Source organism: Lepisma saccharinum, chromosome 30 (genome assembly GCF_977018435.1).
Source record: "Lepisma saccharinum chromosome 30, izLepSacc3.1, whole genome shotgun sequence".
Lineage (NCBI taxonomy): Eukaryota > Metazoa > Arthropoda > Insecta > Zygentoma > Lepismatidae > Lepisma > Lepisma saccharinum.
In genome coordinates, this window is record NC_139258.1 from 9630290 (window position 1) to 9918647 (window position 288358).

The 288358-nt window shown below is 39.3% G+C and overlaps 6 protein-coding genes across 6 annotated transcripts; 1 reads left to right on the plus strand and 5 right to left on the minus strand.

Moving 5' to 3' along the window:
- Positions 1-10644: 10644 nt before the first annotated feature.
- LOC145981731 (uncharacterized) lies at positions 10645-11175 on the minus strand. Its single transcript, XM_083115139.1, has one exon. It carries the CDS (start codon positions 11173-11175, stop codon positions 10645-10647), a length of 531 nt encoding a protein of 176 aa, XP_082971265.1.
- Positions 11176-13448: 2273 nt separating this feature from the next.
- LOC145981732 (uncharacterized) lies at positions 13449-13994 on the minus strand. The gene has a single exon (XM_083115140.1). The coding sequence runs from the start codon at positions 13992-13994 to the stop codon at positions 13449-13451; it is 546 nt and encodes a 181-aa protein (XP_082971266.1).
- A 24734-nt stretch (positions 13995-38728) lies between these two features.
- LOC145982041 (uncharacterized) lies at positions 38729-75249 on the minus strand. The gene is made up of 8 exons (XM_083115617.1): positions 74910-75249; positions 74323-74432; positions 68421-68617; positions 62821-63550; positions 61458-61598; positions 56128-56321; positions 48470-49754; positions 38729-40819 (listed from the first exon to the last, which is right to left on the minus strand). The coding sequence occupies exons 3-8, from the start codon at positions 68607-68609 to the stop codon at positions 39888-39890; spliced, it is 3471 nt and encodes a 1156-aa protein (XP_082971743.1). The 5' UTR covers positions 68610-68617; positions 74323-74432; positions 74910-75249; the 3' UTR covers positions 38729-39887.
- Positions 75250-76456: 1207 nt separating this feature from the next.
- Uqcc1 (Ubiquinol-cytochrome c reductase complex assembly factor 1) lies at positions 76457-107549 on the plus strand. Its single transcript, XM_083115618.1, has 6 exons — positions 76457-76613; positions 82243-82440; positions 87424-87496; positions 96429-96595; positions 98770-98964; positions 107338-107549. Exons 1-6 carry the CDS (start codon positions 76581-76583, stop codon positions 107416-107418), a joined length of 747 nt encoding a protein of 248 aa, XP_082971744.1. The 5' UTR covers positions 76457-76580; the 3' UTR covers positions 107419-107549.
- Positions 107550-116003: 8454 nt separating this feature from the next.
- LOC145982080 (sphingomyelin phosphodiesterase-like) lies at positions 116004-190522 on the minus strand. The gene is made up of 10 exons (XM_083115677.1): positions 190443-190522; positions 154492-154811; positions 149140-149298; positions 144488-144715; positions 139117-139289; positions 136615-136809; positions 135028-135198; positions 126248-126440; positions 120136-120326; positions 116004-116693 (listed from the first exon to the last, which is right to left on the minus strand). Exons 1-10 carry the CDS (start codon positions 190510-190512, stop codon positions 116522-116524), a joined length of 1872 nt encoding a protein of 623 aa, XP_082971803.1. The 5' UTR covers positions 190513-190522; the 3' UTR covers positions 116004-116521.
- A 23102-nt stretch (positions 190523-213624) lies between these two features.
- Positions 213625-280284, minus strand: LOC145981836 (sphingomyelin phosphodiesterase-like). The gene is made up of 10 exons (XM_083115277.1): positions 279976-280284; positions 272692-272930; positions 263392-263559; positions 243978-244196; positions 238229-238401; positions 234329-234523; positions 222863-223033; positions 219271-219451; positions 217446-217636; positions 213625-214011 (listed from the first exon to the last, which is right to left on the minus strand). The coding sequence occupies exons 1-10, from the start codon at positions 280022-280024 to the stop codon at positions 213792-213794; spliced, it is 1806 nt and encodes a 601-aa protein (XP_082971403.1). The 5' UTR covers positions 280025-280284; the 3' UTR covers positions 213625-213791.
- Positions 280285-288358: the final 8074 nt, after the last annotated feature.

Genomic DNA, 288358 nt, shown 5'->3' on the forward strand with positions numbered 1-288358 from the left:
TTTTTTTTTTCGTATACTAGAAAAATCGGTACTTTAGTATTATAGTATGGAACCTAACCTAACCGAATGACATGTTTTCGAGGGGAATGTAATTTAACGAAAACAAATGAGGTAGTCCGTATAATACTAAAGTGCCGAAAAATCTAGCATAATTTGCAAACTTGCTTCTCTGGGAGGGAGAAACATTTCAAAAGACGATAATTTAAGACTAATAAGCTACAAAAGCTCAGGTGGTAATTTTAATCGCGAATAGATCCTAGCACAATTTATCAGCATTTTGCATAATTTCCCAGAATAAACAGCACTTTTTCTTATCGGGAGGTTGGCAACGCTGTTTTGTAGCTTCTTCCCCACCAGTTGGTGGCGTCCTCATAGAATTTGCTTTGGACGGACTCAAGCGCGGGCAAATTATTTTAGCTGGTTTATGCTTTTTGTTCAATCTCTCTATCATTTCTGCAATAGTTTGTCCATCTTTCTCCCTCTGTTACTTTCTTTCTTCTTCTATGCAACTGTTTTTACACAGCTTTCCTTCATTTTCTGTTTATTCTCTTCTTACTTTTTATCTTCCTGTTCTCCTTTCATTTTTCTGCTTTTCGTTCTATCTTCCGCTTCTCTCTCATTCGCTGGCTTCCAGTCAGTGATGTGCCGTACACTATAAGTTTACGTCTACATGTAATCTACGCATGGTCGTAGGCAGGAAAAAATTTCGGGGAGGGTTCATTCATAATTGTTCCCAGGGCGTCGCCAGAAATTTGAATAATAGAAATAATAATAATAATACGCGTAGATTACATAGACTACGTGGACAATCTAAAGTGCATTAAAATTAATTTTCAAGGGTTTCATGAAAGGAAAGTGACATTTTCAACTATATTGGTTCCTAACGAAATGAAAATAATCCTATTTACAACAAAATTTCTCTTCTCTTCTTATCAACAATGGAAGAAGATAAATAGTATGCAAAAAACAACAACAGATGGCAGTCGTGAAGCAAGAGTGGTCTTTTTCCCATAAAACACTAGAATATTTCCTATATTAGGTCCTTTTCCTAGGTGAGAAATTGTTCGAATTTGGAAGAAAGAGTATGAAAAGTTCTCCTCACACATCAGCAACTGATACGCAGTAATTTTTTGTTCTAATTCTACGGCGCCCTTTGCTAAGTTTCGCCATGTTGTTTACATACATTACGTCATCAACGTCATCACCGCTTCCAGTAGATACACTTTCCTACTCTTCATCAACCAACTCGCGTTTTTTCTTGATCACCATCCAACATTCTGATATACCCTCACTTCGTACTTCCCTTACCCACTATCAACTCGACTTCTAACAATAGTCAATATATTGTTCTAGTTACCCGAACATCGGATCTAGTCAAGGACGTAGTTAGGGGGGACCAGGGGGTCCAGACCCGCCCAAAAGACTAATGACAAGAATTAAATAATAAAATAACGAGAATTAAATAAAAATGGTTCCCCACAAATAAAGTTGACGATAAATAAAAACAAAACTTTAGCAATAAAATTCCATCATTCAAGAAATAAGAACAATGACGAACCAGTAATAAAAATAGAAAATGAACGCGTCAATTATACAAATTCCATAACATTCCTGGTTATTTGGATACAGGAAAATCTCAACTGGGACATACATATAGAGCACCTAGCAGGGAAATTAAGCAACACCATATATGGTTTACGAACCTTAAGAACCACAATAAACAAGGAGGCAATAAGAACAACATATTTCAGTCTTTTCCAGTCACAACTAACATACGGAATTGTATTTTGGGGGAATGCTAGAAACAGTGCAATTTTTTTTTAATTTTGCAGAAGAGAGTAGTAGTACGAATTATAGCAGGAAAGAAAATAAATGAACCATGTAGGAAAATATTCAGAGATCTTGGCATTCTACCATTACCTTGCCTATATATATTACATTTACTGTGCTATGTAAAACAAGATATGTCTAGTTTTTTTTATCAAGGAAGTACATCAATACAACACAAGAAAAAAAAATCACAATCTGGTTATACAAACTCACTCTCCTTGAAAAAGGTCCTAAATTCGTAGGTATCCACCTGTGTAATAAATTACTTGATCACATGAAAACAATGGAATCAAGTACCCAATTTAAGAGGGAATTAACAAAATTCTTATTACGACATTGTTTTTATTCAATAAATGAATTAATAAATTTGTAAATATTAAATTACATAAATTGTCAACAAAGAGAGTTCGATTGTTCAGAAAATGGAATTATATAATACTATTTATATTATCTTGTACGAAGTATTCACTATATGCTATTATTGTGCTAAATGATCATTAATCGATTCTGTATATATATATTGCATGTTGTATATGTTACATATTTACTTTTACATTTTATTTTTACATCAAAAAAAAATTCTTCGCTTATTATTGTGCTCGATTTAAATTTTGTATGTAATTTCACTCCCATAGTGTATTCTTCATCTATTTGGATTTCCTTCATGTAGAAGGTCTTCAAATCATTGCCGTAATTCTTGTCTATAATTGCATTAATATTTTATTAGTGTATCTGGATTTCCTTCATGTAGTAGTTCTTAAAATCATTGCTGTAATTCTTGTCTATAATTGTATTAATATTTTATTAGTGTATCTGGATTTCCTTCATGTAGTAGTTCTTAAAATCATTGCTGTAATTCTTGTCTATAATTGTATTAATATTTTATTAGTGTATCTGGATTTCCTTCATGTAGTAGTTCTTAAAATCATTGCTGTAATTCTTGTCTATAATTGTATTAATATTTTATTAGTGTATCTGGATTTCCTTCATGTAGTAGTTCTTAAAATCATTGCTGTAATTCTTGTCTATAATTGCATTAATATTTTATTAGTGTATCTGGATTTCCTTCAGGTAGAAGTTCTTCAAATCATTGCTGTAATTCTTGTCTATAATTGTATTAATATTTTATTAGTGTATCTGGATTTCCTTCATGTAGTAGTTCTTAAAATCATTGCTGTAATTCTTGTCTATAATTGTATTAATATTTTATTAGTGTATTTGGATTTCCTTCAGGTAGTAGGTCTTAAAATCATTACTGTAATCCTTGTCTAAAATTGTATTAATATTTTATTACTGTATGTATTGTTATATGACGATTTCCATACCTATGGAGATGGGTCAACGAAAATAAAGAATATGAATGAATATGAATATATACTTGCTGTTCAATCCGCAAAACTTATTGGAAAGCAAGGATTGTATTGTGATCATAGGACTTTGACTGACAGTTCCAAAGAATAATTAGGCAAGATTTATTACTACTTATAATAATATGCATGCAATATTACCAGGAACTTTACTTCTTGTCAATTGGATCTAATATCCTTTTTATTTTCAACAAATATTCAATTCTTCTTCTTTGTAACTGATCAGTGGTGATTTATTTATTCATTCTTAGTTTTCTTAATCTATTTGACATTAATTTCCTTGCCAGGGCTTTTTTTATATATAAATTTTGCCGACCTTAACTATACGGAAGCTAGATAATGAATATGCTGTTATATCACTATCCTTACACGTTTTACCTGTTAAGGTAATCGGAAATGGACCTAGAGTTTAAATTTGGAACCGAACCACTGTGCCTCCAAAGGGAATCGAACCCGATACACTTCGAGAGAATAGTTTTTTATTCTTTCTTCAATGGACCTCCGCAGGATTTTTTCCGGGGTGGTAAAGGAGGCATTTCCCCCCCCCCCCAACAATAGTGATGTTCCTTAAAAAAAAAACATTATTTCAGTCTGAAATTATCATGTTTCTTCAACACATTTATAATAATTATCATAAATTACTGTGACTGAAATGAAATTATGTGTGAAATCTATAATTTTTAGATGGACATTCATTTTCAGGGGAGACTTGACCCCCTTGCCTCCCGCCTCCCTTCCGGACGTCCATGCTCATAAATTATCTTACCTGGCAATGGAAGGAATTATTATAACGACATACAATAACAGCTCTGGATCCCAATTTTTCCAAAACTCTTATCTCTAGAACAGCTTGGTTCCTCTTCATGGTACCACATGTTGTTTGTATAAAATAGTGCAAGTGTAGGTTAAAATTGATTATCGGTGAGGTGAGATACGCGACTGAAATTTGAGCCTCCCAACTGTAACTTTTCGGTCCGTCGATGCTGGGCGTGGGTGTTTTTTGTGTCTCCCTTAATTAATTTTCATTTTAAGGGGAGTTTTCATTTACTACATTGTTTTCTTCATCATTCATCCTCATCTTCGCGATTAGCCGAAGGAAAAACAAAATAAACTAAATCAAACTTTCTTCCTCTCCACACTCTTTTATCTTTCGTTCTTCTATTGTTTTGTTTTCTATGTATTATTCATTCTGTCTCAGCTTCTCTATTCTCTTTTTCGTCCTTTCTATCATGGTCAGGGCAGGGCGTCCGCAGGATTTTTCCAGGAAGGTTTTCTTTCCAGGGGGGCAAACAAGACATATTTTCCTAAATAATAGCGTTGTTCCCTCAAAAACATTGCTTAAATTTGAATTTTTCAAATTCATGCAATAATTAACACATAATATTGTGGCTAAAATGAAATTATATGTCAAAAATATATAATTTTTGGTTGACTTTTATTTTCCAGGAGGGGGCACGGCCCCTCTTGCCCCCCTTCCGGACGCCCATGGCTACAACCCCTCCAGATATTTTGAGAAGATCAAATTTTTCAAATGAAAGCCGAAAGCAGTAAATGAAAATTCCCCTTAAAATGCCCACCAGTTACAATTTATTTTGTCTGAACAACTTTTAATTTTTGGTCGCAGGGAAATTTTGTTTTGTTTTAGTAATTGAACCTTGCTACAGAGAAGCGCGGACTCTTTAGACAAAATTCACGTAAATTTTACGATAGATTTTTTACTGTTCAGAGTGTTGGTAATTAGGTTGCCAACTTGGAAAAGTGAAAAGTTGGGACACGTCACAGAGATGGGCGCCCGCAGAGGAGGGTCAGAAGAGGCACTTGTCCCCTCCCCACGACTCGAGATATCAGGAAAAGAACATAAATTCTAATTGAGAGCATGTGGCGTGAAAACATGGATGAGGGGAACGAGAGTGTAGAATAAGTGGTCTCTGTACATCGTGAAAAGTACGAAAAAACAAAGAACTGTTCGTCAACAAACCCGAGGGGGCAGTTGCCCCCCACTTTTTGCCCCCGCACTCTACTAAACCTTGTCTACCAAGGGAAAGTAAATTGCCCTTGCACCCCAGTTTTGAAACCCAATCGCCGCCACTGCAACAAAGTGATGTTTATGGAAAAGAAGCAAGTTAGCAAGTCAAACCCAGTTTCAATTTAAATTGTGGGCTGAAGATAATGGCAGAGTGGATAACACCAGGGTGCGAAATCCTGGGGTAATGGGGTGATGGGGTGATTTCTCCCCACCAACAATCTTGGCCTCCAAAATACCCCCACCAAAAATTTCCTGGGGGGAGAGTTTTTTTTACAACAAACAAAAAAATCAGGAATTACTTTTAATTTCAAATATACTTTACTAAGAATAATATCGAAAACACACACAAATTAGTGTGGTTGTGAGTGTTCAATGCTTCTCTCTCTCAAGAGATCTAATCAATATCTATATCAATATGCACAATAAAAGTAAAACAAGAATGCAAGACAATAATAACTATGAGATCTAATTGATTTACATTAACATAAAGCAAAAAGTAAATAAAACTTACACATAAGAAAAGCACTTCCAACTATTTCATAATTTATTAACATCTTTAACCAGTTAGCACAGGAACAAGTTTGCCAGTTTATACGTAATATCGATATTGTAATATCTGATATATAAAAGTAACATATTAATTTCTTTATTTGTAATTAATATTAATAAAAATATATTTTTAATTTAGTATTTTTTTAAAAATTTTAATAACATTATAAATATGTGTATCGTAAATATATTTGTGCGGATCGGGGGCGGTTTGTAGATTAAGATCTTTATCCCTTCACCAGTCTTCAATGATTTCGCACCCTGGATAACACAGTGTGCTACGGCGTCAGAGGTCCTGGGTTCGAATCCTGGCACGACGTGGGTGTTCTTTGTGAGTGCCTCTTCATCAATTTCATCATATCATCACTCCTCATCTTCGCGTTTAGCCAAAAGTGGCAGAAAGGCGAGGCAAAGCAAACCAAATCAATTAAGGTTCCATTCCCCCATTTCACACTTTCGTAGTTGTTCAGATTCCACTTTAAACTGTAGGTCCAGTCAGGCCCGTAGCCAGAATTGATCTCCAGAGTGGGCTCACAGGTTATTAGGGGGGCTTTGTAAATCAAGTCCAATTTTCAAAAGTTTAACAGTGTTAAATGAAGGTAAATTATGTGTGTGGGGGAGGGGTGTCATTAAGTTACATAAAGTTTAGAAATATCACACAAATACTACATTTTTTCTATATCTTTTAAAATATCGCTTGAAGTGTTAATTGGCTGCTACTAAAATCATCCTTTCCTACACACTCCATACTATGTTTGATGATACAGATATTTATATCACCCAAGAAAAGATGGACACTAGTCAATCATAGTGCCTAGCGTACATTCCACTCCCTGGCCTAAACAATAAAACTCCCCTTCGTTCCCAAAACTTGGGAGCTGTTCACCTTTGACGCAGATGCGGAAGAAATTTGCATGATGACATCAAAGTCACAGATTTCTGTATAAATGGGAGATCGCAACAGGGGCAACGAAGGTACAGATAAAAACTTCCCCTGTGAAGGAACTTTCTAAAGTCTAGAGAAGAGAATCTTCTAAATACTTCCTGCTACTCAGGCTTCTTATAAATAAGATGAACGAATGTAATAACGGCTGTTCATGCTCCCTGAATTTATCCTTCACCAAAGTTGTGAGCAAAATAATATCTGCTGTCTACATTTTCACTCTTCACTGCAAACAAATTACACAAAATAGTTTTAGCTGATATCAAGGGGGTTGACCTCAGTGCCAGGCTGGGCTGAGCCCCCCTACTTGAGCGCACTACCCTAAAAAGCTGCCTGTGTTTCCATCTGTTGAGGCAATTAGTAACTACGTGAAACGTGATGCTCTGCACATTGAACTAACTCCCTAGAGTGCGCGTCAAATCTCCTGCATATGGCCTTGAACGACTGAACAGCACCAGCGAATCACGGACGTGCGGCGTTGCCTAGTTCAGAAGCTACTAAATCGTGTACCTGGCGCTCGGATATAAATAGATTATTTCAAGTGTCAGTAGTTCAATAGATGGAAAGATAATGAATTGGCGAATATGTACGTAAAACAAGCGTGATTGTAGCTTATACCGTTCCCTCTGTAGAAGCAATGTTATTATAAACGTATTTGCATTGTATCGTTTTTGCTCTCCCTTCGTTCCTGTTGCATTCCGAAAGTTTTCGATAAGCGAAGAGAACAGGGCACGTTCTTTCCCAGTGATGGTAGAAGAAGTTGACGAAGAGGATACCGTCATTGTTCGTTTTTTTCATGTGTTTAGTGGGTGTGTGCAGCATATCGTTGAGTAAACCAAGTGGTAGTGATGGCGAGAGAAGAGAGAAAAATACAGTGTTGTACGAAGCCAGGCACGACAGGTGATTTTTCAGGTGTACAAATTTTTTTTTAAAAAAAAAAGTGTTTGAGTGACGAACAAAGAAGTAAAATTGACTTTAAGAAGTGCCAGGATCTAACAGCTCAAGCGTGTGGTGTGAATGAAGCTACCGTTTCTCGGATATGTTCGGGGGCAAAACAATGTGGATCGGGGCCTGCTCCAATGTTTCAATAACGTAGACTAGAAAGCACATTAACATACCGAAAAGAACGACAAATTTAGATGACTTTGAAAAAAGACGTAGTTCGTAGAACAGTCTTTGAAATTTACGATCGTGGCGAATTTTCTACTGCCAAAAAGATAACGTACTCTTTACGGGACAAAATATCTTACAAAGGCTCTATAACTTCCACCTTGAGAATATTGAAAGAATTATGAAGTCCCTAATCAGGTATGTTCTTATCTCCCGTTAAATTTATTATATGTTATATTATCTAATGTTCCTGCTCTCCGTGACAAGGCGTTTCGTTCGACCACGCTGTCTCTTTTCCATGTGAGATTTCGACATGGCACCGCTGCAGTGCGCTGCTATTGGCTATCGCCATATGCAGGAGATTTGACGCGCACTATAGAAAGAAGCAACTCTGACACTCTCCCGACGAGGACCCGCAGCCGCTAGATAAAATAATGGCGGGTTCGCTATTTATTACGAGTTTATAGTACGCTCTGGCTTCCAAATAAGAAACTAATTTTATTTTTCTTGACTTAATGGATTGTTTTGACACACTTAAAATTATCCAATATCAGTATTATTACTGAAATTATAATCTAAGAAAAGTACTACGTATAAAAATTGTGTTCGCCTCCTACCTCTGTGGCAGAGTAGTTATCACAGCGCAAGGAATCACAGCGCGCTGCGATGCCAGGGCAGGCCCGTAGCCAGGCAGGGGCCAGGGGGGCTCAGCCCCCCTTAGCAGGGTCGCCAGCCCCCTTGACATTAGTCAAAACTATTTTTTACTCTAATTTGTTTGAGGTGAAGAGTGAAAATGTAGACAGAATATATTATTTTGTTCACAACTTCGTTGGTTCATCTTTTTTATGAGCAGAAGTCTTAGCAGCAGCAAGTGTTTAGAAGATTCTCTAGACTTTAGAAAGTTCTTTCATAGGGAGCTTTCTTTATCTGGACCTTCCCTGCACCTGTTGCAGCCTCTCGTTTCACAGAAATCTGTGACTTTGATGTCATTATCCACATTCCTTCCGCATTTGCGTCAAATGTCAACAGATCGCAAGTTTTATTGCTTTGGCCGGGGGTGGAATGTACGTTAGGCACTATGATTGAAGTGAATGTTGTACATTTTAACATGTATGATAAGGGGCCTCCCCGATAGCGCAGTGGCAGTGTCGCCGCCTTGTAATCAAGGGGTCCTGGGTTCGATACCCGGTGGAGGCACAAGTGGTAGGTCTAGTCCCGACTAGCCTTACTGTGCATAAAGTGGACTTAAAACACCAACTCAACAACATGTATGATATAAATATCTGTATCATCAAAAATAGTATGGAGTGTGTATTAAGGGATGGTCTCAGTAACAGTCAGTAGCACTTCAAGAGATGTTTTAGAAGATATAGAAAAAAACTAGTATTTGAATGATATTTCTAAATTTTATATTTTAAATTAACTTTATGACTCCGACACACATAATTTACCTTTATTTAATACTATTAAACTTTTGAAAAATGGACTTGGTTTACAAAGCCCCCCCTGATAACCCATGAGCCCCCCTGGAGGTCAGTTCTAGCTACGGGCCTGTGCCAGGGGTCCCGGGTTCGAATCCCGGGGTGTTCTTTGTGAGTGTTCCTTCATCATTATCATCACTCATCCTCATCTTCGCGATTAGCCAAAAGTGGCAGGAAAGTGAAGTAAATAAAACCAAATCAATCAATCAAAAATCGTATTGTAACTGGTATTGACTATTGAATAGTATCAGTGGCGTGGCGTAGGATTTTTAAAAGTGTTACCGGTTATTAGTCGGACATTTAAGGGAGACTTGGGCGCCTCCCCACCTCATGCCCCCCCCCCCCAATGTCTTCCAAGTAGTTCATATAATATTAATCTCGTACGTCTGCAATTCAATACTAGATTTTGGTAAAATTATTAATCAGGAAAAAAAAATGTTGACATAAGGACTGAAGTGAAATCGCAAACATTGGTTGTTTACACAATAATACGTAATTTGATACTTACAGAAACATCGAAGGCTAATTATAGAGCAGATCAATCCGACGACTCTTCTTTGAAAATAGTTATATGATGCTGGGGTCCCGGGTTCGAATCCTGGCTTGGGCATGGACGTTTATGATGTCTATTCATAAATTTAATCATATCATCACTCATCCCCATCTTCGCAAATTAGCCAAAAGTGGCAGAAGCGAAGCAAAATCAATTAAATCAAATCAGAAAAGTTCTGTGATGCTGTCATGAAGTGAAGTTTTTCATTTGAATTTGGATTTTGGGGTTCGTCATGGTCATGGTCGGAGTTCCGACATTTCCGACACCGTCATTTGCGACACTAAGGCAAAAACCGTTTTTTTCCCGTCATAAGCGACACTGCTTGGATTTTCCCCTACGATTTCTAATTTGTTTACCAGAATTAGCGACATTTGCGTACGTGCAGCAGCAATAGCGTCTGTTTGTGTTTTTGTTGTTTTATTCACTACCACGAGTACTACAAATAACAAATATATTATGGTATATATCGCAATGCACACCGGAGCTGCTTTTGCATAAAACGTCCGAGCAGGCACACTGTTCGCGCGCTCTCGCCTGACTGGCGCAACGTTCTTACTGGCGTGCGTATAAAGAAAACAAATGCATGTTGCTATGCGCGCTAAACGCTGTGTTCTTGATGTGACATTTAAATGAAAATAACACATGATTATCATACATTCTCCCCCCTCTTGGTCGTACAATAGACCAAAATAATATTATACTGTACTTATCTGTGACGTGATTACACTTAATCACCTTATAACTGCAAATTGTTATAATGACACTAAACTGCACTAAACACTAAACTATTGTTCAAAATCATCTTCGATGGGAAGTGGTACAATCTTGACGACTGGTCTTCTGTATACACCTCCTTTAGTCTTGACGTCGACGACTCGAACAAGTCCATCTTTACCAGGATATACTGCTTCGATGATGCCGAGATTCCAAACAAGGGGAGGAAGTCTTTCATCCTTCAGTATCACAACGGTACCTGCTTGAATCTTCTGCTGACGAGTCCACTTGGATCTCTGTTGTAATCCATGTAAATACTCTCTCGACCAACGATGCCACAATTGTTGGTGAAACTGCTGAATTCTCTGCCATCTTGTCAGTCTGTTGACTGGTAATTCGGAGATGTCTGGCTCGGGTAACGAGGATAAAGGATGACCTATGAGGAAGTGACCAGGTGTAAGTGGGGTTGGATCTGTTGGATCTTGTGAGATTACAGAAATGGGTCTTGAATTTAAACACGCTTCTATCTGACACAATAATGTTGTCAATTCTTCGAATGTTATCGATGACTTGCCTATTATGCTTACTAAATGATGTTTCATCGATTTAACTGCTGCCTCAGCGAGTCCTGAAAAATGTGGTGATCCAGGTGGCATAAAGTGCCATTGTAGACCTCCTAGTGATAAGTAGTCCTGTAATTTCTCATTAAATGCTTCTGATTGAAATAGTCGTAAAAGTTCTTGTAACTCTTTGTTCGCGCCAACAAAGTTGGTTCCATTGTCACTGTATATATTAATACTCTTTCCTCTTCGTGATGTGAAACGTCTAAGTGTAGCAATAAAAGCCTCGGAGGTGAGGTTGCTGACTGCTTCTAAATGTATCGCTCTTGTTGATAAACAAATGAATACGGCGACGTAGCATTTGGTAACGGTTTTGCTTCTTACGGTTCCTGTTTTGACATGTATTGGACAAGCGTAATCTACAGCCACATTGGTAAATGGTCTTGATGGTTGAACGCGAGCTGCAGGTAATTGTCCCATCAATTGCGACGAAGTTGTGCTTTTTAGCTTAAAACAGATTATGCATTTATGTAGTATTTTCTTAACTACTTGTTTGCCACGTGGAATCCAATATTTGTCTCTTAAAGAGCTTAATAATAGCTGTGGTCCTGCATGTAGAAGTCTTTTGGGCTCTGCTTCGACAATCAATTTTGTAAGGTTACTTTTTGGTGGTAATATCATCTGATGCTGCTGTCAAATGATGATAATTGACTGTTATCCAGACGTCCTCCAACTCTTAGCATCTGATCTTGGTCTAAGAATGGATACAATGTTTTCAGAGAACTTTTATTTGAAAGTTCGTGGTTCGAGTTGAGTTCTTCGATTTCCCTTGAATAGAACGCTTGTTGTGCAATTTTTATACATGTGTGTAATGCACGTTGCACTTCATTGGGTTTGAGATGCCCAATCAGTCTCTCATGAGAGTTCTTGAGATTGTAAATAAACCGTTGGCAATATGCCACGACTCTTATTAATTTAGACAATTTTGAAAATTTGTCAATGATGTCAGTCTCTTTGCTCTGTATGACCAATGATAATGTTGATATTCGTCTCATATCTGGTGCTTCATTTTCGAGTTTTATTGATGAATGAGGCCACAAAGTTGAATTCTCTTTCAACCATTCGGGTCCTTGCCACCATAATGGACACTGTTTCATGATGCTTGCATCAACACCTCTTGATATTAAATCAGCTGGATTATCGTTTGAAGGTACATGTCTCCAATTACTGATTTCTGTTAAATCCTGAATTCTAGAAACTCTGTTTCCTACAAATGTTTTTCATTTTGCAGGTGAGGCTGATATCCAGGACAGAACAATTTGAGAATCTGTCCATAAATGTATGCTTTCAATTTGCAAATGCAATGCTGGCATTGCTTTATGCACGAGTTCTGCTAAAAGTAAAGCTGCACAAAGTTCTAGTCTGGGTAACGTTACTTTCTTTATTGGAGCTACGCGTGACTTTGAACATAGAAGTTTTACTGAAACTTGACCTTGCTGATTGATGGAACGAATATATAAGCATGCACCATATGCTTTTTCACTTGCATCTGAAAAGCAATGCAATTGTATTTGTGTCACGTTACCTTCTTGTAGTACAAATCTTTCGACGTTTATTTCATTGATGAGTGGAAGTTGCACTTGTAGTTTCTGCCATTCAGTAATTAATTCTGGTGACAGCTGTTGATCCCAATCAACTTCTTTCTGCCAAAGACGTTGAAGAAACATTTTGTATTTGATGACTATTGGACTAACAAGCTCTAATGGATCAAAAGTGGATGATATGACGCCTGTTATTTGACGCTTAGTGGAAATGATGACTGTTGTAGAACTAGAGGTAAATTTACTGCTAACGATGAATTTGTCTTCTACAGGATTCCAAGAAATTCCTAGTGTGTTTACTCCTTTCTGCGAATGTAATTGGACTGGAAAGTTATCTTCTCTGTATTCTGGTGGAATTGATCTTAATAACTCAGCGTTATTACAACACCATTTGCGTAATACAAAGCCTCCTTTAGCTAGTAACTCGATGAGTTCGGCTTGCAATTGTGCCGCTTGTTGTACGTTTTGAGATCCACTAGCTAAATTGTCGACATAAAAGCTCTCTGCTAAAATGTTCGTTGCTTGAGGATAATTACAACTTTCTTCTTGTGCTAGCTGCTGCATACAGCGTGTTGCTAAAAATGATGCTGGCGCTGTCCCATACGTGAGAGTTTGTAATTCAAATATTTTGATCTCTTCGTTTGGCGTGTCCCTCCATAAGATTCTCTGTAACGGAGTATCATCTTGATGTACTTGTATCATTCGATACATTTTTTAGATGTCTGCCGTGAAAGCGATTGGATATGTTCTAAATCTTAAGACTATGGACATCAAATCAGGTTGAATGGTGGGTCCAATCATGAGAATATCATTCAATGATTTTCCGTTGTCTGTCTTGGCGGACGCGTTGAATATGACACGTACTCTTGATGTAGAATTGCTAGGTTTTACTACAGCGTGATGAGGCATGTAATAAGTGACGCCTTCTGAGGTGTGACGTTCCTCTTCAACTTGTTTCATGTGTCCAAGTTCTTCATATTCATGCATAAATTTTACGTAATCTTGGCGTAATTCTGGTTCACGTTGCAATTTCGCTTCAAGTTGATGAAACCTGATTGAAGCTAGGTTGTATGATTGTCCTAATGTTTCTTTAGACTCCTTGAAAGGCAAATGTACCGTGAAACGCCCTGTATGGTCACGAGTGGTGTGGTTTACAAAGTGCTGTTCGCATGCCATTTCTTCTCTTGTTGTCACCGATGTTCCTAATTCTTCAAGCTCCCAAAAAGCTCGTATCTGTCTATTTAGATTGTCATCTGTCATTGTGAAACATGAAGTAATCGATGTGCTGGAGTTACATTGTTGTGGGATGCGTCCTGATAGAATGAAGCCCAATTGCGTGTCTTGAAGTACTGGGAAGTTCTTTGGGTGAGTCATACGTTCTGGCTTCAATATTTGAAAGAAAACATCTGCACCTAATAATAACTGGATTTTGCCTGGAATAGCAAACGTAGGATCTGCCAATGCGATATTTTTTGGAATGTTCCATTCTTCATACGGAACCTTTTTTGTCGGTAAATTGCCAGTGATGGTTGGCAACACTGCACATTCTATGGATGTAGAATAATCGTTTATTGTGGATTGCAAACATACTTCAACACTTGATCTGGTTTCTGATGTGACACCATTTATTCCTCTTATTGGAACGACCCTTCTTTGTTTCGCGAGCCCCAGTTGTTGAACCATATCTGAAGTTACGAAATTCGATTGAGAGGCACTGTCTAATAACCCTCTACATTTTATCCATCTTCCTGTTCGATCTTTCAGTTTAACTAACACAGTTGCTAGCAAAACTTGTGACTGAGGTTTTCCCTTTATTGTGCAATACGAAGCTTCCGGTGAAGCAAATTCATTCTGACTGTACTGAGTTGTGTTAGAAGGCTCTGAGTTATCAGAACGAGTATCTGATTGTTGCGATCTTCTTGACGCTTCTGTTGCGCGATCTACGTGCAATAAGGTGTTGTGGTTCTTTCGGCATTTTCTACATGAGCTTGATTTACATACGCTTGAAAAATGTCCTTTCTTTAAACAATTAGTACAGATATTGTTGTCTCGCAAACATTGATATTTCTGCACTTGATTTGCATTAATGAAGTCTTTACATTTGTAAATAGCATGTGACAGTTTACAAAATGGACACGTTGGAGACGACGTAGTGACGTATGCTCTTGTGAATTTGTCTTGCTTTGCATTAACATACGATTTATTGCCTGCTTGTTTGTTATCAGAAGCTGAATTAACCGAATTTTTGATGGATTCTAACGCTTGGCATCTTTTTCTAAAAATGACAAAAAGTCCTTTAAAGTGGGAAACGAAGATTCTGTGCATTGTAATTCCCATGCCTTTCTTGTTGTAACGTCTACTTGTGAAACGAAATGCTGCGTAAGAATCATGTCTTCTAACGACGCGTCTGTTTGTATCGCTCGAAGTGCATTTAGATTACTCGTTGCTGTGTTGACGAATTCCCTGAGTTCTGTTGCATTTTCTTTATGTACGGGTTTAATGTGAAGGATTTCATCAATATACCAAGCTGCAATCAACCTTTTGTTTGAATATCTTTCTAATAACAACTCCCATGCAACCTTGTAATTTGCTTCGCTGATCTGAAGATTTTCAATGAGACGCAACGCTTCCCCCTTGAGTGAAGTGCGCAGATACTGAAACTTCTGATTTGCGGAATGTCTTTGTTGTCATGAATAAGCGAACGAAACGTGTCTTCATACGCCAGCCAATGCTTATAATCCCCCTCAAAAGTAGGTAAATGCACGGTTGGAAGTTTCAAGTGTGAACTCGAAGCCGACGTTGTATTGTTTTGGAGCTTTGCTGTGTTATCGAGTTCGTGACTTTTAATGATTGTTCTCATTGTTGACTTAAGCGAAAAATACAGATGTTCTATTTCCGCCCATACCTCTTCCTGACAAGAATCAGTAGACAATATGTCTATCTCTTGCTGCACGTCTTGAATCTTATTCCATATTGTTTCTAAGTGCTGTAAACGGGTGCATATTTCTTCTACGTTACCATGTTCAATGTCAAAGGCACGTATAAATGTTTGCATTCTTGTCATCTGTCCCTTTTGAGTTCCCCTTTGCTTTACTAACGATTGTAATTCTTCCATTGTTGTGCGTGTTTATTACGGGATACAAGGAAAACAAGGAATTGAAATTGACGTAAAAAGAGCCAGACATAAAAATGAGCATGCAACTGACCTGCTTGTTGCCAAGTCGCTGAAGTGTTTTCTGCGGCGCTCTGCGATGCTGTGTGAAGCGATGCTTTCCGGGTGTCGCTTGTGGTCGATGCGGCAACGCTGCTGGATGAAACTGCGTAATCACTGAAGCCTGCTGAATGATCGTTGCACAATCAACTTGTACAGTGGGATCCATGAGTATTACCGCGCAAATTGTCCATCACCATGTTCGTGAACTTTATTTGACCCAATAAGAGCTTCAAGAATTAAAAGAAAACTCAAAACAAGCTGTTGACAACTTCTGCACCAGCAGACATAAAAATCCGTCGCTTAAAAACACACAGGATGCAAGAGAAAAATTGATGAAAATAGTCATGGACAATTTGCACGGTAATACTCATGGATCCCACTGTACGTACGCGTGAAAATGTTTGTGCACTGATTCGTATCACTATGCGGCTCGACGGAGGACCATATGTTTGTGTTTTTGTTGTTTTATTCACTACCACGAGTACTACAAATAACAAATATATTATGGTATATATCGCAATGCACACCGGAGCTGCTTTTGCATAAAACGTCCGAGCAGCCACACTGTTCCGTTCTTACTGGCGTGCGTATAAAGAAAACAAATGCATGTTGCTATGCGCGCTAAACGCTGTGTTCTTGATGTGACATTTAAATGAAAATAACACATGATTATCATACAGCGTCTCTGAAGAAAGTATTTCCCGAGGCTCAGATCAGTGGTTGTAATTACCACTTTAACCAATGTTTGTGGCAAATGGTGCAGGAGTTGGGATTGACAAACTATTACAAAACAGATTCAGACGTGCGGCTGTGCATAAGAATGTGTTCAGTTCTGGCTTACCTTCCTGTGGCTGACGTCGATGATGGATGGCTGTGTGTGATGGAAGATGCGCCAAACCTCGACATATTGAGAAAATTTTTAGATTATTTCGTTGAATAGTGGATAAACAACTCTGTTTTCGACATTTCCATGTGGAACAGCTCCCAACAGCGACACAGGACTAACAATGCAGTCGAGGGATGGAACCATACAGTTAATGTATTGACGGAAAAGTCAAGTCCTAACGTGTACCAATTAGTGAAGACTTTAAGATTAGAAACTGTGTACAACGACTACTTATGCGAGAGGAAGGCCTTGAATCTTAAAGGGAAACGTAGGCGACGTGAGTACATTACATTATATGAGAGAATACAAAGAACGTTTGCCGACTATGAAATGCATAGAGATCTTAAGCACTTTTTGAGGAGAATGGCGTACGTTCAGCAATTAGAATGAAAACAGTAAGTTCAACTACAAGAGAAACGACGCATTCTACATTGACAAGGGATTGCAGTCTGCTCCTATACTGACAAGGGATCTAAACAATCCGTCATTGACAAAGGATAAATACATCCAGCTTTTAAACACCCAGCTTCCATGATGCCAGTGTGAAGGAAAACTAATAAAGGTTTTCAAAAACACATCAGCTTCCATGATGCTGCCAGCCTGGATAAAGTGTGACGGGAAGCTATTTACACTCTGTGTCGCAGATGACGGTGTCGCAAATGCCATGGAATATATTTTCCATACAGTGTCGCATATGACGGCAGAAATGCTAGTGTCGCATACGACGGTGTCGCAAATGTCGTGGATTCGTCATGGTCCATGTTATCCACACCTGAATTCCACACTTTTTTTTTTACCCGAAAATAGAGTACATGGCCAACAAAAGAGTTTCGACAACTGCGCACATCCACATAACCACGGATAGACGTTATACCACGAAACATTGAAATGTCGGTCATATCCAGCAGACGACTTGGTTTTTAAATCGTTCAAAAGAGGCTTTGGCCTCCCCCTCGCCACAATTTCGCTTTTTTCTGCAAAAGAACGAACTGAAAGATTGCTTCAAAATATCTTCTATCGCACGATTACACACACTGTTCAGATAGGATGAACCCGCCACCTCGGAACTCGGAGCAAGCTCCATTAATTAATTGACAATGCCCGAAAACAACATAAAGACGAAAGACACCAGTCACAAAACTCCCACTGCACAGTCCCTCCCACAAACCGTTGTTTACTTTTGTAACACGTGAAGCACCCTCCTTGCCCCCTCCCCTCTCAGCATCGGCCCTTCCCCAATATTTCCTTCGGAACCTGCAAGAAGTCCAGTTCTGCTACTGTTGCCATCTTAGTTCTTTTGAAACCAGATTTGCCCAAATCGCGAAACTTTTCGTTTCAAATAAGACGTATGTAGAGTAGATGTAGTCTTCATCTGTTTCGTAACTACTTCCACTCCAATGTTTCGCTAAAATCCACTGAAATCTCATTTCTGACACCACTACTATTTCATACATTTTACGTCCTTTGCTACCTTTAAGGCTTTTGCTTTATAGGATAATCGTGACGATGAGGATGCATGGTGAATTATTGAAATAAAATTATTATTTCTTTGTGTATGTAATTATTAATTTTTATAATTATGTAAGTAAAATAATAACAACGAACATTGAAATAACCATTTCTTGCTGAGGATTCAAACCTGCGACACCTGACACTTCAGAGCGTGCTAAGATAACAATCGGGAAATTATGCTTGTAAGTAATGTTTTCACCCAAAAACAGTTCTACCACCTCAAAAACATTGCTTCAATCCGAAATTATTGCATTCCTGCGACAACGTATGTCAATCTCAATCCGCCCTTTCAACAATTATCACAAATTCCTGTAAACGAAATAATATTATGTGTGAAATATAGAATTTTAGGTTGACATTTTTAGGACAGCGGACCCCTTGACCATACCCATCCCTCTCCTCTCCTTCTCGCCCATGATGTCGAAGAAGGACAAAGAGGACTTTCATAATCGCTGATATTTAGTGTAAATACAAAATATCACTTGGTAGGTTGCTTTTCCCCCAGTGTGATTTGATTTTTTTAAATTTTGATTTGGCGATTTAAGTCCACTTCATGCACAGTAATGCTAATCGGGACAGTTTAAAGTTGGATCCGAACCACTCGTGCCTCCACCGGGTATCGAACCCGGGATCCCTTGATTATAAGGCGGCGACGTTACCACTGCGCCATCGTTCCCCAGTGTGACTGGACACCTTCAGAGTAAGATAGACCCGATTAGGCGACTTAGCTCTTTTCTGTCAATTGAATATGGCAACACTGATCTGTATCCGGTAAAGATCACCGGCAACTGCGCCGGCTAAACAGGCATGGCAATAACCCGCCTCCTCCTCCCGCCGTAACAGTCTTTGCCGCTACGCGAAGTCTTCCTTGCGTGGGCTCAGGGCCCTTTCCTCATGTTGCCTGAGGAGGGTACCGGATCAGTCCTCCTCTTCGCTTTTGCCGGTGTCAGAAAAAATGTCAGTCTGCAATGTTCACTTTATGACAATATTACTAGTTTATGTACGTAATAATATTTTAAGACGGGTTCTTCAATTCTTTATATTTTGGTGTTACCTGCGGTAACAGCGGCTACATGCACGCCACGCCTCTGAATAGTATATTATAGTACGTATATACATTTTTGATGTATGTATACTATGTGTCCATCTGTGAGTGCCCATTTCAAGGGATTCTCAGCATGCTTTGATGAGCAAGGACTTTAAGAAAACAAGTGGTAGGATGAAGCATCTGCTTCTAGATATTAGTAGAATTGGCTCTACACATGCCATGAAATTTTTCATCCGATAAATCATGCATCTTTTTCCTCAATCAAAATTTCTGCTCCCAGCAGCATTGTACAAAACTGTTTTTTTTTTTATGGATGCACTTTCCCCACATATAATATACTTCTCTGGTCCGTCTTCTGTTTTTACAGATTTTTACTTTCTTGAAAGCAGACATTTCAGCTGTAAATAAATAAAGAGAACAATAGGCGCAACTTTGTGAGGCAAGTTTTCAGGCAACTAAATTTAAAAGTTAATGATACTTTTGTTAACCCCTTGGTACCTGAGTAGCAAAGTATTGAAAGTGAAATGTAAAGAATGTCAGAGTGTGTACATAGGAGAAACGAAAAAAAAGGCTGAAAGACAGGTTGAAACAACATAGGGATGATGTACGACTTAAGAGAGAGAGAAATGCAATATTTAAACACACAAGAGAAACAGGACATGACATAGAGTGGGATGAGGCTAAGCAGATAGGAAGGGAGAAGAGAATGCTAGTGAGAAAATGGAAGGAAGCCAAGGAAATAGAGAAGAAAGGTGAAGAAGACACAATGAACTGGAATGGGGGACTGAAGTTAAACAAAGAATGGAAGAAGATGTTGGAAAGAGTGGAAAGGACAAGAGAGAAAGAGGAGAGGAGAAGGAAGAAAAATGAAGGGAAAAGAGCGTGAGATTAAAAGTCCAACCACATTCTATATGGAAGTAATTGTGTTTAGCCTTTTAGGTGAAAGTAAAGTTGGCAAGTGAAAGTCATCTGCTAGAAAGTTCCAAACAACTTTCTAAATAGTCTGGAGGGAGTAATCTTTGTGTATATATAATGCCCTTTTGTTGTATCTGGTTACTTTTGTACTTGATACAGAGTCTGAGGAAGACCTTGCTAGAAGGTTGAAACGTTACGTTAGTTTATGTTTTTATAAAATAAATTACTGCCTTGGTCAGCATATTTAGTTTTTCAAAGTATTGAAGTGTATTTTATTTTATGATTGTGCAAATGTAAGCTATTCAGCAAAATAGCTCTGGACGCTATTTTTATGGGATGGAAAACTTATTAATTCTGCCCCATTGAAGTGTCAAGTTTCATTCTGCCTCCCCAAGTTAAGTCCTAGGTTTGATTCTGACCCCCCCAAAAGCAGGGACGGCGACAGGGGTGGGCATGGGTGGGCAAGCGCCCACCCAAAAATTCCTGTACCCACCCGACTGCCCACCCAATCAAATTCAATAAGTACATATACTTGGGGATATGTGAGTGACTCATAACATGTATATTTTACTTGTGAATATTATCTATCCTAGAAATGTTCACATATTATCAACGCATAAAAAGCCAATTTTGTCATTAGAAAGTGAAAGACCTATTGAAAAAAATGTGATCAAATTAATACTTCTATGATTAAAAGCAGCTAGTAGGCTTAGGAGGCTCAAAATTATGCAGGGCATGATCAATATTAGATCAGAATTTCGGGTGAACTTGAGGACTGCAGCTCCAGGTCTTCACTGGGAAAGACTGCTTTGAAAAGTACCACATAATTAAAAAATGAGGTACTTCGGATGTGGTAAGGAATACAATAACAAAGCACACCATGTAACTTGGCGAGACATTATAACTGAAACTGTGTAGAGGGGTTGGAGTGAGGTCTTGGTGCTGTAAGCTCCGGGCCTCCACATACGTACATAAATCGCGGCCTGAGTATGATTAAAATAATCTCCAAATAAACAAATAAAAACATCATCTTAGCGTTACTTCCTCCAGCACCACAACAAATTATTTAGAATTTTTAATTATAATTAGCATAATTTAATCAAGAAAACTTAGATGGGAAGGTCATGTGACACGAATGGCAGAGGAAAGAATAGTTTACAGGATTCTTGTTGGGAAACCTGATGGTAAGAGACCAGTAGGAAGGCCAACACAAAGATGAGATGGACCTAAAGAAAATTAGCTCTGCATTGAAATTCCAAAAGTGTATCTTTCTTTATTTCATTACAATTTTTACATACCTGTCTTCTTCAAATATAAATATGGTATGTGAAATAGCCTTTGCGCGCGATTTTTAAATTTTTACACTTATTTCAGAAAAACGCTATATCTCTGAGACTATTTGAGCAATCTACTTCGGATAACTTTTGTTTGAAAGCAAAACATCGAATTTTGAATTTGCATTTGAATTTAAAATTTTGGGAGCGTCAGCACTTAGGCTATTTTGCTCCCTTCACATTATACGGGGGCCAGCCCCTTACCATTACATATAACAACTCTAACGTTGCATTAAAAATCTTAAAATGTTCTGACTTCTGTTAAAAGCTGAGGCTGTAAAGGGGCACTCAGCACACATAAGGACAAAAGAACAGGACAACACAAACAAAATTATACTGGCCATGGAGCCAGTCGCCAGAGCCTCGTTAGTCTTCAGTCCAGGGTGTACTAACGTGGAAGTGAGGTTGACATTTGGGTGTACTATGTGGAAGGTCACCCCTTACACCCCGCAAAACATCGGAGCACGCGACCGTTTACAATTCACGAAGCCCAAGTGAGATAAACGGGGTTGGGAGGGGCCAAGTCCCCAAATCTCAATGAAAAAAAAATCTGGCGTTTGCCCCCTCTTCTCCCGTTATTTTGGAAAAAGGGCGCAAACTTTTGCATTGTTTTCAAAGAATAGACCTTTTGCAACAAAGGGAAACTTCTTTCAAGTCTCTAGTCCTCAGACAGGCTGAAATATGATGCAATATGTACAATCCTCCATTTAGGCAAAAATGGCTAATTTGCATATTAGAGAAAGGGGGAGGGGAGGAGGGGGTGGGATTTCTTCCACATGAAATTTCAATGTCTTATCTCAACATCTGTCAGCGTTTACAACCTCACATACAAGTATGAAGGTCCTAAAAGCATGTACATGACCCATTGGCTGTTTTCGCCTATACTTTCTATGGGTCATATATGACCCATTGGCTGTTTAAAGGTTAAGAGCGTGTATTGCCTGAGACAAATAAACACAGTCAAAAAGGTTTTCCATCAGGACGGAAATTGGCAAAAGATATATAAAGCACAAGGTTTATTGATAATGACAGTGGAAATACAAAAGAAAATATGAAGAACAAGACATGTTGAATGAAAAGGGAACAAAAAACGTACGATTTTCTCAGATATGTGTTAAAAACGAAAATGGCACAATTCATGATGGAGGCGAAAAAACAAAGAATTGTCACAAGAAGACTGTTCGTCATAGCGGATCCACCAGAAACATTGTCTACCACCTGGTGTGTCCTCCCGTGGCTGCAAGAAGGTTTTGAACACGCTGTGGTATACTGAGGATGAGACAATCAAGGTGATCTTGCGGTAAGCAATCCCATTCGTCCTGTGCCGCAAGAACAACTTCACGGAGATTGGTGGGAGCTACAAAACGGTTTGCAATGGAATTTCTTAGCATTGTCCATGCATGTTCGATGGAATTCATGTTGGGACTTTGCGCTGGCCAGAGCATGCAACAGATATTCGCCGCCTGCAGATAATCGTGCACCATATGTGCGCAGTGTGGACGGGCATTGTCATCTACCAAGACAAATTCGTCACCAATTTCCTGATAAAATGGTTCCACAGTCGCCTGGAGAATGTCCCTGACATAACGAACAGCTGTTTGTGTCCCTCTAATTGGAATTAGGGGCGTTCGACATCCGAGCATGATCCCTGCCCACACCATGATTCCTCCTCCTTGGTATGGATGGACCCCTGGACACCACGAAGCCGCTCCTGCAGTCCAGGGCCTCGGCACACCCGTCCTCTTCGTGAATCTGGCCTTAGACAGAGCCTACATTCATCGGTGAAGATCACATGAGCCCAATTACCGGGTCCCCAATTTCGATGTGCACGGGCTCAATGCACACGGTCGCACCGATGTCGTGGCAATAGGTACTGGCACCGGAGAGGTCTTCTGGAACGTAAACCACTTTCTCGGAGTCTGTTACGGACAGTTTGGTTTGACACACGCACACCAGAGGCTGCCTGGAGGGCATGAGTGATGTTCCTTGCCTTCATGGTATTCTGTCGCCGAGCTGAGAGTCATACATAGCTGTCTTGTGCTGGTGTTGTGACCCGTGGACGACCTGTCCGTTGACGATCTGCTGTTCCAGGTCTTGCAGACATCGCTTTGCGACACTCCAACAGCCCTAGCTACAGCCCATTGTGACATGCCAGTCTGCAGTAGCATGATGATTCTGACCCAATCAAACTGCACTATCGTACGCCTAGGCATGCCTTGCACACAGCTGCACTCTCTTGCCTTCGCTAACTGGACACAAGGAACACCTAACCAACCTATGCCGACTACCGTGCTGCTATGCTCGAACACGCGCTTGCCGACTCCGGTAGTCGTGATCGGTATTGCACGTCGGCCGCGTTACTTCCCACAATGATCTCTGCTTCATCGTTTGTTATCCGCTTCGGCATGTTGCGGCCGCTACTTTCATCACTTCTCGGGTGATGCAAAACTTTTTTGACTGTGTTTATTTGAGGCTTTTGGAAAACAACGTCATTGTTCACGGAATTAGCTGCCTTGATCTACTAATGAACACTGTGCAATGTGTCTTATTAGTAGAAACTACCACCTCAACTTTCGAAGTGATATGTACTAATGAAACTCCATTTTTGGAAGAGTAAGTTGTGGATGATTTGCTTTATTTTAAGTCATCTTTCTGCTAATTTTGATAATGACGACGATAAGGTTCAATGGTGATTAGATGAAAGTGACGAAGGGGTAAAGGCAAACACACGCAAACACTCAAAATACAAACCCCCATAAGTTATTACTTCGACTGTGGTTCCAGGCGCCAGGGACTCGTTGCCTTGCAAGAATAAAGTTTGCAGGGTATGCTGTACAGGACAGAGGTTGACATTCTAGTGCGTTCGAAATGGTCATGCCATACAACTCAAGTCATCTATGAATAATAGATGGATTATTCCTGGTACGGTGATCAACTTCGATGTATTCCTTGTGTCCTAAATCAATTTGTTACCTCAAAAAATATGTTCATGTAACCATGTATGTGTTGCTTCTCCTGCATGAGTAACATGACTTAGTTCAGAAAACGAATATCCACTTAGCTAATAATCTCTTCAATTCTGAACAGATTTTTCAATTTTACCTGTTTATTTGTTATGGGTGATATTTTGTCAAAATAGCCTTTCATTAGCCTAGAAATACTTCATGGATAAGGAACAAAGAATTTGTTTTGCGTGTGTGTTTTAAAACATTCCTAATAAGATGATCATTTTAATCCAAGCATTCAGTGGCGGCGATTAGGGGAGCGGGAGTTGGGGGATGCAGTCCCTCCCGGCACATTTTGCCACTTTTTGCCCCCGCACTATGACCTCTTTATGCTAAGCTTTTTATACCAAAAAAAAAAGGATATTTCTCTTGCCCCTCAAATGTTGGCACCCAATCGCCCCTACTGCAAACATTCAGATAGATTTCTCAGTTGTACAAACCTTGTAAGCTAAGAAAAGTGACCCCCAAGGAGTAAGAAAACTCTTTCAGTCAAAAACTCATACGATGAAAATACTATGCTCAGGGACAATCACTTAAATTACGAGAAACATCACGATTGTCTACCTTCGCACTTTCTATCACTGTCGCCGAATACATAACATCAAGTATGTGCCTTGTATTTTTTTTTGTTCTCGAAGGGCAAAATGTCATGCAACACAAGCTTAAACCTAATTCGCATTTATTTCATTATATTAACATGTATGAAAGAATATGACTGTGAATATATGGCTGCGCATGGAGAAACACTTCGTTGAAATAATTGTGTCCATCAGAGACAACGCGAAAGGAAATGGAACAAGTTGCGAGAATAGATTAGAAAAGAATAAAGAGGAAAACAAGAAAAGGAAAGTGAAAAGAAGCAAGAAGAAAATCAGGAGTGTAAGAGAGAGGGGGGGATATATATAGCTACGTCTTACGTGCACATATTTATATGTAGTTTTAAATTTATACTGACCACCCTAATCTATCAATATGGAACTTCTGCCCACCCGGTCGAAAATTTCTGGCGCCGCCTCTGCCCCAAAGTTAAGTCCTAAGTTTGATTCTGCCCCTTAAGTTAAGTTCCAAGTTTCATTCTGGCCCCCCCACCTCAAAGTTAAGTCTCTAGTTTGATTCAGCCCCCTCCAAAGTTTGATTCTGCCTCCTCCAAAGTTTGATTCTGCCTCCCCCCTCCAAGTTAAGTCCCAAGTTGGATCCTGCTCCTTCTCCCAAAGTTAAGCAACAAGTTCGATCCCCCCCCCCAAGTTAGGTCCCAAGTTACGCCCATGAAGAGTACGCATGTATGTTATGATGTTCTTCTGAACACACCCAAATGTTAATCTCGTTTCCACGTACTTTACCTTGGCAACTGCAGGACTGCAGGACAACAAGGCCCTGACGACTGAACCTACAGCCAGCATAATCCTTTGTAGGGTTGTTTGATTGAGTTCTTGTTTTTAAGTCCACTTTATGCACAGATAGGCTAATCCACAGTGGACCTACAGTTTAATGTGGGATCCGAACCACTTTGTGCCTCCTCAGGGTATGAAACCCGGGTCCTTGATCACAAGGCGACAACATTACACACTGGTCACACTAAGCCATCGGGAGGCTACCTTTGTGTTTGTTTGTTCTGTGTTTTGCTCATAGAAATATATGTGCTGAGTGCCCCAGTATAGCCTTGGGTTTTACCTTGGGTATGGAAGATTTTAGAGATACGAATTGTGATTTTTTTATGCATTGTAAGGGGCTTGGCCTCCCACACACATCAAACAAATTACAGAAACTCACAAGAAACTGAAATGAATTAAACAGTATTTAACACATATACCTCTATATAATCTCAATGAATTTCAATAGTTAAACTGGATTAGTAAATTGAAGCATTTAAATTCTTTTGACATTGTATGTCTCCTATATTTGGATTTTCTCTTTTACAAGTTTAGTATGTGACACTTATAACTGTTTATGTTTAACCCATATGATTTATTTGTATTTTTGTGTTTGCATTTTGTTCTTTTCATTGTAATCCTACTCTTTGTAATATTTAGTATTGTATGACATTTTCCACACCTATGGATATGGGTCTACGGAAATAAAGAATTTATTATTATTATTATTATTATATAATGCGATGGGTGTAATTTCAATCAATCAATAACATTCTTCCATTAGCATCGGTAACATTTAAACAAAATTCATGGCTAGTTAGTACTGCTACAACAACAACTAATAATAATTATTATTATTAAATGGTCGAGAAAAACAATATGTTTCTCAATATGTTATTAAATCTTATAAGGTTTCTATTTGTTCTAGTCATAAGGATTTGGGTATAATTATTGATTCTAAATTGCTATTTGATGAACATATAATTGAAATTTGTAAAAATCTAAAAAGGTTTTAGGTTTCATATTTTTTAATTAGACTTCACTTATAATAGAATGGAAACTTTTAGATTTCTATTTATAATTTTGGTCCACATATTAGTGGAATATGGAAGTGAATTATGGAATGTAGCGGGCAAATAGTCACAACGAGAAAATTGAATCAATTCAGAAACTATTAGGTTGATTTGTATGAAAATGAAGAAAAGTTACATATCGCTAAATTATATGGAGTGGTTAGAGATATTTCATTTAACAACCTTGAGCTCAAGAAGGAAATATAAAATTAATTTATTGATACAAAACATTTTGTCAAATAGGATTGATAGTGAATGCTTTATAAATACAATAGTATAATAATGTTCCAAAATACAAAACAAGAAAAAAATGCATTATTATCAGTAAATTTGAGGAATGGTGGTGAATTTATAAAAAATATTAATTGATGATTTTAACTGACTTCCCTTAAAATATTATCTTTAGTTATAAGATGAGGTTTATTGTAAAAAACATTATGAGTTAATCCTTTGATATTACTTTTTGTGACATAGTGTTGCATAAGGTTTTGTTTTTAACTGTTGTCAGTACTTTAAATAAACTATTATTATTATTAAATGTTATTGCATGTATGTAACAATAATATACTATTGAATAGTCAATACCAGTTACACTACAATATGGTAATTAAATAGGACTAAGGACACATCCTGCTAGAAAAATAAGCTGCACACTCTACATAATTCATTTGAACCAACAAGTGTAATATGTCATTTTTGTTTGGAACATTTTCTTCTCAGATGCCTAGATAATTAATAAATTAATGATAAACATAAAATTAATAGTAAAAAAGACAACATTGTTTTACTAATTCGTGATTATTAACTTAACAGTTGCTCCTATCTAAAAACATAACATAACATTAAATACAGAACACATATTAAGCTTTCACTTGAAAAAAGATCATTGAGATCGGACGGTTGGTTACAGAGATAGCAGTTTTTTTTCAAATGTCTACATCCGCCATCTTGGATTGGCCGCCATTTCTATTAGCTACCACTTTGAAATGACAATCATGGTTTTATGGTATCCTTACCCTCCCTTATAACTGTGGCATAAAGGAAAATTAGTACCCCAAAATTATACCTAATTCTTTCCTGGCCCATAGACTATAGTGTGTACTGAGGGAACGCGAACCAAGCACCATTTGCGTGGAATTCTAAATAGCTCCTACATGTTCTATAAAACGATAATATGTTTTGAAAATGTCATGATGTTATGTGCTTAATATCTTCCTCGGTCCAAGTCCCATATCATGAATAAAAGTCATGATCTAGCAAGGGGCCTCCACATATATAAATTCGGGCAATGTGTGCTAACAATATGAAACACAGGAAAACCAAAATTAAAACCAGCTTATGAAAAATATAGAAATCAAAATATACTGTAGCCAGAGAGGGTGTTAAGAGAAAAGTAATGGCGGAACAGCGGTATTTTCTGAGGATACAGTCACCTTTATTATACCCCTAAGTACCACATGAAAATGCATATTCGGGCTGAAACAGCATTCATTCATTTATCTAGCTTTCTTGTTTTGCTGGGTGGATGATAAGAGAGAGAAATGTGTTGCTTTAAGACAACTTTATCCACTGATAGGGTAATCGGGACTGGACCTACAGTTTAAAGTGGAATTCAACCCACTGTGCAATGTGCCTCCACCAAGTATCAAACCTGGGACCCCTTTATTACAAGGCAATGACATTATCACCATGCCATTGGGGAGGTCCTAAGGAGAGAAATGGTCGACCACCCCTGCCCTTTCTGGCATCATCACTGATTATAGCTATAATGGCGAGGAACATAGTGATTTATATGATATTACAGAAACATAGATAAATAATTTACAACTTTTACGTTAGCAAATAAGCAAGTACCTCCACTACTGTTATCACAGATCATAAATCCCTCACGTGGTTAGAATCTGCACACACTTGGAACAATAGGCTGACTAGATGGTTTATTCAAATACAACAGTACTCATTCCATGTCGAGTATTGTAGAGGTAAAGAAAACCTCTTGGCAGACCTGTTGAGCCGATCTTTTAATGACCATAATAATGAACTCATATTCATGAATAACTTTGAGTATCTTGATGAGTCATTAATATGTGATAAAATCAATTTTTTTAATGAACAAAATAGTGATCCGTATTGCAGTGGTGTTAAATCTGTTCTCGCTGGTTGTGAAAGTTCACAACAGAGCAAACATCGAAACTGGAAGAATATATACCTTATTCACAATGATCTACTTACCATCAAAGATTTTCACAATGCAAACCGGATAAGAATATCCGTGCCTCAATCATTAGTAAATCTTGTACTGCACAATTATCAAGATCAAGGTGGTCATTTTGGTACAGACAAGACACTCGGTAAAATTTACCAAATATTTTACTGGCTTCATATGAAAAGGGACACAAAATCTTACATCACTGATTGTGAAATTTGCATGAAAAATAAACCACATAAACATCCTCTTAAGTATCTGGAAATCATGCACAAACCATCAAAACCAGGTGAAATATTATTTATGACTTACAAGGTCTATTCATACGTTCTTCCAAAGGTGAAAAATATTTACTAACAGTATTAGATTCTGCTAGCCGTTATCTTGTGGTGTCTGAGGTGGTGAAGTTTTTTATGGTAGGTGGATTGCAAATGTCTAAACACGAGAGATTCCTGCACATGTCCATCTGCTTTCGGTTACCAACTGACATTGGTAGATACAATTTTTGCTCAAGATTTGGTAGTGCCAAGTGTTCTACACATCAAGATTGATGCAAAAAAGACTGAACATTTTCATCAAGGTGTGTTCTGTATAAATTTCCAAGGAAAATAAGCTGATTGCATAGTACTTTCCACACCCAGCAATTTTATGTAATACGAGGCACTTTTTGACTTAATTCCTGTTGTTCCCTGTGGAACATAGGGCATCAACAAAGCATATCCACATGGTCCTACTGACGGCAATTCTCTTCACTGCATTCCAGTTCTTTCCTTCCTCCAAGGCGTCAGCGTGAACAGATCTTCGCCACGTCTGTCTAGGCCTCCCTCTTTTACTTTTACTGCAGGTTCCAGTCTAGTGCCTCTCTCTCGAGGCACACCTAGAAAGTACGAGGTGCATTCAAGTTCTAAGGTCTCCTAAATTATTTTGAAAAATATACTCACCTCAGAAAGCTGAAACTGCCGTTACTTCTCAACATAATCACCGTCTAGACGTTCACATTTTTCACAACACTGACGTCATGATAGCATGGCCTCTGCAAACGCTTTTTTAGGAGACTGTTTTGTACACTGAATAATCGCTGATGCAAGAGAGGAACGGCTGGAAAATGTGCGACCACGGACTGTCCTTGAGCATTGGAAAGAGCCAAAAATTGCTAGGTTCGAGGTCAGGTGAGTATGGACAGAGCATGTGATTCACTTCAAATTTGTTTTCCATGAAGAGCATCTGAGCAATGGCCGCCCGATGAGGAGGTGAGTTGTCCTGATGAAAGAACACAGCTGCAGCCATTTCCGGCTGTTTCTTTCGCAATGCTGGAAGCAACTTGGTCCTCAAATCAGTTTCACAGCTTGTACCCATCATTGTGGTATTCTTAGGATAGAAATGCACGAGTATAATGCCTTTGTTGTCCCAAAACATCCCTTTTCTCAGCAATGGAGTAACTGGCAGCTGGTTCGTGGGCGAGGCTCCTTTGGTTTGTTTTCATTTCGACATTCCTTGAACTATCAGACCCATGAACGCACATTGTTCACGTCCATGACACCACCACAGCATGTCTCAGTCAATTTAAGATGAATATCGATGGGTGTTACTCCACGCAGGTGAGAAAATGGATAATAACATGCTGTTCTTTCGATGTAAATGATGTCATTTCGAGTATCAAGAACATGTCCGTCGTTAGATAGCGCCACTAGCTTCCTATGGGCCGTTTCGTGCTGTCATCTGGCCTCATCAACCTTCAAGAATGGATGCTGCTTCTCAAACAACTCTCACGTCTATAAATGCTTCTATTAATGAAGAAAAAAATAGGAGACCTTAGAACTTGAATGCACCCTGTATTACCCATTTGATAATAAAAGAAGAACAAAAGACGTTGGTTGAACAACACTTTTTTACTCTGAGAAAACACATTTGAAGCTATCTTGCACAATGGCTGTGTTCGAAAGGTCAAAAAGTAGTCTTGAAGTATGCTTTTGTCAGAAGTGACATCACCTCATGCAGTTCGAAAGTGCCAATTAAGGCGAGGAGGGACAATTTCCCCTAGGTCTTTCTCGCTGGGGCAGCTTGACTGTGAACTGTGGCACCCGCCCTCTGCCCCACTATGATGCCACCACTGGCTCCGGCCCATAAATACCAACTTTTGCCATGAGTGTACATTTTGCACATGACGTGATATTCGTATAGCTATAGGCTGCGTCACCCACCTCTTCTTTCCTCCCCATGTATTTTTATATATAGCACTGTGGCTAAGATGAAGATGACAATTTTGTTATCCGGGAACCCTTTATTTTCGATTTTATATTAACATCATTGGATTACTGAGATGGGTGATGCTGCCAAATCTAGGCGGTGAAAACTAACAATAAATTGCCATCACTTTAAAGCTAACGGTAATAGCAGCACCCCCACCCCTCTGACAACTAAAATTACCCTAGTAGGCACTTTATGCAGCCTTCGTTAATCTAGCTCCTTGAAAGTCCTCTTTAGCTATATTAATGGTGAAATTTAGCTCTATTATGCACATCAGGTTTGGCAACACTGCTAGGATAGCCGTAGGAGGCAAGGAGAAATGCACTAGGCTTATGGGACCATTATTTTATTCATTCTCTCGGGAATATCAATTCATCATATTTTTCAAAAATCATATAAGGCTTAATAATCAACTTAGGAAACCGCTTCCACTTGCCACATGGGGAGAAATTCATACTCTTCATTTCTGGCGGAGATCTTATTAGTAGCATTGCTCATTCCGACGATATTGGAATAAATGCATGCCTGGTGCGTAATTGTCCCTCTTCGCCTTAAACAAGCATTCGAGTGTGCAGGATGCAGGACTCGACTAAGTAGTATTTTGTACTTCACTAGGGACTACTGATCGTCGTCCCTGCTTTCAGGGCGGTTACTGATATTATTGCAGTGTTGCACAACGACTGGCTATTTTACAACAAAATTTCATACCTTTTGTTAGTATATTTTTAATTTGTTTTCCTATTAAATATATTAAACATAAACAAAAAATTTTGCCCTTCATTGCTTCATAAATCAAATTCCACTATGATCTGTTAAAAAAAGGAGGCAACCTGCGAGACGCACAGGTGCGCGTTGCAAAGCCAGAGCAACGGCCTGATCTCTACAGCGTGGAGTATTGGAGTGAGGTTCAACGCTGTTCTTCATCCCCTGCTTCAGTCGGCTTGGTTGCTGCAATGGGTTTACAACACAGCAAAGTCAGGTGACCCATTTCGGATCCCCCGGCGGGTGAGGGAAGAAGAGGACGAACCAACAACAAACGCTTGATTGCTAATTCTTTCATACACCGTTAGAGAGCACACTGTCCTGTGTCGTAGAGCAACAGACAAAATGTCCACGTTAAGCAAAGATAAATATTTTATTTTGGGGAGAATCTTAACCTAATTTAAATTATGCTTGAAACTTGTAACAATTTGATTTGTTTTTTAAATCCACTTTATGCACAGAAAGTCTAATCGGAACTGGACCTACAGTTTAAAGTGGGATCCGAACATTAAAGTACTTCTTATGTAATCACAAAAAACACAATTCTTCATAATATTGCTGCTGAATAAATGGAAACTTCAAATTTTGCATGATGATTATTAATTGTACTCCTCGAAAGTGTCACGTGTCACTCACAAAATTATAAATAGCTACATATAATTACATTATAAATATATACAAATTAAAGTTATATAAATATAGTGTATATATATATTTGCTGCAACCACCAACATTCTGAACCACGAGCCGCCACTGCCTACTTCACTTGTGCGCTAGTTATTCACTTGTTTGAAATCATGGAAATCAAAATTCGCCCAATTGCTGGTTGTAGTTCTTCTATCATGGGTAAATGTAAATATAGGAACTTTTAAAAATGCTACGTGATTTCTATGGCCGTGTCCGAAAGGTGCAAAGACATACTTGAAGCGAGCATGGTCTTGCAGTCGTGGACTGGAAGTCTTTCGAATTGCACTTCGACTGCAGGCCAAATACGATCAGTAGATAGATAAAACTAAGGACACATTGTTTTTCCCACATTTTAAACACTTATTTTTCACCATATAAATCTCGGAGCATTTTAAAATGTTCTTATTAATACATTTACACAAATTTCAACTTCAACAAACCACTTGCTGGCTTTCTACCTCCGTGATTTCAAACAAATTAATGAGAGCAGGAGTCTCGTGATCAAGCCTACAATGATGTGTTCTCTGCTCTGTGGTCTAGATTCCTTGCGTACTTGGCTGCACTAGGTGATGTCACTTCCATCAAGACTATACTTCAAGTCTGCTCTTATACCTTTTGGACACAGGCCATGGTGAAAAACAAGTGTATATAACATGGGAAAACAATGTGTTCGTAGTTTTGTCTACTGACCGTATTAGGCACTGCAGTAGAAGTGTAAGATTTTCGTTTCAAATCCAACACTCCGAGATTGAACTGTGAGACCATTGTTGAAGTATACTCGCTTGAAGTGCGGTCTTTCACCTTTCGAAAACCCATCGCATTGAGACACTTATCGTAGCAGAATACAATTTTTTGTACAACCTTGTCACCAGTCCATGGGCAGAAGGATACGCAGGCAGCATCCAAGGTTGCCCAGTATGAGTCAGTTGTGTATGAGCTTTTGTGCAAGATGCACCACATAGTAGGCTTACCATATTTTTTTGGGTCCAACCTAGGACATATTAGCAATGCTGAATTTCAATTTTTTTTTTCAAAAATAAATTGAAATGACTTGAAAGTCTTAACATTTCATTGGAACATTAAACTATAAATTGTACAAGAAAAATATTAACATTATTTTCTAAAATCAATCAATTAATTTGTTTAATTGAATAATATATTTTCTGATGTTTAGGAAACCCCTCTGTTCTAAAAAAAGTGAAAAGTGCTCCCCTGTGCATAGCACCACGCCATGAAGGCATATAGGGGGTGTGGGGGTAACGCCCCACACTTTCTTGATCCGGTCGTGAGTGGGAGTGACGTGATCAGCATCACGCCCCTGACCGCCTTTACCCCCCAGGGTTTCCCCCAGGTACCCATGTTATTCGACGCTGGGTGGGCGCCGGGGCCGCTCCCAACCTTAGAAAAGTTCCCGGATTTGAACCGGCCGGGGATCGAACTCGGGACCTTGAGCATGGTAGTCAGACACGTTACCGACTCAGCCACCGCGGCCTAGGTAGCATTATCTGTTGGTTGACTCAGTTGCACTTCTTACTAGTTATGACTTTTTTCAGAAATGGCGTGTTTGTTTTAATAACATCATAAAATTCATTATTATATGAATATTCAATATCGGTAGCTATTTTCATGTTCAGATTCTCAACCCTGGACATTTTGCAATCCCGGACATCACCCCAAACAGCACTAAAAAAACAGGACTGTTAGGGCTAATCCCGGACGTATGGTAAGCCCGGCCACATAGTGGTTGTATACATGTTTCTGTGGCCAGTCAACAGGGTGAACCAGAAAATAAAGAATCCTGCCAAGTGTGAGGAGAGAACTGTCATTTGGTTTTTGCATGCTAGGAAAACCTGACCTTCTGAAATTCACTGTGCTGAAGCTTCAGGACAGGATAGATGAGATGGTTCACACACAAGAAGAGGATGGATGCAGAAAGACAACCAGCAAGAGCTTAATGCACAAGGAGTGGGAATAAGGCCAAGGGGGAGACCAAGATGTCTGTGGAAAGAGGAGATAGTGGATTGTTAGAAGAAAAGGACAAGATTGGAACATCGTGGAAACAGAGGAGTGGTGGAAGACTAGAAGAAAATGAAGAGGCTTGACTTCTATGCAGACCCACCAAGAGGCAGGAAATGGTGAAGGATGATGATGCTGTGTAATGTGGATGAAGTCACATAACCACTGATACACTCCATGCACATTTCCACATACGTCGTGATGCATAATGCATAGCACCATTACCAGTGATCTCAAGCTAACATAGAGGAACACAAAAACCCTGCAAAGGAGATGCATTGACATTTTTTGAACACAAACGAAGGTGATGAATTTCTATCCCACATTATGACAGGTGGCAAAACTTGGGTTGCCTAATTTATGCCCAAGAGGAAACAACCACCCATGGACGTTCTTCCACCAAACTGAAAAAAGGCAAGCAGAACCCCTCTATCCATACGGCAATGACTACACGGTTCTGGGACAGAGATGGAGCACACACTAGAATGCATGCTCCATGGTCAAACCATCAATGCAAACACATATTGCAAGACAATGAAGAGACATTCAAAATCACAGGAGGCCTCCACAATGCCCAGATGTGTATTGCCATAGAAACAACAGTTCCTTCAGAAGTTTCAGAGAGCTCTTGGAGCAATCTTGCCCCTAGAGATTATCATCTTTTTTACAAAATTAAAGGAGTTTTTGGAAGGAAAGTGCTTGGATGACAACGAAGGGCTCCAGCAAAAGCATTTCTCAATGGACTGGCAGCAGAAGTATATGACAAGGGTACACAAAAATTTGTCTCCCGCTATGATAAGTGCTTCAATGCCATGCATGTCTATGTAGACAAAAAGCTCAAGGTATGTGATTTCAGAGTAAAAAAGGTTTTGTTCAAATAAATTCTTGTGTTCTTTTCTTTATCAACCGAACATGACAACTTTTTGGACATGCTTCATAATTTGTGTTCTTGTAAGAACTTTTGAGAGTTTATATTTCAGTTAGTAAATGTACAATTATAATTATTATTGTGAAGTTTGGTGATATACAAATTCTCGAGACCAAATGAAAATCCTAGTGCCCCTGACATAACACTCGTGACAGAGAATATAGTTGCCGATATTAACTGGAGAGTTCTGCAAAATCCATATAATAGTAATCGTCTTCCAATTTTGATCTCATTTGATTCAAATATAGATACAACATTTATATTTAGAAATCTTCCGGAAAGACCAACACTATTCTAAAAATATTAACTGGAACGAATTTTCAAGACAAATTAATCTCTCTACTGAAAAATACCAACAATATTTAGGGAAAGATTACGAAAACTATACATCACTAATTAAAGAGAATTTGAATAGATCTACAATTCCCCATCAACGTGACTCGAAAAGAAAGATTACTCCGTAGTGGATGACAAACTGCCAGAAATTGATAAATGCTAGACAAAATGCATTCCTCAAATATAAAGAAAACCCAACAATGAATCATTTATTGAAGTACGAAGAAACAGCAGCCAAAACTCAAAGGTACTTAAGGCAAATTAAGGCCGAATTTTGGAAAAAGTTTTGTTCCTCATTAACAAATGAATCATCCTTAACCACAATGTGAAAAGTTATTAACAGAATGTCTAATGCCAATAATATTAGTAGATATCATGGAGGCGACATAAGCAGTAAATGGATAACAGAATTTCATCAAACCCTAACACCAGACTCCAGCGAGTGTGATTTTAACGCCACATTAAATTCAATCAATGAATCCACACCATCAACATTGGAATGTCTATATACCAGTGCAGAATTAAGAAAAGTTAGTTATAAGTGAAAGGAAACCTTTGTCGTCACAGGAATGGATGGCATATCATGTGAATGTATACAAAACTTACCGCAACTGGGGACAGATAAATTATTAGAACTTTATAATGTGATATGGAATTGTGGACAAGTTTTCCTTCAATGGAAGGAAATTATCAAACAAGGACTAAGACTAATTCTTTGAATGTAAATGCTCCTAATTTTGACTTTAGTGAAACTACACGTAAACAGTTTGATCATTCCACATAGGATGTAAGATTACATGAATGTCGCAGGTGAACTTAAGACTTTCAAACATTTTTAGCACAAAGTTCAAAAGTTGAACTTTCTTATATTTTATTATTATTATTTCATCGAATTTTTCTATTGAAATGTTCAATTTTGCTGAAGGAAAAGTTTTGACATTTATGTTCATGCACGATTTCTATTTGATCGTGTTTAAAATATTGTACAAGTATATGGTTGAGTTAAATATTCTCTTCATGAAACAAAAGCATTTGAAGTTTATAATGATGAAAAAAAAAAAAGAAGTGCTCCCATGTGCTTAGCACCATGCCATGCCATGAAAGCATATAAGGGGTGTGGAGGTAAAGACCCACACTTTCTTGACCCGGTCGTGAGTGGGGGTGATGTGATCAGCTTCACGCCCCTGACTGCCTTTACCCCCAGGGTTTCCCCCAGGTACACATGTAATTCAACGCTGGGTGGGCACCGGGCCTCTTCCAACGTTAGAAAAGTTACCGGATTTGATCATCTTATAATGATGAATATGTGTATAATATTGTCATCTTGTACAAAGGCATAAGTATTGAAAACATTGAGTCTGTGATAATGATTATTGCCCATAACTAAACAGCATTAATGTTCAAGGGTTTGAAAAACGTAAGTCAGAGTTAGATTTTATTTATCATCGAGGAAAATAAATACAAATTTTTATATTCAAATGTATAAGTGTCAAGAAGTTGAACTGATATCATTAATTTTAATGTGAAGTAATGGATACTTAGAATTTAAGCTCTAGTCCTAAGAGTAAGAGTTAAAAAGAGATGTATTATTTTAATGTTAAATGGGTAATAATCCTTTACGTAAGGTACCCAGATCTGTGAATGCTCTAGGAGGTGACTCCATGATATAGAGTGCCTAGGTTCCAAAAGGGAATTTGTCTTAGGTTAGCCTCTTGATATGTATTTAGTTTACCTACAAATATTATGAAGAAAACTCCTCGTGTCAATATGTATTGCTATAGGGTGACTCAAAAGTTTCCGACGACTTCTCTTTTTCTTCCCTGAGGAAGGGGAATGTTGTGACCGTTCTCTACAGCACAAATTTATTTTACTTCTTATGTTCATTTGTAAATGTACAATTATAATTATTATCTATTTTTAACTTCAAATGTTAATGTTCAAGTTGCTGTTTAATAACGTTAGTTTTCTATTTATGTTAAATTGTACAACATTGTCGTTGCTATGGTAAGGAGATAACAGTCATGGAATATTCTTGGAACAGTTGTGAAGTTTGGTGACAAAAAATTTCTATCAAGCAGTGATTTGCTGCGTTTCCATTTATGCTAATATTCAGGTAATTTAGATATGTAATCAGCCCACAGAAGTTGGCTTCGCCTTCGCGAACTGTGAAAGATATTATTCATTTAATAACAGTACACGAATAATTAATCATCGACAGCAACAGGACAATGTGCAACTTTAATGAGGCTAATAAACTGTTCCATCCATGCATAAATGTGCACTATCTTTGTGAGATATATTTCTTAAGAGAAAAATTATTTTCTGCATGTCTAATTTCCAGGATTTACAGTAAGGCAAAATAAAACAATACCCAAACCATTTTACTACACAATAAAAAGCTTAACTTTTCTAAAAAAATTTAATCAAGTAAATTTGAACATTAAATATAAGCTAGTTTTATTACAATATTCTGAATGGATACCTTCTTCATCTAGTAACTACGACAACTCGTCTTAGAGTCAACTGCATTCTGCAGGATACACAAGTTTAGTTTCTCATCCACATGGAAAATTAACCTTTTACAAAATTTTACGTCATATTTTACAGGGTACACTTATAGTGAGTGGGCTGCGTCTCATATTTTTTTTTAAAGTCTTTGCTATCAAAATGCATAGTACATAACAAGTCAGGACTGTCAACACTGATTGGGAATAAGTTTCCATATTCTCTCTTGTGGCCACACAAGGGATAAGGAAAAGACAATATGTAAACTTAAGTAAACAAGGATAAATGGCACTACGACTGCTTATAGTAACAAACTCGCTGGCATGGATAGGTGACCAACCGGATAGCTAAACGAAGGTGATTATGGAAAAGGGTATTTTGTTCTGATAATGAAACTTCAACAAATTCAATCAAAATAATAACAACTACCAAATAACATTTGCGCGATTGTGTGTAGAATTACTACAACTTTGCACAATCCTCTACGTAAAATAAACTAATTGTGAAACTCTTCTGCTTAAGAAAACATGATTCTTAGTCATTGTCTGAATGTAGGGAACTTTGGGTAATGCAAAATGTGCACTTACCAATTCCTCTATTTTGCATTACAATTAATGAGCACCCTTCTCATAATTACAAATAAATAACATTAATTTTTTTACACAATTCAAAACTTTGTCTCTTTTGCATTAAACATGCCAGACAAATTGTACAAGAAAAATATAAATTAATATGAACACAGCAAACAATGCTGTTCTTTTGCAATTCTTTTTGAATTCACTAGAACAAGTGGAATTAACATTGTTACAAATACAGGTAACTTCCATCTTATGCATAAAAAATTATTTTTTATTTGCTAACGAGGGAAAATCATGTAAGAATATGCATCACTAAATTCTGAAGGAAGGAAATAGGAGCTTATTATCACGTTACGCCTATCACCAGGTACCTTTATCTATGCATGAACCGGAGTACTTTAAACAAAGCTTCAGCCTAGCAAGAGATGACTATTCAGGTACACAACATGCTTTTAACTCAAGAGTTGACACACGAAGTCCTACATCATGGTAAGTTTTCCACCAATGACACATTAAGTATTGGGAGAAGCTTCATTTCCCTTTAACGGCCTGCTTCTCCTCATTTTTCACGCTGTTCACCAGGCTCTGCTCCTTGGCCTTGTCTCTTGCAACCTGCTTGCTCGCACTCTCCCCGTCGACACTGTTGCTCTCGTGTTTCGGCACGTGGCTGTCCAAGACCCGGAGTGACTTGCGTGTTGATATGTTGTACCCTGAAAGTAGCGTCTCTGCTTCTGCCTTTGAAGTCTCCGAAGGGCTACAGTTTACTTTTCCCCCGCGTGCAGCGCCACACGGTTTTTCACTTTTATCCACCTTCGGTACTTCGTCCGGCCTGCCGAGCTTGTCGCCATTGTTTCTGTCCACTGTGTTGCACTGCGACAGTTTAGGAACCATGGAAGAGGCAGGTACGTCTTCTTTCTCACCGTTGCTCAACGCGAAGCACGGTTTCTTCGTGCCTTCCGACGACTCTGGACGTTTCCTTTTCATGCTCTTCACGTCCCGCGTAAAGGAACCGCTCAGGTTCTTTCGCACGGTGTCCCCGTTCCCGTTAGAAGACTCTCTGCCCTCAGGCTTCTTCGGACTGATTTTCTTTTCGCTGACCGACAAGTCGTATATAAAGTCCTCTTTCTCGGTCTTCACCCTGTTTCTCACTGGTCGCTCTCTCCGCAGCATCTCCTCCTGAATGCTTTGAGGTCTGTCTTCGTCACAATTCGTCACCAGGTCATCTTCTTCTTTGATGTGAACCACTACGTCATTCAACTCCAACCTGCTGCTGTCGTTTGACAAATTCTCGTCCCCCTTTGGCAGTTCATGGTCTGATGTATTCACAATTTGCTCCTTGGGTTCGCTGGCATCAGAGTGATTCTCCAGTGAACCATTTTCCACCACGACAGGTAGAACTGCAGGGTCTGCTACAGTCTCCGAACATTGTTCCTTCTTGGAAGTCATGTCTTCACCTTGACTGTCTGCAAAAAAAACAATATTAATAGAATTTTATTAAGTACGGGACAGATTAATCGGTACTCTATCGGTATGTGCCAATATAGGCATATTGGTGTATCGGTAACCAATAATTTTACTGATCCGACATAGCTATAAATATCTTACAATTTAATGCAATATTGTGCCATTATCTCATAATTTTTATGGATATAAACATATAATCTCTATTCTGGACTTTTCAAGCAAATGTCCCTTGCATTGTAAAAGCTTTGTTCATCTGGCAACACATTTATTGAGATCAATGAACCATTTGGAATTTTATATTGGATCGTTAGAATTATGGTTATCGGTTTAACAGGCCGCTCAGCTGAGGAAGAGTTTATTTTTTTAAAATGTGTACATACTGTACAGTGATGATGTTTACTGTGTATCATTACATAATTCGGTTTAACAGGTCAAGGGTCTGGTCCCATGGTTGGCCATTATATTGGCCAAAATTTCGTATTGGACCATCCCTAACTGTTATAACCAGTGCCCGGATTTTGATGACACCATCTTTTAACTGGTGCAACGTAGACATCGCTAACTAGTACAGAAATCTTGAACACCCTCCTCAAGTTGAAGAAATGTAATTTTCTTGGGTCATTTTTTTAAAAAAATGTTGTGTCATTGCATTGAAATAGAAGAAGACAAATTAAGCTACCTAGATATATTGATGCAAAGGAAGAGTGGACAAGAAATTGAAACCATTTGGCATCAGAAGAAGTGTGCAGCAGGGGTATTCTGCCACAAAAGAAGTGATGTAAGTGAGGTGACAAAAATAAATTTTATAAAGAATTTGGAGGACAGAATCAAGAAAATATGCATGAAAGAATGTGAAAAAGAAGGCAAAATAAATAGCCTATGGAAACAGCTGGAAAAGAATGGCAATGAGAAGCAGGATAGACTGGACATAAACAGAAGAAGTAAGAAAACGGGCAGGGGAGAAGAGAAAGAAAAAGAGGAGAGAAGGTTTGGAATAAAGAGTATGGGGAAGACCACAGAAAAGATATGCAAAGTGCTTAGGAAAGCGGGAATTAAAACTTACAGGAAGGGAGGGAGAAGCATCTTAGGAATAGCGAAGAATGCAAACAAGAAAAAAGGAGAACAGAGAAGAGGAAGAGGAAGGGATTATCTACGAAGTGAAATGTAAAGAATGTCAGAGTGTGTACATAGGAGAAATGAGAAAAAGGCTGAAAGACAGGTGAAACAACATAGGAGACTTAAGAGAGAGAGAAATGCAATATTTAAACACACAGGAGAAACAGGACATGACATAGAGTGGGATGAGGCTAAGCAGATAGGAAGGGAGAAGAGAATGCTAGTGAGAAAATGGAAGGAGGCCAAGGAAATAGAGAAGAAAGGTGAAGAAGACATAATGAACTGGAATGGGGGACTGAAGTTAAACAAAGAATGGAAGAAGGTGTTAGAAAGAGTGGAAAGGACAAGAGAGAAAGAGGAGAGGAGAAGGGAGAAAAATGAAGGAAAGAGAGCGTGAGATATTCTATATGAATATCTCTTCACATTCTATATGAAAGTAATTATGTTTAGCCTTTTAGGTGAAAGTACAGTTGGAAAGTTAAAGCCACCTGCTAGAAAGTTCCTAACAACTTTCTAATAGTCTGGAGGGAGTAATTTTTGTGTATATATAATGCCCTTTTTGTGTATCTTGTTACTTTTGTACTTGATACAGAGTCTGATGAAGACCTTGCTAGAAGGTTGAAACGTTACGTTTTAGTTTATGTTTTTAATAAAATAAATTACTGCCTTGGTCAGCATATTTAGTTTTTCATGTCACTGCATGCTGAAACATAAGAAGTTCAACAATTTCTGTTTTGTCTGAATGTTATCTTGCGGTACTTACTCTGTGTTTAACTACCAGCGCAACAAAGCCTGTCTGAAAATCGGGAAATGCAACATTGTTGAGTTCCTTATTCACAGTCTGTACAACACACCAAGGTGAAGAAGCAATTGTTAAATTGTTTGTCTTGGAATATATATACTATTTTCAATAAGCAGATTGAGTTTTGTACGAATTTTTGTGACATTCTTCAAAGATTTTTAGGTTATGACATAAACCAACAGGAATAGTCTACAAATTATTGAAAAGCTGAAAAAAACTTTGGCTCAAACGGAAACTTGTCATTCTTTTAGAGGTAACAAGCCAACATCTGGCCTCAAACAAGTTGAACCTACATCTGTGTAAGTATCTGTACACAGGCTATTGTAACTGCCAGTCCAGTTATAAACATCTAGAATGTTTGGTTCCTGACGTTAGCTCTTCCATACATATTTTTTTCTTATTTAATATTGCTTTTCTGACTCTCTAGCCTAACTGTTACAATGAGGATGAATAGCTGAAGGAACCCTCGTTCAAAACATAGATTATATAACAAAGTTATACACTATTGGGTGATTTCCTCGCTAGAGGCCCCAAAGTTTGTCTATAAACTGCCATCTACTTAAAAGTTTGTCTTGAAATTTTGTATGCACATACCTTCAACAATGTAACACGGGATCTAACCCCTCGCAATAGATTTGAACTCTTCCAGTGACCTTCATTTGTTTTGTTCCGCGACAATGCATCTCGGTAGTGTTGGCTCGAATGTATAGGGATTACAATGTACACAATCGAAGACCGTGTGTTCCTCGTTTGTTAATACTGGCAAACTGGTTCATTTAAAGCATGTCAAAGGGCATTTCAGACTGAATTTCGTGTGAGATGTGTACCTTCAAAGTGTTGTATCCAGAAATTCGTAAGAAAGTTAGAGACAAAGGGAAGTCTTGTCTCGCAGCATTCAGGCTGGAAAATATTTGAAGAGACAAAACAGGATGTAAAGGAGCGATTACTGGCATCTCCATCAAAATCATTGCGAAGACTTTGAGGCTTATTGAAGGGAAAAGTATACAGAAATAAACCCCGCACAATCGCAGCCCTGAAAGAAGCTGTAAGTCAAGAGATTGAAGCCATTACCGACGCCACTTTAAGAAAAGTATTCCAGAATTGGGAGAGAAGTGTACACGAGTGCTTGCATGTGGACGGGAACCATTTTCAGCATCGGATATGAGCAGATCCTGTTTTACATTGTTTTAGTTATATGTGCATACAAACTTTAAGTAAATGGCAGTTTTATAGACAAAAGTTTGGGGCCTCTAGCGAGGGAATCACCCTGTATAAGAAAGCAAACATTTGAACAGAGGTCAACTGGAACTGGAATTACAGTTCTGCGTTGCTTTCAAACTCAGAGTTCCCTTCTACATTTGCAACATCGGACCCTTGCATTAAAATACAACAAGATTATCCCACGATAAAAATAAAATTAAGCACTTGTTTCGTTTATCACACTAATACATTTTAGGGTGTCTGTCTTTACTGTTACCCACGACAAAATTTTTTTAATGGTATTATTATGCAGGATTCTTAGAACAAAATCTCCACCATGGGCCAAAAGTCATAATTAGATGCTACTTATACTGCACGAACATATTGTTTGCAAGCGGGATTGACAAAAAAAAAAGTGGTTATAGGTTGAGAGGAACCTCACTAAAGTTGGGAGGTAATAATTTGTCTGTTTTCCGGTGGTCTAGTCTGTAAGGCATCTGACTGACATCTCTTGGACCCAGGTTAATTCCTGGGGTGAGTTATCTAAGGTTGGAATTTTTCCAGCCTTGTCCCTGCATAAAGCAGCTCTGGGGCTCACCCAGCTTCAAAGCAATGGTTATCTGGGGGGGGGGGGTCTGGAGCATGGTGTTGACCACATAACGTGACTTCATGTCTCCCAGGGAACTTTCCCTCTCTGATAGAGTTCAGGATATCTCAATGCTATGATTAAGAGTCAAATTTTTTGACAAAAGTCCATCCAAATCTGCAGTTAAAAGGTAAGGATTGCCACAACATCCAGATAACGGATATTGGGATTTCAAATTATCCAAGATCCATGCGACAGATAATCTAGTTATCAGAATAGTAGATTTAATGAAGCATTTATAGAAAATCCGTAAAGTGAAATACGAACATGTTGAAGAAAAGAAATGTGGATGGCCCATAAAATGCATTAGATACACTATGTTGCCATTCGTCACCGGACACCCCTCAAAAAGTGCTTGGGATTGTCTGTACACGTCATACAACCTATAAAAGGCATTGCCGGTTGAGAATACACTCTTACCAGCTACAGCAGTCAATACGGACAGATGACGCGAACTGAGTGAGGTGGAAAGAGGGATGATCATTGGAGCCCACAGGTTTGGGCATTCGACACGTGAGATTTCCAACAAATTTACCCCGGTCGACAGTGAGTAAAGTGGAAGCGAGAGGGGGTCATGACATGCCGACCCATACCCAGTAAACTGAAAATATTAACAGATCGTGACCATAGATGCTTGAAACGTGTGGTGAAGTCAAACCGAAAGGCGTCATTACAGATGGTGGCACAGGAGTTTCGATCGGCTTCCAGTAGTGATCGTACTGTCCACCGGGAGATCGTTGTACTTGGTTTTCATGGTCGCGCAGCAGTTCACAAGCTGCATATCACAGCCTGCAATGCGACCCATCACTTACAGTGGTGCAAGGAACACCACCATTGGACTCTCGAACAATGGAAATCCGTCCTATGGAGTGATGAATCGTGCTACCAGATGTGGTGGTCTGATGGACATGTGTGGGTGTGGCGTATGCCCGGTAAATGCAGTTTACAGAACTGTTTTGTACCCACAGTGAAATTCAGCGGAGGAGGCATCATGTTGTGGTCCTGATTTTCGTGGTATGGTCTTGGTCCTCTACCTTGACATGTTCGGGGAAACATGAATGCCGATGCGTACCAAAAAGTTCTGGACAATTCTGTGCTACCGACATTGTGGGAACAATTCGGTATGGGCCCATACCTGTTTCAGCATGACAATGCTCCATGTCATACGGCAGGCATTATCAACACGTGGTTTGAGGACATGTGTGTGCAAAAACTTGATTGGCCAGCCCGAAGTCCAGATATGAACCCCATTAAACACCTTTGGGACAAGTTGGAGCGCCCTTGAGAGCCAGGCCAAGCTGCCCAAAAAACACCGAGCTGTTTGCCACTTAGCAGGAGGAATGGGGCAAGATTCCCATCGACATGTATCGCAAATTGGTGGAAAGTCTTCCTCGAAGGGTTGCGGCGAAGGGTGGCCCTACATGATACTGATGTGGTGCTGCAACCGGATTAACGTACTGGTATGGGGTGTCCGGTGATAAATGGCAACATAGTGTATCTGGATAATTAGGGCAATCCAAATATACAGATAATTTGTATAATCTGAGTATACAGATAATCTGTACATATCCGATATCTGGATTTGGCTATCCCTAGTTAAAAGCCATGTTGTGGCAGCATGTTATTCCTGTGTTTGGTTTCCTGACTTGAATTTCAGAGGTGTGTTATTTTGACTGAAGTGTTGAAAAAAAAAAGTTTTCCCCAATTTCTTCATACATTTCACTAGTTTGTTTCTTTTCATGCACCCATATGCTAACAATGAGATGTTCCTTAATAGTGAATTAGCTTCTATCTGCCATTCTTTGTAACACACAAAACAACAGTTACCTCATAAACACAAGGTGGGAAATGAGACACAGGAGTAATCAATGTTGCCACAACATGCCATTTAACTACAGCAATCAGAAAAACTGCCTCCTAACCACAGTATTGGGACTAACTGATCTCTATCAGAAATCAAACAAATTACTATCGTACAATGTATATGAGGTGGATAAGCATTTCTCTCAACCTATGACAACTTTTTATGGCAATTTCGAATGTGAATACAAGCACATATTTTTGGTAAATAAAAAAGCAAAATTTTGGTACAAAAACAAGTCTATTTCTGGTTCAAAAGCGGTGAATAATCACATCAAAAGTGCTATATAAAATGACATTTTGGTTTTAAAAGTGCGAATATAATCCTAAATTTGATTTAAAAACTGCACTTATTATACAAAATAAACTTATCCGTTATAATAGCGCATTTATGTAGTTACCAGAGTATTAAGTTTATTCCTGTGTAAAGTGGTCTATTTTTGCTTCTCAAATATTTACAGCCGAACCCTGTGGCCGAGTGGTTAGCACATCGCGCTGCATCAGATTTATCCTGTGAGTTATGCAATTCACGGAAAATTGATTAATTCTGCTGTAAATATTTGAGAAGCAAAAATGGACCCCTTTATGCAGGAATAAACTTAATATTCTGGTAATGACATAAACGTGTTATAAGAAGGGATTTGTTTATTTTGTGTAGCAAGTGTCATTTTTAAATAAAATGTGGGGTTATATTCACAACTTTAAAACCAAAATGTCATTTTATATAACAGTGAAATTTTATTTTATTTTCCGCTTTTGAACCCAAAATTGACTGTTTTTGTACCGAAATTTTGCTTTTCTATTTACCAAAAATATGTGCCTCAAATAATTAGACTTGTTTTATCAATTAATGCATCCTGGACTGCAATTGTTAGACTAGCGAGGCCACGGCATGTGGACTCGCAGCTGGTATAATCTTATGTGGGATTCTTGTTGTGCCCCTGTATGTTTGTCATTGTCCCTTCCTCCATCTTATCTTACTACCATTCATCCTCATCTTCACGATAAGCTAAAGGGGCAGAAAAATGTAAAATAAACTAAATCAGTCATTGTGATAGCAAAAATTCTTGACTTCTTGTTGATTTCTTTACTTTTTTTGACCTTCATGACTGCTCGACACCCTGCAAGGGTTTGATTCGAGGCGATTTGAGGCCAGAATTTTCTCTGACAATATCAACTAAACCCCATGGTACATCAAAATGTGATAGTGATAAGTAGTGCCCCGGACTTTATGTCCTATAAAACTTTAAAATATGTATGTAATTATGTTATAAAAATGGAAAAATATGCCATGAAAAATTCAGAAGTATCCCCAGTAAAGTCAAAAATATGCACAACAGTAGTTTCGAATGTCTCATTATACGGGATGTCAGTATCTTCCAGGGAAGATCGACTACGATGGGGTGTGGTATTAAATGAAGTCAGAATCCCTTTAATCATATAATGTAGTGGGAAAATACTGACAATATATTGTGAGGTTCACTGCAATTATCCAAAATGTTATTTGCTATTATGTCAAAGGTACACCTTTGTGGAAAGTAAAGCATAATTGGCAGCTCGCTATAAAAAATGGGGAATTTTTGTTCTGTACTAGTTGGTAAGAAGATGACATCTGCTTTCATTTCTTCGTTCGTAATTTCCTTATCCTGCTATTGATAATATGAACTATCCGCTGCGCTAAAGGGATGAATTATAAAATAACCGATTATATGCAAGACAATTACGAAATTATACAGAAATATGTTTTATTACGAGAAAATTGAAGAAATATGTTGTAAAAACACGAAGTTGGTAAAATATGTCAAAATATGCCTTATCAAGTTTATCTATTTCGACTGATTTTCATCAGATATGTAAAGTTCTCACCCCAGTAACCGATCCGATGCCAAATAAAACATATGTTAATACATAAAGTCCAAGGTCCTAGTGATAAGAAATGCACACTTTCAATTCAAGAGGAATAGAGCTACAGGAATATGAAGTAACACTAAGTCTTCTTGAACGGACATAAAAATGAAACGGTACCTGCTGTTGATATAGTCTCTTTGTCCAAAACTTCCTTTTCTTCATCGTCAGCCATCGCCTTCCCTTCCTTGTCCTTCACCACTTCCTTCTTCACAACGACCTTCGTCTCCTCCTCCTTTGACTGTCTCCTGACCATCTGCTGTGGCTGAACTACCCGGAACCTGGTGAGGGAATGTTGTGCCAGGTCATCCATGCGGCTACGTGTCAACCTGATGTTCTCGACGGTCGCAACCTTCGATGCCAATCGTGTCATGCGGACCAAGGTTGAATCCGAAACCAGAACGTTCAAAAGAGAGACGTCCTGCTTTGCATCCTTGTTCTTTTGCGGACTGACGGCCATCTTGGAGTCTTTAGGCTTTGCAGTATTAACGGCAAAAGGCTTTTGATTCTTTGCTTTTGCACTTGAGAGTGACGACGGACTTGTTTTACTCTGTGCTTTATCGTCTTTCCCTTTTGTGCTAGCGGCGGCCTTTCCGGCTTCACATCCCTGCTTCGGAGAAGCTTTTTTCGCTTGCTCGCTCTTTCCCTTCGGAACGCGCTCGCCGTCCTGCTTCTCAATGTACTTTACCATCTGGGCCGCTCTCTCCTTCTCATGGTGCACTTTGGCGACGTGTGCGACGCAGTCGTACTTTGCGAAGCACTTATAGGAACATTTCATGCACTGGTACCGATTCCAGCCGATATGGACAGCCACGTGCCTCCGCAAGTTGGCCAACTTCTGGAATTTCTTGTGGCACGGAAGGCATTGAAGCTTCTGCACATTGATGAGGGATAGCATCCTCTTTTCCATCACGGGAGAGAGAATATGCTCCCGTCTCAACGAGGAAACCGGTTTCGCCAAGACCTTCTTGCTTTCTTGCTTCGCATGCACTCTCTTCTCCCCACCGCTTTCGGCTTCATCTTCTGATTTCACACTCAAAACAGACATTCGCCTTTCATTAAATTGAGGAGACTTCGGCAAATTCTGATTATCTTTCTTGTTGTAATCCTTCCTTATCTGAATGCCAATTTTCTTCTCTGGGATATCTTGTCTCATGTCTCCGGAAGCTTTGTACGAGTTCTGCTGTTTTGATCGCATAAGATCATACTGGGAGTGTCCTGCTTGCGAAATGGCCACCTGCTTCGCTCTGCTTGACTGATTGAAGAGGCCAACCTTGACTCTTTCTCGAATCTTCTGACACATTTTGGAGTGGGAAATAAGGGCAGACTTCCTCTCGAACGAACGCCCGCAGCCTCTGCACTTCATGTCACAATCATCCAGGAACCTGGGATTTAACCTCCAATCCTGGAAAGAAAGGGAATGTTAAATTGAAATTAACAGCGAAATCAGTTGTATGTACAAAATATTAATTAAATTTAGGTATGGATCTTGTTCATATCATAGTATTATTGTAATAAACATTTAGCGGACGGAACCTCGTGCAATGAACCCAGAGCCTTTTCAAGCGTGCATTTTTCAAACTTGCTGCAAAGTACAACAAAAAATTGAGAACCAATTGCCGAAGAGTGATGAAATATGTTCTGTTTTCTTTCTTAAAGACAGGGCTTTTAGTGGTGGTAAAATTTATACATTCTGCCTTCTAATAATTAGTGTTAAAGGAAGAACAAGAAGAAAATTGAAATTTTTAAAAAAAGTGGCACAAGGCACACTTGTGGTGGCCCCCAAAATAGATGCAAGTGAATGAAAAAAAAAATTAATTGTACATTCCTACAACCATGCAAAGTTTCATTCAAATCAGATGGATTCAATTGTAGATACAGGAAGCATCCTCACTGAGAAATGTCAATTTAGGCTGTATAAAATGTATTACAGTGAAACTCCAATTTATGTTTCCGGATTTTACATTTTTCCCACATAATACGAGGGCAAATCGAAAAGTCTTCACGCCTAATTTTTTTCTAGCTTGTTATAAGTGTTATTACAAAAGTGAGATACACAAGCGATGCAGTAGGCTCTTCTTGGAACGGCCCTATTGTAACTTCAGATTTCTTCCACGGCACGGCGCTGTTATCAGTTGGCAAAGATGCCGGAGTGCTCAGGAAGTCCACTCCATATGAGCAGCGAAGTGTTATTCATTTCTTATGGTGCAAAGCACAAACAGCCATAGATATTCACAGGAAAATGAAGCCAGTGTATGGGGACAAGTGTTTATCAGTGAGAAGTGTGCAGTGGTGGTGCAAGGAGTTTGAAAATGGATGGGAAAATGTGGAGGACAATGAGCGATCGGGCCAACCTCGCTCCTCGCTGACACCGGACAACATTACCAGTGTTGATGAAATGGTGAAAGCTTAGACATGTTCATCTGAAGGACATTGCCACTGAACTTGGCATTTCCTATGGTAGTGTTTATGTCATTGTTCACGATTCGTTAGGATACCGCAAGGTGTCATGTCGGTGGGTTCCTAAGCTTCTTGATGCTAGGGCAACCCGTCCATTTTCAAACTCCTTGCACCACCACTGCACACTTCGCACTGATAAACACTTGTCCCCATACACTGGCTCAATTTCCCTGTGGATATCTGTGGCTGTCTGTCCTTTGCACCATAAGAAACGAATAACAGTTCGCTGCTCATATGGCGTGGACTTCCAGAGCACTCCGGCCATCTTTGCCAACTGATAACAGCGCCATGCCGTAGAAGAAATCTGAAGTTAGAATAGGGCCGTTCCAAGAATATCCTACTGCATTGCTCATATATCTCGCTTTTGTAATAACACTTATAACAAGCTAGAAAAAATTAGGCGTGAAGACTTTTCGAGTTTCCCTCGTACATTCAAATGTGATGGTCCAAATATGGTAAAATGTCATAAAATCTTCCTCAATTTTACATATTTTTCCACATTTCAAGTTTTTTCAGGTTGGTCCCCTGAAAAACAAAATCAAGGTTCTACTGTATTTCAGAATAAAAGTGAAAGTTTAATTTGCAAATGAATAAAATGTAGGTTGAGAGAGGACGAAAACATATTGGACCTCAGGGCCTGCCTCCTCCCCAACAGCAATTTCTCGTCCTGCCCTTGGGCACACTTGACGTAAGGGTTAGTTTCTTTCCCTTCTGCCTCATTTTCCACCCTCAGAGTTTTAAGTATAGTTGCTTTAAGGCCGAATCACACCAAGTTGGGCTGGCTACCTGGCTGGAAATTATGGCTGCCTGCTGGACTAGTTTTCATGACTAGGCCTTGTTCTAATTACAACTGGCTTTCTCTGTTAGATTCTGTAGAACAGCCAATCAGAAAAAAAGTTGTTCAGTTGATGTTTTAAGCCCACTTTATGCACAATAAGGCTAATTGGGACTGGACCTACAGTTTAAAGTGGGATCCAAACCACTATGTACCTCCACCGGGTATCGAACCCGGGACCCCTTGATTACAAGGCGACGACACTACCACTGTGCCATCGGTGATGCAATCAATCAGAACGAAAGTTTGGCCATGTGAAGATATATAATCTGTAAGTTTTTTGTCTGCGGTTACCAAGTGTTTGTTGTTCTTGTTCGCTTCTCGATAAAAGAAAAAATAACAGAGATGATGTACGTGGTCTGTTAGGAAAGTAATGAACTGGCAACACTGTGCATGAACCGGCAACGCTGCTGCCCCCACCATCACAGGCAGGTAGGTTAACGCTTGCCGTTAACTCAGTACAAGTTTCAACTTGCTACAGTTGCTATAGTGGAACCACGAGCAAAACAACCTGCGCAGACACGCGACTCCTGTGCACCGTACCCCCGCGATAAGGGGAGGGGGAGAGTGGACCATGCTTCCTTATGGCCCGAGGTGGAGGGAAGAAGGAAAAGCCGCGCGGGGAGTTTTCGTCCCAAGGTTTTTTTCCTTGTGGTCGATCTATACACGATTGTTGAGAGCGTCTTACGTGACGTTGTGTTTGTGAGGTGCGTAACGACAATGGACTGGCAAAAGCTTGAACAACGTTGTGCCATCAAATTTTGTGTTAAGCTTGAAAAATCTGCTACTGTGACTTATGAAAGGTTACAAAGGGCTTATGGAGAACATGCACTATCTAGGGTACAAGTCCTTTTTAGAAGGCCGAGAACAAGTGGAAGACGAACCTCGTGCGGGAAGACTTTGAACCTCAAAAACGGATGACACTGTGGAAAGAGTGAAGTCTCTTGTGAGCTCAGATCATCGATTGATGGTGAGAATGATCAGTAGTGAGTTAAATTTGAACGTGTGTACCGTCCATGAAATTTTAACAATAAAAGTGTGCGCCAAGATTGTTCCAAAGAAACTCACGCCTGAGCAGAAAACCCATCGGAGGGATGTGTGTCTTGATCTTCTGCACCTCCTTGACAGGGAGCCAGAATTCTTCAGTTGCGTGATCACAGGTGATGAATCATGGATTTTGAAGTACGATCCCGAGACAAAACGCCAAAGTCAGGAGTGGCACACTGCAAACTCTACCCGTCGCAAGAAAGCGAGAAGGAGCAAATCCAAAATCAAATCGATGCAAATTTGTTTCTTTGACAGTCGGGGGATTGTCCACAAGGAATCTGTGCAACCAGGACAAACTGTCAAACTTTTTTCGGGAAGTCCTTGCAAGACTCAGAAAAAGGGTTGCACATGTGCGACCAGACATTGCACGCACTTGGATGCTGCACCACCGCAATGCAGCATGTCACACGACAGTCTCCATCAATGAATTTTTGACCAAAAAAAAAAAAAAAAGCATTCCTGTGGTTCCTCAGCCCCCTTATTCGCCGGATCTGTCCTTGTGACTTTTTTTTATTCCCCCTGCTCAAAAACCTCTTGAAAGAACGCCATTTTGATACTTTGGATAATATCCAGAAGAGCGTAACCGATGAGCTGAAAGGTATTCCAGCAGAAGCCTTCCAGCACTGCTACGAACAATGGAAACAACGCCTCCATTGCCGTGTAGCTTCCCAAGGGAACTATTTTCAAGGGATAACATTGATTTGTAAAAAGAATAAAATTCATCGTTTACAGAAAATCAGTCTCATTATTTTCCTAACAGACCACGTACATTCGTGTTCAGTTTATTAATATTTAGGAATTTATCCAAAAGGATGTCATTAGCCGATATGACAAATATAATTAGCCGATAATGAAAATCCTGATTATTACAAATGTATTAACCACTTGCCTGATTAACCCAAGTTAACTCTGAATTTGTTTTTTCTTTACATATTATTTACCCGAGTTATTTCGTTATAATCGTGCAACTGCAGTTCACTTTACTGCCTACCCGGACAGACTCGTTTGGGCTTTAAAAGGTGTTAATTCCCATTTTGGCCACTAGATGGAAGGTGTAGATAGCTTGTCCAGGTACTTCTGCCATCTACCGGATTCCCATGACACTATGTAGTTGTCGCCTTTCCAGTGGTACTTCTGATCGTTGTGCAAGTGTAGTGCCAAAACTTACAGAGCGTTTTTGTGTTATGAATACATTCTGTTCATGTTTCAGTTTTTCCATCGTGTGAAGAACGACAAGATGAGTGACGACAACCTTACAGACAACTGTATAGAGGAGGAGGAGGAGGAAATGAACGTGAGTGGAAGTGATACAACAGTGGACAGTGTGGGTACTGACGAGACAGATACAGATAGTTGTGGTGGTGTACAGTCGCCTTCCAAAATCTTTGCTTTGGTATATGATTTGTTGGGAAAGGGGTATTGTTTGACAATGGACAATTATTATAACTCACCATAACTTGCAGATCTGTTCATTTCGAAAAAGACTGATGTATTTGGAACACTGAAACGCAGTAGGAAAGATCTACCACAGGCTCTAAGAACAGCCAAATTGAAGAAAGGTGAAGAAGTAGGGTTGCAATGCGGCAAAGTGACACGTCATGAAATGGAAAGATAAGAAGGATGTGACATTGTTGTCAACCATCCATTCTGTTGAAATGGTGACTGTAACACAACATCACAAAGAAAAAATTAAACCACGAGTGGTGGTCGATTATGACGACAAAATGGGTGGTGTTGATCAGCATCTTGCTTCGTACGCCACACCAAGGAAGCGTGGCAAAAAGTATTATAAAAAGATTTTCTTTCATCTGTTGGATCTGTCTCTTTGGAATTCAACATTAAAATGTGAAGACATTTTATTTTCCACAGTTTATATGCTATTTTGAAACATTTGTAGTACTTTCCATGTATGTACGAGTTAACTCGGGTTAAAAATTATGGAGTTTTTTTTTAATAGTTTGGTAACCTTCTTTGACTCCAAAAATAGAATTTCATTACTGTTCCTTAATTGCCGATATCGGTACACTACAAACACAGAATAAAAAAAAAGTGTAAATGTGGATCATTTTTGGGAAAATAATGTGTCAGGCAAGTGGTTAAATGTTTAACATATTTAGTTGAACAATTTATTTTTATGAATGAATCCTGTAAAAATCATGTATGAACATACATGCCAGAGTTTATTAAAAAGCTTGTTCAGCATGCATTGATTACCATATTTTCTTTAGAGCCAATTTCTAGTCCATGCTTTTCTTTTAATTAGTTTAATTTTTAATAACAGCAGTAGCTATTCTTCTACAACGTTCTTCAAATCGCTCGTCCATCTTCTTATCTTGTCTGCTCTGTGCAATGCCTTGTGGGAACAAAAGCATACAGACAAGTACAGTAACAAGATCTGTACAGTAACTCTGAGATCAGAAGAGCACCTCAAGATCTGACAATTGGAGATAATAAGTTTGAGGGAGTTCCTTGTTTTAAATATCTGGGGACAATGGTATATAGTGATAATGATATGAGTAAAGTAATAAAGGAAAGAATACAGGCAGGCAATCGTGCATATTTGCAAATAAGCAGTTGTTTAGAAATAGACAGATCACAAGAAATACATAGCTTAAAATTTATAAGACACTGGTACGACCAGTTGTCACTTACGGAGAAGAGAACTGGACTTTGAAACTGTCAGATGAAAATGACCTCAGAATATTTGAGAGAAGAATATTAAGAAAGATGACGACTGGAGAATAAGATATAATGCAGAGCTAGATGATTTCATAAAAGGCCAAGATATAGTGAGATTTGTCAAAGCCCAGAGAATAAAGTGATTGGGGCATGTGGAGAGAATTATGGAAGACCGGATGCCAAGAAGAATGTTTGAAAGAAAAGCTTCACCATGCAAGAAGAAAAGGCAGACCACGACCTCGATGGATGGACGATGTCGCTGCAAACTTGCAGATGATGAAAATTAAAGGATGGAGGAGAAGAATTGATGATAGATTGGAATGGAGGCTGATTGTGGAGGAGGCCAAGGCCCTCCAAGGGCTGTAGAGCCAGAGAGAGACAGTAACAAGTAGTGTTAGGCAAAACTAGCAGATGAGCCATTACCACAACTAGTTCAAGTCCAACTGGAAAATTCAGCAGGAGATCTAGCCTCGTGTGATTCAGGCATTACTTCCGGTTGGGTTAGTGGACACTTTCCCCATTACATTTTACTAGACTCAATGTGATTGGCAGTTTGTTATTCTTTGCAGAATGTGTGTTCCTTGCAACACTGGCATGCACCATCTCATGACAGGTAACATCACAGATATCTAATATATAAAAATGGATGTGTGTGTGTGTATGTTTGTTCCGGCATAACTCTCAAACACCTGGAGCAATTTCAACCAAACATGATAAAATGACAACCTGTAGAATCAACACTATAACATCCACTCACCTCCGTGATATCTTCCAGTCTGTGCAGAACAATTTTAGGAGAGCTCTTAATGGACACGTTCTCGGGTCTTCCATTGGAAGTCGAGCCTTGACCGTCCTCTTTCTCCGACGATGCCATCATCACCTTCTTCTTGAAAGCTTTTTTCTTGATCGCAGCCCGAAGCTTCCTCACCTGCTCACTGGACTTCCGGTGAACTAGAAAGAAAGGGTTCACGTGATAAACATAATGAACATTGTACGAGTGGCCAAATGCCATAAGTGAATAATAACGAATCTTACACCATTAGGGTCATTTTTTTCATTCACCAGTAAAACTGCAATTCTCAGATCTATTCTGACCCTATTGGTTGGAAATCTGAACACTGATAGAGAGATATACCAGGCATATAAGCTTAAATCTGCTGTTTTGTAGTCAGAAAAATACATGGTTTGTTCATAGAAAGCAACAAGAAATTTATTCAAAGTACTTGCCCTCGTGAGCTACACATTTTGCCCAACTCTCGGGCAATTTGTGGATACCACACCAAAAAAAGTCCTTCTCTTTCGAGGCAAACCCCTCATCAAGCCATTTTCGGACATCTGCATACGAATCGAAGTGCTGCTCAGCGAGGGTGTGGCCTATCGACGAAAACAGATGGTAGTCAGAAGGGGCTAGGTCTGGTGAATAGGCGGGATGGGTTAGCACCTCACAGTTGCGTGTCTCCAAGTAGTTTTGGACCAGTCTTGACGTGTGCGATGGGGCGTTGTCGTGGAGGAAAATCTGCTTGTTATGTCTTTGTTGATAATCCGGCCTTTTGTCACACAGAGCACGGTGCAATTTGATCAGTTGTTGGTGGTAGCTGTGGGCAGTGACAGTTTCACCAGGTTTCAACAGCTCAAAGTAGACGATACCCTGTTGATCCCACCAAACACACAGCATCGTCTTCCGGCCGAAAAGATTTGGTCTCGAGGAAGATGTTGATGGTTGGCCGGGATCAACCCACGATTTCTTGCCTTTAGGATTCTCGAAAAGTATCCACTTTATCGCCAGTCACAATCCGATGCAGGAAAGACTTTCTTTTTTGTCTGCAAGCAAGATTTTGCATGTGTTTTGGCATCTTTCCAGCTGCCGATCGGTCTATTCATGCGGCACCCATTTTCCGATCTTTGGAACCTTTCCCATGGCACGTAGACGCATGGAAATGGCTGCTTGAGTAACACCCACTTGCTCGGCAAGCATCTTTTGCGTTTGGGTATCGTCCTCGTCCAAAAGAGCCTGCAATTGACGGTCCTCAACCTTCCTGGGCACTTCTTGTCACTCAGATCAAAATTGCTGTCTTTGAACCAACGAAACCAATCCCTACACGTTGTTTCCGATACAGCACTGTCACCATAGGCCTCCACAAGCATTTGATGTGATTCGGCAGCCGATTTCTTCAAATGGAAGCAGAAAAGCAGAGCTTCCCGCATATGCTCTTTTTCTGGCACAAAACTAGACATGCTTACCACAGGAACACTGGCTGTTGTTGTCTGCACGTGCTGACGATGTGCACTGATTTGTGTTGGCAGATGTCCAACTCATACAAACACCAGGTATGGCGTGCCCATGGTACCTTCATACGCTCACTAACGCCATCTATGAGCAAACAACAGATTTAAGCTTATACACCTGGTAGTGTTTAGTAGGGATGGGACCGATTAATCGGAACTCTTATCAGTATCGGCCAATATAGGCATATCGGTGTATCGGTAAAATTACCGATTATTTTACCGATCCGATATATCGATTACTATCTGAAAATTTAGTGCAAAATTCTTACATTTTGTTGTAATTTTTATTGATAATATCCATGCCCTACTTTCTAAAAAAAGTAAATGTCTAAATATGCAATTTATCTTGAACTGCAGTCACCTTGAAACACATTTATTAAAGAGGCCAGTGAACCTTTCAGGTTCTTCAAGGACCATTTCTAATTTTATATCAGATCGGTAGAATATCTGTTATCGATAAATTTTATATTGGTACTTTATCGGTATTGGCCAAAATTTCATATCGGCCCATTTCTAGTGTGTGAAGAACGGAGTGGTTCAGTACAAGTAATGGACTAAAACAGGGAAGTACTCTCTTTCCACTACTCTTCATAATTACAATGAATGCAATTAACGAAGAGGTGGGGAAGAAGATAGGAGAGGAAGAGATGAAGGCCCTGTTGTTCGCTGATGACTTAGTAACTTGGGGAAGTATAGAGACGGCTTGATAGTTGGAATGAGGAAATCAAGAGCAGGAATGAAATTCAGTTTAGAAAAGAATGAGGTGCAAATAACAACAAGAAACAGACCAAGAATAAAGGTGGACATGAAAGAGTTGAGGGTATTGGAGAGCTTCAAGTACCTAGAAAGCATAATTGATATAAGTAGAAGAATAGATTAGGAGGTAAACAGAAGAGGACAAATTGGTGGTGGACTACAGGGATGTACCTATCAAATGTAAGAAGGTAATATACGTGGGTTGGAGATGTAATAGTGGCAACACTGCTGTATGTACAACATGAAACGGAACTGGTGCTTCTCGCTTATACCACACGTTAGTTTCATACCTAACCTACCTCCCAATAAATTGACTCTTCCCTCCAACACTAGGTGCATGCACAGTGATGAGAGGAATAGAGTATCATTGGAGTTGGCGGTCTAAAGTTGTGTAGTCAGAACCACCACTAACGTGAAAGTTCTGGTGATTCTTGCCATACCGCCAGAACAGACTGTCAATGGGCAGTATTACTGTTCATTTTTGGAAAATAACCTGTGAGCCGCATTGCAAAAGAAGAGGGGACACTTTCTTCTGAATCCTTCCATCATTTTGCAGGACAATGCTCGGATGCATGTAGAGCAACCTATGGCTTACGGTATTTGTTAGCTCGATGGGGCGGGCAGATGCTCTACCAGCCCCTGTGACTTTCATTTCATCTCTAAGATGAAGCTTCCGAACTGTTCCAGAGATTCTTCAGGCAATAGACCGCTCCATTCGAAACATCAACAGAACAGGCACTGCTATAGAAATACTATGAATGCTGGTGACTACAGCCAAGGGCTGTAAATGTTTCACAGAGGTATCTCTTTTGTATCATTTGTAAATAAATAGTTGCCACTATTAAATCTCCAACCCACGTATAACACATACTATGTACGTATGGAGCAAAGACTCTGACAATGACAGACAGACAGTGGAGATGAAATTTTTAAGGAGTATATTGGGGAAGACTAGAAGGGATAGAATAAGGAATGTGGAGATCCGACAGACGGTGCAGGTGGTGAAGCTTCAGGACAGGATACATCAGGCACAGATGAGATGGTTCGGACACATGAAGAGGATGGATGCAGAAAGACTACCAGTAAGAGCTTACAATGCACAAGGAGTGGGAATAAGGCCAAGGGGGAGATCAAGAGGTCAGTGGAATGAGGAGATAGTGAAGAATGTTAGGAGAAGAGGACAAGATTTGGAACACCGTGGAGAGAGAGGAGTGGTGGAAGCAGGCGCGGTTGGCTGTATAGCGCAAATGTGCAGTGAACCCCCAGTAATATACAAAATAAACAATAACTGAGAAGTTCATAAGCGTAAAGTGCCAAATTCTCTTAGTGAGAAGGAGAAACTGCGGGCCAGAGCCACTCAGCTCCCCTCTAGTTCCGTTTCGTGCAAAGCCTCCGCTGAATCTCCGCAAGCCAACCCCTACCATGCTAAAAGCTTAGGGCGGCTAACAGAAGCTCGACACGTACATATGGCGAAAATACATGCAGTCGGCTACTCCAGGAAGGTCGTCTCGTCAAAACGGACATGCGCAGTTCGTAGGATCACCAGCGAGCTGGAGTCAACCACGCTCTTCTCTCTTCCAGTGTTGCACTATGTGTTTCAATTTGAATTCATTTGGCATTCTCTTTGTATTTTTATATTTTACAAGACTTATTAGATTAATGAAGAGGGTGTAATATAAATGTAGAGGTGACCCCAAACGAAAGCTAGAAGTAAAGATGATGGGACAAATAAGATAAATATGATAGAAAACAACTTGCCTACACATTCAGTTTTTTCATCTTTAAGATGGAAACACTTCAGGTGGAAGGAGCCGAAAAGTCAAAAATAGCGCGAGGGTGAGGGGTTCCTTATCGGACAAGACTTAAACAACCTTTTGGTCTTCTTACGTCAGACTAAATGCTTTCATTGACATGTTAGGCTTTTTAGGTTTAGTTGTCTTAGAATATACGTATACACTCAATTTTCGGAGCTTACCGTGCTTGACCAAAAATGTAATATTTGCTATTTATTCAAGCCTAACCTAACAATGAAGGCATTTCGCACTTACGTCAGAAGATGACCAAAAAGTTGTTTGGGTTTCGTGCGATCAGTTATACTCTAGCGCTAGAGGGTGTTCGAAGGGACGCGCGCATTTAACTTTGTTACGTGTCATTGTCTCCATACTTGTTAGTTTGTTTTGAAGTGCATGGCTGGTGATTGAAATATATATGGCATAGTGATACGTTGAGTGAAGTGAGGTGGATTGTGTATTGGAAGGAGTGTAGTTGTTGCTGTGCGAGAAGTTAACATATTGCATAGAATAGAATCTAATCGCTTTGATTTAGCGATATACTTTCGAATAGTTATATAAGAATTATCTTGTAATCAAGGGGTCTTGGGTTCGATTACTGATACATACTCATTTTAGCAGGCAGAGATTTGTATTTTTAACTGTAGGTTCAGGATCCAGTTCCAATAATATAGTCTATTTGCCAGTGGTGGGACCAGAAAAGAGTTGGCAAGAGTGGAAGAGGCAAAATTGAGGCGAGAATATTTTCTGAATTCTGAGATACCCCTAAATACAATACCATACGAAAATCTTAAATTAAAATGATCGCCCCCTACACACACACACTCCTTGGTGCTGTCACTGTTATCTGTTCATAAAGCAAATTAACTTTGTCAGTAATCTACCGGCCAAAATTTGATAATTTTCCCAGTACTATCTCTACGAACCAAAGCGTGTGGTGTCTCAAAAGGTTTAGATAAGTCCACTTTGCATAATTTTGGTGAACCCCCAGGAAAATTATGCATGAGCCGTGCCTGGGTGGAAGACCAGGAAAAAATGGAGATGCTTGACTTCTATGCTGACCCAGTCAGAGGCAGAAAATGGTGATGATGATGATGATGACTGATGCCAGCTGACATGAAATTAAATACAATAAAAAACAGTAAGGACAATCCCAATCTTTACAGATGTGAAATTATGAACTCAGAGGAACGTGAAATAACACAACTTATGTCATGCCACAAACACTTTCAAGATTACTGCAGGGGATACATACCTTTGTACAGGTGCCTGTAGACGCTCCAATTGTTGGCGAAGGAGCTCTTGCAGCAAGGACACGGGTAGTACATCCGGTACGACACGTGGATAGACTTCATGTGGATGCTTAGGGTCTTCCGAGTCGCAAACCTTGTGTTACCTGCGAAGAAAGACCTTTAGAGCACTGGAATACATGTAGAAAAAAAATATACTTATTTAACTCCCCAAAATTGCATTAATTGTATACGAACATTGACCGCCAAGCAAGGTGGTTTGACTTAGAGTGATTTTTTATAATCACCGATTTAATCACTTTAAAGAAATAGAACATAAGGATTTTGTGCAGGGTGAGTCATAAGTCTCCATACAAATGGTGAAAACGGTGACTAATGTTTATTTTTCCTTTTCAGGCAGGTGAACCAATGAAAAAGAGATGCCACTAACGAAGGAAGAACGGATTGACATTATTCTGTTGGCTGCGAGTGGTACCACCCATCATGTAGCATGTACATTCAATGCAACCCACAGACTGCAGATAACTTATGACACTGTGGCCAAACATAAAGAAATTCAGAAGGACAGGTTCCGTCACCGACGAAAGCAGGCCTAGAAGACCAAAGACAGCAACAGATGAAAGGAGGGTAACGCAGGTGCCACGGGTTATCTGCGTTCTGTGGGTTGCATTGAATGTACATGCTACATGATGGGTGGTACCACTCCCAGCCAACAGAATGATGTCAATCCATTCTTCCTTCGTTAGTGGCATCTCTTTTTCATTGGTTCACCTGCCTGAAAAGGAAAAATAAACATTAGTCACCATTTTCACCATTTGTATGGAGACTTATGACTCACCCTGTAGATATCATAATCACTTTTGGTTAAAATACATTAATCTCATAATCATTTACTGGTGTTTACTAGGCTCTAAGAAAGGAAACGAAATATATGTACCGATGGGATGAAGCTCATATGAAAGGAAATGTAATATGTAAACAGTACGCACACACACACTTACATTTGTCTTGATTTAAAATTCAATAATTTCATATGCAAAAATAGCAAAATTTTTTAAAAAAATGCTATAAAACATTTTTTAAAAAAAATAAAAATCATGATTTTAATCTGCCTTGTTGCCAAGCACTGACAAGAAATCACATTAACAGTCACTAGTTCCGGAGATACACACTTTATTTACAGTAGTACATAATTCAAATTTCCCAGTGAAAACAGCCCCGTAGTAGGCTGCCATCTACAGGTTGACCTGAAGTCCAGCATAAGGTGGACGTTAAACAAACTTTGACGAAGATTCAAACCTGGGACTTATGGAGGCCAAAAGCATCCAAGTACTGCAATGTTAAAAACCAAAATGGTGAAATACTCACATATCGTACACTCGTGATCCTTTGTCCCCATGCTTTCTACCCGTATGTCCTCAGTCCTGGACGAATCCTCTATCTGAACGTCTCTGTTCATGGCCGACTCGTTAATGATGACCTTCCCGTCAGGCCCTAACGTGGCTTCGTCCCTCGCAAGCATGTTCTGCAGCTGGATGACCTGCGTTCGCATCATTTCGGCAGACGCTGGCTGGGAGGTGGTCGAGAGGACCGTCTGATACATCCCGAACGAGGTGTTATCCATGGGTTCCAGATTCACAGTGTACTCGTTATGGAAGCTCTTCTTAATCATCAACGACTCGCTGACGGAATCGTAGAACTTCTGCGCGGAGATTTGGCGCACAGCTTCCGATTCTGCTCGCTGAGACAACTTCTCCACGATTCGACTAAGGTCCTTCTTTGGGTTGGGACGAGCGTTAATCTTTGGCACCATTTTCTGTATCCTCGCATCATCCTGCCCGCTTGATCTGGATGGTGCCACGTCGCTAGTCACCCAACTCTGAGTCGACTTCGAGGCAGCAACCGGTTCGGGCTGCACGATGATGGTCTGATCCTCAATATGGTGGTTTTGAGAGTTGAACACCTTCGGAACTTCCCGGTACTCCTTCAAGCAGTACACCCTCTTGTGGGAGATGAAGTTGGTGAGGCTCCGGAACATGCTCCGGCATACTTTGCATTCATATATGATATCACATTCGTTCATCAGCAGATGCCGCAACTGTAACGAGAAAAAAAAGACCACAGATTAATTTACAACTGAAAGAAGAGACACCGAAGAGGTTTATGGTTTAAACTAGAGCTGAGCCATTACCACTTTGAACCAATATTCATAACTGGGTGTCTACAATTTGTCAAAACGAAATTTCCTAACTTTACCAGGTTTTCTAGACCTTGCATGCAGATGTTCGAGATCAAATAATTAAAAGTTGTTAAAAAAGTTGTCATGAAGTACAGCTCCCACCAAGAAATGGTCTGTTTCCTGCAGGCCATTGTTGCCACGCAAATTCTTTTTCTCTCGCTCCCCTACATGTGTTACATTCCTCTCCCCAATATTCTCCTCATAACGGGGCGAGCTCTGGTTGGCAGAGAGCAAAGGCTGTGCCACCTCCACCACTCCTCTTAGTGGGTGGAGTAAGTCTTGTATAAATAAATAGTACTAGTATCCCATCTAAAAATACTAGTAATAATACATACCAAAGTCATGTGGAGTTTAATAATGTTGTCATGGTTAGACAAACCACGACGGTTTGCACAATTAATATAATATCTACCTACTGATAGTGTAACCATGCAAGACTTAATCACCTAAGGTGGGCGCGGTTCACAACAGGAAGCACTGTGGATTGCATCATTGAAAGTCATGAAAAAATAAATATGCTGACCAAGGCAGTAATTTATTTTATTAAAAACAAACTAAACGTAACGTTTCAACCTTCTAGCAAGGTCTTCATCAGACTCTGTACAGGAAGGGAGGGAGAAGCATCTTAGGAATAGCGAAGAATGCAAACAAGAAAAAGGAAAACAGAGAAGAGGAAGGGATTATCTACGAAGTAAAATGTAAAGAATGTCAGAGTGTGTACATAGGAGAAACAAAAAAGAGACTGAAAGACAGGTTGAAACAACATAGGGATGATGTATGACTTAAGAGAGAGAGAAATGCGATATTTAAACACACGAGAGAAACAGGACATGACATAGAGTGGGATGAGGCTAAGCAGATAGGAAGGGAGAAGAGAATGCTAGTGAGAAAATGGAAGGAAGCCAAGGAAACAGAGAAGAAAGGTGAAGAAGACACAATGAACTGGAATGGGGGACTGAAGATAAACAAAGAATGGAAGAAGGTGTTAGAAAGAGTGGAAAGGACAAGAGAAAGAGGAGAGGAGAAGGAAGAAAATGAAGGAAAAAGAGCGTGAGATATAAAGCCCAACCACATTCTATATGGAAGTAAATATGTTTAGCCTTTTAGATGAAAGTACAGTTGACAAGGGAAAGCCACCTGCTAGAAAGTTCCATAACAACTTTCTAATAGTCTGGAGCGAGTAATGTTTGCGTATATATAATGCCCTGTTTTTGTATCTTGTTACTTTTGTACTTGATACAGAGTCTGAAGAAGACCTTGCTAGAAGGTTGAAACATTATGTTTAGTTTATGTTTTTAATAAAATAAATTACTGCCTTGGTCAGCATATTTATTTTTTCATAATCATGGAAACAAGGCTTAATGGTGTTATAATTGAAAGTCATCACTGTCCACATGCATTCTATAGCTTTCCCAGGAGTCAGTAACGACAGGTCTCCACTGAAGGTTGTTCAAGCTGTAATCACGAGCGATGCGACTCTGTGGCTGTGAGCTCAGCTGCTTCTGCCAGTGATGTCACTCCCTGCCGCCCCGATCGCTCAATGCCAAGGCCACCTGATATGATCGCCAAACCTTGGCCTTCCAGACTTCCTGAGACTGACCTCAGCCTCGAGGAGTAAAAAATACCTAGGCTGATGCAAGATTGGTACAGTAACCCTGAACAATGTTACTAAGCCCGCCCCCGACATATAAATACTAGGTGCATGGCAGTCTAGTCATAGATCTGAGGTATAAAGTGCACCCGGCCAAAGAATGGACTTGAGGAAACCCAGACTTTCTGCCTCCAGTTCAAGGGGGAAAAAGCGGTGTTGCTACATGCATGATTTTTGTCCAGCCGTACACAACACCTCTTCCTGTCAACAAGCCCCATTCACATGCTACGTGGCGGCAACCATTAGGCATCGCTGTGCTTCGCTTTGATGAGGGTGCCACCCGTTTCGAAAACAAGCCAAAACAAAAAAATTGGCAAAGCAGAATACCACGAGAATTTCCTCGCCACGGCAACTGGACAAAGCCGATTGGTTCAGCGGTTCATGTGACCCTCCATGGCTTTCGACAGAAAAGACAAAAACAGATAAGTATCACTATTTTCTTATCCCTTTCTTCCAAGTGATTCCTTACCTTTAACTCTTAGGTAGAGAATTCCTCCATCATATCAACTACGCTCCCTTGTAAGTATTTATAAATTATTGCTATTATTTCTTAGGCGTGACATTCCATTGTGTCTACACCCTACAGATATCACCACTTTACTGAAGTACTTAACAGGATCTCTTACAGCAAAACCACCAACCATCTGAGTTACTTTAACCTAACGGTTGGCTTGGGGGACTTCAAACCCCTGCTGACAGTTCTATTTCTAGTATTACTAATGATACTAGTAGTAATAGTAATAAGCATTAATTGAATTTTAATATCAAGGGGTAGTTTAAAACAGAATACTAGTTTTGGGAATTGGTGGTGGTATTTATACCCCATGGACTAAAACAGGGAAGTGCTCTTTCCCCACTGCTCTTCATAATTACAATGAATGCAATTAACGAAGAGGTGGGGAAGAAGATAGGAGAGGAAGAGATGAAGGCCCTGTTGTTCGCTAACGACTTAGTAATATGGGGGAACAGGGAAGAAGTAGTACAGAGACAGCTTGATAGTTGGAATCAGAAAATCAAAGAGTGAGGTGCAATTAACAAGAAACGGAGCCAGAAATGAACAAAGAATAAACATGGACACGGAGAAGTTGAGGGTAGTGGAGAGCTTGAAGTATCTAGAAAGCATAATTGAGAGAAGTGGAAGAATGATGAGGAGGTGAACAGAAGAGGACAAACGGGTGGTGGACTATATCAAAGTGTTCGAAGATTAATATGGAACAGGGATGTACCTATGAAATGCAAAAAGGAAATATATAACACTTAGTATGTGCCAATAATTATGTATGGAGCAGAGACTTGGACAATGACAGAGAGAGACAAAAGAAAGATGCAGGAAGTGGAGATGAAATTTTTAAGGTATATTGGGGAAGACTAGAAGTGATAGAATAAGGAATGAGGAGATCCGACAGACGGTGGGGTGGTGAAGCTCCAGGAGAGGATAGATCAGGCACAGATGAAATGATCTGGTCACATGAAGAGGATGGATGCAGAAAAACTACCAGAAGAGCTTACAATGCACAAGGAGTGGGAATAAGGCCAAGAGGGAGACCAAGATTGGAACACCGTGGAAAGAGAGGAGTGGTGGAAGACCAGGAAAAAATGGAGTGGCCTGACTTCTATGCCGACCCAGCCAGAGGCAGGAAACGGCAAAGGATGATGATGATGTATTCCCCTCTTTGATGTTTTTAGAATTATTAATTCATTGGTGATTTACAAGACCATCGTTTTGTTTTAAATGCACATGATGGTTGACAAGGTCTTCCATTAGTCAACAAGCTACTCAGTGGCGGGAGAGGTACCAGGATATATGTTCTGAGGTATAATAGCTGGAATTTGAGTTCTGACTAAGTTCTATGTTTTTTTTTATTGGAGATCACACAATAAACATTTCTCAATTCTATGTGGACTTCGTTTCCCCAGTCCACAGACTGCAGGAAAGGATCACTTGCGCACATGACTATAAGGCCAGTTGCACACCGAATACAACACGACTGTATCGTTTGACGGCACATATGTTTCGGTTTGTCAGCGTGTACAAGATCAAAAAAGGAGCTTGATCCAGAGAAGCTAATCGTTCTGCTGCAAGCAAGACATGACGCAATCAATTACTCCTTGACAGATTACCACAATAATGACAAAATTTATGCACTTTGGAAAGTTGAGTTGGTGATTTAAGTCCACTTTATGCACAGTAAGGCTAATCGGTACTGGACCTACAGTTTAAAGTGGGTTCGAAACCACTATGTACCTCCACCGGGTATCGAACCCAGGACTTTGGAATGAAGTGGCACAATTACATTACCTGAAAGAAATTAGTCTATTGGAAATTGCCTTGCATTTGGACAGTAGTGTACAAAATGTATTAAAAATTGTACAAGAAAAACAATCTTCAGGCCAGTCTTGATATTTATTGCTCAAATAACCATGTGTTTGCAGTTTGTGAATTAAACTTTTTCCTTTTTTTGGAGGGAGTCCATCTATTGCTGGATTCTCTATTAACAATATGATGAAAAATAACTAGATATACAATATAAAACAAAGTTATGCAATACACTACTTATTTCTTCACACAAAAAATGTGTTTCCAAATCATCAATGGTTTTAGTGAAATTTCATGTTTTCATATATATGTTAGCAATTCTTTTGTTATGCAATATATTTAGTTCTTGTATAATCAAAATTATATTATCAAATTTACACATAAAATGCCAAAAATAGTGGGAATAGAAATATCCCTGGTAGTCATGAAAATTTACTGTTGTTGCCAGGAATAATTGGCTCCTTATCTCCCCTTTTCCAGTTACCTTGCACACTTTCCCAACACTTCATTTTTGTTAACAATTTGTAAAAATAGCTCGTTCTTGTATGAAGAACCTAACCTGACTCGTCTTACCTTGTTGTGTTGAATTGCAAAGTGTCGGATCCAGTGTGTGGTTGGCCTAAGAGAATGTACTTTACATCAAACTTACAACCGTTTAGTTACAACGACAGATATGATCAGGTGGTCCACAAAACCAAAATTCTAAAACAATTCTTAGCACATTGTCAAAGTTCTGCTGACCAAAAACCCCTCTCTCTCACCTCTGCAGTCCCTGTTTCAAGCAGCTTGAGAGCATGCTGTAGCCCGGTGGCGCTGATCTCCACAGGCTTCCTCAGGACAGAAAGGTCCGTCAGGGGTTCGTGGACAGTCTCCGATTTGGCGGCTGCGCTCTTGGCTGCAGCATGTTGCTTGCTCGATTTGCTGGATTTTGAGTTTGACTTCGAGCCCATCCTCTTGTCTGCAAAGCAGGAATTAAAATAAATTCACAAACCTGAAGATAATGCAAGTTAAATTGCTGAAAAAAACATACTCTGTTATATTCAAGAGTGTGCATATTATACAGGGTGTCCCAGAAGTCTTTCCCTGATTACAAACTTTATTGATATCCGCTATATGCCATGTAGAGATGTGAAAGTGGTGCCAAAATATTGGAAAACTAGCCAAGTTTTTTCATTGCAGGTTTGAGTAACGTGGCTGTAGAGTAGCAGTGTCAGTGCCCAGAAAACCGGAAATGTTCACAAATCAGGAAGAAGCTCAGCATGTTCTCTGGTATCACGAGACCCGGTCACCAATAACAGTGCGGAGGAAATTTCAAATGTACAGAATTCTTTCGTCTAGAATATCTGCCATCAATATGTTGGTATTTAAAAAATGGAATTTATCTTCATTCCCAAATCCTGTCAAGTCCAAGAAACATTGTATGGAAAGATACCACCCAATGTCAAGAGCCTTAATTCCGGATTCCTTGGCACTGACACTGCTGCTAAAACAAGGAGTTAGGTGATAGGTGTTACTATGGTAAAAAAGGTTTCCTAACAACTTGCCCATTCCTGATAAAACTCCTATACACACATTCCTTTTTTTGTAAAGCTACCAATAGCGTAAAAAGTAAAAGATAAAAACTTTAAAACTTGAAATATTAAAAAACACACACGCGACTACACGCTCGCCCGTGAGGTATCAGGTTTGCCTTCTTGCAGAATGCAGGAAGTTTCCCGGTTCCAAACTCCGCCCACCACTCTCCCTCCCATTACATCATTTCATACTCGAAGTCATGAGTTTCCTGAACTGCACGGATTACACATATTATATGTAATAAATGAAGGTACACACTGTACATGGATAATTATATACAATCCTTTCTTGAAAGTTTGAATAACCACTCAGGAGACAGTGCAACATTTCGGACCCGTTACTGGATGCATCCTCGTGTCTATAGCAAAACTCCATTGACAGGACCTCACATGCTGATAATGTGCGAATTGCTCACAATCGAATATCAGCTAAAGATTAAAACTCAGCAACTTACGTGTGTGAGGATGAGATTGGTTAAACAACGTTTCGAAGGATATACTACCTTCTTCTTCAGGTTAATGCGCCTACCCCGAGCACCGATCGGCAGTTTGCCTTCAACAACTTTGAACGTTCTTTTGTTTTAATAGAGTATTGCACGGTTTTAAGTATGTATATTTTACCTTTTTAGTAAGTGTTTTTTCCATACCTTTTGACCTAAATCCTCAACCAACACTTTCTCGACGAGGCACCATGTCAGGTGTCTGAAAACATCGCATTAACCTGAAGAAGGAGGTAGTATAACCTTCGAAATGTTGATTGACCAATCTCATGGTCACACAGGTAAGTTACTGAATTTTAATCTTTTAACCTTTAGTTGATACAGGACCTCACAACTTCTTCATCCAAACTTTTACATTTTAGCACGTTTCCCAGGGTGAGTGACCTAAGGTCGGAATCATTCCGGCCTTGTCCCCGCATAAAGCGGCTCTGGGGCTCACCCAGACTCAAATCAATGGGTACCTGGGGGCAACCCTGGGAGTAGGGGGGGTAAAGGTGGCCGCACAAATGGTTGAGATCAAGAATGTGTGGCCAATACCCCCACAACCCCTAAATGTGACTTCATGGCATGGTGAACTTTAACTTTACCTCCATTCCCTATATTTGTTCTCACTTTTTTAATATTCAATTCCTGGGACCCACAAAGAAATGCAGAAATGTGACCAAGAAGTTGACAGAAGAGAAAGTTAAAGGACTACAACATGTTAGTACAAAAACTTTTGTTTTTCAAATTACATATTGGGCAGATGCTGTGCAAAAGAACAGAGAGAGAGAGAGAGAGAGAGAGAGAGAGAAGAAAGATGCAGGGAGTAGATGAGAATCTTCAGAATAGTACGGAAGATCCGTAAAAGACACAAAAACATTTACAGCAAGAGAGTTTTCAAACATTTCATAATTGAGCTATTTTGCCACTAAAATAATAGCTTTAACTAAAAACTAAAACTAAATTGCAACAGCCCTCTAAGGGACAGGTCCTGCCAGAGCGACTTTCATTGGGTGATCCGTCATCAGAGCATCAAGTCCCATTGCCACTGTTTCTGGCTTTCGATACCGGAGTCCCGACTTCTTTTCAAGTAGTTTCCCAATTGTTCTCATGATGCTGGGTGGGGGATTTCCACGAGAAATCAAACCAGGGACCACTTGCACCAAAGCCTTTGGAATACTTCTGAGGGTCAGGGAGGAAGATGATTTGGGAAGGTTGATTTTGAATGAACGCCTCTGCCTGATAATAACCATTACCGACGGATTCAGAATAGATTAAGCATTGTTAAAGTGGTCTGGACATGCGAAGAAGCAGTGAGAACATAAGGACTAGGAAAAAGTTCAAAGGGAAGACGAAGATATTGGAGAGGAGAAGTCAGGTGGCTTGGTGACCAAGAAAGTTACACGGTCTACTTTTGGTATCGCCAACGAAATACCCAGGTTCACGTGTTCCAACCAGGGCATAGGTGTTCGCCGTGGCCTCATCATCACGATTTGTCAAAAGTGGTAGAAAAGCAACGTAAATAACAAATAATACAAGATGAGGACTGGAACACGGTGAAGACCAGAATACAAGGATATGTCTTGCGTGAAGGTATCAAAGTAGTACCACATCTATGATGGACTTTTTCATGAAACGTACATGGCAGTGGGAGCTTTACATCCTCACAATCACTTGTGACGACCGAGCTTGTCAGCACATTTTAGGATGCCAGCAGAGACAGCCTTCTATTGGATAACTGAACATAGGAAAACTGGAAATCCTTCATGCTAAATAGGAGCACAATGCCATGTGATAAATAGAGCACTTTTCATAAACTCTTTTCAGGGTTCCGAAACTTTTCCAGGAAATTTTAGCAATAATTTTGCCTGTATTATATGGATGTGAAACTTGGTCCCTTACATTAAAAGAGGAGCATAAATTAAGAGTATTTAAATATAAAATCCTTAGAAAAATATTTGGACCTAAAAGGGATGAGACAGGTGAGTGGAGAAGGCTACATAACTTGTATTCATGTCCACATATCAGAATAATTAAATCAAGAAGACTTAAGTGCGCAGGCTATGTGGCACGAATGGGAGAGGAATGAAGCGTTTACAGGATTCTTGTGTTGAAACCTGATGGTAAGAGACCTGTAGGAAGGCCAAGACGAAGATGGACCTAAAGGAAATCGGTAAGGATGTAAAACATTGGATTCATCTTGCCCAGGACAAGGACAGATGTAAGGCTTGTGTTGCTGCGCCCATAAACCTTCGGGTTTAGGAAGGCTAGAGAGTTAGTTATTCCGGGACCATGGCCATGTAGGTGCAAGGTTTGGGCTCTGACTATGAGACACATGCAGGCTCGAGTCTCCTGAGGGAAGCGTTACAACTTTTCTCCTGAGATTTCGGCTAGTGTATGGAAATTGGGGAGCTAGAAATGAGTAGTGTAACAAACCTACAACAAGAACTGGGGGTTCATTGTGCTCACCACATGTCACTCCGAAGCTGCTTGGATGTCTCCCACCTTTCGTGGGAGTGAAGGTAAGTAGTTCCAGCCCTCAAGGGATGTTGCAGCACGAGTTACTATTATTATTTATTATAAAACTAGCTTACAGAAGGTATATGGACCTAGAAGAGTTTGAACAACAGAGGAGTGGAGAAGGCTACATATTACTGAACTGCAAAATGCATATCATCCCCAGCTATTGTTAGAATAATTAAATCAAGACAGGTCATGTAGCACACATGGGGAGATGAGAGGAAAGTTTAAAGGATTCTTAATGGGTAAACCTAATGGCAAGAGACCTGTGGAAAGCAGTGGCATCTGCCAGGATTTTCAAAAAGGGGGCAGGGTATGTATACTTATTTTGGTAGTTACTCTTAATTTTGCAATTTTTACTAATTTTTTTTAGGAATACTGGCCCAAAGGGAGGGAGGCCAAAACTGAGATGGAATGACAATATTAAATGTACTTGAAGTGAATTGGTAAGGATGATCAAGAGGAAACTGATTTTGCCGAAAATAGATGGAACCCTTAAAGTGTTGTGGCAATGGCCCTTCACGATCAGTTACCTCAAACTTACAATTCACCAAGATGTGCCAGATGTGTTATATTTTAAATTCTACTCTATGTACAGATAGGCTAAGGAGGACTGAACCTCCAGTTTAAGGTGGAATCCACTGGGTATTGAACACAGGACCCCTTGATAACAAGGCGACTCACAACCACTTTGCCATCAGGGAGGCCCTGATAAATGTCTGTTCAAGTATAAATATGGTAATGTAGTGAGACAGTGCATTGAGTATATCACTATGCTCTGGCCAGTGGCATGCCCTGTGGTCAATTCCCCCTTCTTTCCTTTTGGACCAGTATTCCTAAAAAAAATGATGTCAAAAGATAAGACAGCAAACTCAGGGCTGACTACTAGGAAAAAGAATATACAACCCCCCCCCCCTCCCTTTCTAAAATCCTGTGCATGTTGCTGGTTCTGGCACTTTTACAGGACAGACAAGTGCTTAAAATACTTCAAACCCTCACGTACAAATACACACTTTGACCAGAAATATTGCTAAATTCATCAGCCTGCCAGTACCCAATTTAATTACTAACTGGTAAGCTAATAACAAACTATTTTGGAAGTATTACAACATACAGGGTGGGCACAAAGTCGCTTTCCCCAATATATGAAGCAACACTTGTTTTTGGGGAAAGCAACTTTGTGCCCACCCTGTATTTACCAAAGCAATGCAACGTATCAAGAAAAAATTGAGCAGCAAAAGTAAATACCAACAACACAGACTAAGCACTTCCAATTAAAAAAAAAAGTTCTGATGTACAATTCATTGCAGACATATCAGTCTCAAACCATACTGCTTGAAATTATGCTGAGCATGGTACATAAAGGTTTGTGTTTTAACATTACCTACTAATGCTCATTTCTTTCCCCAAAAATCAGATCTTTGCTGAAGGTATGCATTGTGAATTAGCACAAATACACCATCAATATGTACACGAAAACTGAAAAAGTTATTTCTTAAAAAAAAATTGGAAAGGGTTCTGTCTTTTGTGTGTAAAAAAAACACATGAAAATGTACATAACTTTCATTCATTCATTGATTTGCCTTTGCTTTTTGTGCCACTTTTGGCTAATTTTCAAAGATGCGGATGAGTGATGATTATCATGAATGGACACTCACACACATCCATGCCCAGCCCAGCATTCGAACCCAGGATCCCTGGCATTCTAGCGTGATGTGCCACTCCACCATGGTGGGGGGGGGGGGGGGCAACTGCAGAAATCATGGACGACAGTAAATGAACATTCCTTACCTTTATTCAATAGTAATTTAATCATACAGAACCCTGAAGTTATCTTTAAAAATGTAATTATAAAGTCCCACAAATTCATCTCTCAAGAGGTTATTACATTAAAATGCATGCAGATATTTAAAAACTACCCACATGTGTAGAAACCTTGGTCAAACACTGATAGCTATAGAATTCAAATATATTTCTGAAATACATATTCAATTTGTCTATTAATATATTTATAGTGTTTAACTCATATCACACTGTTTTAAGCCTAAAACATTTTCTAAAAATATATAATTTCATGTAATACTCACCAACATCAACCTGTTATTGCATGTCAATATATTTCCTATTATCCTCTTAATTTCATCTTCGTGTCTCAGCAAGCATATAACACAGCCTTCCCAATTACAAGCGTTTGAACCTAAAACAAGAAAGTAGCCACACATAGTGTCATTGCTCATTACAGAATTTTCAACTGTACGAGATACGAAAATCAACACAGAATAATATGAAAACGTCAGGGTATGAGGTGTTACGCACCTTCATAATCTGTTGGCGGGGCTACTAGGACATGCCTGCTAGAGGGTTTTTTCCAATAACCTACTGGATCAAACCGTAACGAGAGGGTATCATCTACTTTTATCTTACAGTTATTCATGTTATTTTATGAAAATAGTCTTTCTACAACAAATTACGCATTATCGTGCTGTGTTTGTGAAACAAGTTTGGGTAGAAAAATGAAAGGCGTAACGCATTCTGCTTAAATTACATGACGAAGCCTTACCCAGATACTGATGTCACCTCCCGAACTCTGCTTTATACTTCACTTCTTCACGTATAATTCTAACGATGAACTCTTTAAAAATAAGTGATATCACAAGTAAAATATCAGAATTACCTATAAAACCAACAATCTCCTTGCTCCGTCACAATATTTGAATCACAAATTCAAAAAATGCAGGTGGTTCCCAACAGGGTCACATCCGAGACTCCACCATTTTCCGCGAAAAAGATGTTGTACTTGACGATTTCCCTATACAGATGGCAGCACCATCGACCTTGTGGGATAGAAAGTGCGTTTCGCAAACTCGAACGGTGACGAACAAAGAAAACATCTGCCATGTGTTCACCGTACTACATGTAAGCACACAAGTATTAAACAATAATAATTAACAACCATCACACAATTTTTATGTTTCTGAACATGCTTAACAATAAAAATGATAATGTCGTATAATTTTCCAATGTGACCTGCTCTGAGGCTACAGTTGCGAGCTGCCACAACCTGCAGGTCTACATAAAACGAGACGGGCGAAAGCTACTACGGTAACGCAGGCGAAAATGGTCGAACATTTTATGCGGAGAAACTAAAATAACGTTTTCGAAAACTGCAATGTTTCCAAGAAATACTCTGCACAAAATTGTTTTAAAATATTAGCGATGCATGAACTGTTTACATGATTTAATATTTCATCGGATCGTAGGAACATCATAAGTAAGCAAGGTTTACGAGCGATCACCGAGGTCACGTGAAAGGTTGACCTGTCAGGAATATTTTCCATATTATCTTCTCGTGTTTTTTTCTTGTGCACAGTTCGAATTAAAGCATTGCTATCATTAAATATTGACTAATCATTACCGCCTGAGGAAACTCGCCACTTATTTTCAACTATATTATATTTGCTTTAAAGATTGATATTTTCGTTGCACAATAATTTTGCCCTCATTCGCAATAGAAGTTCAACCCGTATTTTTCGTATTCATCGAATGACTACATAGTAAAGCCAGGAGATGCTGCGCATACTAAGATATATTTTTTTCTAATTTATGTGAGTATTTCTTTAACTTTACAAAAGCGCATTAAATAATTAAAATTTTAGACCAAAAGCGAGAGAAAAATAAGAGATGGAGATAGTGTGTGAAAGATAAAAAGGCGGAGTGGTTAGCACATCGCGCTTCGACGCCAGGGGTCCCGGGTTCGAATCCTGGCCTGGGCATGGATATTTGTGAGTGTCCGTTCATCAATTTCATCATATCATCACTCATCCCCATCTTCGCAAATTAGCCAAAGGTGGCACAAAAACCGAAGTTAAATAAAGCAAATCAAAGCAAAAGCAAAGAAAGATAAAAATAGAATAATATCGTCGATGTAGGTTGATAAACTTTGGCAAGTAAAATAAAATTTAGCTTAATATAGTTACTAAAGATATTTTAAAAAGCATCATTTGTCTCTTGCGGCGCTATTTTTATTTTTTTTGTCGTATTTTCGATTAATTTAAAAAATAATATTAGTGTGTTTCGTAGCATAAATTGCTTAGCTTTTCCCATACAAAAAGTTTTATATTTATCTTTTGTTTAAGTTTCTTCAAAGGCTCTCCGCGTCCGCTCCCATTCGTCGCAATTTTGTTCGTTGTGGTGCGGTGCGGGGAGACCGCGTAAAATTTCTGATCTGGTGACTGGTGTCATCTAGCGGTCGATAGAAGAAGACCCGCTCGGATCCTCGCTAAAGGGGACAAAAGCAGAAGACTCAAACTCACGTTTGATTTAATGACTGTAAGAGTTATTGAACATGTTGTCTTCTAGAGTATTGACTTCGCTTAAGGTGATTATTTACGTAATTTTTATCGTGCCTGTAAATATTCAACTTTATACGTATTGTGTATGCCCAGTGTACGGACAGTTGTGAATTATTGGAGATGAGATATTACAGTTAATATGTTCTACCAGCCGTAGGATTTTAGTCCCAAGATTATTAAATTTCTCTTTGTATAACTGGAGCTGCTGACGTATTATACGTCCTGGAAATTTAATGTAAATAAATTAACATTATATGTACCATAAAATTTGTAAAGTTACAGCAATATTTGATCCAAGGTTTGACACATGTAATTGATATTTCTTGTACCAAGGAGTTGTTTCACTGCCGGTCCACATGATATGCCCTTTAAACATTAAGTGCTCCAACCATCAGACCTAATTAATAGTCTGCCAAATTGGAAAATTCATAATGCAAAACCTAATAAAGATTGGTTTAATTCTAAAGGTTAAAAACTGTAAACACACAGCATGAACAAACATATATTTTGGTTCCTGTACATGAAATGTATCAAATGGCAAAATAAATCCTAATCTGAAGCATGTACAGTATATCCCAGTGCTTTGATACTGGATATCCATGCACATGTTCTAAGTCATTAACACTTTACTATGTTGAAGAACTCATATTTCAAGTATCTGACACTTTAATGATCACATTCAATTTGTCAGGCACTGAGCATACAATTTGCAATAACAGCCTGTGCATGAGATGGGAACATTACAATACAGAAATCGCAGAACAACAGGGTCTTTTTGCACCTGTGAAAATGGACTGTTAAAATTCCCAAATGTTACCTTTCTGATCATAGTGTGTTGCCAAAAAGAAAAAAGGAACAACTTGAGATGACCAGACCCCTCTCCGATTTTCTTCATACTTGGCATACTCACTAATTGAGGCCTCCTAATCACGAAGGTGTTGGAAACTAAGTTAAAAGTTGTCGGAAACGTCTAGAAATTGCAAAATAAGCAAAAATAAGGCATTAGTTTTCGGAATGGAAACTGTCGATTTTCGCGAATTTTTTTGTTTCACAACCAAATATATATATTCCTGATACTACCACGACACCAAATTTTAACTATGTTTGTCTAACCTAACTGAACTAACCTAACCACGCGCCAATGGTTCGCAATTATTTCCAATTTCTAGATCCTGATACTACCTCGACACCAGATTTTAACTATGTTTGCCTAACCTAACGGAAACTAACCTAACCACGTGCCAATGGTTCGTGGGGCTAGCGCCAATGGTTCGTGGGGCTAGCGCCAATGGTTCGTGAGGCTAGCGTCAATGGTTCACAATTTCTAGACGTGACCGACAAATTTTAACTTCAGATTCGTGATTAGGAGGCCTCAATTAGTGAGTATGTGAAATGTGAAAAAAATCGGAGAGGGGTCCGGTCATCTCAAGTCATACCGAAAAAATAATAGGGGTAATAGGGCTATGATATAAATTGAATAGTAGTAATAGTTCATGTTTTTTACTTGTTTACTTTATCTGTAACTATCGTCATCAATTCTTAATTTCGCGATGCTGTATGGTATTCCAGGCCAAGTATGTGGCAACATTGCATTTCAGGCTACCATTGAGGCTCATACCAGTGTACAGTCTGAATGGTGCACACTACGTTGAAAATTCAATCACTTTAAATTTAAACTCAAATATTTCTAACAACTTTGCCCTCTTTCCAAAGTTGCCAATGGTACCTGACTTTTGAATCACCCTGTATTTCTAAGAACTGGGAATGTAAATATCAACTACATGTATGTTTATTCAAACAATATTGTTTTTCATTGAAGATTAGGCACGCACATGAGATGTACTATGTAGAAATTTTCAGCGAAAAATGCAGGCTCAACCAGGAGTCGTACCCAGGTGACTGGCATATCGTGCCATTGCTGTACCACTGAGCTACTAACCCGGCCTGGCCTCGCCTGATTTTTCGCAGGTAAAACCGCGATAGCTAAAAATCAGTTGAAAATTTCTACGTAGTACATCTCCTGTGTGTACCTAATCTTCAATTATTAACATCTCTATGCTGGGAAGAACCAGGCAATGTCGAAGTCTACTGTGCTTCAAAGGCAACAGATCCCATTGTAGTAGCATTGGCAGAGACGATTCCACTCAGGTAAAACAACGATAGCGATAAATCAGGCCAGGCTGGCTCAATAGCTAAGTAGTAGAGCAATAGCACGGTATGCCAGAGACCCGGGTTCGAGTTCTGGTCGAGCCTGCATTTTTCGCTGAAAATGTCTACGTAATATTGGGTTTGTATTTAATTTCTTATCTGTTAGACTTTTACTTTTAAATTATAGGAATTTATCTATCAAATGTGCTACCATGCGTTACCTAACCTAAATGTAACATAATTCTGGATCCCACTGGCATCCCATTTTCAAATTTTGTGCAGCTATTGAGTAATAGTATATAATTTTGGAAAAAAATAGAAGCCCCTTTTTTTGAGAAAATGGCTACCAGAATGTTGTTCATACCACCTTTAAAAAAATTGAAGCTTCACATGGGCAAGTAATATCTCATGTGAAAGATAAAAATTGTAAATAAATTGTAATAATTAAAATTTGTTCAAAATATTGATCAATATTGGTATGTGAATATTCTTCTCCAATTATATGCATCAATTTACCAAGAAATTTGTTTTAGAATATTCAAGAATTATATCTGAATATTAAAGTAGTTGTCATGTAATAAGAAATACAGTTTTTCGTGCAAAATAAAAATAAAGATTGAATTTTGCATGATTTCGAAGATAATTAGACTGCGTGGAAAATGTCATATGGCTCAGCCCTAATCAAAATATGTGAATTTGAAAATACCATTTTCATTTGTTGATTTCACATGGAATGACCCTATATGTTACTTAAGATTGCAAGCACATAGGCTTCTAACATCATTATGTTTGAAAGTGAATGAACATAATCTTAGATAAAATAGTGTACTGTTGTTAACTAAACTTAAGCGAATAAATGATAGGTTTTTACATTTTATTACTGAGGTTTGCAATTTTCATCTAGCATGACTGAATATTCAGAAAATGTAATGGTCAGGTATAATCCTTTTCAAGTATAACATTGTAATGCATTAATGGATTCTTTGAAATTCTATACTTGTATATATCTTTTTATTAGGATTCAATGTCTATATAGCTATCTTATGCATTTTTTTATTCTTTGTATTCGTCTTAAATGTTACATTGTCTCTGTTTATAATTATTTGAAATTGTAGTCTTATCTCATTTTTTAGTATCCCTGTCTATTGTTTATTGATTTGCTTTATTTTACTTCACTTTTTGTGTGACCATTTGGCTAATTTGCAAAGATGGGGATGAGTGATGATATTGATGAATGGACACTTGCAAAAATCCATGCCAAGGCCGGGATTTGAACCCTGGACAACTGGCATCATATCACAATGTGCTAACCACTCCACCGGCTAGTATCCCTGTCAACTTGTAATTGTATACTATGTGTCCACTACACACAAGTGATGCAATAATGCTGTTGTCAGCAGGATAAGCTCATAAAAAGGTAAAGTTCCCCATGCATAAAACCTTGCCATGAAGGCACAGTTAGGGGATGTGGGGATGGAGCCCCACACATTCTCGATCTTGCCAGACTCTGTGGCCGAGTTGTTAGCACATGGTGCTGCGATGCCAAGGGTCCGGGGTTTGAATCCCGCTCGGGCTTGGTTGTTTGTGAATGTCCATTCATCATTTTCTTCACTCATCCCCATCTTTGCAAATTAGCCAAGGTGCACAAAACGTGAATTAAAATAAACTAAATCAGTCAATCAACATTCTCGATCTCAACCATTTTGGAGGTGATTTGATGAGTGCCATGTTCCGGCTACCTTTACCCCCTAGTGTTGCCCCCAAGTACCCATTAGCCCCATCTAGTTCGCTGCACGTTTTGACACTCGGTGCAGTGCAGGTGTATCCAGTGTCAGGGTGGTGCAAGGAAATTAAGTTCAACCAACTAGATTGAAAGCGGTGTTCAAGCTCAGAAGATTCAACAGATGCCTGTCTGCTGCCTTAAACGGTCATTTGATTAGTTAGCACTCATCACATAACCATACACCAGTTCGGAAGGTACTGCCAACGGTGCAGACACCAAATACACTACTTGACTCCAAATCAACGAACTAGACGACTCGGTGTTGCACCATGTAACCAAGTAGACGCTTCAGTGCAAAGAGAGTCAAAAAGTGCAACAAACTAGACGGGGCTATTGATTTGAGGCTTGGTGAAGCACTTTATGCTGGAAAAATTCCAACTTTTGATCAGCCACCTCATAAGCTCATATAATAAATAAATAATAATAACTTATCCATTTTGAAATGAATGATACAGATTTCTAGGGATGGAAGGAAGGTGGCCACTGATATGTTCGACCCTCTTTCAAGGACATCCATGCTTCGGACATTCTCACGTAAACATTTAACTGTTTATTGCAATAATACATGCAGCAGGTCACAGTCATGTTAACATATCCCGGATAGATGAGTTTACGAACTTTTATTCTAGCATTATATTGTATACCGATCAGGGGCGCCGACTTGTCAAAATTATTGGGGGGTGGGGGTTCTGATCACTGAAATAAATGAATGAATGACTCACTCCCTCCCTTTTTTAAAAATAAAAGTTGCGTCTTTGTATAGCAGTTTTTAAGCAGCTATTATATTCCTAATGCAAATGAAATGTAACATGAAAAACGTGTGTCTGCTCATTTGTTTTTTAGATAACAATTAACATTTTTATTTAAAAGTAGGTGCAAAGAATGGGAGCAAAGAACCTTAGTGTTGACGTACCCATAAAAATTGCGAATATTTACAATATTTAGCAGTTTTATTTAATGAATTTACATAAATGCTAACACAAATTGCAGGCAAATAGTTTTACTTTTTTGTTCTTACTACAATATTTTACTTTTTAAATTTAATTTTGCAATAATAAATAAACACATAGCACGCCGTGCCTTAGCAATAATGTCTTTGATCATAACCGTTCCCGCTTTCGCAATACAGACTTTTTTTAATAAGCTTTCCTTGCGTACTTTACTGCAAGCCACTGTTGAATAAACTCAAAGACTTTAGAATTATTTTCCCCTTATTCTTTGGACTAGAGGAAGAGATTTCGAGGATAAAAATATCGTACATATCAATATTGCCTGAAAGTCGTGTTTACGACCTCAAATTGTTCAGAATTCACTAAACAACATACTGGTATAATTGTCATATCACGTCGTTATTTTGAAACTGTTTTTAGTAAAAATGTTATCAATACTCATAATTATATACTTAGTATATAGTAATAAGTCATGTGTTTTGCTGTCTCCGGTCATAGCCCCCCCAAAGTTGATGGTTTAGCGGTCTCAGCCCCCCAAATTTGATGGTCTAGAACATTTCAAATGTGTATTTAAAGTTAAGTTCATGTTGCACAATTCAGAGTAAACTTTACAAGAGAAGCAAAATAATACATTATATCCTCTTAAGCAAAATTATTTGAGGGGCTCTGCCCCCACACCATTAACATTGGGGGGGGGGGGCTCGAGCCCCCCCCCCCCAAGCCCCATGGAGTCGGCGCCTATGATACCTATAGTTGATTATTGCTTTTTTGCAGACACGTGGCTGCACTGTGATGCTGAACACTGCCCTGTACCAGAGGCCAGTGGAACACAGGTTGTCAGCATGTCTGGTAGCAGCATGTCCCTTGTCCATGTCCAGTCGGAGGATGAGTTACGTGACAGTGGAGGAGAATAAGCCAGGATTCGCGAAGAGAATTCTCAAGAGAGTGGGCTGGTTGGACACTTCGCGGAGCGTGAGTAGCCTACTATTATCAGGGTGTCTGTCAGTCAAGAAAGTCTAGAGAAAGTAAAGAAATTATACTATCACAATGATTGATTGATTTAGTGTATTTTACTTCACTTTTCTGCCACTTTTGACTAATCGCAAAGATGAGATTGATGAAGGGAAGAACACAAACATATATGAATGACGCAACACAAGCTCCACAGAGGATCATAAAGTAATGTGGTTATTCCCCATCGAGAATGAGTCTGAAACATTAATTTTTATATGCATTACTACATAAAGAACGTCTAATTCTCTTGTTAAAGTACAGCTTCATATTTCATCTTAACCGGCCTTTTGGTGGGGGTTCTTCATGAAATTAAAAATATTTTGTTAGTGTCTGATTTCCAACTTTATCTAACTAGGGGTTGAATAAATAGCCCCGTCTAGTTGGCTGCACTTTTTGACACTAGGTGCAGTGCAGGTGTATTCCAGTGTCAGGGTGGTTCAAGGAAATTATGTTCAACCAAGTAGACGGAAAGCAGTGCTCAAGTTCAGAAGATTCAACAAATGCCTGTCTGCTGCTTTAAACCTTAATTTGATTAATTAGCACTCATCACGTGACTATACACCAGACGCTACACCCCTCCACAACATAGTGCAAATGGTGCAGACACCAAATACACTTCTCGACTCCAAATCAACGAACTAGACGACTCTGTGTTGCACCGTGTAACCAACTAGACACTTCAGTACATGAGAGTCAAAAAGTGCAGCGTTGTTTAGTCTTTGTTTCAATCCTCTTCTTTCTTCTATTTGCTTCCATGTATCAGCTGAAATCCATTCCTTCCTTTGGGGATTTTTGTAACCTATTAGTTCTTCAGTTCTTGTTTTTAGTACTTTAGCAATTCTCTCCCAAGCATCCTCTGGGTCTTGTATTTCTTGTATTTGATATGTTTGTGGTAATCCATATTGCTTTCAGAGTTCTATTGTAAACTGTTGTGTTACTTGTGGTATTTTAAGTTTACCTATATCATACTTCCGTGTTTTTTTGCTGGATTTTATTACATGTGGCTTTTATTTTGAGTTTTCCTTAGTCCTACAGAGGTTGTTCGCTTTATATCCGACCATTTTTGACGGGTACTCACCTTAAGAGATACCGCGCCGCCACCACCGATCATGTTCTATTTCACCCCCAGCATTGTGGACTATCGCCCGGCATTGCAGTTTCCATTGCAGCAAGCTCCGGCGCAGGACAGGCATGGGAATTCTGTCCCACTCCTCCCTGCAAGCTTTCCATAGACCATCCAGGGTGCGCGGTCGGCGATGTTGAAGACGTCGTTTCAACAGTCCAAATGTGCAAGAATCCATTGGACTGGCATCTGGGCTTTTCACAGGAATGTCTTCAAATGGAATGACATGAATTCCTAATTCCTCTGCCATTTTCTGATACAAACGTAGTGATGTTCTGGCGGTATGATTCGAAGCCTTGTCCATATGGATCATCACCTGATTCGCGTTCATTCCATACAATTTTGGGATGTCTCTATGATAGATAGGTGTCAGAATGGAGTCTTGGAAGTATCTGGCATTCACCTTGCGTATCATCAACTTATCCGAATCCCGTCACAACCATAAAGCAACAAAGTTGCTGCGCCCCTTGCTGTCAATGTCACGGTATGTGATTGCCCGAATGTGACCACCAGCAGTGAGATGGACATATGATTCATCCATTGTGACAACTTTCTTCCATTTGGAACCTTCCAGGTACTTTTCATACAGTTTCCTGCAGTTCGTCTTACGTTTGGCAATGTGACGCGGTAGAAGGTGGTGTACACGGCTTGCAGCCCTTCTCCTGGTGGTTATCGTGGGTGAATGTTTCGCAAGGAGAACCTGTTGTGTGTAAAGGGCTACAATAGCTTTCGCAGTAGTCACCCCGAGTGTTAACCCATTCTCCCGACACTGTTTCACAATGCGTACGTATGAAAACTTAGCATGGAAAAGGGCCATTACGTAACCCTCCCAATACCGGTTGATTTTCAGCGCCATTTGATAACATTCACTACCAACACTCACGCACCTACAAGGTCAGACACAACACTGCTCCCATCAGCAGACCCATAATTCCAGGTGGCAGCACCGAATTGAAAATAGTCTCATATAAAGCGAACAACCTCCGTATTAGCATGTGATGGTCACTGAAAATATCAGCATTCCGCTTATTTCTTAAGTCTTGTAGACTTCCTTGCCATCTTCTACTTATTATGATATTTGATTTTCTGTTTTTGAATCTGGAGAAACGCACGTAACCTTATAACAATTCTTATGTGGGAAGATTGTTCCGCCAATTATTAAGTCGGGCCCTCGTGGTGAAGTGGTTAGCACATCACGCTATGACGCCAGGTGTCCCGGGTTCGAATTCCAGCCTGGGTTTGGATGTTTGTGTGTGTCCATTCATCATACCATCACTCATCCCCATCTTCGCAAATTAGCCAAACGTGGCACAAAAAGCAAAGTAAAATAATCCAAATCAATCAGTCAATTATTAAGTCATGGCTTACACAAAATTCTGCTAGTAATTTCCCATTCTCATTCATTTTACCTAATTCATGTCTTCCCATTACATTTTCCAATCCTGAATTATCATCTCCTACCTGAGCATCGAGATCTCCCATTATTATTTGTATGACTTTTTTATGTATTTTGCTGAGGGTGTCCTTCATTCCTTTATACAAGTTTTCTTTATCTGCTCCATTTGCTTCTTCTGTGGGAGCATAGCATTGAATAACAGATATGGGTCTTCTTCTAGAATCGACAAGTCAGTAATGATTTCTTGGCTAAAGGCGACAATTAGAATCCAACTGCATTTCTATGTTCTTCCTCATGTTCTTTACCTGAGTAGAGAAGTGTCATTTTATCACCGGTTACCTCCCCAAATTCCTTCCATCTGGTTTCACTTATTCCCATGATTTCTATGTTTAGTCGTTCAGCTTCTTGTATCAGCTGGCCTCCCCGATGGCGCAGTGGTTGCGTCCTCGCCTTGTAATCAAGGAGTCCCGGGTTCGATACCCGGTGGAGGCTCATAGTGGTTCGGATCCCACTTTAAACAGTAGGTCCAGTCCCAATTAGCCTTACTGTGCATAAAGTGGACTTAAAACACCAAATCAATCAATCAAATCTTGTATCAGCTGCGCCAATTTACCTGATTCCCTCAGTGTACAGACATTCCATGTAGCTATTCTCGTCTTCCTCTTCAGACGAAAAGTCATCGTCCATTGATCAGTCGGGCTATGCTTCACTTTGGTTTCTCGAATAATTGAAATTTCGGTGAGTGTTGGTTATCAGCCCTCAGCTCCCTAGTGCCCTGATGGGGCTACCGTCTAAACCTGGGCACCTGCTGGCCTTGACGTTAGTATGATTTGAGGTGTGGCTTTTTGATATTTCTAAGCCTTCCACACCAACCTTCCTTCTTTTCAACCGGGCTTAGGACCTGCTATGGCGGTGTTATTTATGATGTATGGGTTATCAATCCTCAGCATATCAGTACGCTGATCCATCCTTCCCTCAGCCTTTGAAGATCCCTCTTCAGTTCCCCCCCATGATCACCCAGGCCCGTAGCTAGAATTGATCTCCAGGGGGCTCACGGATCATCAGGGGGGCTTTGTAAGCAAGTCCATTTTTTAAAAAAATATTAAATGAAGGTAAATTATATGTGGGGGCATACTCATTCATTTATAAATATCATATACTACACAAATACTACATTTTTCTACATCTTTTAAAACATCTTTTGAAGTGTTAATTGACTGATACTGACCCTTCCACACCCCATACTATTTTAGATGATACAGATATGTATATCACACACAAAAAACGCACAATATTTAATCTCAGTGCCTACAGTATATTCCACCCCCGGCCGAAGCAATTAAACTCCCCTTCCTTTGTTGTTGACCTTTGACGCAGATGCGGAGGCAACTTGCATGATGACATCAAAGTCACAGATTTCTGTCTAAACGGGAGGTTGCAACAGTGACAGTGAAGGTACAGATAAAGAAGCTCCCCTACGAAAGAACTTTCTGAAGTCTAGAGAATATTCTAAATACTTGCAGCTACTTCTGCTCATAAACAAAATGAGCGAATGTAATAGATGCTGTTCATGTTCTGTGGATTTATCCTTAAAGTTGTGAGTTGTCTACATTTTCAATCTTCACTGCAAACAAATTATGCAAAATAGTTTACCTAATGTAAAGGGGGCTGATGGCAGTGCCAGGGTGGCTGAGTCCCCCCCTGGCCCCTGCCTGGCTATGGGCCTGTTATCACCCCGTGGAGGTAAGGTTGCCTGTTCCACCATTCGAGCAGTACTGAAGGATTCCTTATTCTCTTCTGCTGTTGAGGTGTTCACCGAACCCTGGGTACGGGCCCTTACAAGGTACTACCATCCGGAGCCAGATTGGCCAAGGTTTTTTAAACTCCTCTGTGTTCTTTTGCCTCTTCAGCCATTGAGATAACCATCCATCTTTTTCCGCCTTTGGAGCTGTTGACCGTTAGGTTGCTCCTTAGTCTGGCAAGCCTGCCCTACACGGGATACCCTGCCAGGAGCTGTCCTACCACCGGTATAGCCAGTGGTATGCCCACTTTTTCTGGTAGTCATCGCTCATTTTGTCATCTTTTCCTACCTTTGACGTTCTTTTTTTTTTTTTTAAGGAATAGTGGGCCAAAGGAGGGGGGTTATTACCCCCACCAACTCCCACTTGGGCACGCCACTGGGTATAGCCTTGGTAGCATGCAAGCCCTACCACCAACTACAAGGTCATGCAATCACTAGAGGGAGGCAGGGAGCAAACCTATCTTACTGAACCATTTATTCTTCGGATTACAGTCTGAGAAGTCTACTTTCCAACTCATTTTTGGCTTGAAATTCATTTCTTTTTTATGTCCAGTATAAATTCTTTTAGTTGCTTCCTTGATTGTTTTATTTTTTTTAAATATTCCTCTCTATCTCCTGCAGGTGCTCAAAGCAGGGGGATATTTCTTGTACGAGTCAGTTGCCGACAAGCTGGACTATAACAAGTTCTTCCAAGGTTAGTTGGAGGAGTGCGCTAGTTTCGGTAAGGTTTGTCAGAGCATTCATTATTTGTATACAGTATTGATGTATGGAGCTCAGATTGAAATTAAACAGAGTAGTGTGATATTTTTGCTGAGTGTGCAGGTCTATCCAGAGACACAACCACAAATTTTTGTCTGTGGGGGTGGGTGGCAAGTACCAGGATAAATGTACCAATCATAATAATAATAATGCCATTATTATTATTATTAGTAGGAGTAGTAGTAGTATCAAAGACGATATTATCGCAAATTACGCAAAAGGAAGTCTGTGCTAAAGCATTTGTATTGGAACAGATGATTTGAAATATTTTTTTCAAAATGTTCAATTTCACATTAACTAATAATGGAAAACAAGCACACAAAACTGTATTTTTGAAAGGCAGAAAATGCATGATAAATGCATTCCAACAGCAAAAATGACATAAATTGTCTATCAAATGTGGACGCTCCTTTTCCTCAAAATAATTGTTCATGCATTTAAGACAAAATTAATTAAGAGAAGTGTCTACTTTCTCTCTCTGGTAATTTACAATGCATTACAGACAAAAAATATTGTGAGCGAAGTGAACAACAAAATTTTAGATTCAATTTTTTGCGAACTGATAACAGTCTTGATTTAATACAGCTCAAATAATTCCACAGGGTGCCATGGCATTCTCTCAAAGTTTTACAACTTTTTTTCATTTACATTCACATGTCAGGGCAAACTTCCGCCGCCCCCTAGCTACGGCTCTGAACTTGATGAAACCAAGAAAAGGAGGTATTGCGAGCAATAAAATTTATGAAATACGTTTTTATTTGCATAAAATGTGAAATTCAGGGGACCAATTGCCCCTCTGTGCATCCCCTGCAGGTGTCCTTTGCCGTAAATAATAGCCCCCCCCCTCCTTCCTAGAATTGGCTGCCCCCACTGTAGTTCTGTGTAGTGTAGAGCATGATGAAGAGGGTTGTCGATTGCTGGGTTTAGATATCATCTGCAGATTACTTGATAATTGGAGACTTCGAGATGTTAAGGAAATAGTCTCACTGTACGCATGGAAGATTTATGTTGCAGTGGCAATAAACTTTCATGTTTAGGAATAGGAGAGAGTTTATGTAAGGTGCACATTTATGTTATATCAGTTCCAGAGGCTGTGGTAAACAGCAAAATGTGAAGATTTAAAAAGTTGTTTTGAATAAAATAACAACATTGTTAAATACATTAACCAATAGCGTTGCTGTTGAGTAGATATTGCAGAGGACATTTTTTCTGTAGCTGACTGAAACGAAGAGGGAGGTCGGTTCCGCTACCCGGAAGAGGTAACATGAGGAGAAGTTGCCAATGCAAGGGAAGACTTTGGGGCAAGTACTGTACGGGGTTATTCATATGCTTGTTCAGGGGCCCAGATACCGGTCAGGCCTGCTGGTATACGCCAGTGTTGTCACATCGGATTGGCAGTAAAGAGCTAAATCCCGCCAAAAATAGGGATATTATTTCTCTGAAGCAACTAGAGTTAGACTGCAAAGCCAAGGCGGGCTTGAACTACAACTGAGACTGGTTAGGTACTAGATGAAAGTATAGTTCCTTGGTGTGATTCGTGATTTGGACAAACCTTGCTCCAAACTACTAAGTTGGCAACAGTTGTACGTACAGCTGGGCTTCCCTTGCACATTGACTGTTGCTGGAGAAGCGGAATTCTGACGTCTGCTCGCCATACAAACGTCAAACTGGCACGAGAAATGTGTGGTGGTTCTTCCCCTTTCCACCTCATTTGCAAAGAAACAAATGAAGAATTGACAAGGCTCAACCACTATTCATTGGATTTTCATTGCAACTCTTTCATGAGTGGTAGATCTTGCTAGGAGTGTTGGTGGCTAAATTACTGAGCGGATTGCAAAAAGAGAACAAAATCAACAATAATCTAGATCGAAGGCATGTTTTTTTTTGGGTGGGGTGGTGGTGTTGTAGATGATAACGTCTACCAGAATAATTGTCGTACTGATGGCCAGTAACACCTTTGAAAAAGTCACGCCAAGGCACTGTTCAGTCCTGTTGAAATGCATGGGAATATTGAAAAAATCTCTGTCCTATTCTTGAGTAGGTGGTTTTCATTGAGTGGCTGTTATAAGCATCTCTTTATGGGAAAATTAGTATTTCAGCAAATGTGTTATGTTCTCATGTATCTCTATGAGGGATGAATACTCCTTCCTTTTAACTTTGGTGAGACTGCAGTGTGATTTTTTTTACATATGTTAATTACGAGGCTTGAAATTAAATTACTTGTCAAGCACTGGAGCTAATCTTGTAGTTTCCAACATCATTAAATTACAGCGTGTCCATAAATATACTGTTATACTTTAAAGTGGTATTACGTCGCTTTGGATAATCGTATTTAAATGAAATTGGTGACAATTGAAAGAAAAACTCAAATATTTTTGTGCATGTCAACAATGGACACCAATATCAGCAATGGACAACAATTAACGAGATCAAACATAGAAACCGAAATAAATTCACTCCTGACAACAATGGACAATGAGGTTTCATTGTTGGATATTTAGCAGGCAGGCAGGTTACACGTGAATGTTTTCCTTTAAAATTGTGTTGTTATTACAGAAGATTTAAGAACATAGTTGGTGTGTTTTAGAATATCATTACATGCAGAGTTTAGTGAACGTGTTGGTGTGTTTTATCATTCCACGGAGAGTTTGGTGAAGGTCTTCTACAATTGGCCGCCGAGGTCTGACTTGTCGGTCTGTGACTTTTTTTTATGGGGTTACATAAAAGGTTGTGTCTAAGTACCCCCATTGCCTCAAAACCTGCAAGAACTGCAAATTCGCATCACTTCTGCAATCCAGTCCATCCCTGTGGATATGTTGGAGCATGTGTGGCATGAATGGGAATATCACCTTGATGTCTGCAGGGCCACTCGTGGGGGCCACATTCAATGTCTACGAGTTGTAAAATAAAATATTTGAGTTTTTCTTTCAAATGTCACCAATTTCATTTAAATACGGTTATCCAAAGCGACGTAATAACACTTTAAAGTATGACAGTATATTTATGGACACGCTGTAGTTTGTTTTCAATTCTACTTTATGCACAGAAAGGCTAATCAGGACTGAACCTACAGTTTTATATGGGATCCAAACGACTTGATCTGGGGACATTGTCAGAAAATCCCCAGCTTAGATGACACAAGGCAGGAATGGAACTGGGCCTCTACAAGGCACTCAGATACTCTACCAAATGGACCAATGCAGATCGACATTTTCACAAAACATGCCATAATAACGTTTAGCCTTTTTTATATCTTTATTTTATGCTAGAACTGGTGTTTGTAATGATGCGATCATTACTGGATCCTTTTTATGTTATAAATTGTTTATGTCTATGTATTCCTGTACGTTTGGGTTCTTGGCCGTTGGGGAGCGGTAAGTTTCCAGTAACGGTTTAGGTCATTAGCGGGGCCTATAAATAGGAAGGGCAGGGGAGCAGTCGGCCTCAGATGTTTGGCGGAGTACAGCAATGTAAGAGGTATCTTTTTCTCTGAGGGGAGCGGCTGGGCGAGCATTCTTTCCTTACTATGTGAACCGACGGGGATGTTAACTTTCTTTCTTTTAATACACACACTTTCTCTTTTCATATTATTCCAATAGTTTATTTCATGTGGGAAACCGGGTACACAACACACATACCTTCAGCCACCTTTTTTGGTACTGAGGGTTAGATTTTTTTTTACTCGTGGAGCCAGTGGCTACGCGAGTCTACACACTCTCTTCGGGAAGGAGGGACAGGGTACACCGGAATGTAATTTTGTGAATAACGGCCAAGAATTAACTTCTGTAAATATATTATGAATAAACCTATATATATCTAAAAGTAAATGGGCGTTAAGTTGTAATTTGAAGAGGTGCGTGTCTATTGCCTAAACTAGCATCCACAGAACTTCAGGTACTGCAAGTTTTGAACCTCGGGACAAGGATTCAAAAATGTATGGTTGTGTATATTGTGTATGTTGCTGAGAATCAGCTTAAAAGCACAAAATATACCGTTACATGTTTTCTATATTAATTCTATGTAAATTCAAATGTAACATGTGCAGTGTACATGATTTTATTGCACATGCATAAAGTCTGTAACATTAGACATGAAAATTTCAGGTTCGAGCCTATATTGGGCATAGGTATTCCTTTCGAATTATCATTTTTTTTTATTTGGTTCCATTCATAAAATTCTGGGGGAGGACTAGAAGGGATGGAATAAGGAATGAGGAGATCAAGAGACAATGGTGAAGCTTCAGGGCAGGATAGATCAGGCACAGATGAGATGGTCTGGTCACAAGAAGAGGATGGATGCAGAAAGACTACCAGTAAGAGCTTACAAGGAGTGGGAATAAGGCTAAGTGAAAGACCAAGATGTCGGTGGAGAGAGGAGATACTGAAGAGTGTTAGGAGATTAGGACAAGATTGAAACACCATGGAAACGAGAAGTGGTGGAGGACCAGAAAAAATGGAGAGGCTTGACTTCTTGCCCAGAGGCTAGGTGATGATTAGGGCTAGAATTTTTATGACCTACAAATCACCAAAATATGCAAAATAAAATATGCTCTTATGACCTAAAATAGTACAAAATATGCAATATAATTTGAAAAATATTCCCTTATAACTGGACTGTTTCAAATATCAATATCTAAATGCCGAGATATTTTCACATACGTTCTATTTTTAGCTCACTTTATGGACCCTGAGTTGCAATCCACAATGAATACTTTCTGTAAATTTTCAAATGAAAATTAAAAAGATTTTGCTGCAGTAAAAGGGAAAAGAAAACCCTCGAGTGAACCTGGGAATAAGAATGAATCCACTTTGAAAATGACTGTATATTTCTTGAAAAAGCGAAAATATGCTGAATATGACCGAAAATCCATCAAAATATGCTCTATCATGCAGAAATGGCTAAATATGCCAAAATATGCCCTTAAGAAGTATCTTAATTTAATTATTTCCTTCATAATATGATAGGGAAAGCAACGGGCACTGATGAAATTCCTGTTGAACTTAGCAAATGCCTGGGAGATGGAAAAAGAGAAATACTGCACTTATGCAATGAAATCTATGAGAAAGGGGATTGGCCACAAGATTTCACGGAGACTGTTTTGGTACCTCTGCAGAAGAAAAGCAATGCCAGAAAATGTTCTGAGTACAGGACAGTCAGCTTGATATCTGACTCGGCAAAAATTCTTCTAAGAATTCTGAACAGACGCCTATACTCGAAGGTCAGTGGCGAGTTAGAGGAAGAACATTTTGGTTTCAGGAAAGGAAGAGGTACAAGGGATGCAATTGGTTTACTGAGGACCATTGGGGAAAGATATTTAGAGAAAGGAAAGGAGGTGTTTGTAGCATTTGTAGACCTGGAGAAAGCCTTTGATAGAGTGAATTGGGTTAAACTTTCAGAAATTCTGAAGAAAATTGGTGTAGATTGGAAAGAGAGAAGACTTCTAAGCAACATGAATCAACAAGTTAAAGTGAGAATAGGAGACAGAAGGCTGTGAAATTGGAAGAGGAGTACGACAAGGATGCTGCCTAGCACCTACTTTGTTTAATATCTATTTAGAAGATATAGTGAAAAATTGTTTCCAGGGCACAGGAGGTGTCAAATTGGGAGGAAAAAGAATAAACTGCATAAGATTTGCTGATGACATGGCAATATTCGCTGAGGATGAAAGAACCATAAATAGTATGTTAGAAGAGTTAAACAGCATCTGTGAGCAGTATGGGATGAAGATTAATGTAAAGAAGACAAAGGCAATGGTTATAGGACGGAAACCAAGGAATATTAATGTGAGAGCAAACAGCGAAAGAATCGAGCAAGTGGATAGCTTCAAGTACCTCGGATGCACTATAAGCAGTGACATGAGCTGCAACCAAGAAGTGAAAATGAGAATCGCAATAGCAAAAGAAGCTTTCAATAGAAGAAAAAATGTTTTTTGTGGACCCATGGACATAGGTCTAAGGAAGAGATTAGTAAAATGTTTTGTGTGGAGTGTAGCACTATATGGTGCAGAAACCTGGACGTTGAGAAGAAATGAAGAGAAACGACTCGAAGCTTTTGAAATGTGGACATGGCGAAAAATGGAGCGTGTAAAATGGACGGACAAGGTAAGAAACGAAGCCGTACTGAAAAGAGTTGGTGAAAAAGATCTATACTGGAGACCATCAAGAAGAGGAAAAGAAACTGGTTAGGACACTGTCTAAGAAGGAACTGCCTGCTAAGACATGCCTTGGAGGGAATGGTTGAAGGAAGAAAAGTCCGTGGAAGAAAGAGATATCAGCTTATGGATGATATTAAATTAACTGGGTCGTATGCTATTACGAAGCGTAAGGCGGAGAATAGGGAAAGCTGGAGATTGCAGTTAAAAACCTGCCAATTAGGCAGAAAACAATGAATGAATGAATGAAATATGAATTTCTATATATTTAGGGAACACATCATCCTTACCAAAATAAATATGCTAAGTCATGAAAATCCTAGCCCTTTATAATTGTGATTAGCCTAAAGAGGCAAGAGAGATAAAAGTAATACACATACCAACAAATAACAAACCACAGACATTGAAGAAAGTTTAAAAATACCAGCAATTAAGCGCAACCATAATTATCATCCCAAGATCATTTAATGAAAATGAATTTAAGCATTGTTCTATTTGGAATTTATTGCATGCTAGCAAATGTCAACAAAATGATCCAAATGATTAACTAAATATTGAAATGAAACATTGAAATAAATTTCCTTTGACACAAAACTATGAATTCCATAAAGTTAGTTCAAATGAAGAGCTACAGTTGCCTTAAAAGCAAAAAGGGCCAATGAGAGGGAGATCCATGCAGTCTTAAGCGAGATGGAAGCTGTAATTTTACATAGTTGCTTATGGAAGCACTTCAGTACTCTAGGACAGTGTTTTCAACTGCCAGATCATGATAGATTCTCCTGAAATTTACCATTTTGGTTGGCACAGTAATTTTCATAGCAAAGAGTAACAAAAGAGTAATTGATTTACGCATTAGTAGAGGCACATATTTTTGGTAAATAAAAAAGCAAAATTTCGGTACAAAAACAGAGTCTATTTCGGGTTCAAAAGCGGTAAATAAAATAAAGTTTCGGTATTATAGCGGTAAATGATCACATCAAAAGTGCTATATAAGATGACATTTTGGTTTTAAAATTGTGAATATAATCCTAAATTTGATTTAAAACTGCACTTGTTACACAAAATAAACTTATCCCTTCTAATAGCACATTTATGTAGTTACCAGAGTATTAAGTCTATTCCTGTGTAGAGGTGTCCATTTTTGCTTCTCAAATATTTACGGCAGAATTCGTCAACTTTCTGTGAATTGCATAACTCACAGGATACGTCAGACTTCAGAAAGTGTAGCGTCGGTATATAAACGGTAAATTTCGTGTTTAAGAGTCTATTTCGAATTTTTTCGTGACAAAACAGGGTAGGAAAATGTACCTCAAACCTTTCAGAAGCATGAAGAATGAACATTACAGCATGTTATTTCATATTTCGTGTTTTCGTCAAAAACTAAATTTGCATGCCTCTACCATTAGTAGTAATTGGAATTTTTCAGTGTTAAAACTTGCCAATGAAAACCACCACTTGCCGAACTAATTTAACCCAATGCTATGTGATCACATAACTTCTGGTATGGCCGAGATGAAGAATATGAAGGCCAGGTGGTGGATGCGGTTTCTATCCTGCTTTAAAACTGAAGGTCCAGTCCCAATTATTCTAGTTTAGCACTTCTAACAAACTTTCATGTTTCTGAAGAATTTGTAGGATCCAGTAATTTCACTGGAGGGGAGGGGAGGGGGGGCGATCAGTCAGTCCTCCTTATACCCCCCAGCAAAGAAAAACTAAATAAATAAATTTCTTTTTTTTGGGCTCAAATGTGCATTTATGGTATATTAAATGTCCCTCTCCCAGAAAATATTCCTGTCCCAACTGTACACTGCCTGTTTGGCTTCATGAAGTTCAAAGTTCATTTTAACTCCACGTTATGCGGGGTGTAAGGGGTGACCTTCCACGTAGGCACCCAAAAGTCAACCTCACTTCCATGTAGTACACCCTGGACTGCATTTTGCAGACAAACGAGGCCCTGGTGACTGGCCCTATGGCCAGTATAATTTTTTGTGTGTTGTACTGTTTTTTGTCCTTATGTGTGCTGAGTGCCCGTTTACAGCCTCAGTTTTTAACGGAAGTCAGAATATTTTAGGATTTTATTTATGCAACGCTAGAGTTGTTATTTGTAACGATAAAGGGCTGGACCCCGTATAGTGTGACGGGTGCGAAGTGACCTAAGTGCTAACGCACCCAAAATTTTAAAATAAAAATCAAATCAAATCCACATTATGCACAGAGAGGTTATTATTTGGACATACAGTTTCAAGTGGGGCTGCCTCCCCGCAGCACTAGCGTCGTTGCCTTGTAATCAAGGGGTCCCAAGTTTGATTCTCAGTGGAGGCACATAGTGGTTCGGATCCAACTTTAAACTGTAGGTCCAGTACTGATTAGCCTTACTGTGCATAAAGTGGACTGGAAACACCAACTCAACCAATCAAGTTTCAAATTAGATCCAAACCATTCATGTGCCTCCCGTCAGGAATTTAACCCATGACCCCTTGGTACAGTCATGGACACGTCTGGGTTGTTATGATCCCATTGATTTTCAATGGAATCTGTACAATCCAGAAGTGTCCGTGACTGTACAAGGTGACAGCATTAGCATTGCACCATCAAGGAGGTCTTACGTGGCTTCATGATAATGTGACATTGTTCAGAGGAGAGCTTTTTGATTTTTATTCTCTTTTATGAAATGTCAGTACAGAGACGGAAAGAGCTCTAATGAATGCCTTTGCAGAGTGCGAGCTGCCAGACACCTTCTTCTCATGGTTCCTGGTGACGGAACTGCACGTGTGGATGCTGATGGCGAGGGTGATGAGGGAAGGAGACGAGGGTCGATACTCTCGCAACACATTAGCAGAGGCCATGTGGCAGGACATCAACACCAGGCTGAAGCAGATTGAGGTAAATTAATCATTAGTGTCTGAAGAAATGTCTGTCTTGATTGATATCTCTAGTGCATGTACTATTCAGTCATTTACTATACTCTACATTAGCAGCCACACTCAGAAAACCTATTCTAAGCATTTCCGAACTCCCGAGACGACTATAAAAGGAGTAAACAACTTGCCTCGAGAGGAGAATGCAACGAGACTGCCAGGAGCCGGCAACTAGGCCTGAATATCCATCGCTGGCCATGGAGAATCCACTACAGGGCCGCCAAATGCTGTGGGACCCAAGCCAGGGGCGAGATCCCTCAGGCCAGCCAGTGGAATCAACGCCCAGCTTCTAACTTCTTCCCTTTATTAGTATACTTGGAGTATATTGGCCGTGGTGGCTCAGTCGGTAACGCGTCTGACTACCATGCTCAAGGTGCCGGGTTCGATCCCCGGCCGGTTCAAATCCGGGAACTTTTCTAACGTTGGAAGCGGCCTTGGTGCCCACCCAGCATCGAATAACATGGGTACCTGGGGGAAACCCTGGGGGGTAAAGGCGGTCATGGGCGTGATGCTGATCACATCACCACCGCTCATGACCGGATCAAGAAAGTGTGGGGCGTTACCCCCACACCCCCTATACACCTTCATGGCATGGTGCTAAGCACAGGGGAGCACTTTACTTTTTTTTTTTTTTTTTTTTTTTTTTTACTTTTTTGGAGTGCTATTAATTGCCAACCAAATTGTAATTGTGATACTTTAATTTACTGCTATACACATCTCATTCGACGCCCTTCAGTCAATGGGTCCTACCCTCCAATACATAGGGTTAAATCCGGTGGGACTAAGGTTTAACGCTCCCATCCCTTAAGTGTGGAATTTGTTGAACAAGTCGCTACTGGAAAATGTAGATTTTTTCATCGAATTCAGTTGAACAACATTTATTGAAATAATACACCAATATTTACATGCCTTTTTCTTTTATAAAGTTTTTATCTATACAAAGGCTTTCATATTTCACAACAAATGTAAATAATACAATGATACACAAATACAAATACAATGATACCAATGTACAGTAATACAGTGATGGCAATTAGGGGGCGAGGGGGCAGTTGCCCCCCTCACTTTTGCCCCCGCACAATGCTAAATCATATCTACTAGGGATGGGACTGATTAATCGGTACTCTATCGGTATCGGCCGATATAGGCATATCGGTGTATCGGTTTATCGGTAAATATATCGAAAAATATCTCATAATTTAGTGCAAAATTCTGCCATTTTGTTGTAACTTTTATGGATAATCTCGATGCCCTACTTTCTAAAAAAGTAATTGTCTAAATATTCAACTTCTTTTGCACTGCAGTCACCTGGAAACACACATTTATTTAGGAGATCAATGAACATTTCAGGTTCTTCAAGGACCATTTCTAATTTTATATCGGATTGGTAGAATGTCGGTTATCGGTATCGGTAAATTTTATATCTGTACTTTATCGGTATTGGCCAAAATTTCATATCGGCCCATCCCTAATATCTACAAAGGAAAATTTACTGTGTTTGCCCCCCCCCCCCCCCCGTTTTGGCACCTTGTCCCCCACATCCCCCGGTTTTTGAACCCACCACTGTTTGCCATATATGTACTTCTAGTACATGTAGAATATTTCTTCCTGGTGTCTTTTTGTCTTCTTGTTTTTAGTCTTTTTCCTGTTTTTCCTCTTGTGGTACTATTTTTTGTTTCTACTGCAGCTAGAACTATCTCACCAAATGTCTGTGTGACTATATGCGCCACAGTAAATCGAATATAGTTGAAACAAACATAAAGCGTATATATACCCTTCCGCACTACAGCAGCACAATGCGGAGGGTGTGTGTATAGATACGCCATCCACACTTAAGGGGTTAAGTCTACAGGGACCTGCCCTGGGACGGAACCTTAGCTCATAATGTTTAGAAGCTGGCTGATTTCGTATGAAACCACCCAAATTACGGCCTTCAACAAAAGATAGATGCTGTCCATCATGAATGTAAGACTCAGAATGTAGCTGGAAGGGTATTTCTAAAAATAGCTAATTGTTCTGAATTAAAAATGTCTTCAAAATGAGGGTATTTTCAAAAATGTGATAACTGACATCAGAGCCTTGAGAATGTTGGGTGGGTAGTGCAAAATACACACATGTAACTTCATGTGGATCTTCCAGGGATTGCCGACAACCGTGATCAGGCAGCAGTTGAAGGAGCTGGGCTATCAGTTCCAAGCAGCATTGTTTACGTACGATGAAGGAATCCAAGACCATGATAGGGTGCTCGCAGCAGCCTTGTGGAGCCAGTTATTTCAGAAGAATTGCCAGAACCCCTGCACCCTGGAGATGATGGTGTGCTACGTACGCAAGCAGGTATGCATGGAGGCAGCGATCGTCTGTCCTTCTTTATTTTTATTATTATTTCATATCACTTTCGTGCCTCTTCAGGAGGATGGTAATGGTGGTGATTAATGACGAGTAGGACTAGGATTTTCATGACTTACCATATATATATATTTTTTTTTGTAAGGGGGATGTTTTTCCTAAATACAACCTTAGTGACAATGAAGTTTGACCAGTCACAAATATAGGAGTGCGTTGTGAAAGAAGAACACATGCATATGCTGAACATATTTTATTCAGCAGGCTACATGGAACAAAGGAAAACATAAATTTCCGCTGCAACGCAGCAATGTATGGTGTCCACACAAAATAAAACATTTTCGTCCATCTACACGTGACATTGAAGTTCGACCACTGTTAGAGGGGATCCTGTTTACCATGGTGTGACGCCGCCCCGTCGGCGAATAACTGTGGCAATGCATCGGGGCATGCTGCGGACGAGTCGTTCAAGGTATTCCACATCGATGCGGTGCCATTCCTCCTGCAGGCAGGCGATAAGAGCAGCCACTGTCGTGGGTCCCCTCTGTTGCACACGTCGCTTAAGAACATGCCACACATTCTCAATGGGCAAGAGGTCAGGACTCGATGTTGGCCATGGCAGAGTTCGCACGTGATGGCGAGTCAACCATTATCTTGCCAGCCGCGCTGTATGAGGCCTGGCATTGTCGTGTTGAAAGATGAGACACCGCTTGTGGAACAGGTGCCTTCGCACTGTGGGAAGATACCGCTCCAGTATGCGTGTAGAGGCGTATGCATTCACAATGCCCTCACAGACGTGTAGTGGGCAACCCCAGATGCCGTCATGCATCCCCATACCATCACTGACGCAGGTTTCTGTACCCGACGTGCATAACATTTTGCTTCATTGTTCCTCCTTCCGACAAATGACTGTTTTCCGTATTTTCCCGTACACAACATTGAAAATGGATTCGTCCGTCCACAAAACCCTGTTCCACTGCCGAAATGTCCATCCCCGGTACATTCGTGCCCACCGTAGTCGATTGCCTTTGTTCAACATGGAAAGGAAGGGTTTACATTTCGCCTTGTACACTCGGTAACCGCATCGCTGTAGGTAACGGCGAATGGTTCTGGTTGACACTTCAATGTGAAAGCGTTCTCGAGTCCACAGTCGTAATTCGGCCTCAGAAACATGATTGTTGGTCTGGATATAGCGCCTAAATATCCGTAGGTCACGCACGCTCAGCAGGCGTTTTCGACCGGGGGCCTTACCTGGCTCTGTAGTACCCGTATTTTGGTGGTGTTTGATGATGCAGTGGACGGTTGACTTGGGTAAGTTCAGTTGGCGCCCTGTTTCCCGTTCGCTGAGTCCATCCCGTTGCAACTCCACCACTCTTCTCCTCACGGTGTTGTCAATAGGTTTGCCCCTGGCCATGGTGATGATGCACTACGATTCCTCGGTGCACGGCACGCGCTTATATACAGCGGACTCCCTTATCGTGTCCGTGACGTCATGCTTCCGTCGAATCCGCCACTCTCTGGAATTTTCCGTATCGGTCTGGTGCCTGGTCGAAGTTGAATGTCACGCGTATAGTTCCCCGTTTTCGTTCTTTACGTGACCTTGGGTGCAACATGCTGGGATCACGATTCTTGCCTGCTTAACATGCCTCCTCTTACACACATACGTCACTTCTGCGGGTCACCCATTCCACCGCCTATGCCTCTGTGCATTTAATCACGTATTCCTTTCTGGTCGAACTTCATTGTCACCAAGGTTGTATATAGAAGTTCATATTATGAAGAAACTAATTCAATTAAGGTTCTTTTAAGGGTATATTTAGGCCAACATTTATACGTCAGTTTGATTCCTGAAAAAAAGGTGAAATCCAATGGCATTCGGCTGAAGTTGTGTACTAATGATAAAATTTTTCTCCCAATATAATTTTTGCGATAGAGCACAATGTATGATACCTTTTGTTTTTTCCAAAGCTTTCCTCATTTTCGTTGACACTTGTTGTTCTACTTCACCACAAGCACCATGTAAGTTATTCACCGTTTAATTCACAACAATTTATTATGCTCTATTACAAAAATTTGTGGCCGTGGTGGCTCAGTCGGTAATGCATCTGACTACCATGCTAATGGTCCTGGGTTCGATCCCCGGCTGGTTCAAATCCTGGAACTTTTCTAACGTTGGAAGCGGCCCCGGTGCCCACCCAGCTTCGAATAACATGGGTACCTGGGGGAAACCCTGGGGGGTAAAGGCAGTCAGACGTGTGATGCTGATTACATCACCCCCACTCACGACCGGATGAAGAAAGTGTGGGACGTTACCCCTCACCCCCTATATGCCTTCATGGCGTAGTGCTAAGCACAGTAGAACACACTTCTTTTTTATTACAAAAATTTTATTGGGAGAAAAATTTTCTCTTGATACTATAGAACTATATACTGTATATACTATATATAGTATATACATATATATATATATATATATATATATATATATATATATATACTATACTATATACACAGGTGGCCGTGGTGGCTCAGTCGGTAACGCGTCTGACTACCATGCTTAAGGTCCCGGGTTTGATCCCCGGGCCGTTCAAATCCGGGAACTTTTCTAACGATGGAAATAGAAAATAGAAGATTATAATGAATACGGATAGGATTTTTATGACCTAAAAATTTGCCAAAATATGTAAAATATGCTCTTATGACATACAATTTTAAAAAAAAATGCATTAACCCTTAGTACGCCACGCGGTCTGACGAAAGTAAGCCCAGTGTCGCCGAGGCTTTGAGCGCGAAATTTGAATTCGTATACATAATGGAGAAAAATCGTAATAACTCTGGCACTATGGGACCAATCTACTTCGGATAACTTTTGTTTTGCAGGTAATACATCGGTGCATGCAACCATGTAAAATTTGGATGCCCCAACTGCAGGGGGGGGGGGGCTGCATCCCCCGAATTTCAATGAAAAAACATAAAAATGAGGAGTTTGCCCCCTCTTCTCCAACTACTTTGGGGAGAAAACCGGAACTTTTGCTTTTTTTTTCAAAGAATGGACCTTCCGCAACAGAATGACACTTGATTCATGTTCGTGGGTGCAATACAATTTGAATAAAAAGGCAAAACGTAAAACTCTGTTTTTTTCCTCAAAACAGCGAATTTGCATATTATTCATAAAATTGTTATAACTCTGACACTATGGGACTAATCTACTTTGGATAACTTTTGTTTTGCAGGTAGAACATCAGTGCATGTAACCAAGTAAAATTTGGATGCCCCAACCGCGGGGGGGCTTACGGGCGGGGGCTACATCCCGAGAATTTCAATGAAAAAACATAAAAATGAGGAGTTTGCCCCCTCTTCTCCAGCTACTTTGGGGAGAAAACAGGAACTTTTGCTTTTTGTTCAAAGAATGGACCTTTCACAACAGAATGAAAGTTGATTCATGTTCGTGGGTGCAATACAATTTGTATAATAAGGCCAAACGTAAAACTCCAGCGAATTTTAGCCAATTTACATATTATTCATAAAATTGTTATATAACTGACACTATGGGACCAATCTACTTCGGATAACTTTTGTTTTGCAGGTAGAACATCAGTGCATGCAACCATGTAAAATTTGGATGCCCCAACCGTGGGGGGGGGGGGGGTTATGGGCGGGGGCTGCATCCCCCGAATTTCAATGAAAAAATCATAAAAATGTGGAGTTTGCCCCCTCTTCTCCAGCTACTTTGGGGAAAAACCCGAACTTTTGCTTTTTTCGTTCGCACTTGCATCTTGTGTAGCTACTGTGAATCTATTTCTTCCCTGTTGATTCGGCTCTTTGTGGAAATATGTCCGGAAGGAAACGATTGTGCCTTAGGGAAATCGATGAGCTGTTATATGATACGAACTGGCCTTTCCTAACAGAGGAGGGAAGGGAGCCTTTGCAATCGTTTGTTTTGTCTCTACTTCTGGATAGACTCACGCTTCTGGCACCTCTGGCTATCGTCAAGCTTCATTGCATTTCTAACATAGAGGCGACACAAAGCTGACACCACCAAACCTCATCCAATCCCCTCACTCCTTCCCCCCCCACCACTACTTCAGCTGGATCACCAGGTCTAAACACAAAGAAGAATGTGTGCCTTATCAGTACTAAATCACAGCGTTGGAAGCTTGGAGGAAAACAGCATCGTAAATACCAAGCATTTATTGTGTCTGTCAACTGACAGGAGCCAACACGTGAGCCCAAGCACAAACACGTGACATATTCCGAGAAAGGAGGGGGGGGGAGAGTTGGAATTTTCGTAAACACGTTTGCAAAACATGTTCCTGAATGAACTGTCAGTGTTTCAACCTCAATATACAAATATAAGTGTGGCAAACCCTCGATAATTGTATCTAAATTTTTTTTTTTTACTAATATGTTACTGCGGCTACAAGGGACATACTTTTTTTGTAACATATGTGTTACGGGGGCGGACTAAGGGTTAAATTTGAAAAATATGCCCTTACAACTGAACTGTTTCAAACATCAATATTTAACACCTGCTGAGATAGTTTCACACCACACCCCCTATACGCCTTCATGCCATGGTGCTAAGCACAGAGGAGCACTTTACCTTCTTTTTTTTTTTACTATAGAACTTGAGCTGAATAACATTATAATAAATAACCCATGGATCGAGAGCCCTCGAAAGGGCCTGGGCCTATCTCCCAGCTGCCAGTCTCCCTCCCACAATCCTACCTAGAGGTGTGGAGATCTTCAACCGGTAATGGAGTGATGTGTGGTCAGCACGTCTAACCCCCAGCCGTTGCAGGAGATTTCCAAGACCAGGTTATGCTACTCACTCGGACCTCCCCAATTTCCTCACGATAGTGGGTTGCCACTGGCCCTATACACAGACCGAGAACCCAGAGACTGAACTCAGGTGGACTCAAACCCATGCTCAGTACAAGGCTTTGGTGCCTGACAATAGGCAATCATTTTTATTTGAAAATTTACAGAAGGTACTAATTGTACAGTCACGGACACTGCCAGCTTGTAATGAATACATTGATTTCAATGGAATCGTTACAAGCCAGCAGTGTCCATGACTGTACATTACAACTCAGGGCTCATAAAGTGATCTAAAAATAGTATGTGAAACTATCTCAGCATGTGTTAAATATTGATGTTTGAAACAGTTCAGTTGTAAGGGCATATTTTTCAAATTTAGTGCATTTTTTTAAAAAATTTATGTCATAAGAGCATATTTTACATATTTTGGCAAATTTTTAGGTCATAAAAATCCTATCGGTATTCATTATAATCCCCTATTGTCCTCATGATTCTGGGTCAACATAAAAATGTTGAAGCTCACACTGGGTATCAAACCATATTGCTCGCACCAAAGACAATAGTACTAACCATTTGACTACATTAAATTATTGAAGAAATTCATATTTTTCTTATACTATGGTTTTGTATTTCGTTTTTGATGTGGGTTTCTTTAGAAATTTATTTTAAATGCATGAAAATGTACATTACCTGCACTTCTTAATATTGCAAGGAAACTGTAATTTTAAAATCCTAATAAAGTGGAACCTCGATTTTATATTTTTCAGGGGACCAAGCTGAAAAAACTTAGAATGCGAGAAAATATAAAATCTAGGAAATTTTTACAATGTTTTGCTCTGTAGACACAATCAAGATTGAATGCATAATGCAGGAAAATGTAAAATCCGGGAACGTAAAATTGGGGTTCCACTGTATTTCATAAATTGTACCGCAAAGAGGGGATAAGGATGTAAAATTTGTTGAAGTAAATGGAATTTATATTCATAGCAGACACAGCTATAACTTGACAAGTTTAAAAACAAGATGCTGCAAATGGCTGTTGCGCATCTCACACAACATTTCCCCATTCCATTCTTCGCAGTGTTGCAACCTGGAGGGAGCGGAATGGTCTAAGGATTTTCAACGAAATTTGTATTCGCTTTTCCTGGGCTGTTTTCTACCTGTCGGAGTACAGAAATTCAGCTCACCTTTCGCCAACGACTCTTTTCTTTCTTTTAAAACTTTGCCTCCCCGTGGCGCAGTGGTAGCGTCGTCACCTTGTAATCAAGGGGTCCCGGGTTTGATTCCCGGTGGAGGCACATAGTGGTTCGGATCCCACTTTAAACTGTAGGTCCAGTCCCGATTAGCCTTACTGTGCATAAAATGGACTTAAACAACAAATCAATCCAATCCAATTCTTTTAAAACTTGAGAAACCATCCATTTAGATACTCCCGTGGCGGCGCTTGTGGACTCGACAACATTATACTTAAGTTTATGTAACTCCTTCTGATTTCGCAAATATGTTGCAACATTGTAAACAATTTCCCTGGCCTGTCCTCTAAGGGGCTTTCCAGAGCAGATTCTGGATTTCGTTGGACCCGGCATGATTTGATTTTTGCATTTCAAAAATATGCAGCCAAGAGTAAAGAGCAAGAACATTTCAATGCTTTAAAAAAGAACACAGGCAAGCATGTTATCGGATTGCCTTCTCATAGCGATTGTTGTACGATAAACAAAAGATCCTCCACCCCACTTGGCTTAAAAAAAAAACCAGGCCACTGCTCGATGTCGCATTCAGAAAATGAAGTCATTCGCCCAGTAGTTTCTCTTCATTATAAACGTTAACGCCCGTGCGTAATACTACAGTTTACTATCCGCACACCGCACGCATTTTCAAAGACCGGATTAAATCAAATGAACCACTGATAAACTGATATGAGCCGGCATCGTCAATCTACCCAGTAAAAATAGTTTGTCATATTTGTTTTAGCTTAATTTTGCTGAATTGGCACCACTCGTAGCCTCAAGGCCAGACTAGTGCGTAGAAGAGTGGTGGGGGAGGATGATGTAATAGGAACTGCTCCGCAGCGATCTGCGCATGTCGGGACTTAACTTGTCAGGCTATAAGATTGTGCAGTAGAATGATTGTGAATCATCTACGATGTTATAATATCTTTGTATGTAGATATTCAATTGTTTTGTTGATTGGTTGTCATGCATGGAGTTAGTCATGTTGTAAGATTTTGTATTGTGGATTTAATTGTTATTTTATATGGTTTGTAATCAATATGGAGCAGAAGTTGATGACCTAAAAAATATAGGTATAAGACCTATAGAATGTCCTAAAAAATGGGGAAAAAATGATGTCAAAAATGCAAAAAATGACCATTAAATTTGTTTGTTTCAGGTTAAAAATTGAAATGAAAATGAAATTGAACAAAATGCAATCTTGCTTTTAAAAAAAACCAACAACAAAGACTGTCACCAGTTTAGGATTTCTTTTGCTCGTAAATTGCAATCCTGCGAGATATATATAGGTCTATGTTCACCTTGGTGAAAAAAAGACTCAAGAATATTACCAAAATGAAAGAAGTGAGAAAATATGATGAAACAATACACCGAATATTGCGAAAAATGATGGAAAAATGCCGAAAATCAGGGAAAATGAACTAAAACCTGAAAATTGGCAAAAAAATGCACTTTAGAATTACCTTTTTTTGGGTTCTAGACGAAGTGTAATATTGTGTATATTTAATGGGCATCGTGTCCAAGATGTTAGAAAAAAGATGACATTTCTTCAACTTCCACTCCCTAGTAATCAGTGATGTGCTGTAGACTATAAGTTTACGTCTACATGCGTTGTCTACGCTTAATCTACACGAAGATTACATTCGCTTATAGTTTACATATTCTACTGTAGACAATGCAAACAACAGGGAAGAAAGAAATCCCAGTGCTCTTTGAAAGGGAAAGTATTTTTTCTTCAAACATGTCGATAATCTGGGCTTATAACCAACGTAACCATCCGATAATCAAAGTTATCGAATTTTCACTAACAAGGGGAATTTTCACTCTGCTGCCTTCACTTCCCCAGGTAACCATTGATTTGAGACTGAGTGAGTCCTAGAGCTGCTTTATGTTAAGACAAGGCAGGAGAAATTCCAATCTTAGAACATCCACCCTGCAAATCAAACCCGGATCTCCTTCATGGAAGTCAAACACCCAACCGACTAGACCACCGTGGCTGGAATATATCTACAAGTAGCCTATAATTAGTGCAAAGTGTTGCCATTTTCTTATTATTTTTATGAATATGAACATATGTCCTGACTTTGCAAAGTAAACGTGAAAGCAAATCACATTCAGTTTGTTATGTACATTAATTATGGAGGTTCATGAACCATTCATATTCTTAAGGAGCATTTCCAATTTTATATTGGATCAGTATTAGTAAATTGTATATCAATAGTAATTGTTACCAAGCAAAATTGCATATCACTCCGTTCTTAATGAGATGTAGATATATTCTATTCTGTAATTATAAAATTGTTTAATTTTCCAGTTAAAACTTCTAGATGAGCTAAGCAGAAAGGATGTTTTGGAGAAAGCAAACATCAAATGGACACCATTGGATAAAAGGTGACAGTAGCCTTCAAGGTGTGCTGTGAGTAGTAACTCTTGTGCTGTGTGTAATGTAGCAAATTTTGATCATGGACTGTTTCAACAACTGATGTACATACATGGTATGATGTAACAATTGTAAATACATTTCCTATTAAAAAGTATTTTTTTTTGTAAGAGTCACATTATATGTGTGAATTCGTATATTAAAACAGAGTTTTTTAGTTCTGGTGCGAAGTTGAGTTGAGTTCAGGAGTTATAACAGTGGCGAAGCATGACATAGTCATCGCAAGATTTGCCAAACATCAGGGTCAATCTTTCAACGGAGGTGGGGCACAATATTTCTCTGCGACAAGCGCAAAGGTCATTGCCAATTCAATGTAAGAGCTCATACCACAGACCTTACGACTACAAAAGACACACAATTCTATCCCATACGACGAGAATTATTAAATATGATGGAAACTGAAATTCAAACACCTCAATTGTCGCGTTTAAAGGTAAGAAGAACCTTTACGGTTCGCCGCCAATTGTTGTTTTGATAATGAAAAGCATATTCATATCGTTCAATGTGTGCTTTTCCTCTTAACAAGTGGAAATAGCAGACATTCAAGTGGTGTGCCCAGGATTTTCGAAGAGAAAGGGGGGGGGGGGTTGCGTGTACTTTTTAGTAGTCATTCCTGAAGTCCTCATTTTGCCATCATTTCCTGCCTTTTCTTTCTTCTTCTTTTTTCTTTTCAAAGAATATTGAGCCTAAGCAGAATTATGATCCTCACCACCCCTCCTTGAGCACGCCACTGGACACTCGGAAGAAGCTTGACTCCAGACAAACCCTGCCGTGGCTGTAAACATGGGATGGAGGCTGAGAAAAGGGCCTGTTATGACCCAGACCTTCAAGAGTGGGGGGAAAGTACAGGTCGTTGGACCTGTCTGCCTGTTCGGAAGCGTTTGGCTGTTCTCGGCACCGGCAGAGACCAGAGAGAGATTCGCACCATTCTGCGATGAGCTGGGCCGACGAACACCATTGCCTTCAATAGGAAACTTGGGGGGAGGGTTCGGCGCGAGGGGTAGTACTGGGGCCTCATTTCAATGCGCTAAGATTAGCGAATCTTGTGTATTTTGAGCTGTTTCATGCTGTCGCTTGGCTTATTTCGCACAAATATGCAAGTATTCTGACTTATTATTTCGTAACGATCTATAGTATCTTTTAATTATTATGGACAACGAACTCCAACTTCCAGTCACGAACCATCGTTTTCCAATCAGGAAATATTCAGAAACATCACAGGAATGCTGTGTCAGACAGCACTGAAGCTGTTCCTGGTCATCAGCAGTATAAACATTTAAACGAACGAAGTCCAGGAAGAGGCTACAGTCCTGACTGTGCATTTGTTTAGTAAATTGAATTGCAATAAATGTCTGGAAGGCAGGGAGATCGAGGTTAGTTCTAATTCAGTTATTGAGAAGCAAGTTACGATTGAATAGAGAGAGAGGAGGATGTTCTAGGGAGAGTGTGTTAACGCGAGTCGCAAGTCAGACTCTACGTACATTCACAAGCATAACCTCTCCCAGCAGATCTTCAGTTGGAGTACAGAGACAGGTATATCCTTACATTACCTATGCTGATCCAGTCTTCAGGGGTGTGAAACTCAAGTGTCATGTGTTGCCATTCAAGTGTGTAAATTTAGTACCTCTAGCGCCTTACCACCAAGCTCACCATGACCAGAGAGTGCTTTACCATCAAGGATGAATGCTGATTAGTGAGCTACATTCCCAAAAGATCCTCCCATATCGAAGGGTATGAGACGATTTTTACTGATTCTCTAAAATATACAAAATGCAATATTTTTATTATTTTGCTTGGTGATCTCCCGGTTATAACTTGTTTTGATGGTAAACATTCATACTGTGGTGTGTTTAGAAGGAATGAGGAACAAGGAAGTGCAAGATGTGGTAAGGGTGTTGACGTAGAGAGGTGAATGATCGTAGTTTTGGTAGTAAAGGAAGAACGAGAGTAGAGGAGTGTAATTAGAGTCTGCAACGAATTAGTATCCATTTCGGGAGAAGCTCCTCACGCATCTCAGGTAAATCATACCTATGTAGCACCTAAACGGGAATCTGTCTGTCGTTGTACAAGTTATTAGAAATGTAAGAATAAATGGGCATTTTGTAATTCGACTTATTTTCCTGTAGTTTACGGTTATTACAAGCATAAGAAAACAGTTTTTCGTTGTGACGTTTCAGGAGAACACACGCTCCTTTCATCAGACATTTATTTTCATTTTGACTAAAGATACAGTTATAACAATGGTTATTAATTTTTTAAATAAAAATAATCAGTTATATAATGGATGTTGTCAATGTTACATTGTTGTAATATAGCAACTTAACTGTGAAAAAAGCAGTCTGTTTTATTTTTATTTCAGACTTTTTTTAAAAAAATTATGAATCCCAAATATCATCAGGTAATTCAAATTCATCATTGTTTTCACAAAGTCTCTTGATGTTTTCTGTTACATTAAATTTTAAAGATGGTGGCTTACTCCATTTGTGAAAAAGAAAACTCCATACTGGATCTATGTTACCATTTTCATTATTCACAGTTAAGTTGCTATATTACAATAATGTAACATTGACAACATCCATTATATAACGGATTCTTTTTGTTTTAAAAATTACTAACCATTGTTATAACTGTATCTTTAGTCAAAATGAAAATAAATGTCCTGATGAAGGGAATGTGTGTTCTCCTGAAACGTCACAAAGAAAACCTGTTTTCTTATGCTTGTAATAACCGTAAACTACAGGAAAATAATTCTATAATGTAAGCAATGCGTTCATACAAGAAAAACTATTGTAATTCGAATACGTGAATTCGCAGGCGTGCGTTTCTTCCTTTTGTCAAGGATGAACATCCACCTATTTCATTCCCTATGAGTCGACATTAATTACCTCTCGCAGCCCTTCCTTATTTCTAGAAAGTCTACGATACGCAAAAGGTGACATACTAAAAAGATAGTTAGGTAGGTAAATTTTTTCATGATATCACATCAATCCATAAGATTGTATTTGATTTTAAAAGCCTCTCTGAATGCTTCATGTTGACCAGGGCATTCACTTGTTTATCTCAGTTGTCTCAACCTCTGTGGTATGTAAATAATGCACAGTGTTGTGCTATGCAAACTTCCTGATGTATTCAGGATATAGGAAGTTCCATTAGCCTATGGAGTCAGCTGTTTGCAATAGAGGTAGTAATAATCAAGATTTGGCATGGAGGAAGGTCTCCATGGCCTGGGTGATATAGAGATGAGACAAGCTGAGAGGGGACTGACTTTTGATTGAGATTGAGTAGAGTGGAGAGGTTAGGAGAGGATTGGAGCAAAAGTGAGACGACGTGCTGGTCAACCTATAGAGAAGCCAACAGAGGACTTAGTTTATTTTTATTCATCGAAATTATCTTCATTCGTCAGATAGACAGGTAACTATCCTAAACCCAGCCATGAATCAGGTTCAAAGTTTCATAAAACCCAACGAGTGACCATTGTCTTTTCTAGTTGTTAAGTTCATAAATCTTACTTGCACCTTTCGCATTGCCAAGCGTAAACTCGTCATGGTAATGACGAGTGCTCTCATCATCGAGGATGAATGATGAATAGGTTACATCACCCAGCAATTAATTGGTTAACATTCTTGGTAAGATCCCACGAACTTCACAGTTCGTTACGATATAGAACCAGCCTCCGTGGCAGAGTGGTTAGCACATCTCACTCCAACACCAGGGCTCCCGGATTTGAATCCCAGCCTGGGCATGTTCTTTTGTGTGTCCCTTCATAACTTTCATCATATCAGTCACTAGAGGCACATATTTTTGGTAAATAGAAAAGCAAAATTTCGGTATAAAAACTGAGTCAATTTCGGGTTCAAAAGCAGTAAATAAAATAAAATATCGGTGTTATAGCAGTGAAAAATTTTATCAAAAGTGATATATAAAAAGACATTTTGGTTTTAAAATTGTGAATATAATCCTAAATTTGATTTAAAAACTACACTTATTCCACAGAATTAACATTTCACTTCTAATAGCCTATTTATGTAGTTATCCGAGTATTAAGTTTATTTCTTTGTAAAGGAGTCAATTTTTGTTTCTGCAATATTAACAGCAGAATTAATCAATTTTCCGGGAATTGCATAACTCTCAGGATATTTCAGACCTCAGAAGGTGCCGCGTCGGTGAATAAACCCTAAATTTCGTGTTTGAGTTAATTTCGCTTTTTGCAGTTCATTTCGCATTATTTCGTGACAAAACGTGGTCACAAAATGCATCTCACACCTTTCAAAAACATGAAAAATTAACAGTACAATGTGTTTTTTCAAATTTCGTTTTTTCGTCAAAAACGAAATATGCATGCCCCTATCAATCACTCATTCTCATCTTCACAATTAGCCAAAAGTGACAAAAATGCCAAGTAAAATAAACTGGTGATATAGAGCCTCCTGAATGGTGTTGCGATAATGCTGTTATCCGTAATCAAGGGGTCTCAGTTTCAATCCTTGGTGAAGGCACACTGCACAGTGGGTGATCATTGGGGAGTGCGCTAGGAGCGTTCGCCCCTCCCATCTGCCATATTTTTGGATATGCTATTATACCTATTAGTTTTGAAGACCCACATTTTCTATCCCTTTTCACCAAGTTCAACAGCTTGAGAATGTTTTTTGAAAATTTGATTTAGCCCACTTTATGCTCATGATAGGCTAATCGGAACTGGACCTACAGTTTAAAATTGGATTTGAACCACTGTGCAATGTGCCTCAAAAGGCGATCTAACCCAAGATCTCCTGAGACAATAGTTTTTTACTTTCCTGGCATATTCACGTTACTTCTCATATCTGATTGTTCAGTTTACTATGGTAATAGAAGGAATTATGATAATGGCATACAATAATAACTAGAGCCCAGATTTATAAGCACAATCAAACAGTAAAATAAGCAAGTTAATAAGCACAAAAAATGAAAAAAAAAAGCACCAAATTAAGCATAAACAAATACAGGAAAATCTGAAAAAATATTTGTTTATTTGATCTCTTAACTTATTCAAAGCTGTTAAAGTATGTAAAGAAGGTCATCCAGAGATTTTATTGTGTGAAGTCAGTGAAGAATGATTTGTACGGTGAAAATGTTCTTTCCACGTAACATGTGAAAAACACCACAGTTCTTCTTCAGTGAATTCCTCTTCAATGTCTGTTTCTTCACCAGAAATCTTTTTATAAATATGGCACAGTGTTTTGTAACCAGGATTTTTCAGTAATTCCTGACTACTCTTGTCTGACACAATTTTACCTACACCGTGAGTTTCTGAAGACAACCTTACTGAAATTTCATCAATAAGAGAAAGCGAATGTTGCAATGTATTTAGATCTAGGAATTAATTTGTGCGGTTGTTACGCACACATTGAAGCTGTAGTTCAAACACAAAATACATAAATACCTTAAGAAAAATATTGTCCATCGCGAGCCACCACTTTCGCCCATCTGTCAGGCAAGTTACGGATTCCGTGGCGAAAGAAGTCCTCATCCTTTGAAGCGATCCAGTCAGAGACCCATTTTTCGATATCTTCTGAAGAAGTGAACTGCTGTCCAATCAAATCGTTATTCATGAAATCGAACAAGTAGTAGTCCGAAGGAGCAACGTCTGGTGAATACGGCGGGTGGGGTAAAACTTCCCATCCGACATTTTCTAAATAGGTTTTGACCGGTTTTGCGACATGTGCGCGAGCGTTATCATGTTGAAAAATAAGTTTATCATGTCTGTTCTCCCATTCTGGTCGTTTCCTGGCCAGAGCTTGCTTCAAACGCATTAATTGTCGTCGATAACGTTCTCCATTAATAGTTTCACCCGGTTGCAGCAGCTCATGGTACACCACACCTTTCATATCCCACCATATGCACAGCATAACCTTTGCACAGTGAATATCTCGTTTCGGTTGTGATGGACCTGGTTCACCTGGCTTCACCCAGGCCTTTTTTCATTTCGGGTTCTCGTAATGGATCCACTTCTCATCGCCAGCAACAATGCGATGCAAAAACCCCTTTCTTTTCTGTGTTTGAAGCAGCAATTCGCAAATGGTTTTTCGTCTTTCAACGTCTCTGTCTTTCAATTCATGTGGAACCCAATGTGACGTCTTTTGAATCATTCCCATGGCTTTGAGGCGTTTGGAAACTGTTGTTTGATCAACGCCTAATGCTTCTGCAAGTTCTTCCTGCGTTTGACACGAATCCTGATCGAGCAATGCTCTCAATTCTTCGTCTTCAAATTTTTTTGGCTGTCCAGGTCGCTCTTAGTCTTCCAGGCCGAAATCACCACTTCTAAACCGTGCAAACCACTTCTGACACGTTCGCTCAGCTAGCGCATGGTCACCATACACTTCCACCAAAATACGATGACTTTCGGTAGCACTTTTCTGCATGTTAACTCTTTCGCTGCGGAAGTCGCATTATTGCGAGTTCATACTTCCACTCGCTGCGGGTGTCGCATTTCCGCAGTACGTCGCTTTTAGTAGCCTTCAGACATCTGTTGATACTATTTGGAACTATTTGAACTTGTAGTTTTGTATATATCTGTATGATGTCGCTAATTACGCCTCCGTTTAGAATACGAGCGTTGAGTGCTCTGACATGTCAGTTTCAAATGCATGTTCGAATGTAAACAACATGGCTTCGTCAAGTCGTCAACACTTGTCTGATAATGATGTTACTCAACTGTTGAATCAGAAGGTGAATTAAGTTGTGACGATAATAGCGACAGTTTTTATGAGACTTCAAGTGGTGACAGTGATTGTGTAGTGTCTGATGAAGAATTTGTACCGCCGTCCGTAACATCATGGAGCAGATTGCAAAGCAGCATTGATCTAGGTGCGGGAAGTTCGACACAGGCAAGTGCTAAATTACTTGGTGACAGTACAGTATGTAGCACACCATTTTCTTGTTTTATCAAATATTTCCCCCACTCAGTATTTGAACACACAGCAGAACAAACTGAAGTTTTCGCCACCCAGTATCTTGATACTACTTACGAATTTCCACGCCGCTCCACCACTCTGCGTCATCCCATGTTTTGAGAAATACCATACCATCAGGGACTACAGAATGGTTTGCCAGTGCAAGGAATGACTTTTGTAATTTCTCTATAACATATTTGGCAATGTAATTTTTTAAAATTATTCTTTCTAATATTTTTTTTTTCAAAATTTCAAAATTTTTCAAAATTTCAAAATTTTTCAAAATATCATACCACCAGGGACTACAGAATGGTTTTCCAGTGAAAGGAATGAATTTTGTAAGTTCTCTCTTATATATAACGCAATGTAATTGTGAAAATTATTTGTTTATAAAAAAATATTTTTTCAAATTTAATTACGCAGCCAAGGGATATTGTGTGCCAGAGAATTCCGCAGCGAAAGAGTTAAAGCAATGAAGCAGAACACCCCGCAAAAACACTTTATCTGGCACGAACTGTGCCATGTTCAGTTGACTACAAAATGCTGTTGTTGACGCGTCAATCAACTGCCCTATACTACGAACGATGCACGCTGACAGAAGTTTTCAACGCATGTGTGGCTACACAGAACTGTGGGACGATATGCTCATTACGCCATCTCTTGTCCAGGCGCACGAATTAATTCCTAGACCAAATATTATTTCGAGCTTTCAACTGTGTTATAATATCAGGTTATTTGGAAAAATGATTATGGATGCACTGTATCTTTTCTAGAATGCCGTATCTCTCATGTGGCTATTTAGAAGCATTGATCTCATCATCCCGATGCCGTAGTGTGATTGAAATAGGATTGAAATATGACAGATTTGAGTAAAATATGTTATTTTAAACCAAAATCATAAAATAAGCAAGCATAACAGTTTCCTGCAGAAATAAGCATTTATAAGCACTTTCAACTTTAGTTAAATAGCTCATCAAGGTATGTAATATGAAGTATAACCTTTCTTCTTACCATTATAAGTCTGGAAAAGAATATGCATTATTTCGCTTATAAATCCGGGCTCTAATAATAACCATCTCGTCCAGCCTTGGACTCTTATCTTTGAAACAAATACTGTAATCTCCAGAACATGGAAGTTAGCTTGGTTCCGGTTCACGGTACTATGTATTGGTCACATAAAATAGTGCAAGTGTAGGTGAGAATTGATTCTCGGTGAGGTGAAGTACATGACTGTAACTTCTGGATCCACCATTGGTCAGATCCCATTTTAAACTGTAGGTCCAATCCTGATTAGCCTATGTGTACATTAGACTGTACTGAAAATAAACTTTGACAAATTAAATCTTCTTTCTACACCTGCCTTGAAAAATAAGTGATATATTTCTACATTTACATTACTAACTAGAGTATATGAATGATAACTTTTTGTAGAGGCTGGGTGATCCCAAGAGCTTCTTTCTACAGGGACATTGTCAGAAAAATTCCCACCTGAATTTAACACTATGAAAATTGAACACAGCAATGACAAGTAAAATGTGAAGATATAAAGTATGCAACATTTCTTAAAAAATTAATCATTATTTATTAACTTTGCAATTAATACAGCTGTAAGAACAAAGAATGGTATACAAGCAAGGTTTTTCATAGTAATTAATTGATTTTAATTTTGTTATCGCCTTTGTATGCAAAGGTATCATTAGTAGCTTCTGCTATGTAGTTGACATTTGGGTGTAATCAAGAAGAATGCACATGCCACAACCAGCAGTTGCTGATAATTGGTACCACTGTCTGAAATTCTTACCAAACATTTGCATGTTCTTGAGTTTGTAACAAGAGGTAGAGGCCTTTTACCTTATTTTTTGATCCACCCTCGTAGATGGAATGAAGAAATATATACATAACTCAAATTGTTTTCAGTTTGAGCTCAGGAGAGAGCAATCTTATTACATACTTCTAAAATGTGGTAGAAAATTTAAAAATTGTCAGTGGGGATATGAATTTGAAATAATTTTGTTGTTAAGTCATGAGGTAGTGTCCCACTGAAGGAAAAAAGAACGTCCAGAAGCGAAGATGTTCACTCTCTCACATTATTTGCAACAATTATTTACATCACACATGCACTTGGTTCCTTATTTGAATATATGAGGATTGAAAAGATGCGACTGAAGACTCAGCATCTTTATTTGTTCACATTTTGTTGTGTCTCCTGGAACGGACGTCACGATCGCACACAGGATCCCGACTTTGCACAGAGAGTCGCATCCACTCTCGAGCATTGGATCAGCATTGCTTGAAAAGAACCTAGAAAGTAAGAAACGAATGAATTAAAATTTTGTGGGTGCATCGGCACATGTGTCAATTTTTCACCCTTCAGTGTACACAGGGGAACATCTCCGTATTTAAGATCTTTACATTAGAGTTTAAGAAAAGGGGTGTAATAAGCCCGTTGAGAAAAGTTAAAAGTAGTGATGGGACAGATTAATCGGTATCGCCCGATGTAGGTATATTGGTTTATCAGTAAAATTACCAATTATTTTACTGATCTTGTACAAAGGTTGTTTCCAATGTATGGTGACCAAATTGCACATCTCTTGCAGCACCACTAAGCTGGAAGAGAACGAAGCCGCCAGTCGTGTGGGCACGTTGGACCGTTGACTGTGCATGACAGATGTGGTCAGTGCGTATCGGGAAGAATGCCGCCGAAAATCAGTGCATATTGGGAGGGTTACATATCTGCACTTTCCGACGTAAACTACAGGGATAGTGCCATTATAAAACTGTGCAAGGAGCGTGGATTCACTGTGTCCAAAAATGGCATATCACGGGTCTTGAAAGGAGCAGGTAAGGCGAGGCGTGGGATGATTCCTATGGGGCAGAAACAGGCCAACCCCCGGCCTGCTACTTGCCGCACAGCAGCTACAATTCGGGATGTCCGGGTGCTGGTCATCAGGGAGAATCCAGCCACACAGAGAAGTATCTCGAACCGGCTACAAACATCACTGAAGACAGTGCACAGCATCATTCACCGCAATTTGAGTTTGGAAAAGCGACGCAAAGGGCATGTTCATAAGCTCAAAACAAGGTGTCAAGTCACACATCTTGCTCAACTTGCCTCTTCCTCCAAAAAAATGGCAAATGAAACTGGAATTCGTACCATATCTTTCACAGACATTCCAGTGAAGTCACCTGATGCCTCGCCGATGGACTTTTGAGCCTTCAGCCTACTGAAACGAGCCTTGTCTCACAGGAGACCCTGCACCATTGAAGGGCTATGGAATGCCTGTCGGGAGGAGTGGTTGAGGCTGGGCATGACTACACTTCGTGGCAGTCTCCTACAGTGGAAACTTCAGTTTCGGCCAATTGCCAAGATGCAGGGCCACCAAATAGAGCACTCTCGATGGTGGCAACATGGTTTCTCTTAAAGTAGGTGGAATTTGAAATTGTCACCATAGATCGGAAACAACCTCTGTATATTTTTAAATATCTTATAATTTAGTGCAAAATTCTGCCATTTGGTCATAGTTTTTATGGATAATCTCCATGCCCTACTTTTTAAAAGAGTAAATGTCTAAAGATGCAACTTCTTTTGTCCTGCAGTCACCTCAAAACACACATTTACTAAGAAGTTCAATGAACTATTCAGGTTCTTCAAGGACCATTTCAAATTTTATATCGGATCAGTAGAATATCGGTATTGGCCCATCCTTAGTATAGCAGCCCAAATACTAACGTGCAAATATGCAACGTAAATCCGCTGCTTATTTACGCAAGTATGTTATGCCAGATTGCCGAGACATACACTGCGATGTATATTTTCATCCGTACACCCTTCAATCTGAGCCCAGTTCTTCCAAGCCAAGCTCAGGTAGTCCCGTAGTACCTGCTTTCCCCAGGGACCGACCTTTCAGAGGTGGTACCTCACGGATTATTGTTGTTCGCAATAGCTGGGTCTTGGCTGAGGAAGAGCAGAGCAATTATCTCCGCTGGCTCCTTCCAGTCCTAACCTGCCTTTTCATCCCCTCCACCTTTAAGCACGCGGATATGCAGAAAAGTTAAGGCCTCCTAAACTTTTGGGTTGTAGGAAAATTAGGGGGTTGCGTACGAAAATTATGGTGCATACCATCCACAGGTTCCCAAATACTATCGGATTTCTACGTTGCGTGCAAAATTTAATGACTTCGACGTATTTTATGGCTGTGTATGCCCGCCTTTAAAAGTGACGATAATATTGGTCAGAATCAGCATGCATGTAGACATTTACACTCAAATGTTCCTCTTTCAATGTAAGGGACCAAGTTTCAACCCATTCAAAAACTGTTGACCAAACTAATAATGCTTACCAAAAATGTTATTTGAAATTAACAAATCTATCAAGGGAGGTGTCACTCAATCCCCTTTTGCTATTTCAGAGTTTTTTAGATTCCCCTGTTTACTCTCCTAATGAGACACCATGCACATTCAAATTATCACCATTTGACTTCCTTAATTTGTTTTCATGAGTTGGTGTAACAGTTTCTGCAATGTACTAGCCTGTTAAGAATGTTATGACCACCTTGCATAAATGAACCTATTAAATGTGCCTTTTTCCCTATGTATACATTCTCAGTAAACATGGGTCTGCAAACAAACCATTTTTGAGATAATTGCGAATGTGTGGTTACAAGCCGCCACTGACTTCATTGTTTGTAAACGTCATCCTAGTTGGTAAAATGTACTCTTCGTTGCTGTAAGGTTCCATTTTCACTACGCAGTACAGGACAACTGACGTGACTCCCACGACTGTGTACTGATTGTATCCATCCTGTTTGATTACAGCGCCACCTGTCGGAAATGTTCTGTTTTGTAAACAAAGAGCAAACCTCGGAACACGCAAGGAGTAAAGCACTCGGTGTTTACAAAATGCAATCCATGATGCCTTCTAACCACACATTCACACACATTATTAGCATTTTACCAACTAAGATGATGTTTACAAACAATGAAGTCAGCGGCAGCTTGTAACTACACATTCACAATTATCTCGAAAATGGCTCATTTGCAGACCCATGTTTACTGAGACTTTTGCTTTTATTATCATGTACTTTCAACTGTGTCAGTTTGCGCTATTACTTATGATACACCCTGTGCCTGTGTATGTACATTTTTTCAAGGTTTGTATAATACTGGGAACCATTTACATCATCAGGTCGAAGGCATCATGCTTTGAGTTCCGGCTATGGGATGCATGCAGGTTTGAGTCTCCTGAGGGAAGAGTAACAACTTTTCTCAGTTCTCCTGAGATTTCAGCTTGTGTATGAGACCGGTGGGCACCCACCATCGTGAGGATATTGGGAGCTATTAATGAGTAGCGTAACCCAGTCAATGACTGGGGGTTCATCATGCTGACCACACGTCATTCCATAACTGGTTGGTTGATTTCCAACTTAGCAGCTGGAACTGAGGCCTGCAGTCGGTAGGTATGCCTGGCTTTCACATTCTGTTGCACCATGTTTTTTGTTATTACATCGTCACACATGAAATAGTGTTCATTGCAATAGAATCTGAAATATATGGGTGTGCATGGAAGAATCAAAGAAGTTTTACTTGTACATTCATGATTCATAATTGGGAAAAGGGACGTGGTAGTATATTTTAAAGAAAAAAGAAAAAAACAGTTTCGCGGATAAAGTGAGTACTAGTTTCTCCATATTTATACATTAATGAGTTCACCATGTTCTTTATTGATAGAGTAAAATCGTAATACCTGTAGTACTGGTCGATCAGAGTGTCATTTTCCGCCATCCGGTGAACCAGGTCGTCCATCTCCGATGGCAAAGCAGAGCTTGTTCCGTACGCTTCATTGAAGGAGTACAACTTATACCATTGCGGCTCCTTCCGGGAATTTAGGTTTGCTTCCGTCAAGTTGTATATCCAGCTTTCATGGTCCATAACATGCTGTCAAATAAAAAAATCATACCATAAGTAGGTAAATTATAAAAGGTCCATTGCTTGCAATGCAAAAGTGCAGTTGCAGCGATAAGGGTTCTACAGTTAAGTGAACCCCTCAAGCAGCGGTATCACCAAACACGTTTAGTGGTTGACTTTCAATTTTGACACTGAAATTCCAAGATTCAAGTCCTGTCCTGGTAGTGAGTTTTCTTTGTGTGTTCTTTCATCAATTTTATTTAATCCCAATAACTCACCCGTGACATCCACTACCAGCCCGTTTTGGTACCTTCCACGTAGGTGCTCAAAAGTCAAACTCACTTCCACGTAGTACACCCTGGACTGCATTTTGCAGACGAACGAGGCTCTGGCGACTGGTACTATGGCCAGTATAATTTTGTGTGTGTTGTGCTGTTTTTTGTCCTTGTGTGTGCTGAGTGCCCGTTTACAGCCTCAGCTTTTAACAGAAGTCAGAATATTTTAAGATTTTAGTTATGCAACGTTAGAGTTGTTATTTGTAATGGTAAGGGGCTGGCCCCCATATGATGTGATGGGTGCAAAATAGCCTAAGTGCTGATGCACCCAACATTTTAAATTCAAATCAAATCAAATCAAACCACCCCTTTTTTTGTGATGCCCTCTAAAATTTCTCCAAAAATTTTATGTCTTTATCTTGGTGCTAATCTTGCTGTGATGCAACCTGGAAATACACACATATTGGTAAAAGGCAAGGTAAAGTTTCGTGTTCATGTAGCACCATGCCATGCAGGCACATTTACAGGATGCGGGAGGGTAGGGCTTCACATATTCTCGATGAAGCCATGTTGGAGGGGATGTGATCAGCACCATGCTTCAGCCACCTTTACCCTGGGGGTACTCATTGATTTGAGACTGGGTGAGCCCCAGAGCTGCTTTATGCGTGGACAAGGCCAGAAAAATTCTGACTTTAGACCATCGAACCCCAGGTCTCCCGCATGACAGTGAGATGCCCTACTGACCACCACATACATATTGACCATACTGGAACTTCTAGACACATCCTTGCAGTCAGTCACGTTTCATCCTCATTGCAATTAGCCAAAAGTGGCATAAAATAAGAAGAGTACAAATGAAAACAAATTTTGTAGCACAATAACAACATAGCACACCTGGTACTGCCCTCTGACACAACCAATGTTGCCAATATACTTCGTTATTTTGAAAAACACATTTTTATGAATGTAATAATTATTCCCATATATCATCTATTGTACTTTAAAAGTGCGGAATATTTATCATTATTTTATCAGCTTGATAAATACCTATGTCTAATTATTTTCCAATCACAAAAATCCTCTCTCTTCATTTTAGCAATATTATCTTAAAATATACTAATCTCTCACTTGCGAGTATGAGAACTGATCAATACATTTTGATAAGCCTAGATATATCAAATATATACAGTAAAACTTCTCAATAACGGACAGGCCTGGGGGATAAATAAATGTCCGTTTTTAAGAAGTGTACTACATACGGTGAATTTAAATTTACTAAAGTATCCCAACATACATTACAAATTTCAAGAAATGGAAATACAGTACACGTAGTGTAATCCTTTGTTAAATTACTGCATTCAAAATGCTCTTTCATTTTCAATAGGCTCTAACTATTTTATCGTTTGTGTTTCTGTGACATTGTAGCATAAGTGACACACACTTCTCAAGATAACCACGAAGAATATCGTTTACTGTCTGCACTTTTAAAAAGAAATACGTTCGGTGTAACATGCAACAATGCGTGCTAGTTCGAAATGCTGGCCATTGTTGTGTCGAATTCCAGGAATTGCGACCGTTTTCTTTCAGGCTGTCCGTTATGAAGAAGTTTTAGTGTTGGGGAGGTAGTTTTCAGTGTCCACGTTCGTTATTAAGAATGTCCGTTATTGAGAAGTAATATTGCCATTAAACCCCATGTATTGCTGCCAGGAAATTTAAAAATGTCCGTAATTTAAAGGTGTCCGTTAGGAGAAGTTTTACTGTATATGTATGCTGGTGGTGGGAGGATGGTGTGTTGTACTTGGTCTGTAGAGTGAAATAATGGAATAATGTTCCAGTGAAGACCTGCACAAGGGACAAATTACACAAAACTTTTTTATCAGCTGCTAATTTACATATTTGCCATTTCACATAAGTTTTTCTGGTCTTCCAACTTAATTGCGATGCAACAATAAAAATGGCTAAGGAACTCGTGGTAGTGATGAGTGACAGTCGTAAACATTCATACTGTACTTGGAATTAGAACTCGAGACCTTTCATGCACGTGCTTTTGTATTCAAAGAGCACTTTCTTAAAATTCCTTGTCTCTTTCTCTGTGTGTGCTTGCGTGCATATGCCCAACGAGAAAGTTTTTGGTGTAAGTCAGGCTGCTGAAAAAGTATTTTGAATGCCAACATTGCTAGGAAAATGGGGTAGAATAATTACAATTACTTATTTTTGAAGAACATTAAGTCCAAAGGTTGATTTATTGCCACCATAACACCCTTTTCCAATTTGTATCTATTTAGCATCCCTGTCCTATCTCTTTAATTACGGTGGTGAGGACAGATCTACTATAACATTGGATGCAAATCGTGCATAAGTTAAATTCTTTCGTCTGTATTGAAACAACGCTATGATAAAAGTATGCACCAGTGAAACAGAAAGTAAAATTCATGTGGGTATTAATGTGTCTGACAAATTTACAATTCATGATGGGTTAAAACAAGGAGATGCATTATCTCCGTTGCTCTTTAATTTTGCCTTAGAATATGCTGTTAGGAAGGTAAAAGAAACTAAAGAAGGACTAAAATTAAATGGTGTGACTCAGTTGTTAGCATATGCAGATGATGTAGACTTATTAGGGGATGATATAAATACAATTAAGAATAATGCTAAAATATTTTTCAAAACTGCTAAAGAAATAGGTTTGAAAGTTAGCAAAGAGAAAACTAAATATATGCTTACAGGTCGAAACCAAGTGTTAGGTAATAATCAACAACTCGTTTGAACCAGTTTCCAAATTCAAATACTTAGGAGTAATACTAACAAGTGAAAATTATATTAAAGAGGAAATAAAAAGTAGGCTTAATTCAGGAAATGCATGTTACTTTTCTCTTCATAAACTTTTGTCTTCTCATTTAATATCTAAGAAACTAAAAGTTAAAATATACAAAACAGTAATTTTACCTGTAGTATTATATGGGTGTGAAACTTGGTCCCTTACATTGAAAGAGGAACATAAATTGAGAGTATTTGAAAATGAGATCCTTAGGAAAATATTTGGACCTAAAAGGGATGAGGAGACAGGTGAGTGGAGAAGGTTACATAATTTAGAACTACATAATTTGTATTCATGTCCAGATATTATTAGAATAATTAAATCAAGAAGACTTAGGTGGGCAGGCCATGTGGCACGAATGGGAGAGGAAAGAGGAGTTTACAGGATTCTTGTTGGGAAACCTGATGGTAAGGGACCTGTAGGAAGGCTAAGACGAGATGGAGGGACAACGTTGAGATGGACCTAAGGGAAATCGGTAGGGATGGAAAAGAGTATACCGCGTGAGGCATCTAAAAGTACCACCTGAAATAGCGAAGAAACCAGAAACAGTAGCGATGTGAGGTTTGCGGGAAACAATAATATCAAATGGGGCTCGTAAATCGGAGGTATGGGGTGGGTCAAAAAATATCGACAAATGGGGCATCTGGAGCAAAGTCATATTTTTTTAAATGGAACGATATACAATACCATGCATAATATAAAAGAGCACACGCAGAGAAACACAACGCCGTTGGTCTCATGCATCTACTGCACATAGGAACGAAGATATGGCCATGTGAAAATATGTAAACAAACTAACAAGTGGCCCACTTGACCGTCAGTACCACGGCATGTAAGACTTCTCAGGTGCCTGGCAGAACTGCCTTTACGCAGAGCAAGTTTTGATAGCAGGTCCACGATATCGTGTTAATTCATAGCAAGCAGTCGTAGTGGTAAGAGCGAAGATTATGGTGTTCACAAACATAGAAGAAGCGGACATGATCCTGATTTATGGGGAATGCCGAAAGAATGCCTCAGAAGCCTACCGTGTGTACGCAGAGAGATATCTGGACAGACGACAGCCATCTCGACGTCTGTTTGGTAAGTTATTTATTAAATTAAGAGACACCGGACGTGTAACACCACGAGCACGTGTGCGGAACAAGCCAACTACAGGTGAGGCAGGTGCAACAAATGTTCTCGCCGCTGTTGCTGTGAATCCGCACGTTAGCTCCCGTGAAATTGCCAGGGATGCTGGGATGAGTCAGCGAAGTGTATTGCGCATTCTGCACACACACAAGTTTCACCCATATCATATCTCCCTCCATCAGGAACTTCACGGGAATGATTTTGTGGACCGTGTTCGGTTTTGCACATGGATGTTACGACACGACACACCCGATTTGTCACGTATCCTCTTCACTGACGAGGCAACTTTTACCAATCATGGAAATGTCAACCTAAGGAACATGCACTATTGGTCGGTGACAAATCCACATTGGCTTCGCCAAGTGGAACGCCAGCGCCCATGGAGTGTGAACGTGTGGTGTGGTATAGTGGGTGAACATCTCATTGGCCCTTTTTTATACAAGGGACACTGAATGCTGACCGATACATACAGTTTTTACAACATGAACTGCCTGTACTATTGGAGGACATACCACTTCAGACAAGGAGGGACATGTGGTACCAACATGACGGGTGCCCAGCTCACAGTGCAAGACGCGCTACAGCATGTGTGGAAAATACATTTCCAAATTGTTGGATTGGACGTGGAGGGCCTGTCAAATGGCCGGCTCATTCCCCAGATTTCCGGCTCGTTCCCCAGATTTGACACCGTTAGACTTTTTTCCTGTGGGGAAAGCTGAAGGACATTGTCTACCGGGATGTGCCAACAACTCCAGAGGATATGCAACGCCGCATTACTGCGGCCTGTAGGGACATTCCCTACGAGATGCTACATTCTGTGCAACGATCTTTGCGTGGGCGCCTCGTTGCCTGTATGGCAGCTGACGGCCACCACTTTGAACACACACTTTGACAGGTTTTCGCTTCTTACGCAGTGGTTCTTCGACATACTGTCACGGTCATTTTCATTATGCTGTAACACTGTCAAATACATGGTGCTGACGATGTCTACTGTATTTTTCTTCCTTTAACACGTTGTCTTCATCTTGTAAAATGGCTTCCGACATCTCATACTTGTACATGCCGTGGTACTGACGGTCAAGTGGGCCACTTGTTAGTTTGTTTACATATTTTCACATGGCCATATCTTCGTTCCTATGTGCAGTAGATGCATGAGACCAACGGCGTTGTGTTTCTCAGCGTGTGCTCTTTTATATTATGCATGGTATTGTATATCGTTCCATTTAAAAAAATATGACTTTGCTCCAGATGCCCCATTTGTCGATATTTCTCGACCCACCCCATACCTCCGATTTACGAGCCCCATTTGATATTATTGTTTCCCGCAAACCTCACATCGCTACTGTTTCTGGTTTCTTTGCTATTTCAGGTGGTACTTTTAGGTGCCTCACGCGGTATAGATCTTGCTCAAGATAGGGACAGATGGAAGGCCTGTGATGCTGCAGCAATGAACCTTTGGGTTTAAGAAGGCTAGAGAGTTAGTTGGTTAGTATTGAAACAACACTGCAATTTATGCATTTGGGATGGTGTGTGTGTGTGGGGGGATGCGAGATGTTTTTTTTTAAAGATTGCGCATAATTGGTTGCTACCCAAAGTGCCGAGGTCACTGCATGTCACTGGATATATATATATAATGTTTTGACTAGTTAAAAATCCATTCTTACTAATATGTCAAGAATAGAGTGTCCTATTTTAAAATCAGCTTTAAAAGCAAAGCAGAAATAACTCACCCAGCTTGCATTTTCTGAAACTCCATCCACATGGAAGACATGGTATGTTGGGTTCAAGTTCGAGTATGTAGTACCGCTTCCGGTCAAGAAAGCAACATTGTTGGCTCGTGTGGGGTCGTCCAAATCGTACTGGATGTAAAACTCATCGTTGTGAGTGTGGCCGTAGAATTGGCCTGTGACCGTCTCCTCAAATCTGCAATGAAGACATAATTGAAAGATCCATACTTGGGAACAAAACAGTGATCACTTAGGTACAGATCTTATTCACCTATATTGCCATAATCTAATGAAGATTTACCGTATGTACACGTGTGCCTGCAGATACATGTAAACATTTGTGTACAGTAGACACGTTGAAATACTGCCATTCCTTTCGCAGACAGGTGTCAGATTACTGGTTGTGCATTAAAGTACTGCATTGGACCACTTTCTGTTGCTCGTACTCCTTTGAATCTCTCACCCTTGAGTATTATTTCAAAGTGCAATAAGAATCGTAGACACACAGATGTGAAATATCTGCCTTGGTAGTTTCAGCCCACAATCATCTACAAGGTGTGTTAAAAAAAAGACCGGATTTTTGGAATAGCAACTTTACCTGAATATGTACATCTTATTCATGTTTGTCCCCTTCAAAGTACTGTCCTTGGCTGGCCACACACCACTCCCAACTTTTCTTCCAGCTATGAAACGCCTCCTGGAACGTTTCTTCCGGAATGCTCTTTAGGTCCCTCATACATTTTTGTTTGATGTCATCAATTGTGTCAAACCGACGACCTTTCAATGTCGATTTCAATTTTGGAAAGAGGAAAAAGTCTGCCGGAGCCGAATCTGGAGTATGGAGGCTGAGGAATCACCGTCATCCTGTTTTTGGCCAAAAATTGAGTCACAAGTAGAGCGGTGTGAACCCGCACGGCACAAATTTTGACGCTACGTGGTGCATGCCCAATTTGTCCGTCAAAATGGCGTGACACGATCCCACACTAATGTTAGCCTCTTCTGCTAGCTCCCTCACTGTTAATCAACGATTTGCCTGCACCAATTCACGCACTAAGTTGATGTAAACTTCGTCTGTTGACGTGGATGGTCACCCATGTCGAGGATCTTTGTCCATCAAAGTTCTCCCAGTTTTGAACTGAGTGTACCAGTCACAACACTGTGATCGGCTCATTGCTTCATCCCCAAAGGCTTCCCGAAGCATTGTGAACGTCTCTGTGGCACTTTTACCGAGCTTGAAACAAAATTTAACGCACACACGTTGCTCCTGCAAATCTTTAATTTTTCACACAGCCACAAAATGTCTCACTGACCACTGCAGACTCTGACATGTGTTGCTCGCGCGCGCGAATGGCTTGCACTGATCTCCGGGTCTTGTTGCAATGTACTTCACAAAGATGCCACTAGATGGCACAACTGTGTTCATTTGATTCCATCAAGTAGTTTGTGCGTAGTGCACTCAATCCGGTCTTTTTCTGAACACCCCTTGTATTTCATTTTCACGAATCACTGTGTATTGGACTACATTTCATTTTAACATGGAGATCTGTCTATGTTCCTTGGAGTTTCAATTTTACTCCGTCTTTCGCTTCACAATCTGTATTTGAGGGCCCACTACTACAGGTAAATTACGGTTATACGTACGTGTACTATTATTTTCCTGTAGTTTACGGTTATTACAAGCATAAGAAAACAGTTTTTCGTTGTGATGTTTCAGGAGAACACACGCTCCCTTCATCACACATTTATTTTCATTTTGACTAAAGATACAGTTATAACAATGGTTAGCAATTTTTTAAACAAAAGGAATCCTTTATATAATGGATGTTGTCAATGTTACATTGTTGTAGTATAGCAACTTAACTATGAAAAGCAGCAGTCTGTTTTTATTTTTATTTCAGATAAAAATTTTCATCACATTATTTTTTATTTAAAATTATGAATCCCAAATATCATCAGGTAATTCAAAGTCATCGTTGTTTTCACAAAGTCTCTTGATGTTTTCTGTTACATTAAATTTTAAAGATGGTGGCTTACTCCATTTGTGAAAAAGAAAACTCCATACTGGATCTATATTGCCATTTTCATTATTTAATTTATTCCAGTGTTCTTCTGCAATGAACGAAGCTTCCCAGACATTCAACTCTGTGTGAGCTGACAAACCTGTTATTGGGTTTAGATTTATAATGTCCAAATCATATTCGTGCCATCTTATTGCCATTTTCCTTGCTGTTTGTCATACATAATCTTTTGAACATGAACAACTTATATTATTTATTCCTGTGGTTTCCACATCTGGTAGAGTTTCTCATTTTGAATTCATTAAATGTACATTCCAACATCACAACGAAAAACAATTTTCTTATGCTTGTAATAACCGTAAACTACAGGAAAATGATTCTACAATGCAAGCAATGCGTACATACAAGAAAAAGTATTATTCATCTAGTACGTGTGCTGCTGGGCTTCGAGTGTATACTGCTCATTTTGCCTGTTTGAGCTTTATTTGCTCAAGCAAATAAGTTCTCAATTCCACACAATATCTAGCATCGTTTGTGCAAACTGTTTGGCACTCGAGCAAATCCTCTTCCTGCAACAGTCTACTGTGCATAAAAGAGACTAGCTTATTTTTAATATAATTTAATGCTATTTGTTTGCTGTACTATGTAGAGCATTTATGAACAACAAATGAAAGAAACATATGACAATGGAAAATGTTGAATAAGTGTAGTCACCTTTCAGACATGACCAACTTGACATCACAGTGCCAATTGGTTTAGATCAGGGGTTTCCAACAGGCGGCCCACGGGCCGCATGCGGCCCTCGATGCCTTTTTCTGCTGCCCGCTTAGCCAGTTTGTAAAATACATTAATTTTATGTATTTTTATTAAAATACGTTCTATTTTTACTGAAGGAACAGAAGCTCTGTACAGAAAGACAATATCACAGGTAGAATTGATTTTGAAGTCAATAATGATCATCAGAAGAATCTAAAATGACGCAACTTTCTTTTCACACCGTGCATACCACCCCTGCCCTATGCGGAACGTACTTGCCCGCTTCCCACCTCTTCGCTGGAACACAACTGGAACAGTTTCAGAGTATGGACTTCCTTAAGCAACTGGCGTTTTTAACAGATATAATAGGTCATTTGAACGAATTGAACTTGAAACTGCAGGGAAGAAACCAGCTGGTGTCAGATTTAATGGGAACATAAATAGGTTTCGTAATAAACTGAAGATTTTCAACGTTACTTTGGAGAGGAATAACCTGGTCCATTTTCCAAGCTGTCGGCGGCTAGCAGAAGATGAAGGAACACTGGACTTTTCTGAATTCAGTGCAAACATTCAAGAAATAATGGATGAGTTTTACTCCAGATTTAAAGATTTTGAAAAACTTAAAAGCAGCATCCAGCTATTTAGCAATCCTCTTGGCGTTAACATCGAAGAATAAGAAGCTTCTCTTCAACTTGAATTGTGTGATTTGCAAGGTGATGTGTTCCTTCAAACTAGCAAGAAAAGGGTCCAGAGTTTCTCAAATACCTCTCAAGGGAACGCTTTCCAAACCTTCGTAGTTGTGGGCAAAGAATGACATCGATGTTCGGTGGCACATACGCGTGTGAAAGTGTTTTTTCTTCAATGAAGTTCATCAAGAACCGCTACAGAAGTCGACTGGCAGATTCTTCACTGCTTCACCTCCTGAGACTTTCAAATACAGAAATTGAAGTGGACATTCCAACTTTAATAAAAGAAGCAGATTGGCCTCAATTTTCACATTGAACACTTGCTATGAAGGATTCTTATTTTTATGGTGTGTTTTTCATTTCTTTCAATTCATCCATAAGTATTGGGGTTTTGTGAAATAAATTGTAATTATACAATTTTGATTTGTGATTCCATTGTTTTTATTGCCTCATTTTAGAAATTTAAGTCATGCGAAAGTACTACATTTTCTGTTCAGTACTTACCATTTTTGTAATTTTTAATACTCCCTCCCCCCCCCCCCAAAAAAAAATGCGGCCCACCAATCAACTGCTGGATATAATTTTGGCCCTCAAACCTTTTGCAGTTGGAAACCACTGGTTTAGATCTACTACTCATGCCTTTCCCTTGCTGTGACTTCACTTCATTGTTCCTTCAGGAGGACAAGATAACTTTCTAAAGGAAACATAACCCCACCGGTGATGACATCATGACCCCCTGTGGACCTATCCTAGCCACCCAGCAACCATCACCCACACCTTGAATCCCAACCTTATAATTCCAACATATTCATTCCTTGTTACTCATACAGCAACCACTCAAACACTGGTGAAGCCTCATGATATCCATTACCTGTTTTGTATCATCTTTCCTCAACTATAGGCAATCCCAAGTTCAGAGTTCAGTATGGGACCTTATGAGATCCCAACCTCCAAATAAGAGTGTTTTTGCCAGGAAGGAAAGTTGTTAACATTCAAAGAGAAATGAATGAATATGCAGTGAACATAGGGAATCTAATGTTTATGTTTTAATTTTCTACCCTTTCTCTTATAATCTAGATTATTTAGAAATACATGCTCACTGTGCAATTTGGGGGTTTCCCACACCAAACACATCTTGTCAGGGAGGCACACAGTGGTTCGGATTCCACTTTAAACTGTAGGTCCAGTCCCGATTAGCCTTACTGTGCATAAAGTGGACTTAAAACACCAACTCAAACCAAAACATCTTGTCAGGGAATGTTTGTGCAAAAGTTTGTTAATAGGTTTCCATGGATGTCAAGTGATTTACTGTGTCTTTGTGTGCTTTTTTTCAGTGTTTCTTGGAGCTGGAATGAGGCAACAGATAGTGTTGCTCCTTTGGAAGGAGAATTTAGTAGAATTCTAAATATGCAAAACTCTGAGTTTTTTAGTAGTTCCTCGTAATTGCTTTTATACATGGGTTAAGTCATAAGTCATGGCAACTACTTTTTTTTTCGCCAACAGGGGACAATACGAAAAATCTAAGATATACGTTTGAAATTGTATGGAATGTACTTTTGAAAGAAGCCACCAGATGGTGTATGTGAACAACGGTGGGGTAGTAAGCACGCACCCAAGTTCAGTCGGTGAGTGACAGCGTTCGAAAATGGAGATCATGAAACAGGAGCAACGTTCGTACGTTAAAATAGCAGTTCTCCGTGGCAGAAATGCAAGGAAATACCATACAGAGCTACGGGAAGCTCTGGGTGTGAATGCCATGCCCTATCGAACAGTGGCGAGGTGGGTGGAGGCCTTCAAAAGGGGCAGAGTGTCAACTGCCAATCTGCCTCGTAATAAAAGACTGTTGTCCAATATCCTGTGTTCTGCCTCTTCCCTACGACAGTCTCCTGCATCCAGACTTCATCTGGTGGCTTCATTCGAAGGTACATTCCATACCCTTCAAAACATACATCTTGGATTTTTCGTGTTGTCCCCTGTTTGTGAGAAAAAAAATAGTTGCCATGACTTATGACTTAACCCTCGGAGTATTTCTTAGAGCCATTGAATTGCAGAAAAACAGCACTAAATAACAACACTACCAATACAAATGCATGTTCACTTCAGAAGCGAAGATAGAATTGGCTGTATAAGCAGAGTGCTAGAGTACAGGCAGTAAACATAAAATGCACTCGTCTGAACACACTAACGTTGTATGAATGTTATATTTATGATGAATGTTGTATGTAGGGGAACAATGTTGTGATAACGTTGCCACAACGTTGTATGCTTGTTGTATTTATGATGAATGTTGTATGTAGGGGAACAACGTTGTGATAACGTTGCATCAACGTTACAAAAAACATTCCACTGAATACACTTTAGTTTGGATGATCACCACCATGAGCGCCACAAGCATCAGATCGGAGTGTTTTGTTTAATCTGAATTTGTTTGTTCACTGACCACCAAACCTTATATTTCCTACAGCGTACACTAGATGGCAGTGCGACTCAAATGCAAAACAAACATAACTTTTAGTAACACAAATAAGGATACTTTCGATTGTAATTAGTGAAAAAATGTGTTTTATTATCCTTCGAAAGATGTGTGAATATTGAAGTTGTAAGGAAGATCAGAAAATGAAATGTGTTGAATACAATTGAAACTCCCATGATAAATATTTTTATTCCAGACTATATAATCAGGAGCTAAGTATTGCACAAAAAGAAACTGATTACCAGGTGTAGTTAGAGATTGGTTAATTCATCAAAATCTCCAGACTAACAATTGCCTATTTTGGTGGAGCAGGAAAATTTTTTATAATATGTAAAGAGAAACTGTGACGTTACGAACATGTATTATATACAAAAATGGCTTGGCAAGATTGCTAATAGCTTACCATGCGAAATAACCATATTTTAAATATGCATTGTTATATTCGTAAATTACACAGGCAGCAAGGTAATGTTGCAAAAAAGTTGTGGCAACATTAACCCCTGGCATATAATGTTGCTACATAATGTTCAGTATATGTTAGGGGCTAACGTTGCCACAACGTTGTGGTAACATTACCTTGTTGACTGGGTTGTATGGTGGAGATAAGTGGATTAAAGTTATGAGAAATGTTGGAAGTACGGTTGAGAGCGGAGGGTATAATATGTGGGACAGAATGGCTACCAGCTGTGAACTTGAGTCCTGGATCTAAGGTAGCAGGTGTGACTGCTGTGTACAACTTTTATGAAACGAAATAACAGCATATGGATAATACAGTAAAACGTCGTTAATCCGGACCCCGATAAGCTGGACTTCAGTTAATCCGGACCGGAAAAAGAAGAAAAGAGAATGCAAGGTTTGAAATGTGCCTAGAAGTCAACAAGAGAACTTCCCAAAGAAAAGGCAGTCAACCACTGATGAAATTCTGTTTCCCGCAGACTTTGTACTGTACTGTATAGTGTATTTAGGCCTATGCCCTTTAAATACATCATAATGAACGTGTTTTGTTGCTATAAACGGAGTTTTAATGCACTTTCTACTGTTCTTTTAGGTTATTTCAGTTAATCCAGACTTTTTGTTAAACCGGTCAACTTATCCTCACATTAGACCAGATTAACAAGGTTATACTGTACATTCAATAAACAACAGTAGGTTGAAACCATTTTAAAGAAAAATATCTGATTTTAGTACGAATATGTGCAATTTGTAGCAGGCTTTGTGAGGAAAAGTTTGGTGGAAGGGGGTCACTGATGGATAAATGCAACTTGGATTCAGTGAAGTCAAACTCTTAGGTGCAGGAGTGGTTGGTGTTGTTCAGCTTTTGAACAACCACTGCTCCTGCACCCAAAACTCTGATGCCAGCCTCCATTGCAGAGTGGTTAGCTCAGCGATGTGTGGGGTCCTGAGTTTGAATCCGAACTTGGGCATGGGTGTTCTTCGGAAGTGTTCCTCCATCAATGACATCATATTATGACTCATCCTCATCTTCACAATTAGCCAAAAGTGGCAGATGAGCAGGGGCGGCACGTGCCTTTTCCGTCAGGCAGGGCACATATTTCTTTTGGGTGGGGAGGGGGGCAGTTAACCTCTATATTCCTCTTTAAGGTTTTTGAGGGGAGTTCCTTGATATGGAGGAAGTAAATTGTTCGAACAATTTGGAATAAAATTAACATTCTGATCAAGATATCTCTCCAATGAGCATTAAATACTCACTACGTAGGAATACGAAAAATCAGCAACATATGGAACAAATTACATGAATAAAAAAAAAAACTCTAATACTGACGTCGGAACCCTATACGCTTGCAGTAACTAAACTTTGGGTAGATACTGGGATGATGAGGAAAATGTTACACTGCAGTTTCTCTTCCATTGTCAATGAATTGAAAGGCGTAGATATTAAAGTTTCTACATGATTCAATGTCATATTCACCAAGTATCCACTAATATCAATAACTAACTAGGAAGATGATGCAGCGTTAAGTTCAGTTACAACACTTTACATTGGCCATGTACCCCCAAAAAGTTCGTTTATACTTACGAAGATATTCTGCATGTCAAGTTGCTGGAACACAGACACAATTACACAAATAAATAAACACGTACAGTAACTATAAACTCGTGAAAAACTAATTATTTCATAATCGACCAATACGCACAGACGGAACGCAATGCAAACTCACACACTAACTCAAATCCAAATCCAAATCCGTATTACAATGGGAAGAAAGGAGGATCTTTTTGAAAATACGAGGGACTAGTTTGTGCAATAAAAAGTGTTGTCAACTTTTCAGGTCGCCGGAACAAGCGCGAAGAAAAGCATTCGAGGGATTTTTTTCTATCTTATTGCTGCAGGCTGGAAGAACGAATAAACTGCCTGCCAAGCGTTGGAAACACTGAATGGTGAACAAGGCAAACATGAATGGGCAGGGCACCTCGTTCACTGCCCAGAAACGGCTACGAATTTTGCGCTTCTCCATTGTGAGGGGACCGTCCCTTGGGTTCCTTGCCTATGCTGTAAATGTTTGGATCAGTCAGTGACGTCACGTCTCTGGGCAGAGCTGAGATTGGACTCTCTCCAACAGGACGAAGAAATATATTAACCTCGCACAGGGTGCATACCCTGTAAGTCTGGTTGCAGCAATGTAGGGGTTGAGGGGAAAAAAAACAAAAAATTTAGTTACGCGTATGTACCGATCGTCTCTTCAGATGAACTTTTTATGTTAAAATTGTTGTGGGGCAGTGCCCTAGTTGCCCTTTATGTAGCATCGCCACTGCAGATGAGTGACGTAAAATAGACCCAATCAATGAACCAAAACTCTTGACTTCATTGTCATATATAAACAGTCTGACCTGTGAATGAGCTTCCTGAATTCCCCACTCCATATTTTCCAGCAGTCGGCGTTCCCTGGAGGAATGTGAGCTGCGATGTGCACCTTTTCCCCTTGATTCTCTGCATCCAGAAGGACATTTGCCAGCCAGTGCAGCTGCCCTGCTATGTCAGTGGAGTTGTAGAGTAGCCACCTGGAATAGAGAGAGAGAGAGAAAACTCAGTACTGGGTGAATTGTAGCCCCTTTTATTCACTTGCCAATTCATGTAATGACCAAATAACATCATAGATGTAACATAAGAAGTGGGACACTTTCATGAATGTCCCTGGAAAATTTTCAAGGGAGGCAAATCGAAAAGTTTGTTTTCAATAAATGTGATCAATGATTGAAGACACTGTATACAGGGTGTATCATAAGTAATAACGCAAACTGACAGTTGAAAGTACACGATAATAGAAGCAAAAAAGGCTCAGTAAACATGGGTCCGCAAACGAGTCGTTTTCGAGATAATAGCGAGTGTGTGGTTACAAGCTGCCACTGACTTCGTTGTTTGTAAACGTCGTCCTAGTTGGTAAAATGCTAATAATACAGTAAGAAAAGTCATTGGAGATCTCATTGCTTTTATTGAACATTCTACTTACTTTAACAAATGTTAGTATGTTACATGTGTCCTCCTCCGTAGCTGAGCGGGTTAAGGCATTCACTCGTCTTGAGATCGTTCGCTGTGGGACGGCGTAGGTTTGAATCCGGCAATTTATTCGGCCTACGTATAGGGCCGGTGGCATCCCACCATCGTGATGAAATTGGGGAGCTTCGAAGGAGTAAGCGTAATCCGGTCCCGGAAACCTACTATAACGGCTGTGGATACGTCGGGCTGACCCCCCGGCTATTCCAATACTGGTTGAAGATCTCCACGCTTCGAGGTGACGAAGGAAAGCGTGGGAGGGAGACTGGCAGTCGGTAGGTAAGCCAAGGCCCTTCAGGGCTGTTGCGCAAAGGATTATTATTATTAGTATGTTACATGTTACAATTACTGTACACTTGTTAAAGGAGGTGTTCAAAGTGTCGTCCGTGCATCTGGATAGAATACTGTACGTGATTCCACATTGAGTTTCGAATTCTTTTGAACACCGGTTCATTTAGGAATTGGTCACAAGCATGTACAATTATCTGTACTGATTGTTTCCATCCTGTTTGATTACAATGCTACCTCTCGGAAATGTTCTGTATTGTAAACAAAGAGCAAACCTCGGGATGCGCAAGGAGCAAAGCAGTGGGTGTTTACAAAATGCAATCAGTGGCAGCTTGTAACCACACATTCACAATTATCTTGAAAATGGCTCGTTTGCAGACCCACGTTTACTGAGACTTTTTTGCTTCTATTATCATGTACTTTCACCTGTGTCAGTTTGCGCTATTACTTATGATACACCCTGTATATTTCAAAGTCGTAGATGAACGCTGGGTCACTCTGTGTAAGCTACCCCCTAATTTTTTGCATCCTATTTTCGGTAAAAAAAAAAAAAGTACATGTTGATAAGTTCAATATGTTATTCCTTGTACTTACAGTCCTAGAACTTTTTTTAGGATGTATGAGCTGGAGCTTACCAGTTGAAAGTGTAACAGTAGTTAGTGTTGAGTCCTACAAAGCGAAGACCTGGTCGGACGAGCATCGTGTAGTATCCTCCGTACCTCACGCTCCCAATTGCATCATCTGGCAGCCACATGGACCAGAGATCAGCCATTGCTTCGTACAGCCAGTTGGTAGAGATGGCAGGTTCGGTGATTTCTGGTGGAGAAAACCTGTTGGAAAAGTGTAAGACATTAACCTATCTGTTTATCTTGTTGGTTATTGGGCAAGGAACAGTGTTTAGATGTATGGTCTTACAAGTATCAGTTACTTTTTAGAGTAACATTAAATGTAACTAGTTACATTTTAAACTGAGGGAGATTTCACACTGAAGCAAGGGGTGTAAGGGGGACCTTCCACGTAGGCGCCCAAAAGTCAACCTCACTTCCACGTAGTACACCCTGGACTGAAGACTCACGAGGCTCTGGCGACTGGCACTATGGCCAGTATAATTTTTTGTGTTGTCCTGTTTTTTGTCCTTGTGTGTGCTCAGTGCCCGTTTACAGCCTCAGCTTTTAACAGAAGACAGAAGATTTTAAGATTTTTAGTTATGCAACGTTAGAGTTGTTATTTGTAATGATAAGGGGCTGGCCCCCGTATAATGTGAAGGGTGCAAAAAAGCCTAAGTGCTGATGCACCCAAAATTTTAAATTCAAATTCACACTGAAGCAACATGCGACACATACTGCTTGGGAATGAGCCAATCAACAGCAATGTTAACAGGCCATAGAAGCCTTCATTCGATTGGTGAAATCCTCAAGCAACATGTGTTGTGTCTCACTTCAGTGTAAAATCTCCCTGAGTTATTGTAACAGTTTATTTTTTCAGGTAGAAGTAATGAAGTTAAGATTTACTTTCCTGTACGTTTCAGCAGGAATGAACAAAATTATAGTTTGCTATAGAAAATGTATAAACAAAATGTTAATCTTCATACACACATTTCTTACAAGCAAAGTTTTTGTGTGAGGTAATATTTTTTCAAGTATAAGGCCTTAAAATTTATTGTCTATATTTTTAATATTTAAACATGTAAACTAACTAACTCTCTCTAGCCTTCCTAAACCCTGAAGGTTCATGGCTGCAACAACACAGGCCTTCCATCTGTCCCTATCTTGAGCAAGATCTATATACTCTTTTCAATCCCTACCGATTTCCTTTAGGTCCATCTCAACGTTGTCCCTCCATCTTTGTCTTGGCCTTCCTACAGGTCTCTTACCATCAGGTTTCCCAACAAGAATCCTGTAAACTCGTCTTTCCTCTCCCATTCCTGAATTATACTTTTTATTTCCTCTTTAATATAATTTTCACTTGTTAATATTACTCCTAAGTATTTGAATTTGGCAACTGGTTCAAAGGAGTTGTTATCAATAATTAGATTTTGATTATTACCTAACATTTGGTTTCGGCCTGTAAGCATATATTTAGTTTTCTCTTTGTTAACTTCCAAACCTATCTCTTTAGCAGTAAGAATAATGCATATTTAAACATGTGAGGTTTATTGTACAGAGTCCGTCAGAATTAACACCCATTTTTAAGTAGTGTAGTGTAAAGTGCATATTGATGCAAAGCTGCAATTGTAACAGAGGTGTTGTCTTAGTAACCTTTGTGTTCAAGGTTTTCTGAAGTAAAATGTTCCTGGAGTGGCCAGCTCGATCCCCGAATCAAACTCCCCTACCCACAGTTTCTTCTTGTAGTGTGTCAAAGATATTGTGTGTACAAGAGCAAACCCTGCAAGGTTGATGAATTGAAAGACAGTATTAGGGAGAAAATTGCTGATATTACCGTCAAATTATGTCATAAGGCTTGCGTGAGTTAAGTTGGTAGGGTACATGAATGTCTTGCACGAGATGAACATCATTTTGAACATTTAACCTAAAGTGTCATATGACATCCTTCAGTATAGTGGTGATCCTTGCATGTAGGACACCCAATTTGTAAACCTCACTTCCACGTAGTACACCCTGGACTACATTTTGCAGACTAACGAGGCTCTGGCGTCTGTGTTTTGTCCTTATGTGTGCTGAGTTCCCCTTTACAGCTTCAGCTTTTAACCGAAGTCAGGATGTTTTATTGTTTTAGTGAACGACATTACAGTTATTTATGTAATGGGCTGGACCCCGTATAACGTGACGGGTGCAAAATAGCTTTAAGTGCTGATGCACCCAAAAATTTAAATTCAAAGTCAGAATGGTGGTGTGGTGTCATGTTCCATTATTACATGCATATGATTATCTGTAAGAAATCTATACAATTCTGATCCTGTAATACAAGATTTGGTGTAGAGTAGCATCTCATGAAAAATGGGCGTTACTTCTGCTGAACCCTGTACTTTAATGAAAATTAATTTTAGATGGCCATCAGTAAAGAAGAGGCGTCATGCACTTTTGCAGCATACAATGTACTTTTTACCTCAAATTGTAGTGATTTATGAAAGATCATAGGGAGTTATACCTTGTGCATTGTAAAAGAAATGAACTTACACGTTAAGTGGACTGGGTTCGTGGTTGCCCAGGACTGGCAGCACAAGGATGTCTGGAAAGGTGGTGTTGATCTCTCTGTAGATGGATTGGATCATGTCCAGGTTCCCCTCCCTTGTTGTCTCCCAGACTCCATGGTCGATGAGGTCTCCAGTTATAATGATGTAAGCAATATCCTGTTAAATAAAGAAATATACTTTTTCTGCAAAGGATAGGCAGACAAAAGCAGCAATCCTGTTCCTCATGTTATAACATTCAAAGAACAGTTTAGCTACATTTGTTAACTAACTATAGAGCATTCCCTGACATTCGTTACGAGACTCTGCGGCAAGCGGCCCGGCTTCAGCACCTTTCACGGTGAACGGGGTCCGTGACAGTCGCTAGAGTCGGCTATTGAAATTACAGTTTTCATATTGTGTACTAACCGTGACTACAGAAGGTGTTGAAAATTATGTCCCTCTGCTGCAACACATTCCTGGCATCTCCGAAGGAAATTGGCATTTACACGTGCAAGTTCGTCTACTGTAATTCTCCCAATTTCTCATACAATACTGTCTTTCATACTTTATTTTTTAGATTTAAGAATTTTAGCAGTTCTAAATGCTGTGGTTTTTGAAACACCCGTTTCTTGTGAGAAGGGCGGATAGATTTGCAGGAGACTGTTCTAACATTTGTCCTATCTCATCGAGTTTTTCCTCAGTAAGTACACGTGGGTTTTTCTTTCCACTTTTATTCAGAACTGACCCTGTTGCTCTAAACTTATTTACGAGGTTTAATATAGTGGCCCTATGTGGAACGGGAACACCAGGAAATTTCGTTGCAAAACGTTGTGGCACTTCTCCACAATTCCTCTTTCCGAAGTAACAAGATAAATCCTTTGCTGTAATGTAAACTTTTGTGGTGCCATATTAAGCCACAATCTTCAACACACGGACACGACACAACACAACTTCCGAGGGAGGATTATACTGGTGTCAGTCTGCAACGTCAACAGAAAGGGAAAAAGAATGAAGAAAACAGACTGTAGCGTGTGACTGTCGCGGACCCGTTCACAGGGAAAGACAAGTGCTGAAGCCGGGTCGCTTGCTGCTGAGTCTCATAGCAATGTCAGGGAATGCTCTCTAGATAACTACGAGTGCCACTATTTATATTTTGAGCCTTGGCAACACTGATTGAAGTTAGGCACGATATGACGTTTGCACGGAATCGTCTGGCATTATTGACCATAACGTACTTCAAATGTTTTGTCAATAGCTTGATTTGTGTTGTTTATGTTGCCTTGGAGATTGCGCGACAACAATAAAATGGAATTAACTCGTGAACATTTTTGTGCGATGATTTTTTTACGATTTTCGACGTGGATTATCAAGACAAGAGTTCATCGATCAACTTACTTCCACATTTGGCGATGAAGCCCCATCCTTTGCCACTGTGAAACGCTGGTACGTATAACGAATTTAATCGTGGCCGCCATTCGCTCACCGACGAGATTCGCGAAGGTCGTCCAAAATCAGTTGTTGTTCAAGAAAACATTGATGCTGTGCAAAACCTAATACTGCAAGATCGTCACGTGACATACTGTGAGATTGAGGCAACCATAGGCATTAGTTCCACCAGCATATATAAAATATTACATGATCATTTAGCTGTGAGAAAGGTATGTTCTCGTTGGATCCCACACAATTTGACAAAAACTCAAAAAGACGCTCGCCTCAATTGGTGCAAACAAATGCTTAATAAATACAATCATGGTGCTTCAAAAGACATATATAAGATTGTAACAGGTGACAAATCATGGATATATGCATATGAGCTGGAACGTAAACAGCAGTTGACTGTATGGGTGTTTAAAGATGAACCCAATCCAACAAAAGTTGTTCGCGCTCGAAGCACATCGAAACAAATGGTCGCCTGTTTTTTGGGGAAAACTGGTCATGTGGCAACATAGAACGGTCAACTCTGAATGGTACACAACAATTTGTTTGCCAGAGGTCTTCAGTCAAATACGGAAAACAAACAAACACCGTCAGATCATTCTTCATCAAGACAATGCCAGCTGTCACACATCTCATCTAACAACCGACTTTACGAACAGTCAAAAAATCGAATTGATGGGTCATCCGCCATACAGTCCTGATTTGGCACCCAATGACTTCTTCTTGTTCCCGAATGTCAAGAATAAATTGCATGGACAACGATTTTCGTCGGCGGAAGACGCCGTTGATGTGTTTAAAAACCATATTATGGAGGTGTGTCAAGAAGATTGGAAAAACTGCTTTGAAAAATGGTTCGAACGAATGCTAAAGTGTATTGACCATAAAGGAGAATACTTCGAAAAACAATAAAGCAGTTTTCAATGCCAAATTCCTGTTTTTTCATTGTTAGGCTCAAAATATAAATAGTGACCCTCGTAGTTTCTCTAAGACAAAATAAAGTACACTGATAATGATTAGATCTATTAATAATATTGAGTGCTTGAATTGTGCTGTTTGGGCTATGTTTTAGCATAGATATTTGTGTGTTTGCGTATTCATTCAAGCACACCCCACCAAATGCATGTATTTACAGGGTGGCTACTCACTGGGAATTCCGGGAGTTATGTGCGAATTATTGGCTCCGGAAATTCTGCAGGAATTTTACTCCATAGACATGAAAAATTGTAACTTTTATTAATCCAAATCCCATTGAATCTTCTATACATATTTATAAATACTATGCTGTATGTTTATCACAGTTTAGCTTTTGTGTTTATCGAGAGGAAGCAAAGAAAACTGCAGTGCAAAACAAAATGGACTTCTCTCAGTCTGTATAATGTGTTAAAGTTCTTCACATAATAATCTCTGACAGACCATAGGCGTGTGCAACGGGGAGGCAAGGGGAGAACAATTGCCCCCCTAATCATGGACGTCCACATATTTTTTCCACGGAGGGACAAGCAGGGTATTTTTCCATGGGTCATATTACCCCGACAATAGTGTTGCCCCCTCAAAAAACACCACTTGAATTTGAAGTTATCGCATTAATATAAATCAAATTATACGTGTGAAATATATACTTTTATGTTGACATTCGATTTCTAAGGGGCAGGTGTGGCCATCCTTGTCCCCCTTCCAGACATCCATGTCCCTCCTACATTGTTGTACTTTCACCTAGAAATTTAGTGCCGTTATTAAATGATTAAGGATTTTCTAGCTAATTAAAGTTCAAAGCAACTACGGAGGAAAGGATGCAGTGGTGGCCTGATTTGTGGAAAAGCAAGTCATGGATTCATTAACAGGACAATGCTCCTGTTCATACGGCATTATCAGTCGAGGCTTTTTTGGAATAGTATGGAATCTTACTGTTAGAACATCCATCCTAATCGCTGAATCTTGCTCCTTGCAACTTTTTTTTTTATTCCCAAAGGTCAAATCAGCACTGAAAGGAACCAGATTTACGACCGTAGAATCTGTGAAAACAAAAGTGACGGAGGTCATGAACATGGTTTCAGAAAATAATTTCCAGCACTGCTTCCAGAAATGGAAGATTCGTATGGAGCTGTGTATCGATAGTGCAGAGGAGTACTTTGAAGGGGATAATGTTCGTATTGTGCAAAATAGCCAATGAAAGATTTTGTAGCAACAGTCCGTTTTTTTGTTCTAGCCATACCTTGTATGTCTGAGACACGTCCACCACTTTCATGGGCGATGGATAACCTTTTTGACTGCGGGAGGTCACTAAAGAGAGGGATGTCCGCAAACACCAAAGAAAGTAGAAGGATTACCAACAGGTGCATCGTTGGCTTTCAGGACCTCATTGGCGTTATTGTTACACGAGACCGCATCTGTACGAACAAAGCCTGGTAGATTTCGAAGAGAACTAAACAGAAGCAGTGAACTCCTATGGGGATAAGTTCACGTTACACGTGATTTGCAAGATACTTGACCGCGAGTCTTATCTGCGTATGGATCTTTGTGTCATGCACTTGCTGTTCCCGGAAACTTGAGTACAGGTTCATTTAACAAATGCACAACTATTTTTCATTTTTTTTCAAAACCAAAGGTGAATGAAACTTTGAAATGGAAAAAGACAATTTGTTTTGGCCATGCCTCTAGCAACTCAAAAACAATGGTATCGGCTAGTATCGGTGCAAAAATATCAACGAATGTATCGGGTCAGCCCTAAGAAAAATCTATTTTTTTAAATTTTGAAAACTGATTAAGTGGTAGAATATGAAAATGTTGAGTACTGAGCTTGATCCTGCATGTTACACTTATTTTTTTTCATTCACACACAATTTCAATACTAACAAACTGAACTTTATATCTGCTATTGGCAATAAAAGTAACAAACTTTCTGGCTTTTTGTAACTTAAAATGAATTGTGCGAATTTCCAGGGAGGAAGGGGTCAACGGTTGGATTTGACCTCCACCTTCCCCCTTCGGATGCCTATGTCAGCACATTAAGTCCCATCACCTCTGTTTTCTGGCTTTCAAGTAGCTTCCCAATTATCCTTCCACTGGTGGGTCAATACCAAAATTTTGGAGCTCCCACCAGGGATAGAACCTAGGACTGCTCACATCAAAGATAAGAGTGCTAACCATAGGCGTAGCTATGGGGTGTGCCGGGTGTGCCTAGGCACACCCTAATGGGCTGCTTTATCAAAGAGAATTAAAGGCAGATATTTCAATAAGAGAGAAAATAAGCGGCAGTTTGTAAGAAGTTGAAAATGTCATTACTTGGTACAAACGCGTGCGTTATCGCTGATGAAACGAGTGTCTATAGTTTTTGATATTTTGATGTCATTGGAGAAAGAAGATATTTACTGCATTCTACTCTGTACTGCAGCGCTTTTCTTCTATACCTGTCACAAGTTTCACGTGTAAGAGAGCTTTCTCCAAGCTTACCCAAGTTAAAACTAAATTAAGAGCAACTCAGAAGCAGGAAAGATTGGAAGCCCTGCTCTTGCTATTTGTGGAACAAAAAAAAAGCTTAGTCTATTGATGTAAATGAAGTTATTGATGAGTTTAAGAACATTGTACATTTTGACAGACGTCTCTTGTTATAGATGACGTGTATTTTGATGTATTTGTTTGCATTTATGAACATTTTGTGTGTGTGTGTAATTTCTATGCAATTTGATTTTTTTTTACTACATATATTCAGAAATTTTCAACACTGTCATTTATAGTGAAACATCAGTGTAGTTAAAGAGCCAAGTGATTGTGTTGCAAAATATGCTATTAAAAAGGTACAAGACCTCATTTTTTTCTTTGTGCACACCCAAATATAAAGTTCTAGCTACGCCTATGGTGCTAACCACTCAGCCACTAGGGAATGATGTGAATCAAATATCCTTGTAGTTAATATGCAGCATTTGGAGTTATCTACTTACTGTGTGTTGTTGTTTGACCTGCTGGAAGATGTTTGTGATGGAATGCCACGGCATGTCGCATTCCCTGTAGTCTCCCCAATAGTTAGCTGCGGCAGTATCATCCGCAGGATCTCCTTGGTCAAGCCTGCAGCAGGTGGGCTCTCCACACACCGCATTCCCTCCAACTGTGTATCGCGGATCGTAGTGTAAGTCAGAAATGTGAATGACTTTCAGAGTTTCAACACTTTCCTGTAAAAAAAGTTAAGAAAGCCCATGAAGGCCATAGTTGAAATTAAGGACGATGTCAGACGTTCGAAGTGGGGAAGAATTTTCAACCCCCTGCCCTGCAGCTAGGACGATTTTCATAAGCATCACCCTACTTACCTTGAAACTCTCGACCAACAAAATGTGTACAGTTGGCAAATTATCCACAAGTATTTTCTTCTACATACATTTTTTTAATTAATGGAATTACTTGATTATTACTTAATTATTAATTTGTATTTTAAATAAATTAAAAATACAAAACTTTGTTACTTATGTGAAATGAGTATCTATTTTGTGCAACAATATTTCGGAAACTACTGTTTCCTTCTTCAGGTTCTATTCTTGGCTATCCAAAATATACTATAGCCTTGTCAAATCGTGTTATTCGTCAGGGAAAAGGAAACTTCAAATTTGGTAAAGGTAAATACTTCTAAAACCGTTGTTACCACCATGCTCTCTATCATTTGTTAAAACTATTACTATAAAACCTTTGCACTAAAAGTCCTATGTACAACTAAAACATTAAAAAAGAAGGGACGCCTTCTTGTTACATTGTTCCCATGCGGCCTGCTAGTTACTTCCTTGTCGTATGGGGGTCAGTGGCGTACGCAAGGGGGGGTTACCGGGTTTAAACCCCCCCCCCCTTGAGCTTTTGAAATATTATGGAAAATGCTGTAGAAAAAATTAAAAATGGCTAATTTATCACAGTCAAAGATCTGCGACAGTAATAATAATAATAATAATAATAATAATAATAATAATAATAATAGAATTATTATTCCCATGCAGCATGAAGAAAAACACAACATTCCAAACACAATCTAAGCGGCCGCAAAGTTCAATTTTGCAATTATTTCTTTTGCAAAAAGTCGCGCAGTGACTCTCGCGAGAATTGTGAAAATTCCTTGCTTCGTCGCAGTGTGCCGACCTTATTGCAAACGTTCTTCCCGGTACTGATTTCACATTCCTTTGTGAACTCTCAAGTGATGCTGAGTCTACATCCACATCATTAAATAATGTTGAAGAAGTGCTTTGTGAATCACCTAGATGTGATAAATGTGTTGGAATGTCTATAAACTTACTTTTGAACGAAAACATAGACTCAGTGGAATTTAGCAACATGTATTCTCGCGCTTCATCATCATCCTGGGTGAGTTCCATAGGTAAAGGTAATGTAAATTCCCCCGTGCATATAGCACCGTGCCATGAAGGCACACGTAGTGGTGTGGCGGGCCCCAAAGATTCTCGATCTCGTACTATTTTGCAGGTGATGTGATCAGCACCATGCTCCGGCAGCGTTCATCCCCCAGGGTTGCTCTCAGGTACCCATTGATATGAGGCTGGGTACTGAGACAAGGCTGGATAAATTCCAACCAATTCCGGGAATCGAACCCGGATATCCCACGAAGATGTCTGACTAGACCAGCGCAGCTCCTTGAATGAGTTTCATATTAAGATTATTTCAATAAATTTAATATATTTGCTTGTTCTTATGGATTTTCTTCGCACTTAAAATGTCTCACTTATCATATACAAATAACCGTTGACTAGACAATTATTTTGTAACAAAGAAACAAAAGAAATGTAATTTTGTTCTATTTCTTTCATAAATAGAAGCTGCATTAGTAGTAATTAAACTAATTAATTAATTATAAGAAATATTAATTAATTATTATTATTAATTAATTAAAGTATAATAAAACAATGGTAATGTGAATTTGTAGAAAGTTTTCGAAATAACACCCCCCGTGATGAAATCCTGCGTACGCTACTGATGGGGGTAACAATGGTTTTAGAAGTGTTTTCCAAATTTGTACCGTTTCCTTTTCCCTGACGAATAACACGATTTGACGAGGCTATGGTATATTTCAGATAGCCGATAATAAAACCTGAAGAAGCAAACAGTTGTTTCCGAAACATCGTTGCACAAAACAGATACTCATTTCACGTAAGTATCAAAGTTTTGTATTTTTAATTTATTGAAAATACAAATTAATATATATAAAGTGAGTAAGTCGCACATATCGTGAATTATGAATATTACTTAACTATTACTTGTACTTATTACTTAATTATTTTGATGCTGTAACCGAGATGGACCTCAGCTTTTTCGGCATTATTATTTAATTTTTGAACATTACATTCTGGAAATCAAAGTGAATGGATACAGACAGTGTTTTCTTTTTTTGTCGGTACGTCATACAGGCATATTTTTATAGATGAGAATATAATTAATAACATTTTAATGAGAAAAGTTTGTGTGTAACTACATGAACGCATAATCATTTATAAACATTCCACAATATTTTCAGCAGTTCTTATGACGAACATGGTAAAATAACAACTTGAAAAGTACCGGAACTTTTCTTTCCAGTCAGACCCAATGACAGTCTTGTCAGGCCACATCATTCTAAAGAAGCCTATCATCAAAGAGAGAAAAGTGAATGTAAAATAACCGAAAAATAAAAAAAATGAAAATTCACTCAAAATTCTTTAATGTGTAAAAGTGTTAGCGGAAAATCGAGGATTCACCATCAGTCCAACCTGGGTCTCTGCAACTGTCATTTCTCTACCAACTGAGCTACCAAACCAGACCTGGTTTTCCCAGATTTTTGCTGTCGCTGTTTACTCCTGTGTGTACCAAATCGTAAAGTAATATAAAACTCTACGCTGGGAGAAACTAGATGCTGACGTCATCAATGTTTCAAAGGCAACAGAAATCAAAGAAATCCAGAGCTGGCTCGGTAGCTCAGTTGGTTAAGCAAAGACCTAGATTCGAGTTCTAGTTGAGCCTGCATTTTGCACTAAAATTTCTACATAGTACATCTCAGTACATCTCCTGTGTGTTCCAAATTGTAATTCTTTTTTTGTTGTTTGAAGAATCCCAAACAAAAAATTCCCAATGAAACATCTAAGATTAACACTGTTAAGCCTTGCTTCCATGTTAATAAAACATTAAAATACTGATGAAGGCAGAATTTATAGTATTATATATATATATATATATATATATATATATATATATACACACACACACACACACACACACTAAAACGATAACATCTCCACCCTCTAACAGGGTTTTCTTCAGATGATTGATTGATTGATTTGATGTTTAAAGTCCACTTTATGCACAGTAAGGCTAATCGTGACTGGACCTATAGTTTAAAGTGGAATCCGAACCCCACTATGTGCCTCCTCCGGGTATCGAACCCGGGACACCTTGATTACAAGGTGACGACGCCACCACTGCACCATCGGGGAAGCTCTTCTTCAGACGAATATTCACAATAGATACTGAATCTATTGTGAATATTAATCTGAAGAAGACCCTGTCAGAAGGTGGAAACATTACCTTTTTAGTGTATATATTTTTTAGACTATGAATTCTGCCTTTGTCATTATTTTAATGTTTACTGAGATTGTTACGTAAATTTGTAGTTTATGAAAATCTTATAGTGGCTCTTTGGATATTCTTAGGAAGCCGAGATCTGATGGGAATTAAATTTATGTATACCCAGGCCCATGTTAATATAAGTGGAGGCCTGGGATTAACATGATGATGCCCCTGTACAGTCACCAGCAATAAAAGTGGGACACTTAGATCCCAGGGTGTTATGTGTGTTGCCTAACTCTCTACTAGTGGATTTCAATGGTAAGTTCTGCACCACCATAGAGTTGATCAACACACACAAGACAATGCAGGGAAGCAAGTATTTCAGGATTCAGGTGTTATATCAGATGCTTCGTTCTATTTTTAAATTTCAAATATCATTTTTTCCATTTGTGCCCTTTACAAAACAAATTTTCCCTAATAAAGGTCCTTTTGTCGATGGAGGATGTGCTGTAGCCTTCCACCTCCCCCCCCAAAAAATATGGTGTTTAATATAGATATATAAAATATATAGCTCATTGCCCAGGTATTTATTTATCCCAGTCTTATATTAGACAGGATTATAATGAATTCTAACTATAGTGTAAAATGAACTTGGAGTTGAACAGCATTGGGAGTGTCACTATTCATCTCAGCGGCCCCGAAAACTATGGATTCCACACTAATATCGGTCGTTTTACAGGTCACTCCCTTCTCACCCCCACCCCTAGGGGTGTCTTGGAGTTGAACGGCATTGGGAGTGTCACTATTCATCTCAGCGACACCGAAAACTATGGAGTCCAAACTAATATCGGTCCTTTTTGATTATTTTTACATGTCACCCCTTCCCACCACCACCCCTAGGGGTGCCAAGAGTGTCTTACCCCCACAATATTTCTTTCCAGATTGCAAGTAATACGTGTACCAAGTTTGGTTGAAATCGCTCCAGGCGTTTGAGAGTTATGCCGGAACAAACACACACACATCCATTTTTATGTATATGGAGATAAACTGTAAAAAAAGAAAAACTTACAGTAGCCACAATATCATTAGGCTTTGGTTTCTCGCCAACATCCACCTCCACTTCCCAGTTGGTTCTGTCATCAAACTGTGCACAGTTGAGCTGAAGGATTATTCCGCATGCAATTGTTCCTGTTACATTGCTGTGGGTTGCAATGTAATAGACTGTGTCCTGTAATGTCACAACAAGGAATATTTTGTCAGTGTGGCAATAAGGTGCTGTATTTGTATTATATTGATGGATTAAATCAGTCAGTCATTTAGCCTAACAAGATCATAAGTAAAGCTGAAATGTTAATATTTAAAAGCAAATTTGCTGTTTTGCATGCATTGAATTTAGTATTATTAATATGTAAAAAAGAACAGCAGAACATCAAGAATAATTACTAGATCTGAGAAATGGTTAAAATATGTTCCATCAATCAGAAAATATTCAAAATGGATACAAATGCTACAACAAAGTGCCTTAATTTAATCAACATGGCTTGTTGCAGCATACGTATGCACGTATAAATTTTAGTAAAAAACGCAGATTCGAACCCAGGTCTCTGGTAACTTAAAATATTTTTTAAAAAATCAAAATTGTAATTGTAGAATCATCCACATAGAATAAATTACAATAAATTAAATACTTTCAAATTTTATATTTGTTTCTCTTCTGCTCTTTATTATTACATAATTCACCCCATTAACCCTCCAGAGTGCTTGGTATACGGTGAGCGTGGCGCTTGCATATGTTTTTCTAAACATTTTTTCTAATATTTTTTATATGCAATCATAATCATATTAAAATAATTTATAAATATTTTTGTCAAATATATATCACTTTTTGTAATTAGAAATATCTTATTTATTATATAATAACAAATACTTTATTGTATTGGAATATTAGTGATTACATATTATGAGGAACAATTTGTAAAGAAAAACATAACAATATTTGTAATTTTATTTTGACTTTATGTTTGACTTTAGTAATTTGCATAACATTACAAATAAATTTCATAATTTATTATGTGCTGATGGTCGTTATGTACGTATTCTATTCACTGCTTGGTTCAGCAAGCCATGCTTGGATCTGTTCTTCATTTGTGCCAAATATCGCATTTCAAAGTTTATTTAGCGGGAAATATTAGCAGTAATAAGTGAATAGAAACAAATAACATAAATATAAACAGGAAACAGAGATAAACATGAATTCTTTGGGAACAGTAATGGTTACGCGGTTGGTATACGTGTGAGCGTGACGCTCACAAAACATGGACTGACATCAAAATGGCTTGTTTACACAGAATGATAGCAGTGCTATGACCTACAGCCGATGTCTTCGGACTACAGACATTACAAAAGACAGCTGCACAAGACCAGAAAGTGATACCATGATCTCTGCCTGATAAAACTTACGATTATACTGCGCTCACAAGTATACCAATGAAGGGTTAAATAAGATACGTGAGAAAACAATGTATCAATTATAAATTTGTGTTAGAGCATAGTTTTTATATTTTTATGCCATTGTCTATTATGAATATTTTCGTTCTAAGTGCATTTTTGGTGTTTTTTAGGTCATAAAATCAAAATTGTATTAATTAATATTCAAAATATAATAGAGTGCTAAAAACTGTGGCATTCTTCCATGTAGAAGAAATGGATAATATTCAGTGAACAACATCCCCTACAATTCATTGCACCATATTTCCAGCAAACGTCAAATCATGCTTTGAAAACATGTCAGGTAAGCATTGTGCCTATGATCTTTTCTGAAGTGATTCAAGGTATGATTATCATGATCATATGACGAATGTGTACTTTTTACCTTTCCCGAAGCCATACAGAAACTGTAAAAAGTGTGTAAAGTAGTAAATAAAAATTTTATCACTGTAAGAAGGCTTCTCATACGCTTACCTAAATGCATGTGAATCTGTGGGCTGGATTTTTTTCCGGAGTACACTGGATGATCACTAGACCTATTTCTTTTTTTTTTTTGGCAGGTAAATAAGAAATATGTTATCGTTTTATTAAAAAAAATATGACAACTGTTGAAGTTTTATAGAGCCTAACATAACCTTTTTTGCTGTTAGAACCTATTGTAGGTTTATGCACCTAAATCAAACCTTTTTTTAGGTCTTTACATAAGCTCACCAGACAAAAAATTAGTCACCCCTGCGCAAAAGCAAGGTGGTTTCCTGATGCCTCTACAAATGGTGTTGTAGAGGAGTGGCGTGGTGCATTATGGCTGGATCAGTGCTGTGTGACTAGCAGTAACGTCGAGTGTGGAAGGCGTTGTCCAGTACGGGAATAGTGTGTCAAGATGGACAAAACCAGGGATGTGTCGAAGTGGCAAAAAGGGGCTATCGTGTTTGGGCGTGCCCAGGGTCACACAGTGAGTGAAGTTGCCGGATTTGTTGGTGTATCAACATGAACTGTCCAACGTGTGTACAAGAAATGGTATACCACTGGTGGCAATGAAACACGGCGTGAGAACTGTGGTCGAAAAAAGATCCTAATCCAGAGGGACCGGAGACGAGTGTCACCTCTTGTGAATGACAATCGGTTTCAAAGCAGACAAGAATTGTTGCAGTCAGTGAATGAAGGTCCATCCCAACCAATTTCCGGGCAAACATTACGACGAGAACTTCATGCCATGGACGTATGGAGCCGGGTACCTCGAAAGAGGCCTTTGCTCACAGCGACACATAAAGTTGCACGTCTGACATGGGCCAGACAGCACCGAACTTGGACAGAGGCAGACTGGAGGCGTGTAATGTGGTCTGATGAATCACGATTTTGCCTCTTTTCAAATGAAGCAAGGCGTCGAGTGCACAGATGGTGAAATGAGGCATTTCATCTACAGTATGTGGAGGGTGTAGTTCAGGCAGGGGGTGGTTGTGTGATGTTTTTGGGGTGTTTTTCTTACTGTGCACTGGGCCCACTCATTCAGGTAACTGTGAACATGAACCAGTATGTTTATTTGACAGTGACGTGCACTGAGGAGTAGCTAGTCTAGCAGTGATAGATCAATCAATCTCACATCTCGAATTATATTCAAATCACAATATTTATTGTCTTCTTAAAGCCACAGTTCGTATGCAACACTTTCTTTTCCACGTGCTTCTCGTCCATCGGTGGGATCCGCGGGCAAAGCTGGCTGGATACCCTAGCTCGCTCTTCTTCCGCCTGACCAGTTTCCAGGTAGAAACGGCCGGCCCAAGGAAAAGGAAGATTTCTACCTCTACCTCCCTTGCCCCCTCTCCCCGCTGCAATGGTTGAATGCCCAGGCTTTCAGGTCCCCCAGTCTATCTCCTATAGGGCAGATAGGGGATTGGTTTCTCATAGATTTTTTTGTAAATCCTCTAAAGAATTCAGGGTAAAATTTTCTGCAGTACTTATGTTCTCTGTATTTACACAACCTTTTACACGTTGTACAATATGTATGTATAATATGGGATGTAGTTTTATTATTTATGAAATGGGAACGTGTTATGTGCAGACAATAATGTTATGCTTTCTTTTTTTTTTTAAATTATGGAATATTTAATGATTAAATTACAAATATGTGCTCAGGCTCTCTCTCACTCTCGTTTTAGTAGTGTTTTATTTAAATATACTATTCTTGGCCTCTAACAGTCATAAATACGGATGTATTTATTTGGGCAAGAGAACGCGCTTTCATATTGTTGTTGGTTTGGTTTATTTTACTTCGCTTTTCTGCCACATTTGGTTATCGCAAAAATGAGGATGAGTATGATATTATGAAATTGATGAACAATCCAGGCCAGGATTCGAACCCGTGATGAGTGTGCATTCTTATCCTATGTGTTGTACTCTGCAGTGAATAATGAAATAATTTGGAACGAAAAATGTATCTCAGAACTCAAAAAGCCAAATGAATATTATTGAAGAAACTACAAAAAAGTGTGTCTTGTTACCTGTTTTGTTTCTGTGCGTAAAATATCAACCAACCATGGGGGAGTGGTTATCACAGCACGCTAGGACTCCAGGAGTTCCGGGTTCGAACCCCAACCTGGGCATGGGTGTTCTTTGTGTTTGTCCCTTCATTAATTTTATCGCATCATCTTCGCAATTAACCAAATGTGACAAAAAAGCGACGCTAAGTAACAAAAATGAAATCAAATCATTGATTCATTGCTCGATTTGGTTTATTTTACTTCGCTTTTCTGCCACTTTTGGCTATTCGCGAAGATGATACGATAAAATTGATGAAGGGCAAGGGACACACACAAAGAATACCCATGGTCAAGCCGAGATTCGAACCCAGGATCTCTGGCTTAGTAGTCAAATCGTTTTTTATTTCGAATGTGGGTGGGGGTTACGTGTACTTTCTTTTAGTACTCATTCATCATTTTGCAATCTTTTCCTGTTATTGACATTCTTTTTTTTTAGGAATACTGGGCCCTAAAGGGGGGGAGGGGTGTAACCCACACACCCCTGAGTACGCCACTGACTGCTACCCCAAGTGTCGACGTCACCGCAGGTCACTGTTATTTGAACATTCTCGGTGATCAGGTGCTTCCCTTCAGTCAACATCTTCATGATGAGCACGCTGTGGATACCCCCATTTACCAAGATGACAACTGTCATGTTCACAGGGCAGCATGCGTATGTGAGTGGTTTGATGAACACTCGGGCACCCTATCGCACCTTGCCTGGCCCGTTAAATCACCTGATCTTAACCCCAAGGAACATTTGTGGGACTATTTGGGACAGCGGGTGAAATGCCGAAATTGGCATCCCGGCAATTTGGAGGCCTTACGTGATCTTCTGATCAGTGAGTGGTGTCAACTGGATGTGGAATACCTGCAGAACCTTGTGGACTCCTTACCTCGCCGAATCGAGGTGGTTATCAGGGCCATAGGTGGTGTTACTCGGTATTAGAGTGATGTCTCCAGGGGGTGACTAATTTTTTGTCCGTTGAGCTTGTTTTTTAAGGTTTTATGGGATTTTTATATCACACAGAGGTATTTGCTCTGTTTGGTGACAAAATTAAATGATTGGTGTGTTTGAAACAATAATTGTGGATAATTTTGAAGAAAAAAATTATCTTTACAAATGAAAATTTGGTTAGCTAATTAATATTGGTTGTTATATATATCTATTAAAATTTCTTACAGTTCTTTTGAAATTTTGTTTTTAACAATTGTACCTAATCGTAATCAGTATTTTTCAGGTATTTTCAACCATTTTAAGTTTTTTGGAACTTAGTTCAGGATTTCTGGAGCTAATTTAAGATTTTTAGGAACCTAAAGCACACTTTTTAGAGCCTAAAAATCATAGATCTGATGATCACGTCAAGTTGAATATCATTCATTGTGTAAAGTTAATATTGTGAAAAATAGGTGCGTACCATGTTGAGATGAATAGTCCCTCGGCATACTCTCTCTGTTTCGATGTTGAATAGAACGCACAAGTTAACCATGGAATCTTCTATCTCCTGCTGGGACTTCCCCTCTTCGAGCATGTTGAGAGCGGAGTTGACAAATACCTCGCAGAGGTTGCAGGTAATCTCCAGCATTGGTGTAGGGACTTTTGACCATTGGATCCCGTGTAATCCCGGAGGCATGCTCAGCCTAGAGATTACCTCTCGGAATCTCTTTGTCCTGATGCCCGTCTGCTCAAACAACTGGAAATCCTCTGGGAATAACTCAATGTCAGTTGAAGAATCATCTGGAAGAGAAATTTGGCTTTTCAGAAGTTTGTTTTTCACATCATCACAGCTATGTGGTTACAATTTTCACCACTTAGAGGCATTTTTTGCTTGCAAGCCATACCTGATCACACTGCTCAACACTGAAAATGAGGGTGACATGTATATTGGACATCTTGTGAGCATGAATGCCATTGTGGTAAAGAATGTACACCCGCCGCAAAATGACTTCGAACCTCATAACAAAAGCACAAAAAATTACATCTTTATCACAGGCCAGAGGCTAAGTCCCGAATCATTGACTTGTTGATAAAAGCAAGAGACGTGGATTCATTAAACTATCACGTTTATAGGATCCTCATATTAAAAGTAACCTTTCACTATGTTCTTAGTTTTACCTTTGTTGCAAAGGTGAGGAGAGAGAAATTCTAAATATCCAAAAGCTACAGGAAAACGTTGAATTTAAAAGTTATTATTAATACCCCATTTTTCTATTAGATAAAACTATAATTGATTTTTCTGGATATTATTTCATAACATATATGTCAACTTTTATACAATTTGCAACAATTGCTGGAATAGGTGTAACAGGGACCAGCCATTCCCTGTAGAGGAGTAGTCTTTGACGCCTATGGAGGCATGAGTCAGACTTTACTGCACCTAAATAGTTAATGATCAAGCATTGGGTGATATACTAACAACAATGATCATATGCATGGCAGAAAAAAAAAGTGGGATGAATTAGCAATAGCAACATGGGAAAATATGATCTTATGAAGGATATTGGACTTAATGTAAAAAAAGGAAAATTTGAAAATAATAATGAACATCTGTGGTGGCAGATATTAGAAATAGGAGCTCAAGATGGAGTCGAGCATACTTCAGGATGACAGTACTAGCCCATCACTCTTTGCTTCACAAGAAGTTGTTACCCCTTGAGCTGTTATGCAGCCCTGTGCATTTGTAATCCAATGTGGTTTGTCTACTAGTAAGGGCTTAATTAACTCAGTAGCCAAAGGGTTAGCGCGCTCGCCTTTGGTACGAACGGTCCTGAGTTCGATTCCCACTGGGAGTTCAAAAAAATTGGCCCAGCATCGTGAGGACAACTGGGCAGCTGCTTGAAAAGGAAGAAGTAGGTGTCTCCGGTCTCGAAAACCCAAAACAGCGGCGATGGGACTCTCCAACCAATGCTTTCTCGAAATAGTATTTAATGCATTATGAAAATCATACAGAATAATACTCGCTCATGTGTAAATACCTTGTATAAAGAAAGTAAATATTACATTCTATCTTATCACTACTACTTTCGTAGGTGATAATCGATTTTGAAATATGAGCAATGAATACATCCAAACAATAATAAGGCCTACAGGTACCCTTACTACAACATACATTCGCTTATTTGTTTCAAATTTAATGACGCCGATTTCTCTGGAAAGATAGGGTGATCCTCGAAATACAAAAACTTCAATAATTTTTGGCTGTACCTGGTAACACTGTCGCGGCAGTTGGGATTTACAGATTCGTCTCGATATTATCCTGATACTTGATTAGTCATACAAACAATTCATAATTGAAGTACCTGTGATTAAAGAGTAGCTAAATAATAACAAATAAATAAACGTTCAATGTCTATGTTGGATCCGTAATTTGTGACAAGGAGAATATTCCGTTTCTAATGCGATTGAGCAACTGAGTGAGGACATTTTGTTCAATTGAAAGACAAGTAACATCGAGCCTTTTTTTCTGGATAAAATCATTCCCATGCTGACGGTAAGTAAATGTAATGTAAATTAGTGCATCACATGCAAAAATCTTATGTTTTTATAGTGTAATATCTCTCACATACGTTTTATGTATTCATGTATCTGGCGATGTTCCCATGAAATAATGGGTCAACGGATAAATTTAGATTATGATTTCCGTGTTCAGGGACAGGGTGGTATTTGTATGTGGATAAGGGAGAATTCACCCCACTGGAAATTTCAAACGCCACACTACCTGTTTCTAAACAAATAATTCTAAGCGTTTAAAATGAAGCGTCCAAAAAACTGCAACATGCTTTCGATTGGGCGGACGTGTTTGAGGCATTCCATGAAACTATATCATGTTAATAACATGAAAACCATGAGATATTCATATCGGATATTTTGCGTTTAAAACCTCATCTTATATAACGTTCTTAATAATATTTACATCATCATGCATTGCAGAGTACTTTTAATGCGCACATCGACAAAAAGAAATAATATACGAAAATTCGACGTTTCATGAGGCATTTTAAAAATAAGTTTCTTGTGTGAGTGTGTATGTATAACATGGTTTATGTAGTTGTTTCTCACGTATGAATTTTAGGGAGTAAACAGGTAGAGTTATAACATTTGTGAACATCTGTCAGGTTGCAGGGGAGGAGGTTGGATTCTATTCTTGCCCCGGGCGTAGATAAGATGGTGGAATTAGAACTACTTGTCATAAATATGTTTACGTAACAACACTTGGCCCTTTTGAACAAAGATAACAATCAAGGAATGACATGGAATCTAAAGATTACGAACTTCTAAAAAAAAATCTTATACAATTTACATTGTTTCTCGCAAACACAAATGACAATCAAATCCAACAGATGTTTTTGATTGCATTATGTCAGTCAACAGGACAATGACTGTGGCACGTAGGGGGAACGCGATTATTGTATTCTACGTCTAAAAGTCGAGTATTATACGTTTTCTTTATCTACTAATTTTGTATTCTTCAAGTAGACAAAAAAATGGATAGAAACTAAAGCTCATGTGTTGCTATCCAAATTAAAATAAATCTATTCATCTGATCTAGCACCATATTTGTTTTGACTGATCGGAACCTGACGTGCGGGTTTATGCCCTCACATGTTCTAGCATAAAATAATAAGAATAATGTAGCATTTACAAACTATCTTATCATATCATATCTTCCCTCTTTACAAAACGCTCTAGTGACTCTAACACTATCTGTGAAATTCGACTTCATACTAGTCTACTATAATAGTACTACTGTATTTATGTAAATTTATAGTGTCTTTTGGAGATTGGAGGGCTGAAGTTTGTATTTAGTCCGTCGACCCACCGCATAGGCGGAGTTCTAGAGGGGCCAGAGGGGGCCTGCCCCCCCAACTTAAAAAAGACTAAAAAATAACACATGATTAAGTTCAGTTACTACATTTTTTTATGAAGCCATACCGAAAATCTTGACGTTTGGCATGATGGCATGTGCTGTAATTGCGCCGCAATAGCGGGACTTAGACAATTTGATTGATGTGTACAGTTTGAAGAAAAAAAACCTAAAATGACTTTGTATTGAGGCATCAAAAGAACTTTTCAATTTAATTTTTCTAAAATTTCTGAAGCTTACTATTGTACCGTAACATTTTTAAAGTAATACGAGTATTGTATCAATAACAATTTAATGAAATGCAAAATGCAATAATCATACTGTTTTTCTTCTTTTAAAACTGACAACCAATATACTAATTAATATTTGTTTACTTAAGCGAGTAAATTTAACATTTTGAAATCTAAAAAAGGCATAGAACTCAGTGTTTTTAAATTATTTTTTTTATTTTATTTTCCGGCGGAAGGTCTCCGGGCCCCTTATAAGCTAGGGGATATTTAACAACCCTCAGGTACATCATATGCTTCCCCGAGAGTCTGGCCCCCCCAAAGTAAAAGCTCAAACTCCGTCCATGGACCCACGTCTTAGTAACGTTTTTCTGTTTGACGCCTCGTTTTGACGCTAATAACAGTTAAAAACAAATTATCCTTGATTTATGTATAACAACATTGCACAGGACTATAGTTGCCACAAATGGTTTAACTTTGCAATTACGATAAAGAACGATTATGGCTTATCTCAGTTGCATATTATAGTTCTACGTGTGTGTGTGTGTGTGTGTGTGAGAGAGAGAGAGAGAGAGAGAGAGAGATCCAGTCGACAGGTCGCCTGACTGTCGTACGGGAGACTCAGGTTCGATTCTCGGGGTGAGTAATTTCAGGTGGAAATGTTGTAGAAATGTTCAATAAATGATTACGTTTGGTCAACCGGAGGAGGGTAGATGCAGCCGGACCGTGGTGCTGTTCACATGACCTCCACAAATGGTCAAGATCGTGAATGTGTGGGGCACTGTCTCCACATACTCCCCACGCATGCCTTTACATGTTGCATTGTGTGGGGATCAACTTCGAAGGTGTATAACTAACTCTATAAACGTCTTCCAAAGGATTCCACTGCAGTGCAATAAAGTGACGCGTGTTAAGTTTCACCTCGAGTCTTGTGTTTTGAGGCAGTTGTTTGGTTTTGTCACTTCCCTGCCAATGGCCTCCGCTGCTTACTTCGGTGTGAAGGCCTTCGATTGTGATTACGTCAGCTTTTTTGTTTTGTTTTGTAACTGCACTTGTCGCTTCCGTAAAGATTGTGTATTGTACGATGCGATAGGCATTTTACTCAATCCAGGGCCAAGACCTAGAAATGACTAATTGTTGCGCGCGTAGATTCTGCTCGTCTTTGTTTGTTTGTGTGTGTGTGTAATCATGGTTTCCTGAAGTCCCCTACTGCTTTAGATTCAGAGTCGTTCTCTCGAATTGAACCAAAACACAGCTCACAGTATACAGCGTTGCCAAAATCTTGGCCATGGCGGAAAGTTTTATGCAAATTTCACCTTTTTATCACAAGAAAAAATTGCTGGACATAATTGCCTTCCATGGCTTAAAATATATATCTTTAGTGCAGGGGTGCCCATAAGGAGGACTATGGCGCAGATTGCGCCATCGAGATTTGGGGGGGGGATTTCCCTTTCAAATAACATAAAATTCAACATTTATATATATTAATGATGACACTGTAATCCAAGAAGTCGTTGATCAATCAAGAGATTCATAGTTGTTTGTCAGGTGTCAAACACATGTATTTCACCTATAATTCACACAATATTTTGCAAAATGTTTAACATAACCAGTAGGCAAACATTGTCTGTTGTGATTGAAGAGTCTCCCCTTTGAAGGAAATAGAGTCCGTGGTGGAATAAGGGACCCATGTTTTAATGTTTTAGCAAGTACAAGAAAATTTCATTACAAATTTTTACACAATTCATCAAAGTGTAGATAATATGTAACCATTATTGTGCATGCTGTAAACTAGAGGGAATCGTTATGAAGCATTTATAAAGGGCTCCCTTAAGGCTCCTTCATACATTTGACGAAAGTCAAATCTGAGGAAGAAGAAGAAAAAAGGAGGGTCATGTGGGTTGGTTTTTGCGTGGCTTACTCTGTAACGTATCTCGGACGTAACCGAGTACGTCACGAGATTGGCAGTCTTCACAGTTTGCTTGGGTCTCAGCTTCTACTTCCTCGTAGAGCTCCGACACAGTAAATAGTCCCTAACGAACCTACACAAGTTATGTTAAAACAGCGAAATGATTTTAAAAAAGTATAAAAGATTACCTACACATGGAAAAAGATCTTCATATGAGATCGTTGAAGGTAAGCAATCGCTGTTTACTGTTCACGGCTGACGGGAGAGCAGTTGGAGTGGGGTGGGGGTACCTGAGAGGAAACTTACGCAATCGCTTGCAAGGGTGGAAGGAAGAGAATTTGTTTGTTGTGAAGCAGTTGACAATCTGGCGCGCAGGCGAGCGAAGAAAGCACGTGTATTATCGTTCTTTTAACACGTAACGAATTTTTCATGGATAGTAAATCCGTAATTTGATAACAAAAGATTCTCAAACATTCATGAAATGGAAGATAGTAAACACAGCCGCGCTTTCATGTCTTGAATCTTGGATATATCATTATGTGGGAGAGGCAGGGAGGGGAAAAGGCACTTTCTCTCTCTCTCTCTCTCTCTCTCTCTCTCTCTCTCTCTCTCTCTCTCTCTCTCTCTCTCTTTAATCTTCCATAAAGAGCAATGAAAGAAAAATCGAAAACTGCTCCTATTTTGTACCTACAGTTCCTAAATAAAAATTACAATTTTTGTAACTATAATTGGCGTACGCAGAATTTTGTCGCGAGGTGTTTCAAGTTTGTTTAGATTTTAGTATTTATAGTAATAATAACAATACATTGTTTTTTGATTGATTGATTGATTTGCTTTATTTTACTTCGCCTTTTGTGCCACTTTTGGCTAATTTGCGAAGATGGTGATGATATGATGAATGAACACTCACATACAGGAAGGGGGGGGGGGTACAGGGGTACTTTGTACCCCCAAATTTTTAAAGGGGGGTACTGTACCCCCGTATCGAGTTGTACCCGCCTTTGGTAATTTTACAGCAGACGGAACGTGCTACTGTTAAAAGAACCTATTTTCAATTCACCAAATAAAAAAAGTGTATATTGTTTATAATTTATGAGCATTATCTTCCTTACCACAGAAATTCAATCCATTGCAAACTTATTCTACTACATTGTGCTTGCTACTAGTTAGTTCATTGACCTGTGTTCTTGGTAACCTCCTTAAGGAGATGAAAATTGTTTAAAATGTGTGTGCAACGATGGAAATATATTTGCTCTCAGAAAATCATGCTGCAGACGAATGCTAAAGAAGTGATCTCGTCGATTCGAAGATAAGATACAAATCTTCATCAGAAGAGTATATGATTGACTCCATTTTCTTTTGAATGTTTAAAATGTAATTTTTCGAAACGAAATATTTACACAAACGAGACCAGACACGACAGACCAACTTGGGGGTACAATGTACTCCTGTACCTCACCATATTTTTCATAACTTTGTAAGATGGTGTACGGAAAACTATACTTAAACGTATATTTTAAGATATTTTTTTTTGGAAATAGAGTCCCGATTAGCCTATTTGAGCATGAAGTGAATCTAGAATAAGTTTTAATAACTTCAGAGTGGAAACCGAAACAAAGGTAAGCACAAACAAGAACGAGAAGGACCTCACCACACAGTAGATGAGATGAGGCTGTGACAATTCTCTACTCATCGCATAGCGATATCATTCCTAGGCGAAATTAAATTTTTCCTACACATTTAAACAGGATGCAATTTGCGACTTTATCAGGGGGACTTTTTTTTACCTATGTATTAGGATAAACTTATAATTGGATATTAATTGCTTATAATCTAATTGTGATATCGAATGCAACACAAACACAACGCCATTTTATGTTAAACCCTAAAGTCAAACTGTACATTACATTAGTCAGATGAATGAACGACATAAATGAGATTCACTTCAGGTTCTATTGGTATATTTTGGATTGGATGGATTCACAAGGTGTTTGATTCATTTATTTTATTTATTTTACTTCGCATTTCTGCCACTTTTGGCTAATCGCGAAGATGAGGATGAGTGATGATATGATGAAATTGATATACACTCACAAATAACACCCATGCCCAGATCGGGATTCAAACCTGGGACCTCTGACGTCATAGCGCGCTATGCTAACCCCCATCGTCATGGAGGCCGGCGAGGTAGGAATGCGTTTTGGATTTCCTCTGTAGATGCGAAAATCTTTAACTGTGACGCGCACATGCTTTTGCTTCTATTAAAGTTTACCTTTTCACATAAACGAGAAATTGACATGTCACCCAAAAACATACGCATGCACCTGCATTTAATACCATTACATACGAAAATAAACCTTGGCCGGCTCTTCATATTGTCCACCAACGATTGAAAAGAAGAAAAAAAGTCTTGAGCATATAACTTTCCTTGTTTCCTCTGAGATCTGAAGGATTTCGGTTTTGTATATGTAATGATAAAGTGCTTGTAGAGTGTCATTAGGTACAGCTAATTGTAATTATATAAGAAATAAATGCTTTGTCAAATGTTTCACAAATATTTCAAACTTAGACTTCTTACGAGTTGATCGGGAACCATCTCAACTCTAGTTTTATTTTCTTTTTTAATACAACGCCCTATAGGTGTCTGAGAAAATACCAAATACATGGCTTCTAAAAGGCATTGGATGTGGTACACATCTGCCATAAATTGTTTAAGATATTTTTATGCGTAGCTATGGCACTTTAAAATTAGAATGAAAAGAACTGAAGTGGAACTTCATAAGTATTATATATTTAATAATGTAATTTCTATATCCATTGGGTGGGAAATGATTATTTCTGGTTGGGGTGGCCCAAGATCATCCTCATCCCCTTTAATCTCAACCTGCATTAAAATGAATAGATATATCTTTGTTCGCAATTTTCACATTTAAAACTCCTGATTTTCCGTTCCGTTAAATTAAAACAAACCCGAACGAGGTCCAGAGCTTTATATGTTTCAGAATTTTTATCTGGTTTTAAAATCTGTTGTTTTTTTTTAAATTCTAAGAAAAACAAAGAAAAAATATTTATGCAAAATATGCATTAAATAACAGGACATTCGTGTGTGTGTTGTTCTAAAATATAATATTTAACATTATACTTAGATATCAAGGACGTATTTAAGGGGGGTTCCTGATCCCCCTCCCCGAAAGACTTACCAAGTAGTAAAAGTAAATAATCAAAATATTGTTTAGCTTTTGTTCCATGATTACTGCCACTGAACTTATTGGAAGGCAAGGAATTTGACGCATACAGCTTTGAAGGGTTCCAAACATTTATGGACACTACTAATATCATCCATAAAATATTAATCAGGAACTTTACTTTTCATTAATTGGATTCAACTCCTTTTTTGTTATTTAATAAATATTCAATTTTTTTTCTATTTGACATTAAATTCCTTGCCAGAGCAGTTGTTTTTATGCAAATCTTGGCGATCTTAACTACACGTAAGCTAGATAATGAATACGTGCTGTTATAATAATAATTCATTATTAATTAATTTACATATTTAACTAACATTTCAATTTAATTAAATATAATAATAATTATTATTATTGTGACACTTGGTTTGAAGTAGTATGTGTGTGTGTGTCTATTAGGGTGTTTCATTTTGTAAGGCAAAAAATTAAATGTAAATTTTTTGCAGACTTTCCTTACGCCCCGAGTCTCAGTGATATAAAAGATATTTATACCAAATTTCAAGAAGATTGGATAATATTTAAAGGTTGCACACTTTGATCAGTTTTGTAAAAGTAGGCAAAAAATACGATTTTTCAATCTTAATTACTTTTATTGGGAAAACTAGAAGTCACAAACTTAAAATAATATTAAAACTAGACACTAAGATTAATATGTAGTATTATAGGCAAAACATGTGTTATATTAATCAACTTTGAACGATGCAATCCCTTCTTTTGTTCGCTTGGTGACGACTTTTCTGTGATGCTCGACTACCCTCAACAAGAATTGTTTTTCTTGTTCGACCCTGACCGATTCGTTAAACTTTTTATCAGAGCAATTCCTCTTTCTGCGGTATCATTGACCACCTTAAGGCGTTTTGAACGATGCAATCCCTTCTTTTGTTCGCTTGGTGACGACTTTTCTGTGATGCTCGACTACCCTCAACAAGAATTGTTTTTCTTGTTCGACCCTGACCGATTCGTTAAACTTTTTTATCAGAGCAATTCCTCTTTCTGCGGTATCATTGACCACCTTAAGGCGTTCACATGGCTTCTTAGAGAATCACTGCAGTATTCTGTCACGTCGTGGATCCCAAACAACTCAAAGAACGTCTTTGTTTTATTAGTAACGAAATGGCTCAGGTCTTTTCCTTCAAAAGCTAGGTTTTTACCCTCTAATCGTTTCATTTCCTTTTTCTTTGCAGGTTTGGTTTCTAAATTTTTAGTCATATTTTCCTTATCAGTCTCAGTAATACGTTCGTCCAAAAAAGCCAATCCTACGTTTGTTTCTGACAGATACCAAAGGTGTCTCTTAGCAACTGTGAGAGCACTTTTTTTGACGTCTGCATCTGGGTAAGTGCTCAGAAGCTGTAGCATATCCAAATCATTCTTTGGAGCCCATCGACTTACAATTGCCTCGCGCCAAAACCGAACATATATGAGGCTGACAAAATGTGCAACCCGTTTCATTCCTTTCAATTCTAGTTGAGGAATATTCAACTGTTTAGTGAAGAGGACAATTTTAAGTGCATATATTGCCTTTGCCATCCACCTTGCTTGATGCAGAACCCCTGGGATCCTGAAACTGAAGTCGTTTTGAGACCAACATCCTAGGTACAGGAGTGAGAGTTGTAATAACTCCTTGTAGTCTTCTCTTGGATGACTTCCGTCTTTTAGGACATTTTGGATGTAGTTAACCATTTTCACTCGTTGTTCTTCTAGAAAGCCTTGAACGGGACTTTCTTCATCCAGCATTGTCGTATATGACTTCTTATCAAGTGAAGCCCACAGACTTTGGAACTTCCAAAAAATCTGGATGTCAGGACTACTTGATGGTACGCCACAACACTCCTCAAACACTCCTTTCAATATTAGTTCATGGGTGTGATGACGGCAAGCCAACCACAACAATGTTCGTCCGAATTCCCTTTCAATTCTGGTACATGCTCCTTGGATCAGTCCTGTATTAGATGCTGTAGTATCAAAACACATACCGATGATATTGTCACATAGCCCAAATTGGTCCACTTCCCGAATAACTACTTCAGCCATCAGCTCACCAGTGCTTTTCAGGGCAACAGGTACGCCAAGAAAATGCTCAAAATCTTTGCCAGTCACTAGAACTGCAAATCTATCTTCCAAAGTTTTGACACTCCCATGGGCAACTGAGGGCAACAGTTTACTATCCCAATGCAAGACCAAATGGGGAGGATTTTCAAAGAGTGACTCTTCGATTTTCTTTGCCATTTTACTTCTATTCATCGCCCGAGCTCGATAAACGGTAGCTGGAGATACGGCAATTTTTTAAACATCGTGGCCAAGGCTCTTTGCAGTTGCTATAAATGAAGTACTTGCTTGTCGAATAGAGAGCTGTTCTCGATCTCAAGTAGACGTGAGTGTCTGATCAAGAGGTTTTAATCTAGGACTTGAACGTAATTTCTTCGTTGCTGGAGGCAAAAACTCGGCCTCTTCGTCACTAGGTGCTGATGATGATGGAGATGAGTCTTCCAGTATAACTGTCTTATTGATTTCAGCGATAGCTTTGTAATGTTTATTCTTATATGAATCATTTTTGTCTTCTTTTGTACATTTAATTCTTATTTTCGAGCCGAAAACTTTGTCTACTCCACTCATTGACGAACTCATACGATCGCCTCTTTGTGACCTAAGAAATTCTTTATCTTCTTGTGATACGCTAGTCATGTCCATCACATTTTGCCTGGAAATGTCAAATAACTCGACGAGATCAGCTTTCCAAATCTGCCGTTTCACATTTGCTTTATCCGTGTTTCTCGATTTCTCTTTACCCAGATTTTGGTATTCTTTGTACAGCTTCTGTATACCAGCACGGATATTCTCCTCCGTCTTAACAGGGATATTTGCTTTCATCCACACTTCCTGTAGTTTAGTACTGGTAGATTTAGCAGCATTCGAAAGTGTTTCTTTCATTTGCTTGTGATGGTAAATAAAAACTAAAAGTACTTGTTCCTTTGAAGGAAGCCGAGCTCCTAAAAACTCACCACTAGGCACCTTTTCTAGCAGCCAAATTCCTCTTTTGGTTCCCATTTTAAAGTTCAATTACCTGCAAAAGATGAAAGAAATACATGAGAAGCCCATTAGTACAAAGCACTTCAATAATATAAATTTTACTAGTTTGAGATAAAAGTGATCAATGTGTGCAACCCCTAAATATTATCCAATCTTCTTGAAATTTGGTATATATATCTTTTACATCACTGAGACTCGGGGCGTAAGCAAAGTCATATGAAAATCACATCTTTGGAAAAATGAAACACCCTAGTGTCTATAATAAAAAGAATGTATTGCCGGCTCTCGTGGCGGAGTGGTTAGCACATCGCGCTACGACGCCAGGGGTCCCGGGTTCGAATCCTAGCCTGGGCATCGTTGTATGTGAACAGTGGCGCAAGGAGCGTTTTGCATTTGGGGGGTACAAAATTCACCCTCCTCCATATATATATATATATATATATATATATATATATATATATATATATATATATATATATATATACACACACACATATGGGGGAGGGTGAATTTTGTACTACTTGCCACAAACAGTGCATACATTACCTACAAAGTTACCTCGTTTAGAAAGATTCTCCTTCTTGATCAGTTTGCCGGTGGGTTTTTTTTTCTTCCCTTCTATTTTGGGCTTGGATTATTCTCGTGGGATTTCGGATCTGCATTGAACATGTGTGCCGTGGATAGACAAGTTTTGGTAGTAGACACTCAACATAGAATTGTTGTAGCTGCGTTTCCATATTCTTCTTCCAGAATTGATCATCTCTCTGGATGTATTCTATTTTAACACCTTTCTGTGTCCACAGACCAAAGATACAGTACCTTCTCCGTGTAATAATTACTATTACCCTACACGTGGTAATAGTAATTATGTGTGGTGTTCACGATATTGGCGTTAAGCTCTTCGTACAATTTCCAGAAAGTTACTTTCTTCGTCTTGATGGCATGTGCAGGTGTTACATGTTTGACAGAAAAGGGACACTTAATTTCGATAATTGCATAACGAAATAAATGTTAGATACAGTGAAGTTTCTGATAGATATTGTATACATATGGTTATGAGTTGTAGTATGCATAAACCTTCTTTGTAATATCATTCAAAGCCGTGCTATCCCAATATAATCCTTGCCTTCCAATAAGTTCAGTCTCTTCAGATAAAGCTAACAACCATCATATACAACAAATGCTAAACAAGTATTGTTATTATTTTATTACTTGGTAATCTTTTCGTTTGGGGGAGGGGGTCCAGACGCCCTAAATAAATCCTTTATGTCTTTCAAAGCCTTATGATCTCAATCCTAATCATTGCCTTCCAAAATATTCAGAGTAAAAATAGTAGTACTTGATAAGTATTTCGGGTGCTATACTTCAAAGCCGTATTATATTTATAGCTATAATCCTTCCCTCCAATACGCGTTCAGAGGAAATTATCCATCGAATAGGCAAATATTGCTAAAGGAGTATATTTACATTATTTAATTTTAGTACTTCATAATCCTTTCGGGGGGGTCCGGACCCCCAGCAAACTTGTTCTACGTATTATAGCGTAATATTTGCCAAGGACACCGGTTTAATTGAATTACTCAAAATAACGTTACTGGTTTACGTACGTACAATGTAAACGTCTAATGGAAACCGATAAATACTTCCCCATTTGATGATGTAGTAAACGGATAGGTATTATTTATATTTCATTCTGAACCCTTATTTTGCCGGCGATTTTGTAGCGCTTGAAACTTCATTGTTGTTTCTGCAGCAGACGATTTTCTCGGAGTCCACATCTCACGCCAAACACACTTGCTGCCGTCACCCATATTTTGCAATTGAACACGTCCAGTTGACGCAAGCACACTTCCCTGTCTCTTGCGATCGTGTTTTGTCTTCACGAGCTATTTTGTTGTATCCCTCCGCGTTCTAATGTGGGTGGGGTTTAGAACGCTTCTAACTATCTGCACGAGATGTCGCCACAGTGCAGGGACACTTTTACGTATTGGAAAGGTTTCGTTTTCCTCAAACAGTCTCAAAATAGGAAAACTGACTTCTAGAGTGATGATGTTAATGTCAAGTACAATGAATATTGCATGGCCCCAACAAAACAGTTTTCCATAAGCTTGTGTGGTTAACGAGATAATTGCATGTGAAAATTACGGTTTTTTCCCATTTTTATGCCCAATTTACTTATTAAGCAGAGTATTTTTTTAAATTTCTGCTTTGTAGGAATTACGCAGCCATATTTTCTGAAGGATAGAAAATAAACCCGGAGGTCCTATCTTTGCTCGTAACTGAAAAATCTGTTTAAAACGGAACGTCTGCACTGCGCGTTTTCGTCAATGTATGAAGGAGCCTTAATCAGTTCTGCAGAGAGGCCCAAAGCTGTTGGTACATATTAATCGTCTATTAACATTATCGACCTGTAAATATCAAGTAGATACAGTCCCTCTTGGCCTATTTATGTTAAACTTCATATTCTTTGGCAATCTGGAAAGGTCATTATCGAAATATTGCTATTTAATGTTGCTCGAAGTTTTTTTTGTTCGTTGGAGTTTCAAGATATCATCCCTTTTCTGTTACTTATCTCTTTTGGAGGAGGGGGAAACTGCCTCTGTGTACCCTGCTATATCTGCCAATGCGACACCGTATATTAAAAATTTGCCCCCTCTAGGATTGACTTCGCCCCCCCCCCCCCCACACAAAGAATTCCTGGTTACGGGCCTGATAGTGTGACATGTTAGAAGAAAACGAATAACTCAGGACGGAGTGTATCAAGTGAAGTGTTCATTAAAACTAAAAAGAAATATGTCATAATTAAATACTTTATGACGATTATGACATGAACTTGGAGGTGGTGCTTGATTGGCTTTTCGGGGGGATGCGTCATGGGCTTTTGGGGGGATGCGTCGGTGCGAAATCATTGAAGAAGGGGGAGGAAGATCTTAATTTACACACACAAACACACACCCCCACACACACATATATATCTCAAGGATAAATTACAAAATTGTTGAAATTGTGTTATCATGCATAAAGTTTTGCTTTTTGTTGACGTAAATGAATTAGAGTGAACTATTATTTATTTTGCACTCTTCATTTACTTTTATTGCGCACATATTGTTATTGGTGTAGATCTGTTAATGGTCTCTTGAAATAGCGAGAGAGAGAGAGAGAGAGAGAGAGAGAGAGAGAGAGAAAAGGCGTGTAAGACTTCTCAAGAACACACACATCCTTCGTTCTTTGTGCGTGTGTTCGATATTATCCTTAGAAAAGATTATTTGAAGTCGAAACGAATTGTTTATCTTTGCTGTTGTAACAAAATCTCTCCTCGTAGGAAATGTTTGGTGATAGATTTTTAAAAACAAGTTGGTGGGGGTAAATGCCTCTGTCTCCCCCTGGATTTCAAACCCTGCCCAGACGCAGTAATGGCAACATTGTCCATTGAGTGTCATGTGTCAAATACGTCTAACAAAACTCAAAGAAACAGAGCTTATAATAGCACTAATTTGAACAGAACCGGTTAGTGACAAGAAGTTTTGATCTTTTAAAATTAGGGAGTGACTTGTCAGACACCCTGTATTTCTAGATACGTGACTGGCTAGCAGCAACTAAAGTTCGAATATGCAAAGCAAGGAAGTTGATATCCGAAGGCGGAGGCATAGTGTCAGGTCATCAGAATCTTCGTTCAAATAACAAGTCAGTGGATTTTTCTGTCCGTTTCTTGAGCGTCATCCGAAAACTACAATAGCCGCATTCCACAATACTCCCGCCTTCAGCGCGTGCACCGTTGGAATCTACCCGTCGAAAAATACACGTATTTTGCTTGTCTACCCTTTGGGTCATTCCAAGTCAACTGGCCAAATTTTGGAAATCGGCCCCGCCTCACCATCTCAGATTTTGATGAAATTTGGTACAGGAGTTAGTCTGAGGCCTAAATGAAATTATGCAAATTTTTTGTGTTTTTTCAGTTTCCGGTCAGTCTTTCCACCTTAATAAGTTGGACATTAATAAATTGAGAAACTTGTGCTTTTAATCTAGTACTCTCTACGTAACTAAATCAAACTGCAAAATACAGCAACTGTAGACTCGTTATTTTCCAGGCTGTGTGAAGTTTGTTGAGCCAGATGTCACCGTGATTTTTTTCCTATTTTTAGCCAACAGCAAGAAAACGACGGAGCTTGGAGTCAAATTGACTTCATTTTTTAAATCTACACAAAAAGTTGTGATGTCATTTTTGGAGCTCTGAGACAATTTATGGCTGCACAGGAGGCAGCTAAACGTGCCTTCTGGTAACGTTGCCAGCACAGTGTCTCCGGTGAGGTGTCTCAAGGTGGGGACATTTTGGGCAAAGTATAGGAGATACTGAGCTAAAATTTTGAATAATTTCATTTAGGCCTCGGACCAACTCCTGCATCAAATTTCATCAAAATCTGAGATGGTGAGGCGTGGACCATCTGCTCAGTTGGCATTTGCTTTATTTCTTTCTCTCTCTCTCTCTCTCTTTTTCTCTAATTTCTCTCTATCACTTTCCACCATTTATTTCTTCCCCTCTCATTTGATGTCTCTTTTAGACTTCTGTTTCTTCATCTCTTTCTTCCCCATTCTGTTCCTCCCTCTGTTTTGTCTTGGAGGCGCTTTGGATGGTTAAGACTGATTCAGCAGGTGGGCTAGAGCCATGGACATAGACGCCGAATCCATGGGTCTTGGGGGGGGGGGCGAGCCCCCGAATGTTAACGATGTGGGTGCAGAGCCCCCAAATAATTTTGCTTAAGAGGATCTAATGTATTATTTTGCTTCTCTTCTGAAGTTTACTCTGAATCAGCGGCGTATACTCTGGGTCATCTAGGTAATCGCAGATGACCCGGCTGTATTTCTCTTCTTTTTTTAAAATATATATATATAAATATACATTTCTTCGCAATATTCTTCCAAACCAATTTCGATGCATACATTTCTTTGCTTCCAGCGCGCGAATGCTTCCAACCGTTTGCCGCTGAATGTCCGCGAACCTTTCTCTAGCCGGTGGAATGACTTCAGGGAATCTCACCCTGACGTCATTCTTCCCGCTTCCCTTACAACCCTTGGCGAGGAGGGAGGAGACAGGAAAGAGGGGGAGGAAACACTGCTTCTCAGGCGCGGTGATTCCGTGGCCAGGGCAAGCTCCTTCTTGTGAGAGTCCACCGGTCGCACTCTCAACCTTCAGAGCCTTACCGTTCCCTCCGCTGAACTAGGGAAAACATACCCGGTAGAGTGCGAAGAACAGGAAAATTGAATAACAAGGGCAAACCAATTCTACGCTAATTTTCACTTAATATTTGCTTCTGTCTTGCTGACTTCTGTTACTTGAACATAAATTGATCAAAAGGAAAAAGCTTAAATATTGAAGATGAAGCAAACTAAATTCAAAGCTTAAGCAATTAAAGCACCTATATGCATGGGCGTCCGGAAGGGGGGGCAAGGGGGGCCGTGGCCGCCCCTGGAAAATGAAAGTCAACCAAAAATTATATATTTGTCACATATAATTTCATTTCAGCCACAATAATATGTGTTAATTATTGCATGAATATGATAAATTCAAATTTAAGCAATTATTTTTGAGGGAACAACACTATTATTGGGGAAAATGTACCTTGCTTGCCCCCCTGAAAAAAAATGCCTTCCTTGCCCCTCCCTCGAAAGAAATCATGCGGACGTCCATGCCTATATGCTGACTCCCCCCATCCTTATATTTACAAAAAATAGTGATATTTTCTCCTCTCTAATCTTCAAAAGCAGCGAGAATACTTCTTTCACGGAACTGAATATTTTTTAAAGGCAAAGATATCAAAAATAAATTATATATATATATATATATATATATATATATATATATATATATATATATTAGTTAATTTAAGTTGCTGTATTCGGCCTCTTTAGATTAATAGTGATGAAGATGAACGAATTAAACATAAAACGAAAAAATACATCAGGCACGTAGCCGGGTGGAGGACTCGGGGGGCTGAAATCCCCCTCCCCGAAATCCTACAAATATCTAATTTAAAAAGTGTATAGTGGTAATTAATTTTACTTCATTAGCAGGATTATACACCTTGCATAATACGTTGTAATAATCTGAGATTCATCTTCAGGACTTCTAACCCCACTGTTTCAACTTTATGTGGCGGATGCTAATAAGGGATGATCCCCATCCCGAAATAAAATTCTGGCTCTGGTCTGCAATGATTCGAACTTTTAAAACCTGTCATTTCGAGTTCGGAAAGGGATTTTCTTTTATCATTCGTAGGGAATTTCATTCTGAGCCAGGAACCCAACAACAGAAGTTTGGCGCGTGAAACTGAATGCGTGTAGTCGTTGGCTTCGTGCTGTGCTTCGTGTTTATTATTTATTTAGGTGTTAGTGTTTGTCGTGATAGTGCTGTGTTAAAGGGTAATGGATGTGATACAAGATTTGTTGGTGAAACCTTTTGGAACAAGATCTTTTCAGGAGAAGTTGCATATTGTTAATACAGGTAGGCCAGTGTCATCGCTTGAACTTATTTCTACACACAAAGACAAAAATCGGGAATATGTGAGGCATTTTCGCAAGCAAATTATGACAAAACACCATGGTTGACAGGAAGTATAAGCTATGCTTTTTTGTTGGCCATGCTAACTTTTCGGGGCTGAAAAGAATGTATGGACGCGTGGCGGATACTGTAATCTTTGAAACGCTTGTGCCAAACATGAAAAATCCAAAAGTCACATAACTTCCTTTGTTAAGCTGCAATCTTTCGCACAGACACGTACTGACGTGCAACTGGACAAACATCGTGCTTTGGATGTGGTACAGCACAAGTAATCGGGTCCTGGAGTAAGTTGAATTTTGCCCTTAAATTAATATTGCGGTTTTTATTTCACTAGTGCACGTCTTTCATTTTATATTTCACAGGTTGTTTATTTATAGCTTTATCATACTGTCTTGTTTTATTATTTGAAATTCTACACGTATATTAAACTGCAATAACGAGAATTAATTGATTGTGGTCGTAGCAATAAGACAAACATTCCGATACAACATTCCTAAATCCAATATCGATCCTGACATAAATTGTATTGAAACTTTTGGAGTTTGAGGATCAAGGGTCGGAGATTACCCACTCGTTAGAACCAGCATACGCCACTGCTCTGAATTGTGCCACATGAACTTAACTTTACACATTTGAAATGTTCTAGACCATCAACTTTTGGGAAGCTATGACCAGAGACAGCAAAACATGACTTATTACTATACACTAAGTATATAATTATGAATATTGTTAACATTTTTACTAAAAAGAGTTTCAAAAGACGATGTGCATGATCTAGGGTAGTGGATGGGAACGTTCGGGCTACAAATGGCTCTCACGTGACATTCAGAACGAGATCGTTGATATGTTAGGGAGATCTGTTTTGCGCTCCGTGGTAGCAGATATTAAAAGTCTGGAATATTTTGCTATTATGGTTGACGAAACTTGTGACATATCCATCCGTGAACAATTGACATTCTGCATTCGAACTGTAAATGAAAATTTTGATATTTTTGAGGAATTCATGGGCTTTTATGAGATTCCGAACACTGAGACCAAAACTTAAAAAAGGGAGTGAGTGAGTCATTCATTAATTTATTTCAGTGATAACCCCCCCCCCCCCCCCAATATTTTTGACCAGTCGGCGCCCCTGGACGTCCGCAAGATTTTTTTCAGGGAGGGGAAAGCAGGCCCGTAGCTAGAACTGATCTCCAGGAGGGGCTCACGGGATATCGGAGGGGGGGGGGGCTTTGTAAGCCAAGTCCATTTTTCAAAAGTTTAGCAGTATTAAATGAAGGCAAATTATATGTGTCGTGGGTCATAAAGTTAATTTAAGATATAAAATGTAGAAATACCATAGAAATACTAGTTTTTTTCTATATCTTCTAAAACATCTCTTGAAGTGCTAATGGCTGCTACTGACACCATGGACGTCCGCGGAATTTTTTCCAGGGGGGCAAGGAAGGTATTTTTTCCAGGGGGGGCAAACAAGGCACATTTTCTCCAAAAATAGTGCTGTTCCCTAACAATACATTGCTTAAATTTGAATTTATGGTGATCATGCAATAATTAACACACATTATTGTGGCTAAAATGAAATTATATGTGTGAAATACATAATTTTTGGTTGACTTTCATTTTTTAGGGGGGCCACAGCCCACTTTGCCCCCCTTCCGGACGCTCATGACTGACACCATCCCTTCATACATGCTCCATACTATTTTTGATGATATGATGATACAATCATAATAACCATAACATAACCCACAGCTCTACAGCCCTTGAAGGGCCTTGGCTTACCTACCGACTGCTGGTCTCCCTCCCACACTGTTCCGCCGTCACCTGTTATAGCGTGGAGGTCTCAGACCAGTGTCTGATGATTCAATCATAGTGCTTATATCGTACTTTCCACCCCCGGCCGAAGCAATAAAACTCCCTTTCGTTCCCAAAACTTGGGAGCTGTTGACATTTGACGCAGATGTGGAAGGAATGTGGATTATGACGTCAAAGTCGCAGATTTCTGTCAAACGAGAGGCTGTAACAGGAGCAGGGAAGGTACAAATAAAGAAGGCTCCTTATGAAAGAACTTTCTAAAGTCTAGAGAATCTTCTAAAGACTTGCCGCTGCTTAGACTTCTGCTCATAAACAAGATGAACGAACGAAGTTGTGAACAAAATAATATATTCTGTCTACATTTTCACTCTTCACCTCAAACAAATTAGAATACAAAATAATTTTACTTAATGTCAAGGGGGCTGGCGGCAATGCAAGGGGGGCCCTGACCCCTGCCTGGCTACGGACCTGGGGAGCAAGCAAGGTAATTTTTTTTTCCAAGGGGCAAAGGACGCATATTTTCCTTCATAATAGTGATGCCCCCTCCAAAAACACTATTTCAGTCTGAAATTATCATGTTTCTTCAACGAATTTATAATAATTAACATAAATTACTGTGACTGAAATGACATTATGTGTGATATATATAATTTTTAGGTACACATTTATTATCCATGGGGGGGGCGTGGCCCCCTTGCCCCCCTTCCGGATGCCCATGGCTAGAGCCCCTACTCGACCCCCTCTCGTTATCAGGAGGGCTAGAGCCCATAGCCCCTCCTCGACTCCCGGCATGACGACATGTGGTGATATCTATCTTGGAACATGTTAATACGTGTTAACATATGCTAATATGGACTTTTTGTTCCTTGTCCTCTTAGGAACCACCTCCTGAAGTGTGTCCCCATTGTTCAGAGAGAGAGAGAGAGAGAGAGAGAGAGTATCCAAGGTCATTTAGTCACACATAGGGATACCAGACGTCCGGTTTTTCCCGGACATGTCCTACATTTTTGCCTTATGTCCGGCGTCCGGGAGGAATTTGAAAAATATCATAAATGTCCTACATTTTGATCGTCACATAATATGAATTAGGAAAATACGTGTTTCAGTTGAACAAATAGAAATCATACAAGTTGCAAGTATATGGAATACGCTCCCAAACTCAAGTGAAATTTGTTTTCATTCAGTCATTGCACAAAAAGAAAATACAAGTTTGTCCTGCTATAACAAAAACGAAAGCAATTTTTGGATAAGTTTTGGGGCCACATTCTGAAGATGTCACTTGTTCGGTGCATGAGCGAAATTTCTTTCCTTGGGGTTTTTACTGATGGAACAAGGATTTTAAAGCAGGGGGTATAGAGAACAAAGTTATTGAACTAAAAATTACCCCAGATGAAACTTCTGGAACCATTTTAAGTTACGGTAATTGCTGAGTCATGATGCAAATGTTGAGAGTATTTTCATTACAATCATCACAACGGAGTCATGAGAGAAATATTTTTTCATAAAGTCTGTACAACGTTTGTTACTGGTTCAATATATTTTTAAAGAGTTTGTTCATCATTGTCTCAGAAATATATTTTGACTAAACCTGAAATTTTTAGAAGTGTATTTTTTAGTTTTGATTACAAGTTTGGGAATTTTGAATTTAAGAATTCATTAAGAAATCATATTTTTAAAAACAAAAAAGTGCTAATTTTAAATTACTTTCTACCTCACTCTAGAAATGTGTAGCTATTTATTTGTTGGGAGTGTTTTGCGTCCTACATTTTGACTTAAAGTCCTACATTTTTGGACATTATCCTACATTTCCTTACAGCGATCTGGTAACCATAGTCACACAACTTTTCTCAACAAACATTGGTACTAGTTTACTATCCTTCGGACACATTTATTTATTTTTACAGAAGAAACTACTTACCGTAATAAGTTCCTGTAGCATTATCGAACATCGGGAAGGTGTTTTGTGTGATGTGGGAATGTTTCATAGCTGAAATTCATGTTGTTTGTTGAAAATTAATTCTCCGACGGACAATAGCTAGCCCCACGAACCATTGGCGCGTGGATAGGTTAGTTCTGTTAGGTTAGGAAACATAGTTAAAATTTGGTGTCGTGTTAGTATCAGGATCTAGAAATTGGAAATAATTGCGAACCATTGACGCTAGCCCCACAAAACATTGGCGCTTGCCCCACGAACCATTGGCGCTAGCCCCACGAACCATTGACGCTAGCCCCACGAACCATTGGCGCTAGCCCTACGAACCATTCGCGCTAGCCCCACAAACCATTGGCGCTAGCCCCACGAACCATTGACGCTAGCCCCACGAACCATTGACGCTAGCCCCACGAACCATTGGCACGTGGTTAGGTTAGGCAAACAGTTAAAATTTGGTGTCGTGGTAATATCAGGAATATATATATTTGGTTGTGAAACAAAAAAAAATCACGAAAATCGACAGTTTCCATTCCGAAAACTAACGCCTTATTTTCGCTTATTTTGCAATTTCTAGATGTTCTACACCTTCAGGAATGTTCCGCGAAGCAGATACGTAAGTATGAATGTCAAAAATTGACGAAACGAAAAAATTAGAGGTGTCCGAAGTATAGTACATTTTTACCCAAACATTTTGTTTGATGCCTCATTTTGATGAACCCTCGAAATACGAAATTGTTAACTTGAATGTATGCAACCACGCAGCACGCATGATTGTAAACAAAATATATGGCTCATCTACAATCAATCACGTAGATATCCGCTTGGTATGTCTGAAGAAGTCTCATAGAAATTAAGAACTGGTAAAATATTATTATATCAAAGTCTCGGTACCAACCCTAATCGAAGAGTTAAAAAGTAAACAAAACAATTGGCAAGGTCTTGGAACAAATGTAAACATGTCATTGGTTACGACAAGTAAGGCAAAAGTTTTCTTTTCCTTGGAAAAGTCCAGATTTTTCGCTTGGGAAAGTGTTTCTCCTATCAGAAGGCCCCTCCGCGCTCCTTTCGATAGAGTTATCAACGCTCCAAGCATTTTACTTACATATCACTGTAGGCACCAGGCTTAGATTTACGTAGAGCTCCAAGTAGAACATCAACTTTTAACTACTTCAGAGATATGTGCGTACGTGAGTGTCGCACGTAGGGTACGCATGCACGTGGGTACCCGTGCCGAACTCAGCGTGACGCCCTACGAAGCCCCTGGTTCGAATCCTGGACAGCACTCTGATAGATGCCGCGGGAGTTGATTCTCTACAAGCAAATTTGCTCCAATACATTGCGCGTAATGAAACACAAATTTGGTATCTATTTCACCCCAAAACTGTTCATAAACTTTCGAAAACAATTTTGTTTGATTGATTGATTTGGTGTGTTTTACTTCGCATGTCTGCTAATTTTCGCTAATCGCGAAGGTGAGGATGAGCGATGATCAGTGATGTGCGTCTACGCGTAAACAACGATAGTTTACATTCTACACGTAGATTACGTAATTTATGTAAACAACATGGCGAAAGGTGATAGCAAAGAGCGCCGTGGAATTAAAACAAAATTATACTGCGTATCAGTTGCTGATGTGTGTGGAGAACTTTTCATACTCTTTCTTCCAAATTAGAACAATTTCTCACCTAGGAAGAAACCTAATATAGGAAATATTCTAGTGTTTTATGGGGGAAAGACCACTCTTGCCTCACGACTGCCATCTGTTGTTGTTTCTTGCATACTATTTATCTTCTTCGATAGTTGATAATAGAAGAGAAGAGAAATCTTGTTGTAAATAGGTTTCTTTTCAGTTCGTTAGGAACCAATATAGTTGAAAATGTCACTTTCATTTCATGAAACCCTTCAAAATTAATTTTAATGCACTTTAGATTGTCTACGTAGTCTATGTAAACTACAACCCAATGTAATCTACGCGCAGATTACGTGTAGACAACGCATGTAGACGTAAACTTATAGTCTACGGCACATCACTGGCGATGATGTGATGAAACTGATGAAATGACAGTCGCAAAGAACAGCCATGCCCGTATCTGGATTCGAACCCAGGATCTCTGGTGTCGTAGAGCATGCTAACCATTCCGCCACGGAGGCCGGCTAACTGAATTTCCTCCATGTTGATACAAAAATCCCTCCACCTTTCCCTAAACTATTTTTTCCAGATATCTCAGGCGGGGCAAGTGCCCACCTGTCCCACTCTGCGGGCACCCTTGACTGCAATTATACACATATTCATGCAGGAGGATAAAGAGAGATGGAAAGACAAAAAAGGAGAAAGAGAGAGAAATAGAAAGGCAAACAAAGGAAGAATGAGATATAAACCGTTTATCAACAATGCAAGAAAGAAGAAGAAAAACATAACTCACACTAAGTTATAGGCAGTAGCGTAGCGTCCTAATACGCCCATACGCCCGGCGTTTCCTGATTTAAAATTTTAAAAATGCGTAAATGCTGTAAATATAAAGTAAAACGTGACTAATTATATACATGTTTGAGCATAATGGCATTATAAAAGCTATCTTTCGCGATCTGTCTACAACGCTCCACTAACAGCTCTCATTGTAGCATTTCTCTAATGTTTTTGCTTGCCGGACGCCGGCTAGGTTTGGCGTACAGGACCATGCCTGCCTGGAGGCAGAGAGAAGGAGGGAAAGCTTGTGGCTTGGATCTCTACAGCACGGGCCAAATGCTCTCGCCATACGCGGGCGTACGGAGACCTGATTGGTTGTAGGGGCCATGTGACCTTTCCTGCCTTCCGATTCAAGGCGCTGTTCTTCCGATGCAGACGACAGATAGAATTTCTACCAGGTTTTTCGTGCTCGTGCCTCTGCTCGTGCTGTGTGATGCTACAATACGCAATATTGACTGACGTATCTTTAATGACCACTGCATTGGGTAATTTATCGCAAGAACAGTGAAGTGCATTAAAAACTAAAAGAACAACAAAGTTTTTGTCAAAAAAGTTGATAAAGTCCTCGTGGTAGAAGTTCAGCCTGTGGCTGCTCTACCACGTAACCCACAAAACTATTTATTTTAAAAAAATATTTTTTTCGTTAGTATCTAACTGCCTAATATTGTGCCAGTGGAAATGTTTAGCATTCGTTTCAAAACTCCTAACATCGTATGATCTCTTGACAAAATTATTTTAAAATGTTTATCAGCATTCTCAAGATACAATAAACAGTGGTCTGAAACTCTGAATTACTACTAATAGGCACTGTTACGTCAGTAGAGTGTACGATTGTTGGATCATCCACCCACCTTCGTGTCAGTGTGTTTTGCACAGCGCGCTAAGACGCCAGAGGTTTCCGGTTCGAATCCCGGCCTACGCATGTTCTTTGTGAGTGTCGCTTCATCAATATCATCACTCATATTCATATTTGCGATTAGCCAAAAGTGGTAGAAAGTGAAGTAAAATAAACCAAATCAATCAATAGTTGTATCATCCACAACAATGAAGTCTACTGTTGTTCTAGAGGCGCTTGTGATTCAGGTAGGTTTTTTTAATTACTTGCGTCATGCCGAAAGGTTTCCTTGATTATAAAATACTGTTTTGATACACATGTGTTACGTGTGGAGCAAAATACTCCGAATGGTGTACGGTGTTTCTGACTTGTGCAATCTAATTAAAAATGGTATAAAACACCAGTGCTCCAAGCATTTATTGCACACTGAGGCATCTTATTTTCTAGATAAAACAAGCATGGATCATGTTTTATCGGAACCCGTCTGACTTAATGTAATAAACACAATGAGATTTTAAATAGACAATACATATGTCGGCTAATTCCATAAGTAAACTCTTAAGCAAAAAAAAGGCCTACCCTTCCTTCGAACTTGGCGTTCCCATCCGAAATGCTCATGCTAGGCCACTGGTTATAGGCAATTATCGAAAACCACGAACAGACCACTTGAAGATACATACGAAGAAAAAAATCATAACAACAATGCTGACGAAAGAAGAAAAACGGCCGCTGATCTTTATAGAGGCTGCCGCCAGTAGAGGAAAGTATGTATATCGGCATTTCTTTCAATGCTTGCCTGTTGTATACGATAATAACTGTCTTACTTCAGTACCTAACATTCGGCTCTCAATACGACAATATGACATAATATGATGCTCTAAGAGTTAGAGTTTTCAGTTGAACGTAGGGGGTGCTGAAGGAAATTAAGGGGTGCGCAAGCACTTCCTCGCGCCCTCCTGGCGCCGCCCCTGATGTGAAGACTTTAAAAATCAGGATGTGAAACAAATAAAAGGAAGAAGAAAATTATGCAATGGTAACAGAGATGTGCGTCTACGCGTAAACAACGATAGTCTACATTCTACACGTAGATGACGTAATCTATGTAAACAATATGGCGAAAGGTGATAACTTAGCAAAGGGCGCCGTGGAATTAAAATAAAATTATACTGCGTATCAGTTGCTGATGTGTGAGGAGAACTTTCCATACTCTTTCTTCCAAATTCGAACAATTTCTCACCTAGGAAGAAACCTAATATAGGAAATATTCTAGTGTTTTATGGGGGAAAGACCACTCTTGCCTCACGACTGCCATCTGTTGTTGCTTTTGCATACTATTTATCTTCTTCCATAGTTGATGATAGAAGAGAAGAGAAATTTTGTTGTAAATAGGATTCTTTTCATTTCGTTAGGATCCAATATAGTTGAAAATGTCACTTTCCTTTCATGAAACCCTTGGAAATTAATTTTAATGCACTTTAGATTGTCTACGTAGTCTATGTAAACTACAACCTAATGTAATCTACGCGTAGATTACGTGTAGACAACGCATGTACACGTAAACTTATAGTGTACGGCACATCACTGAGTGGTAGTCATAACGCCTTGACCTCGCTGCGGTCGTATATGAACAGTGCACAGTGGTGTGCCAAGGGGGACGGGTCATAACCCATCCTTTGGCCCAGCATTCCTAAAAAAAAAGAACATCAAAGGCAGGAAAGATGGCAAAATGAGGCCTGACTACTAAAAATGTATAAGCAACTCCTTTTTCGACAATTCTGGGCGTTTATACGAAACGTTATTCCACTCGGTTTATTTCCAATTATTGATATTATTAAGTGTCCAACTATTATATATATACATTGTTTACATCTCACGCGGCCACCATTACATCTGCACTCGTGACGTAGAGGTCGCTTCTAATTGGTTATGCTACGGAAATAGGACGGATCCTATCCTTGCGAAATGCCATGAAATATGCCATAGCATTCTGGTCATGGCATAAATGTTAAGAAAAATGCTTTTCTCTAAGGTACCCGGACAATTGCGATGAACACAGAAGTGAAAGGGCGGGTGGACAATTGCAATGACATTTTAGATCTTCTATCAAATTGAAGGGTGACTTAACACCAGTGATGTGCGTCTACACGTAAACAACGATAGTCTACATTCTACACGTAGATGACGTAATCTATGTAAACAACATGGCGAAAGGTGATAACTTAGCAAAGGGCGCCGTGGAAGTAGAACAAAATTATACTGCGTATGAGTTGCTGATGTGTGACGAGAACTTTTCATACCCTCCCTTCCAGATTCGAACAATTTCTCACCTAGGAAAAGAACCTAACGTAGGAAATATTCTACTGTTTATGGAAAAAATACGATTTTGCCTCACGACTGCCATCTGTTTTTTTTTGCATATTTATCTTCTTCCATAGTTGATGATAGAAGAGAAGAGACATTTTGTTGTAAATAGGATACTTAGGAACCAATATAGTTGAAATTGTCACTTTCCTTTCATGAAAGCCTTGAAAATTAATTTTAATGGACTTTAGAGTGTCTACGTAGTCTATGTAAACTACAACCCACTGTAATCTATGCGTAGATTACGTGTAGACAACGCATGTAGACGTAAACTTATAGTCTACGGCACATCACTAGGCAGGCCAGAACAAGCTACCTATTTATTTTGTTGTTCCAACCTTCTACAGCATTATTAGTTCTGTGGCGCCTTTGGTTAGGTTAGGTTAGGTCCTGGTCGTTACAATTGCCCTACCATTAATTTGTAAAATGACCTTCACCGTCAAAATCATGCCAATTGTCCGTAATTTTGGTTTCGTCACAATTGTCCTAGATTCTTCGTCTTCCTTAGACACGATAAGTGAAAGGGTTGCCGACTGAGATAAGGCGACGAGAAATATTTGTCAATGGCGCCCATTAAGGGCAGGGCCAACCATATCTGCATCGCCCTTCAATCCACTTCCTCGTTCACGCACCTACAACAATTACGTGTCTGAAAGGACGCTGTTCACACATGTGCGTGTCAAATGAACCTTCTATGCAGTGTGTGTTTTGCAGCTATCTAACATGCTATCCTTGCCGACACCTTTATCTCAGAGCGGGCCTCCACGATGACGTAGTGGTAACGTCGTCGCCTTGTAATCAAAGGGTCCCGGGTTCTATGCGCTTTGGACACTGAATGAACATTAAGCATTGAAATCAAGGGCGCCCGCAGGATTTTTCTCAGGTGGGCAGAGTCACAAAAATTTGTATTATTACTATAATTACATTACTACTACTACTTATGCTTTCTAAAATTACATACATTTTTAGTTTCCGGTCTTCTATACAGATTTAGCGAAATTCAAAACCCATCATCTCTTGCTTTATTCTTTAAATCTTTCATCTCGCCCATCCTTGAATACTGTTCCCCAATTTGGGCAATGGCCTCAAAAACCAACCTCACCAGAATAGATTCTGTTGTCAGTTTCTTTCTTGCAATTGTTCGCCATAGAATACCTTCCTTTCGACATGTATCCAAATCAGACACCTTGGCTGCTCTGAATATCCACACTCCATCCTTTCGTCGTGATCTAGCTGACATGAAGTTTTTATACAAGATAATAAATGGCAAAATCAGAACAGATCTCCTAATCAGTGAATTCACACTTAGGGTACCCCAAAAGCAAACGCGCAACCTGCAACTCTTCCACAACCCAACCACTAGGCTATCCCTTCTACAACTCTCCTTGTTTTACAGGCTCCCAGAGATCGACAACAAACTTCCCCTGAATGTAGATATTTTCCTTCCAGAACGTAAATTTTGTATATTACTGACCAAGAACATGTAAATCTATCCCATCTTGTTATTGTTTTTCCATTTTGTTATTTTGTGTTACTACTTTATGTTGTTTCAGTATAAAATGGCCAAATAAGACTGTATCTGAAACTCTGAGTAAATAAATAAATAATTAGAAATAATCCAATAGCGCTACAGTCCAATATTGGACCCTGGCTTACCTACCCGGAGACAACCCGTGAACGAACCCACGCGATCCAAAGCAAGGTGCCTTAGACCGCACCGCCACGGAGGAGGACTACATAACTGTATACTTAACATTAATTCCGCCGCAACCTAATTGCGCACACTTTAGATCCAGAATTGCACACAAATCTCACTGCACTGTTTTGCGCACAGATTTTGATCGAACGTTGCCACTTTGATAGCTTTAAAGTCTGTGCGCAAAACTGTTTTTTTCTTTAGATAAGAGAGAGAGAAATTAGAAATAAAATAGTAAATCATACCAATTTACTCAAACTCAAAAGTTAGGTTAGGTTAGGTTAGGTTAATGACTGCAAAAACACGCGTAAGTCCACACACACACACACACAAGCAAAATAAACAGAAGTGAGAACGGCTTGAGAACATTTTACATCTGACAACATCGCCCCATTTTTTTGTGCGCAATCCTTTACATTGTGACAGCCTGTCAACGGCTTATCAGATACCACTGATAAAACCGGAAAAGTGTGCGCAATCCGGCTGTAGCCATTAATTCGTGTAGGACAGAAAGCTGCTTTTTATAGTTGGATATTCAATGTAAAATATACTGTAAGCTTAAATGTAAACCTTCTTCAAATAATAGTAATAATATAATAATAACAATAGTAATAATAGTTGCTGTAACTTACGGCCTGTAAGTCACAGAAAGCAATACTTTTGTTATAAAATATCTCTAGAATTTCACCATTCGAATTACCGCTACATTAACTCTTTCGAGAAATCTCAGGGGGGAGTGATTGAAATGTGTATTGTCCCATACAGCACACATGTCCAAGGGACGCCCACAATGTCCAATTCAGATCCATGGATATTGTGGATGCCCATAAGACGTCCTATGGATGTCCCGTTCTGGATATCGCGTGAACTCATGTCCAAAAGTCATCCATATAATGTTCAAAACACATCCAAAAATGATCCACAGGATGTCCAAAACGTGTTCAAAAATGATCCACAGAATATCCGAAACATATTCAGAATGTCGAAAACACATCCAAAACTGATTTACAGAATGTCCAAAACACGTCTATTCTGGATGTCTAATGGACATTCCGGGACATCCTATGGATATCCAGATGACGTCTCCTGGATATATGTGTGCTGTATGGGGTGTTATGTATAAGAACAAAGTAAATCCCCAAAATTTTAAATTTTGTAATATTCCTAAATCCAATATTAAAAAACAAAAAAAATCAAGTGTCACGAATGATCTACAAATTCAACACCAAATGGACATGCTAAAAATAAAAGTGAAACAGTAAACTAATGGGATCCATAAGGACGTCCCAGGTGGCGCAGTGGTAGCGTCGTCGCCTTGTGTTCCAGGATTCTATACCCGGTGAAAGTCCAGTCCCGATTAGCCTTTCTGTGCATAAAGTGGGATTAAAAACAAAGTCAACCTTTATCTGAGATTATCATTACTGATTGATTGGTTATTTTAAGTCGCTTTTGTGCCACTTTTGGCTAATTGCGAAGATGAGGATGAGTGATGACATGATGAAATTGATGAACGGACCCTCACACATAAAACACCCAAGTCCAGAGTCGCAGCCTCTGTGCTAACCAATCCGCTAGGAAGGCGGCTTAAAATAAACTTTGATTAATGGAACTCGACTTTTCCTATCTATTGAACCCCCAAAGCTCAATAGTAATTTATTATTGTTGTTGTTATTATACATGGAACGGCAGGACAACTATACGAGAAATGCAGCAAAATATATGCACTATCTACCTTCCCTTAGATAAAGCCATTAACATTTATTTGCAAAGAAAGTTTTTACACAAGGAGGCTAATGTCAAGATAAACAGAAAAAAAAATGCAAGGTTTGCAGGATAACAAAGACTGCAGGGTCACCGAAAAAACTGCATTCCCTGAATGTACGTAGCGCATAAGTTACATTCCTCAACTGAACGAAACTCCATGGAGAGACAGCCCTTTGTGGCCAGGGCTTTTAACAGTGGCGGATCCAGGAACAGTTTCAAAAGGGGGGGGGAAGGGGTCCTCAACATAGTAAAATTAGTCCACTCTCACGGCCCGTAGCCAGGCAGAGGCCAGGGGGGCTGAGCCCCCCATGCAACTGCCGTCAGCCCCCCCGGCACCGCCTTCAGCCCCTTGATATTAGGCAAAACTATTTTCTGTAATTTGTTTGCAGTCAAGAGTAAAAATGTAGACAGCAGATATTATTTTGCTCACAACTTTCGTGAAGGTTAAATTCACGAACATGAACAACAGCTAATACATTTGTTCATCTTATTTATAAGAAGTAGTCTAAGTAGCGGCAAAGTATTTTGAAGATTGTCTTCTCTAGACTGTAGAAGGTTCTTTCACAGGGCAGCTTCTTTATCTGTACCTTCGCTGCCCCTGTTGCGACCTCCCCTTTAGACAAATTTGTGACTTTGATGTCATCATGCAAATTCCCTCCGCATCTGCGTCAAAGGTCAACAGCTACCATGACTTGGAAACGAAGGGGAGGTTCATTGCTTCCGCCGGGGGTGGAATGTATTGTAGGCACTATGATTGAATATTGTAAATTTTTTCTTGTGTCATATAAATGTCTGTATCATCAAAAGTACCTTGGGATGTGTAGTGAGGGCATAGCCGCCAACTCCATGGGGCTGGGGGGGGGCTCGAGTCTCCCCAATGTTAACGATGTGGGGCAGAGCCCCCATATAATTTGCTTAAGAGGATCTAATGTATTGTTTTGTTTCTCTTGTAAAGTTTACTTTGAATTGTGCCACATGAACTTAACTTTAAATACACATTTAAAATGTTCTAGACCATCAACTTTGGGGGGCTATGACCAGAGACAGCAAGACGCATGACTTATCACTATATACTAAGTATATAATTATGAATATTGTTAACATTTTTACTAAAATGAGTATCAAAAGACGATGTGCATGAATTAGGGTAGTGGATGGGACGTTCGGGCTACAAATGGCTCTCACGTGACATTCAGAACGAGATCGTTGATATATTAGGGAGATCTGTTTTGCGCTCCGTGGTAGCAGATATTTTGCTATTATGGTTGACGAAACTTGTGACATATCCATCCGTGAGCAATTGACATTCTGCATTCGAACTGTGAATGAAAATTTTGATATTTTTGAGGAATTCATTGGCTTTTACGAGATTCCGAACACTGAGGCCAAAACTTAAAAAAAGGTGGGAGTGAGTCATTCATTAATTTATTTTAGTGATCAGAGCCCCCCCCCCAATAATTTTGACAAGTCGGTGCCCCTGAGTGAGGGAAGATGTGAGTAGCAATTAACACTTAGAAGAAAACGATGTTTCAAAAGATATAGAAAACAGTGTAGTATTTGGATGATATTTCTAAAATTCATGTAACTTAATGACCCTACACACCTAATTTACCATCATTTAATATTGTTAAACTTTTGAAAATTGGACTTGATTTACAAAGCGCCCCTGATAACCCGTGAGTCCCTCTGAAGACCAATTGTAGCTACGGGCCTGCTATGCTCTCTTTCCTTAAGACGCAATCGCACGAAAATAACCACACAGAGGATTGTACCGGCTGGTTGTGGGTCGAGACGCCAGGGCCTCGTTATAGCCTGACAAGTTAAGTCCCGATATGCGCAGATCGCTGCGGAGCACTTCCTATTACGTCATCCTCCCCACCACTCTTCTACTCACTGGTCTGGCGTTGAGAGTACCAGTGGTGCCAACTCAGCAAAATTAAGCTAAAACAAATATGACGATTTTCATGGTACAGTGGCTCGTACTTAAAAATTCAAAGTGTACCTTATGTGAAACAGTATGCGATTGACACGAAATTTAGAAACGCGGGGCACACCATAATACGACTTCCGCCTTACCACGCAGACTTAAATCCCATTGAACTTGTGGGGGGGGGGGAATCAAGGGTAAGGCAAGGGAATTAATTTCGGATTCACTGGACGCAAAGAAAGATTTGCTGGGAAAATTATTTAGTGAATATTCTGTACAGAAATGGATTAAATGTTGTGAACACGTGAAAAAAATTGAAGATTCTTACTTTGAAAGAGCTGGACTTATGGACGAGCGTGTAGATGAACTGATAATTAGACTTGGTGAAGCCGATTCAGACACGGACACAGATTCATCGGTACACACAGACTCGGATGAGTGGGAGAGTGAAGCTGAAGAAGGAGAACTGGAAAACATTTAGAAGGTGAGCTCAGTTCTATCGTTTATATATTTTTCATTTTTCTATCGTTTTATTTCATACATTTCTTATGCTGGTAAGAAATATCCCTAATATAACTTAATTCATTTAAGGTTTAAAGGGAAAACATCAAAATGTATTTAGAATTTGGCGTAATCAATAGGTAGCGTAGGTGAGGGGATACTAATTCATGTCTTTCACATTCAAATTTCGTTGAAAATTCTTAGACAATTCCTCTCCCTCCAGGTTGCAACACTGCGAACGACCGTCGCCGCAGACAATGGAGTGGGGAAATGTGATGTGAGGTGCGCAAACTCTCCAGATCGCACAGAACCGCGTTACCTCGCACCAGTACAAATTCAGTTTTTGCCAACCTCCGTGACGCAGTGTTTAGCACAGCGCGCTAAGACACTAGGGGTCCTAGGTTCGAATCCCGACTTGGGCCTCCTTGTGAGTAACTATTTATCAATTTCATCATATCATCTCTCATCATGGGCGTCGCCAGAAATTTTTACAGGGGGGGGGGGAATGATAAAAGTTGAATAGTAGAAAAAAAAACTATTATTACCACGGTTATAAATGTTATTACAATAATAAATATTATAAACTAACAAAATAAATTTTATTCGAAATAATAATAATTATTAGTATTATTATTATTATTATCATTATTATTATTATATAAATGGGGAGACTCGATCCAACAAACGAGTGAATACATGCACAACTATTTTCCATTATTTTTTTTGCATTTTATGCAGGTAGTATCTGAAATGCATTTTGATTTAACTTTTGCACGTTTCGTTCAAGAAAAGGCTTTAAATGTAAGGGCGATCTTTTTTCATAAAGTGCCTTGTGTGACCTCTCACCTAAAACTGTAATTCTTAGAGTTTCGAAAACTGTAGAACCATTTGTTCTTTGGATGAAATGGTAGAATACAACCTTGTTACTGTATTCATCACTAAATGTTTTCCATCCAATGCATTTTTACTTTGATTATTTTCTTCCAATACTAACTAAATGCACATTATTTCTTTTCTTAACAATAAGAGTAACACACTTTCGACGTTTTTGTATATTTAAATGAACAATGTTAATTTCCAGAGGGTCCACCGACCTGTTCGACGCCCATGTCTCATCCTCGTCTTAGCGATTAAAAACGCGTACAAAACGCTAGGTTTTGTTATAAGAATTACGAAGAACTTTAGAGATATTGACTGTATTAAAACCATATATAAAATTATAGTGAGAAGTAAACTTGAGTATGCGTCTATTATATGGTACCCTCTTTATAAATCTTATGAAAATAATCTCGAAAGGATTTTAAAAATGTTTCTAAGATATTTATATTTTAAAAAATATAATAGACCACCACAGATGACAACGCACTACAGAGACCTCCTTCTGGAATTCAATATCGAAACTCTTAGCAATAGGCGAAAATTGTTAGATCAATTGTTCCTATACAAAACAGTAAACGCCATATTAGATAATAGTTTATATCTTGAACAACTTCAGTTTAATATAAGGAAGAATAATTTAGGTTGTAGAAAGATTTTCATCCCTAAAATTGCAAAAACCCAAACATTTAAGAGCTGCCCGATTAATAGAATTTGTGACATGTATAATGAAATTATGATTAGTAATCATTCCATAGATTTTTCAATGCCATTCTTGACTTACAAGAAAACATTAGAGTCAATTCTGAAAGTACGAATATGCAATAGTTAATACATAATAACTGTATTTATACTCAAGATTATATTATTATTATTATTATTTTTTAATTATAAACTGTCCTGTATGTCTATACTTCTGTAATGAATACAATTTGTGAATAGATTGCATATGTATCTATCGTAATTGAAGTTGTATTGTAATTCTGTAATTTTGTAATTACTATTCATTATTGTTATTATTATTATGTATGCCTTCTGTACCTCTGTTGAAGGTATTAATAAATAAATAAATTAGCCTAAACTGACAGAAAACCACATTAAAATAAACCAAATTAACCAATCAATGCACTTTCTTCTAACTTGGGTACTGGGGGAAATCCTGCTATGACAATGATGTGTACTAGGGGATTGCGTGGTTAGCACCATTCCTCGACACCTTTTCTCCGCAGGATACCGTGCTGAGGGGACCCCAGAGGCTCCCCGAGCACGTAATCGGATACATAATCAGACACCTTACCCCCCGGGGCACCTTATCGTAATCCAGTCACCCAATTCCCTTTCCGGATACACCGGGGGCGCGAGACTCACCTGCGGGAAAGCAGTGGACGCCGGCGACGATCGCCAGGAACAGCGCGACGAGGATCCCCCTTGCGGCCATCTTCGGTAGTTTCCGCTCGGACACTGGCGCGCGTTCTTATACACCTGATCGCGCGCTTGGCCCCTGATAACGCAATCGCCCGTCACTCAGCTTGAGAGGTTTGTTTGTGGATTGGCTCATTTGCGTATGCAATCGACTGTTTACGGAGGCCGATGCTTAAGAATACTATCACTCGCAATTACATAAACGAAAATTTCCCTCCTTTTTACGAAATTATTGAGAAAAAAAAGTTCCTTTCCTAATCTCTTGTGTGTGTACTGGAGTACTGCAATTGACCACTTTCGCTCGAAAATACTCAATCGAATCTCCCACGTTCGAGCGTAATTCGCTCGAATATACAGCGTGTAACAAAAGTCCGATAACACTTTTAAAAAAATTGCCAAACGAGTAGCATTACAAAATAACAAAGTACATCATTTCAAAGAGTAAAGTTGTAAGTTTTTTTCTTATTGCAGGTGTTACGTGTAGTTCCATATATTGTCGCTAGGTGGTGTCATAATCAAGATGGCGCTTTCTGGAGCTGAGAAGGCTTTCTGCGTGCCAGAATTTGACAAAACAAAGAGTGCAACGGATGATTTTTTTTTATGAGGTTATGTAAAGGACCATGTATATGTCACTCCTCTTCCACGTGAAGTTGTGGAGCTCAAAAGGAGAACTGAACAAGTAACAGCCACAGTCTCGGAAGACATGTTGGGCCGTGTGTATGAAGAGTTTGATTATATCGTCGACATTGATCGGGTCACACATGGTTCCCACATAGAGTGTTTGTAAAGTGAGTGTTGTTGAAAAAACTTACAACTTTACTCTTTCAAGTGATGTACTTTGTTACTTTGTAATGCTACTCGTTTGGCTACAATAATTTCTTTAAAGTGTTCCCGGACTGTTGTTACACGCTGTATAGAATATCAAATATCTTTTTAATGGGACAATAGACTAATCGTACAAATATATACGTAAAAATCCGTCCTGGTAGTTTCAGCCCATAATCATCTATTCATTTTCATACATTGCTGTGTTGTAAAGCTGGACTAAATTACATTTTAACATGAAAATGATTACTATGTTCACTTCAGTTTCAATTTCACTGCGTCTTTCACTTCACGATCCATGTTTGAAGAGCCAATACTACAGAAAAATTATGGTTACACGTGAACTACTGGGTTTCGAGCGTATGCTGATCGTTTTGCCTGTTCGAGCGAAATTCGCTCGTGACGTCATGGTGACCGAAGAGCTGTCAGTTCCTAACGCTATCTAGCGTCGTCCGTGCGAACTATTTGCCGGTCGAGCAAAAAACACCCATAGCAGGACTCTAGTGTGTACCATAGAAGTTTTCGAACCTGCCTTGAGTTTTTATTCCCCTGAATGTACAACTATTGTCCAGAAATTCGCAAACAAAATGTAAAAATATATTGGAATTTGATTTTGTTTTTGCAATTTTATCGCATTCGAATCTGTTAGTTTAATCGAAGCGACAGTGGCGAACACTCACTTACCCCTTTACTGGCGCACACAAGATTTTTTTTCCGGAGGGACTGAAATTGTAAAGGTGGACAGTATTGCTTTCTAGGGGACGGTATACACAATAAGATATTTCATATCTTTAGAACTTTCTTGTCTCAAAAATGACAAGCGAAGGTTTGCATTTACCTTCTCCCGAATTTTACCCTGCTTTTATTTGAAAATGTTGATTTTTCCTTAAAAATTCGGAGGGGGCTGGGCGAGGGGGAAGCCCCCCCTCACTTTTTGCCACTTTTGCTCCCTCACTATGCTAAACCTTATCGACCAAGAGAAAGTAAACTCCCTTTGCCCCCCCCCCCCCAGTTTTAGCCCCATCAGCCCTTCCTATGCGTACGCCAGTGCACCCCTTCATGTTTCAAATTTGGATATGTGTCTGTATGTATACTGTGTAGCAGTGGGAGAGCGTGGGTGGCAGTCGCCCCCCACTTGTTGCCACTTTTTCCTGCGCAATCTACCAACTGGCCTTACCCTCCAGTTTCGAGACCTTGCCCCCCTCCCCACGCCAAGTTTTGGCACCTAATCGCCGCTACTGCTGTTTGGACACAAATGTTCAATAGCAACTTAACCACCCAACCCCTAGACAGGTGTAACAACGAGGATAAATGGGGACACGAAATCTCAACGGAATTCCGTGTCCTGGATAAGACGCCAACCCGGAACCTTCTCTAACAGGAACCACTCAATCCTCTCGGCTACTGAGGTGGCTAAACATACAGGGTAATTCAAAATGAATGGTTCAACTTTACACAGTTATTATGGCGTTACTATTTATGATAGAAAATCAGACTAGGCATCAATATAAAGAAAAACTCTACAAGTTTTATTCCCACTTAACGGGCTTATTCTGCTTAGCCGATGCTCCACCAGGATCGCCAGTGTCGCAAAATGGCTAACGCCAGTAGAAGGCGTATTGTGTGTTGAAGCTATCAAGAACTGATTCAATCACAATGGTGCAAAGACATTTCCTCATTCTTTTCGGTAGTAATGCTGTCTTTCACCAATCAGAAAGATTTCCCAAAGTTACAACTGCGAATTGTTAGTGCCTTCGAAACCGTTGACAACGACTTACTATAGTAGCAAGTACCTGATTATCGTTTGGACCTTTTCCGCGTTACACGTGGTACTCTTGTTGAATCTTTATAATGTGAGTCATGTGAGTAAAACTTCTAGAGTTCTTCTCTATATTGATGCCTTGTCTGATTTTCTATCATAAATAGTAACGTCATAATAACTGTGTAAAGTTGCACCATTCATTTTGAATTACCCTGTATATTAACTGATTGGTAAACCATACACACAGGCAATAGTTTGTTTGGAAACCAGAAAATGGTTCTGGCAACAAAACCTTTCTTTAAATAGGCGACAATTAAATGGTTGTTTACCAGAACTAAATTCTGCAGAGTGGAATAATAGCATATAACTACCGAAAATTCATAATACATTTTCTGAAATAATAATAATATAGCGCTAAAAATACATCCTCCCACATTGATACTGAAACTGCATCTCAAGATGCGTTGATGTTCGTTCACTGATAGTTAATATTGCATTTGAGTCGGGACCTCACCCACATACTGGTACCCCACTTCCTAAGCCAGAACGCCCCTGATATATTGACGGTGACTCCATAAACTAAGCTCAAGTTCACTTTCTGAGTTTCCGAAACTGCTATATCAGTTACCCTATCTAGTGCCAACTTAGTGCTGAAGTCCCCAAAACAAGTCCTTGGCGATCAACCTTGTAATGAATACTTTCTAGTGTCAAGATCAAAGTTGCCAGCGATAAGTGTCAAATGTTAGCATCTTTTATCAATACCGTTGCACTTAACAATATCAGGAAATGAAGATAGTTCGGGTGTAATTGACAGATCAATTGTTGTTTAAGAGAGTCAGCAATCCAGATTGGCAATATGTTAGATTCACGTTTCAGCTGTTATGAAAACCGATTAGGTCTATAGTACAGCATCTTTTTCCAACGCCATCTTGTAAGCTACTTGACCTGCATGCTGGGAAAATAGGGGCGTGGCCAGGATTTATTTTCGGATAGTGAAGAATGGTTCTGAAATAGTCACTTGTAATCTACCTGTTACTATCCATATTAATATTTGAGAATTGTAATCATAAAGTATTACTGTCGACCTACCCACTGACACAATTGGATGTATTATGAATAGATTACATGATAGATTTTCAAATAACGATTTTAACAAGATACTTCAGGTTTACGAAATAACTAGAAACAGAATCCTTCATATGGTGATTGACTTATTTCTTGTCAACCATTCTTCTTAGGAAATAACATTACTTAACACATGCTTAAAACATATTTATTGTTCTTGATTAAAATACTGTTTAATACATAATGATTTTTGCCAACTCTAATTGAATCGTTTATTTCAGAAACCCCATATCGACCACTTGTGGCGAAAACAATATTTGTACAGTTTCATATAGCCCTTGCTATACCGTGTTAGGTACGCGGTTACATGACCGATTTCTGCAAGGGCTATATGAAACTACAAATATCGTTTTCGCCATAAGTGGTCATATGGGATTTCTGAAATAAACGATTCAATCACAGTTATGATTTTGTAACACAACACAATTACTTGCAATATGGAATAATGGCATTGGCTGGTGTTGCATAATGAGAAGGCGTGACAAGCTGTTAGCAGAAGTAATTAACATTATAATAATAATATAATAATAATAATAATTATATATCTTTATTGAGCGGGCGAGGTTCAGCGTACGCTGTTCTCCCACCTAACCCTTGTCAGAATACAGTCTACAGTTACAAACGGTATATATATCCAATAAGAAAAAAAGAAAAGAAAACAAAAAAAAAAATAATAATAGTAAATAAGTAAGAAAGATGAAAAAACGCATGGACAATTTGAAATCAAATAAGAACTGTAAAGATACAATTAATGAGTATATGTATACACAAAAAATACATAAAACTAAATTCTAAATACAATTTTAAGTATATACATATATAGGCACACACACATGTACACATAAATGCATATTTGTTAATGTTTGATGGTGCAAGAATAGAAATATTTGACATGAAGTAATATCAAATTCTTACATTGACATTAATAAATTGTGGGATGTATTTTTATTGGTGTGTGCTTCTAGATTCAAACTGTTTACATAGTAGATAGTCCTTTGCTGTGGATTTAAGAGCATGCAGTGTTGATTGGTTAGTTATTGTTATGGGCAATTTATTCCAGGTTGAAACTGCATTTACCGAGAATGATGATTTGAAGGAGGCGGTACTGTAATGACATGTAAAAAGTTTGTTATGCCCTCGCGTGAAGTGTGAGTGTATTTGAGTGCCTACTTTAAGTTTTCTAAATAGATAATCTGGTTTACTTACTTTCAAAATTTTGTTTATGAAGGTGATATAGTGCAGTGCAGATGCCTTCTTCTGTCCATTGTTAATATTTTCTTTGTGTTCAAATGAGGCAGGATATGTTCATATTTTCTTATGTTCAATGCAAACCGTATACAAGAATTTTGCATCACCTGAATTTTCCTTTTATCTCTGACTGAGACCCCAGGACCATAAACTACATCACAGTAATCAAAGAGTGACCACAATAAGATCTCGGCGAGCTTCAGTTTAACTTTTTCTGTTAGATAATTTTGAGACCTACATTACATTGGTCAAGTTCAGTGCGGGAATAAAACTAGAGAATCGAAGTTCAAGAGGAGGGTCCATGGATCTCTGTTGAAAACAAGATGCTCTTGGGAATATGTTAACTGATGAAGATAAAGTGATTTCTAGTGTCCATCAGTTGGCACTTGGCAGAACGGTGAGAAAAAAGGTTGGGTGCAAAGGGATAATATTTCCTACAAGACTGGAAGATCGGTCACATATAACGTAACCCTAAAATAGCATGCAATAATGGGATCAGGCATGTATCCAGGAATTCCTTACTTTCTCTTGGTAGACAAGGCTGAGGCCATATTGTGGAGGCAAAAAGAAATGGGGAGCAACTATCCTCTAACCACTCGACTCCTCTGTTTCCAAGCAGTAACATTATGTGCCGGAACCATCTCAGTATGTTTGTCCATTTCTTGTCATCAGGCATCAAAACATCTATGGTGTGTTTGAGTGTTTTTACGAAGCTGTTACACAGGCACGGGATGGACAACCCACTCGACAACGCGAGCTGCGAACTGGACGCAGACAGTTCTCGAATATTTCTCTCCGATTCGAGCCTGAACACCACTAATGTGTCTTGTCCTCCCACGTTTGCAGCTCTTATCAAAGCCGAAACCCACCAAATTGTTCATATTCAGGACTAAGCACTGGCAAGTGTTAAAAATTGTCTGTCACAGATTCCGCAGTCTTGTCATATATCGGCACGAAACAAAGGAAGTCTGTCTTCTAGAATACAGCTGGATCGCGAAACCCTTCCGTTCCCAACACACCTAATGTTTCGTCTCCCAATATGATCAAATGCTTACTCATTCATCTCCAGTGACGTGCCCAAGGGAGGGTTGGTGGGGTCATAACCCCATTTGACCCAGTATTTCTTAAAAAAAAAACAACTTCAAAGACAGGAAAAGATGACTACCAAAAATAGTATGCGTAATCCGTCTCCCTTCCGAAAATCCTGGGCACGCCACTCTTTATCTCGGCCACATTTTTTTAACTCACTAGAAGTTTTTATCATTTCGTATTGGAGACTGAAGTAAGATGCGTTCTTCCTGCAGGTTTGGATATTATCCTTTAGTGTGTTGTCGCCTGCCTTCACACGTAATCTTAACAAATCCCTAATTTTCCATCATTGTGACTTGGACAGGCCCGAGCTAGAAATGATCTCCATTGAGGTGGCTCACAGGCTATGTGGGGTCTTTGTAAACCAAGTCCAGTTTTCAAAAGTTTAACAGTATTAAATGAAGGTAAATGGAGGACATTATGTTATTATAAAACATAAGATTTAGAAATATCATGCAAATACTACAGTTTTTCTATATCTTCTAAAACCATCTATTGAAGTGTTGATTGACTGCCACTGACGCCATTCCTTAATACACACTCTATACTATTTTTGATGATACAGGTATTTATGGCATACAAGTAGAAATGTACACCCAACGGCGAAAGAAACAGTAGACGAATTGTCCTCCATCATTTTCATTCGGTCTGAATTACGCAATGTGGATGACAATGAATTGAAATCAAGACGTCAATAAGCAGAGAACTATGCCTGCTTCGAACCAACATAGTTTCATTCCTTAAAACAACACAGGATGTAAAATAAAAAAGTAATGAAAATTGCGGTGGACAATTTGCCGTTGACTGTACAATATTCACATCAATCATAGTGCCTACCGTGCCCCGGCCGAAGCAATGAAACTCCTCTTCGTTCCCAAAACTTTGGATCTGTTGGCATTTGACGCAGCTGTGGAAGGAATGTGGGTGATGACGTTAAAGCCCCAGATATTTGTCAAACGAGAGGCTGCAACAAGGTAGGGAAGTTACAGGTTAAGAAGCTTCCCTATGAAAGAACTTTCTAAAGTCTAGAGAATATTCTAAACACTTGCCGCACCTTAGACTTTTGCTTACAAACAAAATCAACAAATCTAAGAGCTGCCGTTCATCTTGTGAACAAAGTAATATAAGATGTCTACATTTTCACTCTTCACCTCAAAGAAATTAGAATACAAAATAGTTTTACCTAATGTCAAGTGGCTGGCGGCAGTGCCAGGGGGGCTGGAGGCCCTGCCAGAATGGGCTGAGCCCCCCTGGCCCCTGCCTGGCTACGGGCCTGGACTTCGATCTTCAAGTTTTAGGAAGATTTCAGACCGAAGGGACACACGATACATGTCGTTTGGAATGGGCCAAACACGTTTCCATTGACCGTATTTTCAATTAATGGCGAAGTTGCTGAAAAGACTATGTGAGGAAACTTAAATATGTAAGTCATGTCAGCAAATTTATTTAAAATTCACGAGACAACAGAACAAGAGGAAAATAAACCTCAAAATTGAAGAAAAATGTAATGAAAAGTGCAAAATATACTGAAAAATGACCAAAATGCTGAAAAAGGCCGAAAAATGCAAAATAAGAACAATATATTCTTGTTCTGAAGGGTAATGGACTCATATCAGGTTTAGCATTGTTTTCAAGGCTCAGAAAAGAATATGATTTTTCATCAACTTCCAAGCCTTAGTTATAATTAACCCCACAAACCGTCTGTAATGCATAAAATGCATAAAAATGCATCGTTGTTTATAAATACCCACAGAGATAATCGGTACACACCCAAAATTTTTGCAAATGACTCCACAAAAGTATTTTATTCGTGTTTGGGTTCATTTCGTACAAATACCTTTTAGACGTTAGTAACTTTTCCCGCATACTGAACGTTCATAAAGATCGTGATTATCTTGTTTAATGTTTAGAAAACCGGCCCCCGTGGCGGAGTGGTTAGCACATCGCGCTACGACGCCAGGGGTCCCGGGTTCGAATCCCGGTCTGGGCATGGATGTTTGTGAGTGTCCATTCAACGATTTCATCATATCATCACTCATCCCCATCTTCGCAAATTAGCAAAAGTAATATAAAGCAAATCAATCAATAATGTTTCAAAAATATCCGCATAGACAAAGTTAATGCCCTGTGTAAGATTCATGTTTCTATCGCTTTTTGTACAATAGTTAGTTACGTATGGTCAAAGTCTCGGTTGGTTGACTTCTTGGACACCCTGTATATTTCGTGACTTGAGACCAAAACGAGGTGGTTTTTTTAAATCGAGATTGGATGACGAGACAGGAATTTACAATTCGAAACGAGACAGCAGGCCCGAAGCCAGAATTTTATTTCGGGGGTTTCATCCCTTATCAGCACAGGCTTTGCCACAAATATATTTAGAGGGTGCTCAGGCCATTAATGAAACTTGATTAGTATAAATGATAATGACAATAATAATTATTGTTATTTTACAATAATAACTACTATAACTTATTAAAAATATACCAATTTCAATCCCAATTTATTGATATTATTACATAAATGGAGAGATTTTGCAACTCGATCCACCGTATCAGTGATTATCCAACACAATTGTTGTCCATTATTTTTCTTTTTTGTACAGTTAGTGTACTGAAAATCATAGTTATTGTATTTTATTATTAACGTTTGCAATCATTCAAAGAAAGGTTTATAATAGTTAGTAGTAAATTTTACTCATAAAGTTTATATTCTGTGACCTCTCACAAAGAATAAGTTTTGGAAGCTGTGGATCCATTTATTCTTTGGATTAAATTGTAGAATATAAAAATATGACCTGGTTCCTCTAATATGCACTAAACTTTTATCGATGTAATGCAGTTTATACTGTCGTTATAACTTTGTTTCTGTTATTAACAATAAAAATAACATTTAAATTAGATATTTGTAGGATTTCGGGGTGGGGCTTCAGCCCCCTTAATCCTCCCCCTTGCTACGTGCCTGCGAGAGAGATATTCTGCCAAGTCTCGTCTTGTCTCGATGGCATCAACAATGAAGGCACATTCACAGAGGCACCAATCGCGCTGCGACCCCAAGTGTCCCGGGTTCGAATCCCGCTCGGGCTTGCTATTTTGTGAATGTCCATTCATCAATTTCTTAATTTCATCACTCATTCCTATTTTCGCAAATTAGCCAAGAGGCCCAAAACGCAAAGTAAAATAAACTAAATCAACAAAGGCACCCAATCAGGTCTCTCGACCGGGACGATAATGTGAGACAGCCACCAACGTGGCTCTTCCAAACAGGAAGGCCCCAAAGATGCGTTGAAGGTTTGTGAAGTTTCAGCAACAACGACCATTTCTTTATCACTCGAATGTTTCGGTTTTAATTGCAACTTGAGATTGTCGCTCATTAATTAATCATTGAGATTACGCCCGCGACTGCGGGGGCTTGCTTTCTTCGAGATAATCTTGGTTGGGAACTACTTTTTTATAGAGCAAAAAGCCTTTATCAATTTCCCGTTTCTTCTTTCCCGTCTGAGGCTACTTTCACTGAATATTTCTCTGCATTTTCCCCCAACCTACTTCACGCCTAAATAATAACGATACGCATATATCACAACAACAAGTGCTGAATTTATAGGCACTAAACAGCCTGTAAATAAATAGGTAGTGTCTGCTGCCACGTTCTTTTTCTGCTGGAACCTCAAAAGAGATGCGCGTGGCAGCAAACTCCGTCTTTGTTTTATCGTGATTTCATCATGCTATGTATGCAATTACGTCTGTAACACATACTGTGAAGTTGTAGCGATTACTTTCACATAAATGTTCTAAGATTAGGTCCCTTAGCATTCTAATAATAAACCTAAATGCTCTCGTAGTTAGGTTAGGTTCCGTTAGCATTAAAATAATATCGCTAATTTTTTTCTAAAGAAAAATGTTCTAAATTACCTATACATTCATTCCCACTAATCATAAACTTGCATTTTTCTCGTCTTCATCTGTTCTTAAGATTTGAAACATCCTTTTAGCAGACGAATTACGTGGCAGGAGCAAATTTGACGCATATTTTTACTCCTGACACGCGCGTGGCAGCAGACTCGGCCAAATAAATAAGCACTTTGTAACCATGATCGTTATAGCGCATGGGAAGTGATGGATAAATGTTACACCAATATCTTCCACATATACAATACACCAAAGTGACTGGAAAGCTTCTTATTTTGAGTGTCCCGATTTCTTTAAAACGTAAAACGTGACGCAAAATGTCCCATTTTTTTGTGGCTGACTTGTCTGCATCGAATTAGTACAATGGGATCCATGAGTGTTACCGTGCAAATTGACCATGACTATATTCATTAATTTTTATCTCGCATCCTATTGTGTTTTTAAGCGATGGATTTTTATGTATGCTGGTGCAGAAGTTGTTAACAGCTTGTTTTGAGTTTTCTTTTAATTCTTGTAGCTCTTAATGGGTCAAATAAAGTGTACGAACATGGTGATGGACAATTTGCACGGTAATACTCAAGGATCCCACTGTACGTAACGCCAGAAATATTGAAAAATAGAAGAAAGGCGATTGTTGGGAAGAAATTATTTCACATTTCAATGTCAACAATGTGCCATGTTCCAATTTTTCTTTAAAAATTCTTCTCTGTTTACCTGGAACTAATGCCCCCACTGAGCGAGTGTTTTGGTACATGAATGGTTTGTGGGCAAGTAGCAAGAACGCTCTTTCAGTCATGGACGTCCGGAAGAGGGGGGGGGGGCAAGAAGAGGGGCACCCCCCGTGGAAAGTGAAAGTTAACAAAAAAGGTGCATTTTTCACACATATAATTTAATTTGTCACAGTAATACATGTTAATTATTATAATGGCGTTACAGGAACATGATAACGTCAAACTGAAGCAATATTTTTCGAGGGGACAATGTTTGCCCTCCCCGGATAAAATACCTAGCTTGTCCCTCCCTGGAAGAAAACCCTGCAGACGTCAATGCTTTCAGTACAGACTTTCAAAGCTGTGTTGATTAATAAGATGAATAACCACACGTGTGTGTGTAAACTTTTACAAAATGTTATTTCAAAAGGCGCTGCGACGCCAAGGGTTCCGGGTTCGAATCCTGGTCGGGCTTGGTTGTTTGTGAATGTCCATTCATCAATTTCATCATTTCATCACTCATCCCCATCTTCGCAAATTAGCCAAGAGGCACAAAACGCGAAGTAAAATAAACTAAATCAATGTTATTTCAAAAGAAGAATGTAATGAATATGATCCATTTATCGGCAAAATATCAATAAATGATTTTTCTAATTCTAAAGGACGGCTTGGCTGGAGTGCAGTGAATACAACCATATTATCTAACGCATTTACACAGAATTTACTTATTAAATTTTCATAAGTATTTATGACGAAACAGTTTTTATACTAAAATGTGTACCGTTCGCGGTTTGCCGTTCAGTTTTTCCTTCAGGAAAATATAAAACGTGTGTTGCAAAATCTGGTTGCCTTGATTCATAGGTAAAGGTAAGGTAATTCCCCGTTGATATAGCACCGTATCATGAAAGCACATTCAGGGGATGTGGGGGTAGGGCTCCACATATTCTCGATCTCAACTTTGTGATCAGCACCACGCTCTTGCTGCCTTCACCCACCAAGGTACCCATTGATTTTAGGCTGGGTGAGCCCTAGAGTCGTTTTATGCGGGAACAAGGTCCTACCCAAGATCACCCACACCGGGAATCCAACTCGGGCCTCCCGTGTGTCAGTGGACGAAAACAAGTCTGCGCAGGTAGCGAGTCTAGAGGGTTCGACCAATGAACACGTAAGAGAGGAGTGCACGAAGAAAACTATTCGGCTCCAGCTAGCAACCGTTAACAGCAACGCATACTGCTATTCGGTTTCTCCCCTCCTCTACCGTTATGCGCAACCTTGCTCCGCAGATTCCTGGAACAGAGTATATGCAACGGATAGTGGTGATTCTGATGCCGATAGAACGGCAAACGCTTTGTAGGAAACTGCAAGAGGGCATAGTTACAACGGTTTGCCACTAGGAGGCAGTTGTAGCAAATATGGCGCTACCAGTAGCGGCGATTGGGTTGACAGGTTCTTTAGTCAAAAGAACATGATTTAACTAAAAGAGCAATTAATAAGTTCACATGAAAGACTCGAAAGCATTCGCGTGATGTCTCTCAAGGTATGGGGTAATATCCTCTGTTAGTTCTTCAAATAAAAATCAAAGTAAAGTTTGCACTAAGAAAAATGAAGTCTATTTTACTTCTTTGCAAACTAAATACTTATATGCCTAACATATCGTCGCGTTCAAGGCAGAAGGGCGTAAGTGACATTTTTTTAGAAAATTACTTTTCTGCAGTTCCTCGTAGGTCTTGATGGCCTGCACCTGGTGGCAAAAGTTGGTACTTGTACGGCTATTCGTTTGGCCTTGAGTTGCACAAATCATATGGGCGTTAATGTAAAATTAAACGTTTCGTTCAAGGCATAAAGGCCTAAGTGACACTTACGCCTTTCTGCCATGAATATTTTGCATTTCACAAGGTGCTGCTTTGTATGATACGCCCTTACACATAGGTCGACGTGTTCTTTTGTTCTTTAAGTGTAAATGCCGTCAAAGGTTGTTCTGTTGAATGAACCTGTTTGTTATTGATTGTTGATATGCTATTATAAGTAAAGAAACAAAGACAAGGGTTTGTTATCACCCTTTCCTTTTGCAAGGTTGCCTTTTTGCATTGTTGACTGCACAGTTGCCTACAGTGGAACTACACCATTCTTTAATTTATGACGAACATATTCGTAAGGAGGAGGAAGCCAGGGACGAAAAGCGATTGGACAAGGCCAATGCTCTGACGGATAGCAGTCAGAAAGTTATTTGTTTGACTTACAAGAAGTCCTAACAACTCCATCATGTAAAACAGGAGTTCTCTATTATGTGAGAAAGCTTAACGCATACAATCTTACTGTTTATGACCTTCCAACCCACGAAGGATACTGCTACATCTGGGACGAAACCAAAGTAAAGAGGGGGCCAGACGAGATGGCATCATGTGTTCTCAGATACTTGCGCCAGTTACCATCAAATGTGCAACATGTTACTATGTATTCTGACTGTTGCGGAGGGCAAAATTTGAACAAGAAATTCGCTGGAATGTGTCTTTATGCCGTGAACACTACCCACATACAAACCATTGACCACAAATTCTTGGAGCCTGATCACACAGAAATGGAAGTTGACTCAATGCACAGTGCAATTGAACATTCAAAGCGTAGTGTTGATGTCTACTCTCCATCAGATTGGCTACTTGTGGCTAAACTTGCAAGAAGAAAACCAACAGGGTATTCTGTATACTCAATGGAAACAACTAATTTTTATGATTTCGAGGAAGTTAGAAAAATATATCTCCCCGTGACGTCCGAAGATAATGAAGGAAAGGATGTTCCTTGGCAAAAACTTCGATGGTTAAAGTTTGATCAAGGCAATCACGACACTATCATGTTTAAAACAAAAATAAAGGGTGAATTTTTAGCGCTCCAAATACGTAAAAACCCACTTCGAAGTCTCTCAGTACAAAACCTGTCACCACGGTATTCATCATCTCTACCTATTTCAAGGCAAAAGAAAAAGGACTTGGTACATCTATGTAGCATAGGAATGATCCCCAGAGACTATCATGCATATTTTAGTAATCTCAAAGTTGACGATACTGCTGATGACTTTTTTGATATTGACGTTTAAACCGGAGTACTTAAATCTCTGATGTAATATAATGTACCACATAACTACATTGAGATGTAATAACACACAAAAGAGTGTCATTGTTTAAAATTGTAGTGTAGACTGTGTTGGAATTAAAATTCTTACAACATACGCCTCGAGTTTACATAGAACTCCTATTTGAAACTCATTCACGGCAGAAGGGCGTATGTGTATTTGCCATCAATTTTCTCACAATTCATAAATATTAGAAAAGTAAAAAACACATGAAATACAACAATTGACTTTTCCGAAAAAGAGTACAAAGAATTACCAAGCTACTTTTAATTATATAAAAGTTGAGTAACTTCAACCTTTCAAGCAAAACTTCTTTTGCTTCTGTAAAATTTATAAAATGTTAGATACGCCCTTCTGCCTTGAAAGCGACGATATCATCCATGTCACTCAAAGAAATTAAACTTCTTATAATTCAACTTGATCACTCTATTCATTCATTCATTCATTCATACTTTATTGGTTTTAGCTGTTATACCAGCTCTACACCAAGTGTCCTAAAAATATGTCTTATATGATACTGTTGCATCAAATTACAAATTTTGAATATATATACAGTTGTCATATACATCATATCATGCAAAATCTAAAATTGATTATAAATACAATTGTTATATCTGCTGACTATATCAAGTTACACATTTTGAATATTTACAATTTTCATATTTCTATATTAATATCATGAAAAACTTTTGAAATCACAGTTAGAACAGTCTAATGCTGAAATGAAATCACAGTTAGAAAATTCTATGAAATCACAGTTAGAACAGTCTAATGCTGAAATGAAATTGCAGTTAGAACAGTCTAATGAAGAACTAAAAACATTTGTTTCTTTTTCTTTTACACAAGAAGTGATTATACATTTTACAATTTGAAAACAGTCATAACATTCGTGTTATGCAACATAAACAAAAGAAAAAGAAAGAAATGTTATAGCACACTGTTTTGTTGCGTAGCAACCAGTTGTAAGAAACAAGTGAAAAGAGATAACAAGAACGTTTTTGCATATAATTCGAATCATAGTAATTGTACAATTTTGTTACATCTGGTGACGGTATTAAAGAGGCTAAAGAAGTTGGGAGAGGTATTCCTTTTTTTTATTAAATTCTTGAATAAGATCTCCCTTTGAGTGGTATAAAGTGGACATTGAAATATAACATGATTAGCATCTTCCTCACACATAAGACTTGAGTAGGTTCAAGCTTAAATGACCCATCATTCCGCCATATTTTCTTCTTCATTCTTTCCATCTTAGTCACTAGCACTGGGCTTTCTATACTGCTTTCCAAATACTGCATTTCAAACTCTGTGGGTATTCCAAACTCAAGGCCTTCCTTCTCCACTAAAGCTTTAGGAATTCTGGCATTTACTCCTAACTTGTCTAATAACACTTTATTTTTCACAAAATTATTAGCTTCTTGTGACGAGTTGAATAATACTCGAACTCTATTTCGTCCACTTCGATCTACATACTTTACTTTCACATTATTATCCATCAACATATATCCAACTTTAACTGGATGCAAATTTCCTAACTGTTGGTTTCTACTTTCTATTATCACTAAAAAGGGTTCGTTGGCACCTGTGTCATATTGGTATATTTTGTCTTCATGATTGGAAGTGTGTTCCATCCTAGAACTTTTGTTACCCATTTCATTTTGTGTTGTATTGTTCTTTCTTTTATTCGGCCCATTTACTTTGTGTGAAGTGTCCATAACATAATTTCCATCGTTTTCTTCATGTTTTGAATCAGATGATATTATATCCACATTATCACTGGTTATAGTATTATTACATATCGCACTCTGTCCGCCCTCAACAATTCCCTTTTGATCCATTATGATAAATAAATGAGAAAGTTAAAGCACATATCTATACAATCCAAAGGGATATTGAACGTTTGAAATTGTAATTGATTTGATTATTGTCAATCAACTTTTGTCCTTTTCTTTCACAATATATAATAATCTAAACACTACTTAGTCTTACTACACAAGTCCTTCAATTAAATTCAAACACCACTCGATTCAATCTAGTTAACAATCTTGCTTATTGAACCAATATGCCATATTTTTTTCCAATGGTCTACCTCATAAAGGTACCTTGCATTGCAAACTCATAGAAGTAAAATCCACTCTATTAAAAAACCGAGCCCGAACTTCCAAGTCAAGACAAAACACAATCGTAATTGCCATGGCAACAGCTCTTAACAAGATAAGTATATACAGGTTAGTCACTATCCTGACATTATCAGTGACAGGTAAATTATAGAAATTAAGATTAAAGAACAATAAACATTTGTACAAGAGAAAGATAATAAATAACAATAAATATTAGTGCAATGAGAAAGAACGTGTCAGAGTTCCAAAACGGGGGGTGGGAGGCACTTCTTTTCTTTGGTAAAAGGATAATCTTCTTTTTCTTTCTTCTACCTTTTATGACAATCTCTTTCTTCTATTCACAAAAAAATAGTCATCCCCTTTTATTCATCGCTGTTCTTATTTCCTCTATTCATATCAATTCTTATTTCTTATTTCAGCAGCAATTCTTATTATCTTCTATATTCCGCCGAGATATTCTTATATTCTCGATAAATTCTTCTATTTATTCTTTCCACAGCAAATTCTTATTTCTTCTATTCTTCTTTGCCACTGGAAAAAGTCTTATTTCTCTCATTTATCGCAAATATTCTCTTTACCATATCTCTTCTCAATAATATAGACAAATCATTATGCTGCATTCCTTGTAGAGAATTGAACCAAAGCTATAGAGGATTTTTAGGGGCGTCTAATCTGACAATAGCGCCTCCTCCTAAAACAACAACCAAGGGAAATAACCAGGATCGCTAATAACAAGCGCTGCCGATGGCCCAGGGCGACTAAAAAGGAGCGCAACCGTAAAGTGCTTCGGGGCGTCTAATTTGACAACAGCGCCACCGGGGGACGGACAAATACAAAAGCTGACGATGTTCTCCTCGTCAGAGAATCAAAGAGAGATACATTTCTGAATTCATTTGCTCACTTAATAACTTTCCTAATTGTTTCATATATGAGCATGTTCTTAATTATCTTAATTTGCTATATACAACATTTTATTCACTCCTTCTATAATTTTTATACTCTTCCTTTATATATTTTTCATTTACTATAATATATATAATCGCTCTTCTCCGCTCCTAGTTTCTACAATTTGCTCCTCTTTATATGGCGTGCTGCCATCTATCGTCGCTCTCGGGAAACATTTCTTCCTTGCATTTCTCGTTGTGTCGTCGGAACTGGCACGTGACACTCTGATCATCCTAAAATCCACCGTGTTGATGAAGGTTCTGGAAGATCGACATTTTATCCCATCTGTTCAGATGAAGCTTCAAACCTACAAGGAAAAACGTCACGGAAAAAGAGGTACAAGAAGATAAACGAATCCAGCTCCTCAGACAGTGAATCAACTGCTCGCAGCAGAAGAAACAGAAGAGAGCCTTCTTCACGCATTGTACACACTGGGGTAACTCCTAGGATGGCAGACATCAATTCTATGAGAAAGTTCGACGGCAATATTATCGCTACTTCAGCTGAAATATATTTGAAAGAATTGAATACAAACCTTGAAATTCTACAGATTCCTCAACATTAAGGGCTTGAAATCATTCCACGTTTGTTAACTGGAAAGGCCTATCACTGGTTTTATTCGCATAAGAACGATTTCCGCACTTACTCTGATTTTTGCAGAGAATTCAAGAAGCGTTTTGCTTCAACAGAAGCGAAAGAGAGAGAATTGGCGTCTGTGAGGACTAGGCGGTACAATAAGCAGAATGATAACAATGTGGAGGAATATGTTTGGCCTGTGTACTCTGCCTATAGGAATCTGAGTAATCATTACACCGAGCAGGAAGTAGTTAACCTAATCATCGGACAGCTACCTTTTAGAGTAAAGCAATTGTGCTTGGCTCATGCTCCAAACACCGTGGATCTCTTAGAGGATTTTGTTAAGAGATATGAGCAAGCAGAGGAACAAGATGCTTGGCGGTCTACTTGGAGACGAGATACTGGCTCTCAACAAAACTACAGAGATGTTCAAAGAACGTCTAGAACTTGCTTAGTTCAGCAACAAAATAGGAGTAACCCAGCTGAGAGTCCATACCCTAGAAATGGAAATAATTACCGTCAACAGCGTCAGTTTAGATCACGGCGAGAATATCCAGTTTCCAGAGGTAATACTTACGACAGTCCATATCACAACAACAGCTTTGCTTCGCCAAGACTACATTTATCGCCGTCGAGAGACGACTGTAATTCTTCCAGAACTCAAATGATGACCAATGGCGCGCAAACAGACATTGTTGAACCATATCCCAGCGCTGAGCAAGTGCGTAGTGTGGAAGTAACGAAGAACTTCTGTTGGGATAACGGATATAATCTGGACCAGGTGCAGGATTTCACCCCTCGTCTGACATAGAAACGTTCCTTATGTTAAGCAGTCTTGGATGGAATTGGTGGCAAGAAGCGAGATTTTACAGTCTGGTGACAAAGATATTATGCTGATATTCGTAACAAATCAGAATTTATGTGTAAATTAAGGCAGATCGTTAAGTATAAAAATTCAGGAGCTAGAACAGAATGATTCCGTAGACAAGTAAATGAGGGTCCGGAAATTTAAAGCTAGCCATTAGAAATGGATTCCTTCACCAGAAGATATGAAAAAGAAGATTGATTCCAGTAAAATTACTGAAAATGAAACGAAGAACCGATTTAAGTTGAAATCTTCACGATCCATAGGAAGGTGTCTTTGGAAAGGCCTGGCACTGGAAACGTTTTCTATGAGTTTGTGGTTACGACATGTTGTAGAACGAGAGCATATTTGTATAGGCTGCTGAATGTTTATTTGATCTGCTCTTCTTATTTGTATGAAGTGTCATAGTTTATTTATGATGTATCAGAAGTCCCATGCTGTACAAAAAAATGAATCTTTCTTCAAACGTCCAGCTTGTGAACTAAATACATGAAGAATTGTAAACTGTTTTCCAGAGATTGAAACCAAAATATCCTAGACTGTTGAAAGTTTTCCAGTTCGTCGTCGATTTTGATTTTTCTTCGGAGGGGGCAATTGACACGTCCTTTCCCATTGCACAAATATTTATTGTTAATATTTATTGTTATTAATTATCTTTTCTCTTGTGCAAATGTTTATTGTTCTTTAATCTTAATGTCTGTAATTTACCTATCACTGATAATGTGAGGATAGTGACTAACCTGTATATAATTATCTTGTAAGGGCTGTTACCATGGGAATTACGAGTGTCTTTTGTCTTGACTTGGGAGGTTCGAGTTTGGTTTTTGGAATATAGTGATCAAGTTGAATTATAAGAAGTTTAATTTCTTTGAGTGACATGGATTATATGTTAGAAATATAAGTATTTAGTTTGCAAAAAGTAAAATAGACTTCCTTTTCTTGGTGCAAACTTAACTTTGATTTTTATTTGGTTTGAACAAGGAAGAGAGATATTACCCCATACCCTGAGAGGCATCACGTGTATGCTTTCGAGTCTTTCATGTGAACTTATTTGCTCTGGTAGTTAAATCATGTTCTTTTGACTAAAGAACGTGTCAACAGTTTACTTTACCTTGATAGATAAGGTTTAGCATCGTGCGGAAGGAAAAGTTGCAAAAATAGGGGACCAACTGCCCCTCTCCTCGCCTCTCCTAATCGCCGCCACTGGCGCTAAGTAAATGCTGGAAGGCCTTTTGTGTGTTAGCATACGCAAGAACCTTGTCCGCCGTGACTGTACAGTGACGATTTCGAGCAAACTTTCAAAAGTAGCCTCTACTCCCCGCTAATCTCCAGGAACTTCGCAACGGTATCGGTATGGCTGTTGCACGGATCGACCGTGATATGCTAACACGCGTGTGCATAGGCGTAACTTTGCGGGGGCAAGGGGGAGACTTGCCCCCCCCCCCAAATTAAAATTTACAAGTTAGGAGACCTGAGAAGCGAAGTAATAAAGAGTTGCTAATCTTTGATTTTGCAAACGTCACAGATATTTAGCAAATAATCCTATCTGGACGCTATTTTTTACGGGATGGAAATTTTGATTCTTCGCCCTCCAAATTAGGTCCCAAGTTATGCCCATGCGCGTGTGGGACAAAATGCAGTACCGATTATGTTAAACGCATGGCCATGAAAAGAGTCAGCTGGGTAGAATTGCACTGGTGCCACATATGAAAAAACCAAAACGAGAGCGGGACATGAAAAAATGTCTGTGGAGAAAAGTACAAAAATTGGGACTTACTGCGCTGGCGTTCCTTCGGTCTGAAGATGTCTTTCATGGCTGGCTCGAGCGTACATTCCCAAGCACCTACAGTCGCCAAGCTTTCGGAGTTTTCGACTATTTTGTGGAGAGGTGGTTAGAAACTTGTGAAGTCCCGGTCTGTCTTTGGGGTTGCTACAGACAGCGCCATCGAACCACCAACGCTGTAGAAGGCTGCCGGCACAACAAAATTAATAATATGCTGGGAAAGCCGAATCTTAAAAAATTAAAGACGTGATCGAATGTATGAAGACAGGAGCAGAAAATTCAGTGTGTGCGCTAATAAGGACAGAGTTAAGTATGGCAGGCAAACGAAGGAAAGTGTGGATAAAGTGTGATGGGAGTCAGTTTTATTTGAAAAATATGATTAATTGACAGGTAGGGACAGTACTGGGCGCTATTTTCGCTGGGCTGCAATTTTCACTGGGCGCGTTTTACACCACACCCTGACTACAACCAGTCTTCTTCAAAAAGTTGAATCAGTTCAAAAACTTTTTATCAGGTTATTATACACAAAATTTTAAACAAAATACTATGACCAACATTACTCTGAATGGTTACCACAGTTGAATATGTTTACCTTAGAAGAAAAATGAAAAGGATAAATTTTGTAGAGAAGATATTAACTTTCCAAGTTGACAGTGAATACTTTTTGAATAATATAACTTATACCTATGGGAATATCTGGGAATTTTATATCAAATCTCACATACCTAAACAAGGCCAGATGTTTAGTGGCTGATCTTGTTGAAACCTACAAATTGAATTTATGTTGATGTATAAGATTGTAGATTTTATAATTATGTATTCAATTTTTTTAATTTTGTATAACGAATTTTGACATAGTGATATATCTGGTTGTTTAATCGTTATCATCACTTAAATAAATATTATTATTATTATTATTAGAACAAACAGTTAATTGCACAATATTATACAATAATAAACAATTATTAGTATCAGAAATATAATAGATCTCGTTGAAAACTGTAACTTGAAGTGCAAATATGCTAACTTGTTATGTTATGTTATATTATTCTACAGCTTATGTATTTTATTCGTGTAACTTTGTACTTTTGTATTTGACTTAGTGCTGTATTAGGTTTCATACTGTGCTCAACTTAAAATAAACTATCATCATTATTATTTTATCCCGGTAATTTTTCAACACGTTCAATTTCACATTAGCTAAAAATGGAAAACAGGCACAAACTGTAGTTTTGAAAGACAAAAATTACTAATATAATTCTTTTTTGTACATATGACATTCAACTTTGATGTAGAACATATGTTTTACACATATGGAACAGTGGGATCCATGAGTATTACCGTGCAAATTGTCCATGATTAGTTTCATTAATTTTTCTCTTACATCCTATGTGTTTTTAAGCGATGGATGTTTATGTCTGCTGGTGCAGAAGTTGTCAACAGTTTGTTTTGAGTTTTCTTTTAATTCTTGTAGCTCTTAATGGGTCAAATAAAGTGCACGAACATGGTGATGGACAATTTGCACGATAATACTCATGGATCCCACTGAACATGCAGCAATGTAATATAAGAAAATACATGTGCAACATGTTAACACTAAATTGTGCACGTATTCAATGTTTAACATATTATTTAAATACATTACGTAATCTATTCATCTACCTCATAACAAACCAACAGCAAAAATTATATAAATTTTCTCACGTGTGTGTGTTCCTCAAAACAATTGTTCATACATTTAAAACAAAACTGTTTAGCAGCAACAGTCTGAAGTACATACAGTATTTAGTCTTACTTCTCTCTCTGGTTATTTACAATGTATTACAGAAAGAAAGGAATAGCGAGCGAAACGACCAAGAAAATTTTTAAGATCATTTTTTTTTTTTTTTTGCAAACTGAAAACAATATTGATTTAATAGGGCGTAAATAATTTCACGAGGCGCCATGGCATTCTCTCTTCTACAACTTTTTTTCATTTAGATCGTTCGGTGCCCCGGTGTTCTGAACTTGAGACTAAGAAAAGCAGGTACTGCGAGAGAAGCGAGCAAGAAAACTTTACGAAATGTATTTTTATTTGCATAATATTTGAAATTGAAAAATAGGAGGGGCAATTGCCCCTCTGTGCCTCCCCCTGCAGCTGCTCTTGGCCGTCTGGAAGAAAAATGCAAGAAATATATGAATACTAATTCCATCTTGAGTATAATTTTGTCTTGCTACCTTTAGATTCTGCTAACCTTGCTTTTTTTTACTTCAATGTTTGCCCCACCCCCGCTTGCCGCCCCTAGAATTGGGTTTCGTCCAAGGTTGGAGGGCAATGCCGAGAGGCGTCTCCTGAACGCATGCAGTGCATGCTGCGCATGCGTCAATTGTGGGGAAAAGGACAGCTTGCTCTGCGACGACATTAATGAGCATTTCTACATTATATTGATTGATTGATTGATTTAGTTTATTTTACTTCGCGTTTTGTGCCTCTTGGCTAATTTGCGAAGATGGGGATGAGTGATGAAATGTTGAAATTGAAGAATGGACATTCACAAACAACCAAGCCCGACCGGGATTCGAACCCGGGACCCTTGGCGTCGCAGCGCGACGTGCTAACCACTCGGCCACAGGGTCGGGCATTTCTACATTATAATTTCTTCATATACGAGAAGTATTTATTTTACACGAGAGCGCTCAACTAAGATTATATTACATTTCTTGGGTCTTAAGTGACGCATGCGTCAATTGTGGGAAAAGAATTATTACTTTATTTCACTTGAGATCCTAGAAATGTAATATAACCTTAGTTAAGCGCTCTTGTGCCTCTGGCAATGCCCCCCCCCCTTTGTACTCGTTCGAGTCTCCCACTCTCGAGCGTTCTATGCTCGAGCGTATACAATTATTTTTTTTAATGTGACAATAATCGTAGATGTAAAATATCCGCCTTGGTAGTTTCAGCCCATAATCATCTCTTTCATTTTCATACATCACTGTGTATTGATAACACAGACTAAAGTACATTTAACATGGCGATGATAATGTTCACTTAAGTTTAAATTTCACTGCGCATTTTAACTTTTCGTGGAATGGGCCACACATTTATTCATATTTCACAGTAAAGGTTTACACTAAGAAGTATTTACATTTAATAACACATGGACAATTTAACTAGAGCCAGTCAGGAACGTCCTTGCGCACACACGTCACAGTGCAAGATCCGGCCAGTAGGGGAAGTCCTAGGCCAGCGTCCTGTTCAGCAGGCACACGACGACTGCGATGATGCTGATGCGAGGCACGCTACCTGCGCGGGAAGCGTCCCAGGGGCTGGGCGTCTCGGTGGCCATGCACTCTGAATACTCTTCGTACCCGAAGCTGCTGACTTCGCAGAAAAGAGCACGCTTGCACTTAGCGTCGCAGCCACGGCGTAGGGAGGGGTCGCCGTCCCTCTTGGAGTACCTGCGAATGAACGAGTGACAATCAGTTTACATATCAGTGTTCGAAAGCAAGGCGCAGTAACTTAAATTTACAGGGGAAAACGTATAGGTGGGTTTCATGTGACGTCAGGATGCGCACAACCGCCATGTTTGCGGCGAATTATATTTGTCGTTTACAAGGAAATATCCACTACGTAGCGTTCGTTACATCTGCACCAACTACACGTTTGTTTTCAATCTCGAATGCCTGTGTTAGTATCTCCCGCCCGCCCGCTTGAATTCCCAATGCTTCCAAGAACTGGCCTCAATCATGGCTGCTCGAAGCCACAATGCAACAGTTTGTGACGTAGATGAAACACACCTATAGCTTAAGACGAAGAGTGGCAATTTCGCAATATATACAATACTATATATACATATAAAAAAAACAATCAGTATGAGAGAGTATGAATTTCTCTCCATGTTTCAAGTGAATGTGTTTTTTTAAAAGTTATTAGAGAAGATCTAAATATGGACGAAGGTTTAAATATGGGTTTTAGGGTTATCCGCGTTCCCGGGTGCTGTAGCCTGGCTGAGGGTATGGGAACTGGTTATCTGTGAAGGACAAAGGTTGCGGCGCCAATTCGCAAGAGAAAGTGGTGGTTCGTTTCGGCCTTGGACGCTGTTATAGAATTCCGACCTCCGAAAACTTTTTGCAGGTATGTTTTAACTCAGCGTTTTCTGAATTCTCATCTGCTTTGTATAGGTTATGATATTAGCGGTACATAAAACAAATGTGGGCTTTTATAATGCCACGATTTGTTTGTGAAATATGTACCACAGAGAGGGAAAATAAATTGAAGAAAAATAGCATCATGGTCTAAATATGGGCTATGGCATGAAGTATAATGCTGGGATCACTTTAAAAGTAAAAAAAAGTAAAGTGTTCCCCTGTGCTTAGCACCACGCCATGAAGGCGTATAGGGGGTGTGGGGGTAATGCCCCACACTTTCTTGATCCGGTCGTGAGTGGGGGTGATGTGATCAGCACCACGCCCCTGACCGTCTTTACCCCCCAGGGTGTCCCCCAGGTACCCATGTTATTCGACGCTGGGATCACTTTACCAACAAATATTTGGATTTTTTTTCTTAATTTCGATTTTTCCCATTCCGCGTGATTTTCAAAACAAGATATTATTCATAAATATGAATTTTATAATGTTTTAGCGATAAATGACTGTTTTTTTAAAATTTCAATTGCTTTTTGTGATATTGCCACTAGTAGCCCATATTTAGACCACAATTTTGAAATACATCATTTTACCATTTTTTGGAAATTGCTTTTTTTAAAAAAAAAATGGAGGCGACCTATACTTTAGCATGCTATTACATTCAAGTATATATTTCATAGATATGCATTTTAAAGGCAGGTGCTTAATATATTATTTTTTCCCTCCAAAAATGACAAAATAAGAAGGGGGGCCCATATTTAGACCTTTTCCTCCAAGCTGCACAAAATCTGTAAAAGATATAACGAGTAAATATTTACAGAATCCCATGTATTCCTCATGGACAAACAACTTCAAGTTACGGCTAATGAAATGGAAGTTTCAACTTTTAGTTACACACAAAATCTTCAACCTGTCCTCTTCCCGTTCATGTGTTTTTCTACGCCATCGGAAGTTTGATATCCCAAGTAAAATATTACTCCTATAAGGGTAATACTAAGTTCTCTCGCCCTCCTACAACCATCTATCATTCCCCAGCTCGCCGAGAGGAAAGGTCGGTGGGGGACGAGCAGTTTAAGGTCCTCGCGTCTGGCTGGACATTAAAACTATTCCTCCTGCCCTTAAAGGTACCGGCTATCACCGCGTCGCTAGAGAATTTTGTTTCTTTGGCTCACGAGCTCAGGTAGACCTCGATGGCCACTGATGCTAAGAATCTTCCTCTCTCAGTTTTTCTCTTGACTTCTTTCTATATTTTTATCCGCCTCTTATTCCTCTCTTTATATATATTTCTCTTTCTATCTCTGCTCCCTCATTTTATCATGCAATCTCTCTCTATTCCTTCCTTTGTTTCTCTATCTTATATGTTCTTTGCTTCGCTCTTTCTCTATTTCACTTCCTATGTGTTACCATTTTTATCATTCTCTCCATCGTTATTTTTTCCACTGTTCTCTATTCTTTTGTTTCATTCTCTGTTTTCTATATCCCTCCCCTTTGGGTCTCCCCGATGGCGCAGTGGTACTGTCGTTCCCTTGTAATTAAGGGGTCCCGGGTTCGATACCCGGTGGAGGCACATAGCGGTTCGGATCCCACTTTAAACTGTAGGTCCAGTCCCGATTAGCCTTACTAAAGCAACAACTCAAATCAATCAATCAATATATCCCCTCTCTCTATCTCTCTGTATTTTCTTCTTTGTTTCTAAGTCTTCCTCTTATTCCAGTTTATCTGTTACATATTTCACTCTGTTCCTCTCTTTGTCCTCTGTTTCTTCCTCTGTTTCATTATCTCTCTCTATCATTCTATGTATCTTCTATTTCTTTGTTAGTTTCTCTATTACTTTCTTTCATTCTTTCATTGTTTATCTCTCTCTCTCTCTCTCTCTCTCTCTCTCTCTCTCTCTGCCCTTCTCTCTTTATCCTCTCATTACCCTCTTATTCTTGTTTCTTTATCTGTTACATTTTATCTCCCTCTTTCTCCTCTGTCCTAAGTAGTTGAATACAAAGTTTTCTTTTTGATTTTAGAATTTTTACTTTATTTGCCTTATATAATTATTTACAAAATTCAACTCACCTTGTTTACTATATCACTGCTATTACTTCCATTTCGATTACAAACTAATTTGTATACAACAACCCATGCAGTATTCTGGGAAGAAGCAGCAATTTGGAGAAAAATACATTAATTTTGGGCTCCGAGAAAGAAAGAGGAGGAAAGAGAGGGAAAGAGAAATACAGTAAATGAAATATCTTCCTTCTCTCTCTGGACCCATCCACTGGAAACGCCCTTGCTCTCTTGAGAAATTTTAGGCGTCAAACAATTCCTTCCAAAGAGGAATTTTAGGCGTCAGACAGCCCTTAATAAGGAGGAATTTTAGGCACCAGGCAATTCTTTCCAAGGAGGAATTTTAGGCAACAGACAATTCATTCCAATGAGGGATTTTAGGCATCAGACGATTCATTCCAATGAGGGATTTTAGGCATCAGACGATTCATTCCAATGAGGGATTTTAGGCATCAGACGATTGTTTTCAAGGTGAAATTGTAGGCACCAGACACTTCTTTCCAAGGAGGAATTTTGGGCAACACACAATTTTCATTCCAAGGAGGAATTTTAGGCATCAGACAGCCCTTAATAAGGAGGAATTTTAGGCACCAGGCAATTCTTTTCAAAGAAGAATTTTAGACGTCAGACAATTCCTTCCAAGATCTATGAACCGAAGAGCCTTCCTTTCCCTTCCCGCGCGGAATAAGTACCTGTAGAATAAATCCATGAGGGTGTCATTCAGGGCCAGCTTCTGCAGAAGGGTCTTCACCTCGCTTGGGGAGGGGGAGCTGGTGCCGAACGCCTCGTTGAAGGAGTAGAGCCTTCGCCACGCCGGATCCTCCGAGGGATGCAGATTCGCCTCCGTCAGGTTGTAGATCCACGTCTCGAAGTCCCGGATGAGCTGCAACAAAACAGGGTGGTTCAGAAGTAACCTCCATAACAGTTGAAGTTATAAAAAAGACAACTAGTGAAGATGAAAAAGGATGTAAAAGTCATCGATATGACATACATCATCTTACAAGCCTGCATGATGGCATAGTTTTAACATCACCTTGTAATCAAGTGGTTCCGCATTAGACACATTGAGTAAACTGCAGGTCCAGTCCCGTTTAACCTACTTAAGCATTAAGTTGACTTACGTTTTTTAATCTTGCTTGCATTGTGCAACTTGTTTATATTTAACAGGTGCGAAATTACTGCCTCGCTGGCCACGACTCCCACCAGAACACGCACTTGTGTTTCTTCCTGTATCTGTTACACCTATCATCATCATTATCCACAGTATTATCGTAGATAAGCGTAAAATACTCTATCTGTGGTGAAAAGCAGGAAAGAAGAAACAAAGGAAGGGAGGAAATAGAAGGAAGGGGAGGAAAAAAGCAAGATAAACAGGAAAGAAGGAAGAGAGACGAAGGAAGGAAGAAAGAAACTAAGTAAGAACGGAAAAACAGGAAGGAATGAAGGGAGAAAGAAAAAGAGAAATAGGAAGGAACAGAAAGCAAGAAAGAAGGAAATGGAGAGCAACAGGAAGGAAGGAAGGAAGAGAAACCGGAAGGAAGGAGGCATGAGAAAGAGGAAGGAAGAAAGAAAAATAGAAACAGGGAGGAAGGATGAAAGAGAAGGAAGGGAGGGAGGGGGAAAGAAACAGAAAGCAAGAATGAGAAACTGAAAGGGAGGATGAAAGAGAAGCAGGAAGGGAGGAAAAAAGAGGAAGAAAAAAACAGAAAGGAAGAAACAGAAGTGAAGAAATAAATAAAGAAAAACAGAAAGGAGAGAAGAAATAAAGAGGAAGAGGAATGAACAAAAAGAAAACACGAAGGAAGGAAGAAAGAAAGAGGAAGGAAGGTACCAAGAAATAAAGAAAGAGAAACAAAGGATGGAAGGTGGGAAGGATGAAACAGAAAGGAGGGGAAAATAAAGAAAAAGGAAACAGGAAGGAAGGAAGATAGAAATAAAACAAAGGAAGGAAGAAAGAGGAAGGAAGGATGGAATAAATAAAGAGAGAGGAAGGACGGAAGAAATAGAGGACGAGAAACAGGAAGGAAGGAAGAAATAAAAAATACAAGAAGGAAGGAAGGAAGAAAGAAAAGAGGAAGGAAGGAAGGAAGTAATAAAGATGGAGAATCAAGAAAAGAGAAGGTAAAATAGAAAACAGAGGAAATATGAAAGTTGTAAAGCACAGTAATATAGAGAGAAGAAAACAATAGATAAGAAACGGAGGAAGAAAAAGATAGAGAAATAGATAATCTTAGCCAAGTCCACTGTAAAACAGCTCACCTAAGAGTCTTCCTCCTCCCTTGAACATAGGGTGGTATTCCTGGGGGGATGAAGGGGTAATGCCTCCCTTTTGGATGCTGCATTTCCCTTTATGGTTCCAAATGTTAATCTTCTGCAGGGATTTTTATGCACGCACTCCAATGATTCGAAAGTGTACTGGAAACCTGTCTCACTAGAAACTTTACAAATACCACATTGGTTGAGCTACTTGCGTCAGAGCATAGCTGAGGAGGATAAAGTAAATCTTTGAATACCCACCCAGGAGGCGCCTGCATCAACAGAGTACAGCCTGTAGCTGGGGTTGTTCCCGGACAAAGCTGTTCCGCTGCCTCCCACTAGGATGACTCCGATTGGCTCTCCTGAACTGTTGGAGCGAATCAGCTGCAGCCGGTCCTCGTGGATGTGGCCGTAGATCTGCGCCCTCACGGTGTCCTGGAATCTGAAGCCATCCAACCGGTTACCACCAACATATACCTCGATAATTATTTATAAGTAACAATTATAGTAGTAATGTCCTTTTGGCATCTAAAAAAAGTGATCGTCTTACGAGTTGGAATTTGAAATTTTGACATCTAAAATAAAGCGCCATGTACACGATCAAATTAATCATGAACAAGTCGTTGAATTGAACGCAATTGAGTCGTTGAACAGGGTTCCTATTGGAAATCTTGAAAGGTCTGAAATTGCTCATCAGTGGTGAAGCGTGACATTTTTACGTAGTCATCTCAAGACTTGCCAAACGCCAGGGTCAATCTTTCAACCGTGGAGAGGGAGGGGGGATTTCTACATTGATAATGATGATAACAGTGTTCGTACAGATGTGTGAAGTAGAGATGGCCAAATTCATTTTCTTCTACGTTGTATATGATCGTAAAATAAGGTGTATATGATCGTAAAATAAGGAAGACTAAACTATCTTAAATTCTAACCGAAAAATGGAAAAATTGTTAAACGTCTCTCTCCGAAATCCGGGCAGTAAAATTTCCGAATCGAGATTAGAAATTGTCCGGAATCCTGATGTTGTTGACCATCCCTGGTGTGAAAGTAAGATATGTTAGGGAAAAGGTTCTGTCTAAGTAAGTATGTCTGTCACATCGAGAACAAAAATCTTGATCAGTCTTGTCATTCGTAAGCATAGTAAACACAAAATAACATTGAAGTACTTCGTATTTTGTAAAGTAAGAACGTTATTTTCAGAAAACGATATTTGAATCGCAGGATCAAAAGAGAGAAAAAATTGAAAAGGAGAAATACTGTGAAGGAAATACAATGGATCCAGAACTGCTGCCCCCCCCCCCAACTCTTTCTAGCCCTAACCGTGGGGAAATTTATGCTTTTGCTTACTTATGACGTCACTGAAAGCCTCCCGTGTTTGTAAACAAGGGAGCTGAAAAAGGGCCTGTTATGACCAGACCTTCAAGAGCAGGGGAAAAGCAGTTGAAGGACCTTGGATTCGCAGACCTGCTGCGATGAGTTGGCCCGCCTGACGCCATTGCACTCAACAGGAAACGTAGCGAACGGCTACATCGACTGTATATGTACCACTCTTGTTTTCCGTCAACAACACACACATGACTCGGCGTGAAGTTTATACAACACAGTACGTTATTAATTATAGAAATATGAAAGAAATTTGCTTTTCCAAGTTCATTTTCACACATTCCGCAACATGGTTTATACGATTGCGGAAAAAGAAATTGTTTTCTCACTTTTAAACACTTCTCACTACAGAAGAAAGAAACCATGCAATATGCATATATGAATAAAATCAATAAAAAAAATTACATAGTATTTTAAAAACTTAGTTTTTCTTGTATGTACGCATTGCTTGCATTATAGAATTATTTTCTTGTAGTTTACGGTTATTACAAGCATAAGAAAACAGTTTTTCTTTGTGACTTTTCAGGAGAACACACGCTCCTTTCATCAGACATTTATTTTCATTTTGACTAAAGATACAGTTATAACAATGGTTAGTAATTTTTTAAACAAAAAGAATCCGTTATATAATGGATGTTGTCAATGTTACATTGTTGTAATATAGCAACTTAACTGTGAAAAAGCAGTCTGTTTTATTTTTATTTGAGATTTTTTAAAATTATGAATCCCAAATATCATCAGGTAATTCAAATTCATCATTGTTTTCACAAAGTCTCTTGATGTTTTCTGTTACATTAAATTTTAAAGATGGTGGCTTACTCCATTTGTGAAAAAGAAAACTCCATACTGGATCTATGTTACCATTTTCATTATTTAATTTATTCCAGTGTTGAGTTTTCTTTAGTCAAAATGAAAATAAATGTCTGATGAAAGGAGCGTGTGTTCTGAAACGTCACAACGAAAAACTGTTTTCTTATGCTTGTAATAACCGTAAACTACAAGAAAATAATTTTAAAAACTTGTTTACTGACATTTCCACACAATGGAAGAACTACAACTAGCAGCTGTTTGACTTCCGACGTCCATTTTTTAAACAAGCGAAAAGCAAGCACAGATCACAAGTGTGCATCGCTTGTGTACTGTGTGCTCTGGTCTTGTAGACTCATTTGATTGGCGCTTTCGAACTGCACTAGGTGACGTCACGTCCATCAAGACTGTACTTTAAGTATGTACTTTGTACCTTTTGGACACAGCCTATGTCTCGGGTGCCATCCCTAACGAAGAAAGACCCTTACTTTCAGGACAGTTCCTGTTCTTCATCTCTTCATTCCATGCGTCCAAAGCTGGTAGGTCTACTTCAGAAAAGATGCCGATGTGAGCTCTGTCCAATCAGACACTACTTGTTCAGCAAACCTGTGCCGAGCTCCGTGACGCTACGAGTTCGAATCCCGACCTTTGCATGTGTGTTCTTTGCAATTGTCCCTTCATCATATCCTCATCTTCGCGATTAGCCAACTACCAGAAAAACGAAATAAACCAAATCTTAAGGTTACCAGATCGCTGTAAGGGAAGTGTAGGACATAATGTCCCAAAATGTAGAACGCAAAATACTCGCAACAAATAGGATAATTCACATTTCTAAGACACATTTCTAAGACGAGTTAGAAAGTAATTTATAATTAGCAGTTTTCAGTTTTTAAAAATATGACTTCTTAATGAATTCTTACTCGCACATGCAAAATTCCCAAACTTGCAATCAAAACTAAACAATACACTTCTAAAAATTTCAGGTTTAGTCAAAATATATTTCTGATACTGATGCACAGTCAAACTCTTTGAAAATATATTGAACCAGTACCAAACGTTGTATAGACTTTTTTTAAAAAAAATATTTCTCTCATGACTCCGTTGTGATGATTGTAATGAAAATACTCTCAACATTTGCATCATGACTCAGCAATTACCGTAACTTGAAATCGTTCCAGAAGTTTCATCCGGGGTAGTTTTTTAGTTCAATAACTTTGTTCTCTATACTCCTGCTTTACAATCAAAGTATTGAATAACAATAGGAAACACCGTGTTCCATAAGTAAAAACCCCAAGGAAAGAAATTTCGCTCATGCACCGAACAGTGACATCAGAATGTGGCCCCAAAACTTATTCATAAATTGCTTTCGTTTTTGTTATAGCAGGACAAACTTGTATTTTCTTTTTGTCCAATGACTGAATGAAAATAAATTTCACTATTGAGTTTGGAAGTGTAGCCCATATACTTATTTTAAAACTTGCATGATTTTCTTTGTTCAACTGAACAAATTCATATTACTATGTGACGCTCAAAATGTAGGACATTTATGATATTTTTCAAATTTCTCCCGGACGCCGGACATAAGGCTAAAATGTAGGACATGTCCGGGGAAAACCGAACGTCTGGTAACCCTTCTAAATCTATCAATCCATCAAACCCATACCTGTCAATGATTCTCCTGTACTCTCGAACCCAGATCTTCTGGCAGTCGCGTACGCCTGGAGGTATGTGTCCTATGACGTGTACGGCTTCTCCATTCTTCTCCGACTCGTACAGGGTGTCCGCCAGCCACTGCAGCTGGCCACCAGGGTCGCTGGCGTAGTACAGCAGCCACCTGGATATAACGAATGCAAATCTATCAAAAATCTAGATTTATCCTCAGGTATACCAAAACAAATGTCAAGACAGCAAATGAAAACCTTCATTTGTTTTCGTTTCTTATGTAGTAGATTACTAGAGTTGCACAAGTTTGCTGATCCACAAATATTTGCAAGTCTTGAGTTAAGGCCTGTACATCTCAGAAAGAAGAATCTTTGGGATGCACGCGCAGTCACTTATGACTCATGGCGAACGTCTTTCCACCCATCTGCCTGCGAACTGAAGCCATTCTCGTACTTCTCCCTCCATTCGTAAACTTGCTGGTGTGGTATAGGGATGGCCAGATCCGGATCCTGGCGGATCCGAAATCCGGATCCGGTTGGTTCCGGATCCTAAGGATCCGGATCCTAAAATTTTTCGGATCCGGAACTTTCAGATCCGGATCCGGATCCAGAACTTTCGGATCCGGATCCAGAATTTTCGGATCCGGATCCAAAACTTTCGGATCCGGATCCGGTACTTTCGGATCCGGATCCGGAATTTTCGGATCCGGATCCGTTTTGCCATCCCACATGCGCTTCTTTGGAAAGTAACAATGTGCTTATAACATATTGTTACCTGCTAATATACATATAACAGTTGGGCTGAAAAGTTCGTAGGCTAACAAAGTAAAAAATATTTTTTTGACAAAATTCGATTTTATTATTCAATATAGTTGCCTTCGAGGGCGATACAACGATTATAGCGGTCATACAATTTTTCGATGCCATTTTTACAGTACGATTTCCCTTTAGCCTCAAAATAGGCCTCAGTTTCGGCGATTACCTCTTCATCAGTGCTAAATTTCTTTCCAGCGAGCATTCTTTTAAGGTCTGCAAACAGGAAAAAGTCACTGGGGGCCAGATCTGGAGAATATGGTGGATGGGGAAGCAATTCGTAGTCTAATTCATATAATTTTGCCATCGTTTTCATTGATTTGTGACACGGTGCATTGTCTTGATGAAACAGCACTTTTTTCTTCTTCAAATGGGGCCGTTTTTTCGTGATTTTATCCTTTAAACGCTCCAACAACGCTATGTAATAATCGGTGTTGATGGTCTGGCCCTTTTTGAGGTAATCGATGAATATAATACCATGCGCATCCCAGAATACTGATGCCATAACCTTGCCAGCCGACTGTTGCGTCTTTCCACGCTTTGGATTCGGTTCATCACGTGCAGTCCACTCGGCTGACTGTCGATTGGACTCTGGAGTATAGTTATGGAGCCATGTTTCATCCATTGTAATATATTGACGGAAAAATTCGTGTTTATTACGGTTGAATATCGCTAAACATTGCTCCGAATCATCAAAACGTTGTTGCTTTTGATCGATTGTGAGCACACGCGGCACCCATTTTGCACACAGCTTTCGCATGTTCAAATATTCATGCACAATATGTCCAACACGTTCCTTTGATATTTTTAAAGTCTCAGCTATCTCGATCAACTTCACTTTACGATCATTTAAAATTATTTTGTGGACTTTTTTGATGTTTTCGTCGGTAACAGCCTCTTTGGGGCGTCCACTGCGTGCATCGTCTTCGATGCTCATTTCGCCTCGTTTAAATTTAGCAAACCACTTCTCAACGGTTGATTTTCCTGGTGCAGAGTCCGAATAATGTTTATCAAGCCAAGCCTTGGCTTCAACAGTATTTTTTTTCGCCAAAAAGCAATGCTTTATTAACACACGAAATTCTTTTTTATCCATTTTTTCACAATTACAAAAGCTGCTTCACTCACAATGCTATATCTCACGAACTAATTATCCGGCAGCTGTGAAATTTATACACGTATATTTTGAAGGTTAGTACTAAGTAAAAATCACATGGATTTAATTCTAGTAACGCCATCTATGAGTCAGCCTACGAACTTTTCAGCCCACCCGATATATATAATATACATACACACATATATATATAGTGTGTGCGCGCGTGCGCGATTTGTAATTAATTAATACACTTACAAGGGAGGTCTAAGTCTCCCCCTCCGATTTCCATGAAACTTGCAGGACCCAAATGAAGAAATACGTGTTTTTTTGTTTCGGCAAAAAATTTGTTCTAGGGGGCAACCACCTCTCAAATGTCAAGATGAGGACAAATTGAAGGGTGTCGGGAAAAATGCGCCCGGGAAAAGTGCGCTCTCGCAATAAAAGTGGGAAAAATGCGCCCTCCCAAGAGGGACCACAATGAAAAGTGGGAAAAATGCGCCCAGCACACACGACCTTCACCAATATGATAATATGTTGATTAAAACAACCTTTACGCAGCTTCCCCTCACACTTAACACAGGCTTGGGACTGTCATGAAAGATATATTTTTTTTAAAGTACAGTAAATATATTCTCTTTTCTGGCATGTTTAGAAGCTGGAGATGATGTCCTTTGTCATATGTTCTTTTTTTATTTTACTTTTGTAATTTTTATTTTATTTGATTAAAGTTTTTATTTACATTTGTATTTCCATTTGTTGTGACCTCCGTTGACGATCTTTTCCTCCAATTTTTGGATGTACGCCAGACTTCTCAGGCACTTGGTAAGATCCTTGGGTGTGCTTGTTTTGTAAGTATGTAAAATTTTGCTAATCTGTTCATCCTCTTCGTTCCTTCCAAACCGATGCTAGCTCTGTCATATTTGTATCCGCTGTATTCCTCTTCCTGCTTCAGCGTCTTCAGAAGGGTGTAGAAGTTGGGATGAAGTCGAACTTTCTCCTGCAGCTTATTGTTCCACCCTTCGACAGCATTGTTCATGCGGTGCTTTTCATCTCCACAGTGCCAAACATCAACTGGTAGATTTGGATTTTGCAGCCATTGTTGTACAAAGTAGTCAAGAAACGCTGTCAGTTTCTCTCATGCTGGCGCCGTACTATGGATTTGGAGCCACCCATCTTCAACGTCCTCGCCGGGGATCATTGCGATAGAAGAAAACAAATGAACACAGTTAGATAACCGGGAATTCCAATCCTTCAATGGATTAGTTGGTGAAGGTCATGTGTGCTGGGCGCATTTTTCCCACTTTCTAATGTGGATACTCTTAGGAGGGCGCATTTTTCCCACTTTTATTGCGAGAGCGCATTTTTCCCGGGCGCAATTTTCCCTGATTCAATTGAAGTGGGGATCTGACCCCTGTGTTCCCCTCCGATTTCCATGAAACGTGGCAGGTGTATCGTAGGGATGGTCAGATCCGGATCCTAGCGGATCCGAAATCCAAATCTTTATTTTAATTTGTAGAACTGTAACTGTAGAACAATTGTATAATTTTTGTATAACATTTCTATCTTGTTATATGTGTTAAAGGTTTCATCCTGGAATGGAATGTCTCACATTTATGTGTGTTTTCATTTCCAATACATTCGAATGAATACATATTCGTTTCAATGGCATTTACAAAATCACCTCTGACATGTGTGCACGAGTGTGTTAGCCGATGCGTAGCAAAGTATTTTAGGAACAACACTTGAAAAAAATTCTTGTAGGACTAACGAAAAATTTCTTTGTAATAGAAGATCATAATACCTTTTAAGTTGTGGTAATATTATAATGGGATTGAGATACGAAACTCTCGGATCCGGATCCGGATTTTCGGATCCGGATCCAGATCCGTAACTTTTGGATCCGGATCCAGATCCGAAACTTTCAGATCCGGATCCAGATCCGTAACTTTTGGATCCCGATCCGAACGGATCCGGATTTTTCGGATCCGGATCCGTTTGGCCATCCCTAGTGTGGTAAGCATGCACAGAGATATTGAATTATATTTTGCCAGATAATTTCTATAAGTGTCAGGCTTCCAGAGGGCAAGGAACCACTGCTCTTCACTGGTGCAAGTGTGTGAAGGAGGCGCCATGTTTAAAAATGCCGCGTTTTGTAGATCCTGTCCCGTTTCCCGCGCTTGCCGGTCGTTAATATTTCTAGCAGACACCACGCGGCGTTGCCGCTGTAGACCGAGTGAACCCTGCGTTGGGTAAAGCCGAAGCAAGGCTGTGCATAAGATACGCGGAATGCACAAATTAAACATCACATTAATCAGCACCACGCTTACAAAGCAAGCTCATTACAGACACAAACCAGTGTTGCCACAATCTGTAAGCACAATTTCCCTTTTCAAGGGGTAAAATTTCCCTTTTTCGCCCATTTTTTCCCTTCATCTAAAGAATTATTATTATTATTAATAATAATAATTAAATATTATCGTTTACCCATGTTCGTATGTATGTATAAAATGTTAATCAATTTAACTTTTAAATGCTACGACGCCAGGGGTACCGGGTTCGAATTCCGGCCTGGGCATGGATGTTTGTGAGTGTCCATTCATAAATTTCATCATATAATTATTCATCCCCATCTTTGCAATTAGCCAAAAGTGGCAGAAAATCGAAGTAAAATAAACCAAATCAATAAAGAATAAAATCAATAACTTTTAAATGTTTTTTTGGAAGATTTAGATTTTATTTCTAAACCAAGCTAAATTTTTTGTTTTGAGGTGAAAGCTAAAACTATGTTATAGTTGGCAACTGAAGATTTTCATCAGTAAAAAGCAAAACACACAAACAGAGATTGGATTTAGGGAGGCCAATGTCCCTTGTCTTCATCACACCATCAGAAGAAAATTAAAAATATTCTACACAAAATGCTGTTCTACAGGCGCAGGCGCACATATGAAAAGTTTGTGTGGAAAATCACATTTTTTCCTCCCCATAAAAATGTTAAGTTCGGCGAATGGATATACGCGTTTTATTAAAAAAGATATATAGTACATACCTGAGCAAATGTTCTATTCTGGTATATTTCACATATTAGGTGGAAACTTCTAAAACACAGCAAGTTTTTTATTAAAATTTAATCCATTGTTGGTCACTTCTTGCCACTCTGCACGGAATTGTTTAACTTGTTTCCGTGGTGTTTTTTCATCTTCCGATAATTCTCCACGACGGTTTCCTAATATATTCTGGAGTTGCAGATAGTTTCTTTTGATTTCCTTGTTCTCCCGTCGTCCCAGACGGGCACAGCCTTCCACCAAACACTCGCACACGACGAATAACCCACCCAGTGTCCAATGAAGACTGAAGTAAAGATAGGTTTGCGACAAAGATAACTTTATGGTTTGCACGTGTACTGTTTGAGGCAAAATTCAGAGAACCGGGGAACGCTTAAATAAATAATACCCTCGGACTCCCACTCCCATAAGGGTGAATGAGCAAAGACCTCCGGCCCCAAACGGTAGCCAGATGTGGGTCAACCCAAATTCCACCCTTCCTCTCAGAACAAAGTATACGACAAAATAAAAAAATAATAAGTTCTCATTTTCAAAACTGGAATCTATTATAATGTTTAGTCTGTCTTAAAATTTCCCTGAAAATTCGCTATTTTTAATCGAATTTCCCTTTTCCCTTTTCACTTAAAATTAGCTACAAATTTCCCTTCAAAAAGGGAAATTTCCCTTCATGTGGCAACACTGACACAAACAAAACGCATAGGAGTTAGACCACAACGTGGCAACAGCGATTGCGCAAGCGCCTATCTTCTGGCTTCCATTCGCTCCTCGCTGCTCAGCAGACGACTTTTTCCTCGTTTCTCATTGGCACAGAAATTGTCGAGCGATCGCTAGCGCGGGAAAGCTGACAGGTTGTAACAAACGTGCAGGAGGCCTTAGAAAGAGCGCTTCGCGGGCTTCGCGGGCTAACAGCAGACGTCGCTCGCACACTATTGCCGATACTCTCGTGTCGTCTGCTCTCTCAGCCGAACAAACAAGCCGAGGTAGCAAGAGGCAGAAGGATGCAGCGAGCTAGCTGTGGCAACCGGGCTCGCTCATTCGCGGACCTGATTGGTTCTCGCAGACACATCCCCATATTGTCGGCTGTTGTAAGCCCGCGAAGCGATCTTTCTAAGGCCTCCTTCACTATAGCGTTGGGAAGCTCACTTGATCAGTGTTGCACCCTTGAGGTCGTTTTACAAATAACAGTTGATTCCTATTTAAAATTGAGCAGTGGTGTGGCGTGACTTTTTCGAAAGTGTTACCGGCTATCAGTACGACAATTATGCCTGCCAGAAGTTATCATCTCCAACCCCCTCTATAAAAACATGCCTTCGATCTAAATTTTTGTTCATTTAGTTAGATTTTTGCAATCCGCTCGGTGATTGAGCCACAATCACTCCTAGACAGAACTACCACTCATGAGACAGTTATTGCGAAAATCTAATGCATAATGGTCGAGCCTTGTCAATTCTTTCTTTATATTTGTTTCTTTGTAATTAAGGTGGAAAGGGGAGAGAAGAAGAACCACACATTTCTCGGGTATTTGACGTGGCGAGCAGACGATACTCCAGCGACAGTCAGATTGTGAAAGGGAAACCCAGCTGTACGTACTACTGTTGCCAGTGGCGACGATTAGGGGGTAACTGCCCCCCAATTTTCGCCACTTTTGCCCCCGCACTATGCTAAACCTTATATATAAATGGAAATATACTGTCTTTGCCCCCACAGTTTTGGCACCTTGACCCCCCACGGTTTTTGGACCCAATCGTCGCCACTGACTGCTGCCAACTTAAGCCCGCATCACACTGAACTGGATTTCCAGTAGGTATACCCTAGTTGGCGCTGGACTGGCTACCAATTTGCTAGTTTTCACCTCACACGATACTTATCAGCGTACTTGTCGATAGACTTTTGTTCCCATACGAGGGAAGTTGTAATGGCGGCCGCGTGAGATGTAAACAATGTATCACATTTTTAAAAGCCGATAACTATTCAACCGAGAGGAATAACGTTTCGTATAATACTTTATTAGGTACAAAACAATGGCGCTGCTTAAATACATACTTTCCAACGTTTACTGTACACGTATGGAAGAATATTTTAGTTGTTTCAAATGTAAACACCGTGCACTCAGCATAGATGGTGTAACTCAACGCGCCTTTCATGCTGTATACGTTATACATTGCTGGAGTAACAGTCGGAAACCACAGGCAAAAACGCTCCTTTGCACGCTCACAGATTATCTTCACATGGCGAAACTTTGCTCTGATTGGCTGTTCCACAGAATCCAGTCGAGGAAAGCAAGTAGCAATTAGAACATGTCCTATTCCTCCAAACCAGTCAAGCAGTCAGCCAGGCAGCCATGATTGCTACCTAGAAAGTTAGTTCAGCGCCAACTAGGGCATTCTTACTAGAAATCCAGTTCCGTGTGATAGGGGTTTAGTTTTTTTGGAGCAAAGTTTGTCCATCCAGCCTTGCTCTGCAGTCTAGCTCTTGTTCCTTCAGAGAAATAGTAGTATCTCCATTTTAGGCGGGATTTAGCTCATTTCTGCCAACCCAATGTGACAACACTGGCCTGTTTCCAGCAGGCCTGGACGGTATCAGGGCACCCTTAACAGGCATATGAATAACCCCGTAGCACACTTTGCCCCAAAGTCTTCTCTTGCATTGGCACCCTCTCCTCTTGTTTCCTCTTTAGGGTAGCGGAACCGGCCTCCCTCTTCGCTTTTGTAGGCTGCAGAAAAAAATGTCCTCTGCAATATCTACTCGACGGAATCACTGTTGGTTAACGTATTTAACAATGTTGTTATTTTATTGAAACAACTTTTTAATTCTTCACATTTTGTTGTTAGCACGCCACGCATCTGAATTTGAGCTGTATGCAGTCTGTCATATAATTTTAACCCCAACTAGATTAATTGTATACAATAGAAATGAAACACCAATCCATGCAAGCAAGTAAAACAAAATTAGAAGTCCGCCAACTTAAACTTTTCCGAAAATTTCTACATTTTTCATAAAAGTGGACCTGCAGTCCCCTTGACCGAGTTCCTTATAATAATTTTATCTGAAGAGCTGCATACTTGTGGTTTCATGACTTTGTCCTAAAATGATTGAAATTGTATTCACACTCGTGACTGACCCATTTTTTTTTTTGTTTTTATAGTTATTATTGACGATATACAGGTATTGGACAAAATAATGGAAACACGAGTCAGAAGTGGGACATATTTTCAATGTGCCTGGTAATACTGAGCACGGCGGAAATCAACCTTCTCTTGTTTGTTGCAGTTAGTATGGACTGTGCACTGGCAGTAGAGTGAGGCAGTGTGGTAGTGCACGTCGTTCAGGTGTAGTGAGTGACCAGTATAGCCGACCTGACGGAGTTTGAAAGAGGTCGAATTGTTGGTGCCCGTTTCACTGGAGTATCTGCGAGCAAAACAGCGAAGTTATGCGGTGTAACACGAGGCACGGTCTCGAAAGTCATGACCACATGCACAGTGCACGGTTAAACAGGGTCTGCTAAGCACAATAGTGCTTGAAAGACGAAGCTGCAGGAAAGGACCGCCGGGCCTTGAAGCGTATTGTGACGTTGCAGAAGAAAACAATGGCCTCCAAAGTGACTACAGAACTTAATCAGCACCTAAACACCCCGTGTCATGCAAAACAGTGAGGCGGGAACTGCATCAAATGGGTATCCATGGGCGTGTTGCTGTTGCCAAGTCCCTAATAACTGAGACGAGTGCTCGAAGGTGACGTGCATGATGAAATGACCACAAAACTTGGACGTTGTAGGACTGGAAACATGTCATTTGGTCAGACTAGTCAACCTTTACCCTCTTCCCCACTACTGGACGCGTGTTTGTATGGCGAACACCCTCGGCAGCATACGATGTGGACTGTCAAACATGGTGGCGGCTCTATTATGGTCTGGGGCATTATATCATGGTATTCGGCAGCCCCTTTGTCACATTACACAGTCGGGTCTCGTAAGCAGTGTATAGAGAACTCTTGGATAACCAGATCCACCTAATGATGCAAACCTTATTTCCAAACCGGAATGCCATCTTCTAGGATGATAATACCCCCATTCATACTGCTGGCACTGTTCAACAGTGGTTTCCAGAGCATGCCGATGAGGTTCAACATCTTCCCTGGCCCACGCAGTCCCCAGACGTGAATATCATCGAGCCTCTGTGGGCTGTTTTGGAATCCAGGGTTCGGCGTCGATTTCCACCTCCTTTGTCTCTACCTGAGCTGGAGGCTGTGCTGCATGAAGAATGGCTTCAAATTCCACTCACCACCATTCAGGACTTGTATCGGTCTATTCCGTCCCGAATCCAAGTTGTATTGCATGCTAAAGGTGGCCCAACACCGTATTAATACATGATGTTCCGACTTCCACAGGTGTTTCCATTATTTTGTCCAATACCTGTATATTGGTGGGGTTGTGAGAGGACTAACCCGCTTGGTATGAAATGTCTTATCTTATTATTTGTCAAAAATAAATACGAAACATGTCTCTCATTCATCTTCGTTATTTAATTTTCCATTGTTGAGTTTTACCATACATCCATTGTTTATTGTTTAGCTCAAATAACATATATTGTTCTGTATTGTGTCAGGTTACTATTGTTGAGTTAAATTAGAGCGCGCATACATGGCAACGCTGCACTAGTGTCACCATACGGTGTTTATGTTCAGTTTAAATACTTTTAATCATTTGAAAAACTGTATTTCAATACTATATAAAGATATTCATTGAAAATAACAGAATCTAAAAACAAATATTACACTAAATTACAAAATTGTATTGGGGTAGTCAAAATACCCCGCTTGGTAAAATAAAGGTGTCGAAAAGCTTGGCAACGGGAGGGTTAACACTGCCTCTGCCAAGCGCGGTACAGAAAGCAGGAAGGAACAAGCTAATTTTCTCCTGCCGATGGCGTTAGGCCGCGTTTTTTAATATAACCACTTGCTTCGGCTCCATCGCCTTCCTCGCATAAATCATCCTTGCTTTTATCAACAACATCCAAAAAGAAAACAAAAGAATTCAGATTAGAAACCACAAACAGGCCAGTTGAATTAAGTATTGAAGCTTTCCTGGCGACGAACGACGAAAAGATTCTTAAGAACAATTTTCACCACGAAAAGCAAAGCTGCCAATCTTTGTACAGACCGCCGACAGTACAGGAAAGTAAATTTGCCTCCTCTTTAAATGTAGAATCAATGACTAGCCTGCTAGAGTGCGCGTCAAATCTCCTGCATATGGCCTTGAACGACTGAACAGCACCAGCGAATCACGGACATGCGGCGTTGCCTAGTTCAGAAGCTGTTTCACCTCGCTACTAAATCGTGTACCTGGCGCTCGGATATAAATAGATTATTTCAAGTGTCAGTAGTTCAACAGATGGAAAGATAATGAATTTGCGAGTATGTACGAAAAACAAGCGTGATTGTAGCTTATACCGTTCCCTCTGTAGAAGCAATGTTATTATAAACGTATTTGCATTGTATCCTTTTTGCTTTCCCTTCGTTCCTGTTGCATTCTGAAACTTTCCGATTAGCTAAGGGAACAGGGCACGTTCGTTCCCAGTGATGGCAGAAGAAGTTGACGAAGAGGATACCGTCATTGTTCGTTTTTTTTTCATGTGTTTAGTGGGTGTGTGCATGTCGTTGAGTAAACCAAGTGGTAGTGATGGCGAGAGAAGAGGGAAAAATACAGTGTTGTACGAAGCCAGGCACGACAGGTGATTTTTCAGGTGTACAATTTTTTTTAAAAAAAGTGTTCGAGTGACGAACAAAGAAGTAAAATTGACTTTAAGAAGTGCCAGGATCTAACAGCTCAAGCGTGTGGTGTGAATCAAGCTACCGTTTCTCGGATATGTTCGGGGGCAAAACAATGTGGATCGGGGCCTGCTCCAATGTTTCAATAACCTAGAATGGAAAGCACATTAACATACCGAAAAGAACGACAAATGTAGATGACTTTGAAAAAAGACGTAGTTCGTAGAACAGTCTTTGAAATTTACGATCGTGGCGAATTTTCTACTACCAAAAAGATAACGTACTCTTTACGGGACAAAATATCTTACAAAGGCTCTACAACTTTCACCTTGAGAATATTGAAAGAATTATGCAGTCCCTAATCAGGTATGTTCTTTTCTCCCATTAAGTTTATTATATGTTATATTATCTAATGTTCCGTGCTCTCCGTGACAAGGCGTTTCGCTCGACCACGCTGTCTCTTTCCGTGTGAGATTTCGACATGGCACCGCTGCAGTGCGCTGCTATTGGCTATCGCCATATGCAGGAGATTTGACGCGCACTATAGGTACAATAATTGCGGTCTCACGTCAATACCCAAGATTCTACGCTCACCGTTAATACCTCATAACGTAAGAACATTCCCTGAGTTAATAGTATTTTCAGTTGAAAATGGGTGTTCAAGCACTTCTTCGCACACCACATGCTGCCGCCCCTGCTTCCAGTAAAAACATAGTGGAATAAACTATACTTACCAGTTACTGGTCCTGCAGATGTTTGTGTTGAGGGAGACGATCCTGAATCCAGGAGAGGGGGAGGTGGAGTAGAAGCCCCCCTTGCGGACAGTGGTCAGGGCCTCCTCGGGCAGCCACGTCTCCCACTCCTTGGCCATGGCGTCGTACAGCCACGACGTCGAGACGGACGGATCAGGGACGTCGGACGCCGAGTACCTGAAATGCAAATAGATAGGGAGCAAATTCATGAAAAGTGGGAATATCGGGGAAAATCCAATATTTTGGTTAATCGGATTTTTAAAAACATAACACCTTTAAAAAAGTATGAAATTGTATGAATCCAATTATTTTTTCAAAAAAAATTAAAATCACTTAATGCACAGATAGGCTAATGGAGACTGGACTTACAATTAAAATGGGATCCGAACCACCATGTCCTCCACCGGGTATCGAACCCGGGATCCCTTGATTACAAGGCGACGACGTTGTTACTGCGCCATCAGGGAGGTCCTTATGGATCCAATTAGTTTATTGTTTCACTTCAGTTTTTAGCATGTTGAACTTGAATTTGTAGGACACAAAGAGTGTTTGATTTTAATATTGGATCTAAATATTCTCAAAAATAAAAACGTCGGGGATTTACTTTGTTCTCTATACATAGCACAATATGCATTTCAATGCATAAGATTCAGTCAGTGTCCAGATGGTTTTGTTTTATTATTATTATTATTACAAGGCAGTGGCGTGGCGTGACTTTTTCAAAAGTGTTACCGGCCATCTGACGTTATTATCTCCACCCTACCCCCATCCCCCCCCCAAAAAAACATGCCTTTGATCTGGATTTTTTTTCCCGCTCAATGATATATTTAGCCACAATCACTCCTAGAAAGACCAACCACTCATGAGAGAGTTACCGCGAAAATCCAGTGAATAGTAGTCGAGGCTTGTCAACCATCTCTGTTTCTATGCAAAGATGTGGAAAAGGGAAGAAGAACCACACATTCGGGTCAGTTTGACGTTTCTGAGTTGAGCAGACGACAGAATTCCCCTCCTCCAGCGGTGGAAGGAAGTCCAGATGTACTGTACTACTGTTGCCAACTTAGTTTTTTGGAGCAAGGTTTGTCCAATTCACGAATCGCATCAAGTACTTATCTTTTCGTCTATTACTAAACGGTCTCAGTTGTAGTTAAAGCCAGCTTTGGCTTTGCAGTCTAGCTCTTGTTGCTTCAGAGAAATAGTATCCCCTTTTTAGGCGGGACTTAGCTCTTTTCTGGAAATCCAATGTGACAACACTTGCTGATCCGGTAGGCCGCAGTGGCAACAGGGCCCCCCTAAACAGGCATATGAGCACACTTGCCTCCAAGTCTTTCCCCGCTGTTCCCTTGCATTGGCGCCCTTCCCTCCTGTTGCCTCTTGAGGGTAGCGGAACGGTCTCTCTCTTCGCTTTTGTCGGCTGCACAAAAAATGTCCTCTGCAACGCTCTCGGTTAACTTACTGTATTTAACAATGTTGATATTTTATTGAGGAAAAAAACTATTTAATTTCTTTACATTTTGCTGTTACCTGCGGTAACATCGGTTACATGCACGCCACGCCTCTGTTACAAGGTTTCCACCTGCAAAGACAGTTCACAAATTTGGTAACACCCGTGATAGCATATTTCCTTCAATTTCTCTAACAAGGTTTTATTTTAGTTCCTGCGAGTTTTGGTGCAGGTTATTGATACACTAGACTAGGAGCGACCACAAACAAATAAAGCTTTCGGGAAAACCCTTCGCGCATCTTCCCCTCCATCAGTTCAACTCGGGATATAAGGAAGCCTCCTTAACTCTATCCCTCCCCTATGCACTGAGTTCGGTGCACAGGAGTTGCGGTTCTGAGCAGGTTCCTTTGAGTGTGGTTCCACTATACATATACAGGGTGTCGCAAAACTCTTTCAACAACGCCTGGTAGATATAAAAACAAGTAACTTTTCCCTACAAAGTTTGCCTCGAAAGCACTTAGTTTCTGCGCTATAAGCGCTTAAAACCTATCCTGTACGTATGCAACCCAACTCAGCAAACGCTTGCTCTGACATAACTACCAGGGGCGCGTGGCAGGGTTGCCACTAGCGTTCCTCGTTAAGAGAGACGACTTCAAAGCAACAACTTGGGAGTCTTGCCTGAGAAAAATCCAAATCATTAATTATACTTACGATGTTGTAAGAAGCATTGACAGTATTCGTGTATCATGCGATATCAACAATTGCAAGGGACACGTGAGAGAGGGGAAATCCACGAACGAACAAATGTAAACATGATGTGTTTGCTGCCTCGTTTCGAACACGCACACTGTAATATTATTACAATTTACTTGAAAATTATTCCTATCAGTGATAGAGTTATTGCTAATCGTGTTCGTCTCATAAGGAAGTAATTGCAAGGTTATTGTAGTTTAATGTTTGATTGATTGATTTGATTTATTTTACTTCGCTTTTTGTGCCACTTTTGGCTAATTTGCGAATATGGGGATGGGTGATGATATGATGAAATTGATGAATGGACACTCACAAACATCCATGTCCAAGCCGGGATTCAAACCCAAGACCACTGGCATCGTAGTGCGATGTTCTAACCACTCCGCCACGTGGGTCTGCTTTTAATTTAATGAAACACGTCGTTTAGAAATGAATAAATTCACATTAAAATTAGTACTTATTAAAAGCCAAAGTCAAGAAATGCATACTTATATCAAGCGCTGAACTGTAAAGGTCACTCGTATTGCACAATGACAAAAAACAATTTTGCGAACAGCAAAAGTCTATTGAGTCGCCGTGGTGATCGAGTACGTTTAGTGATTGACACATGATCTCTATCGAAGGATCCTGATAAGAGCTCCGGCCTTGAGAAATATGTCACTGGATCATTCGTCTTCGTAGTTCCGATGTTTCTGAAAAGGGAGCAGGTACTGCACCACTACACCTATTGGTGCATTGAACTTAACGTAAAAAGAACGATGTAAGAAAACTGAATTTATAACGTCTGTTAGTTCTCTGCTCTTAACGAATTATTTTGACTCTTGGAATAATAGTAGAGTTAGAAAAATCAAGTACGAATATACTGTCAAGGAAAGTTCATATCTGCAGTAAAGACATGTTTTGCTGCGAGTGTGATTGCAACCACGATGGTAGAGTCATTGCGTAATGCACTAGCAGCCAGCAGCTTTTGTTCGAGTGTCAAATGTTCGAAACGAGGCAGCAAACACATCATGTTTACATTTGTTCGTTCGTGGATTTCCCCTCTCTCACGTGTCCCTTGCAATTATTGATATCGCATGATACACGAAGAAACACTCCGTGGTGGTGTGGTTAGCACAGCTCGCTACGGCGCCGGTTTCTCGGGTTTAAATCTTGGCCTAGACATTGGTGTCATTTGTTATTTCATCATATCATCCTCATCTTCACGATTAGCCAAAGGTGGCAGAAAAGTGAATTAAAATAAACCAAATTAATCAATCAATTATGGAGATATTTTGGAATGAGTAATCTTGAATTTCAGTCTGCCCATTATTGGTCTTGGTCAGTTTATAAATGCTGTCAATGCTTCTTACAACATCGCAAGTATCATTAATGTTTTGGATTTTGCTCAGGCAAAACTCCCAAGTTGTTGCTTTGAAGTCGTTTCTCTTAACGAGGAACGCTAGTGGCAACCCTGCCACGCGCCCCTGGTAGTTATGTCAGAGCAAGCGTTTGCTGTGTTGGGTTGCATACGTACAGGATAGGTTTTAACCGCTTATAGCGCAGAAACTAAGCGCTTTCGAGGCAAACTTTATAGGGAAAAGTTACTTGTTTTTATGATATCTACCAGCACCCAAGCGTTGTTGAAAGAGTTTTGCGACACCCTGTATATTAGCGCATCTATACTGGATGCTAATGCTACTCACACATTGGCAGGGCACACGTCGTGGTTGCCGAGGGCCGGGAACACGGGCACCCCGGGGTAGGTCTCCCTGAGGGTGGCGAAGATCCTCCCCTCGTCCTCCAGGGTGTTGTTCCTCGTGCACTGCCAGGAGGCGTGGTCGCCCAGGTCGCCTGTCAGCAGGATGTGCAGGGGGGCCTGAAATACAATGTATGCATATTATATATGTACACACCCCCACACACACTCCTGAGAAAATTTCCTAGATTCAATTAAGGTGTCACAAATTATGGTTTCCATTTAAAATGTTGAAGTTGAATTCAAGATGGCCGCCGTCATCGTCATATGCCCTATAACATTGCTCCCTCATAATACAAATATACAGTGTTAGATTTGCGGGACAGTATGTTATGTCATTCAACTATTATTCGGGTGTCTCCATACTTTTCGACCACACACACACATATTGATTGATTGAGTTATTGTTATTCAACAGCACAGTAAGGCAAATTGGGACTGGACCTACAGTTTAAAGTGGGATCCGAAGCACTATGTGCCTCCACCGGGTATCGAGCCCGGGACCTCTTGATTACAAGGCAGCGACGCTACCACTGCGCCATATGGGAATCCCCCCTCCACACACAAAATATATATATATATTATATGTATGTATATATATACATATCAGTAGGGCTACGAATATGCTCTTATGACCTAAAATTTTACAAAATATAATTTGAAAAATACGCCCTTATAACTGGACTGTTTCAAACATCAATATCTAAATGCTGAGATAGTTCCACATACGAACTATTTTTAGTTCCCTTTATGGGCCCTGAGTTGCAATCCACAATGAATACTTTCTGTAAATTCTCAAATAAAAATGAAAAAGATTTTGCTACAGTCAAAAAAAAAAAAAGAGAAAATGATTGTATATTTCTTGAAAATGCAAAAATATGCTGAATATAACCGAAAATCTATCAAAATATGTTCTATCAATCAGAAATGGTCAAATATGCCAAAATATGCTCTTAACAAGCACCTTAATTGAATTAGTTTCCACACAATATGAATTTCTATATATTTAGGGAACACATCACTCTTACCAAAAAAAAATATGCAAAGTCATAAAAATCCTAGCCCTACATATCAGTTTTTCTTGTATGTACGCATTGCTTGCATTGTAGAATTATTTTCCTGTAGTTTACGGTTATTACAAGCATAAGAAAACAATTTTTCTTTGCGACGTTTCAGGAGAACACACGCTCCCTTCGTGAAATAAAAGTAAAATAGACTGCTTCTTTTCACAGTTAAGTTGCTATATTACAATTGTAACATTGACAACATCCATTATATAACGGATTCTTTTTGTTTAAAAAATTACTAACCATTGTTATGACTGTATCTTTTGTCAAAATGAAAATAAATGTGATGAAGGGCGCGTGTGTTCTCCTGAAACGTCACAAAGAAAAACTCTTTTTATGCTTCTAATAACCGTAAACTACAGGAAAATAATTCTACATATCAGTAACTGAGCTACAATTACAGTTATTTGGATCAAAATGTAACTAAGATATTGTTACTTTCTGCTGGGAATTTTCTTGCAAACATCATAGACACAATCGTTAATTGTAACATAATATAAGTCTTAATTTTATTACAACAAATAATGATGGAACAAAGAGTCAGCTTTGGATGAATGACCATTCATTATATTTACATATATATCTCACATTGCCCGATCGGAAGTCGCAACTGCATTCCTATTTCAAGGTCTCCTTCTCTGTCCATAATATATGGGGAATTCCACGAGAAACCTCAATTTTTAAAATTTAATGCAATGCTGTAAGGTTATACTGTCTTGTGTGTCATATGCATAAAAATCAAGTATTATACTTAATTAAATTATAACGTAGAAGATATTTTACAAAATGTTAGATTTTTTTTTTCATTTTTGATTTACTTGTGTTTTGTATTGTGTCCCACCCGTGCGTGACACCAAAATTCAATTAACTTCTCCTTCAACAGCTATATTTTCTCTTCAACTCCACTAGAATATTCAAAGGTCAATTACCTTCTCTCTTTGTCTTAAATAATTTATTTTTCATAACTTGACAATTCACAGAAATAAAAATAAATTTCTTATTAAGTAAAGAGGCAGTGTTAACTTAAAACTGGGAAAGTATTACAAGCGTCGTTATGTTTAATCAACAGTGTTAAGTTTCATATTTCATTGCACAGAAACTGTAAGAAAAATGTTTCTTAACTATCAGTAGAATAGTTACTTTAATATTGTCTCACTGTGACAATGGATTCCTCATATACCCTTAACATTACAAAGCAGTATAACTTTAGAGTAACATTCAATTTCAAATGAAACTTATTGTTTGTATGGGACTGGCAACTGTGGCCATTTGCGAGAATCACCAGTACTTCGAGTTGACGTGACGCGCATGCGCGTGTAGAGTGCCACACACGTAAATTTGCCGTTGCGTAGAAACGTATTTTCGTTTCGTCTCCCTCTCTCTTAGCATCACGTGTTCTACCCTGCTCGAAAACCTTCGCTATTGTTGCCATATTGTCATTCCATTCCTGGACACACTCGCGCAAACTTCATTGAAAACAATTGAACAGCGCTCCAGCTCGCGGTTCCCACCGGTCAGCAGGGACGGCAATGTGGCAATATAGCACGGCGTAGTCGTTGCTTCTTTTATGCAGTGCATGTTCATTGGCTAGCTAGTAACTAGTGTTGCCAACTGTAATAATGAAGCACTATTTCTGTCACGGAAGGGGAAAGCAGGTAAAGTGGCGGTGAGTTTTGTTGGATTGGAAGCACCATATTTTTATTTTATACTAAGTATTTGACCGGTTTGACGTTGTGTGCGTGTATTGCGTGTGTTTATGTAAAAGTGTGTGTTTGCTAATGAACGTTAAATTCCATAATGCCTCCAGTTCTGTCGAAGTTGAAATCAAAAACCTTGCATAGCCAAGCTCGGGAAATTCTAAGCAACGTGCACGAGTTCATGAAGGAGGAAGCCAGTCATGGTGTTAGCATCCCAATAAAGCATTTTGGCAAGAGAGCAGCGAACAGCAGCAACAAATTGTTCATATTTCATAATTTTGGAATTATTCAAAATAAATAAATTATGTGGCTCCAACATCATTTCAACTCTGGCTCCGGCACGTGTTCTTGTAGAAATTGCATAGAGGAGGCTGTCATTTTTGCTGCTTAATGCGATACATATTGTTTTCTGTGTTAAAATTGCCATGCTTTGATGGGCGACCAAGTTCATAGCAGGGCCGGCGGAAGGGGAGGGCGAACCGTCCCATCGCCCAGAGCGGCAAAATTTGAAGAGAAGAAAAAAATAAGCCTATTGAAAACTGTGATCGAGCGAGATATTCTTTTGCGCTGAATAGTATTGAAATAGCATAAGAAGTCTCATTATTTATTTTATATTTTGATGTTTTAGTTAGGAATATATTGATTTTCAATTTTCCGTTGCTGCGTAATGACCGGGGGGGTCGAAATAGAGCGGCATCTGCCGCCACCTCCCAGGGAGGCAAAATGACTAGCGCCGGCCCTGGTTCATAACAAAAGAAAAAGCCGCGCAGCTTATCGTCTAGTGGCAGTATATGTACTTGTTATTGTTGTGGAAGCCGGCATCCTTTGTAAATGTACAACAAAGGCAACCGACTGTCGCCGATCTCAGAGAGGAAATAATAATACTGCTTCAGGAGGAGTGTTATGGTGCAATTGTAGCGGTTTAACACGTTGGCATGTTATTATCTGCCGTTGCAGTTCCATACCAGTGTATACGGGTTTTGGGAGTGAAAAGTTAGAACGCCACCAGTGCATTAATGCAATGAAAAATAATATATATATTTTTTTATTTTGTTTGAAATCACTCAAATAAGGAATCGTATGAAGAAGTCTTCTTTGCAGCATTTTTGGTAATTTTACTTATGTGTTAGTTCATATTTTGCGAATTTTTAGTCCATATGTATGTAGCTACATACATAGTCACTTGTTAGTACATATTAATCCTAGTCCTGGTATAATGCATGACGTTTAAAACTCAACGTTAGATAGACCTGAATTCTCTAATTTTATTGTTGTACGTAACAGCTGTGCATCGGCGCAGCGCAGCGATTTTTCTATCTGCTCCATTAGCAACACTGCTTCTTTAGTTCTGTCGCGCATTGCACGGCAGAATTATCTGCGCTGGACTCTAACGCATAAATTCCAAGATGGCGGAGCGGATGGTCAGCAGAAAGTGTTGTGCGCTCTTTCACTGACAGAAAACAAATCTGTGAAGCTTGTTCAACGTGCTTTTCGGCGTGAATTCAATCGTCAACGTCACGACAATGTTCCATCCTATTTGAGTATTGCTAAGTGGGATAAACAACTAAGAGAAACTGGAAGTGTTGTGTCAGTGGCCGTGAAGTACGCGAAGCGGAAGGTATCAGAGGAAAACATTGAATGATTCGCACTGCATTCACAAGAAGTCCAAGAAAATCAATAAGACGTGCAAGTTTAGAGCTCAACATTCCTCGGTCTACTATCAATGACGTTGTGCACAAAAGGTTACGTCTACGGGCGTACAAGATCCAGTTACATCAACGAATTTATCCTGATAATAAACTTAAAAGACAGACGTTTTCGGGCAAAATGTTAACCGAAATTGACAACAACAATGCTTTTCTGCACAAGGTGTGCTTTTCTGATGAAGCTGCATTCCACACGTATGGCAAAGTTAACAAGCAAAATTGCCGTATTTGGAGAAGTGACAATCCTCATGAGTTTCGTGAAATTATGAGAGTGTGGTGTGGGTTAATGAAAGAGAAGATAATAGACCCGTTCTTCTTTGCTGCAGAAACAGTGAGATTAACGAATTATTTAGTCATGCTTCAGCATTACGCTGTGCCTCAAATGCCTCCAGAAACCATTTTCCAACAAGACGGAGGCCCGGTAAATTTTGCTATCATTGTACGAGAATTTCTCGATGAGCATTTCCCTAGAAGATGGATAGGAAGAGGATCTAAACCACTTGCTTGGCCTCCGCGCTCGCCGGATCTTTCCCTCTTAGACATTTTATTTTGGGAGTTCATCAAGGACCAAGTCTACAGTATGCCCGTCGAGAACTTGGAAGATCTGCGTAACAGAATTCGTCAGTCGATTAACAATGTGACCCTTCAATGCTATTGAATACTTGGACGGAATTGGAATATCTGTTCAACATCTGCCGTGCCACAGGGGGGCTCATATCGAGGTTATGTGAAGTGCTGGTGCTGGGACAAAAAAATGCATGAGTTTATCTACCAAAATTTACATTTTGGTAATAAAATTGGGTTTCTCTGCAAAATTATGCTCTTTTGTCTTATGTCTGAGCCGGACACCCTGTATAATGTATGGATATGCATTAAACACTTTCCCTGGTGGTGTAGTGGTAATGTCGTTGCCTTGTAATCAACAGGTTCCATGTTCGATATCCGGTGTAGGCACATAGCGGTTCGGATCCCACTTTAAACTGTAGGTCCAGTCCTGATTAGCCTCACTGTGCTACTTCTATTGCAAAAAGTAACTCTGCTACAGTTACTATTAAAAGTAGCTAGTTGGAATTAGAATTTCTCAAAACAGGAACTATTGTCTTTCAAACACTGCGATATATACACACACACACACACACACACACACACACACACATACATACACACACACACACACACCGTCAGCTTCGGGCAGTCACTTGGTGCCACCGTGAGGACTCACTCACCTCATGCGCCTTCTCGGGCTCCTGCAGGACGTTCTCCACCGCCCTCCAGGGAGAGTCGCAGTTCCTGTAGTCTCCCCAGAAGCCTGCAGCCGCCGTCTCGTTTGCAGGAGGCGCCTGGTCGTCCCTGCAGCACACCCCCTCGTTGCACAGGGCGTTACCCCCCGGCAGGTAGTGGTCGTCCAGGTGGACGTCGGACAGCTGCAGGATCTTCGGCGACGCCTGCAGAGATGATGGAAGGTTAGTGCTGCAGACAGTGATATGCAGTCTACATGCATTCAGCGAATTGTCCATACTCAGGATTACCATATTTCGTGGAGTGTTGAAAAAGAGAACGTACTTTATTATTAAGGCAACCACAAAGCATAAAAAGCATTAAAAACATAATAGAATTTTTCACCCATCGTTGGTACCATATCCTTGATTGTGACCGCTATATACAAGGGTTGATCAAATGAAAAGGTACGAAACGTCGTAACAACGGAATCGTTTATATAATACCGATGCCGCGATGGGAGAACGTAGCGTGATATGTAGGGGTGCGATTGGAGTCGCCACGCGGCATCGGAGCATGCAGGGGAACGCGCATGCGCAGGAGAGAGCAGAGGCTCCGATACAGAGCGCCGTCCAAGTGACGCCACAGTGCGTGTTCGGACAGGATGGCGTTAACATTGGCAAATTCGACTGTTGAGGAGCAGCGAGGCATTATCCGTTTTCTGACAGCGGAAGGTGTTAAACCGGCCGATATTCATCGCCGGATGGTGAACGTTTACGGGGAAGACGAACGACCGGGGCTGCTCACGGAGGGTGTGGTTCTGCTCCATGATAATGCACGTCCACGCGTCTCCAGGGTCACACACGCGGAACTGGCCAGGTTCAAGTGGGAGCAGCTAGACCATCCGCCCTACAGTCCGGACTTATCCCCCTGTGACTTCCATGTGTTTGGTCCCCTGAAAAAGCATCTCAAAGGAAAGCGCTTCACCTCGGACGATGAACTCAAGGACGCTGTGAAGGACTGGGTCGCGTCACGGCCAAAGGAATTCTGGGAAAAAGGAATCATTCGGCTCGTTCGTCAATGGGATCAATGTGCTCAGGCCTATGGAGGATACTTTGAATAAAGTATTCATTTACAGCGACAGTGTCGTTTTGTACCTTTTCATTTGATCAACCCTTGTATCTCCAAATTTGCTAATTTTATAAGCATAATAAAGCATAATTGACGAAAATAAAGGATAAAGCATAATGTGTAATTCCTTCTATTTCAGAACTGTATCTATGTGTATAACACACAAGGAAAATCTTTTGAAATACGAGGTGTGGCTAGAAAAAACCAGATTGATGTTGCTGTTGACAAACGACAAGCGCGTCAAGGTCAAGCGGTGCATGAGTGTATAACGTGATATCCTGCCTATCGACTGTGTGATTTCCCAGGGTGCGCGGCGCTCAGTTCCGCTGTAGCTTGTGGACGAAGTAAACCGTACATCTGTGCTCCGTGGGAAAAATGTTAAGTGTGAAAGTGGAACAGCGTATCAATGTGAAGTTTCTTATGAAACTCTGAAAATCCGCCACAGAAACTTTGAAGGCTTGTTGAAGGAGGTATACGGAGATGAGTGTTTCTCACGCACGCAAGTGTTTGAGTGGTTTCAAAGGTTTAAAGAGGGACGAGAAGTTATCGCGGACGACCTGCGTCCTGGACGGCCTTGCACGTCGAAAACGGAATCGAACATTGCAAATGTCGGTGAATTGATTCGAAAAGATCGTCCTTGAGTATTCGAGCTATTGCAAAATAACCAACATTATTAAATTACGGTGCTGACGACCCTTCGTGAGCGAGTAAGAAGACGACGACCTGATTTGTGGAAAAGAAAGTCATGGATTCTTCATCAGGGCAATGCTTCTGTCCACACGACATTGTCACTCAAGGCTTTTTTGGCCAAGCATAGGATCCCAGTGTTAAAACATCCACCCTATTCGGCGGATCTCGCTCCGTGCGACTTTTTTTTATTCCCAAAGGTCAAATCAGCGCTGAAAGGAACCAGATTTACGACCGTAGAATCTGTGAAAACAAAAGCGACGGAGGTCATGAACATGGTTTCAGAAAATGATTTCCAGCACTGCTTCCAGAAATGGAAGATTCGTATGGAGCTGTGTATCAATAGTGCAGGGGAGTACTTTGAAGGGGATAATGTTCGTATTGTACAAAATTACCAATAAAAGATTTTGTAGCAACAGTCAGGTTTTTTTGTAGCCACGCCTTGTATATTCTACAAAAGGAAAAGTTTTTAACAACGTTACAAAACCCATTTACCCGAAGGAGAGTTTTGGAGCCTGGATACCAGACACGCAAATCCAAATATGCTAGCAGAAGGGTTACAGACAGAATTGAAACGTTTCTCAAAGGTGGATATACCTTTGGAAGGATTGTGCATGTATCGTGTAAAGACGATGAAATTACTAACGTTTCTCTCTTTTCCTTTTGGAGGAAACAGTTGAATAAGATGCCAAGTGAGTACCCAAGGCCATTTTCACATGTAACCCCCTTGGTCCCGAGCCGATTTTCAGCAAAATGCAGAGTTTCAATTAAATGAGTGTAGATCGGAGACAAATTGCCCTAGAGAGATGAGTGATATACCGTTCGCGGAATGAACCAGAGATTCAGACTATATGAAATTTATGCAAATTCGGCGTATATATGGAGGGGGAAAGGGAAATCCCCTGAAAATACTTTTTTTTTTTTAAAAAAAAAGGGTTTTAGCCCCCCTCCCGCCGCCTCGAAAAAAGTACATGACAGTGTCGACATGCACATGAAAATGATCGCTGACATGTAAGGAACACAAAAATATTTGCATTATTATCATATGACCAATGTAACTTGAGTTGTACATCCCAAAAGGAATGGTCGGCACGCCACTGATTCAAGCTTCAAAATGCAGCGGTACCTTGAAATGACTTTAGCTCAGAGACTATTTGCCCTGGAGATATGAACGATATACCGTTGTACGCAGAATGAATCACAGATTCAGACGATATATAATTTATGCACATTCGGCGTATATATGGAGGGGGAAAGGGGGGAAATCCCCTGAAAATACTTTTTTTTTAAGAATGGGGTTTCACCCCCCCGAAAAAAAGGATATGAAAAGTTCAAAATGCACATAGAAATTATCGCTGGCATGTAAGAAACAGAAAAATATTTGCATTATTGTCGTATGACCAATGTAACTTGAGTTGTACCCCCAAAAGGAATGGTGGGCACGCCACTGATGAAAGCTTCAAAATGCAGCTTCAAAATGACTATAGCTCAGAACCTAAATGCCCTAGAGCAGTGTTCCGCAACCGGTGTGCCGCGGCACACTAGTGTGCCGTCACAAGGTGAAAGGTGTGACGCGAACTTTTACCTACTATTGTAATATTGTAAGAAATTAATTGTCGATTTTAAGTAAGAAGGTGTTTGTTTATTCTTGCTGATAACTGTTATATTTTCATAGAAATTAAATGTAATTTATTTACTCAATATTGTTATAGTTTGCTCAGCTTATATGTATTCTCGCCTGTAATATTGGGCCGGTTTGATGGGTTACAGGCCTCAAGCTTTGTGTTCACCGCAAAGAAAGCCGCGTAAGACTTTTAGCAAGCCTTTTAGCGGCCCGCTATTCAAGCGAGTTCTTTGTTAGTAGAGTGCCACACACGTAAATTTGCCGTTGCGTAGAAACGTATTTTCGTTTCGTCTCCCTCTCTCTTAGCATCACGTGTTCTACCCTGCTCGAAAACCTTCGCTATTGTTGCCATATTGTCATTCCATTCCTGGACACACTCGCGCAAACTTCATTGAAAACAATTGAACAGCGCTCCAGCTCGCGGTTCCCACCGGTCAGCAGGGACGGCAATGTGGCAATATAGCACGGCGTAGTCGTTGCTTCTTTTATGCAGTGCATGTTCATTGGCTAGCTAGTAACTAGTGTTGCCAACTGTAATAATGAAGCACTATTTCTGTCACGGAAGGGGAAAGCAGGTAAAGTGGCGGTGAGTTTTGTTGGATTGGAAGCACCATATTTTTATTTTATACTAAGTATTTGACCGGTTTGACGTTGTGTGCGTGTATTGCGTGTGTTTATGTAAAAGTGTGTGTTTGCTAATGAACGTTAAATTCCATAATGCCTCCAGTTCTGTCGAAGTTGAAATCAAAAACCTTGCATAGCCAAGCTCGGGAAATTCTAAGCAACGTGCACGAGTTCATGAAGGAGGAAGCCAGTCATGGTGTTAGCATCCCAATAAAGCATTTTGGCAAGAGAGCAGCGAACAGCAGCAACAAATTGTTCATATTTCATAATTTTGGAATTATTCAAAATAAATAAATTATGTGGCTCCAACATCATTTCAACTCTGGCTCCGGCACGTGTTCTTGTAGAAATTGCATAGAGGAGGCTGTCATTTTTGCTGCTTAATGCGATACATATTGTTTTCTGTGTTAAAATTGCCATGCTTTGATGGGTGACCAAGTTCATAGCAGGGCCGGCGGAAGGGGAGGGCGAACCGTCCCATCGCCCAGAGCGGCAAAATTTGAAGAGAAGAAAAAAATAAGCCTATTGAAAACTGTGATCGAGCGAGATATTCTTTTGCGCTGAATAGTATTGAAATAGCATAAGAAGTCTCATTATTTATTTTATATTTTGATGTTTTAGTTAGGAATATATTGATTTTCAATTTTCCGTTGCTGCGTAATGACCGGGGGGGTCGAAATAGAGCGGCATCTGCCGCCACCTCCCAGGGAGGCAAAATGACTAGCGCCGGCCCTGGTTCATAACAAAAGAAAAAGCCGCGCAGCTTATCGTCTAGTGGCAGTATATGTACTTGTTATTGTTGTGGAAGCCGGCATCCTTTGTAAATGTACAACAAAGGCAACCGACTGTCGCCGATCTCAGAGAGGAAATAATAATACTGCTTCAGGAGGAGTGTTATGGTGCAATTGTAGCGGTTTAACACGTTGGCATGTTATTATCTGCCGTTGCAGTTCCATACCAGTGTATACGGGTTTTGGGAGTGAAAAGTTAGAACGCCACCAGTGCATTAATGCAATGAAAAATAATATATATATTTTTTTATTTTGTTTGAAATCACTCAAATAAGGAATCGTATGAAGAAGTCTTCTTTGCAGCATTTTTGGTAATTTTACTTATGTGTTAGTTCATATTTTGCGAATTTTTAGTCCATATGTATGTAGCTACATACATAGTCACTTGTTAGTACATATTAATCCTAGTCCTGGTATAATGCATGACGTTTAAAACTCAACGTTAGATAGACCTGAATTCTCTAATTTTATTGTTGTACGTAACAGCTGTGCATCGGCGCAGCGCAGCGATTTTTCTATCTGCTCCATTAGCAACACTGCTTCTTTAGTTCTGTCGCGCATTGCACGGCAGAATTATCTGCGCTGGACTCTAACACTGCATCTTTTGTGTACGGCTGGCTGTTTTGTGCCTGTTTGTCGGCGCTTCTTAAACTTTATTGCTCTTTTCCTTCGCCGAAGGACCCACACATTGTCAGACATCAATTACAGTATTTCAGTTCAGTTCTATCACAGCTGTGGTCTGCAGTAGTGCGAATATTGGATTGCTACACCAGTCTTACTATTGTCTTTTTTCGATATGGATAAGTTCTTTGTACGGAGTGGTCCGTCCTCGAGTGCAAGTAGTGAAACCATCGAGCCCGAAAAAAAGAAACAGAAAGTAGTTCACCGGCAATATAGAGATAACTATTTATCTTACGGTTTCTTTTGGTGTGGTGACAAAACATGCCCAATCCCTGAGTGTGTTGTGTGTGGTGAAAAACTCAGTAATGCTGCTATGGTTCCCAGTAAATTGAAGCGTTTAGTATTCTTGCAGCAGACTTTCAAAAAATATTTTGGAGAGAGCGTTGAAGATTTTGACTGGGTCCGTGATCCATTCAGTATGGATTCGAAATATCTTCCGAAAAATTTACGCTTACAAGAGGAACTGACAGATTTGAAAGCAGACAGCACAACATTGAAATTAAACTTTTTCGAAGTGGCTTTGGATACATTTTGGTTGTCAATAAGCAGTGAATACCCGGCTATCTCCGAGATGGCAGTTAATGTGTATTTACCATTTTCAACTACTTATTTGTGTGAACTGGGCTTCTCGACGTTGACTGCAATTAAAACATCAAAGAGAGAGAGACTCAAATCCATCGATGAAGAAATGAGGCTTGCTCTGTCAACGATTCCGCCATGAATCAGCCGTCTGTGTGCATCTAAGCAGGCTCAAGTATCACATTGAAGGTATGAGTAGAGGTATTTACTTTAAAATTAGTATTAGAAATGTGTATTTTCTACAGTGAATTAAAGTTAATAAATTTTTAATAAATGCATAAGTCTATTCATGTTTTATAATAATAATAATAACAACAACAATGATAATAATAATAATTGATTACATAACGACGTAATATTTCGTAATTATATTAAGATTCATATGATTTTGAGGGGACAGACATTTTGGTGTGCCGTGTTGAGTCTAGGCCATCTGGGGTGTGCCGTGAGTAAAAAAAGGTTGCGGAACACTGCCCTAGAGATATGAAAGATATACCGTTGTACGCAGAATGAATCACAGATTCAGACGATATATAATTTATGCACATTCGGCGTACATATGTAGGGGAAAGGGGGGAAATCCCCTCAAAAATACTTTTCTTAAAAAAATGGCGTTTCCCCCCGCCCCCCCGAAAAAAATGTCAAAACGCACAAAATGCAAAATTTATGCAAATTTGGCGTATATATGGAGGGGGAAGGGAGAAAACCCCAAAAAATTATTTTAAAAAATTGTTGAAATGTTTGAAATTTATATTTTCCCTTGAAATAGACGCAAAAGAGAAGTCCCTTTTCCCGCCTTTTCACCTACATTTTCATGAAAAAAAAAGGTGCAAGAAACATTTCTGTTAAATACATGTGTTAGGAACAATATATATAAAAAAAATCGAAATTCTAGCCAAAAATAGAAAAGTTATAACGTAAAAACTACGACCTTGACACAGCGTCTCGATCGAGACGCTTGGGACAGTGAGGGTTACAGTTGGGTATCTCGATCGAGACGCTTGAGAGAAGCTTTTCCACTCTCACTTGGATTCTAAATCCACGCAGGTTTTCGTTTAAAGAAGAAAATCTCGAAGCTCACTTGCGGCTTGATTTCAATCGGGAAGCTAACAGCAACACTGATGCCGTCAGCGATGACAACAATGAAGAAGAAAATTGAAAACAAGAAAAGGAATTTGTTTGAAGTTAGCATAAAACGTTGTTTTTAAAATTACTTGAATTTTCCATTTGTGTGTTCTAAGTTTAATGTCTTTCAATTCTGAAATATATTTTTTTGAGTGGCCGCGGTGGCTCAGTCGGTAACGCGTCTGACTACCATGCTCAAGGTCCCGGGTTCGATCCCCGGCCGGTTCAAATCCGGGAACTTTTCTAACGGTGGAAGCGGCCCACCCAGCGTCGAATGACATGGGTACCTGGGGGAAACCCTGGGGGGTAAAGGCGGTCAGGGGCGTGATGCTGATCACATCACCCCCACTCACGATCGGATCAAGAAAGTGTGGGGCGTTACCCCCACACCCCCTATACGCCTTCATGGCGTAGTGCTAAGCACAGGGGAGCACTTTACCTTTTTTAAATTTTTTTGTCTTAAATTCTAATGGGAAAAGATTGTTTTATTGATAGTTTCATGCTTACATTTTTCAATGCCTATTTAATATGATGTAATAGAAATTGAGTGAAATGAAAAGTGTATGGTAATAGAAATGAGTGAAATAAAAGGCATAATAAAGTATAATTTAATAAACAGCATAGTGATGCAAAATTTAGGAAAAAGCATAATAAAGCATAATTTAAGAAAATGAAAAAGCATAATTTGCAGCTGCATAAAGCATAAAGTTGGTTGCCCTATTTATTGTCATTATTCTTATTTTCAGCGAGTAATTACCACATTTGCCGCCATAAGTCGCACCCCTTTTGTGCACATTTTTAAGGGAAAAAAGGTATATCGCTGAATATTATAATTAATTTACAGTATTTCAAATATAAGTCCTCCTCCGTAGCCGTGCGTTCTAAGGCTTTGGGTTCCGACTGCGGGACGCCATGGGTTCGAGTCCGACTCGGTTCAGTCTCTGGGTTCTCAGCCTGTGTATAGGACCGGTGGCAACCCAGCATCGTGAGGATATTGGGGAGCTACGAGTGAGTAGCGTAACCCGGTCTCGGAAATCTCCTATAACGACTGGGGGGTTCGACGTGCTGACCCCACGTCACCCCATTACCGGTTGAAAATCTCCACACCTCTATGTAAGATTGTGGGATGGAGACAGGCAGCCGGGAGATAGGCCCAGTGTTGCCACATGAAGGGAAATTTCCCTTTTGCAGGGAAATTCGGACCGAAATTTAAGGGAAAAGGGAATTTGGATTAAAAATACCACAATTTCAGGGAAATTTGAAGACTTCTGACTCAGTTTCATATTCACATTTTTATTTTTATTACTTTTTTCTGTTCCTTCTTATTTCTGCTGCCTTGAATATAAGCCTGTATCGACTTATATTTCTTTTGAGTTTATTGTACGTCGCTTTTATGTATCTTCGGATAATTGTAACGATGAGGATTGTGGTTCATGGTTCAAACTTGGGACATTGACCAGAAAGCGATGAAGCTGACATGTATGTAAAAATTTGTGTAATATTTTTATTCATACGAACATGGACCAACGGAAATTTTACTACTACTATCACTGCTAATAATAATTATTATTATTATATTTGTTGAGGTGAAGGGAAATATTGGTCTAAAAAGGGAAATTTTGCCCCTTGAAAAGGGAAATTGTGCCCTCAGATTGTGGCAACACTGAATAGGCCAAGGTCCTTCAAGGGCTGTCGAGCCACGACGTAAACGAAACAGTATATACATTGAAATGTGTACATTTTGTCATCCCGTTTTTGCTTCAGGAAAATATAAAAATGTCCCGTTTTGTTGTTTTAAAAATCCGCTTACCTTACATCTAACAGTTTACACACAAAAATGATCTTAAAACAACAATTTAAGACAGGACTTGATTAATCAGTTTTTAGCACAGTCGGTCGTGAATTGTCGAGAAATTTCGAATGACCGCGATTAATTCACAGTTTCCTGCAGTATATCCGAGGAGCGAATGTGCCTGGCTATCGAGCTCATTTGCGAAACACGAAGAACAGGGACTAACCGCGATTTTCAGATTTCACCGGTGGACGGGCTGGGCTGTATTGCGCTTCGGCTTAACAAACCTTTCACCAGGTTAAACCATGACGTCATCAATTTACAGTTTTGCCACATGAAGGGAAATTTCCCTTTTGCAGGGAAATTCGGACCGAAATTTTAGCCAAAATGGAGAAGGGAATTTCGATTAGAAATACCACAATTGCAGGAAAGTTTTAAGGTCATCTGCCTACATTATTACAGTTTATGTTAATTTCGAATTTCATATCCACATTTTTATGTTTGTTTATTGTAAGTTGCTTTTATGCATCTTTGGATAAATAGTAACGATGAGGATTAACGATTAAATGGATTCCTGACCAAGATTCAAACCTGGGACATCGGGTCAGGAAGTGATGAAACTGAAATTTTTTAAAAATATTTTTTTTCAAACGAATAACGAATTCAACGGAATACTTAACTACGTACTACTGCTGCTTACACCACCACTAATAATGTTGCTGCTGCTACTACTACTAATTATTATTATTATATAATTTGCTTAGGTGAAGGGAAAAATTGGTACAAAAAGGGAAATTTTGCCCCTTGGAAAGGGAAATTGTGCCCTCATATTGTGGCAACACTGGACACCAGCCTCAAGACTGGTGCGGTTGGTGAATCAAAATGGCGTCGTCTGCAATGAAGCTTCTTCTGATTCATGATATACTTTCTGTAGGCAATAGTACGGAATGTCACGCCGATTTTGTTGCACCGAGGGCGAAAAAGCTGGATGCAGGAATAAACTGTCGACATTTTAAATACTACGCTCCTTCACTTGCACGCAAAGTGAAATAAAGTATGCCAATGCATCAAAACATGCGTCCATCTTCTGCTGCAACATGCAGGAATGCATCCATTTGCAAGATTCGATATCTTTACAAAAGAATGCCACTTATATTCATTCGTACTGCACATGCAAAACAAGATGCCGTTCAGTAAAAATATATAATATTTATGAAATATCTTCTATGATTTAGTCACTGATGGTGATTTTTTCCTGATAAACACAGATATGCGTGCGCATTCCGAATCTAACTTTCATTTGTTTCAGTACGAAGCTTTCCGAGTTTCACCGAATTTGACGTGATTTTTGGTGCACCAGTCTGATGCACGCTGGTGAAATCTGGAAAGCGCGGTGCAATACAGAAGGATTTATTTTTATTTTAATTTAAATAAGAGTGTTCATTTTAATAAGATGGCGGTGCTTTAGGCGTTGGCAGCCTGTCCAAATTATTCTCCTAACACAGCTAAACCTTACGTCAGGCTGTTTGCAGCAGGTTTTATGTATTAATCCGCGCGAGAACGGAGCTCAGAATCATCCGTGCCAGTCTTGTCTGAACCGCCGAGCTCTTCGTATCGCAGACAATGAGAGAATCGGCAGTATTGCTAACCCCTTAACACATCAAAATCCGTACATGCATGTCAAGCGGAATGCATTTTTGCTTATTTTTGTCAGCTGAACCATACAATTTTTAAGTACTTTCTGCGCATAGATTATGTAATAAATGTGTACTCACTTAATATAAATCGCGAAATATCTTCGAAACATGAGGGCATGTGTGTTAATGTCGAGCACGCACAAAAGAAAAACAAAGGTATTATAATAGTAAACGACATGCCCCTCTTGAATTTAATGCCCGGTTATTGTTTCACGTTTAGAAATAAATTTATGAAAATCTTGGTTGCTTCGTTCGCAATACATACGTTACTATAAGATACAAGTTTATACTAGCAAAAAAGCATGATTTGTTATTGGTGATAGGCTATATACAATGTAGTGAATTGTCTGCTACTATTACTCTGTTTGCTTTCAATTTATGAATCACTTCACTAAACCAGGAGCCAAATGTTGGTCTGTCCATTTCTTCCCTTCCTTTGCACAGAACAGTAAACATGCGTCTTCAACAAAGCCTTCATTGCCGCCAATGGGTGAAACAATAAGCCTCCCCCGTTGATTGCTTCAGCCCTGGCGGTGGTTTTGCACGCTCGAATCAATGTACGCCCCGTGTTGACGCATGCCTGGTCCAAATAATTAACATGTTGTTTTTTTCACGGCGATATATTTTAATGCCGCGGAGATTCCTTTGTCGTCAAACAACAAACAATAGTTTCCTACTCCTAAACTCAACCGCAAATCATTCAACATCCAAGACACAGTTCGTGCGCACATTGAAGGCAAATCACGTGACGCCCTGTTTTATTTTGGTCTTGTTACCTTAAGGAGGAATATGGATTTAAAACATCGTGTTTGATTTTGAAGAGCTTTTTCCTTCGGATGGTGCTCAATAACACTCGGGCAAAGCCGGGCACTGAACAGGAGACCTCGATTCAACCATTCTCGCCGCTGTTATAGCACGATTATGAATCACGATAAACATAGGGTTAGAATAGTGGGATGTGCAACACTGGTATCACTGATTCCACGCGCTCTGCAACGTATTCAGTCTCGCTCGACTCGCTCTTGATCTTCAGCGATTCTTCAGCGCAATACAAACTCCAGTTGGCGAATCTGCGGATCCAAGTTCGTCTGTACAGTGATTGCAACCGATCAAGTCCATACCTGCTAATGGATGTATCATTTTGTCTGTATATTACAAATTAAATAACTGTTTTCTTGCAAGTGTGCAGTTGTGTCGGAATGGAACCCGTCTCAGCGGAACTATATTCTGCGCGCACGTTTGGATCTACATATGCGAAAACCTGCTGCAAACTTGACCTGACGCAAGGCTTAGTTAAGACCTTAAATATTACTATGAAAATGTTCGTATTCAATATTGTTTTCCCAGATCGATAATCCTATTTTTCATATTTCCCCTTTACTTACTCATTCTACTAAACATTTTTTCCTTCTTTTTTGAAGTTTTCATTTTTTTATAAGTATGGGTCATGATAAATTATATTATTATATGTAATGCTCAAATGTGAACGAGGAAGCCCCCCTCCTTTCAACACATTTTTTTTCAATTCGAACACTAGAGTATGATAGCCATGGCCGTCGGGAGGAGAGGAGGGGTCCGCCGATCCCCTCTTGAAATTGACATAAATCATTTCAAGTTACCAAAAATAACGAAACTTGTTACTTTTATTATTAATAACAGAAAAGAAGGTTCAATTGGTTAGTATTCGAGCTTAATAACCAAAGTATAGACTGCGTTAAAAAAATTAGTGTAGGCCATAGGCGTAGCTAGAACTTTATATTTGGGTGTGAACAAAGAAAAAAATGAGGTCTTGTACCTTTTTAATAGCATATTTTGCAACACAATCACTTGGCTCTTTAACTGCACTGATGTTTGTAAAGGAATATAAATTCACTAAATGACAGTGTTGAAAATTTCTGAATATATGTAGTAGAAAAAAATCAAATTGCATAGAAATTACACACACACAAAATGTTCATAAATGTTACAAAAAAATACATCATCTATAACAAGAGACGTCTGTCAAAAGGTACAATGTTCTTAAACTCATCAATAACTTCATTTACATCAATAGACTAAGCTTTTTCCTGTTCCACAAATAGCAAGAGCAGGACTTCCAATCTATCCTGCTTCTGAGTTTTAACTTGGGTAAGCTTGGATAAAGCTCTCTCTCACACGTGCAGTTTGTGACAGGTATAGAAGAAAATCGCTGTAGTACAGAGTAAAATGCAGTAAATATATTCTTTCTCCAATGACATCAAAAAATCGAAAAACGATAGACACTCGTTTCATCAGCGATAATGCACACGTTTGTACCAAGTAATGACATTTTCAACTTCTTACAAACTGCAGCTCATTTTCTCTGTCATTGAAATATCTGTATTTAATTCTCTTTGATAAAGCCTAGGCACACCCGGCCTATGGTGTAGGCGTACAATACAAGAACCAGATTATATTTCCCTGTTCTACCATTTAACTGAAAGAATAAATAGTTAGTAGATGTTGTCCCCGCCAGTGGATGTTTGTGCCCTCAGGCGTTTAATATTCGCAATTAATTCGCATGTATTTATAACTAATTTGCACGGGTTTTAATTAATTTGCGCGTACTTAGAATTCATTTACATGTACTTAGAATATTTTACATTTATGTATTTGCATGTTTATAACTTTTTATGAATATATAATTATTTATTTTATGAAAAATATGTATATAGAAGGTAATTAGAGGTACTAAACGGTATGCATATGGTTTTATATTCATTACTGCAAAGTATGTAATGTATAAATCGATAATATTAATGTTTATAATATTGAAAATAAGTTTTCTATGGTTTATGAACCGCTATGAACGGTGGTAATGGGTGTAGGTACAGGTCCAATTACGATTGGGGACGGTCCCGGTACTCGAACCCGCGATATGTAATATTATTAATTAGTATTATGCAATTATTTCATCATGTTATGAAACACGGTGGTGCAACACGCCAGACAGAAGACGGTGAACTCCGCGCTCCGCGCTGAGGGTAGAGGAGAAAGGAATTTGGGGGAAGTGCGTTCAAGGTCAAATGACGTCAGAACGCCAGAACAAAGAAAGATGCTGATTAACCAATCAGAGAACGCGTCGGTAGATTTTCAGAACCGGTTTCTTTTCCAAGGTCAACCAGTACGCAAGAACAGGGGAAAGCTATGCAATAGTGTAGGGCAAGGGGAGGGATTGATCCAGACAACAAAGGATGTCTGGAAATGCGAAGCAAGGGTCAAATTTTTTGAAACTGTGCGTCGCTTGCATGCTACGACATGTTTCTGTCAAAATATGCCAAGGTTACCGAGAACACTAGAACAAAGGATGATGGGAAGGAGTTCAAGGTGAACTAGAACGCAAGAACAAAGAAAGCGTCGATTTTATTTCAACCAATCAGAAAACGCGTCGGTTTTATTTCAACCAATCAGAAAACGCGTCGGTTTTATTTCAACCAATCAGAGAAGGCGTCAGTTTTGTTTATGAAGTATAAAAAAGCGTGTAAAAGCGAGAAGATGTTAGTTTGAGAAGAATTTCTGAACCATTGTGTCAGAAAAGATATCAACTTGTGATTATTGTCTGAGTTTTGAAGACAAAGAACTCAAAAGAAGCTATAATTAAGGTAAGTGTTTTTATTATGTAGTGCGTTTTTTATAATGCGTAAATGCAAATATTGAAGCGAATCAAAAAACAAATATGTGTAATGTGAACAAGTACTACAACTATTTTTTCTATTTTTTTACAGGTGATTCTATTGTCTGTGTGCGTGCGACTGGAAGAATCTGTTACTGAAAGATGGCGTCTACAAGCTCCACAAACGAGGCTAACCACACTGCGGTGAGTACTTCGGATGAAATTATATGTAATTTTCATTCTGGAAAGTATACTTCCCCACTTGAACTTGTTAACGCATACTATGATATGTGTGACAGAGTTGTTTTCCACAACGATATCCCCTCATGTGATCCGACTTTTTTCTGCGAGACAGTGCAAACAGCAATGTGTCAATTAGGGGTGGGGGCAAATCAGTTTTCAATTGTGGATGAAAGAGAAAGATATTTTAGACGATTTGGAATGCTAGGACGGGAGGTATCCATTGAAATACCTAATCAGGTTGTGGGGGACCCTGAATATTTGGTTGGGTCCATGTTCCAATTTTTGATGAAAAAGATTTTTTTTGATGTGGCTCCGGACAGTCAGGTTGGTTTGATTATTTTCGGCAATGAAACCAATAAGGATATTTATATCCCTTGGCGCCCTCTTTCGGCATTAAATCCCAAGATTATTCAACACTATGTGACCAAAGTGCTGAACAGCAATGAATCCTTCTTTGTAGATAACTCTTTGAAATGCATGGCCCATATTGTCGAACCCAAGCGCGGTAGAGGGAAGAAAAAATACCCCCTTTACAGAAAATACGCCCCCTTACTATCAATAAACAATGCTAACCAGAGACAGACTGCTTTTACTATTATGACTAACGATGACAATTTATGCTTGCCACGCGCTATTGCATTTGCCCAAGTCAAAGTCGACAAGAATACTAAGAAAGTCGACTCGTTCCGAAAGTATGACAATAAGCTGAAAGAAGCTGCTATGCGGTTATGCTATGAAGCACGCGTTGATCCAACCAATGGATGCACTGTAGAGGACATTGTTAAATTTCAGAACAATTTGGGTCCGGAGTACCAAATTGTAGTGTTTTCAATGAAAGAGGGGGAAAGGGAGTATGAAGTTATTCGGTCAACACCGTTCGCCCCTAAACAGATTAATTTACTGTATCACGATCAACATTTTGATATAGTTAATTCTGTCCCCACACTTCTTGTGAAAAAGTACTACTGCCCCAAATGCCAAGTCGGGTTCGCTCACAAGTATCAACATACTGAATGCACTAGGTATTGTTCATTGTGTGAATACACTCATAGTGATGAATCCACTAATACTATCCCCAGAAAATGCTCTGCATGTAACAGGAAATTTTTGTCCCCGGAATGTTATGAAAATCATTTGCGCACAGAAGGGCGGAAATCAAGTGTTTGCCAAACCATTCACCAATGTAACGTTTGTTACAAAGTAGTGAACAAGAGATTGCGCAAATGATTTTCATAACATTCCGGGGACAAAAATTTCCTGTTACATGCAGAGCATTTTCTGGGGATAGTATTAGTGGATTCATCACTATGAGTGTATTCACACAATGAACAATACCTAGTGCATTCAGTATGTTGATACTTGTGAGCGAACCCGACTTGGCATTTGGGGCAGTAGTACTTTTTCACAAGAAGTGTGGGGACAGAATTAACTATATCAAAATGTTGATCGTGATACAGTAAATTAATCTGTTTAGGGGCGAACGGTGTTGACCGAATAACTTCATACTCCCTTTCCCCCTCTTTCATTGAAAACACTACAATTTGGTACTCCGGACCCAAATTGTTCTGAAATTTAACAATGTCCTCTACAGTGCATCCATTGGTTGGATCAACGCGTGCTTCATAGCATAACCGCATAGCAGCTTCTTTCAGCTTATTGTCATACTTTCGGAACGAGTCGACTTTCTTAGTATTCTTGTCGACTTTGACTTGGGCAAATGCAATAGCGCGTGGCAAGCATAAATTGTCATCGTTAGTCATAATAGTAAAAGCAGTCTGTCTCTGGTTAGCATTGTTTATTGATAGTAAGGGGGCGTATTTTCTGTAAAGGGGGTATTTTTTCTTCCCTCTACCGCGCTTGGGTTCGACAATATGGGCCATGCATTTCAAAGAGTTATCTACAAAGAAGGATTCATTGCTGTTCAGCACTTTGGTCACATAGTGTTGAATAATCTTGGGATTTAATGCCGAAAGAGGGCGCCAAGGGATATAAATATCCTTATTGGTTTCATTGCCGAAAATAATCAAACCAACCTGACTGTCCGGAGCCACATCAAAAAAAATCTTTTTCATCAAAAATTGGAACATGGACCCAACCAAATATTCAGGGTCCCCCACAACCTGATTAGGTATTTCAATGGATACCTCCCGTCCTAGCATTCCAAATCGTCTAAAATATCTTTCTCTTTCATCCACAATTGAAAACTGATTTGCCCCCACCCCTAATTGACACATTGCTGTTTGCACTGTCTCGCAGAAAAAAGTCGGATCACATGAGGGGATATCGTTGTGGAAAACAACTCTGTCACACATATCATAGTATGCGTTAACAAGTTCAAGTGGGGAAGTATACTTTCCAGAATGAAAATTACATATAATTTCATCCGAAGTACTCACCGCAGTGTGGTTAGCCTCGTTTGTGGAGCTTGTAGACGCCATCTTTCAGTAACAGATTCTTCCAGTCGCACGCACACAGACAATAGAATCACCTGTAAAAAAATAGAAAAAATAGTTGTAGTACTTGTTCACATTACACATATTTGTTTTTTGATTCGCTTCAATATTTGCATTTACGCATTATAAAAAACGCACTACATAATAAAAACACTTACCTTAATTATAGCTTCTTTTGAGTTCTTTGTCTTCAAAACTCAGACAATAATCACAAGTTGATATCTTTTCTGACACAATGGTTCAGAAATTCTTCTCAAACTAACATCTTCTCGCTTTTACACGCTTTTTTATACTTCATAAACAAAACTGACGCCTTCTCTGATTGGTTGAAATAAAACCGACGCGTTTTCTGATTGGTTGAAATAAAACCGACGCGTTTTCTGATTGGTTGAAATAAAATCGACGCTTTCTTTGTTCTTGCGTTCTAGTTCACCTTGAACTCCTTCCCATCATCCTTTGTTCTAGTGTTCTCGGTAACCTTGGCATATTTTGACAGAAACATGTCGTAGCATGCAAGCGACGCACAGTTTCAAAAAATTTGACCCTTGCTTCGCATTTCCAGACATCCTTTGTTGTCTGGATCAATCCCTCCCCTTGCCCTACACTATTGCATAGCTTTCCCCTGTTCTTGCGTACTGGTTGACCTTGGAAAAGAAACCGGTTCTGAAAATCTACCGACGCGTTCTCTGATTGGTTAATCAGCATCTTTCTTTGTTCTGGCGTTCTGACGTCATTTGACCTTGAACGCACTTCCCCCAAATTCCTTTCTCCTCTACCCTCAGCGCGGAGCGCGGAGTTCACCGTCTTCTGTCTGGCGTGTTGCACCACCGTGTTTCATAACATGATGAAATAATTGCATAATACTAATTAATAATATTACATATCGCGGGTTCGAGTACCGGGACCGTCCCCAATCGTAATTGGACCTGTACCTACACCCATTACCACCGTTCATAGCGGTTCATAAACCATAGAAAACTTATTTTCAATATTATAAACATTAATATTATCGATTTATACATTACATACTTTGCAGTAATGAATATAAAACCATATGCATACCGTTTAGTACCTCTAATTACCTTCTATATACATATTTTTCATAAAATAAATAATTATATATTCATAAAAAGTTATAAACATGCAAATACATAAATGTAAAATATTCTAAGTACATGTAAATGAATTCTAAGTACGCGCAAATTAATTAAAACCCGTGCAAATTAGTTATAAATACATGCGAATTAATTGCGAATATTAAACGCCTGAGGGCACAAACATCCACTGGCGGGGACAACATCTACTCTTTTTTGTGCTTTGAAGCATAGTTTTGTAACAATTTACCATCGAACTTTGAATGTTGCTACGCGGGCCTTATTGTGAAATAGGGTACAAAATAAGGCCCATTGCAAAAACATTTTTTCATCACATTTTATTTTGTATTTTGAGGAATTGTACGACTGCTATATATTGATAGTCTGTAACCAACATAATAAAGTTTCATGTCCTGTAACAATAATTGTCGATTCTTCTACATTGACAGATTCAATGGCAAAAAAATTTAGGTGGGCCTTATTGCGGTAACTTACCTTAGTAGTTGAATTTGAATTGAATTTGAATTTAAAATTTTGGGTGCGTCAGCACTTAGGCTATTTTGCACCCGTCACATTATACAGGGTCCAGCCCCTTACCGTTAAAAATAACAACTCTAACGTTGCACAACTAAAATCTCTTAAAATATTCTGACTTTCGTTAAAAGCTGAGGCTGTAAACGGGCACTCAGCACACACAAGGACAAAACACAGGACAACACACACACAGTTATACTGCCCATAGTACCAGTCACCAGAGCCTCGTTCGTCTGCAAAATGCAGTCTAGTGGAAGTGAGGTTGACTTTTGGACGCCTACGTGAAAGGTGCCTCTTACACCCCAATAATAGTAGTAGATATGCGAGTTAACGGCAGTTTTAGTTTTAGTGTTTAGACCTAATTTACATATATTTAGAACTAATAAATTATTTTTATATGCATAATATATCAGTTTTATGAATATATGAATATTAATTTATAAAAGAAATATGTAAATTAGTTCTAAATATATACGAAATTAGTTCTAAATATATACGAAATTAGTTCTAAACACTAAAAGTAATACTGCCGTTATCTCACATATGAACTAATAATAATAATTTGGAATAAAATTAGTTAATGTCTATTGGTTGTTATTGTACAAGTATTATAACAATCATAATAATAATATTATTTCTACATTGAACTTTTATCAATGGCTCGACTCTGATCCCCATTCCCTACAACAATTTCTGGCGACTCCCATGGAGATTGCCCTTGAAGTGAAGTACTTACGAATCTCCTCTTCCTCCTACTCCTGCGAAGGGTGTTGGAGGGCTTCTCTGGAAGGAAGACGCTCCAGTCGTTTCCCTCGGGACCCTGGCAGCCTTTGGTCTGCATCACGACAGCGCACACACCCTTTCCCGTCAGGTTCCTATTGGTGGCGATGTAGTACACCGTGGGCTGAGAACGGAAAAAACGATTCTGTTTTTTTGATTTCAAGAAACTTTACGACAATGATTGATTTGCTTTAATTTACTTCGCTGTGCCACTTTTGGCTAATTTGCGAAGATGTGGATGAGTGATATGGTGAAATTGATGAATGGACACTCGCAAACATCCATGCCCAGGACGGGATTCGAACCCGGAACCCCTGGCATCGTAGCGCGGTGCTAACCACTCCGCCACGGGTGCCGGCTCTAACTTGAAAGAGAACCCGCATTTACTTTTCTCTACAATGATTAGTGGTTGTTGCTTTTCTTTCGCCATTATTATGGTTAAAAATGGATTTTTTGCAAGACACAATACATGTCATTGGCTTACCTAAAGAAGCTATTTTCGTTTCAAATTACAAAACATGCGCTTGTTGTGGCCAAAACAAAAATGAATCGAGGCACTGTTATTCTTCAGTTTCATTGCCATAGTTTCATAAATACAATCAAGGGCGCCGCGGGAGGGCCCGGTGGAGGGGGCAAGCGCCCCCCCTGAGATTTCTGTAATTGGTAATTAATGGAATTGGAATGGTGAAATTGTAGCGATATTTATAACAAAAAATATTGTTTTCTGTGACTTACATGCCGTAAGTTACAGCAACTATTATTATTATTATTATTATTTGATGTAGGGTTACATTTAAGCATACAGTATATTTGACACTGATTATCTAACTATAAAAAACAGTTTTTTGTCCTACATGAATTAATGTTAAGTATACAGTTATGCAAATTGTATATAGATATACAGAATATGGAAATTACAAATGTATGTAACTAAAAAAATCAAGCAGTAATAATAGAATAACAATAATAATAATAATAATAATAAAAGTTTCTATGACCCTGCCCCACCTGAGAAAAATCCAACGAGTGCCCTTGGATACAATGGCTAAAGCATACATTCATGTTTTCTTTATTGTTAGCATCGCACACTCAAAATGTCATTCCTCACTCTCCCAGCACCCCTCGATGGCGCCGCCGCAGGTGACAACTTTCCCGACACTTTCCCTGCTTACAGACACCATGGAGCTCAACAAACTGGAGCGTGGTGCTGATCACATAACCTCCAGTATGGCGGAGATCGAGAATTTGGAAGTTCCGACATTTCCGACACCGTCATTTGCGACACTGAGGCAAAAACTGTTTTTTTTTCCGTCATAAGCGACACTGCTTGGATTTTCCCCTACGATTTCTAATTTGTTTACCAGAATTAGCGACATTTCCGTACGTGCAGCAGCAATAGCGTCTCTGAAGAAAGTATTTCCCGAGGCTCAGACCAGTGGTTGTAATTATCACTTTAACCAATGTTTGTGGCGAAAGGTGCAGGAGTTGGGACTGACAAACGATTACAAAACAGATCCAGACGTGCGGCTGTGTGTAAGAATGTGTTCAGCTCTGGCTTACCTCCCTGTGGCTGACGTCGATGATGGATGGCTGTGTGTGATGGAAGATGCGCCAAACCACGACATATTGAGAATAAATTTGGATTATTTCGTTGAACAGTGGATGAACAACTCTGTTTTCGACATTTCCATGTGGAACTGCTCCCAACAGCGGCACAGGACTAACAATGCAGTCGAGGGATGGAACCATACAGTTAATGTATTGACGGAAAAGTCAAGTCCTAACGTGTACCAATTAGTGAAGACTTTAAGATTAGAAGCTGTGTACAACGACTACTTATGTGAGAGGAGGGCCTTGAATCTTAAAGGGAAACGTAGACGACGTCAGTACATTACATTAGATGAGAGAATACAAAGAGCGTTTGCCGACTATGAAATGCATAGAGATCTTAAGCGCTTTTTGAGGAGAATGGCCTACGTTCAAAAATTAGAATGAAAATAGTAAAATGTTGGTTCAACTACAAGAGAAACGACGCATTCTACATTTCTACATTGCCAAGGGAGTGCAGTCTGCTCCTATACTGACAAGGGATCTAAACAATCCGTCATTGACAAAGGATAAATACATCCAGCTTTTAAACACCCAGCTTCCATGATGCCAGGATGCCAGTGTGAAGGAAAACTAATAAAGGTTTTCAAAAACCCACCAGCTTCCATGATGCTGCCAGTCCTAAGCCTGGATAAAGTGTGACGGGAAGCTATTTACACTTTGTGTCGCAGATGACGGCAGAAATGCTAGTGTCGCATACGACGTTGTCGCAAAAGTCGTGGATTCGAGAATTTGTGGAGTCCTGCCTTCACACCCGCTGTGTGCCTTCCTGGCATGGTGCAATGTACGGGGCATAACTTCACCTTTGTCATTTCATTTTCCTCCTTATGAGACACACACGGAAGCTATTAAAAGAACAATACCAAAATTATACATTTGCTTCAAGAGAATCCCATCCATTGTTGGTCCATATAATTACTATTAATAACAATAACTAGAGTACATTGTAGCTAGGTATGGGCATACTTTTGAAACGCTGATGACGTGGACGAATTTCACTGAAATTTATGCATAGTATAGTGGGATCCATGAGTATTACCTTGCAAATTGTCCATCACCATGTTCGTGCACTTTATTTGACCCAATAACAGCTTCAAGAATTAAAAGAAAACTCAAAACAACCTGTTGACAACTTCTTCACCAGTATACATAAAAATCCATCGCTTAAAAACACATAAGATGTAAGAGAAATTAATGAAAATAGTCATGGACAATTTGCACGGTAATACTCATGGCTCCCACTGTACATCTATGTGTGGTAAATCGTGAGTAATTACAACTGGGGCATTCCGTGCGAAAGTGCCCCTGACCCACAATTTTACAAATTAAATGCAATGCTGTGACTTTATACTGTCTTGTGAGTGAACAATCTAAAATTGTCATTTGTATAAATATTCAAGTATTATACATAATAAAGTTAGAAAGTTAGTTAGGCATTTAACATATTGTTCGTTTCTTTTAAGTTTTTGATTTACTTTTGTTTTGTACTGTGTCCTACTCGTGACACCAAAATGCAATTAATGGCTCCTTTAATTGTTACATTTACCCCTCAACTCCACTAGAATATTCAAAGGTCAATTACCTTCTCTGTCTTAAATAATTTACTTTTTCATCATTTCAAAATTCACAGAAATTAAAATAAACTTCTTATAAAGTAAAGAGGCAGTGTTTAGTCTGTCCCACCAGTGACACAAAATTGTTCACTTATAGCTACAAATGTGGGAAAGTATTATAAGGGTAGTTATGTTTAATCAAGGACATGGGCGTCCGGAAGGTGGGGGCAAGGGGGGCCGTGGCCTACTATGGAAAATGAAAGTCAACCAAAAATTATGTATTTCACACATATAATTTCATTTTAGCCACAATAATGTGTGTTAATTATTGCATGATCACCATAAATTGAAATTTAAGCAATTTCTTTTTAGGGAACAACACTATTTTTGGAGAAAATGTGCCTTGTTTGCACCCTCTGGATAAAAATACCTTCCTTGCCCCTCCCTGGAAAAAATCCTGCGGACGTCCATGATCAAGGGTGTTAATTTTCATATTTCATTGCACAGAAACCGTAGGAAAAATGTTGCTTACAGTAGAATAGTTCCTTTAATATCAATAGTGTAGTCCGCTTGTCCCACCTGTTACAATGGAATGACCCAACTCTATGCTGGGAGAAATCAGACTCCAGTGTTTCAAAGGCAACAGATTCCGTTGTGCACTGAGCTTCGTGGCGGAGTAGTTGGCACAGCGCGCTACGCGAGTGTCCCTTCATCAATTTAATCATATCATCACTTATCATCTTCGCGATTCGTCAACAGTGTCAAAAAAGCGAAGTAACCATCAATGAAATAAAGATCCCGTTGCGGCAGCACTGACTGGGACAATTCGACCCAGGTAAACAGCTGAAGCGAAAAATCAAACGAAATCAGGGCTGACCCGGTAGAGCAATGGCACGGGTTGCCAGAGGCTCGGGTTCAAGTCCTGGTCCAGCCTGCATAATCGCCATAATTTCTACATACACGAAATAAATATTTGGATTGGATTTATTTGCTTCATTTTACTTCGCTTTTTTTGCCACTTTTGGCTTATCGCGGAGATGAGGAGTGATCGAAAAATAAGAATACCAAGCCTATAAATTCCAATAGGCATTTATTAGACGAATACAGACAGATTGACGTGAAAGAAGTAACAGTCAAGCCCCCGGTTCAGGCATTTATCCCAGCACTACACGAGGTTCATGATGCCTGTCTCATACAACTTTGAGTCCTGTTGTCGGAGCCCAACCCTTGCTTGACAACATCATCCGAGTGAAATCGGCGCCCACTGTGATACTTCTTCAAAGAAGCAAAGAGATGGTAAACGCTCTGAGCAAGGTATGGTGTATGTTGGAGCAAATGCTACCCAAAACCCACTAAGACGGTCACGTGTATTGTGAGCCGTGTGTGGAGACGCGTTGTCATGAAGCAGAACGACTTCTTTTACCGAATCGTTGTTCGTAGGCGCTGCAATGACGCCGGTTTCACTCGGATGTTGTCAAGCATGTAGTAACGGAATCGCTCCGACAACAGGACTCACAGTTCTATGAGACAGGCATCATGAACCTCCTGTAGCGCTGGTAGAAATGCCAGAACCAGGGAGGGACTATGTTGAGAAGTATACCGCGTTTGTTACAACCTGTCCCGGTTCCCGCGCTAGCTGATGGCTGGCTTTTCTCGGTGCTGGGGAAAGTCAAAGCCAGGCAGCCAATTAAAATACTCAACGTGGCAATAGCGTCTACGTAAGCGCCTCTCTTCTGGCTTCCATTCGCGCCTCGCTGTCCAGCAGACGATTTTTTCCTCGTTTCTCATTGGCACCGAAACTGTCGAGCGATCCCTAGCGCGGGAAACGGGACAGGTTCTAACAAACGCGGTACCGTAGCCAGGCAGGGGCCAGGGCGGGCTGAGCTCCCCTGGCACTGCCGTCAGCCCCCTTTACATTACATCATTAGGTAGAACTATTTTTTGTATAATTTGTTTGCAGTGAAAATGCAGACAGAAGCTATTATATTCTTTCATCTTGTTTATGACCGAATCTAGGTAGAAGATTCTCTAGAGTTATTTTTAAGGGAACTTCTTTATCTGTACTTTTGCTGTCCCTTCCCAGCTCCCAATTTTTTGCAACGAAGGGGAGTTTTATTGCTTCGGACAGGGGTGGAATATTCTGTAGGCACCATGATTAAATATTGCGTATTTTTTCTTGTATGATATAAATATCTGTATCCTCAAAAGTAGTATGGAGTGTGTACTAAGGGATGATGTCAGTAGAAGTCAATTAACACATCAAGAGATGTTTTAGAAGATATAGAAAAATCTCTAGTATTTGCATGATATTTCTAAATTTTATGTTTTACATTAAATTGATGACCTCCCTCCACACACATAATTTACCTTCATTTAATACTGTTAAACTTTCGAAAATGGACTTTGTCTACAAGCTAGAGCCTGGACTATGAAGTGTCCTTTCACGCGAGTCCGTTTGTATTCGTCTAATAAATACTTACTGTACTTTACAGGCTTTGTATTATTGTTTTCGATCATCCCTCGTATAATAAAATTAGTGAACATGCACTCGCAAAGAACATCCAAGATTCGAACCTGGACCCCATACAGGCCCGTAACCAGGAATTATTTGTAGGGGAAGCGAAGTCAATCCTAGAGGGGGCAAATTTTTAATATATTGTGTCGCATTGGCATATATAGCAGGGTACACAGAGGCACTTGCCCCTCCCCCAAAATAGATAAGTAACACAAAAGGGATGATATCTTGAAACTGCGACGAACAAAAAAAACTTCGAGCAACATCAAATAGCAATATTCGATAATGATCTTTCCAGATTGCCAAAGAATATAAAGTTTAACATAAATAGGCTAATAGGGATTTATCTACTTCATATTTACAGGTCTTCTCTGCAGAACTGATTAAGGGAGCCCTTTATAAATCATGCTTCATGATGATTTCCTCTAGTTTCCAGTATGCAAGATTTTTTACGCACAAAGGAATCTAACGAGAATCCAACAACGCCATTGTGTTGTGTTATGCAAGAAGAATCGGATTAATTAAATAATAGAGAAGGTCTAAATATGGGCGAAGGTTCAAATATGGGTTTTGGAGTTATCAGCGCTCCCGGGTGCTGCAGCCTGGCAGAGGCTATGGGAACTGGTTATCTGTCAAGGACAAAGGTTGCGCCGTCAATTCGCAAGAGAAAGTGGTGGTTAGTTTCGGTGGACACTGTTATAGAATTGCGACCTCCAAAAACTTTTTGCAGGTATGTTTTAACTCAGCGTTTTCTGAATTCTCATCTGCTTTATATAGGTTATGATATTAGCGGTACATAAAACAAATGTGGGCTTTTATAATGCCATGATTTGTTTGTGAAATATGTACCACAGAGAGCGAAAATAAATTGAAGAAGGAAAATAGCGTGATGGTCTAAATATGGGCTATGGCATGAGGTCTAATGAATTCCACGTGATTTTCAAAACAACAGATTATTCATAATTATGAATTTTATAATGTTTTAGCGATAAATGACTGATTTTTCAAACTTTAATTGCTTTTTGTGATATTGCCAGTAGTAGCCCATATTTAGACCACAATTTTGAAATACATCATTTTACCATTTTTTGAAAATATCTTTTTTTTAATAAAAAATTGACACCTTCTATACTTTAGCATGCTATTACATTTAAGTATATATTTCATAGATATGCATTTTAAATGCAGGTGCTTGATGTATTCTTTTTTTCCTCCGAAAATGACAAAAAAAAGGGGGAGCCATATTTAGACCTTTTCCTATAATAGTTACATATTATCTACACTTTGATGAATTATGTAAAAATTTGTAATACATTTTTTTGTACTTGCTAAAACATTAAAACATGGGTCCCTTAGTCCACCACGGACTCTATTTCCTTCACAGAAAAGACTCTTGCATCACTACAGACAATGTTTGCCTACTGGTTACGTTGACCATTTTGCAAAATATTGTTTGAATTGTATTATAATATAGTTGAAATACATTTTTTGACACCTGACAAACAAATAGGAATTCCTTGATTGATCAATGACTTCTTGGATTACAGTGTCATCATTAATATTTCATGTTAAGTTTCATAGAGAAAATTGATTTAGTAGGGTGCAAATAATTTTACGGGGCGCCATGGCATTCTCTTTAACATTTTTTTTTTTCATATAGATCGTTTGGCTCCCAGGGCCGAGTCCCGCCGCCCCATAGCTATGTCTATGAACTTGGACCATAAGAATAGCAGAGATTGCGAGCGAAGCGAGCAAAAAAAAATTACAAAATGTATTTTTATTTGTATAAAATTTTAAATCAAGGGGAGGGCAATTGCCCCTCTGTGCCCCTTGCAAGTGCAATTGGCCGTCTGGAAGAAAAATGCAAGGAACACGTAAAAACTAATTCCATCATAAGTATCCAATTGTCCTGCTATTCTTAGATTCTCCTAGTCATGTTTTTTTACTTTAATGTTTGCTTCCCCTAGAATGTATTTTCGTCCAAGGTCGGGGGAGGGGAGACAATGCCCCCTGCCCCCCAGTGGTTATGGCACTGTTTATGATTGTCTCTTCATCAATTTCACGTCATCGTTCATTGTTGCGATTAGCTAGAAGTGGCAGAAAAGCTACGCTAAGTGACAAAAATCAAATATCCATTCCCTCTCTCTACCACATGAATCACTATTCGCGATTAAAATTATCCGATATGCCATCTGGTAAGATTTTCAGGAACCACTCCACGTAGGACACTTCGCTGTGTTAAAGCCGTTCAAAGCATGAGGAACATGCGGAAAAAGTAACGTCTACTGTTCAGTTTTTTGCTCTAAATCGTTTTGTGGGCCAGGACAAATGAAAAGCTTACATGTGTTTTCCACCCCGTGGAATCAACAAAATTAAATTTGTAAATAAAGCAGGGAAAACAGAACTGATTGATAAGATTGGCATAACTGAAATGCGGCAAGGAAATTACGAAGAATGCACGAGTCTGTTCACTTTATTTTCCGAAACATGATTTTATTACCATGAAAGCAAGTTTTAAATTGTTCTTTATGAACATAACATTTTTTTTCGAAAACAATGTATTATGCATGCAATTTGGAACAGGTGCAAGTCGATTGAGTGCGAAGATGAAAATAGTTTGAGAATTAATTAATGTCAGTAATCATAAAGGTAAGTCAGAAAAAGGAAATTGACATGCTAATGTTTCTGTTTCATTCAGTAAGTCAATTTTCAGTGAAGACTGAAGATAGCCTCAATGAAATCGTTGTTATTATTATTATTATTATTATTATTATTATTATTATTATTATTATCCTGTGTTGTTGTTTTCCTCTTTGGGAAAATAATTGCAACGGCATGTTTACATCTTTCTCCTGCCCAAGCTTTGCAATACAGGTGAATTGCTTTATTTTCAAATAATTTCTGAGAGCCCCCAGTTACAACCGAGGTGCAGATGAAACAGCACTGCTTTGAAGAACCAGTGCGTAAACATTAGTTTCGTCTGCGTTTTCCGTGTTATTTTTGCCTATCATAATTAAATGCATCGTTCTCAGCACAGCTTCACCTTCGTTACAGTTCCTGGAATTCACATCGCATTCGCAATATTTAAAAATATCACGTAATTTAAACGATTCTTCCATACCAGCCATGACAACACGCTGCTATTAGAAAAATAGCGTACTCTACTACTACTGAATGTAAACAAAGATTTATCTTACGTAGAGCGGCCATATTGGAAGCGACACTAGCGCTGATGCTTCCCGAAGTCTGGATCTGGAAGGGAAGCCCCCCCAATCCTGATACGACATTATACGGAAACCCATACACTCTAATAAATCACAAAATCAATTTAGTGTCTTTGTTATGTTGCTAGTGTAACACATGATAATTATAAAGATTAGTGAGAATTCCAGGTAGGAATGTGTTCTGTATTTTCACAGGGGGGCCAAGCAGGCTCTCAGGGGGCAGTTGCCACCCCCTGCCCCCTCTAGCTAAGGACCTGGCTCCTTAGCGTCGTAGCGCACTGTGCTAACTACTCCGCCATGAAGATCGGCAATAATTGTTTGTATATGGAAGTAATAAGAAAGAAGGAAAGACATACGAAGTTGACTTCGACGGTTCCTTCACACACCCGCTGGGTGTATGCGTTGGAGGCGATGCAGAGGTCTAGGATGGTCTTCTTCACGTCTTCCGGCGGCGTTCCATGCTGGATGAGGGAGAGGACTTGGCCGACAAGGCTCTCGCAGAGGGAGCACGTCTCATCCTTTGACAGGCGCCGCCCCGGTCTGTCAGTCATGCCCAGCTGCTTCATGGTGTTCCCCCACGTTACCCTCTCCCCTCCTGCAGAGAGAGAACAAATTTGGATTTCACACACACGAACACACACCATAGTTTAAAATCGGAGAACCTAGCAGGGCACCATATTCTTATCTTGGGATCTATGTAGTTTTCTGACCATTTATATCGGACCCAGTCAACTATATATAACTTGTTGTTCCCAGTAAATATGTTTGAATTTCATGATGAAAAACGTAGATTTACACATTTCTGGCAGATCTTACACACTTTTGCGTTTGTGCTGCCACCTGGAATGCTTGATGGGAACTAATTCACACACATTTTACACGCCATGTATGAAAATTTTCCACGATTTGGGGAACTCACTAGAATTAGAGTAAGGTGGGGTAAGACTGCGCGGCGGGTAAGACTGCGCACCGGTTTTTCGAGGTGAAAATCACACACAGTTGGCACCACTGCCCCACCGTTACTTCGTCCAAGATGGTAGCTAGCTGTGGACAGTGGTGAAGATACGTTTGAAATTCGTTGTGCTGAGAGAGGAAAGTGAAAAGATTTTGAGGGTGTTTGCTATATATTTTGCTACTACGTGTTTTGAGTACTACGTCACTGTGAATGTATACAATATTACGATGTTGATGGATAGAAGAAGCTGTGTTAATACAGAGTCCACCTGCGTATTAGTTTTCATTGATTTGTGCAATGACTGGGCAGCATCACGTGATTTGTTCAGGAATGCAGCACGGGGCACGACTGCGCACGTGCGCAGTTTTACCCCACAAGTGTGTGGCTTGCAGGTGCAAGTGTGTGGCTTGCAAGGCCCAGCCATTAGATAGATCATTTTTTGGTCCACTGAAGTCATTTTATTCATCTGAGTGTGAGAAGTGGATGAGTAACCATCCGGGTCGCCCAATCACAGTTTTCCAAGTGGCATCCATTTTTACAAAGGCATATGGGAAGGCAGCTACAGTTAGGAATGCCATGAAGGGCTTTGAAGTGACTGGATTATGCCCTTTCAATCAAGACATCTTCACTGAGGACGAGTTTCTACCCTCTACTGTGACAAATGTATCAGCTCCAACTCCAGGTGAGAAGTCTTCAACAAGTGGGGTTAACAATACTGGATCATACGGGCACATTTCCGTTAACCAGATTCACCACTTCCGCGTGCAGAGCATATTCAGCACCGCCGACGAAAGGGAAGGCAGTCTCAGGTGTCAACTGGATCTCCATTCAAAGTCAACTTGGAAGCCTCGTTGGCTGAGAAGAGTAAGAAGAAAGTTCAGGGGAAACAGAAACGGAACATCGTTGTTGAAGAAGATGTAGCAAGCAGAAAACGCCAGAAGAAAGACTACAATTGCCCAGGTTGTATAATGAGAAGTACAGCGATCCTTCAGTAGAGGATTGGATCCAGTGTTCCACATGTGACGAGTGGTGGCATGAAAATTGCACCTCGTATGAAACAGGAACCTTTATTTGTGATTTGTGTTAGCGATTCCTAACCCAAGTGAAGGACAGGATTCACTATGCCACGAGAAATGTATCCCATATGATAGAAGAACTTTTTTAGGTGACTTGTGTTTCTTTTTATACAAATGTGACTCTTGAGTAGAAATTGCGCATTCTTACCCGAACTTGATCGCAGTCTTACCCCGCGGTGCGGGTAAGACTACGCATTTGCATGGTCACGGTTTTGTAATTGTTTCATGCAGAAATATTGTTCATTCAGCTTTCGGAAATTTACTGTGAGTTAGCAAGGGATAGTGCAATGTGTATTGCTTTTTTCATGTGTGTCTGTAGTTTCATAGCTTGAATATAAAATTATGAACTCAAACTGCGCAGTCTTGCCCCACCTTACTCTAAATAAGAATTATACCAGGAGATTAGTTCATTCTCTCCAAATTTTGGATTTTTTTTTTCGAGGATTCAAGAAAAAATCTCCACAGCCGATTTTGTGTAAAAGTATGTATTCTAACGCAGTTCCCCGAAACGACCGATCTGTCAACGCACGTACACACACATACACTGTGTATCGCCGCACACCCAACAGAAAAAATAACAGTAGTCGAATTGTACATCGCAACTTTGATTGTCTCTATTCCACAAAGCGGTGATCATGTATTGAAATAAAAAAATGTCAATAAGCAGAGACATTTATAAATTAATTTGTTTAATATGGAATAAAGAAGAAATCCCTCAACAGTGGAAAGAATCCATAATTGTTCCTGTGTTTAAAAAAGGTGATAAAATGAACTGCAATAATTACCGTGGAATGTCTCTACTCTCAACAACATATAAAATATTATCTGACATTCTTTTAACAAGACTAACCACTAACCCCATATGCTAATGAAATTATAGGTGATTATCAATGCGGATTTAAACGTAACAGATCAACTACAGATCAAATTTTTCACATCAGACAGACACTTGAAAAAAAGTGGGAATATAATCAAAATGTCCATCAGCTATTCATTGATTTTAAAAAAGCATATGATTCGGTCAAAAGAGATAAATTATATAATATATTAGTAGAGTTTGGAATACCTAAGAAGCTTGTTAGTATGATAAAAATATGCACCAGTGAAACAGAAAGTAAAATTCGTGTGGGTATTAATATGTCTGACAAATTTACAATTCATGATGGGTTAAAACAAGGAGATGCATTATCTCCATTGCTCTTTAATTTTGCCTTAGAATATGCTGTTAGGAAGGTAAAAGAAACTAACGAAGGACTAAAATTAAATGGTGTGACTCAGTTGTTAGCATATGCAGATGATGTAGACTTACTGGGGGATGATGTGAATACAATTAAGAATAATGCTAAAATATTTTTCAAAACTGCTAAAGAGATAGGTTTGGAAGTTAACAAAGAGAAAACTAAATATATGCTTACAGGCCGAAACCAAGTGTTAGGTAATAATCAAGATCTAATTATTGATAACAACTCGTTTGAACCAGTTTCCAAATTCAAATACTTAGGAGTAATATTAACAAATGAAAATTATATTATAGAGGAAATAAAAAATAGGCTTAATTCAGGAAATGCATGTTACTTCTCTCTTCATAAACTTTTGTCTTCTCGTTTAATATCTAAGAAACTAAAAGTTAAAATATACAAAACAGTAATTTTGCCTGTAGTATTATATGGATGTGAAACTTGGTCCCTTACATTGAAAGAGGAACATAAATTGAGAGTATTTGAAAATAAGATCCTTAGGAAAATATTTGGACCTAAAAGGGACGAGGAGACAGGTGAGTGGAGAAGGTTACATAATTTAGAACTACATAATTTGTATTCATGTCCAGATATTATTAGAATAATTAAATCAAGAAGACTTAGGTGGGCAGGCTATGTGGCACGAATGAGAGAGGAAAGAGGAGTTTACAGGATTCTTGTTGGGAAACCTGATGGTAAGAGACCTGTAGGAGGGCCAAGACGAAGATGGAGGGACAACGTTGAGATGGACCTAAAGGAAATCGGTAGGGATGGAAAGGAGTATATAGATCTTGCTCAAGATAGGGACAGATGGAAGGCCTGTGTTGATGCAGCCATGAACCTTCGGGTTTAAGAAGGCTAGGGAGTTAGTTAGTTAGTTATAAGCAGAGGACAATACCCCGTTTCGTATGAACAGAATTTAATTCCTTAAAATAACACTGGATATAGAGTACAAAATATTGAAAATGTTATCTTTGCCGTTGACTGTACAACACCGATATACATTCATGACGCGTAGCGGGGTCAAGACGAACAATTTGTTCTTTGTAATATTTTGCTTCTCCCCTGACCCCCATTTTACACCTATGTTCCCCCCCATCTTTATCTCATTCTTATTCCGTTTCTTTTTTTTCACCTTTCCGTGATTGTTGCTCCACTATAGGGATTCTGAAATTTGAAGTAGGTTATTTGTGAAGGCTATTTTACGTTGGTCTACTGCCCACCGATGCCCATGCATAGGCGTGCGCACGGGGGCAGTTGTCCCTCCTTATACTCTCACTTAGAAATTTAGTGTAGATAAATCTTATTACCGTTATTGGAGCGAATTTACAATACCGGAAGTATCTCCAATTTGTTTGAAATTCGGCATACTCACTAATTTTGGCCTCCTGATCACGAATCTGCAGTTGAAATTTGGCGGTCAGAAATATATGCAAAATAAGACGAAACAAGTGGGTCCGTGAACAGAGTAAACACCCTTGATTTATGAAGATAACTATTTTTTTGCAATGATTAGCGTTTCAAAACTATGTTTATGATGACCCTATTGCCTATGATGCTTGCCTAACCTTACCGTGAATGGTTTGTGGGGTAAACATTTTTTGGTAAAATTTCGGTAACCACCAAACGTCTCTAATTCCCTTATTTTCGTATTTTTCACAATGATACTTACGTATTCTGCATTCCTAAGGATTCTTCTATTTCGCGTTTCGTTTTTTGCATGCAAATAATCTCAATTTTAGACATATCGACATTAATTTCACTCCGATGCACGAAAGCTGTTCCCTTGCTGTCCGTCTACTACGTGAACCAAATATTTGCGAGCGTTTCATGACGTCACAACCGGTCAGTGTTTCCAAATACGCGGTTTTGTAACTGTAACAGTTGTAGAACGTAAATAAACGTGCGTTACTGTTCATAATTTGTCATTACGAACTTGCGACAACATGACGTGCACAGGATGCGTGGTGAAATTGCACGGCGTTGAAGATCCTGTACAATTTGTAATTCACCATGGAATTTTGAAGGAATTGGAATGGTTCGTGGGGCTATCCGTGAATGGTTCGTGGGGCTATCCGTGAATGGTTCGTGGGGTTTTCGAACCCGAAAAAAATATTTTTCTATTTTTAAAAACAAATTTAACTATTGTAACCTACGTGACCCTACCTAACCTAACCTTGCCGTGCATGGTTCGGGGGGCTATTTATCAATCGTTCGTGGGGTTATCCGTGCATGGTTCCTGCGTTTTTCGAATCTGGAAAGAAATACAAAATCAGTAACACCAAAGTAGGTATTTTTCTATGAAGAAGGTTGCAACACTGCATAACCACTGATCATGGACGACGCTAGTCAAGATTTCTCCGCCATATCGCATGTAACGCAAGCGAGAGCGAACAATATAAAAATACTCGATATTTCTAAAATTGACATTATTTGCGTCGAAAAAACAAAACGCGAAATAGAAGAATCCTTACGAATGCAGAATATGTAAGTATCAATGTGAAAAATACGAAAATAAGGGAATTAGAGAAGTTTGGTGGTTATCGAAATTTTAATCATTTTTTCCACCTTATGCGCATATTCTCCAATGCAAATCAACGCTCCATGCAACGGGTATCACTTATCGCACATTGTAGCAACCGCACCGTTGCCAAAACTTACCTCTATTCGAAGCCGCATTCCACAATCTCTACTCCCTCCATCTCCTCATCGTCACTGTCGTCATTCTCCTTGCATAACGATATTTTCATTTCTTTCCTCCTCCATTCTTCCACGATCAATGATCTCCAAGTAACAATGTGGCAACGCTGTAGACAGCGTAACGAATAGCGAACTTCACTTGTTCACATCATCAAACATGGCTACCATAATATGTGCACGTAATTTCGCAATTTCTGGAAGTAACCGCCAATTTTTAACTGCAGATTCTTGATTACGAGGCCGAAATTAGTGAGTATGCGTAATTTGAAAGCAATCGGAGATACTTCCGGTATTGTAAATTTATACCCCGTTATTAAACAATGTTATTCTCTAAGAAATAAAGTATTTTCAAGCCGACGAAAGTTCCAAGCAACTACCCCAGGTTTATTTCCTATGCAATTGGACTATCTCACTTCATTCTCCCATGCATTTTATTCGTGTTACACCTTTGTGGTCGCAGAAATAAATGGTCACACACTAGAAACGAATAAATGATATGTTGTTTTGAATCTGCTGTACGAAATCATGTTTATAGAGAAGAAAAATAAAGGGGGAGGGCAACAGATACATTTTGCGCCACGGAATAAAACAGTGAGACGGAATGGGGGATTTCTTTCTCAGACTGAACTTTCAAGTATTTTGTCCGCCATAATCAGAGCGTCTGCGCACGCCTATGTGCCCATGATGTTACTACGCGCGTACTCAGGACTTTTTTTCAGGGAACAATGTTTTCCTAGGGATGGAAATGTTTAATATTGAATTACTTGAAAAGGAAATAACATTTATCTTACTTTCCACGTAAGAAGAATGAACGAACAGAATGAAATTTTTCACCACTCGTTTTCGAGTGTCCCCCCTTACCCTCCGTTGAATACGCCCACGTGTGTTACATTCAATTTTGCACTACAGTTAGAATTGTAATCTGAATCATACAAACTAGTGTCAAAACATATAAATGTCCTTTAAAAACACTGCAAATTATCGTGTAGATGTAGATATTGTCAATATCTAGAGGTTCATAATTTATCATGTCTATTTTTGGGGAAGCTTATGTACTACAAATCCTGGAATATGAAGTATAGTATAGATATGGAACAGTTAATACGAGATTATGAAGAAAGCTACATCTCAAACTATGAAGAAACAATGCCTGCCAGAGTATATCACCAATTAAACCACCAATATAATTTCTGAAATCCTTCAACACATTGTAGAATTATGTATTCTAGACTCTTCTTTAATTTATCTAATTTACTACTGCGTAATCTTCCTTAGGTACGTACTATAAAGACTAATTATATTGTGTTCGTTGATATGAGATTCCGAGGAAAATGACATCTCTAACAATGCCTGCAGGTGTACATGACTTATTAAACAATCAATATCATTTCTTAAATACTTTCAAGCATTGTAGAATTATCCCCAATTCTACGATAATCTTTAATTGATCTAACTAATATACTACCATAAACCTTTCATTACTTATGTGCGTGATACAAAAATTTGTATTGCCAAAGACGAAACCTCGTAATAAGTAAGTATATGGCCACAAACTCGTTAAAAAGTACCTATCATTTTCGCATGCTTTAACCTGTTGTTTACATATAGATTATTTTCAACAATCGCGTTCGCTGATCACTTACGTAAGAGAGTAGTAGATAAGAAACTTACCGACAATCATATATCCTAAGAGGAAGCAGAAAATGTAAAACGTTTTCATGGCACCTTCACACTAAGAAATGGTTGCTGGAAGCCACTGTTTCTTGCAATGATCATCCCCAAAGGAAAAAAGTGAAGACTGTGTTTCAAGGTCACTGTGTTACGTCACTGAAAATTCCCTTTGAAGAGAGAGAGAGTGCACTGCCTTTATCATTTCAGGTTGTGACAACACAATGCAAATCGCCAGCTGCCAGAAAGTAAGGGATTAGGCCACGTGACGTGATAGCACCTTATCATAAAGGCAGGCCAGATCTCAACCTGACGAAGGTTTGGCACAGCTAACCGTACGTCCCAAAGAGCTAAGGCTGCTCTAAAGAATCTTGTAGATTACGCGGCAGTTCCGTTTCCGCTACAGGAAAACCCTCTCGTATTTTTTCCCTTTTTTCCTGACAGCGATCTCAATGACCTACATTTGAAACCTGTCTGTGAGGAGCTTCATATTTCGATAGCCTAGTGCGTCAGGATCATGCTTTGCTTTACGTCCAATGCGCCAAAAAGTTTATCATACAGACCTTTTTCACCTTTTATGTCCACTGAATTCACAAGCGTACGCTGGAATTGTAAACTTCGATATTCCATAGCTAGGTTGAAGGAGGTGCGGGGTATACAATAAAAATATTTCGTAATGGCAATCCATTCTTAACATCTGTTTTAAAAGTTGTTCAAAGATATGGTAATCAGGGATAATATTATGGGATGGGGTCTGTTTATCACTGGTTTTCCGAGTTCTTTACTACTTTCATTTCAAAATTTTAATTTCCTAAAAATTTCAGGGGGTTTCCCCGATGGTGTAGTGGTAAGGTCGTCGTCTCATAATCGAACCCCACTTTAAACTCTAGGTCTAGTCACGATTTATCTGTGCATAAAGTAGACTTAAAACAAACATTAAAAATTTAAAGAAAAATCCGAAATTTCAGAGAGGCTTTAACCCCATCAGCTCCCCCGGCGTGCGGCAGTGACTGAAGGTATTGTAGCTATGTCAGCAACGGATGAATGGACATCTCTTGTCAGAGAATTTCGATGGACTCAAGGACAGAAAATATTTTCAAGTGGGTTTTCCTCGCCCCCTCTCTTTGTAGCTTTCTTTCTCTTATTCCTCTCTTTAATTCTTCTCATTCTTGCCCTTTTTTGTATATCCCTTTCTCTCCTAGTTATCCCTCTTTTTCTTTCCATCTCTGTATTTCTATGTACTTCTTTATTTTTTCTCCGTTTTCTCACTCCTTGCTTTCTATTTTTCTTTCTCATATTCTTTCGTGGTACGTTTATATCTTTCTTTACATTTTTATTTCCCCATCACCAGGTTTTCTGTCTTCCTATTTTTTCTTCAATGATTTCTTCTCTCTCTTGCCCATTTTATATCTCCCCTTTCGTGCCTTCGTCCCCGATATGCCCTATACAGCTTGACCAAGATGACACCAGTGGCGCTGTCGTCGAATTTTCAACCGCGAGCTTAGGGAGCAAAGTTAATATTCCTCTTCTTTTTTCTGACCCTATCAACTGTTAGTCGATTTTAGTCATCTTTCTGAGTATTTTGCAAAATATATTTAGTTCACTATGCACTTCTTTTTCACAAGAAAGAAAGTATATACTGTTTGCTAGATCGTCAAATTACATGTTCTTGCATATCCATAAAGAAGCCATATAGTGAGAGGAATGGGATCCGTGAGCAGGGCAATTAGAGATGTAGGGAATGGAACTCCATGGCGACGCAAACCATTGTATAATTTGTCTCGTTCTCTGTCGAAATTAGGACATTGTAAAAGAAGATGTGTGGCATCTTGATTAATTTCTCCACATGTGCAGGCTTGTTTTGTTGTAATATGTAATCGTGCTAAATGTTTATTAGTGCGAACATGACCTGTACGTAGATGTATTGTAAAAATAATAACTGATCTTGGAAGATTATATGAGTAGTACCAAGGTTTATTTTGTGAATGTTTTGCAAACCATTTATAGGCTATGTATTGCCCGCGGATTGAAATTGTTATATACAATTGAAGGGAGAGTTATACAAACTTCGAGAGGAATAACAAATGACTGTCCATTTTATTCGCGAGTTGGCCGGGGTCTTTCTCTTTGTACGTATGTACTGCAAAGAGCTTATATAAGCTCTTTGGTGTACTGTAACCCAGCTTATTATCAAGAAATAGTTAACATTTTAAGTGCGTTATTATTAACCATAAATAGGAGTAAAAGATATGAATGCTTGCTGTTTCGCCATTCGCAATTCAACACTAAACGCATGCACAAGAAGAATGAGCTGTTCTCGAAAGTTCATGCATAAAGCACGAGTAAATATTAAAATAATTTAAATATTATTTTCAGAAACTTTGTTGTATTACAAGACTTCCAGACATTAAGTTTTGGATTAAAAATTCAGTAGAGCTAGTAGGGAAACAGGAGATTAGTGAGAGGAAATGAACGGTTTAACATGCAATTAATTCAGCTCTCCTCTGGTTAGTGTTAGTAGTAGTAGAAGTACTGTATTAGTAGTACTAATAATAATGCTGCATTGCTAATAATTATTGTTGTTTGTACCACTGCACATTGTTTGTTTGTTTCAATTGTTGTTTTAAGTCCACTTTATGCACAGATAGGATAATCGGGACTGGACCTACAGTTTAAAGTGGAATCCGAACTACTGTGCAATGTGCCTCTACCGGTATCGAATCCGGGACCCCATTGATTACAAGGCGACGATGTTACCACTACGCCATCGGGGAGGCCATACACTGAACATTGTAACAAGCCAAGGAGGCTCACAAGGAGGTGAGGAGGTAGAAGCTCTGGACATTCACGACCTCGGCCATTTGTGGGGTTGATGTGATGGAGGGATATTAGGACAAGCTAGCTTCTTTCCCTGTTACGTAAAAAGATCCTTAAGATGATAGTATTCGAATAAAAAGAGGAACGAGCAGTTAAGTCGTGCAGTGAACTGAGACCGGGCGCTGACGGACAGGAAATCGCGATGAATTTAATGCGATAACAACTTCCTCCAGCGATAATATGCCATTAAAGGAACTTTACATCGTGACATTACCACTACACTAAGAGAGGTGAAGTAAAGAGTCATTTGTTGCAGTTTCGCCATGAAATGAATTTAGGGGTGGGGCAGTTTGACAGAAACAATATTTTACATATGTATGCATACACACAGGCACCCCATGTGGAACTTTAAAATGTTCTGCACTCAGAAGTGTCCGCTATTAGGTAAAAATAATTAAATCTATGTATTCATAACACGGTGAAATGGCTAACTGCTTTAATTTTCAAGCCAGCCTCCAGCGGAGTGGTTAGCACAATGCGCTACGAAGCTAAAGGTCCCTGGTTCGAATCCCGACCTGGGAGTGGGTGTTCGTTGTGAGCATTCCTTCATCACTCATCCTCAGGGGTGCTCATAGGGGGGGGGGGGATTGTGGCGCAGGCTGCTCCTTCGAGATTTTTGGGGGGATTATTTCCTTTGAAATAATGTAAAATTCAACATTTATATTTTTTCCAAAATATACGTAACAAGTTTACACCTTAAATGGACCATATTTAGCTAATCCATTAGATGAAGAAAAGAAAGTGTTTAAGGGTATTATCGAAGGGGAGGGGAGAAATATCCAACTCTTACATATTAGGCATTGACGCATTTCTTGGATCTGAAGTGACGCATGCTTCAATTGTGGGAAAATAATTATTACTATCTTTCACTTCAGGTCCAAGAAATGTAATATAAGCTTAGTTGAGCGCTCTCGTGCAAAATAAATACTTCTCCTATATGAAGAAATTAGAATGTAGAAATGCTCATTAATGTCGTCGCAGAGCAAGCTGTCCTTTTTCACACAATTGACGCATGCGCAGCATGCACCGCATGCGTTCACGAGACGCCTCTGTCTTGGACTGTTGCGGAAATTCTGGTGTGGAGCCTGAGAATGATTTTTTTGGAGGAGGCAATATCCACTCTTCAATATCGACAGCAAATCTAACATTGGCATGGAAATTTTGGTGGTAGAATTGAGTATTATTTAAAGGGGTGGGGGGGGGATAGGAAGCTCTCGATAAAGTGTTAAATCTTAGATCGTCAAGGGATTTCTGTAGTGGAGAGAAAGTTCGAACATTAAATTTCAGAGACTGCATTTAGCAATCCCGAACGTGCCAAAAGAGAAGCTGGAAAAGATTAAATATCTCAGGATCCTAAGAAAGTATTGACACCCCATTAAATTAATATTCTTGAAAGCCTGAAAAGAAATGCATTTCAATTTTCTTGTTCGCTTCCCTCGCAATTATGTGTTGCGTGAATGCGTGTTTGGCGCTCTACTGAAGTGATTGTAAATGTGAAGTTTTATACTATAGCTGCATTACAAGACAAGCGATATTCTCGATATTCATTAATAACATCATTTCTTATAATATATATAAATATATAAATAATGCTCAGTGTTTGTATACTGCTTAATTTAAAGCAGGTGTATCATTTGAAACATAACTTCTTGTAACAGGGAAATTTTACTTTAACAAGTTAAATTTGCACTGAAGATAAAATCCATTTAATTATTGTTATGAGTTACTAAAATAATTATATTTACCCCAAGAAAACTGGGGGTGAGTTCTTTGAAAGAGGAACCGTATTATATTATCGCCCTGAGCTTAAGAATTTCTAGCTAGGGTTCTGTAATGTCTCGTGAAACAATAATTGAATCGGTCATACGGCTGGAGCATGTTATTTGGTTTGCCAAGGTTGAATCGAACAATTAAAAAATATGGACAGTTTAACATGGTATTTCATTCAAATAGACATCAGTTATTATGTATTCATTCTAACTAATTTGGGGGGATTATGATGAACGATGTTAGGAGCGGTCTTGAGTGATGGGTATCCGTTTAGGGAGGAGGGGCAGATCAATTATAATGTTCAGTAAAGCTAAGAAAAAAGTTACTTTCGGTAGACACGCTGTCGTAATTAAATACATTGTGGGGATTACGATATGGTTTGAGGGCGCGAATGATACGATTTTGGGGTGGACATATGACATGATTTAGGGGGGATGCGCTATTGACCTTGGGGGAATGGGCACCCCTGCTCATCCTCATCTTCGCGATTAACCAAAAGTGGCGGCAAAGCGAAGTAAATAAACCAAATCAATCTATCAACTTCTAAATATAAAAGTTTTGAATTTGCTCTAAGGGTCATTCCACATCAAATCAACGCAAAAAACTAAGATTTTGACACCCACCAACTCCGATTTCGATGAAATTTGGTATACACCTTTCCTTTATGGTTGATAGAAACCCCCTATTTTTTTTTCACTCTATCTCAAACGGTCTTCATTTTACAGCACTTTGAAATGCCATAAAATCAGTGTTGTCTGTCACTCTTGAGACCCTCGACACAAGATACATTTGCTTACATTTTATTTCTTTTCTCCTTAACCAATCATCAGATCTCTTTGAAATTTTACACAAAGTTCAATGAAATAATGAGGATTTCAGAAAAAAATACATCAGCACTCAAAAAATTTTACAAATGCCTATAAAAACACTAATAATGGATTTGTAGCCTAATTTTTGTGGTGGGAAAACTAGGTTACGAAAATCTGAATTTTCATCATGTGGGTATGATGGAACCAAAAACTTTTGATGTTGAAAATCATTGCAAAGACATGCTTTTTCTCTACAAAAAAAAATGTTTTTTTTATTCCTTCTAACGAAAATTTTACGTTTTTTGGAAATTGCCTAAAATTTCAGGGTCAATCCGTACCAAGTGGTCCAGCACTGGTAGCTCGACCATTTTTAAAATTTTTGATTTGTTTGTCATTGTAACCCCTGTACAAGGGTAGTTCAAAACAGGCATTATTTTTCTAAAACTAGACTTCGTTTGAAAATCGCGGCCATTTTTGTTTCACGACTTGCAACACTTTTGGCCTATGCAGACAGTTGCGAAAATTATGATAACTCAGCTAAGAAAAATTATAGAAATCTGGGTTAAAAGACATTGTTTTCAGTATATTTCAGACTGCATTTTATGTTCCGTACTTTTTTCAGCACATCTAACGCAAATGGCTGAAATTTAGGGTCAAACTGACTGATATTGAATTTTGAAGGGAAATCAATGTATATGTTATTTTTTTTAGTAGGTAAGCAATGAAATATCAGAGCTATAATTTTTTAGAGGAAACATATACATCCAAAGTTTTAGCAGAAAATATTTTAGCTCTGTTACTGGTTTCCGCATTGAGTTAAAGCGCTTTGAAAATGCTCATTTTTCTCAAAATTTGGGCCCCAAATATATGTCTGGTTGGAAAGGTCTTCCCAATGGCATAGTGGTTTCGTCGACGTTTTGTAATCAAGGGCTCCCGGGTTCGATACCCAGTGGAGGCACATACTGGTTCGGATCCCACTTTAATAAACTGTAGGTCCAGTCTCGATTAGCCTTCCGTGCATAACGTTGACTTAAAACTGAAATCAAACCAATATCTGGTTGGGAACCTAATAAAATTTTATATTTACCACATAAGGAGGTACCTTTTAAAAATTTCGAGATTGATATTACATGGATAACAAAGTTACAAGAGGGGAAAGTTTGTCAAAAACAGGCAAATTTACGTTATTAGTTACAATTATAACTATTTACTTTTAATGAACTATCATGCAATTACAATTATTGTACGTATTAATTAATTACAACATACGAATAGCATAGTAAGCCCGTTAGTAGCTATTATCAAAGAAAATGTGGGTAGGGCTGTGTGTCAAATATTTTCTGCTGAAACTTTGGATGTACATGTTTCCTCTAACAAAAATCACAGCTCTGATATTTCATTGCTTACTAAAAAAAATATCCTATACATTGATTTCCCTTCAATTTTTTTTACCATAAATTTTAGCCATTTGCATTAGATGTGCTGAAAAAAGATACGGAACATAAAATGTAGTCTGAAATGTACTGAAAACAATGTCTTTTAACCCAGATTTCTATAATTTTTCTTAGCTGAGTTATCATAATTTTCGCAACTGTCTGCATAGGCCAAAAATATTGCAAGTCGTGAAACAAAAATGGCCGAGATTTTCAAACGAAGTCTAGTTTTAGAAAAATAATGCCTGTTTTGAACTACCCTTGTACAGGGGTTACAATGACAAACAAATCAAAAATTTTAAAAATGGTCGAGCTACCAGTGCTGGACCACTTGGTACGGATTGACCCTGAAATTTTAGGCAATTTCCAAAAAACGTAAAATTTTCGTTAGAAGGAATAAAAAAAACATTTTTTTTGTAGAGAAAAAGCATGTCTTTGCAATGATTTTCAACATCAAAAGTTTTTGGTTCCATCATACCCACATGATGAAAATTCAGATTTTCGTAACCTAGTTTTCCCACCACAAAAATTAGGCTACAAATCCATTATTAGTGTTTTTATAGGCATTTGTAAAATTTTTTGAGTGCTGATGTATTTTTTTCTGAAATCCTCATTATTTCATTGAACTTTGTGTAAAATTTCAAAGAGATCTGATGATTGGTTAAGGAGAAAAGAAATAAAATGTAAGCAAAGGTATCTTGTGTCGAGGGTCTCAAGAGTGACAGACAACACTGATTTTATGGCATTTCAAAGTGCTGTAAAATGAAGACCGTTTGAGACAGAGTGAAAAAAAATTAGGGGGTTTCTTTCAACCATAAAGAAAAGGTGTATACCAAATTTCATGACCTCGTTGAAATGGCGTGGAATGACCCCTAAGCTTAACGAACAAAATTTATTACCCACGTAATTTTTTTTACGTATGTATTGCCAGTGCACGTTTAATTTTACAAACTTTTCTTGATCCAATTTATGGATAGATCAGGCGTATGACTGATGGATTAATTAGCATCCGTTCAACTTTCACAAAAGTTTGGAAGTGCCACATTGTACAGTGGAATGCACAAGTATTGCTGGGCAAATTGTCCTGACTCTTTTCGTTTATTTTTCATCTGTATCCTACGTATGCCGGTGCAGAGGTTGTCAACAGTTTGGCGTTTTGTTTCAATTCTTGAAACTCGCATTAAGCCAAAACGAAGTGCGTGAACACGGTGATGGACAGCTTGCTTAGTAATACTTGTGCATCCCACTGTACATGTACAAGTTGAATACATCTATAGAACTACAGGAATAACCTGTAGAGGGCGTTTACCAGCATGGGTTTCATCCACATGTGATTTGAGAATATAACGTTTTTGTTCTTTAAAATGTCACAGATCTAGGTTTTCCAACAGTAAAACGCCTGTGATAAAGTAGAATTGCAATCAACAGGTCTGGGGTCAGATACTCGATGGAGGCACGTGATTTCGGACCCTACTTTTAACTGTAGGTCCAGTCCCG

Excerpts from the sequence above, each read along its gene's own strand:
- LOC145981731 (XM_083115139.1), bottom strand. The coding sequence starts at position 11,175 with ATGAAACATCATTTAGTAAGCATAATAGGCAAGTCATCGATAACATTC.
- LOC145981732 (XM_083115140.1), bottom strand. The coding sequence starts at position 13,994 with ATGACAGATGACAATCTAAATAGACAGATACGAGCTTTTTGGGAGCTT.
- LOC145982041 (XM_083115617.1), bottom strand. The coding sequence starts at position 68,609 with ATGGGCTCGAAGTCAAACTCAAAATCCAGCAAATCGAGCAAGCAACAT. Across the intron at positions 61,599-62,820 it reads GGATCACGAGTGTACGATAT|GTAACACAAGGTTTGCGACT; the intron begins GTGAGTATTTCA and ends CTTTCTTCGCAG. Across the intron at positions 56,322-61,457 it reads CTACAGGCACCTGTACAAAG|TTCACCGGAAGTCCAGTGAG; the intron begins GTATGTATCCCC and ends CTTTCTTTCTAG.
- Uqcc1 (XM_083115618.1), top strand. The coding sequence starts at position 76,581 with ATGTTGTCTTCTAGAGTATTGACTTCGCTTAAG. Across the intron at positions 82,441-87,423 it reads GGTTGGACACTTCGCGGAGC|GTGCTCAAAGCAGGGGGATA; the intron begins GTGAGTAGCCTA and ends TATCTCCTGCAG. Across the intron at positions 96,596-98,769 it reads CCAGGCTGAAGCAGATTGAG|GGATTGCCGACAACCGTGAT; the intron begins GTAAATTAATCA and ends TGGATCTTCCAG.
- LOC145982080 (XM_083115677.1), bottom strand. The coding sequence starts at position 190,512 with ATGGCCGCAAGGGGGATCCTCGTCGCGCTGTTCCTGGCGATCGTCGCC. Across the intron at positions 144,716-149,139 it reads CTAATGATATTGTGGCTACT|GAAAGTGTTGAAACTCTGAA; the intron begins GTAAGTTTTTCT and ends CTTTTTTTACAG. Across the intron at positions 120,327-126,247 it reads TTTCAGAAAATGCAAGCTGG|CATGTTATGGACCATGAAAG; the intron begins GTGAGTTATTTC and ends TTTATTTGACAG.
- LOC145981836 (XM_083115277.1), bottom strand. The coding sequence starts at position 280,024 with ATGAAAACGTTTTACATTTTCTGCTTCCTCTTAGGATATATGATTGTC. Across the intron at positions 223,034-234,328 it reads ATCTGCAGGACCAGTAACTG|GTGGCTGCTGTACTACGCCA; the intron begins GTAAGTATAGTT and ends CGTTATATCCAG. Across the intron at positions 217,637-219,270 it reads TTGATGCAGGCGCCTCCTGG|CTCATCCGGGACTTCGAGAC; the intron begins GTGGGTATTCAA and ends GTTTTGTTGCAG.